The 288,358-nt window shown below is 42.1% G+C and overlaps 1 protein-coding gene across 1 annotated transcript; it reads right to left on the bottom strand.

Moving 5' to 3' along the window:
• Positions 1 to 52,865: 52,865 nt before the first annotated feature.
• Positions 52,866 to 284,552, bottom strand: MSH2 (mutS homolog 2). The gene is made up of 16 exons (XM_029593377.1): positions 284,270 to 284,552; positions 281,789 to 281,943; positions 277,017 to 277,295; positions 274,159 to 274,305; positions 272,634 to 272,783; positions 270,278 to 270,411; positions 216,476 to 216,675; positions 146,287 to 146,396; positions 126,619 to 126,742; positions 114,617 to 114,767; positions 95,854 to 95,951; positions 79,360 to 79,605; positions 75,919 to 76,123; positions 75,090 to 75,337; positions 54,838 to 55,010; positions 52,866 to 53,199 (listed from the first exon to the last, which is right to left on the bottom strand). Exons 1-16 carry the CDS (start codon positions 284,475 to 284,477, stop codon positions 53,029 to 53,031), a joined length of 2,799 nt encoding a protein of 932 aa, XP_029449237.1. The 5' UTR covers positions 284,478 to 284,552; the 3' UTR covers positions 52,866 to 53,028.
• Between the last annotated feature and the right edge of the window lie 3,806 nt (positions 284,553 to 288,358).

Raw genomic sequence — 288,358 nt, 5'->3', positions numbered from 1 at the left:
ACTGGAAAATCTGTCAGATGTGGATGGGAACTTACTAGCTCCAGCATAAGCTAAGAATAGAGAAGTGCTAAGTTCCCTCCAACAGTGTTTCCCAATCTTTTCATGTCCAAGGCAAACCTACATTAACAAAAATGTTGTGTGGCACACCAATCTTCACAGAGCAAGCAGTGTACACATGGAGAGCATTGAAAGCCTCACTAATCTCTCTTCCAAATTTTAAAACAAAAGAAGAGATGGGGTGAAGGCACACATGAACCCATCACAATGGACCATATAAGTGCAGGAGAAGGGAGAAGCCAATGTGGTTCTGGTGGCTAGCTCTGTTAGTTTAACTTGGCTACTGCTGCGCCCATCACTCAGAGTGAGTCACTTCCAGTGCTCACTGCATGCTCTCCCTGTCTCACACAGCCTAGGAATAAGACGGAGGCTGGAAGGACTCAAAGATGGGGAAGATGAAGAAGTACCATGTGCAATGTGTGTGCTGGACAAAGTGGGTACCAGCTATCCATCCATGCCCTGCATGCTGCCCATTTATTGCCACACTCTAGGGCTCATGGAGGAAGAAAAAGCATGAATGTCAGATTACACATCACTGATAGTGGTGATTTTTCTGTGGCACATCTGATCAGGCCTTAAGGCACATTGCTTGGGAAATACTTCCCTTCAACTTGTGGAGAATCAATATTAGGCCTACTAGTAACATGGAAACAATGGTCATTGACATTATAGAGTCTAATGAACACTGTCAGCCTGGTTCAGTATTTATCTGATTTTTATATTCCACTTTTGGCAGAGTACATTCAGGTACTGTAGTTATTTCTCTGTCCCCAGAGTCTGTACCTGAGGCAAAGGAAGGTAAAGTGACTTATCTAAGGTCACAAGGAGCAGCAGCTAGGCTTCTCTTCCACTCCAGATCAGATCAGAACTTATTTAAGACAAGAATCTTGGACTTTAAGAGAGCTGACTTCAAGATGATAAGCATTAGTATTAAAGCAGCCCTGTCAGGAATCAAGGATAGGGTACAGAGGAATTATGGGCAACAAAAAAAGGAAACTGAGAAAGCAGAAGGCATTTGACAAAGTTCCTCATGAGAGGCTTCTGGGAAAAGTAAAAAGTCATGGGATAGAAGGCGATGTCCTTTCATGGATTACAAACTGGTTAAAAGACAGGAAACAGAGAGTAGGATTAAATGGTCAATTTTCTCAGTGGAGGGGGTGGGCAGTGGAGTGCCTCAGGGATCTGTACTGGGACCCTATGAGGAAAGGCTGAAGAGGTTAGGGCTGTTCAGCTTGGAGAAGAGACAGCTGAGAGGGGATATGATAGAGGTCTTTAAGATCATGAGAGGTCTTGAACGAGTAGATGTGACTCGGTTATTTTCACTTTCGAATAATAGAAGGACTAGGGGGCATTCCATGAAGTTAGCAAGTAACACATTTAAGACTAATCGGAGAAAATTCTTTTTCACTCAACGCACAATAAAGCTCTGGAATTTGTTGCCAGAGGAGGTGGTTAGTGCAGTTTGTGTAGCTGGGTTCAAAAAAGGTTTGGATAAGTTCTTGGAGGAGAAGTCCATTAATGGTTATTAATCAATTATACTTAGGGAATAGCCACTGCTATTAATTGCATCAGTAGCATGGGTTCTTCTTAGTGTTTGGGTAATTGCCAGGTTCTTGTGGCCTGGTTTTGGCCTCTGTTAGAAACAGGATGCTGGGCTTGATGGACCCTTGGTCTGACCCAGCATGGCAATTTCTTATGTTCTTATGACCCGTGCTTTTCAATATATTTATAAATGATCTGGAAAGGAATACGATGAGTGAGGTAATCAAATTTGAAGATGATACAAAATTATTCAGAGTAGTTAAATCACAAGCGGACTGTGATAAATTGCAGGAGGATCTTGTGAGACTGGAAAATTGGACATCCAAATTGCAAATGAAATTTAATGTGGATAAGTGCAAGGTGTCGCAGATAGGGAAAAATAACCCATGCTATAGTTACACGATGTTAGGTTCCATATTAGGAGCTACCACCCAGGAAAGAGATGTAGGCGTCATAGTGGATAATACATTGAATTCGTCAGTTCAGTGTGCTGCGGCAGTCAAAAAAGCAAACAGAATGTTAGGAATTATTAGGAAAGGAACGGTGAATAAAATGGAAAATGTCTTATTGCCTTTGTATCACTCCGTGGTGAGACCGCACCTTGAATACTGTGTACAATTCTGGTCACTGCATCTCAAAAAAGATATAGTTGCGATGGAGAAGGTACAGAGAAGGGCGACCAAAATGATAAAGGGGATGGAACAGCTCCCCTATGAGGAAAGGCTGAAGAGGTTAGGGCTGTTCAACTTGGAGAAGAGATGGCTGAGGGGGAATATGAAAAAGATCTTTAAGATCATGAGAGGTCTTGAACAAGTAGATGTGAATCAGTTATTTACACTTTCGAATAATAGAAGGACTAGGGGGAATTCCATGAAGTTAGAAAGTAGCACATTTAAGACTAATCGGAGAAAATTCTTTTTCACTCAATGCACAATAAAGCTCTGGAATTTGTTGCCAGAGGATGTGGTTAGTGCAGTTAGGTTCAAAAAAGGTTTGGATAAGTTCTTGGAGGAGAAGTCCATTAACAGCTATTAATCAAGTTTACTTAGGGAATAGCCATTGCTATTAATTGCATCAGTAGCATGGGATCTTCTTAGTGTTTGGGTAATTGCCAGGTTCTTGTGGCCTGGTTTGGCCTCTGTTGGAAACAGGATGCTGGGCTTGATGGACCCTTGGTCTGAGCCAGTATGATATGTTCTTATGTTATATCTCTTTGTAAAATAAAGCAGCAAAAGAAGGAGAAAAACAAATCTAGTATGGTTCTCTAAAGAAACAGCAGAAATAAGAAAAGCAAAGAGACAAGCATTCAACAAGTATTAAAAAAAAAGTACAAAAGGAGAAAAATGGGCAAAAATAGCAGGAAGTGAATCAATGAAGACAATTAGACAGCCAAGGTTCAGACAGAGAAAATAGTCCAGTCAGTAAACTGATAATTAAAAGGGAGAGACAAAAAAACAAAAGGGGTGAGAGTAAAGCTAAAAGGAACAAGTAGGGTTAATGAGGAAAGGGGCGAACAGGATGCTGAAATCGTAAAGAAATTGTTTCGTTCAGTATACAGAAGTCAGTGGAAAGGGGATGTGCCGAAGGCTGGAAACGGGGCATAAATGATTTTGAAATGATCATCACGAGCCAATGGCCAGAAGGTATTAGCAAAAGGGGAAAGTTAATCAGCAACGAGACCCTTAAACCTTCCTTGCAAAAAAGGTAGCTTGAAGGACTCGTGTTTAGTGCATGACATTTGGTTTTCAGATAGCATTTAGTTTCAACCCCAAATCCATTTGACACTGCTTTAGTAGGGTTACTTGGAAACCTGTGGTACGCAGCTCCGGGGAAGCTCTGGTGACAGGTCACAGTGCGGATCTCTCTCCCCTGCTGCTCTGTGCATTCACTCTAAGACATGACGGATGGCCTTTTGAATCCAGTAAATGGGTAGCGCTGCAGTGGCTAGAAATACAAATGGCAATAGCTCATGCAGCAGAGTTTAAGTGGAGGGCTGTTGATGTATCTAAATGGCTTTATTCAAGGGAAATAAGAACGAATGGTTTAGCTTTACTGTTGTTTAGAAGATGACAAGTACATAAAGAACAGGAAGCCCTGGCGTGAAATCTGAAATAACCTATGGACTGCAGGGAAGTGAAACACTTAGGGCCTTATTCGAAAAGGGCTTTTTCCTATTCTGTGCCTATGGGGAAAAAAAAAATCTTTATCAAATAAGATCCTCCTCTAATGGTAGCATTTAATTGTAAAGTCACTGTAGGAAACAAAACGGAAAAGAATTAAATCATTCTGGAGTCTGGTCACCCCTGCAGGTGTCAGCACCCTTTGGCAAATAGCAGCACATATTTAGGTTTTCTAAATGTTTTAAAAATGGTCTGTTAAGGATATCATAAAAAGATTTGTGCATTTCTTGATTAATGATAAATCAGGGCAGGGACGAGGCAGAGCCATTACAGACCACATATTACTGCTTTCCGCACTGCCCCTGAACTGAGCCAACAGAGGTTTTTCACCCATATACTTAGTGTGGGTTTTGTTTGCCTCCCAGAGGCCTGTACCCTAATGTATATTCACTCTCGCCCAGCCTAGGAGTAAATCTGGTGGGACATCCCTTGTGCAGCACAATTATCATTATGTTCTAAGGGAGAAAATTATTCTAATTAGTTTCTTTTCTTCCCATGAAAGATTTTTCATGGAAGCCAGGCCATGCCACTTTATGTTATTTCATAATCCATTCATATGGAATGCGAAATATTTCAGCACAAAGATTTCAAAGGTGCCATTTTGGTAGCCTTTATCATTGCTTTTAAAGAGACAGTACTGTTTTCTTTACAGAAAAGAGATCTTGGCACCCATCTTCCTAAAAACACTATGGAAGTTTAGTTTTGTTTATTAATTTGTTATACCACCTTTCAAAACTAATAAAAGCAGTTTACAATGCTAAATAACAAAATATACAATTACAAAATATAAATAACTAAAGAAAATAAAAATACAGCATCATACAGTAAAACAATAAGACTAGTAAAAACAATATAAAACATAAAATGATCAATCTAACAAAAGTCTATGTAAAAAGCCAGGATTTAATAGATTTATGAAATCTCAGGCCTGGATTTGTGGCCTATAAATAAATGCTTAAAAACTGGCATTTTAAAGAAAGATCTTTATTTAGATAAAGTATGGAATATTTCAAAAGACTGCAAGATTATCAGCAAGGCAATTCAGAAACAGTCTTGGAGGAGCATTATGTATACATGGTTTAAATTCAATTTACACACCAATTAGCTAGTTTGTTAGCTTAACATTTTCCCGTGTGGTGTGGTTGACATTAACATAACATCCTCTTAATAGGACAGTATTATAATTTTATCTCGTATATGTTAATGAGAATGGGTTTCTTGTAAGTCATGTGATTTCCTGTAAATTGAGCCCAGAAGGCAAGAACAAAATTTTAAGGCTGAGATGGATATACTTTTGATTTCTGGCCTACATGCTAGTATTTCAGCACATTTTGGGAATGTCAGCAACTCTGATAGTTTTACAAATCTGACCAGTGTAATTTCACAGGGCAGTAATAATAGCTTCATGGGAATACCTTTTCAAAGCACCCTTGTCTTTGTTGCAGATGTTAGTGTCATCTACAAAATGGCAAACTTTACCCACTAACTTCTCCAAAATACTGCTAACAAAGATATTAAGACCATAAGAAGTGTTATGCTGGGTCAGATCAAGATCCATCAAGCCCAGCATCATATCTCCAGCACTGGCAAGTCCAGGTCACAGATAGCTGGCAGATTCCCAATAGTTGATCTACTTTTTGTATCTCACTCGCAGGGATAAGCTCTAGCTTTCTCAAGTCTACCTGGCATATAACTGTTTATGGACTTTTCCTTCAGGAACTTGTCCAATCCGTTTTTGAACCTCACTATGTCATTTGCCTTGACTATATCTTCTGGCAACAGATTCCATAGCTTGATTCTGTGCTGAGTGAAAAAATACTTTCTGTGATTTATTTTAAATCTACTGATTGCTAGTCCTAGTATTGTATGAAAGGGTAAATAACTGTATCAGGTCCCCCTGTCTAGTGCTTCATCCTTTACTAGGGGTGCCATGGGTCCAGGTTCAGGTCCAGACGGGGAGGAAGAATTATCTTCCAGGGCCCTGGGTGCAAACACTTGCTGGTTTACTCACGGCTCACACTAGGTAGAAAATCTCACCAAGGTGCAATATTGTCCAGGAAAGGATCAAGAAAATAAATTGAGTAGGCAGAATATAAGACTCAACCCATTTTCTATCCATTTAGCTCTTGCACTAGAATCAGCAGGAAAAAATTCAAAAGGAGTCCAGAAGTAGTGTTCAACATAAATCCTTTACAGCAAATTAAAGAACAGGGTCCAGGCAAAAACTACAAACACTGAGAATCTGCATACAGCAGATAATCAAAATAAAACATAGGGTTTCCTTGTCCGTGATGAACCTTCTCCTCACTTTCCTATCTCTTGCACCTTCATTCTCAGCCAATATACTCTCGCCAGTGGGGCGGGACAACTAGAGTGTGGCTTCCAGCATCAGCCAACCTGTTGGAAAAATATCTCAATACCAACAATATCAAAAATGGGTTCCAGACTTCCCAAAATTTTAAACTGTAATCCAATTATCCAACATCGAGGCTCTTAATTCTCTTTTCAGTGGTCTTTTGTTCCCTCTCCACTTGAGCTTGCCTAGTTGCTTGGGCAAAAAGATATTTGATCCTGTCTTTTGGGATACTGGGGCATGTGCCCTTCCCTCTGGACTGATCAAGCAGTCCAAAAATAACTGGCTTTGAGATCCTGAGGGGATCTCTAGCTTCCATCCTCAAATTCTTCTTCTCCAACCGCTTCTTGCTTGAGATTCTGGGAAATCTCTATCTCCAACCTTCTGCAGTCCTCTCCTTCCTTTTGGCTCTTTCAGCCGTGCCTAACCCTCTGAAGAACTGGGCATGCTCCAAGGGGTTATTTATCCCCAGGAAGTCTGTCTCCCTAAAATGTAGGGTTTTGGCAAGGGGAGGATTCAGGAATGCAAAACCCACTCCCAATGCCTAATGATGGAAAAATACTGGGATTGTATTAGTGATAGGCAAAGCCACGGTCACATAACCATTCCACTCCACTTATGATTTTATAAATCTCATTCATATCCCCTCTCAGTCATCTTTTCTGAGCTTAAGAGCACTAATCTGTTTAAGCTTTCTCCATACATGAATGTCGGTATAAAAAAAAGTTTAAAATAAATAAATAAATAAGTGAGCTTTTCTATCCCCTTTATCATTTTTGTTGCCCTTCTCTGTACCTTTTCTACATCTGTTATGACTTGTTTGAGATGGGGTGACCAGAACTGCACACAGTGCTCATGGTGCAGTTGCTTCACAGATCTATGCAAAGTCATTATGATGTTCTCAGTTTTGTTCTTTATTCCTTTCCAAATAATTTCTAACATTCCATTTGCCTTTTTGATCACTGCCACACATTGAGCCAAAGATTTCAAGGTATTGTCCATAAGGACTCAGGGGTCCTTTTGCAGGTTGGTGACTCATAACATGGAACCCAGCATTGTGGACCTGTAGTTGGGATTATTTTTCCCTATGTGTATTACTTTGCATTCATCCACATTAAATGCCATCTGCCATTTAGATGCCCAGTCTCCTAGTCTCATGAAGTCCTTCTGCAGGTCTTCACAAACTGCTGCTATTTTAACAATTCAAAACAATTTTTGTCAGCCTCAAATCTGGTCACCTCACTCATTGTTCCTTTATGTAGATCATTTATGAATATGCTAAATAGCACAGAACCCAATATAGACTCTTAGGGCATTCCACTCATGATCTTTCTCCATTTGGAAGACTGACCTTTTAGTCCTATTCTCTATTTGCTGTCTTTTATTCACCAATCCACAATAGGGATTTGCATTTGTAGGTGCATTTGTTTCAACAGTGTTCACGTCGCTCATGAATGAAAGGTAGGCATGCAAAACTGATGGTATATGTACATGTAGGTGGCCACCTACATTCACGCATGCCTACCTTCCGTTCGCAAGATACGCGCACACCGTCAAAACAAATGAAACAAATGGACCAAAGAATGCACATCCTTAATCCACATAGGACACTGCTTCCAATTCCATGACTTCCCAATTTCATGAGGAGTCTCTCATAAGGGTTTCGGTCAAATGCCTTCTGAAAATCCTAATATACTATATGAACTGACTAACCTTTGGCCACATTTTTATATATATCTTTTAAAAATCTAATAAATTAGTAAGGTAAGACTTTCCTTTGCAAAAACCATGTTGACTTTTCCCATTTCACCATGTCTATCTATGTGGTCAGTACTTTTCTTTTTAATAATAGCTTCTACTATTTTGCACAGTGCAGATGTCAGAACCAACCCTGGACCAATCCCTGAGGCACTCGGCTTATCACCTTTCTCTCCTCAGAGTGAATTCCATTTATCATTACCTTCTATCATCTATCACTCACCCAATTTTTAACCCAGGCTATTAGCTTGGGACCCATCCTCGGCTGCTCAATTTATTGAGTCTCCTATGCAGGACAAACTCAAAAGCCTAGCTGAAATCCAAATAAACCGCAGGCAGCTCATGTCATTAATCTAATTCTCTAGTCACCCAAGGAAATAAATAAAATTGGTAATTTTACACAATCTACCTGTGGTAAAACCATGCTCCCTCAGATCCTGCACTCTACTGGATAGTAGATAGTCAGTATCATCTGGAACTGGGCAGAGAAAGCATATCGATTATGCTCAAAGCGTGATATCACATTATCTAAGGGCAAAAAAAAAAAACTTACTTAAGCATCAATCCCAACTTAGCCTCATTTAAATAGCCTTTCAACACTTATGCAGCCCAGGTCTATAACATATCATGGGGGAAAAAAACATCAAGACACATATAGAAAATAATTTAGTGGTGTCCAAAAAAATCATCTGCAATGACCTAGCAGTACGATGAACTGCTGGCATTGAAGATCAGCATGTATGAAGGCTTGAAGGTAACCTGTACGGAGGCGTGTGGCTAACCCTCACGGAGTGATGGTTACTTTCACTATCATGGGGGTAACCTGCATGGAGCGACAGTTACTACCATAAGAAGCTTGTTGGGCAGACTGGATGAACCATGTGGTCTTTTCCTGCCGTCATTACTATGTTACTAAGAAAATGTTATAAAACACCTTTCTATGCAATCTTTTTTTTTTTTTTACTACAGCACTGAATGTCAGCTGTCCTACCATTAGGTCACAGCAATGACCCTTCAACTGGCAAATCAGAACTTACTCTACACAGAATATTCCACATTCAACCTCTGCATTGTTTTAAGTAACATAGTACCATAGTAAATGATGTAATAAAAAGACTTAGTTGGCCCATCCAAGCTGCCCAGTTGAAATTCTTCCTCTTCGGATAGATGAGCAATTCAATGTCCTTATGGCTGCATTGTGCTTCCTGGAAGACATGAGGTAACCTGCACAGAGCAGCAGTTTCAACTTAAAGGAGAACACAGTGGGATTGGGGATGGAGTTCCATGTGGAAATTGATCTATTTTAGGTAGATACACAGAAAATTGCTGCTGGGAAGACTAGATAGGCCTCGTTGGTCTTTATCTGCTGTCATTTATTATGTTACTCGATGTAACTGAACACCAACTCTCTCCACACACACGTGTTTTACCTGCCCTCCATATCTGTCTCAAGCTTGTCCAGAATTTTATTTTGGCATTTAAATATCACCCTAATTTGTACTGCTACAATGAAACCCTGCCACAATGAGCTAACAACCTAAATAGGTACCCTAGAAAATGAGAGAGAAAATGACTTGATCACGGTCACAAAAAGTGTCAGTAGGAGAAGCATCTCCACAACAGCACTGAGCACATCAGCACAGGAAAGAAAGAGTTTGTGGCAATGAAAACTGTTCTTTCAGCTTTCCCATAGAAGGGATCCATCTCTATCTCATCTATTCTACAGGGGGTTCTGCCTTAATATGTGCCACTTCTGCCAAGATCACAGAAGCTTGCCCAGCACATCCATTATCTATGTTTGGAAAGTAATAGGAAGCCCTGCTCAGCTCTCAGTGTTTCTGCAGTACAGGGATAATTAATATCATCAGACATGTAGCCAAGCATGGCACATACAAGGAAATTAACAACCCCAGAGGAGCCTACAAATAAAGAGAGAATTAAAAAAATAAATGTAAAATATTTTCTTTTAATGTGCATAATTTATTTAAACTTTGTCTTCTGTGTCTTCTGAAATGTTCAGTGATGTGTAAGCAGGATTATTGGGTATGAGTGTAGGAGTATGGCTGCATGCATTCAGTATGAGTACAGGAGGAGTATATACAGTATATAAGAGAGACTTTGAAGACAAAATATGAACAAAATAGTGGGAAATGTATGGTGAAAGAGAATGTAAGCTTAACTGTGTAGGAAGTAGATGTGGCAGAGTTTATGTGCCCTGAAGTGCAAGTATAAAATCTACTGATGCAGATGAGCACTACATAGAGTACCCAAGCCACCTAGGGAAAAGCAACACGCATAAAGGCCCATGGGAAAAAAGGAAAGAGACAGAGGATTTCTAGGTTGGATTCTAGGACGGGAAAGTGGTCAGCCATCCACCCAAGTCACAGCCTGGTTTGAGGAAGCAGATTTAAAAGACCAGAAACTAGAGAAGAACAAGTCTCGGGGAAGAGAAAACAACATGGAGAGATGCCCACATGAGTCATGCAAGGCTGGAGACAGCTGAGACTCAGAATCCAGATGGGACAACTGAGTTGGAATAGCCTCAGAATAGAACTGTTATCCAACGTGAAGACTGGAATTTAAGGGTGGCCAAGAAACCAAGATAGTTTCTCTTTTGTTTTGTGTGACAGCCTATGAAGGGTGGTCTGTAAGTCAAAGAGGTCTACTCTTACCAAGACGTACAAGACAGATTGAAGGAGAGGTTTCTTTTTCTGTTGTTCATTTAGAGGTCCTTGAATGCTAGCATGGAAGAAACCAAACCTAAGGACTTATAGGGCTCCTCCAGCCTAATCAGGAGGTCAATGTGATAAAATGTATAATAAAGACTGAACCTGTTGAGCAAGGTTAGGGATGAAGCAAAAGATTTACAGGCAACTGTGGCAGATCACTTCTCACCTCTCTAGAACATCATCTGCTCTAGGCAAGAGGCTGCACAGCCATAATAGGGTCTCAGTAGCGACACCTATATTATTTACTATTTCTGTGTTTCCTCTTTCATTTGTTTTTCTTTGTTAGGTTTTAGTTGCTTTATGTTCATTGATGTCAAACTGGGGAAACCTCATAAAGTGCCAAGAAAAGGCTATTAAGATGCCTATAGGGCTACTTAAACTCCAACTCCACCACTGTGGATGTCAGAATAAATTTGTAATCATTGGTGACCCCAGATGAAAAGATGCTTTACTTGTTATCTCATAAAGCTATCTTATAGGTCCAGTATGAGTCCACTACTGTGGGTGTGAGTGCTGGTATACAATAATCTTGTTATACCAGATTATGCTCACTGTTATGACGCCAAGGCAATATATGGAAGTCTTCATGCAGTAAGTGTAACGATCCCGACACTGCAATGTTTCGAATAGAAGTTCTTCGTCAGGGAATCACTTATAAGCATGGAATCTGCTTGTGAATCTCGGCTGTAATAACATACTCTGTAAGTTGTAGTCAATGCGCTCCTTCAGTGCGATACTTTTTGCTCACTGTGGGGCGGATTTTAAAAGCCCTGCTCGCGTAAATCCGCCCGGATTTACGCGAGCAGGGCCTTGTGCGCCGGTGCGCCTATGTTCCATAGGCCTACCGGCGCGCGCAGAGCCCCGGGACTCGCGTACATCCCGGGGTTTTTCGAGGGGGGCGTGTCGGGGGCGTGTCGGGGGCGTGTTGGATTGGCGCGCCGTTTTGGGGGCGAGATGCGGCGTTTTGGGGGCGGGCCCGGGGGCGTGGTTTTGGCCCGGGGCGGTCCGGGGGCGTGGCCGCGCCCTCCGGAACCGCCCCCAGGTCGCATCTCGGCGCGCTAGCGGCCCGCTGGCGCGCGGGGATTTACTTCTCCCTCCGGGAGGCGTAAATCCCCCGACAAAGGTAGGGGGGGTCTAGATAGGGCCGGGGGGGTGGGTTAGATAGAGGAAGGGAGGGGAAGGTGAGGGGAGGGCGAAAGCGAGTTCCCTCCGAGGCCGCTCCGATTTCGGAGCGGCCTCGGAGGGAACGGCGGCAGGCTGCGCGGCTCGGCGCACGCCGGCTACACGACATCGGCAGCCTTGCGCACGCCGATCCTGGATTTTAGCTGATACGCGCGGCTACGCGCGTATCTACTAAAATCAAGCGTACTTTTATTGGCGCCTGGTGCGCCTACAAAAGTACGCAAAGGCACACTTTCTTAAAATCTACCCCTATGTATAGAGCGCTAGCTCTGTGGATTGTGGTCAATGTGCTTCTTCTGTAAATACTCTTTACTCGATGCGCGATTTCGATCTGCTCATGAGCAGATTGGAGTTTAAGTAGCTCTATAGGCATCTTAATAGCCTCATGTTGGCACTTTATGAGGTTTCCCCAGTTTGACTTCATACAATCCTTTAATACTTGAGCTAGACTTTTCTATAGTTTTTGTTATTGCATAAGTGTCTAGCACTCTTTGGATCCTTTTTTATGTTCATTGATGACATTCAGGTCATTGCATATCTTGACCCAAATTCTTCAGAAGATCTTACTAAATTTAATAGTTGCCTGGATAAGGTTGCATTATGGCTAATGGATCATAGAAGAAAAGTAAATGCATGAAATACTGAGGCATTACTGGTATCTAGAAGGAATACCTCACTTGTGATCCCCCTGGCAATGGATGGTGTTGAAATCCCAGTAAAAATGCAATAACTATTTTGGGTGTAAAGCTTAATAGTGGCCTATGTTTTATCATATTCAACACTTATAATTTCTTCTTTTTATTATTTGTGTTATATCAGAAGGTTGTGACTTTTCTTAAAGAAGCACAACATTCAATCTATCACTTATGTCCTTAATTTTAAATAGATTGGATTATTTAGTGGGGCTGCCCATGGTCTCTATTAGAAGACTTCAGTTTGTTTAAAATACAGCAACTAGAATTCTAGCTGGTTTAAACAAATGTGATCATGTAATACCTTGTTTGATGGATTTGCACTGGATCCCTGTTTCTTATAGAATTAACTTCAAGCTGTTTTGTTTGGTCTTTAAGGCCTTATTTTGGGGCTGTCCTCTTTACCTTGTTGATATTTTAACTCCTTACTGTCCTTCTAGAGCCCTTCAATCATTACAGGAGGATTTATTGATAGTCCCAGTGTTACCGTGCTTTGACACGTTTTTCCCTTGAAACTATTATTACTGCATTATGAAATTATACTTTTCAAACTTGTAAAACTATCAAAATTGGTGACATACCAGAAAGTGCTGAAATGCTAGAATGTAGGCCAAAAGTCAAAAAGTATGTCAAGCTCAGCCTTAAGTTTCATCTCTGTCTTTATAAGAAATTACATGACCTACAAGGATCCCAGCCTCATTAACATATATGAGAAAATTATAATACTACCCTATTAAGAGGATGTTGTGTTAATGTCAACCAATTAGGAAAATGCTATGCAAAGAAACTAGCTCATTGGTGTATAAATTGAATTTGTTCTATTATGTAAACAATGCTCTCCAAGACTGCTTCTGAATTGCCTCTCACACTCTCCGAGAATAGTCCATACTTTATCTAAATAAAGATCTTTCTTTAAACTGCCAATATTTAAGCATTTATTTATAGACCACAACAAACCTCTGAAGGAGTAGACAGAATGAAAAGTAATTTAGGAAAGCTTGAGGAGTGTTCTACTAATTGGCAGTTAAGATTCAATGTCAAAAAGTGTAGAGTCATGCACAGAGTGCAGAAATCAATGGGAGTAGTATGCAGTAGGAGGTGAAAAGCTAATGCGCACCAACCAGGAGAGGGACCTTGCTGTGATAGTGTCAGATGACCTCAAGGTAGTAAAATTATGTGATAAGGTGGTGGCCAGATCCAGGAAGATGCTTAGATGTAGAGGGAGAAGCATAACCAGTAGGAAAAGAGGTAATGTCTCTTTACAGATCATTGATGAGGACTCATCTGGAGTACTGTGTTCTTTAAGTTCTGGAGGCTGTAACTCAGAAAGAATATGGAGAGGCTAGAGACAGTCCAGAGAAAGATAACTAAAATGGGACAGGATTTGTAACACAAGCCCTGTGAGATAAGACTGAAGGAACTTAATATGTATACCCTAGAAAAGAGGTGAGACAGGGGAGACATGATACAATACTTAAATATCTGAAAGCTATTAATGCTGAAGCTCCAAGAGGATAGATTCAGAAATAATATCAAGAGGTATTTTTTCACAGAGAGGGTGGTGGATGCAAGGAGAGTGACAGACTTCATAAAAGCATGTGATAAACACAAAGGATCCCTAGTGGCAAGAGAATGGTAATCGAGCAGCAATTGCAGCCCAATGCAGCAGTGTGCTTCCTGGAGGACATGGGGCAATCTACATAGAGTGGCAGTTGCATCCCTAAAGCTGCCACAACGCAATTCCATGTGGGAATTTGATCTACTTAGGGTAAATGTGAACAAAATTGCTGTAGGACAGACTAGATGGGTCTTTTTTGTTTTTATCTGCCATCATTTACTTTTACTATATGTCTTTTATTAAATGCTCATTTTCAGCCTATTTGCCTCTAGTTGGGTTTTCAAGGAGGTGCTTTTCAAAGTCAGTATAGCAAATGCAAACCACCTACCACCTATGGGAGGAGCCACATAAATCAGCTGTGTGATTTAGAAACGGTATGTGTAGCATGCCCACACAGATAAAGGTTCTCCCGTGGGTGGGGAGGAGAGACAGGAGAAGAAAATAAACCACGTAGTAATATTAATAGGCAGTTTATAAATTTTAAATAAATAAATAAAACAATATTAAATAAACAATGTATTACTACTGCAAGTAATGCAAATATAATGAGATCACACACTTCTACCTAACACATTTGGATTCTTATACTCTATAAGCAACAGAAGCACATGGCATTATTGAAATAAGAATGTATTTGCATAAGAAAATAACGAAAAGTAGCTTTTTGTAAAAAATCAGAGAAAAGCACTAACTCCAACCTATATCTTAGTTCAGTTCCAGAAATATTAAAATGTTGGGATTCAAAATTCCCTTCTAAATTCTGGCCAGAATATTAGCATAGGTTCTCAGTTTAAATCTCATGTGATGGCTGAATCCTTTAGATGAACTTCTTAGCAGTCCAAATCAATGATGCTTGGGAAAACTTATTTCCAGCTCTCCACATAGAGCCAAGAGACTTTTCTTAAATAAACAATAAAAAATTTCCTTCTGTCTGGTATAAACTCACAGCAAATCTTTGGAATCTTCCTTCTCATTTAGACTAATATTAATCAAGTTCACTGTTCATTTAGCTTAAAATAAAACAAAGTCAGGGGATATCTGCAAATCATCTTCCTTTCCCTCACTGCAAAATAACAAAACAGCTGTCTCAGTATCTGAAATATGTACTTTTCTTAGATAATAACTTCAAGAAAACTTCTAGCCACCTGAAATCAGCCAGCTGCAGGTAAACCTCATGACTGTATTTCTCTCACTGCTCTCTAAATCATAAACAACCTACCTTTCATACCAAAAAAAAAAGCTCATTAGTATTCAATCCCTTGCCACTCATTGACTGCAGGAATGTATTGCCCACCCAAGCTCTGATGCAAGGATATCCCATTGGGCCATTCAAAAATAATTTAGCATTTCATATAGAAATACTTATATTAAATTCTAATAACTCTTTACATTCATGCCCACTTGGTGTCAATATAATCTAGGAAACAATATTACCCCCTTGAATATCAAAGGGAAATGTATTTGCCCCTCACAATGATATGAGAATGTTTTCTTCAAAGGAAACATTTTTCATTAGCATTCCTCTCTAACTAGCAAAGCGACCAAGCGCTATATTCTTTGAAATTTAATTCATCCCAGATAGGCAGGGAAAGCTACTGGCTTATACAAATAAGACATTCACCCCGAATAACCATTCACCTCAGCTTTCTTGCCAACCTCTAAATGGGCGATTTGATCCTTCTGACTAGCCAGCATTGCCAGGGACTGAATAAGATATTTTTCACAGCTCAGGGAAATACTTCCCTATTTCCCCTCTCGCACAAACAGAAAGGAAAGTGGTAAATGGGGGAAGCCGCAGAAGACCATATTCAGAGGGGAGTAATAATGAAGCATATCAGCTTCATCATTATTACAGCTTCATCATTATTACAGGTTGCTTTCTGATCTGTGCTAGCATCACAAATTCAGTACTGTGGGCTCCTCTAACTGGTCAGTGCTGGAACTGCTCCCACTGCCTGCCGGACCCTTTGCTGACAACTGCCTATCTTTGCCACCATCGTTCTGAGGCCAATGCTAGGGGTGTGCATTCGTTTTGAACTTAAATGTAAAACGCAACTTTTTTTTTTTTTTAACTTAAAAAAGTGATGAGGCGAAAATGATCGGATTTCCAACTTATTCAACATAGCTATGTTGAATACGTTGGAAATCGCGATTGTTGATCCTAAATAAAAATTTAAACCCCTCACCCTCCTTAATCCCCCCCCCAAGACTTACCAAAACTCCCTGGTGGTACAGCAGGGAGTCAGGACGCCATTTCTGAACTCCTTTGCGAGGAGCACGTGACGTCTGCGTCACGTCGGAGTGACGCGGCGTCACGTGATTCCCTGCGCGTTCGCTCCGGGACCCTCGTTGCACCCAAAAGGACATTTTGGCCAGCTTGGGGGGGCCTCCTGACCTCCCCAAGCTGGCCAAAAGAGATGACAGTGGCAGAAAGAAACAAAAGTAGATAAGGTGAGAGACAAAGAAGGAGATGATGGAGGAGTAGGAGAGGATGAGAGAGAAATATGCAATGGAGGCTTAGGGTTAGGAGTGGTTGAAATGTAGAAGAAACAGAAGGTGAAATAGAAAAGTGGGAAAGAGAGTGATGGGGATAAAAGGGTACAGCAGACCAAGAGGCTTTTATCTGAGGAATTAGAGACCCCACTATAAAGAAGCAACCCCAAATTCTTAATCTGAGTACTGACTGGAAGAACTTTCTATTACAAAATGTTCTAATTTCTGAATTTTCCTTGCATTACCTTGGTTAATCCAGAGAACTTCAGATTTAGTTGCATTTAACCATAGCATATTTATTGAGAACCAGTGGTTCACAGCCCCAAGGCAATCTCTTAGGGACGTGCATTCATTTAAAAACAAAATTGTAATTCAAACCGGAAATGGTCATTTTTGTTTTGTTTCATTAAATACAAAACAAAACAAAAATGGCCAGGAAAACCCTGAAAATATTTTTATTCATTTCATAAAATAGTGTGAACTATTTGCAAATAGCATGTACTATTTTCCAAACCAATAAAAATTGAATGAAAAAAGTGTGGGCCAAAATGACCCAAAAATGAAAGCAACAAGGCAAAATGAAAATTTTGGCCATGCACATCCCTACAAGCTCTTGTTCCACTTAGATCCACCCTCTGCTCCAAGAGGAAGTTAGAGCAGGAGATTATTTACATAAATTAAATAGTAAATATCAACAGATTGAATTAGGTTACTGAGGGGGAACAAATATAAATTAAACATAAAAGGTGAGTGAGTGTGAGAGAGAGAGAGAGACTTTATAAAGCTTTCATATACGTCAACTATTTATATCACTATAAGAGGGCCAGCTAGTAACTCGAGGTGAGGTTTTGGTGGTGGTCAAGGGTTATGGGGCCAGTTTTACATTCACAGTGAGAAGTACGAACCGTACAGTACACATCAGTGAAGATCTGATATGATTTGGAGTGATTAAATGACATAAGGAAAATGAACTGTCTACCAGGGCACTATCAAGCTAGGGCAAGAGAACAAAGTAGAAATTTCATCTTTGTGTGCCTTTCCTCACTCCAAATCACATCAAATCTTCACTGATGTGTACTGTGCTGTTCTTACCTCTGACTGTGCATGTAAAACTGCCCCAAAACCCTAAACCACCACCAAAACCTCATCTCGAGTTATTAGCTGGCCCTCCTATAGTGGTATAAATAGTTGACTACTATGTGTGCCACTCTAGACGTTCTCTCTCTCTCTCTCCCTCTCCCCAAAATTGAATTCATAGGGGTAGATTTTATAATTTTGCGCGAGCGCATACTTTTGTTCGCGCACCAGGCGCGAACAAAGGTACGCTGGATTTTATAAGATACGCGCGTAGCCGCGCGTATCTTATAAAATCCGAGGTCGGCGCGCACAAGGGGGTGCACATTTGTGCAACCTGCGAGCGCGGAGCCCAGCGCGCGCTGCCTGTTCCCTCCGAGGCCGCTCCGAAATCGGAGCGGCCTCGGAGGGAACTTTCCTTCCACCTCCCCTCACCTCCCCCTCCCTTCCCCTACCTAACCCCCCCCCCCCCCAGCCCTATCTAAACCCCCCCTACCTTGTTGGCAGATTTACACCTGCGGAAAGCAGGCGTAAATCTGCGCGCGCCATCACCCGTCCCAGGGGCTGGTCCGGAGGCCTCGACCATGCCCCCGGGCCCTCCCCCAAAACGCCGCATCACTCGTGGCACGCCCCCGACACACTCCCGACACGCCCCTCCATGCAAGCCCCGGGACTTACGCGCGTCCCGGGGCTTGCGCGCGCCGCCGAGGCTATGCAAAATAGGCTCGGCACATGCAGGGGGGGTTTGGGGTAGGTTTTCGGGGGGGTACGCGCATACCCCTTTGAAAATCTACCCCATAATATTTATCACAAATTCCATTTTGGACATATCACACGATTAACGCCAGGAAAAAAGGTGCCGTTATTTCCAGCATTAAAAATGTGTGTTACGCTATCAAATGCAGCGTTACTGCCCCTCATTTTCATAAACCTCGCCCAAACTCCTTCCCTTTGACTAAATTTAAAAAATTTGCATTTGCGGTGCGCGATGCGATAAACAACACAAAGTAGAGAAAAGTGCTTTAGGGACAAGCCTCTGAGAGGTCTCTTTTTTTTTTTTAAATGATCTCCACTCTCAAAAACAGTTCTTTGTAAAAGACATTTTTATGTCAGATTTTCTTCTTTGTTTCAGTGGACAGTCAAATTCATCTCTGCATAAATATTTGTACTGTCATCGATATTTTATTGTCTTCATATTGTATTGTCAATTGCTCGGCTGGAACTACCACTGCTTCCAGTTCAGCTCAGCTATATCTGAGAGAACTAAATTAATAATTTTAAGTCCTACTTCTTCTGAGTCACATTCACTTCTCTTCATTGTTCTGACACAAATAATGAAAAGGGACAGCAACATTCAACAGCAATTTGCATCTAGAAATATATTTCCGTTTTATTGGCATGAATTTTTTAATTTTTTTTACATTCTTTATATGGCACCCTGACCAGCATTGTAATCTTATAACCAATTCTGAATGCTTACATTTTCTGCATCACTTTTTATCTTTTACAAGTTAAATTGTTTTTTTTAATTTCAGTTTCTATAGCTGCACTTTACGTCATGAAGAACAATTTTCTTGGTTGGAATTCCCCAGGGATGGAATCCTTTACTTGGGGCAACAAATCAAACAGAGGTCTGATTTACTACACTTTTATCCCTACAGACATAGAATGGGGGAGGGGAGACCTTTATTAAACAGGACCCCAAAAGAGCAGAAACATTCCAATGCTCGGGCTGTCATGGAATTTTGGGATGATGTCATAACAACCATGTGCAGTACAAGAGGGATGTAATAACTGTTCTGCAGCCATGCCTCCGAATTTTCCAACTTTTGAGCACTTAGATTATAAACATAACCCTACTCTAAGTCTGCATTCCACAGGAATAATGTATGTTTTTAACAGGAAGCATTTGTAGCTTGGGATAAAAATGATTAAAGTGATAGTGAGAAATTTTTGTTTTATCTGCCCCAGCAATAAAAAAAAATAAAAAAAATCGAGGGTTCAAAATTTGGCAGCCATCTATTTTTATAGCTGCTACTATGAAATTATCCAAATGGCAAAATGTGGGCAGTCAAGTAAGGCCATGATATGACCATGGAAAGTGGGGAAATTTAAGGATGGTCTTTACTTTGAGAGACTGCAACAGCAGCTAGCAGCAAACTGCTGTGGGATGCTAGAAATCTCTAGCAGACAGCATAGCATGCCCCAGTCAAAGAAAGTGTTGAAACAATACCTTCAGCTTCCTTGATTCGTCTGGCAGACGACATGGCAAGGTAAAATTTTACAGTGCCTCAGAAATTAATTTGCTTTAGTGTTTGGCATCAAAAGCCAAAAATTAATCCCACTCAGTGGTGTATCGATGGGGGGAAGGGAGGCAGGGAAGGCCACGCCCTTAGGCATCAGCATGTGGGAGGACACTTACCTCCCAAATTTCACCACCAATAATCAATGCTCTTGCTGCTCAGGGATTGTGCACATACCTGGGAAATCTGACCCCCTTTCCCTCCTGTTCCCTGCAGGCTGCCTGGGAGGGGAGGAAACAGCAGGAGGGGATAGGCTAGATTAGGGAGCAAAACAGTTCTTCCTTTCTTTGCTCTGCTCTGTCCACAACAAACTCACTCCTCCCCCTGCAGAGAACAGCAGGGGTGGGGAGCAACAGGGAGCCAGATTAGGGAGCAGAGTGGTTCTTCTCTTGTCTAGTCAGTCTGTTCCAGCCTCCGGCACACCACCTCTGCTCCTATGCCCTGCATGCTACCTGTGAGGGGAGGACTGAAGAAGAAAGCAGATAGCTATTGTCTGTTGAACGACGTTCTTGCACTAGCCCTATGTGCCCTTGCCTAGCAAGGGGGAGAGTGCTGGGATTAGAGAGAGGGGGGAGGGGGAAAGGGAACATACTGGTGTTAAGCATGGGGGGATAGAGGGAAGAGTGTTGAAGTCATTCATATAGAGTGGAAGAGAGAGAAAGAGAATGTGTGTGTGTGTCATTTACAGAGAGGGAATCTGCTTCTGTATCTGTGGGTGTGAACCTGTAGGTGCCTAATTGACACTGCTCCTCTTTCTTCATGCAGCTCAATGCCATCTGTGTGAGTTGATGCTTCTCTGTTATTGTGCCATCTTCCCTGAGTCCTTATCAGGGGCGGTTCTCTTAAGAGGCAGGGTGAGGCAGTGGCCTCAGGCGGCAGAATTTTGGAGCGGCAAAAAAGTGCCCTTCCAAAATACCTCTACCGCAGCTGTAGGAGCAGGAGATGACTTCGGAAGAAATGCGACTCGTCATCTCCTGCTGCCATGAGACTGCCCCGTGGCAGCAGGAGATGACATCAGGAAAAAGGCAAATCCTGCTCCCCGGGGTTGCCACTGAGGGGATCAGGTCTATGTATGTCGGAGGAGGGTGAGAGCCTGTGTGTGTGGGTGTGTACATGTAACTGCTTGGGTGTGGGTGGGTGAATGAATGAATGAATGGGTGTCTGTCTGTGTGAGAATGGGTGCCTGCCTGGGTGTGTGTGTGTGTGTGTGTGTATATGTGAAAATGAATTGGTGGGTGTGTGTGTGTGAGAGAGAGAGACAGAGAATGAATTGGTACCTGCCTGGGGTCTGTGTGTGTGTGTGTGTGAGTGTGTGTGTGTATGTGTGTGTGAGAATGAATGTGTTCATGAGCATGAATGGGAGCTTGCCTGGATGTGTGTGTGCATGTGAGGGAGCCAGTGAGAGTGAGAGAGTGTGTGTGTGTTTGAGAGAATCTAGGGGAGTAAGAGCTTGTACGTGGGGGGTGGGGGGAGAGAGAGGGCCTTAGAGCCTGAGAGCGTGTCAGTGTCTGAGATGGAGGTTGTAAGTGTATATAAGAGTATGTATGTGTGTATATGTGACAGTGTATGTGTGAGAGGGGGGCAGGGGACGAAAGGAGGGTGGGGGACACCATCTCATCCCTCACCTCAGCCAGCAGATTGCCTTGAGCCGCCCCTGGTCCCTATCATGCTACAGCATTGTTTCAAGTTCAGATCAAGAAACTAGGATCACATAGAACTACTGACTAGGCTCGATACCTTCCAGTAACTCTGATTGAGATTGTATTTGTGACTGACAGGCCTTAACTTATCCTTAGTACATATTTCTGTCTGTCTCTCTCCCTCTCTCTCTCTCTCTCTCTCTCACACACACACACACAGAGTTAAATTACCTCTGTGCCAGGTAAAATTAGCAATAGGTTTATTATGATCTTACAGGAATAATTAGAAAATGGAAGTTGCTACAAATAACACTAAATGGTTGATTGCAATAATCAGACAAAGAGAGCAATCACAATAATTAATACATTTGTATATGAAGCAAAGCATGCACTCCTTACAAAATACAATTAGGAATCGGTTGACTGACACTTCCAGAAGTCTGTTGCTTGCAGAGTTCTGATCTCTTTTATACAGTTCTGTGATGTATCCAAAATTGCTGCTACCCAGGAAGGGAGAAGAATCCCCATCCCTCAACCTAATCACAACGTTTAGGTTTCACAAGGTCAGTAACCTTACTGATATTTCTGTAAATAGTAGCAAAGAGATCTTACGACTGCAGGATGAGGGTCAGTGACCTGTTTTCAAGTACTGTATAGGCTATTAGTCCGAGTGTGGCCAATGCTCATACCACACCATTATCAGCATGCCGCTGTTTTCCCCTTCCAGCAGCTGGCCAAAAACAGAACCGAGTCCTCTGAATGGCTTTTATCGTCAATGTGGTAAGAGCAAGGATTTAATTGAGGTCATCTTGACCATTCAAATTGAGGGTAATCCAATTTATATTTCAAAGAGTGCATATAGCTTAGGAGTACTTATTGACTCTAAACTGGATTGCATGCCTCAAATTACAGTGGTGGTACGCACTGGTTTTTATAAATTGTGCTTATTAAGGGGTCTGAAGCCGCTTTTACTCCTGCTTTTACTACAGCATTGCAGGCACTATTACTGACTGCACTAGATTACTGTAATGCAGTGTACATTGGCCTCCCTGATTCTTCAATTAAACCACTGCAACTGCTTCAGAGTTCAGCAGTTAGACTAATTTCCAGTACAGGCAGAAACGATCATATATCACCTTCTTCTTGTCAGTCTTGTCAGTCTTCAAGTACAAAGTTGCCATGTTGACCCACAAACTTCTAACATTGCCATGGGCAACTTTAATACTTCAAGTGCACAAGCCAATAAGAACTCTGAGGTCCTCATAGAGGGCATTAGTAGATATTCTTCCCATTAAACAGACAAGGCTTCATGGCACTAGAGATCGTGCCTTCTCTATTGCAGCACTCAGCCTTTGGAACACTCTCTCTTCCTCTGGAGATCAGGGTGATTAGGTGCCCAAAGCTGTTTAAAGCTGCACAAAACAATACTTTTTTAAACAAGCTTTTTATTCATTTTAATTTACATCACTTTTTTTTTTTTTTTTAATTTAAACAATTTTTATTATAATATGGTATAACAGTACAAATGGGATTAGAGATATACAGTTTCTTTCATATCCCAATCCCGGAACCTAGCAATAAACAGTAATTACATGACAATTTTTTAATCCCCCCCCCCCCTCCCCCTCCCAGGTGCTTAAGGAACTGTCAGATAATGCTGATATCTTGATATGTTACACTAGTAGGACCGTTCTCGTCCAGCAGTTTTTCAGCAGTTAAGAATCAGGCTCCTGGCTCGATGTGGCAGCGCCTGCAAATATCCATTCCAAATCTGCAGAAATCGATGACGTCGCTGGGGGTCTATCTGAGAGGCTATGTTGTCCATTTGCATGAGGCGATGGAAATGTATCCTCCATGACCAGAAAGACGGAGTCGTTGTCCCCTTCCAATGGAGCAGAACCATCTTTTTCCCTACAGCGAAGGCTTTCCGCAGAAACCAACGAGACTCTGTTCGTTGAACCAAGGGATGGGGAATACAATCAAATAATATCATATATGGCGACATAGGCAAGTTCACATCCATCAAATCACTCAGATATTTTACAATCTTCCCCCAATATGAACGGATCCCCCTACAGTCCCAAAAAACATGAGATAATGTCCCTTTAGACCCCGAGCAACGGGGACAAAAGGCTGTCTGCACTAAGTGCGCATGAAATGCAATTTGCGGGATTATATAAGCTCGATACAACAGTTTAAACTGCATTTCCCTATAGTACATGTTACTGGTAACTCTGGTCAAAGCTTTCATAGAGGCCGAAAATATCCCCAGCGGGACCTGAAACACTCCGTCCTTATTCCATCTCTGCACCGCCTGGCTATATACCTCCGTGGGTCGGCCCTTCGTGAGACCACGATAATAACCTGATAGGGATGAAGCTTGCGTCTTGTCCAACTGAAAAAACCTTGCAAGGGTTTGAAAGTGGGCCGGAGCTTTGTACTGATCCGGGATGGAATTAATATAATGCCTGATTTGCATATAACTAAAGAGAGTAGTAACTGGGAGTCCATATAGCAACTGGAGTTCAGCAAAGGTAAGAGGGGCCCCGCCATCACTTAGCACATGACCCAGCATATGAATGCCCGCCAGTTTCCAGTCACGAAACACTCTACATTGGGTCCCAGGGATAAAATGTGGATTGCCCATGATAGGCATTAAAAATGCTGTATACTCAGGAATCCCCAGTTTTTTAGTCATATAACACCAGGCTTGTCGGAGAGGGGCAATAAGAGGATCCTTTTTAATTGCATCCGTCACATCCTTATTGGGGCACATAAGTACAAATTGGATATCCAGTGGATGTACCAGCGTCCGATCACATCTTTTAGATTGATGTTTTATTTCCCATGTTTTAATTTTCAATCCCTGAAGCTTTTGGGGTAGATTTTAATAGGCGCATGTGCTACCCGGACAACGGACACGCTGATTTTATAACATGCACACACCGGAACGCGCACGCTATAAAATCAGTGGGCCGCGCGCAAGGGGGGGTAGATGTTTGCTAGTTCTGCATGACGACGCATCGCGGCCTTCCCCAGTTCCTTCCCAGTCTGCTCCAATTAAGTAGCGGACTGGGAGGGAACTTCCCTACCCCCCCTACCCTAACCTCCCTTCCCCTTCCCAAACCCTAATTCCTACTTTTTCCTTTTTTTTTTTTGGTTTTCCAACTTACTTCAGGGCCTGACCTGAAGTAAGTTGCGGGACAGTGATCAATGCCGCTGTCACGGCCCGCCCAGAGCACGCCCCCTCCCCCAGCCCACTCCATACAGGAAGGCCGCTGCTTATACGCGCACCGGCCTTTTTGAAAATAGGCTCGGCGCGCGCAACGCCCGGCCACGCGCGTAAAGGCTGGATTTTACACGCGCAGCCTATTTAAAATCTGCCTGATTGTGTTTTACCATGCAGATTTTATACTATTTATAAGTAATATACTACTATGGTCAATTTTATTAGTAATGTTTATCTGTTTTTATGCATTTATACTGGAGTCGCTTTGGGCTAATGCATTAGTGGCCTATAAATGTGGCTGCTGCCCAGTAGTCACACTGGGTGACTGCAGGACCCTCATACTTCAGTACATCCCTCTGCAAGAGACGGGTAGGCAGTGTGATGTAATGAGGCCAAAGTGACATGTGGGGGCCCTGGAAAAATTCAGATAAATATGTTTCACTTTTCTTCCCCAAAGGCCAGAAGTGGAAAACTCCAAAAGTTCCTTTTTTGTGTTCGTATTATTGTGATTTTCTGTGGTTTTATGTATTGCTATGAGGAGGACAGGGGGAGTGCGAAGTCAGGCGCAAAGCGAAGCATTGGAGACCCACAGTATGCCACTGATCTCACTGGACTCACTTACCAACATTGGCCAAGGCCTCAAACCTTTCTCCATTTACCCTGTCTCATTTACATAAGTCAAACTGACCGAGATCATGTTCAGCCAACAAGATGCATGTCTCTCAGTGTGCATAATTAATAAATAGCAGCCCATTGATTAAAAGTGAATGGAGCTAATATAAAACAGTGACTGTAAGGTAACATATTATTGTCACACACCAGAAACCCCTCAGTTACCACCACAATTAAACGTTCTTACAAAGGGCAGTAAACCAAATCTTAAATGTTACAGAGCACTATTCCTAAGCAATAATTCATATCAACAGGGTGAGAAGTCTTCACAAAACCAAACATGTAATCATCAGTGCCATTCATAACGGAGTCCCAACAGCAAGTCTTTTAAGAATTTTTCAGTTGCAAGTCAAACACGTACGGGCCGATGCAATATCGGTGCACATTAAAGAGACGCTCATGATTGAGTGCCTGCTCCCCTATCAGGCACCGATATTGTATCAGCCCATAAGTGTTTGACTTGCAACTGAAAAATTCTTAAAAGACATGCTGTTGGGACTCCTTTATGAATGGAGGAAGAATCGATAATAGCCTCATCAACATTCATTTGCATGTGATTAGCGCTATTACCTATGCACATGATAGGACGCAAGTGGGATATGGACTCGCATCCAAAATAAGCGTCCAATCATGGGTTAACCGTGTGCTGCAGCCAGCACACAGTATAGCATCGGCCCGTTTACTGGCACATCCAAGATGACTCTTAGCCTTCTAAATAGATAATCAACTTAACTTTACATAAAAGGTTATTGCAGGGGAGTTATGTTATCTGTATAATGTTGATATGATTTATTATATATGCAGCAATGGATAAGATGCCACCATTGCCGGGACTGTATGTTTAATTGATGAAAAAGAAATAAAAAGATTTAACGTTAAGGAGTTATTGCTTTGATAAGGTCGTGCCAGTCTTTGTCACAATGAAAACAATAGGGATGTGAATCGTGTGCCCGATCGTCTTAACAATCGGGTTCGGCTAGAGGGAGAAATAAATCTGATCTGTGGTGATGTGAATCGGAATCGGTTCTGATTCACATCGTTACTTTTTTTTTAGTGAGGCCCGACCCTTTAAAATTGTCCCCTTACCTTCCCCCACCCTCCCGAACCCCCCCCCCCCAAAACTTTTTACGAGTACCTGGTGGTCCAGTGGGGGCGCGGGGACCGATCTCCCGCTCTCGGGCCATCGCAGCCATTTTGGCTGCCACTCAAAAATGGCGCCGATGGCCCGATAAAAAAAAACCCCACCCGACCCTTTAAAAGTTACCCCTTAGCTTTCCCCACCCTCCCGAGCCCCCCAAAACATTTTAAAATTACCTGGTGGTCTAGTGGTGGTCCCGGGAGCGATCTCCCGTTCTCGGGCCGTCGGCTGCCACTCATAAAGATGGCGCTGAAGGCCCTTTGCCCTTACCATATGACAGGGTATCCGTGCCATTGGCCGGCCCCTGTCACAGGTAGGAGCACTGGATGGCCGGCGCAGTCTTTAAAGATGGCAGCAGCCATCTATACGATGGCGGCGGCCATCTTTAAAGACAGCAGTGACCATCTTTAATGATGGCGGCGGCCATCTTTAAAGGTGGCGCCGGCCATCTTTACGATGGCGGTGCTCATCTTTAAAGATGGTGGCGGCCAGCCAGTGCTCCTACCATGTGACAGGGGCTGGCCAATGGCACGGATACCCTGTCATATGGTAGGGTAAAGGGCCATCGGCGCCATCTTTATGAGTGGCAGCCGACGGCCCGAGAACGGGAGATCACTCCCGGGACCACCACTAGACTACCAGGTAATTTTAAAATGTTTTGGGGGGCTCGGGAGGGTGGGGGAAGCTAAGGGGTCATTTTTAAAGGGTCGGGTAGGGTTTTTTTTTTATCGGGCCATCGGCGCCATTTTTGAGTGGCAAATTTTCAAAGGCCCGCATGTGCAAATACCAGCAGTTACGTGTGTGGCCGGGCCCTGCGCATGCATTTTCTAAAGGGCCCGGCCACATGCGTAACCACCAATACGAGCACAAGTGCTGGGTCCTGGTACAATGGACGGGTCGCTCATTGGTGAAATATCCTGCCGACAGCTGCTGAGCTGCCACTACCGCTGCCTCCGCAGCAGCAGCTGTCTCTCTTCTCTCTTGCTGCCAAGGCTACTGCCCCTGGGACCCTGGCACCCGTCTAGTTTGCCCAGTGCTTCCGCCAGCCCTGACTGCAGCAAAGATAAGTTGCTATCCCCGAAACCTGGAAATATTCACCTCATAGGCACTGCTTTCAAAGTTTCTCCTGGAACTCACTCTATTTGGTTGAAGGAGAGAAAGTGTCTCCAAGCAGAAAGGAAAAGCAAACCACACTTCCCCTGGAGAGCCACAGCCATTTGCTGTCGATCCCTTACTCCTCTGGTAGACAATTCCCTTTAGTGCCTCATGAAGCCATCTATATCAGTTATAGACAGAGACACCATCCTTTACAGCATGAATGAAAAGGATCAATGAAAGAATATCCTACACCTCTGAAATCTTCCATTGCTGGAATTTTACTCATTTTAACCTTCAGTGAAGGCTTAAACAGTCTTACATAAATATATCCACAACTCCACCTCTTGCAGTCATAACAACAGTTAATCTGCAAAAAAACACAAAGAGTCAAGCCAGTCACACTCAGGTGCCTTCAAAATAAATATATCCTACTCTTGCTCAGGAAGGAATAAAGCCACATAATACTAATTCCAATACTAAACATGCACAGTGTCATATCTTTATACATAGGGTGATCTGTGTACATACTGGCTGAAGAAGCAAATAAGAAAAGAAAGAAGAGAATTCTGTGAATACTCGGGGAACAAGGCTCAGCTGGGTGGACAGGAAACCAAGACAAAAGAAAAAAATCGGTCTCTGACCTGATATACACCAAAATCCCATAAAGTTTCCTAAGAAGGGTTTCAGAAAAGGTGAACATCTTTTATGAGTGAGCCTGTAACATGCTTGTCCACAGGTCACTGTCCAATTATTATGAAGAATAACATAGTAGCACGGCAATGACTGCAGAAAAAGACCAAATGATCCATTTAGTCTGCCCAGCAAGCTTCTTATGGTAGTAACTGCCGCTCCCTGCAGGTTACCCCTCAAGCCTTCTGTTAGGGGTAGTAAGTGCCCCTCCCTGCAGGTTACCCCTCAAGCCTTCTGTTAAGGGTAGTAATATTAACAATCAAACTCAAGTAACTGTCATACCTTTAACAAAATTACTGCTAGCATCATTTTTATAGGGGGGGGGGGAGCAGCCTTCCTGATAATTCAGACAATGCTTCTTGAACGTGTTTGCAGCTATATTATAGTTCAGTTTACTCATAGGCAGTCATTATTTATGCAAATTTCAGGAACTGAAAAGCTTGAGAATGGCTTACTTTTTTTTTTTTTTTTTATTTGAAAACATCCATAAGAGTTAATTTTTAAAGGTTTATCAGTACATTATCAAAGGGGATATGGGTGGAAAATTAGCATGTGTGTGCATATTTTTAGTTTTGCACACACATTTACCTGGGCAAAAAAAGGGATGGTCTAGGGGCGGGGCCACGAGGTACACGTGGAAGTTGCTATTTTAAGAGAGATTTATGCGACTACATTAAGCAGCTCATCTGCAGAATTTTACAGCTGCTGATTTACTAACGCAATTGATATCAGATTTGTCTGTTGTCTGCTGTTTTTTTTGAGTGGGAGGTCTGGGTGAACTGAGGAAGTTCAGGGAGAAGTACTAGAAGGGTTTTGGTGAACTGGAGATGGACTGGATGAACTGGTTACTTGAAATACGCATGCATATTTTAACATAGACCCACTTCCAGATATAAATCAGGATTTTACACATACATGTTATTTTTTTTCACATATAAAATATACACGTGTATGTTTATAAAATAGGTAAAGTATGTGCTTTCAGTGCATCCAAATATTTGCCTATACTGAAACATGCGCGTATACTTTATAAAATGTGCAGCAACCCACTGTAGTTTATAAAATTGTAGGATAAATCTCTGCATGTCCACTTATGAACGCAAATTCAATAACTTGAAGATGTAGATGAATTTTGGATTGGTTATATTGAAATCCTACTTCCAATATAATTAAGGCTTCTCATTTTCAGTGAAAAACAAAACCTCAAACATCCAAAAATTGGGTTTTTCAGTTCTGAAACCAGCTGAAAATAAGTCTACCTTGCAGAGCTCAGATGACATAATCTGGCCACTGCAAGTCAAGAAGAGGCACAAGAGTAATGACTAGAATGGGGTGGGTGGGAAGCCCAAGACCAGCTGGCCGAAGAAGCAGCACTGTAAGACGAGCAGGATAAGCCTCGCTGGCCAAAGAACTGGTGCCACTAGAGCAGCAGAATAGTTTAGAATAAAAAGTGAGGTGGGGAGAAGTGAAATGAGGAGGGACCCTGCTCAGCTACATACACCGGCTACCCCCCCCCCCCCCCATTACTACTCCCCCAAGGTGTAAAAGAGTGGCCCTACTATCCCTCCTTAACCTATGCAGGACTAAGCTAGATTCCTTTTCCATCTTAAAACCTATAAAGGGAGAGCGCTCTGTAGGTGGAACCCTGAAACAGAACCCAGCTGGGATTAAGAGGGCCCCACATCTCCAGGAGAAGGCAGCTCCTGACCCCTCTCTGTTAGAAAGAGAAAGCTGTAGGTACACTGCTGGAGGTAAGCAGTCTACATTGTTTACATCCTGATTATTGTACTAAAGCTGAAAGTTGTAAGAAGAAAGGCTGGAGTCAGTGTGGTTCCTGCCTCCAGCCTATGAAAGTTAGCTATCCCACATATGGTATTATTTTGGGGATATCTGCTCTATGCAAGTGCACAGAGAGATACCCAAGTCTCCAAGGGAGGAAAATAATAGAGAAGAAAAAAGAAAAGAGTTGTGTGCTGCATGCCAAAGAAGCAGTGCTGTTAGCTGGGCACAAAGCACTGAAGAGTTAAAAGACTGTGGCTCAGTGAGGAGCACAAAAGCCAAAAAAAATAATGTTTTTCTTTAATGCAGATAATTACATCTTGGGGCCTGAATAAACATTTTAGCTGTAAAAGTTTGATTGCAAATAAGGAGAGAAGCTCTACTTGCTTAGTGAGGGAAATTAAGTGAGTTATTTGCTGGACAAGCAGGGATTTTTTCATTTTACCTTTTCCTTAGAGAAAGAAAAGAGAACAGTTTGTTGCAGTATGTGTTTGAACAGAGCATGGTCCTGAAGAAAGTGAAGCTGTGAGAGTTGGTGTGTTTGAACAGGATGTGGCCATCCAGCAGCAAGCCAGCTGCTCTGCACTCAGCTCAAGGAAGTCAGCCTTGTCTGTGGAAAAGCATGACTGAGCAAAATATAGAAGTGTGGATTTAAAACCTCCAGGAAGAACAGAGGCAGCTGCAAGAATGTGCCATAAAAGACCAGACTGCTTGGGCATGTGCCTGGAAGCAAGAAGTATGTTCCTAATTACCAGATGGCCAAAAGTAAGACTAGGGAAGAGCTCAGTGCACCTGGAAGTGGAAAATGCACAGCAGCTATATGAATCACGTGACTAGTACTTTACTCTCCAGAGAGACAAAAGATAAGAACAGCAAGCATGCTGGAGCCAGAGAGAGCCTGTAGATGGTTTTACAGGAAAATCTGGCATGGAATCAGTGAACTTCAAATGGGCAGATTTACACGTGACTCTCAAACACAATACAACATGAATGAGAGTCCATATTTATTCAACCAACAACAAATGCAACACATCAATATTATATAAATACCCAACCCTACATAGATATCCCACATTCATACTAAACCACCCCTTATTATATAAAATGACACTTTTGAACAAATATCTGTACTATCTAGTGCATATAGATTAAACAATCAAATACAAAACAAAGGCATGAAATTCTTGGGCAGGCTTAAAAATATGATATACAAAACTGCAGGTTTATGGATACAATTGCAACCCATAGTATTAGCCTGGCAAGATACATTTATAGTGTCGTAGTGCAACAGAAGGAAAAACAATGATGGTAAATCATATACCTTTTGTAAATACAAAAATGTTGCTACACTAAATTACAAATTCTACATCAGTGATCAAGAGCTTTTCTGACGTTAAAAATTAACATATAAATCTGTTATATAATATCCTAAATTATAAGCAATCTATCACAAATGATTACATGTTCCTCCTTCTATGGAGACACTCCAGCATTCTTTACCAATGAATACTCCGATCAATTGCTTTGGCCTGATCACTCCAAACTCCAACTTTATATTACCCTTTCCCAATTGTTCAGTCACTGCCATGTAGCCTTTTCTTTTCCCAAAAGCCTGCACATCAACATCATTTCCCAATGGACCTTCCAATCAATTGCTTTGCCCTTATTACTCCGGACTCTGGCTTAGCCTTTCCTTTCCCAGTTGTTCAGCCACTGCTGTTATGTCTTTCTTTTCCCTTTTCCAATTGTTCAGCCACATTTTCCTATCCCTACAATGGACCCTTGTTTTGCTGTGCTACGGCTTCATCAGGGGAAACATCAACTGTATGAAAAATGAAAGGCATGACATGAATATACTCATCATTTTTTAAACAAAACTAAATAAAAAATAAAATTGACAATAAACTGACCTGGCGTCCTACCATACAGGTCACTTAAATAAACAACTCACAGCAACTACCACTAGTAGATTGCGACTCCATCTACAACAAACAAAAACACGGTTATACTTGCTACATAAACGTCTTCCTAATGCCCTATACCATTAATTGCCATAAAAAACTACTAAATAAACGCGCAAAGATAACTCACAAATTGTCAGATAACCAACAACCATTATTATGTGTTGCAATTGTATCCATAAACCTGCAGACTTGTATATCATATTTTTGAGCCTGCCCAAGAATTTCATGCCTTTGTTTTGTATTTGATTGTTTAATCTATATGCACTAGATAGTACAGATATTTGTTCAAAAGTGTCATTTTATATAATAAGGGGTGGTTTGGTATGAATGTGGGATATGTATGTAGGGTTGGGATTTAATATTGATTTGTTGTATTTGTTGTTGGTTGAATAAATTTAGACTCTCATTCATGTTGTTTTGTGTTTTATGGAATCAGTGAACACATTACTGGAACAGGTGGCAAAAGGAAAGCCTGAGCCCAACATAGTGCAAGAAAGGAGAAGGAAAGCCAGGGGAATGAACTTGCAGTGACTGAGACTAGTATGCAAAAGAGTTCATGGTGACGCTTTACAACTTGGCCGAAAGAGGCAGTATAGCATGGCCTGTTGTAAGCAACACAAGAGAGGCCAGATGGAGGTGCTGCAGGGAGACTAGACAGAGGCACTGCAGTGCATAGTACCAAGATGCAGCCACTGTAGAATTGACAGAGAGCAGCACTGCAGATGAAGACAGAGCAGAAGAGTTAGAAGACACCGTGGGAAAAGTAGGAAAAGAGCTTAATCCACCACAGGAACACCCAAATGGAGTCCAGGGAGTCCAAACAGGGGAAAAGTGGAACCCGGAGCATCAAAAGGAATCCTTTGAAGGACTAGGAGGTGGGCACTAGGCAAAGGGCACACTGGGTGGTTGTGGTATTTGGGATAACCTTAATGAGAGGGAGAGAGCAAGCCCTTATAAACCCTACCAAAGGTTTGGCTTGCGGAAGGCCAGTAGAAATATAGAGGGGAGTGGAATCAATTCCCTGGATGGGATCCAGGGTGAGTACAGAAGCTCACCTCAATAGGTTCAAGCTGAGGGGGAGGGTATATAAAGCAGTGGCCCTACTATCCCTCCTTAACTTGTGCCTAGTCCACCTTAAAACCCATAGAGGGAGAGATCTCTTTGGCAGAAACCTGCAGGGCAGGATAAGAGGCAGAGCCAGCTGGGATCAGAAGGCCGCGTGTCTCAAGGTGAAGGCATGTCTTTTAGAAGGAAAACGTTATAGGTACACTGCTGGCGGTAAGCAGTCTACATTGGTTATATCCTGATTATTGCAATAATGCTGAAAGTTGTAAGAAGAAAGGCTGGAGTCAGAGTGGTTCCTGCCACCAGCCTATGAAAGTTACTCTGCTATCCTACATAGGCAGACACCCCACCTCACTGATATTGTTCCCCTGCCATCCCCATATACCTACCCATCAACCTAATGCCACCCTACCAACACACAGACACATACTCCCACCCCTCCCCTCCTGCTGCTCTGGCCTCTCTTCTCCATGCTCACCATTTTTTGTGTTATTTGTAGAAGGCTTTTGCATAATTTTTTATTTTTTTTTAATAAAATTTAATCAACCTAAAAGTCACCCTAGAGGTATTGTTTGTGACACAAGAATGCTGATAAACACCTATTTTCAATACCTTCCAAAGACACCTGATTACCTGAAAAATTAGCATCTAAATTTACAGTTTCTAATACCTAGAATCGTAATCCCAAAGTATAATCTTCTTTTCAAATAAGGTGTAGGAATTTTGTTACAGTTCATAAATATCAGCATTCTTTATCATTTATGTGCCCAATTCCGTCTGTGAATCTGTAGCTTCTGCACTGCACAGTCCCCGAGACCACAACTTTGTAGCCTGATTCACAAAACAGCCACATGGGCCCATACAAGGGTTATTTTCGTAGTTGTCTCTCAAAGTCTACGGCTACCACCACCTCATCTATTTTTTTTCCCTCTAATCAGGTTTCCTACTGTAGCCTTGCTCCACAGGCCCGGCTTTCCTTCCTGTGATTTATTACCCCTATATTTCTCGACAGGATGGGACCATCTGGCTCACCACTGCATGGTTTTCTTTTTCTATAATCTCCTAAATCTCTAGCCAAAACATGAATCATTCTCTTGATTAGACTTCAGCTTGGAGCTTGATATTATATAGGACTGTGTTAATAGGATAACTGGCAATAACTTATCTGGAGACGCTCTCTTGAAAGTCAAAACCAAAAATATAAAGAAAGCAAAATGCTGCCAGCCAGAGAGCAATCCAGTAGTATCGCGCTCCTTCCTTCGAAATGCCTGACTGTGCTGAATGAACTTTGGACATTATGGTTGGCAGTAGTGGCGGAGAGGAGAATTTGGAAGTGGGGCATGGTAGTGCCTACATTTGGGATAGTAGCATCCAAAACAACTCAGGTATTTCTAGAATCAGGAGTAGCACTTGCAGGGAGCCAAAGTATAGCCTGGTGTCCTGTTTATATAGGCTACCTACCGTAATATTCTCTAATTGCTTCCAGGGAACAGAACAGTCCTTGGAATAATTAGAAAAAGTGAGAATGAGTAGGGAAACAGTACCATCTTTCTAAATTTCCTACTAGTGTTAAGTTCACAAAGTGACATCTAGCTTTTTTTTTTTTTTCGCCAAAAACATGGGAATTTCTTTCAGATGCAACATTTTACATGAAAAAAAGAACAAATTACAAATAGATATTGCATATATAATAAAGGACACGGTACCAAGCCTTCTGAAAACACTGTGATGTGTGAGAGCAAAATCACATTTCTACTCAAAGCTGACAGTAAGTAGCTTCCAGCTATCTTGATAAGAATAGTGCGATTTATTTCCAAAAATTTGCAGTCTTTGCATTCCGGGTGCACGTCATGCACCATTACAGATGATATTCTAGAAAAGAAAAGAAGCCTGGTAATAATTAGAAGACAATATACAGAAGACAATTTTTAAACTCATTTGCTTAGATAAATAGCAATTTAAGCTTGTAAATTGGCTGTCTGAAGATTGCCCTCTCCAAGGAGGATTGCAGGAAACCTTTGGCCTGGAGGATTTTTTTAAACCAGCCACAGGATACCCATTGGCTCCCTCCTGCACTTTCTGTGCAGTTCATGCTTCAACAGCTCCAGAATGTATGTCAAGCCAAATCTTCAGGCCGATGCAGTACAGTGTGCCATACGGCCGGCGCCATTTTGCAATACGGCAATACGGCCATACGGCCGGCGCCATTTTGCATTACGGCCCGAATGCCAGAAGGTCGCTCCCGGACCCCCGCTGGACTTTTGGCAAGTCTTGTGGGGGTCAGGAGGCCCCCCGAGCTGGCCAAAAGTCCCTGGGGGTCCAGCGGGGGTCTGGGAGCGATCTCCTGCGGTTGTGATGTCGGGGGACAGGAACCAAAATGGCGCCGGTGCTACCTTTGCCCTGTCATATGACAGGGCAAAGGTAGCGCTGGCGCCATTTCTATTAACGCAGCCGTGGCCCGAGAGTGCAAGATCACACGGGATCCCCCCACTGGACCCCAGGTAACTTAAAACATTTTGGGGGGTTCGGGAGGGTGGGGGATTTATTTTAAAGGGTCGGGGTGGGTTTTAGGGTTGTTTAGTGTGCCGGTTTTCCCACCCTCCCCTTCCCCCGATTTACGATTTTTGACGATAAATCGGGGGAATTCCTATTGTATCGCGCCTCTAACGATTTTTGACGATTTAAAATATATCGGACGATATTTTAAATCGTCAAAAAACGATTCACATCCCTATAAACAATTCTAAACCTATGAGTGTAAGCAACATATTACTAAGCACTGTAATTTTGTCATCCAGCAATAATATGACAAAATATAAAAATATTTTAAGTCCTTCAAAGTGTTACTTCTTGCAATTGAGCAAAGAAATTAAAAAAAACAAACAAAAAACCCTAGTGCTGGTTGGTTAGTCTGCTTTTTTCACATTGCACTTTAGAAGCTGTTACTTTAAAGGATCCCTCAATCAGATACATGTATCAAATTCTTGACCTGTTATTTGCTTCGTACCGGTTAAATGTGATCATTCTCCCTTGGCTACCAGTAATTTGTGAAAGGTTACTGGAGGCACACTTGGACTATTGCCATATATAAACCTGCAGGTTTATATAATTGAGGTTCCCCGAGGTAAAATATATATTTCAGTGCTAGAACAATTCATTCTTTTGTCACTTGCTCTAAGAATAATAGACTTTGCAAGGTTTCCTTGTAGACTTGCACAAACCATCCACTAATAAACACTTACCAGAAACAAACTGCTCCACCATCATTACATTTTGTTTTCCATTTAACCATGACTTGTTCATAACTGCATGCAGGACCAACCCTACTACTGGAGGAGGGGGGGGTGTGTGTGTGGGTGGGTGAAAGGGCAGCAGTTGCAGACTATGAACCGCCATGCCTTTTCTCTGTCTCTTCCCATCACCCTCATCCTCTTGCCCCAGCAGTGCTTCTTAACTGCATCTGCCAGCTTCAGTCTGAACCACACAGGGCCCGTGATGTCACAGGACCAGCTGGCACGGCCCATTCAGACTTCAGACTGAAGCTGGCAGATGAGGAGGCAAGCACATAAGAAGCACTGCTCTTCTCTTGCTACAGGGAGGGAGAGGGGATAGGATCATGCTGGGTAAGTTGGGGGTTAGCAGAGATGTGGAAGGCCCAGAGCAGTCACCCCGATTTGCCCTATCTTAGGGACAGCCCTGACTGCATTCAAATTTAATTTTGGAATTGCAAGTATCAATATAGTCAGTAATAGTGTATGTAACTACTAAGGGGATCCTATTCATAATCATCCTCTGATGTAGTGCATATTATTCAACGCAGAAAAATGTGAAGTCTGCGTCATAGTGGATAACGCATTGACATCGTCGGTTCAGTGTGCTGTGGCAGTCAAAAAAGCAAACAGAATGTTGGGGATTATTAGAAAGGGAATGGTGAATAAAACAAAAAATGTCATAATGCCTCTAGATCGCTCCATGGTGAGACCGCACCTTGAATTCTGTGTACAATTCTGGTCACTGCATCTCAAAAAAGATATAATTGCAATGGAGAAGGTACAGAGAAGGGCGACAAAAATGATAAGGGGAATGGAGCAGCTCCCCTATGAGGAAAGACTAAAGAGGTTAGGACTTTTCAGCTTGGAGACAAGACGGCTGAGGGGAATATAATAGAGGTGTTTAAAATCACGAGAGGTCTAGAACAGGTAGATGTGAATCGGTTATTTACTCTTTCAGATAATAGAAAGACTAGGGGGCACTCCATGAAGTTAGCATGTGGCACATTTAAAACTAATCGGAGAAAGTTCTTTTTCACTCAACGCACAATTGTTTATTTATTTATTTATTTATTTAAGGGTTTTTATATACCGCAGTACGTAATGAAATACATCACCGTGGTTTACATTTAACAATAACTTAGCAACAGGCTTTACATTGACATTATTAATAGGTATTAAATAAACTAAATTCCATATAACAGTTTTGACGGAAAACAGGCTGAACAGACTGTGGAACATCCAATAAAGTATAACATACAATTAAAATATTGATGTAACTATTAAACCTTAACAAACCAACACAAAAACTAAATAGTATCTAAAACAATACCAGTTCTGAGAGTGGATACAAATTCTATATTGCACTGAAGACATTTCTGTTATTTAAAGCTACTTAAAATCATGATGGGTTAGGGTGGGCAGGTAAGGTGAAGAAGGAGATTGAGGAGGGAATGAGGTTAGGGTGGGAAACGGAGCAAAGGGAGAGAGGGTAGAAAATAGGATGGCATTTCAGTTAAATGGAAATCATTGTGTGAATGCTAGTTCAAATAACCACGTTTTGAGTCCTTGTTTGAATTTCTTATGGCAGGGCTCCAGACGTAGGTCAGTGGGCATCTTGTTCCATAAGTTGATTCCCGCTATGGAGATAGAACGGTCTCTTGTGGTCACGTGTTTGATGTTTTTTGTAGGGGGGGCTGCCAATTTGGCTTGATGGATATGTCTTATGGGTCTCTTGGAGGTATGGAACACAAACTGCTCCGAGAACCATTGCATCTCTTGGTTATAGATCGACTTATGTATGAGGGAGAGAACTTTAAAGGTAATTCTAGAAGCAACTGGGAGCCAATGCAAGAACATGAGAGCAGGTGTTATGTGATCATGGAGATGGGTATTGGTGATTAATCGAGCTGCTGCATTCTGTAACATCTGTAAAGGTTGAATTGCGCTTTTAGGGAGACCCAAGAGTATTGCGTTACAGTAGTCAATTTTTGGTAGTATGGTAGCTTGCAATACCGTTCGGAAATCTTGTGGATGTAGAAGAGGTTTAATTCTTTTTAGTGTGTGAAGTTTGAAGAATCCATTTTTTATTGTAGCTGAGATGAATTTCTTTAAAGTGAAATGGTTGTCAATAATGACGCCAAGACTGCGGACTTGCTGTAGTAGGGGGAGAACTGAAGTAGAGTGGTGGGATGTGTTGGAGGGGATGTTATTGGGTGGTATGATGATGATGAGTTCAGTTTTGGTAGTATTTATAGCTAAGAAGTTTTCTGTGAGAAGCTTTTTTATTTCTGCCAGGGCTGATTCCCAGATTTTCAGAGCATTAGTGAGTGAATCATTAATAGGGATAAGAATCTGTACGTCATCGGCATATATGAAGTGTTGGAGTTTTAGTTTTGCTAGGAGTCGACAGAGAGGTGCTAAGTAAATGTTAAACAGTGTTGATGATAGCGAGGAGCCTTGTGGTACACCTTGTAGCAGATTTCTTGGTTTAGATATTTGGGATCCCAACTTGACACTGTATGTCCTGTCTGTCAGAAAAGATTGGATCCAGTTTAGTGCAGTGCCAGTGATGCCGATTTGAGAGAGGAGGGCTAGAAGGATATTATGGTTGACCGTGTCAAATGCCGAAGAAATATCGAGTAGGGCAAGAATGTATGAATGACCAGAATCTAGTGTTTTTAGAATAGAGTCTGAGAGGGATACTAGCAGCGTTTCAGTACTATGGAACTTACGAAAACCGTATTGTGACGGAAATAATAATCGGTTATCATCTAGATAGTCCGTGAGTTGTTTGTTTATCACTTTTTCCATGATTTTTTTTTTTTTTTTTTTAAGCTCTGGAATTTGTTGCCAGAGGGTGTGGTTAGTGCAGTTAGTATAGCTGTGTTTAAAAAGGGATTTTATAAGTACTTGGAGGAGAAGTCCATTACCTGCTATTAATCAAGTTGACTTAGAGAATAGCCACTGCTATTACTAGCAACGGTAACATGGAATAGACTTAGTTTTTGGGGTACTTGCCAGGTTCTTGTGGCCTGGCTTGGCCACTGTTGGAAACAGGATGCTGGGCTTGATGGACCCTTGGTCTGACCCAGTATGGCATGTTCTTATGTTCTTACCTTAGTGAGACAGGCCAGACATTAAAGGCAGATTATAAAAGGCCTGCGTGCGCAAAGCTGGGTATAATGTGCATGGCCGGGCCATGTGTACACCGCACACATTTTCAAAAGGGCCCGGCCCCACGCATAAGTCCTGATATGTGCACAAATGCTGAGCCCTGAAAAAGGGGTGGGCCTTAGGGGAGTGGCTGGGCAGGGAAGGACGGGATAGAGGCCGGCCAGGCCAGCACATGCAAACTACTTCTGCTCCGGGGGGGAGGGGGGCAGTAAGTAATAAAACAAAAAAATCATAAGTTGAAACGAAGGATTTGGGGAATGTGGAGGAGAGGGGAAGAGGGAGGGAGTTTAGGTGGGGGGGGGGGGGTAGGGAAGTTCCCTCCCAATCCGCTCCTTACTTTCCGGGGACTGGGAGGGCACTGGGGGAGGCACAATTGCGTTACTGTGCGCAATTTACTAAAATTCATCCCCCCCCCCCCCGCACGTGGATTATAAAATCCGGCATGCATGTGCAACGGCGCACATGTTATAAAACTGGCACGTCCATGTGCGCACGCCTTTTAAAATCTACCCCCTAAATGTAAAAGCCGATTCACACAGTCACAAGATCAAACACTACAGAGAACAAGGCAACATCTGTAAGGGGGGGCATTCTTTGGAACCAGACTGCTACATCAATTACCTTATGATGAGGATAATAAATGAAAAAATTAAAACAATCCAGAAATGTAATACTTTTGAAGTTAAAATGATCAGACAAGAAAGGACACAAAGATATAGGTTTCTAAACTCATTATGAGCCATAAAAATTATACTGCCTTCACACTATTGAAATGCCTTGTATGATTCACTTATGTTTTTTTTATGTTGCCTTCTTTTGCTTTTTCTATTCTGAACTGAAAGCATATTAACTTCCAAAAACTAGTCAAAGAGTATAGCAAGTTAATCCAATAAAAATGTATCACCTTATGTTTTTTTGTTTACTTTAATTTTTGTATATTCAAGTGTATTTACTTGGAAGTTATGGTTTAACCAAAATAAACACTTCATACTGGCACTTTAAGAAAGATCTTTCATTTTAAAAGTACTGGAATATTCCAGGAGAGACAATTCAGACGCAGTCTCAGAGAGCCTTGTTTACATAATAGGTTATATCCAATGTATACAACAACGAGCTAGTTTGTTAGTTTTCAGAACATCTTTCTAATTGGATACAATTAACACATCCTTATAATAGGATTATATTATTTTATCTCATATATATTAATGACTTGGGATGAATTCTTGTAAGATGTGATTTCTTCACTAGTAAATTAGATCCACAAAGCAGGAACAAACCTCAAGACTAAACTGAACATACTTTTTGACTTTTGACTTACACTTTAGCATTTTTTTTTTTTTTGTCAGCAACCTTTAATAATTCTACAAGTCTAATCAGCGTAATTTTCACAGTGCAGTGATAACAGCTTCAAAGAACTTTAACACAGCCATACTGCTTTATCCAGTAATATTGTATCAAATATAAATCCCTTATAAAACATGTTAAACTATCCAGGAGAGTTCACAAATGAAGAACTAAAATGTTATCTTAGCCAGACTGATAGGCAGGGCCGACACAAGAATATTTGGTGCCCTAGACTTCAATCATGCATCCTTCACCTCCAGCAGTGCTCCCTCCCCCTTCTTTGGCAGTACTGGCTTTTACCCTCTGGGCCTTGTGCTGGTGGGATTTTTGCCACCCCCAAAATTTGAGTACTCTAGGCGACTGCCTAGTTTTCCTAATGGAAGCACCAGCCCCGCTAATGGATCAAACAGCAGCCCCGTACGCTGTTATGCAGGAGACCCAGGTTTGACTTTCAAGATTGGCTTCTGCTCCTCAGACCAGATGGTTATAGGACCAGCTGCCAAGGGGAAGGAGGAGTTTGTTATTGCAAAATGGTGACATGAGACTTGAGTATGCACACAAATCAGGTTCTGGAGGGAGCTATATCTGTGGCCCTTAAGGACTGTAATATGATGACTGGATTAGTTGGGGGGGAGGCATTCCTAAGGACTCTGTACACCATAGAATAGTAGAAATTGTATCCAATGTGACATCATTAACATTTTTGGATTAAATTTTCCCAAGTTTGCAAGGAAATAAGATACATTAAATCCACTCTTACGACCATGGGTAAGAAAAGTTTGTGAGCAGTGGCTCCCCTTTCATTCAGTTGGTTGAAGCCCCACAGGATGGGTTACTTATATATATATATATATATATATATGCCCATGTATATGGGAGCTTATTCATTTCAGCAACTTGAAGAGAAACGTAATCTTGGATGGCAGTGTGGCTACCTGAATACCCTTCATATGTATGTGTGTGTGTGTGTATATATATATATATATATATATATATATATATATATATATATATATATATACACATACACACACACACACACACACACTTGTTTCTCTTCAAGTTGCTGAAATGAATAAGCTCCCACATACATGGGCACAGAGATGCAGACACCCTGTCCTTAGAAACAGAGACCCTACACATAGGCACTTAACCCAAACTGAAGCCCCACATACAGAAAACACCCAGAGAGGCAGAAAAACACTGACAGACATACCACGTCTGGGCAGACAAACACAGGTAGGCGCACACAACCAGACACAGAGAGAGAAAAGAGGCAGACAGATCATATCACACACAGAGACACAGACCACACACCTAGACCAAAGCACACAAGTCATAGAAACACACCACACCACACCATACCTAGGCCACACACCAAAATGGTTAGGGGCTGGACATTTTTTCAAAAAGATGCCCGTCAAAACATGTTTTGGTTTTTTTTTAAACAAAACCTCCATCCTATTCTGTCCAATTTTTTTTTTCTTTTTTACTGTTTTCACTAATTTTTCCTATTTGTCTTAGTTTGCTTATCTTTTATATTTTCCTCATGTTTTGATTTGGTTATGTAACTTTTTAAAACATTTTGTCTTTATGCTCCCTTCCCCAGCTCCTCCACTTCCTCATTCTATCTGGCCTCTTTACCCATTCCCTTGCCTAATCTCACCAATTTTTTCCTCCAGCAGACAAGTTATATGATCTCTCTTCCTGAGGAAAGAGCTGGCAATAGCAGGAATTGTGGAGATTTCTCTCTAATTTTCTAAAGGCCCTAGTAATTTTTTCCAGTTTTAAAATAGACAAAAAATGAATCTGTTGCAGTACAAATCTACCAAGTTTAACTGGCATGTAATATTTATATAAGAAAAATATCACATGGAAGAAGGTCACACTTCGAACAGGCTCTCATGTGGTGCGCTCAAAATCCAGTAATTTCAGATGTATGTATATGGTCTAGAATACATGCTACAGGAATGCATGTTAGATCATGATCAGTTATCAGGTCAGCATGACCTATATCCTAATTTCAATTACCTACAATTGGCACATTTTTATTACAATAAGAAAGGATCACACATTCTATCAATCACAATTATCTTTTATCTTTGTTCTAGAGCCAAAAAACCTAAAAGGTAGATTTTAAGACCCACGAGCGGGCGTCCATGTGCGCTCATTTACTGGTGGGTGCCGATTTTATAACATGTCCACGTCGGCGCCATTATAAAATCCAAAAAAAGGAGCGGACTGGGAGGAACTTCCTAAACCCCCTACCTAACCTGCCTCCCTTTTCCCCCTGCTAAACCCCAACCCCTAAAACCCTGCTAACTACCCTAGATTTGTTTTTGGTTTGGTATTTACCTGCACTCCAGAGCAGCAGCAACCGATGCGGTCCGGTTGGCTCCTAGCGTGCGTTTCAGCGGGACAGCGCGTAATGGCACTGTCCCAGCCCGCCCTTTTCCCAAAAACCCTTTCTTTGGCGTGTACCGGGAGATACGCGCGTGGCTGTTTGAAAATCTGCACGGCGCATGCACGTCCCAGTCACACACGTATCTCCCGGATTTCACGCATGCAGGGCTTTTAAAATTAGCCCTGAATAGTATAATCCTTGGCAAATTTGTTACAAAACTTTTCTTATTAAAATCTAAAACAGTGCTCATAGTAAGCACAGCAAACATAGCATAGATCAGTAAAGAATATTATAAGCTGGAATGAACTATATTGAACAGGGATACAGTAAAACGTTTGACTTTTGTCGGTGCTTCCTCATACTCTGAGCAATTCAGATCAAAATCTAGATAAATCGTCACATATGTATAAACGTCTGGAAACCTTTTCTCGTCACATTTTCGGGAAATAAATGTTAAACATTTGACTTAACAGCAATTCTTGTTTTAAAAGTTAATTAGACAATCTATAGTAATTACAATACATACAGTGATTTTAGTTATCCATTCAATCTAATCTTGTTATGATTTTCCTTTCGTCTGTTTTCTAAGAAAAACCTTCTCAAACCAGTCTCATTTTGTTTCAAAAATATTTTAAATTCTAAAGAAAAATGTGGTTTAACAAATGATTTTAGCTTTTTGCTGCCTTGTTAGTCTGCTTCTTCACTGCATGACAATCCAGATATATTTTCCATATCCCTCAGATTGGCATATATCGCAGCATTTCACTTCAAAAGCACTGGTCTCTCAGCACAGGGATACAGATTTGCTTGCTCCAAGGTTGCAAATACAAAGACCCAGAGTCTATGACCTCATTTAAATAGGCCTCATCTATAATTGCAGTAGATGGAATAATTGTGTTTGGCATGTATCCAGTGGTCAAGTCTGTAGTTGTAAAGCTAGACGTAAAGATGTAGATTGCAGAATCGTTTCAGAAATCAATTCTGAAGCGGATTTATAGCAGAGATTGATTGTACAGTGACAGACAAAGCACAAAATCAGAAAAATAAAAAATATAAAAATCAAAATAATTGCAACAATTAAACGTTTAACAAAAATTAATATCTTTTAAGGCTGTTTGGGAATAATTTCCACTTTGAAACCAGACCAAAAGACAATTTGGGAATTCTATTTTTTTTTGGGATATCAAAAAAATGTTAAATGTGTCAGTATTTTAACTAGATAATTGGAACAGGAATGCATGAAACAATAAACCATTTGTAATTCTGAATCTTTACATTTAAAATAGTCCAGGAAATGTTTTTGAGGGAAAATTGGTGTTAATGCATCTGGGATCATTAGGATGTCAATCTGAATTAAGTCAAGTGCTTTCAATACTTTCTTTTACAACTGATTAATTAAGGGGCAGATTTTAAAGGGGTTACGCGCGCCGAGCCTATTTTGCACAGGTCCGGCAACGCGAGTATGTCCTGGGGCTTGAAAAAAGGGGAGGGGCGGTCCGGGGGCAGGGCGGGGGCCTCCTGCACAGCAGCAAAGCCGGCTGGTGCAGGCGTAACTTACAAAATAAAGGTGGGGTGGGATTTAGGTAGGGCTGGGGGGCAGGTTAGATAGGGGAAGGGAGGGGAAGGTGGGGGGTGGCGAAGGAAAGTTCCCTCCGAGGCCGCTCCGATTTTGGAGCGGCCTCGGAGGGAACAGGAAGAGCCATCGGGGCTCCCCTAGGACTCGGCGCACACAAGGTGCAATAGTGTGCACCCCCTTGCGTGCGCCGACCCGATTTTATAACATGCACGCGGCTGCGCGCAAGTTATAAAATCGGGTGTACATTTGTACGCACCGGGTAGCACGCACAAATGTACCCCGCATAATCCAGCCCTAAATCTCCACCTTAGTGTTACACATAACCATGCTACCATTCGCTCCATCTGCTACTTCAACTTACAGTAACCCTCTGTTCAAACAAAGAAAACTCTTCCCAAAAGGAGAGCTCATTCTTTTCTTCATAACAATGTCCTTCAAAAATATGTCAAACAGTTCATATAAAAGTCCAATGGTGGGCAAGTTCATCTGTGTTCTCACAGGCAAGCATTTGGATCCAGGAGCCAAATTTAACAGTGTCTATCCCAGCAGTGAGGTTCTTGGATTTTAGCTTGGACATGGAGTCAGATTAGAACGGCATCAGGACTCTGTCGGTAATGATATGAAGCTTTGGCAATGCCAAAAGAATCAGTTGAGATGTCTAAAACATAATTTAATGGAATAAGCATATTGAAGAGCATACATATGACACAAGATACAAAATAATTTCTTGTTACTCTACTTTTTACAGAGAGATACGCTTACCTCAGTTATTGTAGTCTAGCCTACAATAAGATGCTTGACTTCATCAGGATTTCTCCCGCCTTGAGGCCTAAGGATGGCAGGTCTTCCTGGGCTGTGGAACTCTGCAGTGGCTATTTCGCTGCCCACTTCTGCTCCCCCACCTGGCCCACCACAACAGAAGCAGATCCCCTCCCTAACCCACTGAAAGACGCAGTAATGATTTCACTACGTTCTGGCAGCTCCCTCCCTCTTGAGCTTGCAGTTCCTCCAACAGCACCAACACTCGACAGCATAGCCAATTTTTTTTCCTATAATTGGGCAGCCAGTCTCCACCCCCCCCCCCCCTCCCCGTTTGCTCATCCCTGTCTGAGACAACTATGAACAAAAATTGGACATGCAACACATTCTCAATTACTGCTCCTGCCTTTTGGAACACCATCCCTCAGGAACTGCGTCGTACGAGATGCACCAAGATTTTCTAGGTTATGTTGAAGACTTACCTTTTCAGGTTTGATTTTGATTGAATTTTTAAGGACTAGGAACTTTTCCTTCTGATTCTGGATGATGTTTCGTTTGTCCATTTTTTGTTGTTTTACATTGAATTATGCACGTGATATTGTAAAACTGTGTAGGGCCTCGGTAAAGGTGGTATATAAATTGAAAAATAAAAAAACATTTTCAAACCCCCGCAGGGCTGTGCTGAGTATCTTAGATGTCTAACTTTAGATGGCCCGCTAAATAGGTGGTGCACTTTAGACATCCCAGATGTACTTTTCAAAATGTTAAGATATGATTTTTACCAACACATTTACCTATTTGAAAAATGTTGGCATTATTTGATTCAACAGGTTTGTAAAGGTTTATTTGAATCAGTTAAGCATCTTATTTCTCAGATAACCTCTGACACAAATGCTGTACTTTAGTTCTTAATGATCACTTTTTAGCATTTTTTGTTTCACATCATTTACACCACACATTGGGCATGTAGATACAAGATATGGCAACATCTTTTACTCTCTCCCCCCCCAACCAAAAAAAATCCCTGTAATTAAGTTAAAGGAGAGCACAGTTCTCTCGCACATACGTTGCCTAGGCTCTCTTACAGATGTGCTTTTCTATGTTATCATCTCATCCTGCTATCTGTTTTGATCATTCCTTTATAATGCTTCCATTTCAGAATGAGCTCCAGCTTTGCATAATGGCAGTGCTGGTAATGGACTCAAGTCTGCTGAGCTCATAGCAACCGAAAAGGCTGCAGGGCTCGCCACTCGAATGCCATGCAATTAAATAATTATGACCCCGTGCTCGTTTCCCAGACCTAATGCAACATATTGCGCAACACGGAGATTTTTGTCCAAGATCACAGCTCTTGGTTTTCAATTATTTTCTTCTTCTGCATACAGCCCTGTTAATCCATTTCCATTGTTTTAACATTTTCCATGTCAATTACTGAAAGAAAGCAATTAGTGTCACTAATGTTCTATCTCCAAGTCCCTGACATTTAAGTGCCCCCTCCTACGCTAAGGAGTGTGACAACCTGCAACGAAACATGAGAAGTTGGGGCTCTGGGAACCAAACGGTCACTCCCTTGTCTTATGTCACTGCTCTTGAAATGTTACATCTGTCAAACGATATCCAAAAGAGAAAATAAAAAGTCTTATGCTTTGCGGTTGGCTTAGTTCTTTATTATATGGATTATGAAACTTAACTCATTAGCTTCCTCTTGCCTTCAGCAAATAACTGTTCCCCCATATCCAATAAGCATCCTTTACATAAACCTTCAAGCCAATCCTCCCCAACAAAGCACGAGTAAATCTTGCCCCTGTATGTGCATATTGTACATTGTCAGTCATAAAACACATTAGAACAATGATTACAGCTCAGAACCTGCAGGGTACAATGCTCAAGCGCTGTAGATGGCTTACAACACACTGGGGATGTCAGTCAATCACACTCCTATACTGGACAACATCCAGCCATCCCCTTTTCCCTTGATGTTGCAGGTAGGCATGCAGGGATCATGAACTGAAACAAGCTGGAGGAAAATTGTTTATAGGTTTCTATTTTAGAACCACTAAGCAACGTTTTTATCAATGTGATATTTGTAGATATTTTGTACTTTGATTTCATATTCCATTTTTTTTTTAAGTTTCTCCATCCGCATTTTCTGGATTTGTTTTCCAAGATACAATTTTCTAGGTTATTTTCAATAAAATTGTATGACTATCTATTTGATTATCCTCCCAGGTCTATTGGACTCCCTTTTCTATGCCTCTGCACACATCTAACGCACACTTACCTCAGTTGTCAGTAGTCTGGATTATACTACTATTGTTGCTCTGTTTCCACACCCTGCCTGCCTATTAATGCCTTCTCTTTGTTCTGTATCTCCCCACCTCTGTACTACATTTCATGCATTTGATGAAGTGGACTGTCCTTGAAAGCTTGTGCCTTAATAAATTGGTTAGTCCATAAGGTGCCACCCACCTCTTATTTTTGCTATACCAGACTTACAAACGGCTGTCTCTCTGAAGATCTGAACAGCTAAAATGTATTTCTCTTTCTATAACATGACCAAAATCTGCCCCTTCCTTTTTGAACTATCAAAATCCTTATCCACGCTCTCATCACCTCCAGGAAAGACTACTGCAACCTGATTCTTGCAGGTCTTCCAATGAACCATACATCACTACAATCTATTCAAAATTCAGCTGCACAACTTATCTTCCTCCAGTGTGGTTACACAATGTTAGGTTCCATATTAGGAGCTGTGGCAGTCAAAAAAGCAAACAGAATGTTAGGAATTATTGGGAAGGGAATGGTGAATAAAACAGAGGATGTCATGCCTCTGTATCGCTCCATGGTGAGACTGCACCTTGAATACTGTGTGCAATTCTGGTTGCCACACCTCAAGAAAGATATAGTTACGATGGAGAAGGTACAGAGAAGGGCAACCAAAACGATAAAGTGGATGGAATAGCTCCCCTATGAGGAAAGACTAAAGAGGTTAGGGCGGTTCAGCTTAGAGAAGAGACAGCTAAGGGGGTATATGATAGAGGTCTTTAAAATCATGAGAGGTCTAGAACAGGTAAATGTGAATCAGTTATTTACTCTTTCAGATAATAGAACTAGGGGGCACTCCATGAAGTTAACATGTAGCACATTTAAAACTAATCAGAGAAAATTCTTTTTCACTCAACACACAAGTAAACTCTGGAATTTGTTGCCAGGGGATGTGGTTAGTGTAGCTGGGTTTAAAAAAAGGTTTGAATAAGTTCTTGGAGAAGGCCATTACCTGCTATTAATCAAGTTGCCTTAGAAAGTAGCCACTGCTATTACTGGCATCAGTAGCATGGGATATATTTAGTTTTTGGGTACTTGCCAGGTACTTGTAGCCTGGATTGGCCACTGTTGGAAACAGGATGCTGGGACTTGGACCCTTAGTCTGACCCAGAATGGCAATTTCTTAAGTTCTTAACCACATAACCCCTCTTCTGAAGTTGCCAACTTGGCTCCCCATTCACTTCTGCATACAATTAACAATTCTGCTCACCTACCAGTGCATTCACTCCACAGCTCTTCATTAACGCTTCTCTCTTATTTATTCCTACAGTTCCACCCTGCAAACTCTGTTCATCAAGCAAGCTTTTCTTACTTGTATACCTCTCCTCCATTGCCAATTTCTGACAATACACTTTCACCTTTCCTGCACTGTATGCCTGTAATAGCCTTCCTGAGGTGAGGTGAGGTTCATGCTTTTTTTTTTTTCTTTTAAATATCTACATCGTGCCTACACATCTACCTTTTTGAGGCTGCTTTTAAATTTTAAACCTTCATCATAGCCTTGTTGATTTTATCTATGTTTATACTAAATACATTTCCAGGAAGACTATTTACCTTGTCTGTCTCTTACCTACAGGACGTTGTAGTAATCTGTGCATTAAGAAACACCATGCACTGGATTTCAGTGCACATTTTTCATGCTCTTATCCAATTTTATTTTAACTCCCGATGCAGTAATCTACTGCTATGTTAATACCGCAGAAGCTTAAAAAAGCATGTTGACTGCAAAATGTGCATTCATCAGAGGGCGAACGCACATTTGAACTCGGGAAGGGAGGCACCCCCTTGAAACATGAATTGCTGATCGCCACTTAGCAAGTAAGCCCATACCTATCTGACTAATTGGCACCTGCTAACCATGGCCAGATAACTCTATACTTATATGGTTAAGTGGCGGTGGATTAACTGCGGGCATGTAGTTGGCCAATTATGGACTTATCTAGCTAAGTGGTGATCAGCGATTCGTGTTTCAAGGGATGCTCCCCTTCCCGAGTTAAAAATATGGACTTATCCAGCGATTTGCCTATGGTTAGCCACCACTACTTAGCCGGATAAGTGTGTACATATCTGGCTAACTGGCAATGGTTAGCTGCTACTATTTAGCCTGATAAATATCCAGCTATCTGGGCAGCCTCAAAAACCTTTTGTTTTAGCCTGTCTCACTGTTTTCGTACTGGCACAACAATGCTTGAAACTTTACTCCACCCTCTGACCAGTAGTATAGTTTCCAGCGTTAAAAAGCTTGGCCTAGGGCCAGTGCATTTTTCAGCATCAGGGAATACTGTTTAATGCCCTCAATTGCATGGGATTTCCATGCAAGGCAGCTAAGCAGTAATCTTATTTTGGAATGCACATTTTTTGCAGACAAAATTCCTTGCTGCATTGGCAGCAAGTCTCGCATGTAGAAAATGCGCATTTCAGAGCAGGTAAAGTTGTGCGTTTAGCTGAACACACCTTTCTGCATCAACCTATATATTGAGAGCCCCATATAGCAGGGACAATGTCTTAAGTGCATCTGTACAGAGCTGTGTATATCTAGAAATAATATGGAAATAAGTAATAGTACTAAACATCTTTTTTTGGTAAACAAATACAAGAAAAAATACATACACATACATATGTATATATTTATATATATGCACTTTTTTGTTGTTGCATTATCTTACAAAATATAAGTTTGTAGACAATTTTATTTTAAAAAAATCAGTCTACAAAATTTTGTGAACACACAAAAAAGCATAACTATGTATATATATATATACATACATATATATACATACATATACATACACTATTTTTTTCTTAAAATAGTCTAGAAAATTGCCTGTTTGGAAAACAAAAACTCAATGTTAAAAATTATGCAAGTTTTTAATCAAAATAAGCTAACTCCATATCTAGATCTTTATACAGCTACTAGTCCTTTGTTGTGATCCTTTGGGTGTATATCATTTAATACAAGAATCAATGCAGCTGCTTCCCAAATATGTAAGAAGCAGTTTTGTTTTATTTACATATTTTTCATATTACTCTTCTGTAAACTTGCTGACAATTCTCTCTCAGTTGTAGCCACGCAAGTCCATTTTGTTTCTAGATATTGAAACTTCAATTCCTTCTGTGTTTATACTTAATCATAGAAACAATAATTTTTATTCTAAAACTTTGAGGAAGCAATATTCAGCCTGTCTGCATTAGGGTGGTCTGTGGGTACTTTCTACCATGAATTTTAAGAGAAAGTACATGCACATTATCACTTTGAAAATTGCCAGTGTCGCTTTTTTTTGTGCAGGTAGATTTTCTAATGAAATAATGTGTGCAGACTTAAAAATATAATCTGTATTTATTATTTTCCCATACTTCCTAAAATAAGCCCAGGAGATGCCTCCCTTAGATACAGTTAGAAATATGCTGTCTGTACTTACAGGTTCATTTTAAAAGCCTGGTGCATGTATCAATTAGGAGATGCGCAAAGAAGTTGGCCTTGTGCCCGCAGGCCTTCTTTTAAAAAACACTCAGCTATGGGTGTAAATCCTGCTGTGCGCACATCTCAAAAAAGTTTCCAAAAAGGGATGGGGCATGGGCATTTTGGGGCCTGGCGAAGAGCTGTTTACGTTAAATACCTACGGGCCCCGGCGCTCACCGAGGTCCCCTGCCACATAACTTTACTTCTACTGTGGATGACATGTAAGTTTTATAAAACAGAAGGATCGAGTCATTTCTTAGGGGTTTACAAAGTCTGTGGTAACTGTAGGCTATCAAACCAGGGGGGCTGGAGGACCGAGCTGTTAACCAGGCGAACTGGTAAACCGGGAATGACGTGGACACGTGAACCTTTTAAAACCCCTCGACTTATGTGGTAGAAGCAGGATCTGCGCACACATGCACACACCATTTAAATTACTCGCACATGTGCACAAGGCCAGGCTATTTTATAACATGCATGCAAGTTATAAATGGCTACGATCCTGGGTTCCTGTGTGCCCATTTGAAAATTACTGTCCCTGGGAGGGCAATGTGCATAAATTGCTATTTACTTGAAAAAATGGCTTTGAGAATTGTTCTCAGTATGGCTCAGGTGGAGATTTGTCTTAACTCTTATATACGGGTAACTTGCATATCAAAATGCTGGAGGATAGGACATTAACCTAGTGCTGGTCTTTGTTTGAAGTGAGGTAGCATGTCACATACCAGGAGATGAACGAGGGAACCCACTGTTTTTTGTTCTGCTGATTCTTGACTGTGTGCTATCACTTTGATATTTAAACATTAAGCAAAACAAGGTCATATTTATATTTTCCTTTCCTGTTCAGGATCACACATTGTTTTTAAATGTAGCTACAAAATACAGAATTTTTTGCTTCTCACAAAGGAATAAACACACACTGAAACACTCTAAAAGGTCTTTGCCCAAGCATCTTGGGTTCAGGAGTACTGGAAGTATCCTTAAAGAAATGTAAATTTATAGATTTCCACGTGTACAATTTTCTATTCTCAAAGAATTGCTCAACTTGGCAGAATCAGTATATACTGCAACTTTCCCCAGACATTTTACAATTTTAGAAATGGTCTTTTCTGGAATATGAACAAGTAAAAGCATTAAAATGTATTTCAAATAAATGGCTTTGGCATCAGTAAAGACCATTACTATATCAATTTTCTGCACAGTAAGAATGAGCAGAATAGAAACCACACTTTAGGAGCGTGCTTTCACTGGATAACTGCATTTTCTTTTACAGGTAATAAATCACATTTCCCAAGTAGATACTAGATGACTTTATTGGATACCATATATTTAATATAACCTACAAATATGAAATCTTAAGAACCATACAGTACATAAAAGAAAAGAGAAAATGGTCATTTTTCCACTGTAAAAAACAAAAACCAAAGTTTGGATTTTTACAAAACAATGTACAGGGTTTCACATGGTAGCCTTTGTTCGTGCAATGATTTCATTCACAAAACTATTATTTTTGGCTAGCACTTCAGCCTTCAAGTGTTTTAGCTTGGTTTTAATATCTTCCTCGGACATCTCAGTTACTGGTAGTGCTTTAACCTTAGAAATAAAGTCCTGGATTATTTTTTCACCTTCCTGAAAGAAAAAGGGAGCATGCATTTCAGTTGGATTCCATAATGCCTTTAAAACCCTTCCAACATCCTCCATCAAAGTAATATTCTAACACTTTCACAAAACCACAGGAATACTTTTTAAAAAATATGCAAGAAATCCATCGCTTTCATGTGTCATCTCCTATCTGACAAGTAATATGGGTAAATATACCAATTGAGTGACTTGGCAAAGCAGCTGAACAAACTGATAACTTAAGGCCAGACTAATTAATAATTCTCTCTCTCAACCGTGTCAGGTGTATATTTCTGTATATTCTCCATTAAACCTCCTCCCACCCCAATTATTCCGTTACTTAAATGCTAAACAAAGCTCTCAGGCACCACACTGTTTGAAGAGGAAGATCTTTATTGGATGAATATGGCCACAGCATAGGTGAACATTACATAATTAATTCAAACATTAAACATATTCTCCTAAACCCATAGGCTGACCACACCCATACCTGACTTGTAGCTAGTATCATGCTAATACAATATTCTGCTGTTGGGGATGCTGTGCCGTCAAAGGCTCTCCCCTCTGATGCTCGTGAACGTCATTCTTTGCTTACCGGGTCAAAGATCTCTGCAGAGTGATGATGTCCTGCTCCATAGCAAGAGCAGGACAATTTTTTTTTTTTTTTTTTTTTTAACAGCACTGCTGGCCAAGCTCCCACCCCCAAAACCTCTTTGAAGGAAAAAACTCAAGGAGATTCTTGGTGCAGCCCTCCACCTTAAAAGACATGGCCTCTTCACCCCTCACTCAATCCTAACCCTCTGACTCACCCAGTACCTAACTGGTCCCCCTCTTAGCAGCTCTGGGATTGTAGTACACTGTGATCCTGGACATTTCCAGTATTGCTCTGGCAGCAGCACTGGAAGCATAAGATATCAAAAGCTGGCCAGTTAGGTTGAAATTTAACCAGATATTTTAATCAGGGATATTCAGCATAATGTTTATCTCGCTGAATATCCAGGGCAACTTTAGCCAGGTGACTTGTCCACCGGCAGTTTTTCTGATCATCCTCCTCATTCCTACGGACATAAAATGGGAAAATGGCCTTAGTAATCTGACCCAAAGATTTTGTTAAATATTACTTGTTTATTTTTTTGTCATTATGTTTGAAATACGAATTTCATCACTAGACCAGTCATCCTTTTGCCACCTTTCCATAACTAATTCACAACATTCAGACTCCAAAGATAATAGATTTAAGGATTTTAAATATTAACTCTAATGAAAGAGCACAGAGTCACATAATCCAAAATATTTTAGCTGCTCTCTGATGGCCCTGGCCTGCGCATGCCCCCAATACCACAGAACAATTCTGCAGGCCGAATAAACTCCTTCAACATCCTTGCTGGAATTTTTGGTTCTTTTGTCTATTTGGAATGAGTACCACATCAACACCTGGTAGGCACTTTGATGCTTTCTAGGATGTAGAATACGGTTCACGTTGTTTTTTTGTCTACAGAATTATCACAAGCAAGGTGATTAAACAATATCCTTTATGCGCATGTAATAGTACGTCATCAACTGGAAACAGGCCACTCAAGACAAATGATACATATTCGAGAATGCAAAATCTTATATGTAAAATAGCCCATCTCCATGCTAACAAACCTCTTTTTCCAGGTAGCGTTTCTTGGCAGTTGATCCTTCGTCAAATTCTTCCATTTTTCCAATATTTTGAAATTCCTCCAATTCCATTGCTTTCAACTTAGCATTCTGAATAACATGTTTAGGGAAATTAGCAAGCTCTGCTACATGTATCCCAAAACTCTGATCACAAACACCTGAAGGAAAATATTGATCATTAATTGCAAGAGGAAGAAGATAGCTTCATCTTTATTTATACAGACTTACTGCTTAAAAAGGATAAAACAAAGAATAGACTTTATTCTATTAGAAGCAGCACTTTAGATTTAATTTACCCAATTAGAGACTGAAAAGGAGATTGTGGTGAATAGCTACATGGGAGAGCTGGAAAAAAAATAATTTGTACTGAGAATACTCAGAATATGGCTTCCATGCAAACTAAGGGCAAAAAACCCCAAAAATGTCTGCCCACACTTCAAGCTCTATATCTCTTGAATTGTATACTAAAATACTTTTTCCCCTCAGCTCCACAGGAATCAATGGGGAAAACCCCAACTCTCATTCTTACCAAATCCTGCTGAGTACCTTCACATGGCAACCTTGTTGTATAACAAACCAAATCTCAACAAGGCAATCACTACCTCTGAAGTATGAAAGGAAGGAAGAAAAAAAAATTCATACTGGCTGCCCGTTGCCCAGGGTAAAAAAATTATCCATCCCTTAGCTTCATCACTAGGGCTAATGATGGTGGCAATGACAGTGCATATCCTTCAGGGGAAGACAATGCCGTTGATGCATTTACAGGCCAGGTTGAATCTGTTCATAGACCCACTGCAGCAGGAGACTGTGCATTTTATTATTTATTTATTTTTATTTATAGATCACAGAAGTTAATGTAGAGATTAAGAGAACTTAAGATCTTTAATTGGAAAAATCAAAGCAAAGAAGTATATAAGCAATATCATCTTAAAACCACTGAGGGCTCATGTAGAAAGTGAAACAGAAGGGGAAAAAGGATGGTATACATCCCAGAGTTCTGAAGGAACTAAAAAATGAAATTTCAGATCTATTAGTTAAAATTTGTAACCTATCATTACAATTATCCATTGTACCTGAAGACTGGAGGGTGGCCAATGTAACCCCAATATTTAAAAAGGGCTCCAGGGGCAATCCAGGAAACTATAGACCAATTAGTCTGACTTCAGTGCCGGGAAAAATAGTGGAAAGTGTTTTAAAGATCAAAATCACAGAACATATAGAAAGACATCATTTAGTGGAACAAAGTCAGCATGGCTTTACTCAAGGCAAGTCTTGCCTCACAAATCTGCTTCACTTTTTTGAAGGGGGTTAATAATCATTTAGCTATAGGTGAACCGGTTGATGTAGTGTATTTGGCTTTTCAGAAGGCATTTGACAAAGTTTCTCATGAGAGGCTTCTAAGAACAGTAAAAAGTCATGGGATAGGTGGCAATGTCCTTTTGTAGATTACAAACTTATTAAAAGATAGGAAACGGAGAGAAGGATTAAATGGACAATTTTCTCAGTGGAAAAATGTAAACAGTGGAGTGCCTCAAGGATCTGTACTAGGACCCATGCTTTTCAATATATTTATAAATGATCTGGAAAGGAATACGAGTGAGGTAATAAAATTTGTAGATGATACAAAATTATTCAGAGTAGTTAAATCACAAGCGGATTGTGATAAATTGCAGGAGGACCTTGTGAGACTGGAAAATTGGGCATCTAAATGGCAGATGAAATTTAATGTGCATAAGTGCAAGTTGATGCATATAGGGAAAAATAACCCATGCTATAGTTACATGATGTTAGGTTCCATATTAGGAGCTACCACCCAGGAAAGAGATCTAGGCGTCATAATGGATAATACTTTGAAATCGTCAGCTCAGTGTGTTGCAGCAGTCAGAATGTTAGGAATTATTAGGAAGGGAATGGTGAATAAAATGGAGGATGTCATAATGCCTCTGTATCGCTCCATGGTGAGACCACACTTTGAATACTGTGTGCAATACTGGTTGCCTCATCTCAAGAAAGATATTGTTGTGATGGAGAGGGTACAGAGAAGGGTGACCAAAATGATAAAGGGGATGGAACTGCTCCCCTATGAGGAAAGACTAAAGAGGTTAGGGATGTTCAGCTTGGAGAAGAGACGGCTGGGGGGGGGGGGGGGGGTGTTATGATAGAGGTCTTTAAAATCATGAGAGGTCAAGAAAGAGTAAATGGAATCGGTTGTTTACTCTTTCAGATAATAGAAAGACTAGGGGGCATTCCATGAAGTTAGCATGTGGCACATTTAAAAGTAATCAGAGAAAATTCTTTTTCACTCAACGCACAATTAAACTCTGGAATTTGTTACCAGGGGATGTGGTTAGTGTAGCCGGGTTTAAAAAAGGTTTGGATAAGTTCTTGCAGGAGAAATCCATTACCTATTAATCAAATTGACTTACAAAACAGCCACTGCTGGGGGGGGGGGGGCAAGATGACTGACCACTGAGAAGCATGCCGCAAAGCTCCTTAGTGATATTGCCTTTTTTCTCTTTTTTCTGTGCTGCTATGCCTCACACCAAGCAAAAAGCAAAATTACGGGAGAACATCACTTTCCCCTTTACCTGTTTAGGAGCAGCAGCCAAACATTGAGGTGTTTTTCGACGCAATGCCAGTTCGACCTCCCGGAGCGATGGCCACTGTGGAGGGGGCCGTCTGGCAGAGTCCCCTTCCACTGGCCCACAAAATCTCTTTGAGCCCGGGAGCCCCGGAGATACCATCTCCCCCTAGGATGGAAGCGTCCGCTTCTCGTGGATTCCTGGGTGATCTCCAGGGGACACTGTCTGGAGTCAAACCACGGTAGGAGACCGCAGGGAGAGCGGAGACTTCGAGCACCGTGAAAGCAGTGGAACAGGCAGTGGAGAAGCCCTCAATGAGAGAGGGCCCTGCCGGCTCCATTTTCGAATCTGCAGGAGTGGAACAGACTCTGACCTCAAAGCAAGTTGAGACAGACCCTTGGACGGCTGGAGAGGGAACAAATGTGTAGGTTGGCATTTCAAAAATATCTAAACCAGGCAATATTTCTTTAGAATCCCTCTGGAATGATTTGGTTAGCTTAGATTCTTCTATTTCCTCATTAGCCTCTTTAGTTAGGGAAACAAATAGCTCAGTGAAACAGAACTCTGTTGAATTGATGTTACAAGGAAATAAGATTGGGAAAATGGAAAAAGTTCAAGATCAGCTGGTTCAATCTGAGATAATAAACTCAAAGAAGAAAGAGAATATTGAGAACAGTTTACATTCTTTAAATTTGAGAATAAACTTTCCCATTATAAAACAATTATTCCATTGGAATTTGTTTAGGAATTACTTATCTCAGATTTTGAAGATTTTTGAAACCACTATGCCGGTTATAATTAAGGCTTATATGGAATCTAAACCACAGCTAGAAGGATCTCAAGAAAATTTAAGCTCTGGAGCATCGTTGGATTGAACAGATTTCTTACAATCATCACAGGATCTTGAAATTTCATACAGAGGGACACTTTGTCAAATATGCATTTCGTATGGACAGAGATAACGTTTTGCGTCTTTTTCTTCTTAACTGATCTCTCTTGTTTTATAAAGAAAGGATTTGGATATATCCTGATTTAACAAGGGTAACTCAAATTAGAAGGAAACATTTTCTAGCATTGCGTGCTGAGATACAAGCTAAGGAAGGACCTTTCCAGCTTCGATACCAATGTAAATGCTTGGTCAGATATAGAAACAGTAATTATATATTTTTTTAACTTTCTCAACGACGCATGTTGTTAGACTCTCCAGAGGGTTAACCGGTAAATGAATGGAAACTGGTGGTTCTCATTGTTTCTTATTATTGTATTTCTTGAACTCTGCTCATTATTGTAAACCCCCCCCCCCCCTTTTTTTTTTTCTTTTTAATATTTGAGGTTGCATGAACATTTCCGGAATGTAACTATATAGGTTTTTCTTCTGTTAGTTTTTAATTGTACAACCTATTGCATAACAAAGTGTTCCTTGTGATAATTATTGAAATGCATAAAAAGAAAAAAAAAAAAAGAATAGCCACTGCTATTATTAGCATCAGTAGCATGGGATATACTTAGCTTTTGGGTACTTGTCAGATACTTGTAGCCTGGATTGGCCACTGTTGGAAACAGGATGCTGGGCTTGATGGACCCTTGGTCTGACCCAGTATGGCATATCTTATGTTCTTAAGGAGATCTTAAGGAAAAGAACATGAGAAGGGGCCGGAAAAGCCAAGGAACCCAACAAGACAAGTGCTGAAACAGCCAGAGCAAGGAGAGGAGGTGGTGGCTGAGCACCTGGTCTACGTGGAGATAAATACATATGCAGGGGTCCAGGAGAAGGCAAGACCACTAAGTTAAACCTAACACACAAAGTATAAAAGTATAATTAAAGGGGATGGGGCCATGAAATTAAACTCCAAGGGGAAGACTCAGGAACAATGTCAGGAAATATTTCTTCATGAAAAGGATGATGAATGCATTGAATGCCCTCTTGGACGAGGTGATGAAGATAAGAACTGTAATGGAATTCAAAAGGGCATGGGAAAAACACAGAGTATCCCTAGTGGCTAGAAAATGGAAATTAATAAATGGAATAGCTTATGTTATGGGCCGTCCTAAAAAAAGATGATGGTGCATCCATTTTTACTGGAGTGGTTAACAGGCTTCTGACTCAAAACGGAAGAAGACAGATATCTGGTCGAAGACATCCAAAAGGTGGGAAAGAAGGGAGAAGTGCTGATTGTTGGAGATTTTAATCTGCTGGACATAGACTGGAGAATCCCTTCTGCAGAATCTACCAGTAGTAGAGAGATAGTGGATGCCCTGCAAGGGGCTCTGTTGAAATAGTAATGGAACCCATAAGGGAAGGATTTTTTTTTTCTCAACCTAGTACTCACTAATGGGGATAATGTTGCTAATATCCATGTGGGTGCCCACCAGAGCACCAGTGATCAAACGATACAGAGAGGTCACACGAAGACCCCAGTTTTGAATTTAAAAAATATGAACTTTGTTGAAATGGAAACATACCTGGAGATAGAGCTAGAAGACTGAGAAAAATTGAGAGAGGTGGAACAATAGTGGGACAAACTAAAAGGAACAATTACAAAGGCAACAAATCTATATGTTAGAAAAGTAAACAAAACTAAGAGAAATAAGAAACTGATCTGGTTCTCAAAAGGTGGTGGCTGAAAAAATAAAGGCAAAAAGAACTGCATTCAAGAAATATAAAGAATCCCAAAATGAGGAACACAGGGAAGAATATCTGGTGAAACAGACACACAGAAATCAAGAAAGCAAAAAGTCAGGTGGAAGAAAGGTTTGCCAAAGAGGTAAATCGAGGTGACAAAATATTTTTCAGATATATCAGAGAAAGGTCCCAAGTGGTATAGTGAAAATGAAAGTGACAAAGTTAGCTGAAAGAGTAAACAAATTCTTCAGTTCAGTGTTCACTAAAGACCACCCTGGAAAATGGCCTGTCACTAGTTGACAAGACTGTGGATGGGGTGGATTACATGAAACTCAGTTTACAGAAGAAAATATATGGGAAGGGCTAGGAAAACTGAAAGTGGACAAGGCCATGGGGCCGGATCAGGCACATCCCAGGATACTGAGCAAGCTCAGAGATGTGCTCACAGGTCCACTGAAAGATCTGTTCAATAGATCCCTGGAAATGAATGGTGCCACGAGACTGGAGGAGAGCAGTGGTGGTCACGCTTAACAAGAGGGGGAACAGAGAGGAAGTTGGAAACTATACGCTGGTTAGCCTCATCTTGGCAGTGTGAAAATTAATGGGGAGACTGTTGAAGGAAAGGATAGTGAACTATCTACATCCAGTGGGTTGCTTGACCCGAGGCAGCAAGAATTCACTAGGGAAAAGTCCTGTCAGACAAATCTGTCTGATTGTTTTGATTGGGTGACTACAGAATTGGAACAGGGAAGAGTGCTTGATGTGAATTACTTGGATTTTAGTAAATCTTTTGATACAGTCCCGGATAGGAGACTCATGAATAAAATGAGAAGCTTGGGAGTGGGTCTTAAGGTAGTAGCGTGGATTGCAAACTGGTTGACTGACAGGAGACAGTGTGTAATGGTAAATGGAACCTACTCTGAAGAAAGAATGGTATTAAGTGGAGTGCCACAGGGATCGGTTTTGGGACTGGTTCTGTTCAATATCTTTGAAAGCAACATTGCAGAAGGGATAGAAGGTAAAGTTTGTCTATTTGCGGATTAAACCAAGATCTGCAACAGAGAAGACAGCCTGAAGGAGTACAGAAAATGAAAAGTGATTTAAGAAAGCTTGAAGACTGGTTGAGGATTTGGCAGCTGGGATTCAATGCCAAGAAGTGCAGAGCCATGCATCTGGGGTGTGGTAATCCAAAAGAGCTGTATTTGATGGGCGGTGAAAGACTAATGCGCACGGACTGGGAGAGGGACCTTGGTGTGATAGTGTCTGGTGATCTGAAGGCCCAGAGCTGCGCGGCTTCCTGGCAGAGCAGATAAGGGCCTGTACGTCACTGTTTGTTCGAGTACCACATTGCCACTATGTTGTCTGTCTGTATCAACAAAGTTTTGTGTGAGAGGCAGTGTTTGAAGGCATAAAGGACATAACCATGGCTCGAAGCTCCAGGAAGTTGATCTGAGACTTTTTATGGAGTGGAGTAGACACATTTTGGGTTTGGAGGGTGTGGATTCGAGCTCTCCAACCCAAGTTGGATGCCACCATGGCCAAGATCATCTGAGGATTTGGTACTGGATTGGTGATATGGAACAGGGACGAAAGCGGTTGAACGGCTTAGAGCCACTGAAATTTGAGTTTTTCTCATGGCTAGTCTGGCCATAGGAGTGACGAGGATAGTGGAAACCCTGTGGCCCAGCAATGAAAGAATTGATGGGCTGAGGCTATGTTGCATGCATGCAGAGATGTGGACAATTTGATAGGATGTCTGCACAGTTGTTGGGCAGGAAGGCCGTTGCATCTGTTGTGCCCAGAACTGCTCCATATGGGATTTATGGTAGTTGATCAGAAATCCCAGCCAAATGTAGTAGATTTATAGTGAGTCTTAGAGAATTTAGAGCTCCTTGCTTGGATTAACTCCTTATTAGGCAGTCATCCAGGTAAGGAAAGGCGTGAATGCTGTTCTTTGTAGATGAGCGGCAGTCACTGCTAGGCATTTGGTGAAATACACAAGTTGTTTAAACTAGTTTGAACGGCAGAACTTGGTATTGAAAATGTTGACGACTCACTATGAAGCGTACAGAAAGTCCAGTGAATAGAGGCAACCCACTTGTTGTAGTAAGGGAAGCATGGTGCTGAGAGACACCATTCTGAACTTTTCTTTCTGAAGAAATTTGTTGAGATTTCTGAGGTCCAGGATGGGCGGAGGTAGCCTGCTTTCTGTTGAAAGTAGGAAATAGCGGGATTAAAATCCTCTGCCTTGTTGCGTCCGGGGAACGGTATCCTGAGCCCTGGTCCTCAGTGGGATGTCCGCTCTGTTACCTGGCAAGCTTGAAAAATCCAGGAGCCTGCCCGACCGGCGGAACTGGTGTGATTTGGATATCAGTTGGTCTCACGCGGGAGAGTGAGCTGTAAAAGGTCCTTCTAGTATCCCTCTCTGCTGTGCAAAAAACGTAGAGAGCTGTCGCAAGGTCTTGCGGTGGTCTTGCAATTGAGGAACTGTCTGCTGGACCTTGTGCATGAAGAGAATACCTGCGGTGCATGGCAGATCAGCTAGTTTATCTTGGACTTCGGGCCGTAAATCAGAGGCCGGAAGCCAGGTTACTATCTAATATGGAGTCCTGTTGCTGGCAACAGGAGGATGTTTCGAAGCAATCCCATGTTGCTGGAATCTCATGTTGATGGCAGAGAAGTTCCCTTGGTGTTGTGTCAAACATAGCTGGTAAATAGCAATATGTGACACCAATACGGTTCTTGGAAGATGTTATGACCTAGAACCTCCCGAAAACTTCTGGTCTGATTTTTGTTTTGGTTTTTTACTTATTTCTTTATTAAATTTTCCAATAATAATACAAAGTAAACTTTAGCATCTTTGTACAGAAATACAAGTGATCTTACCCAAGTAAGATAATACAAAAAGAAATTGCCATGACAGTAACTTATGATCTCTCTATTATGGTTCCACAAACCTTAATTACCAAGTGGTTTCAAAATTTAGAAAAAAGAAAAAGGAGGAGTATAATTTCACAATATTATTGTAATAAAGGAAAATTATTGGTTAAGCTACTCCATTTTAAATTTAAATTATATATGCCTAACTGGTTCAGATATTAGCTTAATTTAGGGGCCTTTATGACTCTCCAGAAATGTACTCAATTGCTCAGGATTAAAGAAAATAAAAGTATTTCCTTTTTTTAACCATGCATCGACATGGATAGCGCAATGTAAAAGTTGCACCAATTTCCAAAACTTTGTTTCAAATTTAGGAAAGCCTTACGGCGATCCTGTGTTATTTTTGCAAAGTCATGGTAGATCCTTACTTGTCCACCGTAAAAAGACATTCTATAGTTTTGGAAATAATGGCGCATTACCAGGTTTAAGTCTTGGAAAGATGAAAACGTCAAAAGAAGAGTAGCTCTCTCAAGAACATCTTCTGTTGATGTTTCTAAAAAAGCAGACAAGTTATTCAATTATAAAGAATTTAAGGAAGTTTGCATTAAACCCTGTTTTTTCTGAAAAGAAAGAAATGAACATTTTACTAGACACAAAATTTTTTCCTCTGGTATTTTTAAAATTTCAATAAAATATCTCCTCACTATGGTGAAAATTGGTAAACCCAAAACTTTGGGGAAATTTGTTACTCATAAATTTAATCTACGAGAATAATTCTCAAGAGATTCTATTCTCCTGGTAGTATATATACGGTCTTGAATCAGAGGCATTTATTTTCTGCAATTTTTTTAACATCAGACTTAAGAGAATCCATAGTAGAGGAATGTTCTAACAAAATTTTTTGATGGTCACTAGCAACTAGGTCCACCTTTGACGATACCTCCTCTAGTTGCTGAGATTGCTCTCTGGAGAGTTTCATTAACCCTGCAGTCAGATCTCAAAGAGATTCTAATGTCACATTAGCTAGTCTTTCTATTGGCTGAGGAGAAGCCACAATATCTGCAGATCTAAGATGTACAGTTTCTAGATTGTTGGATATAAAACTTCTGCAGCAAAAATCTCTCTCTCCTGAGATGACTCTCCACCTCCTTCTACAGGGGGATTTGCATATATATTAGCACCCCCTAAGGCAGTCGCCTCATCCCCAGGGATGGTGAACATTAGTGTTTTAGGCATTGGTGGCATAAGTGATATATCCCCAGATGATAAAGATACTCCTCCCTTACATTTATCATCAATGAGGCTTACCCGCGCAGAGTCAGGAGTAGAAATAGCAAAGTCTGTGATGACTCTTTGATCTGGAGGCAGGGAGGATTCCGAAGGAAAAATTCTCACCCTGCCCTTTCTTTTATGAGGCATTTTTATCAGATACTTTAAAACTTAATCAGGGAGTCCCGAAGAGGATCAAAAGACTTGTTATTTTAACCAATATATATACTGCTACCCCTTGGAGGGACCAATACCTGATAAGAGAGATTTGTAAGTAGAAATATTAATCCAATATTCAAATTTTAGGGCAAAGCCGCGTGTCGCTTTGGCGCGCGCGGCTTTGGGACGCGTGCTGGTGGCATCTGCGCGTCGGTTTTTGTAGCTCCTCCTCGGCACAAACTGGAAGTGATGTCACTGGCAATCCAATTTGGGAACCAGGGTCTCTGAATAGATGGTAAGAATTCAGGTAGCAGGGCGATACCTCTCCAGACCAGATCCTCTCTGCTCCAACAGTAGTTCCCCTGGTCTGTTTTAGTGACCAGGTCCTGATGGGATCGGTGTTGAAACGGGATTAGAGTGCCCATCGCCTTTCGAGGTGGAAGCTCAGAAGGACAAGTCGGCGTCGATGACTTAGGCTGCCGCTGGGAGGTGCCACAATGGTGCAATCATTGATGGCTCCGGTCTTAGTAGATTCCAAAAGGCTTCGAGGACAGCCTGAGGGACAAAGACGTCCAGCTCCTCCCTGGAAGCTGGTATGGGTAGCGCAGCTACAGGGGGAGACAGGCTAGGCGTTACTGGCACTTCCACATGAATCTGTGGTGGCTCAGTACCTGGCACCGGTGTCGGTGGGGAACGCCTCAGTGCCTCAGGTGCAGAGGAGCATGGAGACTCTTGTACCCTGGCCCGCTTCGCAACTGGCTCAATGGACATTGATGCCGGTGTGGTATCAGTGCTAGCACAGAACCGTCGGTGGTGGCGACGATGTTTCCCCTTGGTGCTCAGCCCGGTCATTCTCCAGCACCGAGAAAGATGCCACCAATGTCATGGATGGCATTGGTGACGGACTGTCACCATGCCTCTAGTGCTCCTGGCATTGTTTGTCGCCCAAAGATTACAAGGGGATCTGGTTTAGAATCTGAAGTATGGAGCATTTTCTTTAGTCGAGGGCATCGACGGAATGAATGGGGGGCATCAACGGCGGCCTTGGTGGCAACGGGAACCGTGGACATCCCAATCCCTCTAGCCCCAATGTATCCGGTGAAAGATCGCAGCAAGGACACTCGCGAGCATCGTGGGGCAGACCGAGGGTGATAAACATAGGGAGAAAAGAGGGCTGCAATTCGCTTGGTAACCCGGGTGAACTGATAGTGAAGTGACAGGAACCGACCGAAAAACAGGGCATAGTACTCACCAAGTGTTGATGAAATGTATGCAAAGGGAGACCCGTGTAGGGAAATTATTTGTGAAGTAAAACTTCAAGTGTTTCCGTGAGGAAAAGTTGTGAGAAAAATCTCACAGAGCTCCTAAACGCGAGGCAAACTGCATCGCGGAACAAAAGAGACTGAAGGGAGACCCCTGTGGACACAGGGATCATGGCCTGCTGGACATGCTCAGTGCGGCAGTCAAAGTTTCTAGAAATTTTGACAAAAGTGTTCCATAATAGGGCTCCTCCTGATAACGTCACCCATATGTGAGGACTACCATCCTGCTTGTCCTGGGAGAAATAAAACTACTATGATTATGTATAACAGTAGACAAAACCCAAGCCAAGCTAGTGGCCAAAATTTTGGCATAAAGCTTGCAAGCTACAGTTATATGAGAAATGGGATGAAAATTATGCACAAACATGCGATCCTTATCTGGCTTCCCTAATACTATAAATCTAACCTCTATAAAAGAACCATCCATTTTACCCTTGTTCAAAATGCCCTGGTACAGTAATTTGAGCTTAGGAACTAGGATTTGTAAACTGCTGGAGAATTCTCCTTATCCTTATAAACATTGATTTCCTCTTTATTCTTAGTGTAGATTCTCTCTGTTTTTACTGTTTGAGATACTGAGTCAGGGTGCGCCTACACTTATTGTCCTCAGCATAATATATAGCCTTTTGGGAAAAAATCAATACCACAGCACACTGACTCAATATTAAATTATACTTATACTTCAATCTTTGCAAGTTTAATAACCCATATTCTCTACTTTTAATATATCGATCCTCTAGAGACTTAATGTCCTTATCCAAATCTTTCAGTTCTTTATTCTTTTCTTTAGTCTTCCCTGCAGAATGAATAATTACATCTTTCAAGTTGGCTTTAAAGGCATCCCATCATATATCCCAAGAGGTATCATTAGCGGTATTATGAAAAAAAATCCTCACAAGCCCATATGATTACATTCTTAAAATCCTCCTCCTGAAGGAGTCCAGAATTAAACACTATATCTGGCCAATACATTTTAAGGATGATACTTGCAAGATCCGAAACTACATTACCAATGTCCATATCTAACAGAGAAGTTACCAGGGTTCTAAATACCAAAAATAATCTGTTCCTGAATACGATTGATGAGGTGAAGAATAAAAACTCTCTCTCTACTAGGTGTTGTAATTATAAAGGGTCAGAAAATACCCCTTCACTTAAACAAAGAATGGACCATCCAAGATCTAGTTTGCCATACTTTAAAATTTGATTTCTGTGTAGAATTGGATCTAATGGTAAATTGAAATTCCATTGACAAAATAGCATCAAAGAACACATCTTTTTTGTTACTGGTGTTTCTTGTTTAGAAATACTAATATTATGTTTCCATTGTCAAGACCTTCATATCACCCTGCAGCAACTTAAACACTTTGAGATATTTTCTTTGCTGCTGTTTGCGGTCCTATATAATCATTGGTTCAAAAGTGAATTGTGCTTTCTTTTTGAAAGTTTATTTTCATGCTAATAAAATGAAATTTCTCATCTCGTATATCAATAAAAAGGGATATAACGTCCCTTAAGACCTTGCATCTCCAGCACTCTTCTCCAAATTACCCTTTAGTAACTCACTTAAGCAGTTCATTCATGACAGCTTGTAAGATGGCCTGCTCTTTCATTGCCACCATCTTAGTACGAGATGGAAGATCCTACTTAACTTGAACTATAAAGAAGTTTATCTTGTTTGCGACTTGTTTTATTTTAATACAAATGTAACTTTGTGATCTGCGCTGGACAAATTGTGTATTTGGAAGTTGCAGAATACAAGCATTTTAAATAAAGCAGAGTTGCTTACCTGTAACACGTGTTCTCCTAGGACAGCAGGATGTTAGTCCTCACACATGGGTGACCTTGGATGGAGCCCGGCACAGAAAACTTATTAAATTTTCTAGAAATTTTAACTGGCACACTGAGCATGCCCAGCATGCTACTATCCATACGTCCACGCAAGATCCCTTTTCAGTCTCGTAGCATAGAATTACAAAAAAATAAAATAAACATAGGAGAAACCCAACTCTGTGGGATAGCAGGCAGGTTTCATGAAGACTAACATCTTGCTGTCCTAGGAGAAAGGTAAGCAACTCTACTTTCTCCTAGGACAACCAGGATGGTAGTCCTCACACATGGGTGAATCCCTAGCTAAAGGCTACTCATGAACAAAGATGAGACCAACAGACACTTAACCAGATGCCAATGGGCACAACACTGGTGCTGTTGGTAAGAGAGGGAGATAGCCTGAACCTAAACAATGGGCCCTAGGCAGGAAGAGTTGGGTTTTACAGCTGAAAGATTCCAGAGGACAGACTGACCGAATCTGTCAAATTGGCCATCCCTGTCCAGACAGTAGTGAGAGGCAAAAGTGTGGAGGGAGCTCCATTTCGCAGCTTTGCAGATCTCATCCAAGGGGACTGCTCTCAAGTTGGCCACTGAAGTCGCCATGGCTCTGACAGAATGAGCCTTGACATGGCCCCCAAGCTGCAGTCTCGCCTCAACATAGAAGGAAATGTAATCTGCCAGCCAGTTGGACAGGGTCTGCTTGGCAACCGCCACTCCTATCCTATTCCTGTCATAAGAGACAAACAGTTGTGTGGTCTGCCTATGTCCTGTCATTCGCTCCAAGTAGAAGGCTAAGGCTCGTTTGCAATCCAAACTATCAGGCCGACTCAGTAAAGTCCGCGGGAGAGCAGGTGAATGCCTACTCGCCTGTGCGGGCGATGCAGTATTTAAATGAGGCCCGGCGATAGAAACAGGCAAAAGGAGGCGCTAGCGTGTCCCTAGTGCCTCCTTTTCAACAGGAGCGGCGGCTGTCCAGCGGGTTTGACAGCCGACGCTCAATTTTGCCGGCGTTGGTTCTCGAGCCCGCTGACAGCCACGGGCTCGTAAACCGGACAACGGCAAAATTGAGCGTCCGGTTTTCGACCCGACAACCGCCGGCCGACTTCCAATTTTTTTTTTATTTTTTTTACTCTTTGGGACCTCCGACTTAATATCGCCATGATTTTAAGTCGGAGAGTGCACAGAAAAGCAGTTTTTACTGCTTTTCTGTGCACTTTCCTGGTGCCAGAAGAAATTAGCGCCTACCTTTGGGTAGGCGCTAATTTCTGAAAGTAAAATGTGCGGCTTGGCTGCACATTTTACTTTCTGAATCATGCGCGAATACCTAATAGGGTCATCAATATACATTTGCATGTTGAGGGCGCTATTAGGTTCGGCGGGTTGGACGCGCGTTTTCCGCCCCTTACTGAATATGGGGTAAGGGAAAACGCGCGTCCAATAGCAGGTACTGTATCGGCCTGTATGTGAATGAGGCTTGGGAAAAAAGGTGGACAGGTTAAGATGAAAATCAGTCACCATCTTCAGCAAGAACTTAGGGTGTGTGCGCAGAACCACCCTATCATGGAAGAACTTTGTGTAAGATGGATTCGTCTCAAGGGCATGAAGCTCGCTGACTCTGGGCGCTGAAGTGACTGTGACAAAAAGATGAACTTCCAGGTCAGGTACTTCAAATCATAGGTGCGCATCAGCTCGAAAGGGGCTTTCATGAGCTGAGCCAACACCACATTGAGGTCCCAGGACACAGCAGGGGAAGTTTCAACTGCAGTAGACCCCGCATAAATTGACCCACTCTAAGCTGCACAGAGATAGGTGAACCATCAACAGCCTGGCAGGTAGGCACCAATAGCACTGAGGTGCACCCAAATGGAGTTTGGTCTTTAAGCCAACTTCCAAAGGTGCAAGAGGAAGTCAAGCAGTTTCGGTGTAGAGCAGGAGAATGGGTCCAAGCCATGGTGCTCACACCACACAGAAAACCTCCTCTACTTCTGGCCATAAGACTTCTTAGTGAAAGGCTTCCTGGAAGTTACCAGTACAAATCATTTGACAGGTCAAAGGGCTGCAGAATTAACCTTTCAATATCCATGCCTTCAGGATCAAGGGCCCTGAGGTTGGGATAGTGCAGCATGCCTGATCCTGTGTGATGAGGTCTGGGGAAGTCCCCAGACTAATCGATTCACGGAGGGAAAGATCCCGCAGGACTGGAAACCAGATCTGCCTTGGCCAATGGGGAGCTATGAGGATCATGGTCCCCTCGTCCTGTTGGAGCTTCAGGAGAGTCTTCTTTACTAAAGGAAGTGGAGGATACACATACAGAAGGCCTTTGCCCCAATGGCAGGCAAAGGCATTTGCGTATGGCTAGCCAGCCATCCTGTACAGGGAGCAGAACTAGTCCACCTTCCTGATGTAGAGGGATGCAAAGAGATCCATGTCCAGGGTGCCCCAGAGGCAGAATAGTCTGTCACCTCCTGATTCAAGGACCACTCGTGGGGTCGGAAGGCCCGATTTAGCAGGGCAGCCATCACATTCTCCGTCCTGGCCAGGTACTTGGCTCAGAGCACCATACCCTGGGACAGAGCCCATGACCAAATCTGAACTGCTTCTTGGCACAGAAGGAACGACCTCATACCTTCCTGCTTGTTGAGGTTCCAAAATCGCCACCTGGTTGTCAGTTTGGATCAAGACTGCTTTGTTGATCAGCCGATCTCTGAATGCCAATAGCGCATATCAGATCGCGCTGAGCTCCAGGAAGTTTGACACTGTGCTTCCTGAGCAGATCACAGACCCTAAATACAGAGTTCCTCCACATGGGCATCCCATCCCAGGGTGGATGCATCCATGGTAAGCACAATATGGGTAGGAGGGAGACTGAAAAGAAATCCACACTCCCAATTGGCCAGTCTCTCTCACCACAAGAAGGAATCTCGGAGAGGCGGAGTTAGGTGGATGCAAACATGGACATCTTGGGTAACCTGCCACCACTGGGACCACAAGTTCCATTGAGCTCTGCACATATGTAATAAAGGGAAGGGGTAACATGGATGGTTGCAGCCATGTATCCCAGGCGCTGCAGCATGCAGTGAGCAGAGACCTGCTGGCTCCATTGGACCACTCCCACAAGGGTCATCAGCCCGAGTGCCCAATCTCAGGGGAGAAAAGCTCTGGCTTCAGCAATGGTCAATCTGGCACCGATGAAGCTCAACTGAGGCAATGGAACAAGGTGAAACTTTGGGTAGTTTATAACAAATCCCAGGGCCTCCAACAACCGAACTGTCAAGTGCAGGAATCACAGTGTTCCCTCTGGAGCGGTGCTTTTGACCAACCAGTCATCCAGGTAGGGAAACACCTACACCCCCAATCTCTGAAGGTGAGCACACACTACTGCCAGGCACTTGGTGAAGACATGCAGGACAGAGGCATGGCCAAAGTTCAACACTCTGTACTGGAAATGTCGCTTGCCCACAACAAACTGGACATACTTCCCTGTGACCACGGAAGATCTCGATATGGGTCTAAGCATCTTTTAGATTGAGGGAGTAAAGCCAGTCCCTACTTTGCAGGAGTGAGATAAGGGTGCCCAGAAAGACCATCTTGAATTTTTCTCTTTTTTAAAAACTTGTTCAAGGCTCTCAAATCCAAAATAGGGCAGAGTCCCCCTGCTCTCTTTGGAATCAGGAAATACCTGGAGTAGAACCCTCGCCCCTGCTGCTGCAACGGAACTGGCTCGACTGCTCTGGCCATTACGAGGTGGAGAACTCAGTCAAAATTATTTCTTGATGTGAAGATGGATCCCAAAGGGGGACAGGGAAGAGTCCGATAGGACACCCATGAAGTTCAACAGATACCCTCAAAGAACGATGGACAGAACCCACTGGTCCAAGGTGACACCAGGCCCATAAAGAACCGCAGCCAGCCTCCGACTGGAGGGCCTGGCATCAAGGGCACGGATGGTTGGCTGATGCTCCCTCGCAGCCAGTCAAAACCCCAAAGTGGGGCTCAGCTGGGGCACTGGCTGAGGTCTGGGGGTCTGCTGTTTTCTAGGGCATCCCCTACATCTCACACCCTGGGAATGGGCATAAGAGGTAGGAGGGTAGTATTCCCTCTGGCAATAAAAGGACCTCCTTGGGCCCTGCTGAGAAGACTTCCTGGTGGGTCAGATGTACTGGTTGAGAGATGCTGCAGGGTCTCATGGGGATCCTTCAACTGAGCCACAGAATCCCTCACCTTATCTCCAAAGAGGTTTTCGCCAGTACACGGCAGGTCCGTGAGCTTCTCCTGCACCTCCAGTTAGAGATCAGAAGCTCGGAGCCAGGCCATCCTCCGGACACCAGTGCCCACGGCCGCCACCCTCACTGCCATTTCAAAATCATCATAGGTGGAGCATACCTCATGTTTTCCACATTCAAGGCCCTGTTGGATGACTGCCAAAAAACCATCCTGCTGCTGAGGCAGGCACTCAAAGATCCTGGACCTGCTTCCAGAGATTACAGGAATATTGCGTCATGTGCAGCTAGTAAGAGGCAATATGGGCAATCAGCATGGAGCCTTGAAACACCTTCCTACCCAACACATCCAGTGTCTTTTGTTCCCATCCCAGAGAAGTGGAGGCTGGGTGCGAGAACGCTTGGCCTTTTTAAAGGTGGACTCCACCACAACTGACTGATGTGGGAGTTGACACTTCTCAAACCTCAAAGAGTGTGCTGTACCAAATAAACTATGTCAGCCTTTCTGTTCACCGGAGGCACCGAGATAGGTTGTTCCCAAATCCGAAGTTGGAGCTCCTTAAAGATTTCATGAATAGAAACAGCCACCACCTCCTTCAGGGCATCCACAAGCTGGAGAACCTCCAGCATTTTGTGTCTGGCATCCTCTTCCATTAGAAATCAAAACGGAATGGATTCCCGCACAGGTTAGGTCCTTAGGTGGGAACCAGCACCGCTCCTCTGGAGGAGACAGGTCAGAGTCCTCAGAGGAAGACTCTGAGGTATCACCCCCCCTCGGGTCGTAAGGGGTGTCATCATCGCTGAAATGGTCCTAAGACACCGGTGGAGGGCCCCTTCCCAGTCCCTGCGGCTTGGGCCCTAAGGATATCAAAGGTATCAAAGGCCCCGGAACCAAACCAGGCAATGCTAGCTGCAGAACCAGGGGCCTCAAAGGTGCCGTGGGCCTTGAAGACCCTTCCTCCTCAGAGGAACCCACAATGGGGATGGCCCCGGAAGGAAGAGGAGACAACGGTGGCTGCCAGAGCCCCGAGGGAGATCGTTTCCCGGCTCCGGCATTGGTAGGGAATGCCTGGGACTCCCGGATTCAATGGATAGTGGTGTCTCCTCTCGGGGGGGGGGGGTTGCTTTTGGGGCTTCAGAGCAGGCGCTAGTGCCAACCCGAGTCCGGTACCGTGTGAAGACAAACAGGTGGCGATGTTTCCTGGACTTCCCATGGTGCTCGGCCTGGTCTCCCCCCAGTGCCAAGGAGGAAGAAGACGATCCAGAAGTCCTCAAGCAGAAAGAAACCAATGACGGTCAATCCCTGGCACCTCGCTCCATTAAGGTCCCCGATGGAGGGATGGACAGCAAAGGCTCGGTGTCCATCGGTTCTCCTCGGCCTTTCGGAGTTGATGCCCTGATGCTGGAGTCAAGGGTTTGGCCTTCACCATTTTATGCAGGCGGGTACGCCAGCCCTTGGGGGTCATCTGGTCGCAAAAGTGACACCCCCAAATGTCATGTGATGCCCCCAGGCAGAGGATGCACACATTGTATGGATCCGTGAGGGATATAGTCCAAGGGCATTAGGGCACTAACGAAAACCTGACAATGCCATAACAAAAGACCCAGTGCCCGGTCGATGACTAGCGGGCACCAAAGTAACACACCACCATGAATCGACGGCTCAGAAGGAAGAAAGCTTACCACATCACCCAACTAAATAAGCCAGGTGAATGGAGAGGGATCCAGCACAGGAAAGTTGAAGAATTGACTGGGAAAAAAGCTTTCCAATAACAAAAAAGAGCACAAACTTCATAACCACGAGACGATAGCTCCACAGAAAAGAAGAGAGACTGAAGAGGGATCCTGCATGGACGCGTGAGCATGCTGAGTGTGCCAGTCAAAGTTTCTAGAAACTTTGATATAAGTTTTCCATGCCTGGCGCCATCTGATGTCACCCATGTGCGAGGACTACCATCCTACTTGTCCTAGGAGAAATAAATAAATCTCCTTTAATATTTTTGTTTGTAGTCATTTTCATATGCAAAAGGCAAACAATATATACCAAAAATGATGGCTCCAAAACGGGAGGAATCAAATGTTTAGTATAATCTCAGAAGCTGATTTCTCAAATAGACATCCTGGTCAGTGCTCTCTAGCACCCTCCTGCATTTACCCTGTTTGACACAAACTGAAAACCCAAAATAGCTAACCAGTCATTTGTTTATGTGAATTAATCATCATACATCCTAGTGTTATACTTTTGTCTGTCACACTGTTTACTATATCTATTATATTCTATTTTTAATGTTCTGCTTCCATATGTCCTCTCTGCTTGTTTCTTGATTGAAGATGTGTTAACCAATGTTTAATGTTTGCCATGTTGACATTGTTACAATTTTTTTTTCTTTTATTACCACCAGTTTAACTGTTGCACACTGCATGGGTGAATCTTATCCAAAAGACAGTTAATATGTAACTAAAAAGGAGCTTTTATGTTCTCTGGTTTGACTCTTGAGCCTGGCTTCCCCTCACTAGGTTAGCCAAGGCTGGAGTATTTTGCAGAGGGAGTCCCAGGCGTTCCACAACAGCAACCAATCAGTAACAGGGAAATCTAGAGAGTTTTGTTGTTAAAAATGTAGTGTTTTATTTGCAAAATTACTTTAATGGGTATGCACAATCGGTTTTTTTTTCTACGAGCTAGACATGGTTGGTCTAACTTTCAAAGCAGGAGAACAACGGGCAGATTTAATTTGTCTAAGGCTCTTGCTCTAAATCTTCAATGCTTGAAGTCAAACCTATAATGACCTACCCGGATAATAGATATTGTTCACTCAACCATGATGAGCTTAGAGTTATTTCAAAAGAAATCAATTCAGACACAGCAGCACATCAGGCTTTTTCCTGAAGCTCTAGCGATGATGGCAAACAATAACATCAAAAGAGGCATACATCTTGCATTTTGCAGTGCTTCAATCTGGACTTATTTTAACAAATGGGCTACCAAGATGACTCACAACACAATACTGAAAAATGAACCCTTATGTCTAAAGTATCTGAAAATATAAGAACAGGCAATAAAAGCACAATACCAATATCCATCAACTACATTGCTATTTAACATTCCGACTGTTCTACTTCCTGAATCAGATCTACTCCCCCCTTTGACATTGTAATATAGATATCTGCTTATTAAAAAAAACTCTAAAGATAAAATAGCTCTATACACTGCTCCCCTTAGTTAACTTACAAAATACACATCAGGCACAGAAGCATTAGTTACAAATAAGAAAGTCAAATATTTCCAGTAAGCAAAGTATGTAAGATCTCTTGCGTTTGAAACCAACTTGCTTTTGCTCTTAACAGCACTTACCTTGCTTTACACGGTAAAGCATAGTTAGGGTCTCATCAGTGGTTAGAGCAGTAACGTGCAAGTTATTAACTATTGCCACATGGTCAGCCAATGCAGTCAGCTCATGAAAATGGGTGGCAAACAGACAGAAGGAACCAATTTTGGTGGCAATATATTCAGATATAGCCCAGGCCAAGCCAAATCCATCGTATGTTGAGGTCCCTCTTCCCAGCTCATCAATAATAATTAGGGAATTCTCTGTTGCTGACCTGAAACAAACAATACATTTTTATTTAATCAGAAGTCAAGAATTCAATATAGCCAAGTGACAGAAGAAAATACAAATTACCAGCAAGCATTGTCACTGTAGGCAAAAATATACTAAGAGTAAAATTCCCTAACCCTAATGAAACAGTACACCCCAGTATATTCAGTTTTGCAATGATACAGTCAGAATGCAATATATTGGCTCTTAGATATTTAAAGGAATCGGTATAACTAATTAGCTATCAGCACTGTTCATATGGTACATTCTGTATTTGCAAAACTGAGCCCTCCCACAGGCCTAGAGGCTTCTGATTTAGTACATGACTAAGTTACCAAATTAAGTACAACTGAGAGTGATAAATCAATTAAAGATTCAAAAACAGAGACACACTCATTCTTAGTGTCTCCCATGTTGGAACAAAGCTCACTTCAAAGTTCTGCAGGGACTGATACCAAATCAATGTGCCATTTAATAGATTATGCTACAGTCAGAAGAAATGTGGAAAGGAAATACTTCAGCCTCTAGAATCTATCCAGTAGTTTAAGAATTTCCATTAAACCCCATCCTGCACGCATCTCTTACCTCAGGATGGAAGCGGTTTCTAACATTTCAGCCATGAAAGTGGAGACTCCCTTGAGCTGACTGTCTCCTGCTCCAACTCGAGCCAGGATGCAGTCCACAATGCTCACCTCCGCCGAGTCACAAGGGACAAAGCATCCAATCTGGGCCATTAGAACGATCACGCCAGTCTGGCGGATGTACGTCGATTTACCTCCCATGTTAGGACCTGAGAAATCAGTCACAAAAAGAGTCTGCAGAGTTTCTTCCCGCCACTCCTCCTTTTCATTTTCAGACCCACATTTTTCTGGGTTAGTTTAACCAAGTCTCCAAAAATGCAGAACATGACTCAAACATCAAAACATCCATTCCATGCCTTGTAATCGTCTTCACACCCTTATACATTTTTCACACTCTGTCAAAAATATACAAATCAAAATACATTAAGGTTTAATTGATCTACACAATGCACTTTACATGTTCATTTTGAAAGAACAATTATGGAAATATTCCAAAAGTAATTAAGAATAACCCCCCCCCCCAAAAGTCTTGAATGCACAAGTTTTCACACCCCTTGACTCAATAGTTGTTGGAAGCCCTTTTTGCAGCAATAACGGTCATGAGTTCTGTAGTCTAAGTGCTTACCAATTTTGCATAGCAGGATGGTGTAGTTTTTGCCCATTCTTCTTGGCAGAAGAGTTCAAGCTCTTTCCAGTTAGCTGAGGATTGTCTGTGGAGTGCCGTTTTCAAGCCTTGTTAGACATTTGCACTGGATTCAAGCCTGGACTTTGACTGGGCCACTCGAGGACTTTCACTTTCTTCTTGCTGAGCCAAGCCATTGTTGCTTTTGCTTGGTGCTTAGGATCACTGCCCTGCTGAAATGTGAATCTTCTCCCCAGTCTCAGGACTATGGAAGAGGTTTTCCTCCGGGATCTGCCTGTGCTTTCCACCATCCATATTTTCCTCTCTCTTAAGAACATGCCATACTGGGTCAGACCAAGGGTCCATCAAGCCCAGCATCCTGTTTCCAACAGTGGCCAATCCAGGCCATAAGAACCTGGCAAGTACCCAAAAACTAAGTCTATTCCATGTTGCTGTTGCTAGTAATAGCAGTGGCTATTTTCTAAGTCAACTTAATTAATAGCAGGTAATGGACTTCCTCTCCAAGAACTTATCCAATCCTTTTTTAAACACAGCTACACTAACTGCACTAACCACATCCTCTGGCAACAAATTCCAGAGTTTAATTGTGCATTGAGTGAAAAAGAACTTTCTCTGATTAGTTTTAAACGTGCCACATGCTAAGTTCATGGAGTGCCCCCTAGTCTTCACAAGCTTACCACTGCTGCAAAATAACCTTATAACATAATGCTGCCACCAGCCTACTTTACTGTAGAGATGGTGCTAGCAGAGTGATGTGCTGGGTTTGTTTTATGCCACACATATCGCTTAGCATCAAGACCAAAAAAGTTCCACTTTGGTCTCATCAGATCACAAAGCCTTCTCTCACACGCATGCAGTGCCTGTACGTGTTCCTTTGCAAATGATATGCAGCACATCGTATGACTTTTCTTCAACAGTGGGTGCCTTCTTGCCACGCTTCCAGAGAAGCCATGTTTGTGAAGCAGTCTTGAAATTGTTGCAGAATCAACATTTTCCCCAACCCCAGCCAGAGACCTCTGAAGCTCTTTTAAAGTAATCTTAGGCCTCACAGTGATCTTCCACAGCAGTTTCTTTAATCCAAGGCTACTAAGTTTGGCTGGACTGCCTGATCGCAGCAATGTCTTGATGGTGCCAAACTGTTTCCACTTTACAATGATAGACAGGACAGTGTCCTGAGGATATCCACACACTGTCATTTTCTTATAGTCTTCCCCCAAATCTCTACCTTTACATAACATTATCCGGCATTCTTTTGGCAGCTACGTGTTTGCCATGCGTTGACTTTTGCTTCAAATTCACTTCAAACACATCAGAAACAGCTTGATTCTTCATTCAGGAGTATTCGAACCAGCTCAACTACTATGACTGGACACAGCTGGGCTCTATTTAATTTATTATGGGTCTTGAGGACATTTTTTGAACCAGAGCTAATTTGGGTTTGCTATGATAAAGGGTGTTAAGACTTATACACAATCAAGACTTTTTTTTTTTTTTTTTATTATTCTTAATTACTTTTGGAATATTTCTATAATTGTTTCCAGATAAAAGTGTAGTATATGTTGTGTGGATCAGTAAAACAAACTCCTACTTTAAAGCATTCTGATTTGAATTTTTTTTTTTTTTTACATCGAATGTGAAAAATGTACAAAGGTGTGAAGACTAACTGTACAAGTGTCATCATTTCTTTCCTAGTATGATACAGGCCAAATGTTTATGTGACTGCAAAGATGATATATCCAAGCACAACTATATCAGTAGCTGAGTGCAAAAAGCCCTCATTTTTAAGGGGGGGGGGGTGTTTGTTTTGTTTTTTTTTAATCATTTCTGACATTTTGGAGAAGCAGCATAGGAAAAGAAAAAAGTACCAGACAAACAGAAAAATAATAAACTGGCACTGGTACTAAGCATACATGCCGGAGTTTATGTAATTTCAGAGTTTTCACACCGAATATGCAACAGGGAATTTTCTCCAAACAGAGCAGGAAAAAAATAAGGTTCAAAATCTGCACCGGACACATCTTACAGTAGGAGAGAGTCTGAAAACTGCACATTCTTTCCCCAAGGACAGCCACATACAAACTACATTAAAAATGCACATTACTGCTTAGCAGATTTACCATGTTCAGTGGCCAACTTTAAAACTTTTCACTCTGTGTTTGGAATATACTAAAAAGGCAATCTCAAAAAAAATCTTAAAAGGCCCCTGCCTTCCTTTTTTTTTTTTTCCTGCTTTGTAATCAGAATTGATTCTGAAAGCTTGGAGACATGAGATGTGCCCACATTCGTTGAGATCTCTCCCAACCCGCCTGCTGATGGTATGGTTTGAAGACAGTCTCTCTCTCCTGGCTGTGTGCAGGATGCAAAATCACTGCTATTCCTCTGTTTCCTTGGGAGTGACAAAAATATGCAAACCCACCAACATGTGCAGCAAGCTGATGAAAATGAAAAAAAAAAAACAAAAAACCCAAAAGGTGCAAACAATATCCTCAAATGCTGTATCACAAACATTTATGTACTGGAAACATTCTTTTCTAATGCCAAATGTTTTTAAAACATAACTAAACACCTCTACAAATTTAAACAGCAGCCCAATAAAAATGTTTCCTGGCTGCTCATTTCCTTTTAAATGTAATTGTTAGCTCAATTTTGGCTTTAGAACAGATATATTTCATTCTAGGTAAAATATACTTAGGGTACTGAATACATTTAGCATCCACAAGAATTGCACATAAACATGCCTTTCTTTTCTTGCATGCGGTTAAGAGAAATGAAAGCAGAATATACTAGATAACTAGACAATACCCGTAATGATATGGAACATCTGCTTATCCTTCTCAAAGGAGATATCATTGGGGATGAATGCTATCTCATCCTGAACCTCAATGCAAGGGTGCCTGGAAGCTTTCAGGATGATTCTTCCTTGTCCTTTTTCCAGGACAACTGGACGTACGTAGGGCATAGGTGCAGCATTTGATACATGAGCAAAGCTGACAACAGCATCCAATTGCGCAATGACATCGTTCAGAGTCTGGATTGGTTCCACGTAGCCTATTGAAAACAAAGAAAAAAACAACATAACAGCTTTGTTTCTTTTTCTCCCCATGAATACCTCTCATTAATTAGCTACAAGTCTATAAGAACCGTGTTCTAACCTTATAAACAGTAGCTCATTAACAGGTGAATTTTCAAAACATTATGTGTGTAAAAATGAGCATATACGCACGTAAGTGGCCTCTATTCATGTATTCCATTTTTTTTTTTTTAATAAAAGTCCAAAATATGTGGATTTTCACTTTCCCGCGCATACATAAGCGTGTTAAAAAAAGGGTCAGTCTGGGGCATTCCCGGGCGGGACCAACAGATACACACATATGTTGCTATTTTAAAGGACACTTACACGCATACATTTTTCACCTGCTGAAAAACCAGGAGAGTCTTGATGACCTGGAGATGGACTGGGCAAACAGGAAAACTAATTGGCCTATTTTAGTGTTAGGCGATTCATAAATCTCAATAAATGTAAATGGTTATTTCATTGCTAAGCGCATGTTATAAATTACACCAACTTACATGGTTAAGTCCTATTTTATTTTCATATATAAAATGTACGCAGTATATTTTTAAAATAGGTAAGTAAAATACGTGCATTCAATGCATTGATATACGTGGTTTCAATGCATTGCATGTTTTCGTGCATAAGCCAAAATACAGATACCTTATAATGTGTGTATGTGATATGTGCAGGTTATAAAATATTATAGTAAAATTATGCACAACCACATACACGAGCATAAGCAGCCGCATGCCGTTGTTTGAAAGTTATCCTCCCTGCCAATCCAGTAAAATTGTGATAAGAGTGAAAAGTAAAACTATCTTATTACTGTGCCTAGGTTAATGGAGACTGCTGATGCAACGGTCTTCACTCGAAGGGGGAGCAACAGTACACAGCACAGCACAAGAAAACAGCTCAAGGCAACCGCAAAATTTGGGGTTCTCTAGCCCAGTCTTTGGAGTTCAACTGAATACGTATCAAGAAAGTGCAAGTTAATATGAACTTACATATACATTTTTCTTTACATTTAAAATGCTGTGATATGAGAGACCCCCTCATCCCGGGAGTATGATTTCTCCAGAAGGTCTCAGAAAAATCCAACTAATAAACAGAATCATAAGTAGAAACCATCAGAGGGAGTTACATTCCCCAGAAGGCATGGGGAAGGATTACACCAACAGGGCTCTGGAGGTGGAGCTCCTAAGAACAGGATGAGTGGGGGCTTCAAACTCACTCTGAACTCAGGTGAGGTATTTAAAAACCTGCAGGGAGAGAATGAGTGGGAGAGGATCTGTTACTTCCCAAAAGCCACAGCATGAGTGGATACAGAAAGGCCCAAATCCTGGACAGAGCAATACAAGAGACCTCAGGTGGGGCATTTTGAAAGTCTTCAGGGGTATCAAAGACACAAATAATGAGCAGAAAATCTAAGTATAATCCTGAGGGAAAGACAATAAATAGCAGCTATAGAAACAAAATACAGTATGATTATACTGCCAACTGACCAGAAATGTAATCTGGTCAGGAAAAATATGGGCCAGGACCCAAACCTGAGAATTTCTCTTATTGTCCTTTCTGTACCCTGGAAATTGCTGTAACATGCTTTGGACTTGTATGCTAGAAAAGCGTGAAGTAAATGATGATTTTTTTTTTTTTTTTAATTGGAGATCGCATCTTCAGAAGAATATAAACAGGATGGAGTCAGTCCAGAGGGTGGCTACAAAAATAGTCAACGGTCTTGCTTCTAAGGCATATGGGGACAGACAAAGATCTAAACGTGTATGACCTAGAGAAAAGGTGATTGGAGGTGTTTAAATACTACCAAGACATCAATGTACAAGAAAGGCGGCTCTGGAACGAGGGGTCATAGGAGAAGGATGAAATGGGGTAGACTTAGGAGTAATCTAAGGAAATATTTGTTTGCAGAGAGGGAGTGGATGCATGGAACAGCCTCCCAGTGGAGGTGCTGAAGACCAGGACGGGATCTGAATTCAAGAAAACATGGGATCAATACAGGGGATCTCAGAGAGAGTGGCAGGGATTGTAGTGCTCAGTAGTTGGTCTGGATGTGCAGACTGGTTAGACCCCATGGTCTTTTTCTGCCGTTGCGTTTCTATGTTACTGTTATGGCTATTCTATAAATTGTTTCCATTTTTATTTTAAATCATTTTATGTATTATTTTGGCAACACATGTAAAGCTGTCATGCCAATAAAATTTACCTGAATCTAATAATTTGTTTTTCTGCTTTACAAGCCACAGTGGCCTTTGGAAACTTGCAACAGGAAAGGGCTAAGAAAAAGCCCAGAATGATATTGTTTTTGCTTTGCAAGCCAGAGTAGCTGCAGGAAATTGTATCTGGTAGGGGGTTCTGAAGGAAAATCCCAAAACAGTCTTTTTTTTTTTTTAACCCTCTGAGCAAACAACATTTAGTGGAACAAAAATCCCACAACTGCCTTTTTTTCTTCATGTGGTTGCCCTTTTAGAGGGACTACCAGCCAAGACAGCCACAGTAAAATTGGGAAAAGTCTCTAGGGATGCTTTTGCATGATTTTTTCTTCTAGCTGTCAAGGCCCAAGGCCTTCTCTCATGTTGTTATAATTGAGCCAAGCTCTCAAAGGATCGTTCTGACTCCTGCAGAGGGAACCAATAGAGGAAGCAGAGTGTGTGCTGCCAGTGAAACAGCGTCCATATTAGTCATCTAAAAAAACTGGTCAGTTTGCAGCCTTGAGAACTGACATTGGGCGACCACAGTACAGGGTAGGGGACATACAAAAGAGAAATGTACAAATAATTTTTACAGCCACTTACCTCAGTAGTGCTTTGTTGCCTGAAATAAGTACATTTTACAGTCTGGTCACAGTGAGGCAACTTTAAGGCATCTGAAATGTGCTGCCTAGGAGATGCATGCTCCATTCTTAGTGTTTAGCCAGTTGCAGCAAAAAAATGCAGGTTTTCACAATTTCAGCAACTTCCATATCAAACCCAGCTGATTCACAGAAATGTGTCTCTGAACTGATGCTACATGAGGACAGTGGCAACTATATTTGCTAGTTAAGAGCTGTGTGGCATTAACTGGATGTTACAAACCACAGGTACACAAGTCTGGGACTACAGCAGGGATGTCTAACCTCTTCTGGCAAAAGATCAATGTAATTTTATTTTTGTCAGGGGCCATATGCACTTTTGGTTTGTGCTCACACTCAAGTTAGCAAGGGGCCAGTGAGAAAAAAAGTCAAAGTTTTCTGGTACATATGATGATTAATTTTTCTTCGGTGTCAAGAACCAATAAGCCAAAGAGGAAGGCAGGAGCAGCAAAACAAGAGGGAGACCTGCTTCTTGTCCTTCCTCACAGCTGCTGCAGATATGGAGCTAATGCCACCTACTGTTGACTTTGTGTGATGGTTGCACCGGAGCGGCTGAGTGGTTTGGTTCTTGGCTCTAAGATGCACCTTGAAGGGTCACATGTGAGCTATGAGCTGGACAACCTTAACTATAACTAAACAACTACATTTGGGATTAAAGAAAAAAGTTCAACAATTTGTGTATTATGCTGAACATAAAGAAACATAGAAAATGATGGCAGTTAAAAACCAAACTGCACTTCTTCCACATTGAGTAGATGAACATATATAGTTGTGTGCAACAATTTAGGCACCCCTGCTCAAACTGTATGTTTCAATGAATGTCTAAGTGGACGGAAGCTAATACAACCACTACACGTACAAAGTTAAGATGCAAGCACATGAGATGGCCTGCCGGTTCATTCAAAGAGGATATCCTGTATGACCATAAAATGTGCCTTTAAAAGGGCTCTTTATTCAAATTGTGATTTGTACCTAGGCTCTGATAACTGTTTGCTCTGTATTTTACTGTTTTTGATGGGAGCCTAGGCAGTCTGACAGATAATTTTAAACAGGCATGTTCCAGGCACAGTCTATTTTGCAGGAATTATCCATTTTTTCATATTGTCGAGCTCACATTTTTGTTTGACAATTTGGTTTATTCAGAATATTAAGTCCTTTGGACAGACTAAGCCTGTTTATGGGCATCATCTCTGTGTACGATGTTTTCTTTGTGTGCAGTCTTTCAGGTGATGAATTTCATACTAACAATGAAAATACCATTCAACAAGTTTCTAGCACACGTGCTTCGGCCCTTGTAATCTGCTTCATGTAGGCAGAATTATATGTCCTCTCTGTGTTCGCGTTATAAAACATTGTACTTGCTTTCATAGAATGAAAATGGATGCACCTATTGTAATGCTTTGCGTGATCCATCCTCATACTTTCTCTGAATTAATTTTTGCAGCTATTGATATGGTACCCGTCAGCACACGAAGCGGTGATTGTAATAGGCTATTCACACAACGAGAACAATGATGGATTTACAGATTACACGTTTTCTCCTCATGATCTCAATGAATTGGATTTAAGCTGACTTTTTATAAAACATTTTGTTATTCATTAGTTAAATTTGATTTTCAACTCTAGATTATGAGATACAAAGATTTTTTCCTCACGTTTTCCAAACTTTGTTTAGTGAGTAGTCAATTAATTCAACAGTCCTTAAAGAGTTCATCTATTGAGTGATCCTTAAAGAATTTTGTTTTAAAATGTTTTATCTATCTATATCTACATATAGGGTACACCTATGACAGTGAAATGCTGGTTACCATATATTATAAGTTGTTTAACGGGCAGCCCTTTTAAAAAATTCATTAAAGGTCTATTCCTATTGTTTACTCTTATAGACCAATCTTAAAGCAGTATTTTTCCTGCCCTTGGGGATTTAAAATGGCATCTTGTTCTGCTTGATTCCCAGTGCCCATTTATAATGGTGAAGTTGTGCTCTGCCCCATATTAAGTGCCATGGAAGATTTATGTTGATAAGATTTGTCAGAAATCTTCCAAAGCAGGTGATAGTTTATTGCCGAAATGCTGGCATTGGGATGTCAATCAATTTTATCATATAGACGCTTGCTATTAGTATTGACCAGTCATAATAGGCTTCATCGTGAAAACAAAATTGCTAGATGATTTGCCTTATTTTTAATCATCGGTCAGTGTCCAAAACAATATAAAAAAAAATTGTTTGAGATATTTTCATTTACAATTCATATCACTTATCTTGTGAAACATCGCTGATGATATTGAGCTCTGAAGCCATGAATTCTCAACACGCCTGACATGGGTCCATGTTTCGAAGGCTACCGTTCTTTTTCAAGGGCTAAAGATCAGCGTTGTATTTGTAGTCTTTAAGAATCTAGGATTTCAAACATGGCGTTTCCGCGTTCAGTTTGAAATCCTAGATTCTTAAAGACTACAAATACAACGCTGATCTTTAGCCCTTGAAAAAGAACGGTAGCGTTCGAAACATGGACCCATGTCGGGCGTGTTGAGAATTCATGGCTTCAGAGCTCAATATCATCAGCGATGTTTCACAAGGTAAGTGATATGAATTGCAAATGAAAATCTCAAAAAAAATTTTATATTGTTTTGGACACTGACCGATGATTAAAAATAAGGCAAATCATCTAGCAATTTAGATTTCATGATGAAGCCTATTATGACTGGTCAATACTAATAGCAAGCGTCTATATGTTAAAATTGATGTACTCCTGGCATTCTGACGTGTTTTATTAGAATTTGCCACAGTGCTTAAACTTAATATTGGGGATCACGTGATTGATTGTTGATTGGGATGTCAAATACATCTACTAGCTCCTTGTGGCTTTCTGGATAGTGACATTTACCAGTGAATTTTGGGATGTCTGTCTGGCACACATAATGAGAAGTTTTTCTCACAATATCATACCTTTTGCACTGTTATGAGACTTTTTTTGATTCAGTTTTGAGTTTTTTGTATTTTTTGGTAAGAATAAAGTAATATAATTTGATTGGTAGATGATTATGCACCTGTGCATTATATACGGTAAGTTTTTACAGCAACAATTTGGCACAACTTGTATGATACTTATTTAAAGGTATTTTCACTGATATTTGAAGTTTAATCCCACTACATATGATATTAGTTTCTGAGTATGGGTGAACAGGCACTATGTTGTTATTTACAAAGCTAAAACATGACATCTTTCTGCAATTTTTAATGCAAAATTATTTGATTTTAATAGATTGAAAATAACGGTGAATATGGATTGTGCAAAAGTTGTACACCCTTCCAGTTGATTCATTACTACTATTTTTTTTAAGTTGGTGATGTCCCAAAAGGTTGATGAGCTTGTTAGGCCTTCAATTAGTCAGGTGAAGACAATGCCACAGTAGAACAAATACTCTGACCCTTCTAACTTCTCAACTTGTGACTGGTATTCTATTTACTTTCAACAACCATGGGATTCTTTAAGCAATAGTTGTCTGACCATTTAAAAATGAAGATAATTCACTCTAGCAAAGGAAAGGAAGGCTATTAAAAAAAAAAAAATTATAAATGCTTTCAGCTAGCAATTTCAAATGTCAGAAATACTGTTAAGAAATTGAAGCTATATGGAACTGTTGAAGTCAAGGCAAGATCTGGAAGACTTAGAAAAATATCTACTAGAACTGCCCAAAAGTGGTCAGATCTACAAAACAGAATCCACAGATCAATGCAAACAACCTGCAGAAACATTTAGCTTTCAATGAAGTAGTTATCCCCAGGCCTATAGTACAGTTTATTTATGAACATTTGATATTCTGCCTTTTCTCAAAGTTAGTCTCAAGGTGGATTGCAATAAATTTAAATAAACACCTTACAAAGACCATGGGAGAAGTGTCAGAAGGAACCTATTCTATGACATTATAAAATTTTAAAAAAGGCATCGCCTAAAGCAGCATTTCCCAACCGGTGTGCCTTCAGACCTGATCAAGTGAGCTAAGGAAAAGTCACCACTGCCTGATGCTCCGATCCAGACCAGAACTTGGGCTCTGTTCTCAGCACCTTACAGCAACAAGTTACCACTGAGAACCTGTTTAATCATGCATGCATCTTCTTCCTAGCTACAGCATGCAAGGCATTGAGAGCTGGGTCCCACTTTGTGCATGCATACAACATCTCTTCATTGTCCCCCTTCCTCAGCTTCCTCCTTTGAGTCCTTCCAGTCTCTGTCTTATCCCCAGAATGAGTGAGAGAGAGAGAGCATACACTGAGCACTGGGTGTGACTCCTTCCAATTGTGGGGAACGGCAACAGTAGAGGAGCTCTAGCAGCCACATGTAGCAGCCAAGCTAACTCACCAAGCCAGCTGCCCACATCACACCAGCTTTTCCCTTCTCCTGCAGTTGTACATAGAAGCAACTGGTCACTTTTGATGAGTTATTGTGCGTCTCTGCCTCCTTTCTCCCTTTGTTTTAAAATTTGGAAGCAAGATTGGGGTGGTACTTTCAGTGCTTCCTTAGCTTGTTTTTTGACCATGCGAGAGCTCTCTATATCCGCAATGCCTGCCCCATGAAGGTTGGTGTGCCACACAGTATTTTTGTTAATGTAGGTCTGCCTTGGGCTTGAAAAGGTTAGGAAACATCAGTCCAAAGCAGACAAAATAAAACCTTGATAAGTGCTTTAAGACTGATGAACTGAACTGTTCAGCCACAGTCATGCAAGATACATTTGGAGAAAGGAGGATGAAGCATTTGAAGAAAAGAACACCTTGCCAACCGTTAGCATGGGGGTGGATTTTTTTTTTTTATGCTTTGGGGTTGTGTGGCAGCCAGTGGCACAGGAAATATTGTGTGGGTGGAAGGAAGAATGGATTCAATTAAATAACATATCCAGAAGCTAATGTCCCACTGTCAGTGAAGAAACTGAAGCTGAAAAGAAGTAGGATATTTTAGCAAGACAATGACCTGAAACACACCTCAAAATCAGCCATACAGTACACTTTGAGGACAGAAAGATGAAGGGTATGGAATGGCTAGGGTGCCAGATTTTGAAGGTATCACATATGCAGGCTTACATTAGGGCAATGTACTGGCACAGCTGCAAAAGGGCATAGCCATGGCTCTCTACCTATGGGTGCCAAAATCTTAAATCTGGCCTTCACAGTCCTCAGACATGAATACTGAAAATCTGTCAGGAGATCTCAAACCGGCAATGCATGCAAGGAGGCCTACGAATATTTCTGAGCTAGAAGAGATCTGTAAGGAAGAGTGGGGGGAAAAGAATTGCAAAAGCAAGAATAGAAAGTTTCTTAGCTGGCTAAAGGAAACTTTTGGAAGCTGTTTTTCTCTGCCAAAGGAAACATTACAAAGTAATGACTGAAAGGATGTCCAAACGTTTGCACGTCTTATTCACTATTTTATTTTCAGTCTGAGAACATTAGAAAATAAACAGTAATTTTGCATTTAAAATGCCAGAAAGATGTTTAACTATGTCAGAAGCACTAAATGAATAAAAAATCAAACAAAAAATGTAGATCACTTAAAGAAAATTTTGTAAGAGAAGTTCTCATATAAAGCTCAAATCACAATGAATCATGCAATAATGAACATTATAAACATGGCTCCTCTATATTTTAAGTTTATTTTTCAATATAGTTTGCAGAGCATCATCTCTCTCATATTTAAATTCTTAGCATATATTGACTGACTGACCTGCTGTAACAGTTAACCCTAAATAATAAAACTTTCTCTGATCAACAGCAAAATTGACTTAAATGTGACATTTTCCCCTCTCTCAATAACTTCTGGGCTTCAATCCACAGAACAATAAATGAGACATAATGATGGAAAAGCACTGAGACATATGAAGATATATCAAAGAATTACTTATGAAAACCAGGAATCTCTGCCATGAAGCCAAAGACCTTTCTTGCTGAATTGTATGCTTTGATTTGCAGAATGACAATCAAAAATATATTTTTTTAAATGTGTAAAGTACTTATTGTAAGGTTAAAAAATATTCATCAAAACTCAAAGTTCACGACATTGCTGTATTTTGGTATATTAACAATGCCTGCATCAGGGGAAACAGATTTGACAAATGTTATGCTGATAACTTAAAACATTCTGGTATTCTCTATCATTCTAGGTGCATACTTGTCATTCCCAGTACGTCACATGACGGTACAGTTCGGGTTTCAGGAGACAAATCTTCCAGCATCTATAAATGCATCAAAGTGCCTATATCCTCTGTCATTCCAAGGTCACTGAAAACTCAGACATTTTAAATTTTAAAAAAGAGTAATAAAATAAAAGTCCATTCATAAGAAACCAGTCCAATTATAATTGAAGAAATGTATCCCACTTAATCTCACTATTTAACCCACTATTTAATGTGAAGGTCCAATGTTGTTCAAGTACACTTGAAAGGTCTTTGACTTCACCATAGATATTGCTGTTGACATGACAACCTGTGTAAATGATTCTCCAGGTAGTCACACAATTTCAGAATTTCTGACCTAGTACTGTATTTATTTATTTGTTTGTTTATTTATTTATTTAAAGGCTTTTATATACTGATGTTCATGTAATGGTACACATCACGTCGGTTTACATAGAACAAAAGTTAGAAAATACATCAAACAAGATGCATATAACAAGGTGAACGTAATCAGAAATTTTAGATATTATCGCTAACCCAAAAAACTTAGATATACATCAGACGTATTAAAAATATATGAGATACAAATAACAGGGCGAAGTTAGTAAGAATTATCGATGAACTAAGAACTTGGTATTGCATCAAATGTATTAAACACAGTTGTATGAACAATGTGAGCACAAAGGCACATACCGAAGAACATTTGAACAAAAAGAGGGCATTTGCCTCAGCGAATTTTCTACCTCAGGACCAAAGTTTGGGAGAAGACTAAATTGTATTGTATTTTATTTATTGTATTGTATTGTATTTATTTATTGTATTGTATTTTATTTATTTATTTAAAGACTTTTATATACCGCTATTAGTGGGGGACGTCATACCGGTTTACATTTGAAACATTTAAGCTTGGAAAATACATATTAACAGGGAGATGAAACTGGGAGGGGGATAACAAGAATGCAGTATGGAAAATATAGATTAAAAAAACAAAAACAACAAGAAAACCTTAACATAAGGCATGTATAATCAAGTGAGGCTTATGGGTTGGCAGAGGGGGAGAATCTGTTCTGGATATGCTCCTTTAAATCTATTCTGGATAAAAGAAGGATCAGTTCACGTACGCAATGAGATGCTGATGGTCAGTTTGTCAGAGAAATGGCATCAAGCATCTTCCAAGAATACTTATAATTGCTCAATAAAAAATTATGCTTTCTACAAAATCTAAGTGTTCTTGTATCCCTGGGTAAGCATCATAAAGCGTGTTTTGGCGCTTAACAATATTCCCAATTTTCATATGTGATTTGTGTTGGTCATTATATGAATTGAAGCATACAAGTTATTGTGGGGAGAGTGTGATTGTGCTTTAAAGGGTGCCTGTGGAGAATACACCTGAGCACAGAGAATATGCTATGGTGCTGCGCAGAGTAACAGTGGCACTATGAAAGAATTTTCTAGAACTGACCAGAGCTACAGTTCACTGTGGAATATTAACCTGTAGGTAGAAAGGAATCCAGAATTGTGCTAAAGGTCAGTGTTTTTCCATCATTTTACCAGAAGATAGTAATTTGCATATTACCAATAAAACACTTGCAGCTCACTAGAATGTAAATGAGAGATGGAGCCTATTTAACATTGTTTCAACAACAATCTTTGAGACTGCTCCTGCTTTGCCTTGTAGATAAATTACACTCTCCTCTTGCAAGAACTTACTTGTGAATAAAGATTTTTGATTTTTCTCTCATTACTTTGTCGATTTTAAGTGTTTTTTAGCCCATAACAGAAGAGATTGCAACATTTTTGCTGTTGATCAAGGGAAGTTTATAAAAGTTTTATTACTTAGGGTTAACCCTGTTTGTTATTTTATTATTCTTAATTTCTTTTTATATTCTGCTTCCGCGCACTTCAAATCAGATTACATTCACATACTGTAGGTATTTCCCTATCCCCAAAGGGTTCACAATCTATCAGGGTCATTCTTTATTCTGCGATGTGCCGATATCGCATGCAATAAGGTTCTACCACAGGCGATACCGGCATTGCAGCTGTATTATTATAATTAGGGGAAGGGGAGGAGTGTGGGCAGGGTTATCTCCCGGCAGTGCTGCAGGTGATAATGTTTTCCACATTAGCGCCGGCAGCAACACAGGAGATAAACTACACCTTTTCCTGTGGCACTATGGGGCGACAGTGTGTGGCCGTGGTGAGCGAAACTGCACTGCTGCGATGCAGCTGGCTGCCCACTATTGGCCCCCTGTCCTTTTTTCTTTTTGTGCTTCATCATTCTGCTATAAATATGATTATGAATCTAGAGGTAAGTTTGTACCTGAGGCAATGAAGTGTAAAGTGACTTGCCCAAAGTCACAAGAAGTGGTAGTGGGATTTGATCCCTGGCTTCTCTCATTCATAGCCTGCTGCTCTAACCACTAGGCTACTCCTTATATTAGATCAGTCAATATATGCTAAGAATTTAAATATGATACAGATGACCAACACAGATTTTATCTGCAAACAGTACTGAAAAATGGACTAAAATATAGAGCAACCATGCTTATAATGCTGCTTATTATTGCAAGATTCAAGATAAGGCCATAGTAGAAAAATTAAATGAATTCTTAACTTCAGTCTTTACAGAGGTATAAAAGCAATGTTAGTTCCAGTAATACAGAGTAATCATATCTGGAACCTCCACCGTATAAACAAAGAATGTATTAATTACTCCAACTATAGTCAGAGTTTATTTAAATCAGAACAAGGACTCATTCAGTTTGACCGAGAGAGGTTTTATTGAGAATTTTATCAATTATTGATATAGTGATTGTTTAGATTATTTAGAAAGTTACAATGCATTTAGAAAGTATTCAGACTTCACTTTTTCCACATTTTATTACATTATAGCCTTATTTTAAAATGAATATGCATTTTTTTTCTCTTCTCAATCTACACACAATACCCGATAATGGCAAAGTGAAATCAGGTTTGCAAAAAAATTGTCCAAATTAATTTAAAACAAAAAACTGAAATATCACATTTACATAAGTATTCAGATCCTTTACTATGATACTCAAAGTTGTGCTCAGGTGCATCCTGTTTTCATTGATCATCCTTGAGATGTTTCTCCAACTTGGAGTGCACCTGAGGTAAATTCAAGTGACTGGACATGATTTGGAAAGGCACACCACTGATCCACAGTTGACAGTGCATGTGAGTAAAATCAAAACCATTAAGTTGAAGGAATTGTCTGTAACCTCAGGAAAAGGATTGTGTCGAGGCACTGATCGAGAAGGTTACAAAAAAAAAAAACAAACAAAAAAACTGCTGCAATATCGAAGGTGCAGAAGAACACAGTGGTCTCCATCATTCTTAAATGTAAAGTGGTCAAATGGAAGAAGTCTGGAACCACCATGACTCTTCCTAGAGAAGGACGCTCACCTAAACTGAGCAATCGGGGGAGAAGGGCCTTGATCGGGGAGGTGACCAAGAACCCGAAGGTCACTCTGACAATCTCCAGAGGTCCACCATAGAGATGGGAGAATTTTCCAGAAGGACAACCATCTCTGCAGCACTCCACCAATCAGGCCTTTATTAGTAGAGTGGATAAACGGAAGCCACTCCTCAGTAAAAGGCGCATGACATCCTGCTTGGAGTTTGCAAAAAAGCATTTAAAGGACTCTCAGAGCATGAGAAACAAGATTGCCTGGTTTCACAAAACTAAAATTGAACTCTTTGGCCTGAATAACAAAGAATCATTTCTGGAGAAAACAAGGCACCGTTTATCTCCTAGCAAAAATCATCCCTACTGTGAAGTGTGGTGGTGGCAGCATCATGCTGTGGGGATGATTTTCAGCTGCAGAACCTAGGAGCCTAGTCAGGATCAAGGATAAGATGAACAGAGCAAAGTACAGAGAGATCCTTGATGAAAACCTGCTCTAGATCACTCTGAACTCAGACTGGGGTGACGACTCACCTTCCAACAGGACAATGGCCCTAAGCACACAGCCAAGACAATGCAGGAGTGGCTTCAGCACAAGTTTGTGAATATCCATGAGTGGCTCAGCCAAAGCCTGGACTTGAATCCGATCGAACATCTCTGGAAAGGCTAAAAATAGCTGTGCATTGACGCTCCCCATCCAACTGACAGAGGTTAAAAGGATCTGCAGAGAAGAATGGGAGAAAATCCCCAAATCCAGGTGTGCCAAGATTGTAGTATCATGGCCAAGAAGATTTGAGGCTGTAATCACTGCAAAAGGTGCTTCAAAGTACTGAGTAAAGGGTACGAATACTTATGTAAATATATTTCCTTATTTTTTTTTTTTTTAAATTAATTTGCACAAATTTCCTCAAACCTGATTTTACTTTTTCATTATGGGGTATTGTGTGTAGATTGAGTAGGGAAAAAATGCACTAATTCCTGAAGCCAGATAAATCATTTGAAAATCCACCCCATAGAATTGTTGTTAAAATGGTGTTAATGTAAGATACAAAGGCAACTGAATAAGCAGCCTGTACAAGATTGGGTTAAACGGCCTTTGTTTCAGAATGTTAGATGTGATTGCCCATCTTTTGTAAATGTGGGGAAATACGCTAATGTGAAATTGTAGAAAGCCAAATAGTCCCTTATTCAGAGACCTATGTGCCTTATTTGAATTAAATTACATTGCTCCATATCATTAGACTGTGGGGTAGATTTTCAAAGGGATACGCGCGTATCCCCCAAAAACCTACCCCAAACCCCCCCTGCGCGCGCCAAGCCTATTTTGCATAGGCTCGGCGGCGCGCACAAGTCCCGGGACGCGCGCAAGTCCCGGGGCTTGCATGGAGGGGCGTTTTGGGGGCGTGGCGGTCGTGACGCGGCGTTTTGGGGGCGTGGCGCGGGTGACACGATGTTTCGGGGGCGGCGCCGCGGGCATGGTTTCGGCCCAGGGGCGTGGACGCGCCCTCCGGAACAGCCCCCGGGTCGGGTGATGGCGCGCCAGCAGCCTGCTGGCGCGCGCAGATTTACATCTGCCTCCGGCAGGCGTAAATTCGGCGATAAAGGTAGGGGGGTGGGTTAGGTAGGGAAAGGGAGGGGAGGGCGAAAGAAAGTTCCCTCCGAGGCCATTCCGATTTCGGAGCGGCCTCGGAGGGAACGGAGGCAGGCTGCGCGGCTCGGCGCGCGCAGGCTGCCCAAAATTGGCAGCCTTGCGTGCGCCGATCCCGGATTTTAATGGATACGCGCGTATCTATTGAAATCCCGCGTACTCTTGTTCGCGCCTGGTGTGCGAACAAAAGTACGCGTTCGCGCTAAATTATAAAATCTACCCCTGTGTGTTTATCATGGGTATCATGGTTCTGTCTTATTCTTTTATTTCCTTGACATCAATGCAATGTAAAAATTTGAATTAAAAAAATTTTTTAGCTGACCAGCATCTTCATTTGCACTCTTTCAATAAGGTATCGTCTTCTCCAGAAATTACTGTAAGATATTTGAAAAGATGGCAGCTGGTACCATATACTGTAAATGCAGACAGCAGGGTGACATGAACAGCTATAGTCGCTTGATTTAAAAGCTTTACGGAATAAATAAGATATATACTTTGCTTCTGTTTAAGTGTTAATGGTTTCTCTCTGCTTTCTTAAAGATACTTTATTCATATATTGACCATTTTACATAAGCATTTGAGACTTGGAGCACTGTTGCATCATTCCATGTATTGATAGCCTCCTGTGTGGGGTTTTTTTTTTTTTTGTTGGTTGGTTTTGGAAGGGATAAAAATTCTTCTCTGGATGTGTTTGTAATTTGGATGTATGATTCAGAGACAGATTGTGTCAAATAAATCTAATTGATTCCATCGATTGGGTGAATAGAGAATTAGGTAAAAGTTGTGCGCTGGATGGGATTTAATTCGTTTCAGCAAAACCTCCCCCCACTCTCTCTCCTCCCTTCCCTCTCAGCTCACTCTCTCCTCCCCCCTCCCCCCAGCTTACTCTCTCCTCTCTCAATCCCCTCCCCTTTCAGCTCATCCACAACCGGCAGACAGGGGGTGGCCATCCATCCCTCGCGCGTGCGTCACCACTGCCACTCCTCCCTCTCGTCGCCGCGGCTACTGCTTCTCCCACTCCTGGCCGCCGCTGCTCCTGCTCCTAAGGAGCAGGCGCCATTTTTTTTCCGGGCACGCTCCTCGTGTGTGTGTGCGCGTGTGCGTGTGTACATGCCATACTGGGTCAGACCAAGGGTCCATCAAGCCCAGCATCAGTGGTATATATATTTTAAACCCAGCTATGCTAGTTGCCCTGACCACATCCTAGGCAACAAATTCCACAGATTGATTGAGCATTGAGTGAAAAAATACTTTTGCCAGTTGATTTTAAATCTGCTCCCTGTTAGCTTAAAAGAGTGTCCCCCGAGTCATAGTACTATTTGAAAGGATAACTGGTTCCTGCTTATCTGTTCTACTCCATTCATGATTCTGTAGACTTCAATCGTATTCCCCTCAATAGTCTGTTCTCCAAGCTGAAGAACCCTAACCTGTTTAGCTTTTCTTCATAAGGGAGTTATTTCAATCCCCTTAACCATTTTCGTTGCCCTTCTTTGTATCTGTTCTATCTCTGCTATATACTTTTTGAGATGGGGTGACCAGAACTACACACAGTACTCAAGTGCTGCCGCACCAATCATCTACACAGTGGCATTATGTTTTCTGTTTTATTTTCCATACCTTTCTGAATACTTTCTAGCATGCTATTTGTTTGTTGTTCGCATATTGAATCTTTTTATGCTCACTGTTCCTCCTTTTTAATGGTAAATTTTTCAGTTTGTTAGCTCTGTGTCTGAGACTGGTCAGTGACCCACAGAGGTGAATCATTGGGAGAACCCAGTATTTTCTGTGTGCGGTCTTATAAGTATCTTTTCTAGAAACTATGTGACTCCCTTGGGTTTTGTGTGTTTGATGAAACCACTAGGAATAGCTTGTGAGCAAGATTCATGCCTGCGGCAAGCTGAAACGTAGTTGAAGAGAGAGGTGAAGCCTGTCCAGTGCTTGTTCAGATCCTAAAGTGGCAAAGGATTTAACCTCTATTAGGTATTTGTGGTTAAGTAGAGGTGTTACATGATATAGTTATGTGAACAGTAACTCAGTATAAGATTACACTGATAAACCAAACTGAACAAAAATCTTAATGCACAGTACATTGATCTCAATGGTAAGAAGTAAAGAAAATCAAATTTCTCATTTACCTGAAGAAATGTTAATAATCTCTTTAACAATGGCATTCTGGGCTTCTTCATATTCTTCTCTGTATTTTATGTAGTCTTCATTGAAGGAGCTCAATTTACTATAATCAAAATAAATAATTATTTTAGCCATCTGTTTTCTCAGTCCCTGTTTATCATTATTTTCTATAGAGAATAATGCACACAGTACTGTATGCAGTTTCTTTTTTAGCTATCAGTTCCCATCCCACTCAAGTCAAAACTAGAATAGAATTGATTTTTATGTTAAGCTCAGAAAACGTTATCAGGCAATAATAATACACCACTAACTCAAGCAAGGTTATTGCTTGCCTTGCTTTTTATATTTAATAATTCGTTAACGTCGGCTTGCTTATAAAAAAAATTTCTTAGCTACTTTATGTGCACTAAATATTCTGATTTCATACTGTCTTCCCTTGCCTCTCTTTACTAATCTAGTTGAAAGATTTTGCTAATCTTAGGCTGCTTTGCATGTTGACTACCGAGTGCTTAGAAATATTGTGCATATCTCCCAGTTCAATATTAAGTGTGTTTAGAAATGGGAGGGCTGCTTTCCCTATAGAGTCTAATTTTAGGGAAAACAAAAGTTGTATCATCTTTAGGAATCCTTGCGATCTTCTTGGGAAAATATTTCAGTAGCATTTAAGAAAGTTAGTTTTGGGCAAAGTATCCTGATACATAAAAATCTTCCCACCTTACTCCCTATCTCCCACCCACCTAGTCCTTACCTTGTTTTTATTGGACACATTTACAAGAGTAATTAAAATTGAGTGGTAAACAAAGTATTTAGAAACTCCTTAACACAATACAAGTGTTCTGTAATAAAATATAACTATAAATGGCTGCTGTTCTGCATAATAACCTTGGTACTTCGGTCTTAAAGCAGACCATCTGGAAGCTCAATGCTTGTCCTATTTGCCTTCAGCTGTCTGCAATTAAAAAGGAGTTGACTGAATTTGAAGAGGAATTGTCTAGGTTTAAAAAAACCTCCCAACTATGTGGCATTCAGAATATCTGCCCACACTCCCACAGAGGATTCAGAAACCATGAACAAACGGATTATAATGGGTTCTAGAAGGCTAAGACCTGAGACAAAGATACCCACTCTCTCAAATGATACCCATACAAAACACCTTTGCTGCACTGGAAAATGAGAATGCTCCAAAAATGGAAACACTTAAGTGGTATCTGGAAAGGGAGACACTCAAAACATGCTAAGACCACATAATTCCAAACATCATCAAAACAGAATGTGCCCTCTGTACTGGGAGACAATTTGAGCAGAATCCAACAGAAACTACAAAATACCCTTAACAGAAAGCTCCTTCTGCTGGGAGACTATTATCAGAGGTGCTAACCTGGGGACTCAGTTCACGTGACAAAAACTAGCAAAATGCCTTCCAGGATCATCAGCTGGCAAAAATACAAATCAAGCTGTCACTACCATTAAGGATGAATGTAAGGAATTTAAAACTATTATAATCCATCTAGGGACCAAGGACCTTGCTAGAAACAGCATCCAAGAAAAAGATTTCCACAATCAAGGGAAGCAGTTTAGGTATACTGCTCAGACTATTGCCTTTTCAAAAGTGTTGCCTGTTCATGAAAAGGGAAGGAAAAGGTTAGATCATATAGTCAACTTCAATACATGACTCAAAATCTGATGTAAAGGAGGAGGATTTGGACATATTGGAGGTTGTGGCAGTGTACAGCATAATAAAAGTCTATACATTAAAGTTGGCCTGCATCTGTCTGTAGCAGGAAAAAGGATCTTAAGGGCCTGATTTTAAGATACATTTATATGCATAAAACTGGGCTTTATACATCTAAATGCACTTTACTCGAGTAAGTGGGCTTTTAAAAATTGCTATAATAGTATATTGAATTGTCCATAGGATTTACTCGCATAAGTGAACTTTGCTCAAGTAAAGGTCTTTTGAAAATTGCTACGATAGTATATTACATTTATGCACGTTAACTCCTTTGAAAATTACCTCCCAAGTGAGAAACACATAACAAATGTCATTAGGCTTTTAAACTAAACGACGAGGGAGGCTGAAGGAGGTCAATGGAAGTGAAATGTCACACCCAATGCATACAAATACAGAAAACGGGTGGGGAAAAAAGAACAAATCAGTTCACTTTTAGGCAAAAGCACAGAAAAGGTGTCTGGAAAGAGCAGTAAATCAAGGAAAAAAGCTGGAAAGTTATGTGCATAAATGCTCACAGTGAGCACAAAGTTCCAGATTTGCAGGCCTTGATGGTGAAGGTGGACTTGGATATTGTTGCTATTAAGGAGACATGGTTCAATGAGTCTCTTGAATGGGATACAGCCATCCCAGGTTAAGGAAAGACAGAGGGCAAAAAAGGGAGAGTAGCAGCTCTTTATGTAAAAAACAATATCTTAGGAACTGAAATGCAGGGGGTATGGGGTAGGGAGGAAGCACTGTGGACAGACCAAAAAAAAAAGATGATGGCATTTCCATTTACACTGGTGTAGTCTACAGGCTTCCAAATCATACAGAAGAACTAGATAGAGATTTGGCTGAGGACATCCAAAGGGTGAGAAAGAAGGGAGAAATATCGCTAATTGGAGATTTTAATCTGCCAGATATGGATTAGAGTATCCCTGCTGCAGAATCTATAAGGAGTATGGAGATTGTGGATGTCTTTCAAACGGCTCTGCTTAGACAAATGATGATGGAACCCACAAAGGGAGGAGCGATACTGGACTTGGTGCTCACAACTGGATATAGCAGCTTAAGAGAGAGAAGTCACACAAAGATCAAAGTCATGGATTTTGGAAATACAGACTTTGAAAAAAATGGGAAGGAGCTATAAGGCTGGGAGGGGATGGGAGAAGGTGGGCTAAACTAAAAGGATTTAACACAAAGGCAACAAATCTTAATGTAAGAAAAGTGAATAAAAGTAAGAGGAAAAAGAAACCGATACGGTTCTCTAAAGAGGTGGCAGAGAAAATAAAGGCAAACAGATCAGCGTTCAAAAAGTAGAAAGGAACTCGAAAAGAGGCACACAGGAAAGAATATCTGGTGAAGCAGAAAGAAATCAGAACTGAAAACAGCTCGAGTGGAAGAAAAGATCACCAAAGAGGCAAAGCAAGGTGACAAAGCATTTTTCAGATATATCAGAGAAAGGAGGAAGGCTAGGAGAAGTATGGTAAAACTGAAAAGAAACCAGGGCCATTGTGTGGAAAAAGATGAGGAAAAAGCAGAAATATTAAACAAACATTTCATTTCAGTGTTCACCAAGAGTACAAATGGGAGTGGACAAGATACCACTCCATTTACGGAAGAAAGTGTGTGGGTGGAACTAGTGAAACAAAGTAGACAAAGCCATGGGACTAGATGATATAAATCCCAGGGTATTGAAGGAGCTCAGAGAGGTGCTGGCGGGTCTACTGAAAGATCTGTTCAATACATCTTTAGAAATGGGAGTGGTGCCGCAGGATTGGAGAAGGGCAATTGTGGTCCCACTGCACAAAAATGGTAGCAGAGAGGAGCCTGGAAACTACAGGCTGGTTAGCCTAACCTCGGTGGTGGGAAAACTAACAGACCACTTTTGAAGGAAAGGAAAGTGAACTATCCGCATGATCCAAGGCAACATGATTTTACCAGAGGAAGATCATGCCAGCAAATCTGATTGGCTTTTTTGATTGGGTGACTAGAAAATTAGATTTAAAAAAAAGAGCCCTTGATATGATTTATCTGGATTTCAGCAAAGCTTTTGATACGGTCCTAAATAGGAGGCTTGTAAACAAATTGAAAAGCCTGGGAATGGGTCCCATGAGAGAGGAATGGATCAGATATCTTTATGCCAGAGTTGGCTTTTTCTGAGTAAAACCCTGGCCCTGAATCAGACAGACCCTGGTTCAAAACCCAAGAATATATTTTTTCTCCTGACAGTTTTGAGACTGAAAGACTAAAGGTGTATACACTGAAAAAAAGGAGAGGCTGGAAGATATGATACAGATTTTTAAATACCAAAAAGGTATTAATACACAGGAGTCAAACCTTTTTTGATGGAAAGAAAACTGTAGAACAAGGGGCCATAATATGAAGCTCCAAGGGTTTTGAAACAGAACCAATATCAGCAAGTATTTCTGCACAGAAAGGGTGGTGGATGCATGGAACGCCCTCCCAGAAGAGGTATCAGGACAAGGATGGTAAAGGAATTCACAAGGGCATGGGATAAGCACAGAGAATTAAATAATGGAGCCAAAGAAAAGGGTATTTATTTATTTAAAAACTTTTCTATACCGTCGCTAAGTTATATACCATCGCAACGGTTTACAAATAGGCACATAGACTAAGGTAAGTAAATGTAGGATATCGTACATTCTAACAGGTGCCAATAAAGTTCGGTTACAATTTCATAAATAAAATCATTATTTGAGTAATGTTGGTCAAGTCCAGGTATGTTATTGAGTTACTATCTCTTTGAGATATTACTTCTTAAATGTAGGATTGCGTGAAATCATTCTCATCTGCGTTTCCGTGTACTTTCATTCTCTACCCTCCAGACTCTTTAGTGAAGGCTTTTTTAAAGAGCCATGTTTTTAAATTTTTCTTAAAAGTTTTGAGATTATTCTGTAATTTGAGTTCAGGGGGCATCGCGTTCCATAGTATGGGCCCAGCCAATGATAAAGCCCTTTCTCTCACTTGGGTTAATTTTGCTGACTTTACTGAAGGGATTGTTAGTAGTGCTTTGTTTGCTGAGCGGAGGTTTCTTTGTGGAACGTGTACTCGTAAGGCTGTGTTTAGCCAGTCTGCTTCTTTATCATATATTAGTTTGTGTATGGTGCATAAGGCCTTGTATTTTATCCTGTATTCGATGGGTAACCAATGTAAGTCTGCTAGAGTTTCGGTTATATGGTCCTGTGTTGGCTAGGGTAACCTTCCCAGAGCAACAAGTACCCTAAAAAGTAAAACAAAAAAAGGCTTGCTGGGCAGACTGGATGGACCACTTGGGGGTTTTTCTGCTGACATTTACTCCATTACTGTGAACCTATCAAACTTACTCCTGCTCAGAGGAGCGGGTAAGTTCTAAAACAAAATAAATTACAATAGTTAGGTTAGGTTTAGGAGTCTGGGAGGAGAGGGGAATAGGGAGGAAGGCTAAGTAGGGGGATAGGAAAGTTCCTTCTCAGTTCACTCCTTAATCATGGCAGACTGGGAAAGAACTGGCACAGGCCCCCATCGTGGTGCCGCATGTTATTTTTTAAAATCCCCCCTTGCACGTGCAAGACACCGCCTGCCCACACATGCATGCAGGAATCGTATAACTTGCGTACAGCGATGTGCGCATGTTATAAAATCGCTGCGTCCATGTGCACGCGCCGGGAACCGCGTGCACATGGATGCATGCACGGGCCTTTGAAAATCTACCCCCTTAGTTTATAAGTCAGTTGTTCATCTAAGATGATGAGCAGGAGATTAGATTTGGGGGATAGAGTTATTCCAATAATGAGAGAAGCTAGAAATCTGGTTGTACAAATACAGACTTAAAACTGAAGTCACATGCGTTTTGTCACAAAGTCTTCATTTTATAAATTACAGATGATTCATCCATAGAAATGTTTATTAACTCCCTCTGATTTTTGTAAGTTATTCAAGCATTTGTCCGAACAAAAATGGAGAAATTCTCTTTTTTTTTTTTTTTTTTTAGGTTTGCTTAAGACGCCACTTCGGATCTTGCAGTTAGTTCAGAATGGGAAAGCAAGGGTTTTGATGGGCACAAAATATCATGAGCATATTACACTGGCTTTCTATAGCTGAGCGAGTAAGGTTTAAGGTCTCAACTCTTATTTAAAGCCATAAAAGTACAGTCATCCATTGGCTACATTGATTAAACTGTACACACAGACTCATATTCTTTGCTCTGAGCATCAATGCCTTTTAGCATTGCCAAATGTGAAAGATTGTCACAGTCAGCAGTCATGCATTCTCTGTTGCCGGACCTATTCTGTGGAATTCTATGCCAGAACAGCTCAGAAATACGAAAGTTATCAAAGTGCTCAAAAAAGAACTGAAAACATGGCTCTTCAAAAAGCTTTTGAGGCTCTAAACTAGTAAATAGCTATAGCAACTTTTGTTGCTTAATGTTAATTGATCAAACCTGATCTGAGCAGTCTTTTTTTTTTATTTTATTATGTTTTATGTCCTAATTTTATATATGTTCTTACTTTTACAAACTGCCTTGATCCTGGGAAGGTGCAGTCAATAAATAATTTTAAATAAATAAAGTTAGAAGTAGAGCCTTTTCGCAAATGGATCCAGTGTTATGGAACACATTAGATGTTGAGCTTAGATTGGAAGAGGATTTTAAATTATTTAGGGAAAAATTTAAATGTGAGATATTTAAGCAATTTTCTACTGATTTGATTTTCTAGTTTTATTGTACTATCAAAAAATTATATAAATAGTATGGATTTTATATATTTCCATTGTATTTATTTTATCTGTATCTGATATGTGTTTTATGATCGAGAATTATTTTTAATATATGCACAGATTTTTTTTTTTATGGAAGTTGCGGAAAATAAATGCAGTAAATTAAATAAATATATACAACAGTTTTCCCTCCCTGAATCTAGTATTTATCATTAACAAATGTATGTGAGTATGCAAGAACATAAAACCTGTCAAAATTAAGTCAGACCAAGGTCCACCAAGCCCAGCATCTGGACTTGGACTGTAGTTGGCGGGTGCTTAGAGGAAGTGTATCAGGACAAAGCATGTGTAGAGTGGCCCATTCCCTGTAATACTCTTCCATAATAAGGTAGATGACAACTAAAAATGACCAATCGGCCCATCCAATCCATCCATACAGCAAAGATACATCCCACTTGCTAGCCATAAAACATGACTGCTCGTAAGGTACCAGGACAGTCTTTATCCTCGTCCTCATTTGTACTCTACCAGCTTGTGCAGCTGAGCACAAAATATCCCCCAATTACTTCATACCCAGCAGCTTTCCTTTTCTAGGTCTGAGCATAAAGCTTTGTAATAATCTAAACAGCTTCCGATACTAGCATGGCTCTTGCCTAAACCTCCTAGGTCTCTTGTGTAAGCTTGCAGACAAACCTACTACATGAGCAAGGGAAAACAATGTTGGGGTAGAGCTCCTTTGGAAAAAAAAGGGTGTCCCTAAATGCTTGACTGAGGCAATATTTCTAGGAGTGATTGTTTTCAACAGTCTTATACAGGAAAAGGACCCTGGAAGCTGTCAAAAGGGAATGTATAAACGGACTGTGAACCAACGTGATTAGACACGTCCCACAGGGCCCTCGTCTATCAGTGTTTTAAACTATTTGTAGTTTGGTGCACATCAGAAAAAGGCATTACAGTAATGAAGATACAAGTAAAACTGAATAATGGATACAATTAGGAAAGAAATGAAATATGTAAGAGCAGAATGTTTGATCTAAATCCCCAGAAGCTTTAGAACAGGAAAAAAAAAACATTTTAGCTTAAGGCAGTATACAACAAAAGGAAGCCTGCATTCTGGGAGACAGCATAGACAGTAGGCTATTTTATTTATTTAAATAGTTTATATACTGCATAACCTATAAATACAAAAAAAGCAGTTTACAAAATTAATATGATACTAGGGGCTGTACCCCTGCTCGCTTTGCTCACCAACTAACATGCCGATAGAGAAAAACACGAGGGAGAGCCAGCGCGCGCACAGGCCACTCTCCTGGGCGCACGATTCAGGAAGGTGGCCTATACAAATTAGGGCCCGCAGTAAAAAGAGGCGCTAGGGACACTAGCGCATCCCTAGAGCCTCTTTTTTGACAGGAGCGGCGGCTGTCAGCGTCTGTTCTATGTAACGCCATAGCCGCAACTGTTCTGTTATATGGAAACTGATATGATTTGATATTTTGTTCAAGAATGTCGGTATAGAAAAATTCTAAATAAATAAATAATAAAATAAAAGTGGTGTAAGGTCACTGGATTAAGAGGTGATGGATGACTGACTGGGAGGTATATGGCAGTGGAAATGGTACAATGAGGTGAGTGAGTGTGGGGAGCTGAGTATAACCAGAGTTTGTGGAGGCATATGTCGATAGTGTGTGGTGTTGGGGTGAGTGGATGTGCAGGGAGGGTAAGCGTCTGTTCTCAAACCCGCTGACAGCCACCGGTTTGGAAAACAGTTGCCGGCATAAATGAGCGTTCGTCTTCCGACCCACGGGCCGATTTTAAATTTTTTTTATTTATTAATGTTATTTTGAGGCCTCCGACTTAATATCGCTATGATATTAAGTCGGAGGGTGTACAGAAAAGCAGTTTTTTTCTGCACCAGGAGAAATTAAAGTCAGCCTTTGGCAGGCGTCAATTTCTGAAAGTTAAATGTGTGGCTCGGCTGCACATTTTGCTTTCTGGATCGCGCGGAAATAACTAACAGGGCCATCAACATGCATTTGCATGTTGCGGGCGCTATTAGTTTCGGGGGGGGGGGGGGGGGGGTTGGACACGCGTTTTTGACGCGCTAGCTTTACCCCTTATACGACTCTCCCGCATGTTTTTCTGTATCGGCCTGTTAGTTGGTGAGCAAAGCGAGCAGGGGCACAGCCGTATAAGGGGTAAAGCTAGCGCGTCGAAAACCCGTGCCCAAACGCGGGCAAACAGTACGCTCCACTGGAGCCACTGTACTGTATCAGCCTGTAAGTCAGTAGGGGAATGTGCAGAAGGAGTGTAGGGGTGGTATGCATGTGGTGTGTGTGGCAGTGGTGGTGTGAGCGCAGAGGGGTTGATAGGGACGGTGTGTGAAAGATAATTTGTGTGGATGAAGGGATGGCGAAGGCGTGTGTGAGAGGGGTAATGGCAGCAGCATGTGAGATGTGTTTGTGGGCAAGGTGGTGGATGTGTGGGCAAGGTGTGTGGTGTGGGGTGGCAGCAGTGGTTGTGTGCGTGAGGTGTGTGCGATATGGCAATAGTCATTTTTATTTTTGCTACCACACGAATTTCAGTGGTGTGTGCATGTAGACGTGGCTGTGGTTAGGGGTATATGCAGGGAGGCTGCAAGACTGAGGGAATGCTTTCATGATGTGAGGGAGTGAGTTGCTGGGAGAGATTAGGCTTTGGGGAGTTTGAGTGTTGTGACTGGATTTGCGGGTGATTGTTTAGAGATGGAGGTGTACGGTGCATTTTGGGTGGTGACGCTGTCAATGGTGTGAGAGGGTGATTGTGTACAGTGAGTAAGTGGTGCAGAGAGGTTGTGTGGGGTGATTTGAGGGTGGTGGTCTCAGTAGTGTGAGGGGAGGGAGTGGGTAGCGTGTGGTGGTGGTATCAGTGGGGTGAGTGTTCAGAATCACTTAGCAGTGCAGCGTGCCGTGAGGGGCTGTGGAAAGGTGGGAACATGTGGAAAGGTGCCAGAGGAAAAATTTCTGTGGTATGTGGTGATAAGAAGGGCTGGATGATGTAGAGTGGGGACAGAGCTGTGTATGTGGGTCATCTGTGACTGGAGTGTGGTGGGGCATGGAAGAGTGTGGGGTAGACACTTCTTGCACTCTCTACTTTGGCATCCTCTGTTTACTTCCTCACCCTCTCTGCCTCCCTCCTGCACACTCTACATTTGTCCGTCCTCCCTCTACTTCCTTGATCATGTGAGCAGGTGTTTGCTGGTGGCTCGTTTCACAGGATTTGTTTGCCTGCACCTTCTCTGCTTGCTGTCCCCGCCCATACCATCACTGACTGGGAATACTGTAAAGCCCTGATAGGAGTCTGAATGGATCTTGTTATTCGAACAAGCCTTCCCATAACTACTCACTTCAGCCTTGGTTCTTATCCGCATCATGAGTACTCTTTCCAACTTGAGGCCTTCATAGTCCTCCCCTATTTAATGTCCCTGCTTTTCGCCCAAGTTATACAGACCCAATTCTCTATACTTGCTTCACCCATTTTATGTTTATCCAGGTTACTTCTACCCTGTTCATTGTAAAACAAGACTTTGTCTCTGTTATTTTTTGCTGGTTGTAATGTAAACCGAAGTGATAATTAATCTTGTTAATTGAACCTCGGTATATAAAAAGTTATAAATAAATAAATAAATCTTGTCTGCCACTGGAACTTGGCTGTTTCTACCAGTTCCATCGCTGACTCAATGCCTGTCCAAAACCACTGAAGCATGCAATTAATACCCGTCCAGCAGTCTCTGTGGTCTCTCCCATGCAGCGTTTTTTTCTCCTGCTGGGATCCACCCTCCCACACTATTTACATGCATTGCAGCATGCACACGTGCAGTTGTGCTGAAATGATTACCTAGAACCCCTAATATTATTATAAAATAAACAGAAAAGAATCAAAAGACAATAGTCAAGTGGCACGGGACTTTTAAAACAAATTTGGAGACATTTCTTCACATAGAGGATATTTGGAACAAGTCACATCATAGTCAGCGAGACAGTGAAAGGGAGATAAGAGTTCTAACAACTAATGGTATTCCATGACTTCAGTACTGAATAGTAAAGGATAAACATTATGGACTGTAGGTCTCCTATTATTAAAACTGTCTTTTGTCAGCAAAAGCTTATCCTTCTAACAGGCAGACCACTTTTTACATTTTTTTCCCATGAAACAAACAAAACTGGCTTTGATATATACTCTGTTTCTATTTGTTCAACAAAAAAGGACTATGATTAAAGTAGCAAAGAGCTATTTGTAAGGACTCATAATTGCATCTTCTTTGAACTACAGTCACAGATTACAGCACTGAAAGAACAGTGTTTGAACAAGGAAGGGTTTCATCTTTATGTTATGAACATAACCTACACCTGATCCTTTTCAAAGCTCGCTCAGATCTTATATACGTGCAATCCTGATAACCCATCTTCTACAATTTGCACATACCTCTTTTACAAAAAAAACAAACAAAACAAAGTGTACCAAATTAAATATTCAGTTGGCAGATAAAAGAAAATATGGAAAGATGCAGAGCAACATGAAGAATTTTGAAACATTGTTGAAAACACAATAGGCCAGTCTGACACAAAATTATCTGTCAAGCAACATTGAAACTTGGAATTGAGGCATCCAAGATAGTGGAACCCGGCAAATGCTCAATAGTTGAGCTTCCATAGACTAGGGCCATATCATCTCCTTTATCCCTTTCACATCTACGGTAACTATGGGGAAAATAAAAGGCAAAGTTAAGAATTATCCGTCTGAGCCTTCTCTGTCAGTTTTTGGGCCAATTCATGAATCATTGGTTTGGCTCCCACACTATCCTTGAGTGAAGCAGGTAAAGTCCCTTACCTGCAGCTCTCCACCCATATGCCAACATCTCACTGAATACTAGGTATCGAGAGCCCCCCTTGGCACCAAGTGACAAAGATGATAGAGATTTGTGGAGCAGACCCCTGCCTTATCTTTACTGGTACTTGCTCCACCTAGGGAAGAGACATCAGGCCCAGCTTTATCTGAGTCAGGAATGGAGCTGGAGATGGGGATGCTGAAGTCAAGCACTGCATTTCCAGGGCTGAGCAGCCTGAATGTGAGTGCACGAGAAGCTGTTGTAATGCCTGCCATCTGCAGAGTAGTCAAAGGAATAAGTCCAAGAGAACTCAGTGATGGGCTGATGGTTTTGAAGCAGCCTTTCCTTCGGAAGCCACAAAGATGAAGAGAAGCGTGTTTTGAACCACTCCACAACTCAACCCCATGGAGGAGATATGGAGGCCCATAACTAGCCTAGAAATGTTTATCTCAGGTTGACTATGTGATTTATGTACATTTAATAAAGAGACTGAGTCTAAGATTTTGATGAAAGATGCAACTCTGAGGGGACATGCTATAAGCAGCTGGAGATTCTGGAAGGTCGGAGGCAGTGTCCTGTTATGGATCAGAAACTGGGTAAAATACAGGAAACAGAGGACAGGACTAAATGGTCGGTTTTCCAAATGGAGAAAGGATGCGAGTGAGTGCCTCATGGATATGTGCTATTTAGCATATTCATAAATGATGTGGAGAAAGGAACGAGTGAGGTGACCAATTTGCAGATGACACAAAATTGTTTTGAGTCGTTAAAACAGAAGCAGATTGTGAACTGCAGAAATACCTCGTGAGAGTAGGAGAATGGGAATCTAAATGGCAGATGTAATTTAATGTGGACACGTGCAAAGTAATGTACATTCTGCATTCAACTGGTATCCTCACATTACTCAATTTCCTCAGGATTCCCACAAGGTTCTTCACTTTCCCCATTCTGTTTAACATCTTTTACCATTGTGCTATATTTTAGACAGTCTCAATATCCAATTCAAAATATATGCAGATGATATCCAGTTTTTCGTTCCGTACTCAAAATCATGGTCCAACCCTCTATCTTTGGTTTCCTTATACATCAACACCATAAAATCCTGGCTCTCACAATCGTCTGAAACTTAATACCTCAAAAACATAAATTGTACATTTATCTTCCATCCCAATGTCTGACTGCAGACCTCCTGCTCATCTTGATCTTAATGGTACTCTTTTACCAATCACGTCCAAAGCCCGCAACCTTGGAGTCACTATTGACTCCAGTCTTTCCATGTCACACCACATATCCCTAACAGTAAAAAAACCCAAAAATCCCTTTCTTTAAGCTACACATGCTGAAACGTCTCAAACCTACACTTTCATCAAGACTTCAGAACAATCTTTAGCAATTTAGACCACTGTAATGCCCTGTTCTTTGGGCTCCATCAAAATGCTATCTGACCACCACAACTAATTCAAAACTCAGCAGCTCACATCCTTACCAGCAAGTTGCGTAGAAACCATATTTCTCCTGTACTTTACCTCTCTACACTGGTTATCCTTCAAATTCAGGATCCAATTCAAAATTCTTTCCATTATTCATAATTTAATAAATGACGACACCTCAACTTGGCTCAGCTCCCAATTACGCATCTATAGACCTTCCAAAACTTACGCTCATCCCAAAATAACTTTCTACAAGTTCCTATTATTGCCTGTCTAGATATAACGAGACGCCGTGCGTTTTCAGCAGCTGGCCCGCAACTTTGGAATTCCATCCCGGACTATATTAGACACCTAGATAGCAGGACCAAATTTAAAGAGAGCTTAAAAACCTCTCTCTTTAAGTGCGCTTTTAACATACATGAGGCCAATTAATCTTGCCTCTACTATATTGTTTTTTGAATTGTGTCAAGCTCCACTGTCCTCATTCTTTCCCTCTTTCTAGAGCTTTTAATTTGTTCATTTTATTTAAGAATATATTGTATTTTTTAAGTTTCTCAGTCTTTTACCTTGTATTAAATTTAATTTTGTGATTTTATGTATGTTATATTGTAAACCATTTTGATTACATATAGCATAAAAACAGTATATAAAATATTTTAAATAAATAAATACATAGGGAAAAGTAATCCCAACTACAGGTACACCATGCTGGGTTCCATGTTAGGAGTGTCTACCCAGGAAAAGAACCTTGACATCATTGTGGACAATACCTTGAATATTTGGCTCAGTATGCGGAGGCAGTCAAAAAGAAATGGCATGGTAGGAATTATTTGGAAAGGAACAGAAAACAAAACTGAGAATATCATAATGCCTTTGTATAGATCCATGGGGTGACCACACCTTGAGTTCTGTGTGCAGTTCCATCTCAAAAAAGATGTAGCGAACATAGAAAGGTTACAAAGAAGGGTGACAAAAACGATAAAGGAGATGGAAAAGCTCTCTTATGGAGAAAGGCTAAATAGCTTAGAGTGCTTTAGTCTGGGAAAGATGACAGAGGGAATACGATTGAGATTTATAAAATTATGATTGTGGTGGAACAGGTAAATTTACCCCTTCCAATAACATTAGCAGTTGGCAGATTTAAAAGAAATCATAGGAAGTATTCTTTCACTCAGTGCATTATAAACCTATGTAATCTATTGCCAGAGGATGTGGTCAAAGCAACTAACATAGTAGGGTTCAAGAGGACTGGACAAGTTCCTGAAGGAAAAGTCCATACGGCCAGCACATATCCCTGGAAGTGAAATACAAGAAACAACTAATGGGGATCTCCTGGGTACTTGCGACCTGGACTGGCCACTGTTAGAGACAGGATGCTGGGCTCAACGGACCTTGATCTGACTCAGCATGACACTTCTTCTGTTCTTAATTCTTCAATCAACGATAATTTTGACCTTCATAATAAAATTGAAGGACTAGAGAATTCCATGAAGAGGAACAATTTATCATTAATAAAATTCCCTAAGTTCCCTAATGTGATAGCATTGGCCATGTTTAAGCAATAACTTTAAGAGGCGAGACCATCAAACTGGAAAGTTTATCTCCCAATAATTAAAATGTAGCATTGAAGATCAGAAAGAAACTGCGGATGGTTAGTTGTCTTTTTTTTCCTATTCCGCTTTTCGGCACTTCAAAGCAGATTACATTCAGGTACCATGGGTATCCTTAAACAGCCTAGAGCTTACTCATTTCCTGGAGTTTTCTAAGTAAGAAGAATCCAAGGCTACCCTGATGGCTTCCTACATTTTAGAACCTAAAATTTTTTTTCCATTATAAAGATGTTTCTTTTTTCAGCCAAAAAGTTCAGGTCTATCTGGTTATATGCTTAAGTAATTATAAACCTAACCAGTTCCCAAAGTCTATTCATCTACTTATATTATGAACAGTAAGATAGAGCATTGTCCTACTGATCCCTTTTTTAAATGCTGTACAAATGTTTTGTGCTTGTACTTATCCTATATCAAATATAGATTTTATTTATCAGTTACTGTTTTTTTGGTGGGAAGATTGTCCTGTGTGCACATAAATAAAAATACACATCCAGTGTCCCTGGTGACACTTCTATCAAAGCAGCCGGTATTGCACTGACAATTTTAGAAGTAATAGCAGCCTGTTGGCTTGCAGAGTAGGCTGAGAACTAAGGAAGCCGGGGTTCAAATCCCACTTCTGTTCTTTGTGACCTTGGGCAAGTCACTTCACCCTCCATTGTCTCAGGTACAGACTTATAAGCTGTCTGGGGTCAGGGAAATACCTACTGCACCTGGATGTTACTCGTCTTGAGCTAAAATAACCCTTTTAATAAGAAAGGCCTCTTATTTTTACTCATAACTGCTGCCACAGATAATACAGGATAAACATGAACCATAGGGGAATAGGGCATTGAAAATATTTTCCTTATATGACTGTGGCATTGACATTTCCTTGTTATCTACAAAATGAAGTATTTCAAAAGAACAAGTTAACTGTAGAATTTTTTTGTAGTAACAATGAACTGATCAACTGAAGTAAAAACTAGAAAACCTACTCATTCCAGTTCCCAGGCCCGAAGCTCCTATTCCTCCAAAAGCTCCTACCATAGCACTACTCATTCCTCCAAACGAATCTCCAAAACCACGGGCCATCCCCATATCACTGCGACAGAAGTCTCAATCCATGCTTCCTCCAGGTCCACCACGGAACATATCTGCCATTCTGTTCATTCCGCCAAATCCCATATTCATGCCTTCCATTGCACCAAATCCTACTCCTCCCATTCTATTCATTCCTCCAAAACTTGGACCATCCATCCCCATATCTCCTGAACCCATGTTTCCCATTCCACTGCCCATGCTCAAATGTGTTTCATTAATGGGTTGTACACCTAGTCCAAGTCCCATTCCAAAACCTCCAAGTCCATGAGGCAGCTGTGTCTTACTTTCCATTAAACGGAAATCATCCTGAGGGATTGATTTGTCATCTATCAAATAAAAACTGTCCATTGAACATAGAGATAGCCTGAACTGCTTCAAAAGCTTGCTCAAAGGTGATAGTTCCCATGCCTCGACTCTTGCCATCCTTGTCTTCTTTTATGTCTGCTCTTTTCACAGTTCCCACCATGGAGAATACCTCCTTGAGTTTCTTCCAGCCAACTTTGAAATAAAGATTAGCAACAAAAATAGTGGATCCAAGTCTTCCAGCTTGCAAAGCGTTAATAATCTCTGGAGGTATATTTGGATTATTATGAATAGAAGGTGGTAAGCTCCAGATGGAAATTAAAACAGAATAGAACAAATTTAGGCTTATCTAAACTTTTTTCTGCTGTGACAAAGTGGTATGTCAAACACCCAGTAGCAAAACTAACTTGTACAGAAATCCTAAATACTAGCCATTATATTTTGAAATTGGGTAGATCTTTGAAATGTAATTTAACAACCATATAATTTTAGCATCATTCACCCAGAAAATGGTACAAAACAGAAGAATGATTACATAGCCATAGAATTCTCCTTTGAGATAGGAATGACACTGCCATATCAAGTGCAGTTGCTACACGCGTTGCTTCTGCCAACATTAAAATTTCATTGTGCTGGCTTAACAAAAGCCATGAATGATTGATACAAGCCATTCGGTTGGGCATGCAGCTACAAATTTATTCACCAGTGTAAACAAGAACAGATACAGAGGATTAATCTGCTTCTGCAAGTCAAATATCCATGCACTCTATACAAACAGTGGATCCATTTGCAGTTTGGAGTTTAATATTAAGATGGGAGAATTACATAGTTTAAAATGATAACCTGGTTTTTAATAAATAATTTGGGACAATTATGAAGTTTAGTTCAAGGAGGTCTCCTTTTACCAATAAATACATTTCATGAAGGCCTTACTTACTGAATGCCATTAAAATTTCAAATAGAGTTTCGTTCACTCCTGCTTTTATAGATAATCCATAATTACTATGCATTCCAGGAAGAACATTTTTGCAGTAGATACTAAGAAAGAACAAGGGCAACGCATAACTTAATTTGATTTCTTTTAGGAAGACTGAAAAACTTATTCCCCGTAATTGATTTTTTTTATACAGTAAGGTGTCATTTATATTACAATCCATTTCTTGGGTCACTCAAGGCCTCCCTCGCTTAGCTTAAAATATATATATATTTTTTTTATACAACCACAAATTAGTTTTAGTTTTGATGAAATTATGGTGCACAGAATGTTAAGTACACACCATATGGCTTTAAGTAACAGCATAACTCGCTTTCAGTTTTGACTTCAGTAAGCTTTATTTTACCTCTGTCCCATGGCCTCATTTGCTTCACCTTTCAATTCATAGGGAAAGAGGCTAACGGACATTTCTTAAGGTGCAGAAACCAATCAGACCCAAGGTATCAATGCACTCAGAGAATAGAACACTCACCCATTTCCGCCAAACACTTTCTGCTGGTCCCATATATGCAGAGTATACAGCCTGTGCAATGACAATTCCTAAAGAATTGGCTTTGTTTTTTTAAATACATTTTTGTAATCCTTCAAAACTAGTGCTACAACGTGCTTGCAAGCTAATCACAGAACGGTTTTGACACTGAGCTGCTTTATTAGGCCATGAGTGAGGTCGGAGAGCAACTAGCAAGTAACAAGAGATGTCATTATATAAGTAAATGAAAGAGAAATAATTTGCTTTCTATCAAGCTGCTCTAGCAAAACGTTTATGTGTTGGTGCCATAACAGTCTTAGCTGACTACAAATACTTTGCTGAACCACAAACTCAGCAATTCATGTTTTTGTTCCTTATTAACTTATACTACACTTTCTATAAGGCAATTATTCCATTCTTATGCTTGAAAGCTACAGATGGACTTCCACAGCTTGTTTACTCACAATCAAAACCCACCACATGCACTGCTGCTACACATCAGATCTTAAAATGATTTGGTTGAGGTTGAAGCCACTTGCTCTCTCCAGTTCTTCTTGCCACTTCTGTATCATTGGAAAGCAACAGGAAGGCATGCTGGGGAATCCTCATTTATGGCGACAGTGACACTTGAAACAGGATCTCCAACCCAACAAGCAGATTTTCAGGCCGATGCAGTACCGTGCACTGGCCACAGCGCACGGCCACAGCGCACGGCCACAGCGCACGGCCACAGCGCACTGCTCAACATGCGCGTCCATAACCCCCAATGCAAAACGGAGGGTGGCACATCAAAAATGCACGCCCACTCACACGCTCATCACATCTACATTTATGTTGATGAGAGCTATTAGCTATTTCCCCCGACACAAAAAACAAAAAAATTTGCACCTGATTCGTACATTTTTACTCTCCAAAATTAACGCCTGCCTTGAGCAGGCGTTAATTTTGGAGGAGCCCAAAAAGTGTACAGAAAAACAGAAAGCACTGCTTTTCTGTACTTCCTCCAACTTAATAGTATGATAATATTAAGTCGGAGGAACAGAAAAGGGTCATTAAAAAAAATGGTCTGACCATCTCCAAGGTCTGGCCCAATGGGCCAAGCGGTCAGGGTCAGACCCAGGGGTCCAGTATCTGAATTTGGGAAATCGAGGTCCTTACCGTAAAACTGCCCTTGACCGACTACAAATCTTCTCCCTCTTGGCCAGGAAGCCTGGCGAAGACCCTCCTCCAGCAGGGCTGTTCTCGACTGGTCCTTTTCACTGACATTTGTCAGTGAAAAGGACCAATCCCCTTTCAGGACAGCCTTCTGAAAGGTGATGGGTCCTTTCACTGACATGTGACACTGAACGGACCAATTGGCAATAAGTGAAGGGGTGAATAAATTAAGTGCCCGATGTGAAGGACGCGCCTCGGACACAATTTTCCCTAGTGCATCCTTTTTAGCACGGCAGGTCATTTAAATTTGACATCGGGTGCCCAGGAAAGGTGGTTGAGCGCCTGCTTTCTACGCGCCAATACTGCATCGGCCTGAATGGTTATCAGACCAGTCACAGCCACACCATTTAAAGCGAATGAGGTGCACCAATACCTGTTGGTAAATCTCACTCCATTCTTCTGAATATCTATAGTATTGAATTTCTTGTTGCCTCGCAGGGCTTTCTCCTCCTTGCAGGTGACACGGAAGTAATGTCCTAACTGAGAGGTGGACTCCAGTTTTATAGTCTTACCAGCCTCCAAGCCTATTTTGTGAAAGAACAAGAACATACATTATTGCACCACCACAATACACTTAAAATTCTGTGGGTTCCATTTATAGATGCAAAACAGGCACAAGCTTCTTGCGAATGGGCATAAAACAATTAGGGGTGTGCACACAACATTTTTTTCATTTCATTTTTTATTTTTTTTCCATTTTGGTTTGTTATGTTTTGTCTCTTTAAAACAAAACAAAACGAATGAAAAAAACTGAAACAGACCAAAAAGAAAAAAAAAAAAAATCTGCAGTCTGCCCTGTCCCCTTGCCTTCCAACCACTTAACTCACCCCCATGGGTTGAAGGGCAGAAGCAATCCCGACTTCTATAGGGAGGTACAGATTCCTCCACACAACAAAATGGTGCCAGCCTCAAGGCCTACTGGCACCATTTTGGAACAAAAAACTAAGCAGGGCAGAAATGACTGGGGATTACTCCTGCCCCTTAAACCTGCAGGTGGGTACGCAGTTGGGGGTGGGTGGGGGGGGGGGGGGAGTCCAGGGTAAGGTGTATTTTGAGAAGGCTTTAGTGGTGGCCGTTTGAAAGCAAAATGAAAACAAATGAAATTTTGTTTAATTTTTAAAAAAAAGAGAAACAGGAAATTCCACAGAAAATTTCCCATTTCAAACAAAAGGCCATCCCCTAACAATGTTACCTGTTCTTTGCCATCATTCTCAATACGTTTTCAGCAGCATTCTTTACCATCTCGTTATAAATTGGCCTAGCAAGAGGATGCTGACTGGCTTATTAGAAACATCCACATTACACAAGTGATAACCACCCAGCAGTTGCAATGTAATAGAGAACACGTCTTAAAAACCCAGAGGTAAAGGCAGAATGATTAAGGATCGGGAATCTTACCCCTGAACTCATATGGAGTTCAGGGGTAAGGGATAGTACTATGTTCAGGAATTATAATGCTAAGCACAAGGGAGTTTTGATTAGAAACTCAAGGAGTAGATTCTATTTGCTGGGAATGCAGCTAGAAAAGGTTTTTTGGCCACATTTTTTGGCCAATGCTCTCAACTTATGCTGGAAGATAAAATGCACTTGCTGTATCTTCATATGTTCTATCATATTATAGTTTGTACTCTTAAATTACAACCTAAGTTACTAAAAAGGAAAAATGTGTTAATATTCATTCAGCAAGAAATCAGAAAAAACGTATTCCATTATAGCTCTAAAATGCTTACGCATGCCCTTGTTGAAGCCTATGGGACATGTTATGTTATACTTGTATACTGCCTTCTTTAGACGTAGTCCAACCTAAAGCAGTTTACAAAGCATAGGAATAAAATAAGTAGCAATGCATCGTTAAAAAAAACCAAAACAATCAAAACACTATGAAAAAATATAAATTAATACAATTCATGAATATTTAGAACAAATCATACAGCAATACATAATTTCAAAACAAAATAAATAAAAATAAAAGTAACCATAAACCCCAATTGATTCACTCTCCCTACGTCACCACATAATGGACCAGATTGGACAACATTTAAAAACACAAGAAAAATGTGCCAGGTGAATAACATGGCGTCTGTACACCCAGAGGGGACAAGGGAGTTGAAAGAGTCCCAGGTCGTTCGCCAGCATGCCACCAGTTCTCCTAATGGTCCCCACTGTGCTGTTCCAGACAGCTCCCCCCCACCTCTCAACTGTACCGCTCCATGGTGAGACCACACCTTGAATACTGTGTACAATTCTGGTTGCTGCATCTCAAAAAAGATATAGTTGCGATGGAGAAGGTACAGAGAAGGGCAACCAAAATGATAAAGGGGATGGAACAGCTCCCCTATGAGGAAAGGCTGAAGAGGTTAGGGCTGTTCAGCTTGGAAAAGAGATGGCTGAGGGGGGATATGTTAGATGTCTTTAAGATCATGAGAGGTCTTGAATGAGTAGATGTGAATCGGTTATTTACACTTTTGGATAATAGAAGGACTAGGGGGCATTCCATGAAGTTAACAAGTAGCACATTTAAGACTAATCTGAGAAAATTCTTTTTCACTCAACGCACAATTAAGCTCTGGAATTTGTTCCAGAGGATGTGGTTAGTGCAGTTAGTGTAGCTGGGTTCAAAAAAGGTTTGGATAAGTTCTTGGAGAAGTCCATTAACTGCTATTAATCAAGTTTACTTAGGGAAAAGCCACTGCTATTAATTGCATCAGTAGCATGGGATCTTCTTAGTGTTTGGGTAATTGCCAGGTTCTTGTGGCCTGGTTTGGCCTCTGTTGGAAACAGGATGCTGGGCTTGATGGTCTGACCCAGTATGGCAAATTCTTATGTTCTTAACTTGAAATGCTGATGGGAAAAGAGAGAAGGGACAGAAGAGAGGCTATCATCCCGCTGGGCAGTTCAGATACTCAGGAGAAAAATAAGCCGGGCAGTGTGGGATTTATAAGCAGGAGCAGTCTGGCTGTTGCCCTGCCTCCTCCTCGCTTTCCCATGGTGCTAACATTGGCAAATAAGTAAGTGCTCTGACCCTCTCACATCTCACTGCAAGATACTGCATTGCAACAACAAAAGTTTTTTTTATTAGCTGAATCAAGCTTTTTAGCTGCAGCATTCAAAAAACATTTTTGGCAAGAGCTCAGGATTGAGACAAAAACCAGCAACTCAAATTTAGTAGTGCAATTCTGGATTCCTTGCTTGACTAAGGCAGGGAGATCGAGAGACAAGGCAACCATGCAGTATGCCATCTTGGACAGTAACAAACACAGGAAATGACGACAAAGACGCAATTGGTACATTAAATGTGCTCAGCAAGTTGTTTATGTCCGTAACTGCTACTCCATGCAGCTTAATCCCACGCCTTCTGTTAAGGGTAGTAACTGACACTCAGTGCAAGTTACTCACATGCAGAAATGTTTTACCAAAAGTTACCAAAGGTTACACCATCTCGTCATTTCCATTCTCTAGCCACTATGGTTACTTTGTGTTTATCCCATGCCCTTTTCAATTCCATTGTCATACTTGGTCTTCACTCCTCTTCCAAGGGCATTCCATGCATCTACCACTCTTTCTGCAAAGAAATATTTCCTAAGTCTACCCTCTTGGAGTTTCGTAACATGACCCCTAGTTCTACAGCTTCCTTTTCATCAGAAAAGAATTCATGTGCATCATTAATACCTTTCAGGTATTTAAAAGTCTACATCCCCTGCATCTCTGCTCTTCCAGGTATACATATTTAGGTTCTTCAGTCTCATCTCATATGGCATTCAGTGCAGATCCCATACCATTCTGGTTGCCTCTTTCTGGACCTCTTCCATCCTGTTCTTTTGAGATATGGTCTCCAGAAATGAAAACAGTATTCCAAATGAGGCCTCACCAATGACCTATACAAGGGCATTATCACCTCCTTTTTCCTGCTGATTATACCTCTCTATGCAACCCATTATCCCTCTTGCCTTAGTCACTGCCCATCACATTGTTTTTCTATCTTCAGATCATCTGACACCATCAATCCGAGGACTCTCTCTTGACCTGTGCACATCAGTCTTTCACTCCCCATCACGTACACCCCTCCTTTGGATGGATTACTGCATCCCAATTGCATGACATTGGACTTCTTGGCATTGAATCCTAGCTACCAAAACTAAGACCACTCTTTAAGCCTTCTTAGATAGCTTCTCATTTTCTACTCCTTCAGATGTGTCCATTCTGTTGCAGATCTTAATGTGTGCAAAAATAAACTTTTCCTTCTAACCCCTCTGTCATTTCACTCAAAGTGTTCATCCCTGATCTAATTCTCTAGTCACTCAATCAAAAAAAAAATCGTTTTCATCAGACACGAACCTCCCCTGGTAAAATCACGTTGGCTTGGATCTTGCAATCCACTGGATTGTGGATAGTTCACTATCCTTTTCTTCAGTAGAGTCTCTCAATTTTTCCACCACCAAGGTAAGGCTAACCAGCCTGTAGTTTTCAGCCTTTTCTCTGCTATCACTTTTACGAAACAGGACCACAACTGCACTTCTCCAATCTTGTAGCACCACTCCCATCTCCAAGGATCTATTGAACAGGTCTTTCAATGAACTCACCAGCACATCAGAGCTGTTTTTGTATCCTGGGATGCATCTCATTAGGCTTTAACCTGTGTGATGGAAATATTCAAGGACTGTGGGACATAGGCATTAATGGCCACAGCAAACAGAGTTGGTGTTCTAAAAAGTTTTTTTTATCAATCCATTACATTAATTCTTTCTTGAATGCCCACATCAATTGTATTGAGTGCCTGTAGCAATATGTAAGCACAGCCATGTCTCCTGGGCACCCAATGATTTTGAGCATTAGGGACACACAATTTCTCCCAAGCATGTCCCTTTTCATGCACCATCTCATTTAAATATTGCATCAGGCTTATAGGAGGGCAATGATTCTTGATGCATGCTAACCTTTACTCCTGAGCAAGTTTCAATTTAATGCAACCCCTAAAGCAAGCCATCAGTATGGCAGAGCTACAGCCAGAATAATTTAGGACCCATTCATTCAGGATTGACACTGCATCCAGTGTCCCAAATCAGGTTTATCTAAGGCCACCATAAAGTACATCAGTAGATGGCAACCTGCAGCTTAGTTGTCCTCTGTCCAACAAGTGAATGGTAAATCCATGACAAATCCTCAATTAACAATTGCTCCTTCTTTTGTCTCTTGCAGATTATAACCAGTGGCAATGGATGTCCTAGATCATGAGTCCTTCATTTGTTTTTAAGGCAGAGCTCCGGGCAAGAAATGGCAAAGTAGGACCCCAATTTGGTCCTACAGACTCAAGATGTATAATTTTGAGGGCAGGCCATGAGAGGAATACTCTGGGATCAGCTTACTCCGTTTTTATGTCAGCTGCTAGTCAGGTCAGTGCCTCCTGAAATTTTAGTCATTCCCTTGGGGAGACAATCCTGGCCGCCTGCAGATACCAAAACCATATCACATTTATGTCACTAAGGCCTGACACCCATGTCCTATGTTCAGCAACTTCATCACCTGTCATGATAGACTACATGCATGGTTATCCAGTGAATGCATAGAGCTTTTTCATTCTGATGGGGTTCAATGGTCTGACAAGGGGCAAAGCTTTCTCCTAAATGCTTTAAGAAAGGCCTTTCAACAGGTAATATTTAGATGAGTGAGCATATAGTGGCCACAGCTTATAAGTTGGGGTTAGTCAAAGGCAAGTCAGTTACAGGCTGCCCAAGGTGAGAGTACCTGAACCTGAGGTGGGTCTTTAATTTGGGGAAGGGCCAGAAATACCAGCACTGTGACTTTACAGGCATGGCCAGAGTCTGTCACCTGGCTTGGCATTGCCTCTGTGTAGCAACTAACCAGTAGCTCCTGGCAGGACACTTAGGGCTGGCAGCCTTGCCTGCATGGTACTGCCTTGTAGTACTGCCTCTTAGAAGGACTGTGACCTTGTTTGCTCACAGCAGATCAAGCATTCCAGAAATAAATCCCTGATGGTCTCAAGGTGCCTTCTCTTCCATCTTCCCCCCTGCCTTTCCATCATCATAGGTATGATTAATTAGGAGGGCTTGGGTAGTTAGGTGAAGTATGCTACTTAGGTTAATAAGGCTGCAGACACAATCTATTCCATTCAAGATCAGTGCCTGAATCCTTATTGTGTAACTTGGTGTTTATACTTGGACCGGGAATGCTTTGCCCATGATCGGCTTGTCACTGCTGCCCTGGTTACTGAATTGTGTGTGTGGAAGAGTGACTAAAAATAAATATCAAAAAAATGACAGGAAGTTGACAGACTCAATATTCAATGGTCAGAAAAAGCATCAAAACCCTGTAAGTCAAGAAAATAAAAGATTTATGGGAACTGTTAAAAAAAAAAATATCGAACAAACAGGTTAATCATAACAAAAGTGTCCTATTCTTTCGAATCCAGTTTTGTTTTGTTTTTTTTATTTCTTTAACTACCTCTAATCTTTCAGCTCTTTGGCCAGCTCCTGTTCATGCCATATCAAGATCATCTCCAACAAAGTGATTTATTTTGTTGAGACTGATTTTGATTATTGCCTTATTCTTTCTATTGGAAACCACTTTCCATGAGGGAAGATTACCTAAAAATGACTGAAGTTACAAAAGCAATTCTGAAAGCAATCTAGTCAGCTAAGTAATGAGTTTGCTGGCTAGATCAAAGAATTTGAAAATGTTCTTGGCTGAGCAGATATATAGAGTCCCCTAGTTTTTATTGATGTATTTTTTAATCACAGAGGTAGGCAACTCCAGTCCTGGAGTGCCATAATCAGGTCTGGTTTTCAGGACATACACAATTAACATGCATGAGATACTGTATATTTGCATACAATGAAGGCAGTATAAGGAATTCTCTCATATGCATATTCACTGTGGATGTCCTGAATGCCAGACCTGTTTGTGGCATTCCAGGACCGGAGTGGCCTACCCCTATATTTTCTTTTAGTCTTAATCTTTCTTTTAACTTGAAATTCTTATTTTTATGTTCATTTCATTACCTAGACTCCTATTTCTTCTATTTTCTTATTGCTTTTTTATAGCATTTTGTTTCTTTTAATGTATTTGTTTACTTTTCTCCTGTCTCATTACAGTCAGTTACACAAAAACTATATTTTATCATCTTGAATGATAAAAACTTGTTTCCTACTGATGGGGAATGTATTTATTTAGCTCTCACCACAAGTCTTCCCAGATCAGATATACACATTTCCTTAATCACAAAGTAAGCTGCATTTTATTTTTTTTTAAGTCTTTGCAATCAGACAGAGAAAATGCTTTTCAACAAAGCATTTAAGATAAACAAATCCAGGCTGTTATGATTGAATACATGTCTATGCATTAATAATGAAAAGTTTTCTGTTTGCGCACCTTCTTTAATCTCAGTATAATGACGTCCAGCCAGAGTTTGCATTATTAGACAGGCAAACCTCTCACTTTTAGCCAGTAAAATCACCCTCTCTTCCAGTTACCTTCCACTTGTTTTTCTTGGAATGTACTGGTGCGGCAAAATAAAGGAGAACTCATCTTATGCAAATCAATATTTATTGTCTTTCTTACCAAGGTTTCCACTTCTGCTTTCAATCATGGCTGTGATTTGTTTCTGTGCTCTACAACCCACTCGTACCTGCCCTTTGTTCCTGCATACAATGACTACTGTATATATAAAATCTGAGCCCGTATTGTTAAAAACCTTTCCATCACACACCACCCTGCCTTCATCAGCTCTTATGTTCCTAGTGGACTCTGAAGGCTAACAGTGCTGACCCTAGACAGGTCTCTAGTTCACAAATTAACTCTTACAAGTGCCAAGGGTTCAGTCACTACACATCTGAAGTCTACTAGGATGAGCAAGATTAGTACTACATCAGTTTCAAAATAGGTTAAATGGGAAATTGAATCTTGCCAATTCAAGAATTGTCAAGGCTGAAATTTTTCGCTAAGGAAAGTCATTTATTGTCTTTCTAGTGCCAAGATATCCCCAAGTCTGAGAGTGAAAGACATATCCTGTACTTGTCATGTAGGTTGCTTCAAATGAGAAATACTTGTTAAAAGAAAACCAACAAAAGTAGGTGAGTAGAGATAATGGCTATAAATATCCATGAAAAGTGTGCTAATCTCATTACTATATTATTTCTGTTCAACTGTTTTGTTGGTTTTCTTTTCACTAATTGTACTTTTCATGCGAGATGGTACTCCCAAATTTAATATGAGAAATATTTGCTAATTAAAAGAAAACCAGATGCACACTTTGAAAACTAGTTTATTAGCTTCAGTTCAACATTCTGCCATCAATAAGCTTAAGCGTGCCCTAAAAGCATATTATGAACCCTTCAGCTATATGAGAGGTGCTTATCTGGTCTTACATGGACATATCACTGGAAATATGCTGCTTCCAAGTTTTAACCCACTGCCAGTAATCTGTTATTGTATAAATATAATACACTACATTAATTTCTAAGGAATCCTGCAGCTCGCATACAGTAGTTTATGTATGCTTAAAGATAAGAGAACTCAATTTAGCTGAACTGGATGCCCTGCTGATGTTCGCAATGCTGCCATTACACTGTTTACTTGATTGCAATCACATTTATTTAAAATTTATATACCGCATATCAGAATTTCTCTGCAGTTACCAGATAAATATTCATAAAATCAATAAAAATACATAAAATAATAAAACACTGACAACTTAGTACAATAAAATTGGTAAGACCCAGAATGCAAAAATATTAAACAATAACATACACTAGGGCCTTATAATCAGCAGACATGGTCTTTGAAGTCAATACATATCATGGCTTGAGCAATGTAAGTGTCCCAATGCTTTGGTAAAGTGCCACTGGTGTAAGGTAAACTACTTGCAACTCTTCAGTTATAATTCAGGGAAGGCTTTTTGAAAAACAAACAAAAAAAAAACCCCCCAAAAAATTTTATACCATCTTCTGGAACCATAGGACAAAACTGTCTTCCTTTAGTGAGCAAGGCAAGGAGTTCCACAGTTCAGGGTGTGGGACATGGAATAGTTGCTCGCGGGATTCGTCGAGTCTTAGTAATCTGAATGATGAAACATCCCGTAGATTTTGTGCTGCAGATCTTAAAGGCCTTGCAATTCAATATAATTTTAAGGACACATTAAAGCTGGCAGGAACAAGGAAATTCAGGCCCTTGAACACCAACATGTGAATTTTAAACTTAATCTGCCAGCTGATTGGTAGCCAGTGGAATTTTGTCACAGTTGGTCTGATGTGTTATCTAACTGGAGTTCCGGTCACAATTCTGGCTGCGGAATTCTGAACACATTGCAGGGCTTTAATGGTAGATTGCGGAAGGCCAAGGTACAAGGAGTTACAGTAATCTAAAGAGGGTAATACTAGTGGATGCATTACAGTTTTAAGGTTACTTTCATCTATATATGGTCAAAGTCAACATAACATGTGGGGCTTGTAGTAGGCCCCTTTAACAACCTAACTAATATGGAATTTTAGAGACAGAATGGAAGCCATAATGATCCCAAGATTCTGTGCCTATGTGACTAATGGAATTGGTGCCCCCTTCCATAAGATACCTGGGACATCATGTACTGGATATCGAGAAAGGTAAAGAATCTCAGTTTTGCTCATATTGAGCAAGAGCTTATTATCAGAAAGCCGTTCTTTTAAGGAGTTCGGCATTTGGGCACTTTGTTCAGAGAGTCATTAAGAGTCTCTCTAATAGGGACAAAAACTGGATGTCGTTGGCAAAGATTTGATAGCCCACATCTAGGCTAGTAAGATGGCTCTTAATCGATGCCATACGAGACTTTCCAACAGTTTTAGAAGGCAGCAGATTATTATTTCAAGTAAGATTGGGCAAAAACGAATACTTGCTTTCAGTACTATACACACGGGAATCAAAGTCTGAGTAGGAAAACATCAAAATGTATTGCTAATTGCCGAGGTGAGGGGGGGTCAAGCTCAGAAATGTTTGTATCAAATCCCAGCTAAACGTGATTTATGTAAAATGAGACCAAGAAGTATTCATATCTGTGACTTCTGCTGCACTGCCTGTGACAAGGACACGATATGAGTGAGAGAATGAAAGAGTGCATTTGCAAGTAGGACCATACAGACCCGTATAACAGAACAAAGTACATAAAAACGAATCACTATCAGATTCATCCTTATTACACCGGAATAGTATTTTTTCATCAAACAGTGATGCCTGTAAATTAGTACTACTATTTGGTCATAGAGATTCGGGCTTTAAACACAGAGGATGTCAGAACAAGGACTTGGCATGTACAGTAGTCCCACATTCTAAGCTAGGAGTCAACATGGCTATGCTAAGACGACGATTTCTTATAGCAGTATTTGACTGCTTTCTAACTGTCCCAAGTGCTCATTCTCCTGAAAAGATACAGAAAGAAATCTGTTCCCTCTGTCCTTCTACTCACTTGGGTCATTATGCTGAGCAGCCCAGTCATGCCTAAGGTAAGAGTCCCATTTTATCTCTGCCACGTAGGGGGTGTGCAGAAATCTTACTTTTCGGTTGTGCCACAAAATAAGTTTAAGGCTTCCAAAAAAATGAGCTGGGGTAACATTTTTTTTTTTTTAATACAGCCATAGAATTTAGTTGAATAAAGTTGACTGCAGTAATTAAAGCAAACATAATGCCTAATGCTATAAAACTTGATCATATTATTCAGTTCTAATATCTAAACTACACAAAGTCCAGAATTTTGACTTCAGAGGAATAGTACATAAACAGAGCAAAAAGGCACTGTGGAAAATATAAAGCTGAATGGAAAACAGCAAACACATCCATCCAAACCCAGTGACAGGCTCAGGCCCTAGGAAGAAGGGATTACATTTGTCATTGCAGCGGTGACCCTGAACCCTAACTCCCAATTCCTCAGCAGCACTGAATAAAATCAGTTGCCAAGAGTGGGTGAGAAAAATTAAATAGAAAACCAATGGATCACAAAAAAAGAATCCAATTAGTGAGTCAGTTTGGTAATAAATGTGTTAAAGGCAGAGTAAAATCACTCAGATTAGCCACTTTAAGACTGAGTCTAGTTACCAAGATTGACATCCACATTAACCCTACAGTATTTCTTTTCTGATCATTTTAATTTATGCAGTATAAAAATCACTCTGCATCCTGAAGTCACTGGGTGGGTTTCTCTTTTACATCAGTGAAAATAGTGCTTGGGTGGATAATCTGTTAGGGTATATCCCACAAAAGGTAAAAATGTCATGGTTTAGCAGAAAAAAAACATTTCAAAGGGACACAGCATAAAAGACCAAAGAAAGCTCTGTGCGGTGGCTGTTACAGCAGCTGCTATGAACATGCCCACTGCATAGTGCATCCAAGTCTCCAGTCTCACAGCCTTCCTAGGCTATAGGAGACAGAAGTTGGAGGAGGGCCGGGGACCCTCTCCCCAGGCCTGAGGAAGAGGGAAAGATGGCATAGACTGAAGATTCACTCTACGAGTGGGGAAAGTTCATGCAAGGCTGGGCCCAAGAGATCACCTCTCTGGGCCCTGCCAAGGTCAAAGGGTCGTCGTCCCCCCCCCCCGCTTCCTGGACCCCAGGAATAGAATGCAAGAAAATCAGTATGAGCACAGGGCTCCCCATTCCTGGGCTCTGGTAAGAAACAAAACTCTTTCCAAGCCAGGGGATTCCTACCCCAGATGGAGAGAGAGAGCTGGGGATCCCCCTCCTGGGGCCATGAGAAGATGGACAGAGGATGAGTGCAGAACCCCTCCCCTGAGCGGAGTCCATGCCAGTGGGAGGATCCTCTCTCCGGGTCCTAGGACGTCAGCATGTCATCATGGGCCTGGGCTTCTAAGAGAAGGCTGAGAAGTCTTCTTCCCAGGAGCAGAGTCAGTGTGGTGCAAAACAAACAGAAATCAAATCACTTGCATGATTTATCATGGGTTTCCATTTGTTACTACAAATTAACCTTTGCAAAACACAGCAGAAAAACAATTCTGATGCAAAAAAATGCAAGTCTCTAAAAAGCTAATTTACAAATCAGTCTACGCTATTAGTTTTTATATTTTCTAGTACAGTATCAAGCATATGGCTTACTTACAAACTTAACTACAGGATCAACAATGACTTAGACAAGCCAGTACACAGGAAGTAACAAATTACATCTACAAGATTTAGACCCAGTAAATGTTCCTTAAACCTAGACTGCTATAAGTGCCAAATATCTCTGTCACATCAAGCTACATGTAAGCTGCTCAGAAGTCTGCAGTGGGCATTGCTTTACATCACCCTTGTTAAAATATTTCTTGGCCATGCAACACAAAGTTATCCTACTGGCTTGTTGAATGATACATTGCAGCCACTCATCTATCACAGTTCCTACCTAATTCTCTGGCTGCACTACTCAGGGAAGACTGCATGCTCTTCTCAAGTTCATCCATCTTCTCTCGAAGCTCCATCAGGTTCGGATCAAAGGATGCTTTCACCAGAAATTCATGGTTGTCAACCTAGGGAGGAAGAGAAAAAAAGCAGGCAGTAAGTTTCATTGATAGATACTTTAACATGTTATCAAAATACAATTTGCATACTGATATGTAAATTTGTATAAGTTTTAGGTGGCAGAAATGGAGGAGTCTACCACAGGATTGAAGGGCTCCTCACTTATAGGTCACAGGTTCAAATCAGGCTCAGGCCATTTCAAAGCAGTTTGGTGATCTATGTGAAATGAGTTGCTGGTCTCAGTTACGTTCCCAATGGACAGTTGGGCACATCATTAAACCATCATCATAATTTGGCACTAACTGGCAGTCTTAGCAGACAGACCAAATTTAGCATTACCCCCTCTCACTTACAGAGGCTGTCTCCCCAGAAAAGAGTCACAGCACACTGGCAGGGCAATGAGAGGGAAATCTGGACTGTCACTACCCATGCTGCACCTATTCTAGAGATATCTACAGAAATGACGGCAAAAAAAGGACCAAATGGTCCAACCAATCAGCCCAGCAAGCTTAAGTTAGTAACTGCCACTCTGTGCAAGTTACTCCCATGTTTCACTTAAGGGTAGTAACTGCCGTTCCATGCAGTTATCCCCATGCCTTATGAAAACCATAAAAATTGCAGCTAGCAACATTTTTTTTACTGGGTGATGAGCTTTCTTGACAGTGCTGCTTGACGTGCTTTGCTTATGGACTTGGCTGTAGAAGCAGTTCTGTGCTTTTTCCCTTATGTCTGCCTATCAGTACCCCAGACCATAGAAGCTGGGGCTCTCTTGGTTGTTGTCTGAATTCAATTCCCCTTTTCCCCCTGCCATTGAATTGGGGAGCAATGTAGCAGTTGCATTAAAAGCATCAACCTTAACCAATAAGTTAAGGTTAGGAATCTCCATGCCTTCTGCTAAGGGTAGTAACTGCCACACCAGCAAGTTACACCATGAACGCTTTCTTCATTTTCTTTAGTACTTGGTCATAGAAACAGTCTTGTGTTTTGTCCCTTGTCTGCAAATAAATATCCCAAACCGTGAAAGTTGGGCCCCTCAGTTGTCATCTGAATCAAATTCCTCTTCCCCTCCCCTACTATCTGAGAGAGAGCAGTGTTGCAGTTGTATTAAAAGCAACAAAGCATGTTGGTTAAGGGTTGCAATTTCTATGCCTTCTACTAAGGATAGGAACCACCACACCAGTAAGTTACCCCCCTGCCCAGTTTTCTCATTTCCATCCTCTAGCCTTTAGAGATCCACAGTGTTTATCCTATGCATCTTTGAATTCTTTGACTGTTTTCGCTTTCAACACCTCCTCTGCAAAGTTATAAGAACATAAGAGAATGCCATCCTTGGTCAGACCAAGGGTTCCATCAAGCCCAGCATCCTGTTTCCAACAGTGGCCAATCCAAGTCACAAGTACCTGGCAAGTACCCAAACATTAAATAGATCTCAAGCTACTATTGCTTATTAATTAACAAGCCGTTAAGCCCGTTAAAACGGGCTACATTACATTTTGTTTTCAGTCCATTTTCTAACACAGCACCCTTCTACACTTTTTCTCCCTCTCTCCCCCTTCCCCTCGTTCACTCCTCCCCCCTTTCCTCCACTCAGTCTTACTCACCCTCTGTCTCCCACTGCCTTCTTCCCCTCACTCTCACCTCCCTCCCCTTCCCTCAGTCACTCCCACCTCTCTCCCCTTCCCTCAGTCACTCCCCACCCTCTCTCAATCCCATCCCCTCCCCCTCAGCCCTCCTCCACTCCCTTTTTCTCTGCTCCACAACTTCTTACCCTTCCACTTACTCACATCCCTGTCTCTCACCTCTCCCTCATTCTCCCTCTCCCCCTTCCACTTACTCACATCCCTGTCTCTCACCTCTCCCTCATTCTCCCTCTCCCCTCACTCTTCCCCACCCCCTACCTCCCTCCCACACACTCACCCACTCCTCCCTCCCTCTCACTCAGTCCCTCCCTCCCTCCCTCAGTCCCTCCCTCCCTGTCCCTCCCCTCACTCAGTCCCTCCCTCCCTCCCACTCAGTCCCTCCCTCCCACTCTCTCTCTCCATCCCTCCCACTCAGTCCGTCCCTCCCTCTCTCTCTCTCCTCCCTCCCTCGCTACTGGCCGCTGCCGCCCGCCACTGCCCGCCCGCCGCCGCCACCGCCCGCCGCCATGTTTTTTTTTTCCTGACGCTGCCTAAGACCGACGTGCTCGCCCGCACATGCGCAGTAGAGCTGCTCTCTACTGCGCATTTGCGGCACGTCGGTCAAGCATCGTTTATCTAGTTAGATAATAGTTTATGGATTTTTCCTCCAAGAACTTATCCAAACCTTTTTTAAACCCAGTTACAAAAACTGCCGTAACCACATCCTCTGGCAATGAATTCTAGGCATGTACCACCCTCTCCATGAAGAAATATTTCCTGACGTTAGTTCTGAGTTGTCCCTACTGGAGTTTAATTTCGTGACCCACACTTCTATTGTTTTTTTTTCCAATGTAAAAGGTTCAAAGTTTGTGCATCATTAAAACCTTTTAGGTATCTGAAGGTCTGTATATCTCCTCTGCATCTCCTCTCTTCCAAGGTATACATATTCAGATCCTTAAGCCTGTCCTCATAGGTCTTCCAATACAGACCCCACACCATTTTGATTGTCCTTCTCTGAACCACTTCCATCCTGTTTCTATCCTTTTTGAGATATGGGTTCCAAAACTGAACGCAGTACTCCAAGTGAGGCCTCACCAAGAAACTGTACAAGGGCATCACCACCTTTTTCTTATTTGTTATTCCTCTTTCTATGCTGCCCAACATTCTTCTGGTTTTAACTACCCCATTGTCACATGGATTCACCATTTTCAGATCACCAGACACTATTACCCTACGAACCCTCTCTTGGTCCATGCACATCAGTCTTTCACCCCTATCACATACAGCTATTTTGGATTACCACACCCCAGATGCATGACTCTGCACTTCTTGGCACTGAATACCAGCTGCCAAATCTTTGACCACTCTTCAGGCTTTCTTAAATCACTTTTCATTTTCTCTACTCATTCAGGTGTGTTCACACTGTTGCAGATTTTAGTATCATCTGCAAATAGACAAACTTTACCTTCTAACCCTTCCGCAATGTCTTTCAAAGATATTGAACAGAAGAGATACCAACACTGATCCCTGTGGCACTCCAGTTAACACGGCTCTCTCTTCAGAATATGTTCCATTTACCATTAGATGCTGTCTCCTTTCAGTCAACCAGTTGCAATCCACCTTAGCGCTTATTTTATTCAAAAGCCTCATGCGCAAGACCATATCAAAATCTTTGCTGAAATCCAAGTATATCATATTGAGCATTCTTCCTCGATCCAATTCTCTAGTCACCCAATCCAAAAAATCAGATTTGTCTGACAGGCCCTTCCCCTGGTGAAATCCATACTGCGTTGGGTCCAGAAACCCACCGGATTGCAGATAGTTCACTATCCTTTCCCTCAGCAAATTCTCCATTATTTTTCTATCACCAAGGTGGTGCTAACCGGCTTGTAGTTTCCAGCCTTCTCTCTGCTACCACTCTTGTGAAGGAGATTACCACCACTCTTCTCCAATCTCACACCACTCCCCTTTCCAGGGATCTATGAACAGGTCCATCAGTGGAGCCGGCAGCACATCTCTGAGCTCTCTCAGTATCCTGGGATGTATCTCATCTGGCCCCCCATGGCCTTGACCACTTTCAGTTTGCCTAGCTCCTCCCAATCATTCTCTTCTGTAAACAGTTTCGTCTACTCCATCCCCATCTATGGTCTTGTCAACCAGTAACTGTCTATCTCCAGGGTCTTCTTCAGTGAACAAATACTGAAGTATCTGCCATTTCTTTAGTTCAGTGTTCACTACAGAACTCCCTCAATCTACGGTTGATAAGACCATAGATGGGGATGGAGTAGACTAAACTTCTATAAATGGAAGATTTCAGTTTCCAGTTCTGCCAATGCAACACTTTTTACAAACTGACTGAGATAGCCTGGCAGCCCAGAACAGACCATAGAAAGTGAACTTCAGCACAGCGTATATAAACCTGGGCTGTAGTATGAAAAATGCTTGAGTAAAGCTGGATGCAGTAAGATACTATAAAGGATCTGGGTGTCAATGCTGATAACCGACTACAAACATGCATTAAAATGTCAAACTGTGCAGATACAGCTCCAGGTGTACTTGATTGCATAAACTGATGTGTTAATGAAGGTAATGTGATGTTCTTCCATAAGTGGGGGTGGGGGGAGGTAACTGATCAAGTAGAAAGTACTAAATTCATGAATGGAATGGACCACTAGTAATGCCTCTCTTACTAAAGAGTTTGCAGAGATATGGTTATGGCTTACAAATATTAAGGTCAGCAGCATGTTCATCAATTTGACAGCATGGGTACGAGAAAAACAATTTTGAAACTACAAGAAAGAAAGTAGGAGTACTAACTATAGTCCTCAAAATAACCTGCCTATCTTGGCTCTATTGCTTTCTTGTTGGGTCATATTCCTAGGTCTCTTTTTTGTCCATCTTAAATGTTTTTACATCTTTTGGGAATGAAAGACGTGTACTTTTGATTACAGTTACACCACCAATTCTGAAAAATGCCCTTCCCTAAGCTGTTTTGTTTGGTTTTCAGACAACAAAAATAAAAGTATCCTAATTTACTCAGATTTCTGATTAAGGAAGATGGTCTCATGAGTAAACAAGAGAAACTTTACAATTTCCCCTCCCCAAACATTAATAGTAACTCAGTACTGAATTGTAAATTAGAATGAAATAGGGGCATCTTTAAAGTCTAAAAATATTTTTAGTCTTATTGCTTTTAGGAAAAGCTAGTTTACAATTTAGGGATACAAGAAATAGAATCTTCTACATAATTGCTGCAAACTTGTAAGAAAAATCTGGGTAATTCCAAAAACATGCTTGAATTAGTAGACCCGTTTGGTTGTAATTGACAAGCAGAAGAAAGCAGATATCAAAGAACACAGCTCTGAAAATTAAGCTATCTAACCAAATGTGAGGGCCAGGGGAGAGGAAAGCTTCTTACCTATAGCATGTGTTCTCTATAGAGAGCAGGATGAATGAGTCACACAAGTGGGCAATGTCATCTGATGGTGCTGAAACAGAAAAGCTCTCTAAGAGCTCAGAAAGACCTTAGCAAGTCTTTCTGAGTAAGCGCAGATCTTACAGCACAGCTGCGCAACTAAGCGAGTCTCTAAGCTTCAGCTCTAAAGTGGAGGTGGGAGGGATTGTAGGATTGATTTATGCTGCTGTCTATGGAGGTAAGCAACTTAGCTTTCTCTGAGGACAAGCAGGATAAACTCAGCCATACCAGTGGTGTCTCCTAAGCTAGAGGCTGCATATAATTAGTTTGTTGTTTTTTTGCATGTTAGCCGTAGATCATTATAATCCATTCATGTTGCTTGAGGATGGAAGATAGAGTTAAAGGAACCTATTAAATACATTTCAAAGGTCTGCCTGTCTAAAACTGCTGTCTCAATGGGAAGCATTCTCTAGGCAATAATGAGTAGTGAAGTTATGGACAGAAGACCATATAGCAAACTTGCAGATCTCTTCTATGAAGTAGAGAGCAGATGCATTAAAATGTTTCTGTGGCCCTAACCTGATGGGCTTTTACTTTAGTTTGAAGATGTAATCCTGCTCTATTTAACCAGTAAGTTTTATAATCAGAGATTCAAGAAGAAAGATTTCTCTTTAAACTTAAATCCCTCCATATGATTGGAGGGATTTAAATTACAAAGAGAATTCTTAAGAGAAGCATGGGAGTAAACTGCACAGAGTGGCAGTTACTACCTTAAGAAGCTTGCTGGGCAGCCTGGATAGACTATTTGGTCCTTTTCTGCATCACTTCTAAGTTTATCTATATTTATAGATAAATAAAAATAAAGGAGGATTTTCTATGGGCCTGCGCTTTTTGCAGATAGAAAAGTAGAGCTCTTCTTTAGTCCAAAGAAAGAAGACAATGCTTACCTTTATGGGCACGTGGCCTTGTAAAGAATAAAGACAATACAATGGAGTGATTCAAACAAAACTGAGAAACTACTTGGGGGGAAAAAATTAAGATGAATTTTTTTTAAAACTACTGTTATGAAAGAACCAAATATAAGGACAGAATGAGCCTAGTGCTTGTAATTCACTTATTCTTTGAGCAAAATAAGCTATCAAAAATTAAAATTTCCAAGAAAGGTATTTCAGTTCTGTGGTTGCCAATGGTTCAAAGAGTGGTTTCATGAGCTGAGCAGGAGTATATTCAGGTATCAAGGTACAGGAGCATCCTATACTAAAGGTGGGAAACAAACGCCTTCAAAATTCTCTTGGTATGCTGCTATTGCATGAAGGTCAACTCTGACCAAGTTCATTTTTAAACCAGAGGAAAAAGCTTGGTAGATGAAGAGGTCCAGTCTGAATTTTGAGCACTAGTTAGTAAATCTTTTCCACTTAAAAGTTGTAAGACATTCTGGTCGAGTATTTCCTTCAAGTCAGGAGAATTTCCTTTACTCTAGTAAGCAACTGCATGGATTTAATGAATTAACTTTCAACATCCAAGTTATCAAAGCCAGAGACTGAAGGTTGGGGGATGTAGAGATTTCTACTACATTGTGCGATGAACATGGGCAGTATCTGCAACCTTATTGATGGCTGAATAGCTAGGACTGGAGCCAGCGAAACCACAGTTGATGAGGTCAAAAGGGGGATATCAGCATCATTTGACCTTCATCCCTTCTCGGTTTTTAAAAGGTTCTTGAAAAGAGAGGAACTGAGGGAAATGGATGAGAAACTCTAACAGGCCGATACAGTAAAGTTCGCGCTCGCCCGGCGCACGCACAGGCCAGTGTTCTGTGCATGTGATACAGTAAAACACAATATTTAAATTAGGGCCCGCGGTAAAAAGAGGCGCTGGGGATACTAGCGCATCCCGGTGGCTATCAACGGGTTTGACGGCAGACGCTCAATTTTGCCGGCATCTGTTCTCGAGCCCACTGACAGCCACAGGTTCAGAAACCGGACGCCGGCAAAATTGAGCGTCCCGGTTTTCAACCCGCGAGCCGATTTTAAATTTATTTATTTATTTATTTTAACTTTTAACTTTTAACTTTTGGGACCTCCGACTTAATATCACCATGATATTAAGTCAGAGGGTGCACAGAAAAGCAGTTTTTACTGCTTTTCTGTGCACTTCCCCAGCGTCGGCAGAAATTAACGCCTACCTTTTGAAAAATAGAAATTTCCAGACTATCTTAAGAATTAAGATGAGAGTATAAGCATCTTTTAGGTTTAGAGAGCAAAACCAGTTTTTTATGCAAAATATGTTTATGGATAACTTGAAATAACATCAATTGAAAATGCAAATATATATATGGTTTCAATTTTCACCCCCTACCCCCACCAACAAAGAAAGAGAAAGAACAGGCCTGGTGTCGTACTCTGGTACACCAGGCCCCAAATAAATTACAATGGAACATCACCCCCACCCCCCCAGCCCTCTGTCTGTCCCCCAAACCCCCCCCCCCCCCCCCCCACCGCAGAAATATAGAGATATCTGATGGGCAGACAGCAAAAGAAAGAAAAAGAAAAGGAAGAACCTTTTCTTTTCAGCCAATGCCAAGAGGAAATGGAATTACTATCTAAGTAATATTTTTTTAGATTTGCTAAAAATAAAGAATAGTAATAGAAAGAAGAAAAGGAAAAACTGTCACATTATTCTTAAAAGTGGAAAGAAAGAGACTAAGATTTGCTTGGCAGGTAGCTCTGCAGGAAAGTCTGCACCTGCTCAGGAGAGACCTTCCGAGTCATTCTGAGCTCTGAGAGAAATTTTCTGTCTTCGGATGGCATCACCCACCTGTGTAGCTGAGCCTGCTAGTCTAGAGAGAAAAAAAAAAAGTAAGCAGCAGCATTACAACAGCATTTGGTGAAAATAAAATCTGGTTGCATTAGCCACCGTAGATCCTCCACAGAAAAATCTTTTTCAGGTTTTCATTTTTTTTGGCCAAGGTTTTTTTCCTTTTGGGTTTCCAGCTCAATCGGAACCAGCTTCTACAGTGATATAGCACCACTAGCCTTCACTCACAGCTACGTGAGGGGGAGGGTTTCTCCTGTTTTTATATTGCTTTCCCAGCAAAGCTCAGCCACAGTCCTCAGTCAGGACAAAACACGGCTCCCTTCATGACTCAGCTAATGTGGCTCCTTTTTCTGGCTACTAGGTGTCACGGTTGAATAATGGTCAAAATGTGGGGTGAGGAAGGGCACTAAGGGCTATGAACGCTGCCTCTGCTGAATCCCCAACCCCAGCCGGCCTGAGAATCAGAATATCTGAGCCAGGAATCAAACCCAGGTCCTTCATATAGTGTACTGTATTTGCCACTGGGCCAGCCCTAAAAGCTGAGAACACAAACAGTTCACAAATCAGACTACATGCTGTATACTAAATGGAATAAAAAATGAATAGTGATTGCTGAAACCATTTATCGAACCATTTTAAATGTTACATCCATAAATAATCTGGATATCTGACCTTAATGCCAACAACCTCCATGACAAGATGTCATAAAGAAAACAAATGATAAAACAGAAACAACTTAGGAATTCCCCCCCCCCCCCCCCAAAACCATGTCTTCCTTCAAGGGGAAGCCCCCTGACTTCCCCTCCCCCCCCAGCACACACAACCCTCCCCCAAAATATCCATCCTATGAAGAGGAGAACGACGACAATCAGTGATGCTAAAATGCCTGTCAAGTTAAAACTGATCCTCAACTTTAAAGCAACATATCACTCCAGTTACAGCAAATGAGATGTGAACTTGGTTTGTCAGGAAAATGGCAAGGGAATAAACACTTTTTTGGCAGAGTCAATGACAAACACAAAAACAATGCATACACTACATACTGCAAATCAAGTCTTTGCAATGAACCAAAGCTGACTAGTAAGATTACTTAATTGAAACATTTATTACTTTGCAGGAGCCAAATTAGCATTTTGGTCTGCTGCCGTTTACAGGCATGGCTCATTCAGTCTGCCCAGCAGCAATGTGTCTCCTTTGGGTGGATGCGTTTACAAATTCACATACGGAACATGCAACTCTTCTACCCCTCCATGTTCCTCATCCAGCCTTTCAAAATACCACCACTGCCTTACAGGGTTTTAACTGTCATTCCATGCAGGTTATCCCATGTTACTTTTCAGTCTCCATCACCTCCTCTGGAAGGTTATTCCAAGCATCCACCACCCTCTCCATTAAAAAAAAAGCATTTTCTGACATTGTTCTTGAGTCCACCTCCTTGGAGCTTTATGCTGTGACCTCCTAGTTCTAGAAATTCCTTTCCACTGAAAAAGATTTGCTTCCTGTATATTATTAATACTTTCCAGATATTTAAATGTTTGTATCATACCTCCCCCTTCTCTCCTCTAGGGTTCACATATTTAGATCCTCAGGTCTCATATTATATGACTCCTGATACAGACCCCACACTATTTTGGCTGCTTTTCTCTGGACCCCTTCTAGCCACTCTATGTCCTTCGTGAAATACGGCCTCCAAAACTGAATACAGCACTCCTGGTGCAGCCTCGCCAATGACCTATTAAAAAGCATCATCACCACCTTCTTTCTGTTGTTTGTGCCTATCCCCTGTGCATTACAGAAACGGTTTCCAAATTTATGCTGCAGGACCCCTGGCTAATCAGGTTTTTAGGATATCCACAATGAATATGCATGAGTGAAATCTGCATGCGATGAAGGCAGGAAATCATGCATATTCATTGTGGATATCCTGAAAACCTAACTTGCTGGGGGGTCCCCCCAGCCCAGTTTGGGTAGCCCTGCACTACAGCATCCCTCGGGCTCTGGTCACCGCCTTATCGCAGTGTTTCACTACCTTGAGATCATCCAACACCATCACTCCAAAGTTTCTCTCCAGGTTGGTACAAAAAGCTCACACCACCATCGTATACAAAATATGCAAAGATATATATATTGAAAAAAAAAACCCAAAACATTTATCTATACATTTCTTTGTTTTGCGACTGAGATACTTAGGGCCTTATTTTCCAATATCGCATTGGTAACGCATTAGGGGGCGTTACCAATGCAAATGAGGCTTCTTTCGTGCAGTGGGGAAAAATCGCGTGCGGCGATGTTTTCGCCATTCACGAAAACATTAGCGCCGCACGCGATGTTTTCCCAGTGCACGATGATTCTTTCAGTCTTTTATCGCGGTGCACGATAGTCCCAGACAGCCTGTTTCAGGAGAGCGAGAGAGAGCGAGAGAGAGAGAGAGAGAGACTTACTATAGTGCCTATGCCCTATATAGGTATTTTAACCCCTATGGGAGGGCCACCTACTAACTCGGGGTGGGGATTAGGTATGAGCGTCGGGGGTTGGGGGCCACTTTCGCATTCCACATGAGACCTACGGACAGAACAGTGGTCTCTAGTGCAGATTTGCTGGCTGTCGGAGTGAGGACGCTCACTCCAAGAAGTGGTTTGGGCAACGTTCTCTCTACCTAGCTTGATGGACACTCTACCTGGGCAACAACATGCTAGGTGGAGAGAATGTTGGCCAAATCTCCGCTTGGAGTGAGCGTCCTCACTCCGACGGCCAGCAAATCTGCACTAGAGACCACTGTTCAGTCCGTACGTCTCATGTGGAATGCGAAAGTGGCCCCCAACCCCCGACACTCATACCTAATCCCCACCCCGAGTTAGTAGGTGGCCCTCCCATAGGGGTTAAAATACCTATGTAGGGCATAGGCACTATAGTAAGTCTAAGTCAGTCAGTCAGTCAGTCAGTCAGTCTCTCTCTCTCTCTCTCTCTCTCTCTCTCTCTGGAGCCTGAAACAGGCTGTCTGGGACTATCGTGGATGGCGGAAATCCTTTTCAGGCCCGTAACGCAGTGCATAACGCAAGGTTGGAGTTGTAGTTATTAGCCGCGATAGCAGCCGCGCTAACACTGCGGCTGTTTCGCCGCACACGATACACAGGTTCCCGCTTTACATATGCTCCGCCCCAACTCCGCCCCCTGAATACCAAATGACTGATTTGCGAATTTATCGCACGCGGTAAAGTGCTTGGAAAATGAGGCCCTTAGTTTGCCTTCTGTCCCCATCTGCATACGTTCTTAACACTTTTCAATAGCATTTTCTAAAGTTAAAAACATACCGTACAAAGTCAGACTGATACTTTCTTATGTCTATTTTGATACGGCACCAGCATTCAAACAAAGGAAAGACACTGGCAAAAAAAAAAATAACCCTAAGTAAAATGAAGAAATTGCAGTCAGTGAAAGAGAATAATCAAATACAGAAAGGAAAACAATCCAATTAGTAGGCTTATTGTGGCTATTAAAATTTGAACAGAGCATAACTTGGTTGTTATGACAACCAGTAATTATATCCTGCCCTGTTGCTCTATTAAAGACTAAAATGATACATTTTTCTGAAAATGAAAACCAAACAGCAAATACCAAAATGCATGAAGTCAGTTTCCTGTTAAATTCTGATAACAGGTTTAAATGCAATTCTTCCTCATTTCAGATGACTATTTTTTTTTCTCCTGAAATGTTCACTGGATTATTGGAATGGATTACACTGAGCCAACTCTGGTCCCTGAGAGCCACAAACAGGCCTGGTTTTCAGGATATCCACAATGAATATGATTTGCATGCTTGTATGCAAATCTATCCCATGCTCATTCACTGTGGATATCCTGAAAACATAGGTGGTCTGTGGCTCTCGAGGACCGGAGTTGACCACACCTGCTCTAAGCAATATTCCAAAAACCTGGTCCTCTAATTACTGCATCATACAGTAACACACTGTCACTTTCCATTGGATGAACTATTTCATTGGATAACCGGTGCAGACAAACTTAGGTTACTCACAGTTTTATTGAATTAAATATATTTCTAGTGGACCAAGGTTTTATTTTCCCTAATACAGAATAATGGTAGAAAAGCATCCTAATATTTCTTTTACCTTTAATGTGGTAAACGCTGTTTAAAAAAAAAATTGGTGCACTGGACACACAGTCAATGCAGAATCCTGCTATTCAACATAACTATTTCAAAATGTTGCCGAATATAGCGGAGCCACCTGAAGGTAGAGCAAGTCCACTCCTCATGCTTTGGTTTTTGGGATATTCATAGCAATCAGCAGTAAGACAGTTACACAGATTTGGTCTCAGAAGCAGGTTAATTTGCATATTTTGGTTACCATAAAAAGCCAAACTATTTGGAAGCCACAAGGCCTGGACTTTCAGAGCCACTGAATAAGCTGGAGAGAAGAGTTTCATTCTGCTTCCTCCAGAAGAGATGCGATCATTCACAGTGTCAACCAAGAAAGCACTTATATAGCCCTTAAGATACTACAGTTATTCCACACTTGAAAAACTCTGCTTGTTGTCACGTGAATAAATATTATTGCCTGATCTAAAATGTGTTACATTCAATTTGAAATACAGCATTTAGCCCAAAATGCCATTCAATTTCTTGAAGAAATTCTCTTCCAACTAACACCTTTAAATGATCTCAAACATTACCACCACCCTGAAATGCAAACACACTTAACTTAGTATTCTGACCACATAAAATATGCTTGGCTACTGCAGAAGACTCCTTGTGATTAACTACACTAACGTGGGATTTATTGTACCAATATGTTATTGTATTTTCAATGCTTTGTCATAAACCTACATAGAATTTTTTTGAAGTCTCAAGTGGTACAATAAATTACATGGTGGTTATTGCAGCTGAATATATGAATGCAATATTATGCGTTGCCCAATTCCTCAGCACATTTGCCTTGTACAGCATAGTAGCACGCCACAGAGCTTTTTCAGCTAAAAGATCCCTTAAGTGCTTTAGACAACTAAGACTAATTACTTCAATACTTGCTCAAATGAACTGCAAACACTACTGCTACTGAAAAAAATATATACATTTTTATGCTTGGGCTATCAAAAGCATGAGAAATAACAAGAGAAGCTAAAGTTAATGCCGACATGTTAAAACAAGATACTTATAAGTAAGATTCAGACTGATGGAAATACACTGAAAACAGACCAAAAGCAGCACAGTAAATCATAGGGAGTCAATATGACGCTGCCAAGTACTTTTGACTGGTAAGGGCAAGATGAATATCACATAGCTATTTGGACTATTAGGAGGTAAATCAACTTCCTGTACCTGGAAGAATGATAAAAGCAGATTTATTTTCTAAAAGCTTTTGAAAATGTGTATTTTGAATGATTATGTTTCTCACATTAAGATTCTCTTGGCGATATAATACTATGAAGAATGGTTGCATTATTTTGGACTACGCAAAGATCTTTTGATGGATATTGGGCATGCCCTCATAGAAAGTGGAGGTGAAACAGCCACTAGAGTAAAACCTCCCATCTGCCTCAGTGCAAATGATGACATTTTGAAATAAAATTGATGGTTGTTAAGCAGCAAGGTTCTGCCTTTGGTTGTGTGCATCCAGTGAGCTGTTGTTTAATAGACAAATCTAAACCATCAGAACCTGTGTAAGAGTAACTGGTCAGAAACCATTTCATTATGCTAATGCTTTGATCAAGTCGGGCAAACAAAGCAAGACACAAAGGTACTACAAAAAAACAAACTGATGGGATACTCCCAGTGTAAAACAAGGAAGCAGAGAAAACAGACCAAACAGGAGGACTAATCAAAGGATTAGGCATAAGAACATAAGACTTGCCATACTGGGTCAGACCAAAGGTCCAGCAATCCCAGTATCCCGTTTCCAACAGTGGCTAATCCAGGTCACAAGTACCTGGGCAGGTTCCCAAGAGGTAGACAGATTCCAAGCTGCTTATCCTATTTATTTATTTAACATATTTTTATACCGTTTTACCAATGAGACATTGACCAAAGCGGTTTACAACAATGTGATTATAACAAATCAACGTAAAATAACTTCTAAAATATAAAAATATAAATTTTAAAAAGAATAAAGAAATAAAGTAAAAATAAATTAAGTTTGAATAAAAATACAAATTTAAAATCATGATCAATAACTTAAAAATAAGTGAGTCAAAGGTTACAAGAATTGGCCATTACTTTTAAAAACTCAAAAGTGGGAAAATAGTTAAAGTAACAAAGAAACTTTCTCTCCTCAAACATGTTTCCACAGATTAATTTTCAATAACTTTAACTGAATTAACTAGTTGATTCTGAATTCCCAAACGCTTCAGAAAACAGATGGGTTTTTAACGCTTTCTTAAATTCCTTCCTGCAAGAGATTTGTCGTAGGGGACCTGGAAAAGCATTCCACAGGATAGGGCCAGCAGTGAATATCTGCAACTCCACCTTAATAATAGTTAATGGACTTTTCCTCCAGGAACTTGTCCAAACATTTTTTAAACTCAGCTACACTAATAGCTTTCACCACATCTTCTGGCAACAAATTCCAGAGCTTAATTATGCATTGAGTAAAAAAATATTTTTTATTAGTTGTAAATGTATTACCCAGTAACTTCCTTGTATGCCCCTGGTCTTTGTACTTCCAAAAGAGTAAATAACTGCAAAGTGAATCTCTGAGGGCAATCATATCAGGCAGGAGAAACATCTACAGATAAATCAATCCCACATCTGTCCCACATTTTTTTTTATAGGGCTCAAAGATGTGCTGACACACACATTCACAAAAAAAATGTATATCCAAGTCAAAATAATGCCAAAATCTACCAAATGTAAAATATACAAAAAATATTTTGTGACACAGACAGAATACAGAAACAAGCTACTGGATGAATGAGTCACTCATCCAACAGCCAAGGACGTCCTCCCTGGTGAAGATAAGAGTCCAATATGGAACAATCCTAAGTGTTACATATATTTTCCTCACAAAGCAATACATTTTTATTTATTTATTTATTTATTATTTTTATATACCGACATTCATCTCAATTGAGATATCACACCGGTTTACAATAAATTTGGCACATGTTTCGAAAAGCAAACACACAGAGGTGTTGGACATCTTTTGACTTCTATAAAATAGAAAGCATGATTAGCCCAAACTCACCATGTGACATTTTCCAGCTTGAATGAACACAGTTTTGCGTGCAACTGGGCATGTTCACATTGCAGATTACAATGCGACCCAACATTTATTTATTTATTTTATTTGTTTAGCATTTTTCTATACCGACCTTCATGGTTAAATACCATATCAAATCGGTTTACATCGAACAAGGGTAGATAACAGAAGGAACAACTTTTTATATTCAAGAAACAAAATACAAAAGCAATAAAAGACGAAAAGTTACATTTAACAAGGACTGTAAACTTGGAAGCTTAGGCAGCTGGAAGAAAAAGCCCGAAGAGGGTATTAAATTAGATTAAATACAAGAGAGACATAACATAATCCGGTCTAGTGTAAGTCCAATTATTAAAAGATGGACTAGAGCGAATGCGGTATTTAGAGAGATAGAGAGGTTTCATTGCTCTTGAGCGGGATCATCTAATGTGTGTCCGAGGGATCCGGGAAGGCTTGGCGGAACAGCCATGTTTTGAGTTTTTTCTTGAATGTTAGTAGGCACGGTTCCAGCCTGAGTTCTGCGGGGAGGTTGTTCCAGATGGCTGGGCCTGCTGTCGAAAAGGCTCGGTCCCTGGTTGAGGTGAGGCGCGTGACTTTAGTTGAAGGGGCTTGAAGCGCACCTTTGTAGATTTCTCTCATTGGTCTGTTGGAGGTATGGAGTTTGAAAGGGATTTCAAGATCAAGATGGAGGTGATTATGGATGGATGTGTGTATTAAAGATAGTGATTTGTGTAGGACTCTGTAGATGACTGGTAACCAGTGAAGGTTTCGGAGGATGGGGGTGATATGAACTCTCCGGTTGGTGCTGGTCAAAATTCTGGCTGCGGAGTTCTGTATCATCTGTAATGGCTTGGTGGTTGAGTTAGGTAGGCCAGTGAGTAGAGCGCTGCAGTAGTCTATTTTGGCAAATATCAGGGCTTGAAGGACTGTCCTAAAGTCATGGAAATATAGGAGAGGTTTGAGTCTTTTTAATATCTGTAGTCTGTGGAAGCAGTCTTTGATTGTGGTATTGATCATATTCTTTAGATTGAGGCGGTTGTCGAGTATTACCCCAAGATCTCTAACCTGAGTGTGGGTGAGGGGGTAGTTGTGGTGGGTCTGAGGTAGGAGGTTGTCTTGGTTGGAGGAAATGAGGAGGAGTTCGGTCTTAGCGGCGTTGAGAACCAAATTTAGACTGTTGAGGAGACTAGTGATAGATTGAAGGCAGTTGTTCCAGAGCGAGAGGGATTTATTAATAGATTCTGTTATTGGAATCAGAATCTGGACATCGTCTGCGTAAATGTAGTGAATAAGGTTGAGACTTGTTAACATTTGGCAAAGGGGGAGGAGGTAGATATTGAAAAGGGTGGGGGACAGAGAGGATCCTTGGGGTACGCCCAGAGAGGAATTAGTCGATGGAGATTCTTTATTGTTGATCTTGACCTTAAAGCTTCTATTACTAAGGAAACACTTGAACCAGTTGTGGACTGACCCTGAAATGCCTATGTCTGATAGGCGATTCAGGAGGATGGTGTGGTTGACTGTGTCAAAAGCCACCGAGATGTCCAGGAGGATTAGAAGAAAGGCGTGTCCTTTGTCCAGTCCCATGATGATATGGTCTGTTAGAGAGATGAGCAAGGTTTCTGTATTGCGTGATTTGCGGAAACCATATTGGGAAGGGTAAAGTATGTTGTAATCTTCTAAATATTCTGAGAGCTGGATATTAACCACTTTCTCTATAAGTTTGGCTAGGAAAGGTAGATTCGAGATGGGGCGGAAATTAGCAAGATTGCTGGGGTCTAAATTATGTTTCTTAAGGAGGGGTTTAAGAGAGGCGTTTTTTAGACTGTCTGGGTACAATCCTTGGGTTAAGCAGCAGTTTATGATGTTGGCCAGGGGTCCGGAGATTGTGTTAGGGATGAGGAGCAGTAGCTTGGAAGGTATGTTGTCTGTTGGGTGGCTGGATGGTTTCTGTCTCTTTAGGATGGATTCGATCTCTTTAGAGGAGGTTAATTCGAAGTTGTCGAATTTGGCTCCCTTAAACTTGTGGGTGTTAGCGAAAGAGTCGAGGGGGATGGTCTTGGTTGGAAGGAGTGCGAGCGTGTTTGAGATCTTCAGCTGAAAGAACAAGGCTAGCTCGTTTGCCTTGGATTGGGCCTGTTCGTCAGGTATCTACGGTGGTAGTGACTTTGTGATTTGGGAAACATATGAAAAAAGAGCTTTTGCGTCATATTGGAGATCATGGATTTTATTGGCGTAGTAATCTCTTTTTGATTTTTGAATTGATGTCCTGTAGAGATGTAAGGTTCCTCTGTATGATGAAAGAGTAGATGGGGAGGGGGCTTTGCGCCATTTGTTTTCTTTGTGACGTAGTTCTTGTTTTATCTGTTTGAGTTCGCTGGAGAACCAGGGTTGATTTCCTTTTTTTGTAGGGTTAATTAGTTTCGAGATTGATGGGCAAAGCTTGTTTGCTACCACTTCCGTAACCTTGTGCCAGGAGTGCACGGCTGTGTTGGAGTTGGATAGGTCTAGGTTTGTGAGTTCCTTGGAGAGCTGCTCACTGAGAGTGTCGGAAGCACATGGTTTCCTGAAATGAATGGAGGTGAGGTGCTGGGGGGTGGGTGGCTGTTTTTTTGTAGAGAGAGTGGTTGTTATCAGAAAGTGGTCTGACCAGGGAATAGGGGTACAAGCAGGTTCCATGGTGTTGGAGAAATTAGAGTTGATGAAGATAAGGTCCAGGGTGTGTCCTGCTTTGTGTGTGGGTTTGTTGACAATCTGGGTGAATCCCATTGCATTGAGGGCTGTGAGGAGGGCATCACAATTGGATGAGTGGGGGGCGGCATCAAAGTGTATGTTAAAGTCTCCCAAGATTATTGTATTATTACATGTGATAAAATTCCCAATGTGCGCTCCATTCGGTGCTGTGTGTGGAGCGCAGATAAAACATTTGGGATCATTCCAGTAACCCTGATGCAGGCAGAAGCCAAAACATGGCACATGTCAGATGAGGACCTCCATGGCTGTTAAGAGTGGCGATCTTTTCAGCCAGTGGCTTTTTTTTTTTTTTTATCCTGATTGTATCTGGATGCTGGGAAGTATTTTTGTAAATATGTTTCATAGTTTGTTTGTTTTTTTCACTTTGGAGCTCACACTTTTTTGTGGATGTGGAGAGTTTAAACACTACAAAACATTTTTAAAAACCCTTTATGCTATTGGGGTTGCTTTACGTCTTTATACACGATTACCATGTCCGTTACCTCTGCTGACAGACTATGCCAGGTATCCACCATCCTCTCGGTGAAGAAGCATTTCCTCATGCTTCCTCTGAGCCTCCCTTTCCTACAGCTTCATCTCATGAGTTAAATGCCTTACAATTTCTTTTTTTTTCAAGGAAAGCATTTTCTTTGTTTATTGAAGTCAGCTAAATATTCCCCCAAGGTCAATGCTGGGTGAGCAGGTGATTAGGGAACTGGGAATGGGGCGGCATTCAAAGCAATTACATGAGGTTCAACGCTACAAGGCAAATCATCCCTTCTCACATTCTTCCCTTTCATTTTTATCTTTGTACTTTATAATTTTAGTATTTGCATACATTATTTATATTCTGGCTTGCCTAGCATTTTGCTTATAATCTGCTTAATACATTGTGCTTTTATGTCATTTTGTAATAATTTTTGTAATTGATTTTTGCTTTAGCGGCATAGGATTTTGTCACAATGTGTTTAGTGTTGCTTTGATATGGCCCTCTGAGATAACTATAAATTTAAAATATGCATGACTTTAGTCATCTTGCCTTCAAAGCCTTGCTCCACACATCAGAACACAATATTAAGAAATCTAAGAATCTACCGTACAGTTTTGTTTTTTCTTCATTTGTCTCTCTATCAGTTTTCCCCAAGAGATTGCTGCGAGTTATTCACGTATTCATATTGGCAAAAGGCAAGAAGCCCCTTTGGAGGAGGAATCTTTCAGGACCCTCTCCTGGTCAGCATCTCCCAGGTACAACATCCTTTGTAACGCATCCAATCCTTGCCAACATCAACAGACAGCAGACCCAAATTTGCATAGTCTGAACAGCACTGCTGCCATGCTTGCTATAAAGTTCTAGTGCAGACCGCATTCATCCGATCGTGGAGTCCTCATTCACTCAATCTTTGATGGCAATGTTCACAGCACTACATATCTAATTAAATATAGGCGCTGTGTTTGCATGTGTGAGCACTGACCAGCATGAAGGGCTGTGACTTGTGGGGTGGAAGGAAATAGCTGCATCGCTTTGCTTTGGGTATATCTTTTGGGGTTATATAAAACCAAGAGATGTGTGGATTCTTGAGTAATATTTGCTTAAAGACTTGCTCTATGAGATGTTCTAGTTGAGCTCTATTGCAGTTATTTGTACTGTGTGACAATGTCTCTTAAATAAAGACAAAGTTCAAAAAAGGCCAGAGTACTAGGAGACTGCAATGAAATATTCCTTAAGAAATCCAGTTGTGAGCTCATAAAATCACATACCTGATCCATGTCCAAAGTAGTTTCGATCATTTCTTGAAACTTGGAGAAATCAACAATGAGATCGTTAAGAGGTGTTACAAAAACTGCCAGCAGCAACATCTGGTGAGTTCCTATCGAAGAAAGAAAATATTAAGTTGGACAGCAAGTATAACACATGAGCAGTAAAAGTTCCAGTTCAGATGTGACATGAAAAATTTTACTTAAGGGATAAGTAGGAGTCTACTAGTGCTCTCCTAGTATGGACACACAATGGAGAAATTACTTACCTGATCATTTTGTTTTCCTTAGTGTAGACAGATGGACTCAGGACCAGTGGATTTATGCTCCCCTGCCAGTAGATGGAGACGGAGTAAGCCTACATCATAGTATATATAGCCTTGTAGCCCTGCAGTGACCCTGGCCTGCCAGTATTCTCTTCAGAAGCAACTGGGGACAGACTAGCAAAAAACGTGATTAAAAACAGATAACCAGAACTGTACTCAACCAAAAATAAATACTGAACTCACTTAAGATTCTAGGTGCCCCAAGCTAGGGACTGGGTGAACACTTACTAGTAATCCCTTGGGACCCAGAGCCCCACAGGAGGACTATTGACACATTCAACAGCTGAGGGCGGGAAGCTGAGACCATCTGTCTACACTAAGGAAAATTAAATTATCAGGTAAGTAATTTCTTATTTCCTACTGTGATGGATTCAGGACCAGTGGGATGTACCAAAGCTACTCCCCAACAGGGTGGGAGGCTGCCCGCAGTCCAGTCAACATCGCATGTAAAAAGGCTGCATCCTCCCAGGCCTGCACATCCAGACGATAAAACCTGGAAAAAGTATGTAAGGAGGACCACGTCGCAGCTTGGCAGATATCAACAGGAGACAACAGACTAACCTCCACCCATGACACTGCCTGAGCCCTAGTGGAATGAGCCCTAACCTGAGTAGGCAATGGCTTTTCAGCATCCACATAAGTGGCCGTGACTACTTCCTTAATCCAATGAGCTATGGTAGCTCATGAAGCCGGAGCACCCTGCTTACTCACGCCATGGAGATCAAACAGGCAATCTGTCTTTCGAAAAGGTTCAGAGACCTCCAGATACCGCACAACAAGTCACTTGACATCCAAGGAGCTCAAGAGGCGATACTCCTCCACATCCCTGACCTTATCCAGGGATGGCAAGGAGATAGACTGATTCAAGTGAAAGTCTGAGACTACCTTGGGCATGAAGGTTGGAACAGTATGCAGCTGTAACGCCCCCAGAGTCACCCGAAGGAACGGCTCCCAGCAAAACAAGGCCTGCAGTTCAGAAATCCCTCAAGCAGAACATGTAGCCACCAGGAACACAGTCTTCAAGGTCAACAACCATAATGAAAGGCTTTGCAATGGTCGGAATATAGGGCCCGCCAAAAAGTCCAGAACCAAATTAAGACTCCTCAATGGAACCGGTAACCTCAAGGGAGGCCTAAGATGCATCACTCCCTTCATAAAATGGGCCACATCAAGATGAGACGACAAGGAAACACCATGCACCAGGCCTCTGAAACAGGCAAGAGCACCTTCAAGGAATTAAGGGCCAAGCCTTTATTCAATCCATCCTGCAGAAAATCCAGAATGAGAGGGATCTTAACTGAATGAGGAAGAACACCCAGCTCCTCACACCAGGCCTCAAAAACACTCCAAGCCTTCACATAAGCCAAAGAAGTAGAGAACTTAAGAGCGCAGAGTAAAGTGGCAATCACCACAGAGAATAACCACATTTTAACAGGCGAGTCCTCTCAAGGGCCAAACCGTAAGACAGAACAGTCAGATCCTCATGAAGAACCAATCCCTGCTGTAGTAGATCTACATGTGGCAAAAGATGGAGGGCCTCCATCAGGAGTCATCAAAATCTGCATACCATGGCCACCTGGGCCAGTCCAGCGCCACCAGCAGTACTAGCCCCCTGTTGCCTTCAATCTTGCCAATTATCCTGCCCAGCAAGGGCCATGGAGGAAAGGCATAAAGCAATCTGTCTTCGGCCAGACCTGTACAACAGCATCTATTCCCAGGGACCACGGATCTCTCCTGCAACTGTAGAATTGAGGAAATTTCGCATTTCGAGAAGTCGCCAGCAGTTCTAGGAACGGAAGGCCCCAGCGATCCACAATCAGTTGAAATGCTTCGGCTGACAACACAGTCTCCTGCGTCCAGATTCTCCCTGCTGAGAGTCTGCCCTTACGTTGTCTTTTCCTACAACGTAAGAGGCCAAGATCATTTGCAGATGGCTTTCCACCCATTCCATCAGCTGGTCTATTTCCTGTGACACTTGCTGGCTCTTTGTTCCTCCCTGGTGATTGATTATAGGCCACTGTCTTCGCGTTGTCCGACATCATGCAAACTGCTTGATTCCGCAGCCTGTGGCTGAACTGCAAGAATGCAAGCATACCGCCCAGGCCTCCAGGCGATTGATGTTCCAGCGGGACTCCTCGGTATTTCAACGGCCCTGGCCGTTAACTACAGACAGTGAGCCCCCCAACCGTGGAGACTCGCATTTGTCATGAGTACCAACTAGGCTAGAGATGCCAAGGGAACTCCCTTTCTCAGAAGATCCTCCTACAACCGCCACTGGAGGGGTGAGCAGATTTCCATCGGCAAGTGGAGCCAAACCGCATAATCCTGAGACTGTGGGTTCCAACGAGATAGACAGTGCTGAAGAGGACACATATGCGCCCTTGCCCATGACACTACTTCCAGGGTAGTCGCCATCAAGCCGAGTACCTGTAGGTAGGACAACACCATTGGGCATATGGAGTTCATCAACTGACGCACTTAAGACATCAATTTCTGGATCTGAACTTCCAGTAGGAAATTCTGTCTTGTCCCATGTCAAACCGGACCCCTAGATACTTCAACGACTAGGATGGCTAAAGATTGCTCTTGGTCAGGTTCACCACCCAACCGAGCACCTGCAATAAGAAGATCACCTTGTGTGTCACCAGGCAGCTCTCTTCCTGAGACTTGGCTTGAATTAGGTAGTCGTCCATACACTGGTGCACCAGAATTCCCTCTTTTTGCAAGGCCGCCACTACTACTCCATAATCTTGGAAAATGTCCTGGGAGCAGTGGCTAAACCAAAAGGCAGCTCCCGAAACTGCTAATGGCACCCCAACACTGCAAAGTGTAGAAAGCGTTAGCATTACAATCGGATGGGAATATGAAGGCAAACCTCTGACAGATCCAAGGAGGTCAGAAATTCCCCCGACTGTGCTGCTATTATCACAGAGCGTAAGATTTCCATTTGAAAATGAATCACCTTCAAGAGACAGTTGACCCTCTAGAGAACCAAGATGGGAATAAAGGAGCCCATCTTCTTGGGCACAACAAAATAAATTGAATATCACCCTATACTTTGAGACATGTGTACCGGAACCACAGCCCTCAGTCTGAGGAGTCCTGAGAAATACTGCAAAATTCCAGTGCACTCCCTTCATGTATCATCTTCAGGACCCACAGGTCAGACATGATCTTGATCCACCTCCAATAAAAGAGAGAGAGAGACATCCCCCTATTTCCTGTTCCAGAAGGTGGGTCAGAAAACCTTCATTGGAAAGCTCAGGAAGGTCCACTACCCGAGCCCGCTCCTCTCTTGGGCTGTCAGGGATGAAAGGACAGAGACCTTCCAAAGGCAGAGTCTGCTGAAAGGTCTTCCCTCTGTAGGGACGAAAACACCTGGAACCCTGGAAATAGCCCCTCATACCAAAGGGGCGCTGTAACTGTTTCTTATCCTCCGGCAACCAAGGAACCAGAGACTCGCCCCACTTACTAGCTAGTTTCTCCAACTCGCTCCCAAACAAGAGCGAGCCCTTAAAGGGCATCTTGGTAAGACTGGCTTTGGAAACTGTGTCAGCTGACCAAATTCACAACCAGAGTTGATGCCTGGCCGCTATCACTGAAGCCACTCCTCTGGCCAAGGTCCAGACCAAATTACAGTCTGCATTTCTAAAAAGGCGGCAGCAAGTTCCAAAACTGTCCTGGAAGTCCCTCCCGACTCATCAACTTCCTAAGAGAGAAGCAGACAAATCTCGCCACTAGGGCGCAAGAGGAGGCAATCTGTAAATTAATCGCCAGCACCTCAAAGGTTTGCTTAAAAAGTCTCAATCCTTCTATTATGTACATCCTTCAAGGCCACTCCTCCCTCTTCGGGGATAGTCATCCACTTAGAAACAGCACATACCAGAGCATCCACTTTGGGAAAAAGTTCTCTCACAGCTGGATCCAGGGGGTACAGGCCTTCCAATGTCTGACTCCCTTTAAAATTTGCCTCTGGGGCATCCCATTCCAGATGAATCAATTCCTAAATGGCATCCATCACAGGGAAAAAATAAGAGGCATTACGTAAGGAAACCAAAATGGGATTCTTCCTTGGCTCTGACATAGCATGCGAACCAGGGACACCCAGCTATTTCAAGGTCTGGGAAATCAGGGCCGGCAATTCATCTCTATGAAAGAACCGCAACATGGTTCGATACGGTTTTAGCCCTGGAGGAATTTCCCCATCTTCCACGGAATCAAGATCAACCTCATCATCGGTGCCATCCAGATTCCTGTCGGGAACACCCGCAGGGAGCACAGGCGAACCCCAGCGGGTAAGCATAGGACTGGACGAGGGAGGAGCCACCAGCTGAGGGGGGGGGGGTGGAAAGGAGGACTGCACCTGAAGAAAGGCTTGTAAGCCTTAAAAATATTCCACCCAAGAAAAAGCAGCCAGGTCCAGACCAAGCCCAGAATGAACTGGAGCTGGTCCCATAGAACTGCTCTTGCCAGCAGAGGAGCCAGTCAAGGGAGAACCAAAATCTGGCATCCCCCCATTCAAGGCCATGACCACCCCATCATCAGAATGTCAAGAGCCAGGCTTAGCAAAATCTGAGGAAGACAACTCTCCCTGAGCATCTGAGCAACGCTGACACAGGTTAAAAGCCAGGCCAGGCTAAGAAGGCCTAATATGACAGGCAACACAAAAAGGAAGAAGCTTAGGCTTCTTGCTTACCGGCACACCATCGCAGTGGTAAATGTGTTTTGGAACGGCTTGCGATAAAAAGAGAAATGCAGCTAAAAAATAAGCGCGACAAGGCGCGCGCACAATCTGTGCTCCCAAGTTAAGTGCATAAAAAAGTTTGTGAACATAAAAAGTGTGCCCAAAACAGAGCGTACAACGCGTGCGCAGAGCTGCCACACTGCGCACACCAATGGTCTATAGAGGGCAGTAGAACATGCACAAGAGATTGCGAGAAATGGCCGCTGTAGCCTACCACACTCATGTAAGAACAAAGCCCATGGGGCTTAAATCATTGGGGGCCGCTCAACCCACCCAGCTGCCCAGTTTTCCAATCCCAACGGGAGCAGGAACGACCATCAGTATGGCGCGCTGAGAACGGAGAAAGTCCTGAAACCCCTCTGTCTCTGATTCAGGTTAAAATTTTCTCCTCTCATTTTTTTTTAAACCTTACCTGAGCTCAGCGCTTACCAACTGAGTACAAAGACGGTCTTCCAGCTGCAGGGGGAGAGGACATCTGCCATCAATGCCATGCTCAGCTTCTTGTACCGCTGCCTTTCAACTGAACTAACAGCTAAGTCCATGCCGGGAAACCCAGCTACCGGACCAAGGCACACCTCTGAAGGACCACGGATATCACCTCAGGAATTCTCAACTGGGAGAGGGACCTTTAGGTATCAGCACAGGTGAACGGGGCTTTCTTTTCTTGAATTTAGAATTTCAAAATTTTCCTTCCAAAAAGCTCAAAGCAATCCCCATAAGAAGATGCACATCCACCATCTGCTGGAAACGGAGAATACTAGCAGGCTGAGGTCACTGCAGGGCTATATATATTGTGATATCAGCTTGCTCCATCTCCATCAGCTAGCAGGGGAGCATAAACCCACTGAGTCCATCTGTCTACATGCTAGGAAAGAGACGTTAATGCCATTAGTACGGTATTTGCCCAAGTCAGAGGAAAAAAGCCTTTAAGAGAGAAGGTGATTTTCTGTATTCAAGATGAACATGCCATTGATCTAACCCAAAGGGAGTTCTCAGGCCCAGAACTTAAGGAAACTGAAAATGTTTGCAATTTTATGGCACATGAAGCCATGCTGGAGAGTCAGTCCTACTTTTTGCAAGATGAATACATGGAATTGCTCCCTTTGTCTAGTTTTCTACTTGCCATCTTAATTCACAAACTCCCTAATGTGGAGGATTTTCAAAATGAAACATTTTTCTGCAGAACCAAAATTCCAATCTGATAATAACCAGCCTCAAAGATTTGCCTAATAAAGAAGCTGCAAGAATCTTTTCAAGACTATCCCTTTTCTTTGTTTCACTGCCTTTGCAAAAAGTCATGTAGTAAGAGAAGATCTCTCAATTGTTTATCATTTCATCCATGTACAGTATATGTTGCACTGGCTATGCAACATGACTGGCTATGATTTGCTACTAAATTTTATTATACAAAAAAAACAAACTCTTAAGCTTTTTTTTTTTTTTTAATTAAATTGATTGTCCTAAATTATATTTTTAGTGTAGCAATCCTAGTCTGGAATTGTTCCATGTGCATTTTTAAAAGGCATGCAACATCTAGTCAATTTAGTCCGTTGATTGATGTTCTAAGCCATTAAGTATGAAATGTATTACACCTTTGGGGTTCAAAATAATAGAGTGGTGATAGCATAATTAACTACCGTAAACACATTCAATTTGCCAGGCTTCAGTTTTATTCACAAGTGAATTACTCATGACAGGGCTCAACAAAACCCAGCTGCCAGATCGCCGTGGCAATCAGAATTTTATCGTGGCACCTATGGCCAGAGTAGGCCAACTGGAGGAGACAGCAGCAGCAGCCCATGTAGGCCAAAGAAGACACGGTAGTGTTAGTGACCCAGGCAAATTAAAGGGAGGAGGTGCTAGCGTCAGCAGCAGCCTGTACAGGCCAAAAAGGAGGAAGCTGTGTCAGTGGCCCAGGCAGACCAATAGAGGGCAGGAGGCGGTGAAGACAGCAGCACCACACATGGGGTGTGGAGTTTGCGGTATCAGTGACCTGCGCAGGTCAAAGGGCTGGCAGCAGCAGCAGCAGTCAGCATAGGCTAAAGGGTGTTGCTTTCATCATCAAGCCAGAGGACAGCTGCTACCTATTGGTGCTCATGCACAGGAAAAGAGACTGCTGAGGAGGAACAGACTGGTTAAGAGAGAGATAGAGAGAAAGAGAGGCTGCTGCTGCGGGGGAGGGGGGGCTTAACAGAGAAGGAGACTGCTGGGGACAAAGGAGACTGCTGGGGACAAAGAGAAAGAGCAAGAATGAGCAATTAGCATCACATGCGTCAACGTGAATTTCTATTTGTCCAAGTCCCATATTCTCTATAAAAAAAAAAAGCTTAATCTTTCCCTGTTATATATACTTTCATTCCAAGGCATGATGGTTAACAACTCCTGTGACCATCTTGTGACCAGAATGGAATAAGCGTAGAGATAACTGTGGACAGGAAGAGCAGGGGAGGGCAAGAAAACTACAGGAATGAAAGGGAAAGAAGAGAGATGGGAGAGATGAAATCATTGGGTGGAACAAATAAATATTTTTAACTGGTATCTGAGCTTGATACCTTGCTAATGATAAACTGTTCAGTTCTTTATTGAAAAACAATGGTCTCAGTAGTTATTTTGTCTTTGGGTTTTTGTTATTTTATTGTATGTTTTATTTTATTTATTATGTATCTTTATTGTAAACCACGTTGAATCCTGAACTAGGTGGTATAAAAATTATTCTAGATAAATACATAAATAGAGAGACTGGAGAAGAATGTGAAAGCAAAATGGAGAGATGGGGGATAGGGATAAGGGACTGAGGGAGGAACAGGTAGAGAGAGACTACAGAAAAGTCTAAGTTAGTGACTACGAACTCCGGTCCTCGAGTGGCATAAACAGGTCAAGTTTGCGTTCACTGGTCCAAGTCCATCCCTTTGTATAACTACATGTAGTAAGAGCAAGGCATCCGTATTAAATGACAGGCAAACAAATCATTTCATTCAGCCCTTTCTCCGTTAGGAGGTGGCCTAGAGCACCCCAAAGAGGCCTTTCACTCTTAAGATGTGCGTTCAGTAAAGCAGGGCTGTTGGTGATACAGGGATATATATCTATCTTGATAAAGGTCGACTACAGAGATGCTGTTTAAAGAATTCTAGTTGCAGTATGTTGAGAGATTTAATATCACTAAGTGGCCTATTTATTGAAGACATTACAAACACACTTTAGTACCCCCCCTCTTCCTTGTTTCCAGCTCCTTGACTCTCCATCAATGGCTCCCCCTAGGCAGGAGCGTTCCCCAGTAGCTCATGCCCCACCAGCACTGAAATTCAAACTGTCACTGGCTGACTCTCAGCTCCCTTTTCCCCTCATGTTCTGGACAAAAGAAAGCTACTGACCAGAATTGTGAACTTCAGCACCGGCAGGGCAGAAGTGACTAGGGGGATAGTTTCTGCCTAGAGAGACCCCAAGACTTCTTCAGAGGGTAAGGGGATTTATTTATTTTTAAAAAATTAAGAGTCCACACCACCCACAACTCCGATCAGGTAATCAATGCACCCGTTCACATAAGTACAAAGCCACAGAAAATGGGCGCTCGAGACTGTACCCCTTGCAGCTCTGTGGGGGGGGGGGGGGGGAAATCAGGAATCAGGACTGAAAGTCCCTTACACCTTTGCGAGGGGGGGGTAAGGGGTTGGAAGGATGGCTTCAAGATGGGGTAACCTGCACAGAAACTTACTGAGCAGACTGGGGGGACCCTTTGGTCTTTTTCTGCCAACATTACATTAGGAAGCATGCTAGCCTGCTTATGCTTTCGGAGGTTAACTACAGCTGTTAAGGGTTAGTTAACTTTCCAAGGCTTATCCCAGATCAGGAGGTTTACTGCAATCCATGTTAAGGTTTTTTGTTTTGGGTTTTTTTTCAAATTAGGAAGCTGCATTGCATGTGACTTTTCTCATTAATATTTTCCTTGCATTGCCACGACATTTTAGGAATTCCCTGAAACATTCATGTGAGCGTTACCAATAACACGCATTTAACATGTTTTGGCACATTGCATGCTAAATTCAGTGTTAAGTCCACTTAGTAAATAAGCCTCTCAGTGAAGCAGTTACTGTGTATAAGTACGGATCAACACAGACATTCTGCTAATTGAATTTCTCAGAGTCCACCATGATTAGACCATACCCTGGGCTTTTCCTTCCATTCAGATCTCCAGCAATGCCCACCCTTCTCCTACGTGTGTCTGCAGTTAGCACGTCTGCTGCAGCGGCTATTCTTCTGAAACTTAAATTCTCTTTACTTAGAGACACCTAACGTCACTTTTTCATCTTTTCTCCCAGTTGTGGGCCTCTGCACATTGCTGCTGCTGCCTTGCCTCCATTTGGGCTTGCTGTCATGATACCACTTGGCCTATAGACCAGCACAGCCCTGCGGTGCTCCGCCCCTCACCCAGGTTTTCATGTCAACAGGCAGCCCCGTGTGGAAGGAAGGTGGCCGGGTAAGGCACAGGGCCTGTCGGCGCACAAGTGTTCACAGGTTACATGCAGAGTTTTCCAGCTGGCGTTGCTGCTCTAAAAGACAAGCAGTAGAGGTAAGGGGTTACACCAGGAGAGGGGAGGATCTGGGCAGGAGTTTGGTCTCTCTCTCTCTCCGTAACCTTCAATGACTTCTGAGGCGGGGGGTGGGGGGGGGGGGAACAACCAACCCTCCCCCAATTATTGAGGGGACCCCAGGGGATTTACTTTTTATTTCATGTAATCAATTTATATCTCACACTATCAAAAACTAATTGGAAGATTACAATTAAAAACAATCCATAAAATCACAAAAACAAATTTAAAACAGAAATGTTAAATAAAACAGCCATGTAAAATCAACAAATAAAATAATACATGCACCAACAATCTTGTTACAAGGTCAAAATCACAACCTTTAAATTGCCCAGCAAAATAAAACAAATACCTAAAACCTTGTTCAGACTACATTAAAACCTTAAGAATGAGACATTTTAAAAAGACCACACCTATGCTTGCTCTCCCAAATAAGCGAAAATTACCAGGCATACTTTAAATGATAAAAAGATATAACTAACCTACTCAAGAGCCCCCAGTAACTGGAATTACAAATCTCAACACATATCATTGAAGGCTAAATAAAACAAATGTGTCTTCAAGGACTTATGAAATGTTTTATTTAGTTTTAAAACTTTTAGGAAATGTGCTCCAAAGATTTGGACCAACTACACAAGAGGTGCCCTCTAAAACTCATCCAATTTTATCTGTTTAAATTCCAATTTGAAGACCTCAGGGGACGCACTGGTTGTTAAATTTTTAAAACAGAACTAAGACAACTGGCCGCAAGCCCATGCAAAGCTTTAAAAGCAAAGGTTACAATTTTAAATTTTACTCTCTATATCACTGGTAACCAGTGCAACCTGAATAAGATAGGGGTAATGTGATAAGAACATAAGAACATGCTATACTGGGTCAGACCAAGGGTCCATCAAGCCCAGCATCCTGTTTCCAACAGTGGCCAATCCAGGCCATAAGAACCTGGCAAGTACCCAAAAACTAAGTCTATTCCATGTTACCGTTCCTAGTAATAGCAGTGGCTATTTTCTAAGTCAACTTAATTAATAGCAGGTAATGGACTTCTCCTCTAAGAACTTATCCAATTCTTTTTTTAAGCACAGCTATACTAACTGCACTAACCACATCTTTTGGCAACAAATTCCAGAGTTTAATTGTGCGTTGAGTGAAAAAGAACGTTCTCCGATTAGTTTTAAATGTGCCACATGCTAACTTCATGGAGTGCCCCCTAGTCTTTCTATTATCTGAAAGAATAAATAACCGATTCACATCTACCTGTTCTAGACCTCTCATGATTTTAAACACACCTCTATCATATCCCCCCCCTCAGCCATCTCTTCTCCAAGCTGAAAAGTCCTATCCTCTTTAGTCTTTCCTCATAGGGGAGCTGTTCTATTCCCCTTATCATTTTGGTCGCCCTTCTCCATCACAATTATATCTTTTTTGAGATGCAGCAACCAGAACTGTACACAGTATTCAAGGTGCAGTCTCACCATAGAGCGATACAGAGGCATTATGACATTTTCCACTTTATTTACCATTCCCTTTCTAATAATTCTCAACATTCTGTTTGCTTTTTTGACTGCCACAGCACACTGAACCGACAATTTCAATGTGTTATCCACTATGAAGCCTAGATCTTTCTTGGTTGGTAGCACCTAATATGGAACCTAACATTGTGTAACTATAGCATGGGTTATTTTTCCCTATATGCATCACCTTGCACTTATCCACATTAAATTTTATCTGCCATTTTGATGCCCAATTTTCCAGTCTCACATGGTCTTCCTGCAATTTATTACAATCTGCTTGTGACTTAACTACTCTGAACAATTTTGTATCATCTGATGCACATGAGCCCTAAAACAAACCATGAAGTGGTATTCTGTCCTAGTTGAAGGGCACACAATGTAATTTGAGTTGAATCCTATATAAAGAGTTACAATAATCAAAAAATGTTACTAATAGAATAATTAAAGATTTGCAATCAATATAGTCAAAAAAGGTTTCAGATATTGCAACATATGAAGTCTGTAAAAGGCAGATATCAGAACTGCAGATGTAGCGACAGTGAGGGATCAATTTGGACACCCAGTCTGGATTGCTTTACAACCGGAATCTGGATTCCATCAAACAGGCATGAATACTCAATATCTGCTGGGAATCATTTGAGAAAAATAATTTCAGTCTTCTTCAGACATCCAGCCACTTATTGCTTTTAGACAATGCGAAATAGAGGACTAAGTTGCCTCCGTTGTCATTTGAATCGGAATGAAAAACTGATCATCACTGGTGTATAGGTGGTATTCCACTCCTAAATTAGCTAAAAAGATATAGTTGCACTGGAGAAGGTACAGAGAAAGGCGACAAAAATGATAAAGGGGTTGGAATGGATCCCCTGTGAGGAAAGGCTAAAGAAGTTAAGGCTGTTCAGCTTGGAGAAGAGATGGTTGGGGGGGGGGGGATATGATAGAGGTCTATAAAATCATGAGAGGTCTAGAATGGGTTAATGTCAATCTGTTATTTACTCTTTCAGATAATAGAAGGACTAGGGGGCACTCCATGAAGTTATCAAGTTGCACATTTAAAACTAATCAAAGAAAATTATTTTTCACTCAATGCACAATTAAGCTCTGGAATTTGTTGCCAGAGGATATGGTTAGGGAAGTTAATGTAGCTGGGTTTAAAAAAGTTTGGATAAGTTCTTGGAGAAATCTATTAAATGCTATTAGTCAAGCTGACTTAATGTATAGCCACTGCTATTACTGGCATTAGTAGCATGGGATCTCCTTAATGTTTTTGGGTACTTGCCAAGTACTTGTAACTGGATTGGCCATTGTTGGGAACATGATGCTGGGCTTGATGGACCCTTGGTCTGACCCAGTATGGCAACTTCTTATGTTCTTATGTTGACAAATCGGAAACATATAAATATTAAAAAGGATGGCTTTCAAAGGCAGCCTTTGAGGAACATCAGTAGGTAATGACATCACAGATGAAGAAACGTTTGTGATCCACACACTTGCAAATGATTAGTAAGAAAAGATTTAAACTACAAACTCATGAAATCTCAACAATAGAATATCATGATTTAATGTGTCTAACCCAGAAGAACGATCCACAATACTGCAGCTAAGGTGGTGTCTGGTAGTAAATAAGGGCACTTACCACACATATATTAAGTCCCTCCATTGCTTAACTAGTGCAATATCAAGTTCAGTTCAAAATACTTACACTCACCTTTAAAATGAGTTTGGGACAAGGTCCAAAATATCTCCGAGAACCTCCTCGAAGGTCGTTGAATTCTATCACTGAGATGTAGTTCCTTCAAGCAAAGAGGCCAGACTAAGAAAAGAAATAGGGTTTTTTCTTGTGCTGCACCTTGCTTGTGGAATACAGTGCCTAAGGACCTGTGTTCTATTCAAAATTATGGCCTTTTTAAATAGGGCCAGAATACCTGGCTTTTCATCCAAGCTTTTCCAGAAGGATAAAGTAGGTGGATAAAGAGTATGTGGCTAGATCTGCCTTCTGCCAGAAAAATCTTAATTTGTTTTTATTCCTCCTCTCAATTATTTCTCAGTCATCACAAAAAAATGCCAGTTATTTATTAACGGGTCCCTCTTGTGAATAACCAGCCCTTGAAGAAGGAGTCAGCCTCCGAAACATCTGGATGTCGGCTGAAGCAAGACCGACCACAAGTTCAAGATAAGTGATTTTCACAGCGGTATTTATGCCATCAAAGTATTAATCCCAAAGTGGACAGTGAACACCTTTAAGAGTTCTCATCCAACACTGGGGTACCTAATGATTTTTAAAGCCTTTGCATAGGCTTACAGTCACGATAGCTGTATCAAGTATAGCATCGTATGAAGGTACACTCAGACTTCACATCATCCTCGACATCGATATAACAGGTCCTTATGAATCATCATAGTTATTTATTAACGGCATAAAAAAAAAAAGAAATTTGCATTTAGCTCATGTTTGTGGAGCTGCACATCTCTCTCACTAAGTTTGAGCCCCAAAATGGCTATTATAAGCTATCTGTATAGTTATAGTGCTTCCCATGGTGAACCCATCAATAGCACTCTCAGGAAGTGACCCTTTTATAGGTGTTACAGACATACAACTCAACAGTGAGTTCAGGGATCAAAAGCCATGCTACTATCCATAACGTGTTGGCTGCAAACCCATTTGATTACACACCTTCTAATAACGAGAACCATACTGCTACTCAGCGCACTGGCATTGCGTCAGCACCTTAAATGTGCCAAATATCCTTCCTTCAGGCTCTACTTGGAGTCTCTTGATGATGTCAGAGAGCCACTTCCAGTTTAGCTCTCTTTACAGCTCTGCTGCTTGTTTCCGCTGCCTCCAATCTCACCGATTGACAGTCTACTAACTCTGCAGCACCCCAGTGCTTTTTAGCTATGCTTTTTTCATCAACTGTGCTGCTCGAGTCTCCAATCTGCTGTCTCCCGAGTCACTAACCATGCTGTTAAATCAACACATTGGCTCTGCTGTTCCAAACCAGTTCTAAAGTTTGCAGCCTTGCTGTACACTTTTGTTTCAGTACTGCTACCAGACACTTCAAATCCACGCTTTTAGGTTGCACTGATAATACAGTATACTGGCTCGGCTACTACTATTTATAATTTCTAAAGCGCTATCAGACGCATGCAGTGCTACATAGATATACATAAGAGAGAATCCCAGCTCCATGAAGCTTACGATTTTCAAGACAGATAATTTCTTGTACAGAAGTGGCTAGGATTTAATATCAACTTCAAAAAATTGAGTTTCTAGTCTGGATTTGAATATGGACAGAGAGGGAGCGTGAAGAGAAGTCAAAGTCTATTCCATGCAAGCAGCCGAGAAAGCTGGAAAGTACAGAGTTGAGAGTTGGCGGAGAAGAAAGGCACAGAAAAGAGTGACCTGCCTGATGAACAGAGTTCACAAGGAAGAGTGTAGGAGAGACAAAAGAAGATACCTAATGAGGTGCTGAAGAGTGAATGCATTTGCAGATGAGTAAGAGAAGCCTGAACTGTATGTGGAAGCAGATGGGAGCCAATGTGGCAAATTGAGAAGAAGGGTTACATTGTCATGATGATGGTGAAGATAGCTGTCCTCCTCCTGAATTTTGAATTGACTGAAGTGAAGAAAGTGAGGCCTGTAGAAGACAAGTTGCAGCAGTCTAAGTAAGAGGTGATAAGTGTGTGTAATGATTGGCGTAGAAGTGAGCCCTTTATGCTACGGTGTAATTGACGCAGCCCAGGGCCGGTGCAAGGGTATTGGGTGCCCTAGACGACTCTTGCGCTATCCCCCCCTCCCAACCCAGTTGTGCCCCCCTACCTGTTTTGGCGCCGACTGTGTGCTTCTCAGGGCAGCCCTGAGAAGCACACAGTCGGCGCCAAAAGTAGGCTCTGCTTGCGGCACCACATGGCTGCCCTTCGGCACCCCCTACGGCTCAGCGCCCTAGGCAACCGCCGAAGTTCGCCTAAATGGACGCGCCGGCCCTGATGCAGCCCAGTAGGCAAACCTACGAAGCCTACGCCGGCAGTTGGCAAATATGCCCTGTAGCAGGAAAGACTGGAGCTTCACCCATACTAGCCGCCTCCCCCGCAGGTTGAGCCCTTGGGTTCTGGCGGCCAGCAGGACTTAGGCGCGTCCCTAGGACAGTGGAGAGAGCAAGAGTCCAAAGATATGGATACACGCCAAGGGTCGAGGCAGGCAGCAGGCAAACATGCTCAGGTCCAGGTAAGAAGTCAGATCCGGGAGGCGGGCAAACGTGGTCAGGACCAAGCAGAAGTCAGACCAAGGATAGACGGAGATACACAGGAGACGCTGGACGAGACAGTCTGGGCAAGGCAAGACTGGACAAGACAAGGCTGAAGAAAGCTGGATGAGGCAAGAAACGTAGGTCAATCAGGACTGCGGGAGCAACACGCACTGCTTCAAAGCAGGAGACCCATTGCTGAGGCAAGGAACTGCAGCGCAGGAGAGCTTATAAAGGCCCAGGATTGTGATGTCATCCAAGGGTGCCTTGCAGTATTCTTGCCATGGGCCCCTTAAGTATAGGTGTGTGCTGGGAGGAGCAGAAACACTGAGGCACTCAGACGCTGCACCAGCATCTGAACCATGCGGAGCGGCCTTGGTGGTTTGAAGTGGCTTCCCTGCCGTGGACGGCCTCAAGAAGCATCGGGAGTGATGCGGCTCCCGCAAGCTGTGCATCGTAATAAAGTGGATAAGCATTTTGGTAACATGCTCAAAAAGGAAAAGATGGATTTTAGCAATTTTATACAGGAACAAACACTGCATTTTAGCAGTGTTTTGGACATATGCAGAGGCATCAAAGATGACCCCAATGTTATGGGCCAAAAGGAACCAGGAGGATGAGCGCACCAACTACAGAGTCAGGAAAAGAAGGAAGAGGGGGAGCAGGTTTGAGGTGAAGGGGGTAGGGAAGGCATTACGTTTCATCTTGGCCATGTTAAGGTGGTGATGGGACATCCAGGTGGCAATTGCAGACAAGCAGGCTGAGATTTGGGACTGGATTTTTCTGATGTAGAGAGAGATCTAGAAGTCATGAGCATAAATATTATACTGAAAGCTATAGAAGGAGATCAGAGCACGAAAGGAAGAAGTGCAGAAAGAAGAGATGAAGGAAAGAGCCTTGAGGCATAGCAAAGCAATGGAGGGAGAATACAGTAAAAGTACAATGAGAGAGGTATGAAGTAAACCAGGATACAGCAGAATTCCAAAATCAGAGTGCAGTATGTCGAGGAGAAGACTAATCAACACACAGATAAAGCAGCGGATAGGTCAAGGAGAACAGTGTTTCCCCGACCTGCTCACACCCAAGGCACCCTTTATCTTAACAAAAATGTTGTGAGGTACCCCAGCCTCCATGGAACAAGCAGTGTAGACATTGAGAGGACTCATGGGCAAAAGAAGAGCTATAAAAGCACTGAAAACTCATCTCTTTCAGTTTTAAAACAAAGGGAGAGAGAGGCAAAGGCATACCATGAACCCATCACAGTGGGCCAAGCTCAATCTCTGCAGTGTGGGCAGCCAGCTCAGTTATCTTGGCTGCTGCATGTGGCTGCCTGAGCTTCTTCACTGCTGCGGCTCCCAAAGTGAGTCACATCCAGGTTTCTCGGTGCCTCCTCTGTTGTCTGTCTCACTCGTTCTGGGGATAAAACAGGCTGGAAGGAGAGAATGGCAGAGAAGATAAGGAGATGCTGTGTGCATTGCATGTGCGGCATAAAGCCCAGTTATCCATGCTATCCAATACCACACTCCGGGGCTCATGGCTGTAGCTAGGAAAAAAGCAGCATGCATGATTACGCATGTTCTCGAGAAGGAGTTCCTAACATGTTGAAGAGCCACTGGTGGTGTGTCTATCTTATTGCTGCAAGATGCTGGCCTGGATCTGAGAATCAGGACGTGGTGATTGATCCATGCCACACGTGATCAGGTCTGAAGGCACACTGGGGTGGAAACACTTGAGTGGAGGCCCTTGGCTAAGCGTTTCACTTTTGGGCATTTGCTTCCCTGAATTTTGCAGCTGAATTCTGTTCTTAATTATGAGAAGCAGGCAAAAGTCCAATACAGTGGCCCTTCATCACTGCCACAGTACTTCTGTCAGATCTGAAACCATATCAAATGATGCAGTAATCTTGTGACTGCCATGTGTTCTGCCAGTTTGCCACTATTTCTCCCTGACTGCCAACCTGAGCAGCATCTTACTACTGCCACAAAGGAGGCAGAACCATGCCACCCAAAACTTCTCTCCTGGCCTCTCACTGGCTTGAAATCAGGACAACAGTGGTGGACCAGGTAGGAAGGGAATACTGCTTCTCCGGTTTGGCTACCCACTCTGATCTCCACTCCTTAGTACTGCACAAAAATGCAGATTAACGAAGCTGGCAGCCACTGCTACTTGCACCAGTACAAAAGCAGCCCCTAAATGACCTGAACACTCGCTGCACAAACTGTGGCTCATCCTGCCCTAGTTCAAGGGGCATCAAAATCAAGACTTCATTCAATCTTAACAATCCTTATTGCATAAACCTGTTGAATTAACCTCTGTAAGATGAATGACTTGCCTAGGAATAATGATCATTGTACCGCACCCATAGGGGTCACTCGGTTCGTCTACAGAAGTGGTTTTCAACCTTTTATCTGTCAGGACACACCTGATAGATGGTTCTCACATGCGTGACACGCTGAACACGAGAATCACAAGGCTAAATGTAAATGTACACTTTGCATCCACAGGAACCTTCCCCCACCCCCTCAGCAATGGGTATAAAGCAGAACTAGAACATTCCCCGTCCAACTCACCGTACAAAAAAGGATATTCCGGTGTTATCTCAATAACAGCAACACAAACTCCCTCTATTACCAGGCGCAACAGCCCTACTTATAAAAAGACAGCAGATCACCACCAATGCATGCCCTATTGAGAAAACCCAACAAATAAGGTGAGGTATTTTACTAGCACATACTGAGCAGAGTATTCTCCATCACAATCGTGCTCTCTTTATCTCACACACAAGATCTCAAACGCACACATTCTCTCTCTCTCTCTCACACACACACACACATGCTCCCTCTCTCTCACTTATACATGGGCTGGCTGGCTCTCACTCCCACTCCCTCCCCTCCTCTCCCAGAGCACAAATGGTAGCTGCAGCAGCCTCCTCCAACCCCCACAACCCAAGAAAGAAGAATCCCAGTGACCAAAGGGGCTAAAGCGGGGTCTCCCTTGCTGATCGCCGGCTGCTTCTGATTTTGCTCCAGGCCTGCGCTGCCGCTACTTTTCAATGCAGCATGGCCTTTTCTTTCCCGCGCGCCCTGCTACACATCACTTCCTCTTCCAGGCCATGGGGGCGAGAAGAAGAAAAGGCCACGGTGAAGTGGCCGGCTTCAACGAACGCTGCTGCTGCCATTCTCGTCTGGCCCGGTTTGAATGTTCTGACAGCCCGGGCAGCAACGGCGGCAGTGAAAGAATGTCCTCCTCTCGCTCAGTGGAGGAAGGGGAGAGAAGAGCAATGCGAGAGCGGGCAGCGCGCAACACACCTCGGAATCGCTGGTCTACAGTATTCCAAAAGTGTTCCATGTTCCCTCTCGTACCTAGGACTGTGCTGAGGCTCACACCGTACCCAGCTCTCGCGTCCCGACTGTGCTGACACATCCTGTGCGTCAGCGATGGCGAACTCCAGTCCTCGAGTGCCACAAACGGGTCAGGTTTTCAGGACGCCTAAAATGAATCTGCATGAGAAAGATAGGCATACAATGGAGGTAACTGCATGCAGGTCTCTCATATGCATATTCATTGTGGATATCCTGAAAACCTGGCCTGTTTGTGGCACTTGAGGATGGGAGTTTGCCATCGCTGTCCTATGTTAATGCCGTTATGCTTGCTAGAATAAGATGTCACTACTTCATTTGAGTTTCTTAACAAGAAAAGATGGCTGCACAGTTACATACCTTGCCTCAGTCTGCTCCAACAAGTCTATTCATTGACAAATGCTGCAGATTATCAGCAAAGAGCCCAAGCTTTGTTTGCTTATCGGGCAATAGTCTTTCTAATCAAATGTTTAAGGGATTTTATTGAGAGGTAGTTTTCTCTCTTTATTTAAACTAAAAAAGCAAATATTAAGCTTCTGCTGACAGGTAAGCAATCATTTTGCTCTCACTAACAGGCAAGTATTTAAGCATCTGGTTTCACTGGACAGGCAAATACCTGAGTTGTTGTAAGCATGCAAATATTCACATTTTATAGAGAGAATAAAACAAACTGTGCAGCCAAGAAAGATAGATGAGACGTTAAGTCAGTTTAGTAAACAATCAAGCTCGGAAGGCAAGCCAGTTTAGCGACCAATTAAGCTTTGCTGCTCAGCAACCTTGGGTACAATTAGACATGAATAAAGCCAACAAACCATAAAACCTTGCGATACGGACATCTCTCAAACTACTAGGCTATGCAGTTAAGACAGCTAAACCATCAAGCATCCCAGTTAAGCAACTACCTTCGCAGTGAAGCATCATTAGGGTAGGTAACTAACAATTAAGCTTTACGCTTAAAACCCGCTACCAAACAATTAGGTTTTCAGATAGGACAGTTACCCAACATCACAGTTAGTTACAGTTAAATCGGCTATTAAATGACAATTTTGTAGTCGTCAGCCAGCCATAGTGCATGTCAGTTAAGTGTAGTCGCCAATTAAACTTTACAGTTGAGTCTTATTAAACATTTCAGATATGCCATGTAGAAAGCAATTAGGTCAATCAGCTAACAATTAGATTTTGCAGTTAGGTCAGCTATTAAAAAGAAATTTTGTATTTATATTCCACTTTTCAGCATTCAGGTACTGTAAAGTATTTCCCTGTCCCCCAGAGGGTTCACAGTCTAAGGGCGGCGGAGTTACTAATGCTTTTCTCCCATTCTGTGTCCATGGGAAAAATGCTTAGTAAATGAAGCCTTAAGCTTGTATTTGGGGCAATGGAGGGTGAAGTGACTTCCCCAAGGTCACAAAGAGCAGAAGTGGGATTTGAGTCGTGGCTTCCCTAAACATCAAGGTTTTGTAGTCAAGACTGCCAACCATTAAGGATTCCAGTTAATGCAGCTATAAACCATGCTTTGCAGTTAGACCAGCTAGTAACCAATTAATCTGCGGCCTAAATGGCTCAGCAACCAATTAAAAACCCTGTAGCCAAGGCAGTTAAACACCCAATTAGATTTTGCAGTTAAATCAGGTAAGGAAGCCATTAGGTTCTGCACATAACACTGCTGGCGGGGTAAAATCTCTCTCTATAACCCACTCACAGTTGGGTCTGTTGGAGATCAGGGCATCGTGCCTGTGCAGGGTCAGATGATTTATCCATGCATGTGATGATGTCTGGCAACCGTGCAAGCTGGACAAAGGCCCAGGCATTGGCCTCCTGCCTATACGGCCCAAAAACAACAGACGTGGAAATTGGCGATGCGGTTCAGTGGCTGCACAGGCTGGAAGGAAGTCCAGGCATTGGTTTCTCATCCCATGCAGCAGGAAGTCAGAGGGGGGAAGGAGTAGACAAGCTGACAGTGGCCTGCACGGGCTGGCAGAAAGATGGCTGCATCCGTTTGCACGGGCCAGAGGAAGTATGCAATAATAGGAGAGAGAAAAATGGGAATGTGTGGAAGAGAGTGCTGGCCAAGGGGGAAGAGGGGAGAAAGGGCCGAGACCTGGCTTGGGAAAGGAGAGTATGTTGGAGTCAGGCTAAGCGAAAGGGAGGCGGAGGCAAATATTCTCAGCTGGAAATTCAATGGGCAGCAGCTAGCAACAATTAAAATAGGCAGCTGAAACAGACAGGAAATTAAGCACATTTAAAATAAACCTATCAAACAAACAATCTTTACAGTGAAGACATTACTGTATTGTGCGAATGCAGAATAAAGATAAAAAAAAAAAACAATTAAGCTTTGCAGTCAACTTATCTTCACCAATACACAAGCTTTGCAATTATCAAATTTTGTTTTTCAGTTCAATTAAGTTCTCAGCTAAACCAGCAGCAAGGATTAAGCTCTATAGCTTACCCTCAAACAATTAAACTATAGCATTAAACCAATAAATAAAGATAACTGTGCAGATATTTTCTTTTCATATTAAAATCTTGTATGGTAATCCCACAAATGCTACCTCAATATTTCTACATTAACCAGTGGATGGATCCACCACTAAATAACCCCTACTACCCTGCAGGGCACAACGAATAGAATACTCAAGTTTAAAGACAGAGAGGAGATCAATCTCTAAGCACCCTAGCCTAACTCACAGCCAGACAGAGCAGAAAGGCAGACATCTCCACACCCATATACACACACAGAGAAGATGATATACCGTATTTTCCGCTCCATAAGACGCACCTGACCATAAGACGCACCTAGGATTCAGAGGGGGAAAATTTAAAAAAAAAAAATTGTGCTAAACCGGCTCTGCGTCTGGGCGTCTTATGGAGCAAATTAGGGGAGTGCATAGTTTTTTTTTTTCTCCCCATTTTGTTTTTGGGTCTGGGGAGGGCCATTTCGGTCCACTCCCCAGATCAGAAAATTTTTCTTTCTGTGGGAACCCCCAAAACCCCCCCCCCCCAATCCCAACCCTTTAAATTAACAACCTCCACCCCCCTGACCCCCCCAAGACCTGCCGAATTAATTTCCTGCAACCCCCCACCCGCCTGACCCCCCCAAGACCTGCCAAACGTCCCTGGTGGTCCAGCGGGGGTCCAGGAACGATCTCCTGGGCGTGAGCCGTCGGCTGCCAGTAAACAAAATGGCGCCGACGGCCCTATGCCCTCACTATGTCAGTGAGACCGACCGCTGCTATTGGTCGGTCTCAGTGACATAGTGAGGGCATAGGGCCGTCGGCGCCATTTTGTTTACTGGCAGCCGACGGCCCTATGCCCTCACTATGTCACTGAGACCGACCAATAGCAGCGATCGGTCTCAGTGACATAGTGAGGGCATAGGGCCGTCGGCTGCCAGTAAATAAAATGGCGCCGACGGCCCTATGCCCTCACTATGTCACTGAGACCGACCAATAGCAGCGGTCGGTCTCAGTGACATAGTGAGGGCATAGGGCCGTCGGCGCCATTTTGTTTACTGGCAGCCGACGGCCCACACCCAGGAGATCATTCCCGGACCCCCGCTGGACCACCAGGGACGTTTGGCAGGTCTTGGGGGGGGGGTCAGGAGGGTGGGGGGTTGCAGGAAATTAATTTGTCAGGTCTTGGGGGGGGGGGGTTGTAGGAAATTAAGTCGGCAGGTCTTGGGGGAGTCGGGGGGGTGTTTGTTAGATTTTTGTTTGGTTTTTTTTTTATATTCGCTCCATAAGACGCACATACATTTTCCCCCCACCTTTGGGGGAAAAAAAGTGCGCCTTATGGAGCGAAAAATACGGTAAATAAGCCACGCTGAGTTAACCATGGGTTTTTACTTGTGTTTTTACGCAGGTTTTTCGGTACTAATATTGCCCTGGTGCATAAAAAAGGGCTTTAGGAATGCCTTATGTTATTCCTCTTCTCCATCTCCCAAACACACTGATCCCGTCAGGCTTACGCCTCGACAAGACAGAGCCTGCGGTGGGGACTGATTCTTCTCAAGGCTACTAAGCTCAGCTGAGGCTCAGGACAGCACATGTTTTTTCTGCTTATCTGCACTAGTTTTAAGAGCGCTTGCTAAATGTGCATCCTAGACATACATTTTTTTTTTTTTGCATGGGGAGTGAATACCTAATAGCCTCATTCACATGCATTTGCACGTGATGAGCGCTATTAGTTTCACTCCGCATTGGACGCACGTTGTAGAGGCGCTAATCCCCTTATTGCTTAAGGGGACTAGTTAGTGACTATTCAACCCGCATCCAACTGCGGGTTATACAGTGCGCTCGGCTGAGCGCACTGTATTGCATCGGCCCCTTAGACATCCCCTCCTTCATAGCTGGTCCTAAGCCCATTGATGATCTGCAAGTGGCAGCAGCAATAATAACGAAGATCAGCGCAGGGCCTGATCAATATTCCCTCTAAGGATTGGGTTGCTGTGTGCTTTGCTGTCTCTTAGTTTTCTAATTGGTTGGTCCCAGGATTTTTTTTTTACACTTGCCCTTTCTTGGTCTTTTCCCAATTCATTTTACAGGCTTTTTCTTTTCTTTCAGGCTCATTCTCACACACTGTCTCACTCACACATAGGTTCTCACTCTCACATGCTCCAATCTTACAAACACGCTCTCTCTCACACACATAGAGAGATTCTTACATGCTGTCTTCTCTGAACATATAGGCTCTCACCCCCACACACACCTAATCTCTCAACTCACTCTCATAAAAACACACTCTACAGGGCCTCAGCCTCCTTCTCGTCTTTGGGCCTCCTCTTCGCAGGTCGCCATGGGATGGGCTCCACGGCCGCCCTGATCTTCTCAGGCCACTGCAAGATGGGACCAGCAGCAGCCCTGTCACAGATGCTGCTCCTCTTCTGCATGCAGGCCGATGCTCCTCCTCCTTTCTGCCCGTGTGGATCCGGCAACATTTTTCTTCGGGGCCGTGCTTAACACAGCAGCTTTTTTTTTTTTTTTTTTTTTTTTTTTTTTTTTTTTAAGTCATTGACCTTCGGCAAGTCAGCACCTCCCTAAAAGCTTGTTCATGCCCCCCCTGAGGGCATGTCTCCCACTTTATGCACCCCTGCTCTACAAGGACACAAAGCTGATTATAACCCCTGGGCAAGATGAATCCTTTCACTGGCACCCAGGAGCCATAGAATTTAAAAAAAAAAAAAAAGGATGGACCTTTTCTGCACAAAACTCTTTACTCCCTCTCTCTCTCTCTCCACACATAGCATTCACCTTCTGAGTTCCAGGATTCTACATGGAAGACGAACAATAGTTTGTATACCCGTTTCTTGCAATACAAACCCTTCTCCATCTCCTCTACACAGCACTCCATCCGTGGTACTTCTCCAAAAACATTAAAGAGCTTCGGTTCGCCCCATTGCCAAAAAAAACCACTGTTGATCCCACCGCTCTCTCAAACTATCGTCCCATCTCACCCCTTTTATGTTTATCAAAGATTACAGAGAATTCTGTACTGCAGCAATTGTCATTCTTCCTTCTCTCTCATACCATCCTCGATCAATACCCAATTTGCTTTTGTAGATTTCATAACACTGAAATGCTACTTCTCTCGACTTTTGACACTATTCACCGTAGTTTTGATTAAGGTACACAGTATGCACTCCAAGTCCTTGATCTCTCCTCTGCTTTTGATCCTGTTGATCACTCTATTCTAGTCTCCCACTTGACTTCCTTGGGCCTTTCTGGTAATGTTCTCTCCTGGTTCTCTTCTTCTCTGACTGATCGCATGCAACAATTAACAGCTGGGTCTGTTTCTTCCTCTTGGCACACATCTTCGTTTGGTGTATCCCTAAGGCTCAGCTCTTTCAGTGGCACCGTTAGCCATCTACTTGACCCCTTTTTGCTGGCTGCTTGTGAACCTTGGGGTACACTACAAATTGTATGCGGATGATATGCAATTCTTTTTACCTCTACAATCTTTACGAGCACTTATGGAGCAATTTCTCTTCAATACACAAATTGCTACATCAAAAACTCTCCCTCAATATTGGCAAAACTGAACTTACGATACTATCCCTGTTATCCTTCTTTAAACCTTCTAGATAAACTCTCCTTTACTGGTCACTTCATATCCATCACAAACAAGGTGCATAATCCGGGAATTCTTGTTGATCCCTCTCTATCTATGCACACTCCCATTAAGACTGTTAATCTACTTTTCATAAACTTCATCTACTCCATCACTTGAAACTTATTTTGGATATCCCAGATTTTCGCACAGTGTTTCAAGCATTACTTTTTTCAAGTATGGACTACTGTAGTTCACTTTATGTTGGACTCCCTTTCTATGTCATATGTTCTCTACAGATATTGCAGCATTACACAGCTTTGCTCCTCATTGATACTCCCTATTCTGGACCACATCACTCCAGTATTATTTTCTCTGCAATGGCTTCTTATCACATATCAGATACAGTACAAACTTGCAACGATCATAGATAACTTGTTCAATAATATATCTTTGCCTTGAATTACTGCTACACTGAAGATTTACGCATCTACTCAGACTTTACAATCCTCAAATCAGAGCCTCCTTGATGTTCCAGCCTTTACAAATGCGGACCTGGATGGGATTCGTGAATGTACCTTTTCAATCGCTGGCCCACCCCTATGGAACTATCTACTGGCTAAACTAAGATCAAAAAGGGTGCAATAAGGCCTTTAAGACTCACTTTTCCAACAAAAATCTGATTTAAAACTGCATGTCTCTTGATGCTTATCTGTTTTAAGTATGTTTTTTACTTTTTTTTTTTTAAATGAGTGTTTTTTTGTACCCTGCCCTGAACCATAGAAGGGCAGCTAAAACATTTTTTTAAATAAATAAGCACTGTCTGCATCCAATAAACACACTGAGAGGCAGGGTGGTTTCTAACTTCTTTTACTGATAGTTGCTTAGAAGACTGAATAATATTTATCGCTTCAATTTGGATGTCAATTAAAATCAATAAATAAGAAAGTAGGAAAGATAATGAACTTGGGATCTCACTTCGTTAGCAAAGTCTCTCAATTTATCTGGAAGCACTCTAATACTTCAATTCCTTCTCTTCCCAGTTACTCTAATTTTCCAGATTTCTCAGTTTATCTAGACTGACGTTAGTCCAATCCTTCACTCCCAATTTTATTTCCCAGCTCTTCCCACGGTAGGTAGTTAGAATATAGGCCCAATATGTTAGCAGCACTTCGTCCCAGCTTTAATCCTTTTACAAAACTTTTCTTAAATCCTTGGATTCCTTAGGCAGCATCTGAAGGGCACTTAACTCTCCCCTGTACCTGAGTTAGCAGCAACAAAGTTCTTGTTACCTTTACTTTGTATCCTCTAGTGACCTTCCCCCTCTTATGCCATGGCAGGGAACTTCTCCTGCAGATGAATTCCTTCACACCTCCAACTTCTTTCAGGGTGAAAGGTGCCACTCTCTCAAAGGCTTGGTTACTGAGTCCCAGGTACCAAGGGCCGTCAGTTCCCACTGGGACAAAAATAGTCTCTGAACCCAAAAGGGGGAAAATTAAAAAACAAGAGACTAGAAAGGTGGAATAGCCTCAAACAGAGGAGATAGTGCCACAAGACAGCTAAACTCCTCTGCATCAGGTCACCGTCAGGTCTAACCTCTGAAGGAGAGATAGCACACTATAGGTCTTCCTTACTCCAAAATCCAGGTGACAGCGTATCCGTTTTGTTTCAAGGGTGTTTTTAGTAATTTTTTTTAATGTTTGACTTACTTTTTTTTTTTCAAATACCTCTATTAACATTTTTACATTTTCCATAATATGCAGAGCATTATTGAGCAGTTTATGAATGTTTGCTTGTGAGCTGCTTAGATTATAGTGGCTAATGTGGCATATAAACATAAAAAAATAAAGCAAACTAGTATCCCCTTTATAAAGAGGGCAAGAATAAGTCTCCCTGCAGATCATTGTGGCATTTCCCTTTGAAAACATACTGTGCCCATCCCCCATGTACTCTGCGCACCTGCATGGAGTAGGTACCAAACCCAGAGAGATCGGAAAAGAAATTATCTGTGCATACCCTCACCCCTCCAATCCAACAACTATCAAAATGCACGTAGCTGCACAAGGAAAAGCCTTTGATTTTTATCCCCATAGTGCTTAAGACAATTTCAGTGGTGGTGTAAAATGACTGGAAGCAATCACCTCCCACACCAGTCCTTCATATGGATTTGAAAGTAGATTGGGGGGGGGGAGGGGGGGGAAGGAACGCAGTCTGGGCTGCAACAGGAGAAGGAGGGTGTGAGCAAGTTATTTGCTCAAAAAAAAAAAAAAAAAAAGACAAAACCTACAATTAATACTTAAAAATACATAAGAAGAAAATGCTTTATTCCTAGGAGAATGAAGGCACACAGATTCCCTTCTGTATGCTCCACTGAACAAATAACCTGCATCTTCAATAAACAGCCAATCAGTTATTCCATTAAACTTATTTGTTCAGGCTTGAAAAGATTGACTGGACTGCATGGCAAAGCTCTGTGGCTGAAAGGCAATTAACAGCAATCTGACAAAACTGCAGGCACAAATGGTAAGCTAGAAAATGAATTTTTTTTTTTAAAAAAAAAAGGTATTATTTCCAAGGCCTTTGAATGTATTAAAAACAAAACAAAACAAAAAAAAACTCAACAGAAGCACAAAAACCATGTAAGACCTTATTTCCAAGGGGTTTTACTACAGGCAAACAAAGGAAATGTCAATTTTGAATACGGAGCTCATAAAAATGAAGAATCCATAAATCTATGAAATGTCTCAGAAAAGAAACGCACAGAGGAAACAAAAAAAAAAAAAAATCCAACGATTTTGTCTATTGCCTACGAGCACGGCTAGGCATGGTACTTAACCTAAAAGAAGCGGCCGCCTAGCTGTTATATTAAGGGGCTGGGATCCAAGGTTCCTTTCTCCTTTTTCCCAAGGTGTGAGCACATGTGCCCTACTGCTGGGCACACAACTTCCTAATTGTTATTGGGTTTTCCAACAACCAATACACAATATAAACAGTCAGCCTCTCACATACACACCAAGCCTCTGTCCTGGGCCTCCCCCTTTCACACTGTAGAAAGCCCTCCAGCCAGCCAAACTTTAAAAACTTGGCACCTCCCAAACCCATCTTACCCCTATTCTCGGGTCCAAAATTCCTAAATGGGGCAGGAGTAATACCCTAGGTGCCCTTGCCAGCATGTAAAAGTGGCGCCAGTCGGCTCTGTAGCTGCTGCCACTTTGTTGTGCAGAAGTGACTCTATACAAGAAAAAAAAAAAAAAAAAGAGGGCCAGCCAGCACCCTTTGTACATATCAGGAGCACATGGGGATTTGTTCCTGCCCCATTTAGGCATTTTGAACATAAAGGTATAAATGCCATGCTGGGTCAGACCAAGGGTCCATCAAGCCCAGCAGTGGCAAATCCCTTAAAAAGTGCACCTGCTGACAACGTCAGCTGGGTTTGTGGGGAGCTGAGTGGATCACCAAGATTTCTGCAAGGGTATTGGATGCCCCAGGTGAATTTTTCAGCCTTCTCCCCACCACCAGCATACTGCCCTTCCTACCCCTCCCCCCCACACACACAATTATGCATTTATAACAATCTTACACCAGGCCCTAAAATATCAAAACACCCTCCTATTAGGAAAACAGAACAAGTTAGGCTACCATAGATCCTTACACAGAAACCACATGCTAGCACAATACGTCACCTCAGTCACACATTCAGGACAAAGACAGTCCCTCATCAAATACAGAATAAAGTGACCATAAAGTATAAATAGAAATGAGCCAGACTCTGTATGCAGTGCAGCAGCAGACACACAGAAAAATCACCATTCCTCATTAAAAAAAAAACAAAACAAGCAAAATCAAGAAATATAAAACATCATAATAGTAAAACCATACTAATAGAAATACTTCAAAACAGCAGATATATCAAACACCCAATAGTTAAGAGTAATAAAGAAAAAAAGTCCCCTTTTCTCTATACCTGGGAACTTTAGATTTCCAGTCACCCTGGACTAGTGGGAGTGGAGTGGGGGCACACAAACTTTCATCCCTTTCACTCACAAACATTCTCTTACGCGAAGGCCTCTCCGATTCCTTCATTTTCTTCAGCTACTGGTGAAATGGGCTCTGCTGGTGGCCCCACTGGAGCCTCTCTCTCTTGTACCGGGCCAGCCATTGAGAAGTGTGATAAAGAGCAGGAGCCCGTTACACTGCTCCTCCTGCTGGTGCACCGGTCCCGCAGCGTATCTGAAACTCACAGGTCTGATATTTCCTCTATGCTGAGCTTGTGTATTGTGAGATCAGCAGAGAGGAAGTACCAACCCCACGAATTCTGAATATACTGACAAGGCCGAGACACCAGCAGGAGCAGCAGCAGAATGGGCTCTCACTTCACCATGCATGGCAGCAAGAAGACCTCCAAGTGTTCTCAAATGCTCTCTCTCACATTCCTTTCTTTCTTCAGTCGCCAGTGGGATGAGCTCCACCGGTAGCCCCATTACAGCCTCTCTCTCTCTTTTCAGGCTTGGCCTGCCATTGAGGATGTTAAGGAGCAGAAGCTGGCTCAGAAAGCAGCAGGAGCTTATTCTGCTCAGTGTGGGAAATTCACGGGCTGATCTTGTGCATCACAAGATTAGTAGAGAGGAAGTATCAGCTTGAGGTTAGAGTATACTGCATAACCAACAAATCAGGAGGAGCTGCCTCTTCTCCTCTCTCTTTCCCAGGTCGGGTCATGCACAGGCTGAAGTGCAGTGTGCACAACCACAAAAAGGAACCTGCATGGCCGCACACACATGTACCTTAGACTTAGAGGGAACATTGCTGGGACCCCAGATTCACATCCTATTTCTCACACACACATTCCTTGTGACTTTGGGAATGTCACTATCTCCCACCGACTCAGGTACCCACTTAATGTTTTTCAAAGCAGGAGTTCATTGTACTTGTATGTAATTTTATTGTACAGCACCTAGTTTAGGGCATGACAAATTCTAAAAAAGATTCTCCTTGTGGGTCTCCCAATGTAGAAATAGAAATCAGGACCTATGAAAGTAACACACACAAGAAAGAACAGCTATAATCTATCATTATAAGAACATGCCATACTGGGTCACACAAAAATCCATCAAGCCCAGTACCCTGTTTCCAACAGTGGCCAATCCAATTCACAAGTACCTGGCAGGAACCCAAATAAGAGAGACTTGGGATAAGCAGCATGGAATCTACCTGGTTAATAACAGTTTATGGACTTTTCCCTCCAGCAACTTGTCAAAACTTTTTTTAAACCCAGCTATGCTAACTGCCTTAACCATATCCTCTGGCAATGAATTTCAGGGCTGAATTGTGCATTGGGTGGAAAATAATTTCCTCCAATTTGTTTTAATTCTGCTACTTACTTCATGGAGTGTTCCCTAGTCTTTGTATTTTTGAAAGATTAAATAACCAATTTACATTTACCCGTTCTATTCCACTTATGATTTGCTAAACCACTATCATAGCTCCTCAGCTGTCTCTTCTCCAAGCTGAACAGACTCGTTAGCCTTTCCTCATAGGGGATTCCTTCCTTCCCTTTTATTATTTTGGTTGCCCTTCTCTATACCTTTTTTACTTTTGCTATACTTTTTTTTTTTTTTTTTTTAAGATGTAGCGACCAGATTTGCACACGGTACTCAAGGTGTGGTCGACTATGGAGCAGTACAGAAGCATTATTATACAGGAAAATATGATATTCCGTGGTAAAGCCCAGGATAAACCATTAAACTGAACTACTGTAGTCCAAAGCATTACAGGTCACAGATCTGGATGGAGTTTTATTTAATAGATTTGATTGTTCTGTATCAGCTTATAAAGATATATGTTAGAAAACAGTCGTATCCAAAACATTTAGTGTCCTATACCCTGCAACTGCAACATTAAGACATTTCTATGGCTTCAGCATGCATCATGAGTATCAGGGCAGCAGCAGAAGAGACTCCACTGTAGAATACAGATGTGCAGGCAAGTTGGTGTTTAAACTAAATTATACAAATTTGGACTGTTCTGCATTTCAGTTTACAAATACAAATTTAATTCAAATCCAAACATTACATAGAAACATAGAAATGACGGCAGAAGAAGACCGAACGGCCCCATCCAGTCTGCCCAGCAAGCTACGCACTTTTTTTTTTTTTTTCCCCTTTTTCTCTCACCCACCTGTTACTATTGGCTTCCAGTACCCTCCAGCCCTAATTCCCCTCCACCCCACCACCAATGTAGAGAGCAGCGCCGGATCTGCATCCAAGTGAACATCCAGCTCAATTAGGGGTAGCAACCGCTGCAACAAGCGGCCACACCCCTGCCCCATACTCTTACCCACCCCTGTTTTTTTTTTTGGAGATGGCAGCCCTCCATCCTTCCGCTCCGTGAAGGTGGAACACCAACCACTGGCATCCCGCTCCGTGAATGCCTCTGTGGCTACTGCCGCTCCGTGCAGTGTTTTGCTGCCTCCTCTTTATTCACGTCCTCTAGACTTGATGGACCCACAGTGTTTATCCCACACCCCTTTGAAGTCCTTCACAGTTTTAGACTTCACCACTTCCTCCAGAAGGGCATTCCAGGCATCCACCACCCTTTCCGTGAAGAAATACTTCCTGACATTGGTTCTTAGTCTTCCTCCCTGGAGCCTCAGCTCGTGACCTCTGGTTCTGCTGATTTTTTTCTGATGGAAAAGGTCTGAAGTAGTCTTTGGATCATTAAAGTTTTTCAAATATCTGAAAGTCTGAATCATATCACCACTGCTCTTCCTTTCCTCCAGGGTGTACATATTTAGATTCTTCAATCTCTCCTCATAAGTCATCCAATGAAGACCCTCCACCTTCATCGGATGACTTATATATTCTATATATTCCACAGACTTTTTATTCACTCAGTCAAAAAAATGCCTCTCTTCAGGAAATTAGCAGGAACAGAGTTTTTTGTTGTTTGGGTTTTTTTTTTGTTTGTTTGTTTGTTTTTTTAATACGCATGATCCTGCTTTTCTAACCCACACTTAATACATTTCTACAATTTCATAGCTGAATTTATCACAGAACTGGAATCTCAAACCAATTTGTAGTAAATTCTAAAATGAAATTTGTTTGAACAATTTTTTTTTTTTTTAATTTGCCCATTTTTACAGTAGAGAATATGCTTCCAGTCCACATCCTCTGGGCGAGAAAGCCAGGCACTGCCCAATAGTGGTACCTACCAATCAGCTAAAAGAACACCCTTGTACTGGGCTCAAGAGCAGTGGGGTCTGGGTCCCTGTACTGGAGTCTTAGCTGATCAGAGAAAGAAAAGGAAAAACAAACTAGCCAGATCCAAGTGAAGTGCTATAATATCTTTGTCTCTCTCCATCCTGATCATCAACCCAGTAGAAAGGAAGAGTAGAGCTTGGATGTTCAAAGTAGGATTAATAGGAGTTGACACTTTTTTTTTTAATTGACCAATCCAAATTGTATTCTACTGAAGTCTTTATCTAAGCAGCCTAGCTCTGAAAATTGGTTTTAAAAGCAGCAGCCTGACATATGGGGATACTAACATTAGCAGACAATGGAAGTTTTGTTATTAAGAAATGTTCTTTTACAGTACAAATCGCGACACTGCATAACCTCTCTCTGCTGAGACTGTTAATTAGTACCAATTTTGATGGCATTTGTGAATACAGTCTTACTTCATTTCACCTAATGGCCATCATGGTAGGGCACAAGCGTCACCAGAGTTTCAACTATAATGGCATAGTGTGTTAAAATATGGGGCTCCAATACATATGCCTTCTGTGCGATTAAAAAAAAAAAAATTCAAGTAAAAAAAAAGAGCATTTTTAAATGTAGGAATAGAAATCTAGTTTAAGAAAACAGGCTGGCAAGCTTAGGCACAGTTGGTGGTGGTTCACGCTCCTCAAATGTACAGTAAAGACACATCCACATCCTTGCCATTGCTTTCCGTAGCCTGGTACGGACATGAACATCAACTACAACAGGAAATGCGCAAAGTCAGATGTACAGTACACGCCCGCTGCTCAAATCAAAGTCCACGGCAATTTAGTGGCTACGTTTCTAGAGCAAGGACAGTCCAACCTTTACTAGCCTGGGGAAGGAAGGGGGGCAAGCAAGCTACTACTTCTTCATAAACTCTGAGCGCCACAACGCTCTTTTAGACCGAGATCTATGGCAGTGCATGCATCACATACTGTACACGAAAAGGGGCTACCATTTAAAAATCTAAGTCTTCCAGAATACTTGCTGTATTTAGGGTCATTTAATTCCATTGTCTTGCAGTAGCTTTCTTTCAGTTTTTTTTTCCATTCAATAATTAGCTTTCAGTTAATCAAGATATTTTTCTTTATTTAAATTCATTTTTTTCCCCTGCCATCTACATATTTCCTTCTTTTTAAGTATCTTATTTTTCTGTTTCTGCCTCCAGTTCTAGCATCTCCTACTCACCTCCAAGTGCAGTCACTCTATAGCGCTCTTCTTACCTCTACCTACTCCACTCTTCTCAGCTTCCATTTATCGGAAAGCTGTTCGTAACCGTGCCAACCTCCTCCATTGCCAGCTCTAGACCCCCCAGTTTCCACGTTAATGTAATAAACTCAACTGGAACCAGGGTTAGGATCAGGTACCACGAGCCCCTCTCACAGCTACCTGGAAATATTGCCCCTATTTTATATCTTCACCACCCCCACCCCCAAATTACTTCACCTGGTCACTGCAGCAATGATCCTTGGCCAAGGGCCTGCAATAAAGGACACTGAATCCATTTATTAGGTGTCACCCTTAACCAACGACCATGACTCCTCCCCCCCCCCCCCCCCCCCAAAGTGGCTATGAATGCTGCCTCTGTAGTATTCACAGTCGAAGTTGATCTGAGGAGAGGAAGACAGCTGAGGGATTATACTGAGGACTTTCTGCATGGCAGTACACAGAACTGCCACTGAGCCATTGGGCCTGCCTAGCCTAGACTGCTACTTTCTGACCTGGAGTTTTGCAGCATCACTGCCGCCACATAAGAGAAGAAAATCCAAGACTACTACCGCTAGGCACGAGAGCAACAGGAGATTGCAGAGATGGAGAACTCAGAGGTGTCAATAGGGAGCAACAAGGAAGTACAGGGTTGTGAAATGGAAAGATGCAAGGTGAACAATGAAGGGAGGGTGCGAGATAGTTGAAGAAAGAGAGAAATGAGATTAATGAGATAGGTGAAGAAGAGATGGATGAAAAAAAGGAGACAAGCATAGAAAATGAAAAGGAGATGCCGGCAAGATGGAAGCAGAGAAGAGAGTAAGGTGGGAAAACCCTCACAACCAAGGTAGGAAAAAAAAACCTGAGGAATGGTATTTGCTATAAATTTTGAATTTTTGCAATCCCAGGCATATGCAAGATATTTCAAACTTTTGAAAAGTACAGAAGGCACGACAGATTGAGAACCACTGTCATAGATCTCAGCTGATCTTTAGCTTCCCCTCAGATCTTTGCAACTAGGGATTCTCTATGCTTATCCCAGGTGCTCTTGAATTTTATTATTGATCGTCTTTATCACTTCCAGTGGGAGGCCATGTCACGTACCCACCACCTATTCAGCAAATATTTTCTAGCTTTGCTTCTGAGTCAATCCCCAGAGTCTCATACCATGTCCTCTTATTTTATAGTAGTAGTTCTTCTAAAAAGGATTTGTTTCCTGTGCCCGATTTATACTTTTGAGGTATTTGAATGTCTCTGTCATCTCTCTTCTCTCCTCTAGGGTATACATATGTAAATACTTACAACTTCTATTATGGCATTTGTAGTAGCCTTTTTCTGGAGTATCTCCAGCTTGTCCATATCCTTTTGCAGGGATGACCTCCAGAATTAGACAATTTTCTAGGTGAGATTTCACCAATAGCCTATGTGGAAGCATCACCTTATTTCTGCTGGTTATGGTTCTCCTATATATCATAGGATCGTTCTGGCTCTGGCCACCACCTTGTCATGCTTTTTTGCTACTTTAAGGTCACCCTGAGATCTTGTTCTCCTGATTAATGCACATCAGTATTAACCTCACTTCTTCTCCAAAACTATTGTGTACTACTCCATTGGATTTTTTTTTTGCACTTTAAGACTGAACCTTAACTGAAAAGCATGCAACCACTCCTCAGACTTTCAGTCTGTATACTCCCCTCAGTGGTGTCCTCTCTGTTGCCAATCTTACTATCTGCAAAAAGGCAAACTTTGTCTTTTAATCCCTCCACAATATAGTTCACAAAGATACTGAACAGAACCAAGCTCGGTCTCCTTTCTGCCTTCTGGACCACGGTGGCCACTCCTCCTCCCTCTCTTGCAGCAGGAGTGAAAGCTCCTGCTTAGGAACGATGAAATTGTAGGCCACATTATACTGGTGTGCCATCAATTGGCCATCACTATAAAAATCTATTTCATTGGTGAGAAATAGAAAAGCCAGGGCATTAGGTAATTCTTGTTCCATTAGTCTGAAAGATCTAATGGGATAAAGTGAAATTTTGCACTGTGATATGTAAAAAGGGCTTTTTTCAGTTACTACCAAATTTCATAATTTCTTACTACCATATTATTCTAGTAGATTTTGTGAAAGAATAATTATTAACACTCTGGATAATGTAAGAACCTAGATGTTATGGACTTGCTGTTAACATCTATAGCAAGACTAGACAAAAAACAAGTCACCAGCTTTCAATCATTACCAGAGAGATAGGTATTAAAACTGTTGGCTAGATCCATTAGTGATTAGGCTTGCTAGTGCTCAGCCCCTTAAGGCCTCGTCCCATTCCTACATTTCTTACAAAGTGGGAACAGATTTTAATGTAGTTGGTACAGTATGTTTTTACTAGTCAATGTTTCTAATTGGTTTCAGGACAGAAACATCGACAGCATTGCTCTTCCCCAGAGATAGTGCAAAGCAGACTGAAACTTTACAGTAAACATCTATCCAATACATTTAGTGTCTGCTCGTACTAATTTGTTTTGTTCTCTAGTTTTACATTCTTGCAAATGTATATCACAATTAAAATGTTCATCCTTTAGGCCCTCATTCTGCATGTGGATTCCTGCTCTCTGCCCAAGAGAGACCTCTTCCCTAAGCTACAAAGGTGCCCAGTTCATCCCTATGACAACTAAAGAAAGCCTCCTAGGAGCAGAGGGAAAGGCTGTGACTCATCTTTTCTATTCAAAAAAACGTATATTTTAGTACTGTAAGTAATTCTTCTGAGTGTTTCTTTAACTGAGCTTTCATCTCCAATTAGGAATTGTAAAGACATTTGTTCCTACAGTATAATTATTCACATAATGAAAAAGCTATTAAAAAGCTTATATTCATACTGGAGAAAAAGGTTGCTTTAAGGTTTCGGATTTTTTTTTTTTTTTTGCATGGAAGCTTCTTCCTGTTTTTTAGGCTTCCAGCTCAACACCATCTGTGGGTATTTATTTAAAAAGTTTCTTAGCCACACATTCCACAGATCACAGCGGAGTACAAATATCATACAAAATCATATAAAACCAAAACATAAAATACAAAATAGCAACATTGATAAAACAAAATATACATTAATAAAATAATTGCCCTAGTTTAACTTCATTAATAGCCATCATATCCATAAAAGTTGTGCAGTGTCAGAAACGTTGTATATTTATGCTATACATACTATTTTTCAAGTGCCACCTTAAAACTATTTTTGTGTTCATACTTAGTTTTTGAATGCTGTCCCACAGTGCCATCAGCCTTCATTCACAGCTACCCCAAGGTTTTGCATCCATTTTTATGTTCTCTCTCCTCTTCCATCTAAGTCAGCCACTGCGGCGACAGTCCTCTGGCTGACAGACTAGATCAATTCCTTCTGGAACCTGGTACAGGTGTACCCCTGAGTCAGTCAGTATGTGCTGTTCCTGAATGATAACTGGAAGATCCTTTACTCCTAGGGTGTGGCTCTGCCTGAAGAACATGGCCGCACTTATAATAATGTAAACCTGTTTTCTGGTTGCATCCTTGGTACCAACTGGGACATTCTTTGGTACCCAATTAGCATTACTCCTTCTGGTACAGCAGTGTTTAAAGCCGCAAGAAGGAAAATAAATCAAGGAACTTAAACCTTAGGTTTATAAATTTCCCTAAGATAATGGGCGAGCAACCGAGAACAACTTTGAGGAAATACATGGTGGATATTTTGAAGATAGCTCCTGAAAATATTCCCGCTTTGAACAAAGTGTATTTCATGCCTCATGCAAGGCCTAGAGGAGAAGCAACTGCTCCAGAGCTTGATCTTGCAAACTTAACAACTTTTCTAGAGACTTCAACTCCTGAAATAATAGCGAGGTCTACTCTCTTGGTTTCTTCAATCTATTCGCAAGATCTCAGTCTAATAATGAGGAATTATTTCTCAAATATGAGAGCTGAATTCATGGGTAAATCTGTGCAGGTCTTCCCTGATTTGGCGCAAGCTACTCAGGAAAGAAGGAGGGGATTCCTGTCAATGCGACAGGATGCCCGTCTGTTGGGGGCAAGTTTTATGCTCAGGTACCCATGTCGATGGGTCACCCCACTGTTTATTGTAAACCGGCATGATGTGATATTCTCACAAATGCTGGTATAGAAAAAAAACTAAAAATAAATAAATAAAGTTAGATAATGTTATCTATGTTTTCTTTGTACCTGAACAAATGAAAGAATTACTAGAAAATAGGAAAAGATTACTCCCCAATCCTTCAGTCCAGGATGCTTTAAATGTGGAGAAGAGACGACTGAGGGGGGATATGATAGAGGTGTTTAAAATCATGAGAGGTCTAGAACAGGTAGATGTGAATCGGTTATTTACTCTTTCGGATAGTAGAAAGACTAGGGGGCACTCCATGAAGTTAGCATGGGGCACATTTAAAACTAATCGGAGAAAGTTCTTTTTTACTCAACGCACAATTAAATTCTGGAATTTGTTACCAGGGGATGTGGTCAGTGCAGTTAGTATAGCTGTGTTTAAAAAAGGATTGGATAAGTTCTTGGAGGAGGATTTCCAGAATCTTATGCCTGGTATCCTCCTCCATCATTAACTGAAAAGAAATGGCCTCCGCCATCGCCCATACAAAACTTGTGAAGATCAGGTCCCCTGGAGGAGACCTCCTTCGCTCATCTGGAGGAGACTATTTTGAAGGGAGACCCTCTGAATCCTTGGAGAAGGATTCCGGTGTCTGCTTCAGGGGTCATATGGGGCTTCATCTTCACTGTAGTCGACAGAGGATGGGATCCTGGGTGTTTGGTCTTCATCCAGAGACACGGACATCAGTAGCACCGGTGCCAGCACCAGCAAAGCTGGACGGGTGGCTGCAGACCTTGGTGTCTCTGCTGGCCTCGACAGAGCTTCCTCCTTGGAGGAACCAGTAACGAGCACCAAATTGGTCAGGGGAAGCATCGGTGCCCTGCCGGGCATCGATGGCCTCTTGGGAACAGGCACCAACTGAGTCAATAACACACTGATAAGCATATTGCCATTACAGCAATGTATTCACCAGAGTGAGTGCTGGCACCGGCACCATCTGTGCCTCTAGTTCAATGCCCTGTAATGTCCGTGCACCGCCACCTAGATCCTGCGCTCCAGCTCCTCCTCGAAAGTTGCCCGTGCCAAATCCAACTGGGAGTCAGGAGGGTGGCCAAATCTTCCTTGGATTTCCGAGATCGATCGGCGACTGGCACCAGGACCAGTGGAGACCATTGCGGACTCCCAGCATCAATGGAGGATGGCACTCCTCGCCGCAGGGTCACTTTGGGGGCATCACGGCATACGCCAGCGCCTTCCCAAGCCCGGCTCCATGCATCAAGAGTGACTGGTGTTAATGCTTCCTTGGCATTCGATGACGACAAACCAGACAGCCTCAACTTGGAAGAAACCGACAAGGGCCGATCCTTGCCGCCCCTATCCACCAATGGCATTGATGGAATCGACGGCCCCACCGATGCCTTGGTGTCCATTGGGGCGGTTCCCAGGTCCATCAGTACAAATGCCACCAATGCTGATGTCTATACCTTAGACTTCCTCAACCTGAAGAGCTTCTCCATCTTGTTAAGCTGAACAAGACATCCCTTGGGGGTCATCTAGGTGCACATGCAGCAACCCCGGATGTCGTGTGATGCCCCCAGGCAGAGGACAAACACCTCATAAAGGTCCGAGATGGACATGGTGCTCGGACACTGGGGGCACCGATAGAAACCAGACGAGGCCATGACGGTGGGCAGTCGACGCCAGTGGGCATTGAGGTACAACCGCCAAGGACCTGAGATGAGCCACTGAAGTCCCCACAACTTTCACTTGAGTCTTGACAGAGTTTGCAATTTGTAAGCCAGCTATCATAAAATAGTGCTGCACTCTGAGGTAGTAATGGACATTCAATGCCACAGATGTAAGCCTTTAAGCTGCTGGCCATGGGCTTCTTGGCCTTTAACATTTCCATACTCAAAAATAAAGCTGTAACCACTAACCATCCTTTTCTTCATAGAACTAAAAAGCTCTGTTGAGGGGTTGCCAAGGCAACGTAGAAAAAATGAATACAACAAGGCAGATACAGGCACAAGGCTCCAAGCCAAAAACATTAAAGACTGGGACACATGACTTTGTGATAGCTTGGATGAAGAAAGACTGAAGGGCTCATGAAGTAGAATGCATGTAGGAATTCTCAAACATGCTCAGTAGAGTCTTTACTGAACTAGAGTTAGACCCTTGTCAGCACCATCGCATAATGGCTAATTCATGCCTTCTTGTCAACAGAAAAACAAACCATGACCGACAACCTAGAGAATATGAGGAACCAGTGCATATACTGTTAACTAATTCCCCCCCCCCCCAGTCCCTGACTTGTTTATGAAAAAAGAAAATAGACCCATCTAGAAAATGAAAGCTCTCAATAGAGTCAGATTTCACAGTAAAGATTTTCAGTTTTAGCAGAATTTAATTTCAAGAAATGTTCTCTGGCCCAGCACTGAACAGCCTCAAGACAAGATGCTAAATTCTGTAGGTATCTACACAGTTTTCCCCCAAGGGGAGTAGATAAAAGTGAAAATCAGCAGCATAAGTAAAATATTTAATCTTGATGCTTTGAATAAGTTTCCCCAAAAGTTTGACATAGAAGTTAAATAGAATAAGGAACATGATGGAGCCCTGCGAAACACTGCAGGATATTAGCCTCTCTTTTGCTTCCTCATCTTTCCATTGTCTCATTCTTTCCCTTTCTTTGCTCTCTTCTTCTCATCCTCCTCTGGCTTTGTTCTCTCCCCTTCCTTTTCTATTTTTCCTCCTTTCGTGAATTACAAACTGGTTAAAAGATAGGAAACAGAGTAGGAGTAAATGGTCAGTTTTCTCAGTAGAAAAGGGTAAACAGTGGAGTGCCTCAGGGATCTGTACTTGGACCGGTGCTTTTCAATATATATATAAATGATATGGAAAGGAATACGAGTGAGGTTATCAAATTTGTGGACGATACAAAATTATTCAGAGTAGTTAAATCACAAGCGGATTGTGATATATTACAGGAAGACCTTGCAAGACTGAAAAATTGGGTACAAATGGCAGATGAAATTTAATGTAGACAAGTGCAAGATGTTGCATATAGGGAAAAATAACCCTTGCTGTAGTTACACGATGTTAGGTTCCATATTAGAAGCTACCACCCAGGAAAAAGACCTAGGCATCATAGTGGATAATACTTTAAAATCATCGGCTCAGTGTGCTGCAGCAGTCAAAAAAAGCAAACAGAATGTTAGGAATTATTAGGAAGGGAATGGCTAATAAAACGGAAAATGTCATAATGCCTCTATATCGCTCCATGGTGAGACCGCACCTTGAATACTGTGTATAATTCTGGTCGCCGCATCTCAAAAAAGATATACCGGTAGTTGCGATGGAGAAGGTACAGAGAAGGGCAACCAAAATGATAAAGGGGATGAACAGTTCCCCTATGAGGAAAGGCTGAAGAGGTTAGGGCTGTTCAGCTTGGAGAAGAGACGGCTGAGGTTGGATATGATAGAGGTCTTTAAGATCATGAGAGGTTTTGAACGAGTAGATGTGAATCGGTTATTTACACTTTCGGGTAATAGAAGGACTAGGGGGCATTCCATGAAGTTTGCAAGTAGCACATTTAAGACTAATCAGAGAAAATTCTTTTTCACTCAATGCACAATAAAGCCTTGTTGCCAGAGGATGTGGTTAGTGCAGTTAGTGTAGCTGGGTTCAAAAAAGGTTTGGATGGGTTCTTGGAGAAGAAGTCTATTAACGGCTATTAATCAAGTTTACTTAGAGAATAGCCACTTCTATTAATTGCATCAGTAGCATGGGATCTTCTTAATGTTTGGGTAATTGACAGGTTCTTGTGGCCTGGTTTGGCCTCTGTTGAAAACAGGATGCTGGGTTTGATGGACCCTTGATCTGACCCAGCATGGCAATTTCTTATGTTCTTATGTTCAGTTACTTTGTGATCTTTCCCTTCTCCCCACACTCACAACCATTTCCCTCTGGGGCTCCTCCTCCCTTCATTCTGCACCTCTCTCCTTTTCCGTGGCTTCCCCGACACTCTCTTATTTATTTTTTATTTATGAGTTTTGTATGCCGTCATTCGGATAGGGGTACCATCATAACGGTTTACATCAAAACATAAATCGCTAATACAATGTTTGTTCCTAACAATTTATCATCACTAAAATAATACAATTAATTAAAAATATATCAAAAACATTCACTACACATCAAAAATGTTAATGTTAATTTATTTAAAATCATTTATTAATCGCTTTCCAGATCAAATCTTCCAAAGTCATTTACCACAAAATTTAAAACAATCAAATAATCACAAGTAAATAATAAAATAAAAACTTCATTATCTAAGCTATATTCCCTTACAAAGGGAAGCTTACAAAGGATCCTTACATGTCCCTCCAATCAAAGCAGTGCACCAATCTTACATCAGAGACCAGGCATTCTCAACAATAGGTCCCTCCATCTGGAACACCATGCCACCGGATCTCAGACAGGAAACCTGTCACATAACTTTTAAAAAGAAACAAGACTTGGCTTTTCTGTCGAGCCTTTCCCTGTTCCTAAGCCAATAGCTTGACTTAGAATTGTCCCCAACTCTACTGTGATTAAACAAACACTAAGTACTCATACGTTATAATGTGATGGGCTCCTTGCCTCCCTCCCACACCTTCTTCTGTAAAATTTTAATAAAAAGGTGGCACCTAAGGCAATTACCCTTTTATTTTTTTTTTTATCAAGAATAAATTTACATCTTGGGATACCTATTGAGGAGACTGAGTGTGTGGCCATGTTCAGATCTGCAGGAGCCCTGCCCCTATCTGCCTGCCCTCTCTCTGCTGTCAGAGTGCCTGTAACTTCACCTAGGGCACCGAGGAAGAGCTCAAAAGCGTCAGGTCAGTATCAGAAAGAGGGACACCTGTCGAGGAGAGGAGGTGGTGGCCATGTTGAAATCTGCAGATTCCTGCCTGTCCTTCCCTTGCTGTCGGAGTGACTGTGACATTCTAAGGTGCCGAAGAAGAGCTCAAAAGTGGTGGGGCTACAGTGCACCAAAGCCGCACCGAACCCACAGGAAACATTTTTCCTGGAAGATCTGGTCTCACTGCTATGGATTAAAAATGGAAGGGTAAGAATCCTGCTTTTTTAATTACAACTATTGGTCCAACTGATCTTCATGTGGTGCAGCCTTTGGAATCAGCTATTATGGGCAGGGATAGCGAGGGCTCTAAATCTTCTGGAGTATCCGTGAGCTCTGTAATCTATCTCCATGTAGCCCTAGCTCCAGCGGAAGATCTAAGTTCAACAGATGTGGTAGGTGAGAAGTTGGCAGTCTTTTCTACCCCAAAGGAGGATCTTTGGGGTAGAAAAGAAGGATTGGAGCTTACAACCCCAGGTAATATTGGGACAGCTGAGATCTTGCCCAAGGAGAGCCTAGTGGATGAGAGCTCACCAGGACTATGTTCTATGCCTTCCCCTATTCCACATCACCACATAATGCTGAAAACATCAGAGTATAATAATATCTTATTATTAGATATCTGGAGGATAATGAAAAGGATAGAAAAAATACTTATGCAATCAACAGAGCAGATGAGCAGACTTTCAGAGGAGACTAAACAGGAAGGATTCCATTGAAAAGGACCTAAGTGAAGTGAAAATTCAGATTGCAGATGAACAAGCTTTAAGATCATCTTCTATTAAGGATTGCTTATTCATATTCATTTGGAGAACAGTGAGAATTTTCAGTCTGGGAAAAATTTACAATTTATAGACTTTCCTATGACTCGACTTATCATATGAGATGTTTAAAAAATATTTCAGTGATATTTTGGGGTTTCCAAATGATAAAATGCCACTGATTTCTCATATATATTATGTATCAAGAAAGAAAAAAAGTCAGTTAATCTAGAAGAAGGGGAGTTGGGATTGTCTTTTGTTAAATGAGAACAATCTCTCTTCTTTCCTTGAGTCTTCTTTGGACAGACACGTAGTTGGTATCTTTTTACTTAGAGAGAACATAAGAACATAAGACTTGCCACACTGGATCAGACCAAAGATCCATCAGGCCCAGTATCCTGTTTCCAACAGTGGCCAATTCAGGTCACAAGCACCTGGCAGGATCCCAAGGGGTAAATAGATTCCAAGTTGCTTATCCCAAGAATAAGCAGTGGATTTCTGAAACCCTCTCTTAATAATAGTTTATGGACTTTTCCTCCAGAAACTTGTCCAAACCTTTTTTAAACACAGCTACACTAATAACTTTCACCACAACCTCTGGCAAAGAATTCCAGAGCTTAAATATGCATTGAGTAAAAAAATATATTTTTTCTTATTAGTTTTAAATGTATTACCTAGCAATTTCATTGTGTCCTGCCTTGGTCTCTGTACTTTTCAAAAGAGTAAACAATTAACATAGTAACATAGTACTGTCAGCAGAAAAGACCAAACAGTCCATTCAGTCAACCCAGCAAGCTTCCCCTGGCAGCATCTACCACTCTGTGCAGTTTACCTCCATGCATTATGTTAAGGGTAGTAATATTTACATGCAAAACCAAGCAACAGTCAAACCCATAACAAAATTACTGCAACATTTTTACATGGTGAGCAGCCTTCCCGATAATTCAGACACTGCAGATTAAACGTTCTTTGCTTTTGGACTTGGCCGTAGAAGCTTTATCCCCGATGTCAGCATATCAGTACCCCAGACCATAAAAGTCGGGGTCCAGCATTAGCTGTCTTCAAAATCCAATACCCTTTTTCCCCAACCCACCATCAAAGCGGAGAGCCATGTTACAGTTGTGTCAAAATCATGAAGGCAAATTGTTTAAGGGTAGTAATCCCCCATGCTGTCTGGTTAAGGGAACTAACTGCCACTACATGCAGGTCACCCCCATGCACTTTTCTTCATTATCATCCTCAAGCCTTTAGGAATCCCGTGTTTACCTCATGCCCTGTTCAATTTTTTGCTGTTTTCGTCTTCACCACCTCTTCCAGAAGGGAATTCCAGGCATCCACTACCCTCTCCGTGAAAAAAGAAATATATTCGATCAGAGTTTTCCCCCCTGGATTTTAATTTCGTGACCCTAGTTCTAATGTTTCCTTTCCAACTGAAAAGATTCAAAGTTTATGCATCATTCAATCCTTTCAGGTATCTGAAGGGTATCCCCCTGCACTTCCTCTCTTCTAGGGTCTACATATTCAGATCCTTCAGCCTCTCCTCATAAGTTTTCTGAGTACATTTTTTTTTTCTGTTAGACCTCTATCATAACTTCCCTCAGCCAAATCTTCTCCAAGCTGAAGAGTTCTAACCTCTTTAGTGTTTCTTCATAGGGGAATTGTTTCATCCCATTTATCATTTTGGTTGCCCTTTTCTAGTTCTGCTATAACTTTTTTGAGATGTGGTGACCAGAACAGCACATAATGCTCGAGGTCGTACCATGGAGCGATACAGAGGCATTAAGAAGATATTTTTCAGAAATTTTTTCTAAGAAGGACAACTATTTTTCTGGGTAAAAAAATGTGGGTTTTCACAATGTTCCTTATATTATGCAGTCTCAAAGGAAACAATTCCTATTATTGAAACAGAGGGTACTTGCCACATCCTTTTTAAAATGCCCTTGTAAATGCTTGGTAACTTACCAAAATAATAATTTTGTTTTCTCAGATCCCAAACATCTGGAAACCTTTTTGAACAATAAGTATCTGGTTAGATTTAAAATAGTTGTGGGATATGGGAGTATTGTTTATTGGGCAGAAAAAAAATGTTACCTCCTACTCTCCTATATGTTTTTTCTTTCCCTTATTTTTCTTGTCGTAATGTACCCCAGATTTTTGTGGGCTGGAATATAAAAATGCTTTTGATTTGATTTAATTTTATAATTTCCTTATTGTTTGCCAGGTTTTCATATATTTCATGTTGTCTAGTCATAAGATATTAATTTGAATAAAGATTAAATTATAAATAAAATAAAGAATAACTTACATTTTTTGTTGCATAGCTAGGGCTACATCAGGAAATAAAGCAATCTTTTGACCCAGGAAAAGATTTTTCATGTGGTAAAAAATTGTTATAGTCCATTTTTACCTGGTTCTAATGCAAAAATAAACTACTAAAGTTGCTCTAGCAGTAATTTTTAAATGTGATTCCTGTAAAAACTTTGTAAGAGACAAACTATCAGAGGATAGATCTAATTTCTGGGATACACTCAACTGGCTACACTCTAACGAGCTGGGAGATAGTATACTTTAGATACAGGAGGAATAGAATCAGAGGAAACTCAACACATCTAATGGCAATATTAAGGAGGGCTTAAATTAAAGAACCAAATTAACAGGCCGATACAGTACGGTGCGCTCCAGCGGAGCGCACTGTTAACCCGCGTTTGGGCACGCGTTTTCAACGCGCTATTTCCCCTTACTGAATAAGGGGTAAAGCTAGCGCGTCAAAAACGCATGCCCAACCCCCCCAGAAACTAATAGCGCCCGCAACATGCAAATGCATATTGATGGCCCTATTGGTTATTCCCGTGTGATTCACTAAGTAAAATGTGCAGCAAAGCTGCACATTTTACTTTCAGAAATTAGCGCCTACCCAAAGGTAGGCGTTAATGTCTGCCGGCACCGGGAAAGTGTACAGAAAAGCAGTAAAAACTGCTTGTCTGTACACCCTCCGACTTAATATCATGGTGATATTAAGTCGGAGGTACCAAAAGTAAAAAATAATTAAATTAAAAAAAAAAATTTTTGGCCCGCGGCTTGAAAACCGGATGCTCAATTTTGCCAGCGTCCGGTTTCCGAACCCGTGGCTGTCAGCGGGTTTGAGAACCAATGCTGGAAAAATTGAGCGTCAGCTGTCAAACTCGCTGACAGCCGCCGCTCCTGTCAAAAAAGAGGCACCAGGGACACGCTAGTGTCCCTAGCGCCTCTTTTTACCACGGGCCCTCATTTAAATACTGAATCCCACGCACAGGCCACTCTCCTGTGCGCGCGTCAGGAGAGTGGGCGCTCGCCCGCTCTCCTGTGACTTTTACTGAATCGGCCTGATAGTATCTCTGAATAATTTTCCATTTTCTCCAACTTACGATACAGAACTTCATTATCCCTACACAAAATCACATCCTTATGTGAAACTCTACATTGTTCTTCACGTGCCACTATTCTATCCCCCTGATCTTTAACCAAGTAATTCTGCCAAACAAGACAAAGCTTTCTCAATCTTAGCAGTCAAAGAAGTTTCAAGTCCCATTATATGGCTGTCCACAAAGTCTCCAAAGTTATTACCGATGGTTTCATAGGCATAGGTTGAATGTCCAAACTTTGGGCCCCTGGAGGGATAACTCAAGGATGCCTTCCTACACTCAGAAAACTTCCCATCACAAGGAGAGAGGTTTGGAGTGGATCCCAATGCCACCCTCCCATCCTCAGTTCCTGTGGAATTCTTTACCACTTTACAAAGAACACGAGTATTGGCGCTAAAGGAGACCAAAGTCTCATTGTGAGCAAAAGCAAGTGTATCAAGCTTATTAGCCCCCAAAACTGTGCCTTGATTAGAGGAAAAAAAAAAGTTTTCAAAGCGAACTGGAGGGAGAATAGCAGGACTAGATGGGAGAGTCGATAGCGCTCCTTTCCTCTTTTTATTATGCAAATACCGACTGAGGAAGTAACGCAAGTTACGGGTAGAGGGGCACACAGGACACATATTATAGAGGGTAGGGCCAGACACACTCATTTGACATCAGCCATGGTGACTCAAGGCCTCTCCTCACCAGTGAGCGAAGCACTGGAGCTGTAACCGAAATCGAAGTAAGACAAGGTGGAACAGCCTCTCCCCCCAGTCTCCGCTCCTTGCTGTCAGGATGCTGACACACCCAAATGTCATCAGTCACAATGACCCAAGGCCTCTCCTCACCAGCTAGAGAGGCAATGGAGCTGGAACTGGGTAAGGCAAGGAGGAACAGCCTCTCTCCTCACAGTCGTCCCCCCCCCCTCCCCCCAGAATTTTAACAGGAGCTAGAATGTATGAGCACATCACCTTTTTTCTTGCTTCCCCGTACTGGCTCCCTGTTCAAGCCCATATTAAATTGAAGACCCTAGTTTTAATCCATTAGGCCCTGAGCAACAAGGCTCCTTAGTTACTTAGTACTCCACTAAAGATTTACAAGCCATCCCACACACACTGCGCTCCTTTAGAACAAATCTTTTAGATATACCTCCACTTAAATTGGCACATTTAGCTGAAATGTGGAACAGGGCCTTTTCCATTGCTGGCCCTTCCTTGTAGAATAAGCTCCCTGAGAAATTACAAGATGAGGTATTTTTGACCATTTTTAAAAAACAATTGAAAACAATCTTGTACTCCCAAACCTTTGAACTTTAGGGCTGAAACCTGAAGCTATTGTACCACTATTTCAGGGTTATAGGCACCAGTGGTATAATAGCTGCACCAACTAATTGCTGCTAGGCATTTCACTGTTTTTCATCTTCTGCAGCGGCTCCTAAATATTATGATGTTATTTTGTTTGTGGGGGGGGGGGGGGGGGTTTAACTATTCTAGGATTGTTTTATGACTGTTGTAAATCGTATACTGTTTGGTACTTTGGATATTGCAGATAGAAACATCAGTATGGATGTAAGAGTTTATCTAAACAAAAATATTAACAGCTAATGCTGTATTAAATCAACAACAGGGCTGACTTCATGGCTTGAGCAGTGGTGAATACGAGTTTGGATTCTCTATCCATTGGGACCAGTCAAGCCTGAATGGGGGCCTAGACGTGGTGTGCTCAGGTCTGAGAAGGGAGGGAAGATGGGAGCCGATGTGGTGGCCCCTGCCAAGAAGCAGTGATAAGGGTGTCAAAGGATTCACTCCTCCAGCCACTGGGCCGGCGAGGGGTTAGACAGCCTCTTGAGCAATGCTGTCAGGGAAAGGGGATTTGAAGCTAGAAGGGAAAAAAATACTAAAATTTAATTTTTACACTGAAAATCAGGCATGAATTAATCTGGAATATCACACAGTCAAAAAAAGGGACACAAGGAATAAAAAAAAAAAAAGGCGAGAAGAAAATCCATTCCATTGGAAGTTGGCTTTGCTCTCTATCAGTTTTTAATACAAGGACAATCAAGTGCATGGAAGCATACAGCATTATCCTCACTGTGCTTCACTCAAAGACTGCTTCATGACAGTTTGCCAACATTCAATTTAGCACTAATATAGAACATGGTTTAATGGCAGTTCCCATATAATGCAGTTAGATGAGCTCACTTTCTTAAATCAGGCAGCAAGTGCACAAGATCAGAATAAAAATCACACATTCAATTTACTTAGAGACAATTTTTCCACATATCATTCACAGTGGCAACCCACGACAAGGTATGCAGCATCTAAGATTGAGCAATTCATTTTTATTCATTTCATTACTCTGTTTATGAAGCCAAAGCTTCGTCTAAAATTAAAAAATATATATATTGATGAATTCTGGAAAATAAACAAACCCTCCCTCCCCGTCTCTTTACATTCATGTGGGACCATTTCTAAGGTAGAGCAAATCAAGGTGACTGCACTTGTCCTAGGGTTGTCAAATGGCTCCAGATTTTCACAGGACAGTTTGATCCAGACCTGGTTTACCTCACTTATTCTGATTTCCCTATTGCATTCCCTAACAAAAGCAAGACTGTAAGTACCTGCATGCAGAGGAGTAAAACCAGGACCGGATCAACCTGTCCTGAAAATCTGGAGCCAGTTGGCAACCCTAACTGGACCCCATGCTTCAACATTCTTTAGACAATCCCCTCCCCACTTGCAGGAAAAGACTAGAGCTTCTTCCCTGCTGGAAAGTTCAATAAAACAAATCGGAAGGCGGTCCCACGTAGCCAATGCAAAAAACAACAAAGGGACTACCTTACACCGTGGAAGATTTTATTACAGGTGCCCGACTCGAACTGAGTTTCGCCAACAAGGCTGCATCAGGGGCTAAAAGGTTAAAAAACAATAAATATTTTTTTAAAATATATCACAAAGAACTTCTGGTAAACATTATTATATGGAGTCCCAAAATATCTATCATAAAAAACATTTTCTTACAACATCCATATCTAAACCAAAGGCATAGAGAAATACATTTCATAATATGAACAATCATAAAGATGTAAAGACATCTATTTATGACATATATATTTAAACATTTTTATATTGTATACCAAAATCTTAGAGATATACTTATCGATTTCTCATACCTATGCAAACCATATTACAAAATAGCAAATTATATATAAATGTAAAGAAAGGAGATAATTACCTTTATACTGTAAACATACTCTCACCGCAGTAAGAGTCAATATATCAATCTGTGTATTGATTGTTGCAATAAAACTAAACAAAAACACAATTTAATATTGTTTATACAAAATAATCACATATTGTAAATTCTTCAAATGTATAACAAACAGGATTTATGTTTACTTAAAACTAGTGAAGTCATGTCTTTATAAAAAATAAATAATAAAATATATTTAGAATTTAAAGCTGTATATATTCAATACAATTCTAAATATATTTTATTATTTATTTTTTATAAAGACATGACTTCACTAGTTTTAAGTAAACATAAATCCTGTTTGTTGTTGAAAGTGAACTTCTATCATTATTTAAATTTATAAGTATATGAAGTTAACTTAACCATATATAGAGTATACCTTAGTAAAAGACATTTATGTGTTTTAATTACCCTAGGTTATATTGGTAACTATATGGTGAATCTTGGATTAAGAATGACTTTTATACATTTGAAGAATTTACAATATGTGATTATTATTTTGTATAAACAATATTAAATTGTGTTTTTGTTTAGTGTTATTGCAACAATCAATACACAGATTGATATATTGACTCTTACTGCAGTAAGAGTATGTTTACAGTATAAAGGTAATTATCTCCTTTCTTTACATTTATATATAATTTGCTATTTTGTAATATGGTTTGCATAGGTATGAGAAATCGATAAGTATATCTCTAAGATTTTGGTATACAATATAAAAATGTTTAAATATATATGTCATAAATAGATGTCTTTACATCTTTATGATTGTTCATATTATGAAATGTATTTCTCTATGCCTTTGGTTTAGATATGGATGTTGTAAGAAAATGTTTTTTATGATAGATATTTTGGGACTCCATATAATAATGTTTACCAGAAGTTCTTTGTGATATATTTTAAAAAAATATTTATTGTTTTTTAACCTTTTAGCCCCTGATGCAGCCTTGTTGGCGAAACTCAGTTCGAGTCGGGCACCTCTAATAAAATCTTCCACTGTGTAAGGTAGTCCCTTTGTTGTTTTCTGCTGGAAAGTTCTTCAGGACTAGAGAGCACTGCACGATCAGACCTCAGTGAAACCGGCAAAGCAGGAGGCCGCTCAGTAAGAAGCGCTGCTCTCCTCCTGCTAACAGGGTGGTTGGGGGAAGGGGAGGAGGAGAGAAAAGCAAGAATGTGTGGGGGGAGAGGCCCTACACACCTTCCCCCCAGGGCAGCCCTGTACGTGCCACATCATTTTATTTTATTTTTATAGATAGTCTATATGGTGCCACCAGCTGCTAACAGACTTATTGAGGCATAAACTTTGGAGGACAACGGCCACTTCATTAGATAGATCCAGATGATGCATTTGATGAAGTGGACTTGTCCTTGAAAGCATATTCCTCAATAAATCTGTTAGTCCATAAAGTGCACCAGCCTCTGTGCTGTATTTATTACAGAGTAACATGGCTTCTGGCAACAGATTCCATGTCTTATTTGTGTGCTGAGGGGAAAAATACTTCTTACGATTGGTTTTAAATCTTACGATTATTAGTTTTATGTAGTGTCCCCTAGTCCCAGTGCTATTTGAATGAGTAAACATCTGTGGCACCCCTACAGATTGGCCACTAGATGTCACTATGTCCCTATTCAGAATTCTGATATCAATGAGCTTTCCATCTCCCATCAGCCCCTCCCACCTGGAGGGTTGTGGTTGGATGCCTCAACTTTGTTTAGCCCAGTCATTTTAGATTGCCATGTGATGAGATTCAGAAAGCCTCCACACAGTGAGGATGTTTAGATTTTACTCTCTCGTGAGGTCTCCTAGCCTCACCCTGAATTTTCAGTTTGACGTGATACCTCATCGTGCACTCCCTGCCAGAGCGCCCTTCTCTTACTAATTTACAGAGAGAGATTTACACATCTGATTCCCTTTTGGGGGAAAAAGGACTCATCCAGAGGACTGAAGTACTGTGAACCCACTCTAAACCCTAGGTCAGGCAAGCACCAATGCCAGATCCTGCTGAGAGACAGTCATGGACGAAGATGTATCCAGCTTTACCTTTAGAAGTATGTTTTGGACATTGGCTGTATGGGGAGGTTTTTTCTGATCCACTCCTCCCCATGGGGAAGCAGTGCTGGCAAGGTCTGATCCCCTTCTGGCTTTTCCCAAGAGAAGTCCCCAAGGATGAAAGAGCAAGATCGGGAGATCCCAATCGGATCTCCAACTCTTGGGACCAAGACGGGCTGGGTGTCCAGGAGAGATATGGAGTCAGGTAGCACTGTTTTGCTGTGAAGAGTGGGACCCCCTCCAAAAGGAATCTCGGTTAACACAATTAAAATCACCATGGAAGCTCTACCCAGATGCCTTAATAAAAGGACACCTACCTACAGAGAAATACACATGTACCTACAAGTCAGATGTAACTTCAACATTCTGGACAAATAGACTTTAATTTGATTACCACCAATCAGTAAATTTTATTTTAACATCCAGAACCTGGTTCTGTTTGATTTGTCCCCGCATCTCATTCCATGGGATGTATCTACTATCTAAACATGCTGAAAACAAGACACCATGGTCCGGGCCATAAGTGAGAGCTTCCCTCCCATAAAAAGACTCCACCTTGGGATAGAGAGGCAAGCACGGAAATTAACTGCTAGCCAGAGCAGCCCTGAAGAAAACAAATATCTTTATGTCCTTGGGACTTAACACCCCCCCCCCCCCAGTAAGGGTTACATAACCATTCTCTATTTACCCATTCTACCCCACTCATGATTTTAAAATCTCAACCTCTTTTCCAATTTAGAGACCCCTAATCTATTTATCCTCTCTCCATAAGGGAGCTTTTCCATCCCCTTTATCATTTTTGTCACTCTTCTCTGTACCTTTTCTATGTCAACTATTTTTTTTGAGATGGGGCCACCAGAACTGCACACAGAACTCAAGGAAATTGGAAGACCATGAAGGACTCTGTTAAATGCCTTCTGAAAATTCAAACACACTATTATCAACCAGCTCACCTATGTCCGCATGTCTATTAACACCTTCAAAAAAAATCTAGTAAATTGGTAAGGCAAGACTTCCCTTTGCAAAATCCATGTTGATGCTTCCCTATTAAACATGTCTATCTATGTGGTCAGTAATTTTGTTTTAAGAATACTGCACAGTCTATTTTGAGGACTAAAGATTTTGTTCATTTGGCTGCTATGTTTTATTGCCCTGTGGTGGTCTACGACTCATTCGTATTTTACTGCCGATTCCCCAGCAGAATAAATAAATAAATTGATTGCAAGTTGGAGCCACCAAACCTATGTGTGGACTAACGTTATCTGATCTCAAGGTCTGAGTCTGAGATTCTGGGTCTGACGAGAAAAGTTGAAGAGTATGGCCAGATTTTACTTAGGGAGGCAGTCAGGTGTTACAGAAGGGAAATCAGTTTTTCACTCTTCTCCTGCCCCCTACGAGACCCTCATTCCCTCTGAGCCCAGTACATTGCATCAGCTACGCCACCATTTTTTGAACCCATAGACAAGGTGCCAGGTGTCTTAGTTTATGTGCCCCTGCTGGAGGTTCCACATAGAAACCCACAAGTCATTTTCAATTATCCATAGTAAACGTACCAGCCCTGGTCTGAAGCCATGGATTGGCTTAGAGGTAGGAAGAAACACTTGCATATCACTAAGGCCTTTGAAAAATCTGAATATGCAAAATGGTGATTGAAGATTACAACTTACATGCACTTTAAGGATCTCGGTGGGGGGGAGCATGCAGCAACCATCACTGTGTCTGGGCCTGAACTTGGTATTTCTGAACATACTGTATACTTACACAAACATCCTTAGCAACAAAAAAAAAAACGTTCCCGCCATTGCCTGTGGTTTACTACCACAGGGTGGGAAACTTGAAACTTTTACTCAAACTACATCCACTGGAATTCATTGCCAGGAGATGTGGTTTCAGCAGTTAGTGTTACTGGGTTCAAAAAAGGTTTGGATAAGTTCCTAGAGGATAAATCCATAAACTGCTATTAAGTAATAAGCAATAGTAGCTTGTGATCTATCTAATGTTTGGGATCTTGCCAGGTACTTGTGACTTGGATTGGCCACTGTTGGAAACAGGATACTGGGCTTGATTGGACCTTCGGTCTGACCCAGTATGGCATTTCTTATGTTCTTATGAGAAATAAGGCTGATGAAAGGTTATGCAACAGTAGGAAAAACTGTTAGGAGGATACAGATTTGAGAGACAAAACCAGTCTTGAAACTTGGCCATGAAAACAACAGTGTGGTTGTGCTTTCAAGGTGGACAGAAAACACTAAGACTTTACTACAGATTGCTACTCAGTTCAGGAAACCTGCACGTGGTCAGACACACTAAGCACTGTCCACACTAATGATGTCTCTTCTTTATTTCTCATGGTGGGAAAAAAAAAAAATAGAAAACTCCTCCGCATGGAGGCTTTAAGATTAACAGACTATTTTCTTGTTTGCGATCAAGAGTATCAAATAGAAGTTACTACTTTAAAGCATAACCTCATTCCATATGGAAAAATGAATCACATTTTAATGCATCATCTCCAGTAACTACCATTTTACCTTCACCTCTCCCCTCCCCCTCCCCCAGACAGTTTTTTCTGCTCTGCTCAGCAATAAAACCATTATACTTTAATTTTTAATAAAATGGTTTAGCGCAGCACTTGGACACCTCCTGAATTGAGTAACCTTGAGGACTAAAATACACTACCTTGACTTTGCTTTGCCAGCTCTTATGCTGTTATAGGTGACCATGAGATTAACCTAAATATGCCTTTAAAAAGCTTTTTCACAATTATACTCCACTTTCTCGCTACATATTCTACACCTCTGTTGTACTACTGTTTAAAACATTAGTATTAGATCTTTAACACTTTGTTGTGAATTTTCATCAAAGATCTAATATAGTGTCTAGCTGTTAAAAGCAGGTCAGGAAGATCTGTTTTGTAAGTTTGCCCGCTGGTTCACTAATCAACTATGGGCAAATGCAAGGCTGAGGCCCAGGTACTTCCTCCAAAACTCGGTCGTGCCCCAGGGCTGTTCCAGACTTCCTGGCTCATTCAGTGCAGCCATCCAGGCATGTTAACAGAATCTCGCACTAAAGAGAGTCTGTTATTATTATTATTATTATTTATTTGCTTTTATATACCGATATTCATTGGGATATATCACATCGGTTTACATGTTAACGTGGAGAAATAGTAAGACGAACGTGTCTTATTATTTTTACATGGTAACGGAGGCAAATCAACAGTTGTCTCTGTTGTCTCTCTTATCCCCAAATCACACAACAGCCCAGAGATGCCAGCAGAAGCACCGTGCGCTCATTACAGATAGATGCTGTGGCAACCTCCAAAGAGTTTAGTGGAAAAAATATGTGGTCTAGCGGGCACAGAGATTACTTCTATGGCTTTTTGTTTCACTGTAACAAAGGCTTCTCGCCGGGCTCATCTACCAATGCTTTTCAAAGATGGAGGGAAGTTGGGTTAACTAGATTGGAGCAGGTGTGGGATGGCAAAGGAGCTCTCTCCTTTACGAATTTGGGGCAAACATTTTTACTTCCGTCTGGTGATATATTCCCTTATTTGCAGTGCGTGCATTTTATGCATCACAAAGAAATAAATGGAGATCTTGTTAAGGGCAAAACAATTTTTGAGGGGCTATGCGATCAGGCAGAAAAACTAGCCAGAGTTATATCCAAGAAATATGCTATTTTGAATGGGGAACTATTTCAGAAACTGTCTCATAGTGGCATGAGAAAAAGACTTGGATATGCAGTTGGAAAAGATAAGTTGGGATACTTTTGGTGGGAGTTCTCCTTGGTAGTCGCATATTGGGATACAGTTTGGGAAATAAAGCAGATTATGGGAATAAAAATTCCTAGAGACCCTAAGATTATTCTACTGATTTTGAGGCAGATCCCCAACTACAATCTCTGGTAGGGTAAATTATCATTGCAGCTAGGTGTAAATTGGCTAGCTGGTGGAGAAAGATTCTACTTCCTCCGGAAGCAAAGCTCTGCTTCCAAGTCAGAAAAAACACATTTTATGGAAAGACTTACTGCAATCAGATGAGACACACTGGGGAAGTTTGAACAGATGTGGGCTTCATGGGTGGCATGGAAGTCTAATCAGTACTGCTTATGGTTTTCTTTGTGATGATTTTTGTATGCTGAAGTGTCTTACTATTGCTTTATTTTGCGGATTCTTCTGCAGCAAACTCTGTGGGTAGGGGGAAGGATTGGGCATTGAGAATTTGCGTTATCATATGAATGTATTTCATAAGATGGCTTATTTGTTGTTGTATCATGAGAACTGTTGAAATGGCGTTATATATATATATATATGTCCAGACACCAAAGACTCCTCTGTCTTAAGAGAGAGACCTTGGGGTGATAGTGTCTAACGACCTGAAGTCGACGAAGCAGTGTGACATGAAGCCAGAAGAATGCTGGGCTGCATAGAGAGAGGAATATCGAGCAAGAAAAGGGAAGTGATAATCCTCTGTATAGGTTCTTGGTGAGGCCTCACCTGGAGTACTGTGTTCAGTTCTAGAGACTGAATCTCAAAGGAGACAGACAGGATGGAGGCAGTCCAGAGAAGGGCGACCAAAATGGTGGGTGGTCTCCATCAAATGACTTATGAGGAGAGGTTGAGGAACCTGAATATGTATACCCTGGAGGAGAGGAGGAGCAGGGGTGATATGATACAGACCTTCAGATACTTGAAAGGTTTTAATGATCCGTGGTCATCAACAAACCTTTTCCATTGGAAACAATTTAGTAGACCTAGGGGTCACGATTTGAAACTCCAGGGAGGAAGACTTAGAACCAATGTCAGGAAATATTTCTTCACTGAGAAGGTGGTGGATGCCTGGAATGCCCTTCCGGAGGAAGTGGTAAAGACTAAAACTGTGAAGGATTTCAAAGGGGCATTGGATAAACACTGTGGATCCCTAAAAGGCTAGAGGATGGGAATAAATAAAGCTAAGCCAGCATGGAGCAGCAGTTACTACCCTTAAGAGAAACATGGGGGTAACCTGCACGGAGCGGCAGTTACTTCCATGGGAAGCTTGTTGGGCAGACTAAATGGACCATTTTGGTCTTTTTCTGCCGTCATTACTATGTTAATAAATTTCAAATTAAAAAAAAGAAAAAATAAAGTGTCCTAGTGATTAGAATACTGGGCACAGAACTAGGAAGCCAGGGTGCAAATCCTGCTTCTCCAACGGACACTTCCTGTGACCTTGAGCAAGTCATTTTGTCTCCTATTACCCTCAGGTACCCACTTAGATTGTAAGCTCTTTGGGGAAAGAGACTTATCACACCTGAATCCTTATAGGCATTGAAAAGCGCTCTGTACATCCAGTAGCGCAACAGAGGTAACAAGTATCAGGATTCAGCACCTAGTGGGGGATCAAGTGGTCGCCTTCCCCCATAGTTATGTTGTTGATTAATGCTAGAAGGCAGCCCCAAGACTTCGTGTTCAGTGGAGTGAAGGAAATAGAACTGCAGCTTGTAGGTCAAAGTGACGAGACACCCCATCTAGTTGGAGCCACAAGTAGAAATGTGTTAATCCAGGCAGTCAACGTTTTCAGGTAGATAAGAACACAGAAACTGTTAATAAAAACATAATAGTTCACCTTAGAGTCTATCCGACAGCCATTGTATCTATGGAGAAGTCTATTTCTTTAAGAATTGATAAGGTATATGGAAGTACAACTGAGTTGCAAGATCACGAACACAAAGAGCACACTCTGAAGGTGCAGGGTGACAAGGCAGTGGAATTACCTGCTGGCATCCTGCTGTAAACTGTCTTGATTAAAAGACAAAATCTCAGTACATCAGAAACAGTAGGCCTTGGAGAATCAGGGAAGGTGCCTAAATTTGAGATTCTTGAACTTTCCAAAGGGTCCCACTGGTATCCCCTGAAAGAATAGTCAGAATATATTCCTGAGATTTTAAAGGTCCTAGTGTAATCTTTCCCCCATTAACCAGAGGGAAGGATTCCACTATGATCCATCTGCCCACATGGAAAGAGTAGTAACGGGAGGTAGAAGAGGCAGCAGAGAGGGGACCACCTGTCTGTGGACAGTCAATCTCACCAAAATATTGAAATGATCAAATGAGATGCAGGAAACCTGAGCTACTCTCTTGGTCACCCTCACTCTGATAAAAAAATTGGACCTTAAAGCAATTTTTCAATATAAAGAAGTATTTTTTTATAAGCCAAAGAATATAGACCTTTCTGGACTTATGTAAGATAACACAAGACATAAATCATTTCTTTCCTTACAAAAAGAAGCTCACTTCCTTTTACATTGCCCCTGTAAATGTATGTTAAAATTGTAAGGTAACATTTACATTTTATATAAGCCAGAAGAGTTACAGGATTTTCTAATTGGGAAGGTAGAAGGTAGACTGGGGTAAGGGGAGAACACTTACTAGTCTTGTATTGTGTACCATTCATGTGTATGTATGAAGTTATAAACTCTTCAACTGTTTTTTCTTTTTTTAAACTTTATTAGGGATTCAGAACTCCAACAATACCCCAAAATCAAGTCACCATCTTACATGAGCATAGAAACATAGGAAACAGTGGCAAATAAAAACCAAAATGGCTCATCCTGTCTGCCCAATAAGATGTTCAGAGCTGTAACAGATGCTCCATGTAGGTTAACCTCATACAAAAAAGGTACCACTGGTTACCTCAGTGTTTCATTTCCATCCTCTTGCTACTGGAAGTCTTCTGTGTTTTTCCCCATGACCTTTTGAAATCCACCACTGTTTTTGTCTTCACTACCTATTCAAGGAGGATATTTGAGGCATCTACCAATCTTTCCATAAAAATGTATTTCCCAATGTTGTTCTCGAGTGTACCACCTTGACAACAGGATGTCAGTGCTAACAAAAACCTGCACGCCACCCCGTGGAGTTGGGTTTCCACTACATGGGTTTCTTCTCTGTTATTTTATTCTCTTGAATTCTATATTATAAGACTGAAGGTGACCCCGCATGGAGTAATGCATGCCGGAGCATGCTCGATGAGTCACAGTCAAAGTCTAGTCTCTTTGAAATAGCTTTTCCGTACTGGGCTTCTTTTGAAGATGTCACCAATGTGTGAGGACTGACATCCTGCTGTCCTCTGAGAACACATGTTACAGGTAAGCAACTTTGCTATATGATATAGACTTTTAAATACCTGAAAGGTATTAAAAAATGGACAAGAAACAAACCTTTCAGGTATTTAAAAGTCTATATCATATAGCAGAGTTGCTTACCTGTAACATGTGTTCTCAGAGGACAGCAGGATGTCAGTCCTCACACATTGGTGACATCTTCAAAAGAAGCCCAGTACGGAAAAGCTATTTCAAAGAGACTAGACTTTGACTGTGACTCATCGAGCATGCTCCGGCATGCATTACTCCATGCGGGGTCACCTTCAGTCTTATAATATAGAATTCAAGAGAATAAAATAACAGAGAAGAAACCCATGTAGTGAAAACCTAACTCCACGGGGTGGCGTGCAGGTTTTTGTTAGCACTGACATCCTGTTGTCCTCTGAGAACACCTGTCACAGACAAGCAACTCTGCTTTCTCCAAGGACAAGCAGGATGGCAGTCCTCATACATGGGTGAATCCCTAGCTACAGGCTGCTCCCCAACATAAAAGGGGACCAACAAAACAACAGCTAATGGGAACAACAATTAGTTTTGTTGGTAATGAGGGAGAGGCAGCCTGAACACAAACAACGGGCCCTAGGCAGGAACAGAGTTGGATTCTACACCTCAAACAAGTTCCAAAGGACAGACTGGCCAAATCTGCTGTCATTTCGGACATCCCTATCCAAACAATGTGATATAAATGTGTGGAGAGAATTCCACATCGTAGCTCTACAGATCTCCTCCATGGGAACTGTTCATAAGTGGGCCACCGACACTGCTATGACTATGACAGAGTAAGCCTTGATATGGCCCCCAAGATGCAATCCCGCCTGGGTATAACAGAAGGAGATGCAGTCTGCTAGCCAATTAGAAAGAATCTGTTTGGCAACTGCGATACTCAATTTATTCCCATCAAAAGAAACAAAAAAAGTTGGTTGGATTATTTCTAGGATTCTGTCTGATCCAGATAGAAAGCTAAGGCTCTTTTGCAATCCAAATTGTGCAGGGCTTGTTCGCCTTGGTGTAAATGGAGTCTGGGAAAGGAATTTGGCAGGACAATGGACTAATTAAAATGGAAGTTTGACACCACCTTAGGCAGGAACCTAGGGTGTGACTTCACCAACCTATTACAAAAAACTTTAGTGTAAGATGGATAAGTCACTAAGGCCTGGAGCTCACTAACCCTGCGTGTTGAAGTGACCACCACCAAAAATATGGCCTTCTAGGTCAGATACTTCAGGTCAGAAGAGCACAGCAGCTCAAAAGGAGCTTTCATCAGCTAAGCTAACACCACAATGAGGTACCAAGACACAGCAGGAGGCCTTAGGGGAGGCTTAAACTAAAGCAGGCGCCACATGAAACATACAACTAGGCTGTTCAGAGATGGGTGTACCATCTACACCACAGTGGTATGCACTAATTGCACTTAGATGAACTCATCAAGCCAGCCTCCGATAAGTGTAGAAGGTAATTAAGCAGTTTTTGTGAGGCATAGGAAAACTGATCTAGGGCCTTCTCCTCACACCACACGGTAAACCTCCTCCACTTCAGGCCACAGGACTTTCTAGTGGAAGTCTTTCTGGAAGCCACCAGAACCCGAGACATCTTCCGAGAGTTCGAGCGGTTGAAATATTAGCCTCTCAACATCCAGACTGTAAGCGACAGGGCCTGGAAGTTGGGGTGTCGCAACCTGCCTTGATCCTGTGTGATGAGATCTGGGGAAAACCCCAGTCTCATCGGTTTCCTGAGGAATGGAAACCAGATCCGTCTTGGCCAATGAGGGGCTTTGGGGATCATAGTCCCTTTGTCCTTGCGAAGCTTCAAGAGAATCCTCGCTACCAGTGGATCTGGAGGATACGCATATAGAAGACCCTCTCCCCAGGGCCAGGCAAGGGCATCTGAGGCTGGTTTGCTGCATGTCCTGTATAGGAAGAACTGAGGAACCTTCCTGTTCCAAGGCACTGTGAAAAGATCCATATCCGGGCTTCCCCAGAGGTAGAAGATCCGATTTGCTACCCTTGGTCTAGAGATCATTCATGGGATCTGAAAGTGTGACTCAGTCTGTCCGCTATCATGTTCTCCATTCTGGCCAGGTATATAGCCTGTACCTCCCTGCTTGTTGACATATCACATTGCTACTTGATTGTCTGTTTGGATTAGGACAATTTTGTTGGACAATCTCTGAAAGCCCATACCACGTACCTGATTGCCCGGAGCTCCAGAAAACTGATTTGATAAAGACATTCCTAGGCAGACCATAGACCCTAAATATTGAGTCCATTTACATGAGCTCCCCAATCCCGGGTGGACTCATCTGTGGTGAAGACAATTTGGGTAGGAGGACTTTGAAAGGGGATCTCCCAATCCAGATTTAAATTACTCACCATCAGGACAAAGAGTCCCAGAGAGACACGGTGACTCAGATGTGATCCTGGAGGTTCTGTGTGGCCTGATGCAACTGTGACCTCAGGGTCTACTGGGCCTTTCGCATATGTAAATGTGCCAAGGGAGTGACATGAACTATCATGACCATATGGCCCAACAGCCTCAACGTGTGCCAAGCCTATACCTGCTGGTTCTGTTGAATCCCTGTCGCGATAGTCATCAGATTGATGGCTGTTGAGGCAGGAAGGCCTTGCCTGAGCTGTGTCTAGCAGGGCTCCAATAAAGTCCAATTGAGGTGACGGGCTGAGATGGGACTTGGGGTAGTTGATGACAAACCCTAGTGTCTCCAACACCCAAATGGTCGTGCACATGGACTTGTTGGCCCCTGCCTGTGATGTGTTCTTGACCAGTCAATCATCCAGATACGGAAAACCGTGAACTCCCAGTTTGTAAATGTGCGCTGCCACCACGGCCAAGCAATACGTAAACACGTGTGGGGCTGACATGAGCCCAAACAGCAGCACTCGATACTGTAAGTGCTGTCTTTCCACCAAGAATTGTAGATACCTCTGGTGACTTGGAAAGATCTCGATATGTGTGTACGTGTCTTTCACATCTAGGAAGCACAGCCAGTCCCCTTTTTGCAAGAAAGGGATCAAGGTGTCCAGGGAAACCATCTTGAACTTTTCCTTTTTGATGAATTTGTTCAAGGCCTTCAGGCCTGCCATCTTTGCCCTGGTGGAATGGGTTTGACCACTGTGGCCTTAAGAGGGCAGAGAGCTCTGCTATTAGTACCTCCTGACGTGTCTCCGGACCCCAAAATGGGCTTGGGGGCAATTTGGTGGGGCATCCAATAAGTTCAATCACTGTCCTTGGAGAATGATGGAAAGAACCCACTGGGGTCTGAAGTCACACTGGGCCACCGGTTCACAAAGAACTGTAGCCTTCCTCTGACCAGCAGATCCATCGCCCCAGGTAAGGGCAACTGGGCTATGCTCCTTGCAAGCCAGTCAAAACTCCATCCCAGGAGTTGACTGAGGTGCCGGCTGGGGCTTCAGGGCCCTTTGTTGCCTGGGATGGGCACGAGCCCTGGTGTTGCTGATGGGAGCGAGAGAATGGAGAATAGTACCTCCTCAGGTGGAAGGAGGACTTCCTTGCCCTGATCTCCTAGATGAGGATGGCAGGTCCGAAGTGCTGGGGGAGAGCTGCTGAAAGGTTGCATGGTAGTCCCGGATTTGGGCACCATGTCCTTCACCCTATCTCTGAAGAGATTCTTTTCCGTGCACGGCACATCAGCAAGTTGTTCCTACACTTCTTTTCTGATATCAGAGGTCCACAGCCATGCGAGCCTGCGGTTGCCAATGCCCACTACAGAGATCCACGATGCAGTCTCAAAATCATAGATTGAGCGGACCTCATGTTTTCCATATTCCAGGCCCTAATGCACTAGTGACAGAAGATGTCTCACTGCTGCTGAGGTAATTGCTCACAACATCCTGCACCATTTTCCAAATGTACCGCATATACTGGCTCATGTAGAGCTGGTAGGCAGCTATGTCAATAATAAGCATAGCGCCCTGTAACACCTTACTCCCAAGAGCATCCATCACTCTGTGATCTTTCCCCAAGGATGCCGAGGAATGGGACTGAGAGCACTTAGCCTTCTTGAGAGCGGATTCAATGACCACCGATTGGTGGGGTAGCTGGTGACTAGCTGATGCTTGTCGAATCAGAGAGCCTTTTGGATGAGATATACCACGTCCACCTTCCTGTTCATGGGAAACAATGTCGGAAGGTGTTCCCACATCCTCAAGATTAACTCCACAAGGATCTCATTTCCCGAAACTGCCATGATCTCCTTAGGATGCTCCATGAAATGGAGGATATCAAGCATTTTGTGCCTAGTATCCTCTTCAGTCATTAACCGAAAGGGGATGGCCTCCGCCATAAAACAAACAAATCCTGCAAAGGAGAGGTCCTCCGGCAGGGACTTCCTCCGCTCCTCTGAAGGAGAAGGATCTGAGAGAAGACTATCAGAAGCATCGTCAGAGACCAAGGATGAGTCAACCCCCAGGGGTCACAGATGCCCTCATTCCCACTACCGTCGACAGAGGACGAAGCCCTAGGCGCTCAGCCTCCACCCAGTGATGTAAGCACTGGTGGAACTAGATGGGTGGCTCAGGCCCCAGTGTCTTCTCCAGTATCAGGGTAGTTTACACCTCCGAGGAACCGGGAATGATGACTGGATTGGCAGGTGGTGGCAGCATTGCCCCGGAGGGCATCAATATCACCCCAGAAACTGATGCCGGATGGGTCGGTAACACGACGATAAGCATGTGCAGGGATTCCAGCAGCAGCTCAGTACTGCAATGCAAAGGCTGTGTATTGTCTTCTAGATGGCCAGCTACACACTCCTCTCCAATTCCTCCTCTAACATCACCAATGCCAAAACAGCTAGGACGCTGGAGGTGTAACCAGATCCTCTTCGGAACCGAGAGGATGATCAGTGGGTGGCATCGGGACCGATGGAGTCTGTGGCATACTCCCGGCATTGATAGGGGGACTGGCTCTCCTTGCTACAGGGTTGCTTCAGAGGCATCACAGCATGAGCTAATGCATCCCTGTGCCTGGCCCCTTGCATTGTCGAGGACCAATGCCGATGCTTCTTCAGCTTCCCTCAGTGCTCGGCACGGTTCTGCCCTGGTGCCGAGGCAGACAAATCTGATGCCCTCAACCTGAAGGAATCTGAAGATGGTTGGTCTCTGACTTTCCTTTCAGCAGATGACCTTGACGGAACAGGCAGCCCTGCCAATTTCAAAGGTTCTGAGGTCCCTCGATGCCAATGCATTGGTCTTCTCCAATCCGAAGAGGCGTTCCATCTTGTCGAGCCAGATTTTACATCCCTTCAGGGCCATCCTGGCATACTTACTGCAACCCTGGATGTCATGCGATGAACCCAAAGCAGAGGACACATCTATCATGGGGGTCCATGATAGACATGATCCTCGCACACCTAGGGCACCGCTTAAAACTTGAAGTAGACATGTCATTGCCAAATAATAGGGATGCGAGATCGAAATTGATGGTAGCACCAATCGTAATTTCAGTATTCAGGTTGTCTGTCCAGTTTCTACTAGATGACGCCACTATTGACTCACTTGTACTTTTTGTTTTCCCAAATGGCATCATTAGTAGTATTTTTTTTCCTTTAGAAAACAGTTTAAAAATCTTGTTCCCTCGCAGCTAGAATTACAATACATTTTGTGGCCAGGCCATGTCTTGCTTGCAGGTATGCAAAAATTAAGTTTTAAGGATGTCAAATAGATCATTTAAATCACTAAAAGAAAACATTTCACAAATTTTTTACATCATTTTTTACTGCTTTGACTGCCTTCTGCTTCCTGGTATTAAAAAATAGGATTATGCAACCAGGGTGAGTAGGTTCTATTTTTGCCTCATATAGGCCCAGGCCATCTTTAGCAACTTAATCAACATATGTTTCTTCATTTTCACAGCTAATGAGTCCCCTGAGGTATGAAAAATATTAATAAGCAAGTATGGATTTAATAATTTAGTCTTCAAACAAACAGGCATATTTGCCTATACCATTAATCCAATTCATCGGGATGTGAAACTGACAGGCTATATTAAAGAGCTTTACATCTAGTAGATTGATATCACCTAAGATTTTTTTCCCTGAACAATTCTGTCATTTATTCACATTAAGCTGATATATTTTTTAAACTAATGCAGGAATACTAATTCCCAAATATTTGATTTCGTTCACAGCCCACTGAAAGAGAAATCACCTACCCAATTTTCTTTTGTGGACTGTTTTAATGACAGGGTTCAGATTTCTAGAAATTAATAACCAGCCCTACAAAAAAGCTAAATTTATTAGAGATCCACAGAATTGCTGAAATAGATTTGGTTGCTTCTGTGATAAAGAGTAGGATATCATTAACAAAGATTATATTTTAAAGTTTACTTTAGGGTAGACAACTCTGGTCCTCAAGTGCCACAAATAGGTCTTGTTTTCAAGATATCAAAATGAATATGGATGAGATGTATTTACATGAACTGCCTCCATTGTATGTAAATCTCTCTCATGATTATTCATTATGGATATCCAGAAAACCAGACCTGTTTGCAGCACTTGAGGAATGGAGTTACCTACGTCGGCTCTACTCCTACCTGTATTCTTTTAACATCTACTGCAGTCAATTTCACAGCCAGGAATTCACAAGTATTTCCTGATGTTGAATTTGAGTTGTTCCACTTGGAGTTTTTATTTCATGACCCCTAGTTCTGTTTACTTTTGGGATGATGCTGGGCCTGTGTAGAGACGCCGCTGGTAACCTGGTGCCGTGCACAGAGCAGACGTGGGGGGGAGGGGGGAAATCACTGTTACACTTACACATAGGGGCCCGGTATGAGGAGGCCTCCTGTTGTTGCTGTGCATCAGCACGAGACATTGGCTCGCATCAGAACGCCAGGTCATCAGCACGCCGTTGCCTCAGTGATGGCATCATCAGCCCAAAGTCATCTCTTTGCACCGCCATTGTGGCAATGACGTTGCCGAGCTGGAGTTGCAACACTACATGGTCACGTGCCAAGGGTAGGTGGTGTTAGGGGCTGCCCTAGACAAGTCAGGTGGGCGGTCCCGGCTGATGTGGGAAGCATCTTAATGCCCCACTGAGGAGGTCAAGGCGATGGGGGGTGGATACTGCAGCGCAAGGAGTGGCATTAGGTAGGTTGCAATTTTCCCATCCCTTTGCTCCTGCTCCCCGTGCTGTAAGGACGTGCTGCATTCGCTGGTCCAGTAAATTTCCCCCATCGGTGGTGATAGGCTTAAACAGGCTGAGTGAATTTGGCCAAATGTTTAAAAAAAAAAAAGAGAAGAGCAATTTGGCTAATCAGAAAAAAAAAAAGTTGTCAGATGTGCACAGTTGGGCAAATCATTGACCTGCCTTTCTTGCTTACTTGCAAGAGCTAGCTATGCTTGCATCCTTCGATCAGAAATCTGTCGCTCACTTCCGTCATAAGCTGCGAGGAGGGGCTGCCAATGTCAACTCTGCACCCCCCCCCCCCCGGGGAACTGGGAGATGCACAGCCCATGGCTCCCCTTGAGCAGGTGGGAAAACAGGATGGGCGCAGAGGCCAAAAGGGAGGCAGCTAGGGGCACTGCCTAGGTCCCTGGAATCAGCCAAACATGGACGTTGCAGCAGGGGGAGCAGGACCTGGGGACCAGCAGTGGGCAAGGTGCAGCCAGGGTCGATAGCAACCTTCACCCTCAGCAGTCGACCCTTCAGCCGGCCAGTTGGGCACAGGGGGATTTTCATCGACCCACATCGGCTGGCCCTCCCTGCCTGGGGGAGCTCAGACTGGGAGCTATCCCTCTCCTCCTTACACTTTGCCTCTTGGTCAGGCCCCCACATGGAGACCTGTTGAGGCTGTGTCCTTGGAATGGCAAAAGCCAGGACTGGCCCCAGAACGTCTTGTTTTTATTTGGCAAATCCTATGCAAGGCTGGCATTTTGGGGGTGCAACCCACTTGCTCGCATCCACAATCTCAGGGTTTTTAGTCATCTGCTCCAATTTAGCAAGGGGCACCTGCACATCCATCCACACAAGCTGAGGCCAGCCGCCTTTTGCTAGCCCCACCTGCAACACAGAGCGCAGTCCCTGTACCAGGCAGGGAAGTCTCACTGGAAGCTGAGCAGGCGCAGATGTCAAGAGCACCGGTGATGGTGGCAATCACGTCACCAGTTGAGGCAGTTCATGACACCTCAGCGGACCCAGCAGTGGCCGCACAGTTACTGGATGGTGAGTGTACTGCCGATTCAAATATTGTTGAAGCCTTCAACTACCCGGGCCCTTTGGCAGGGCATCCGAGCCGGGAAAAAAGGGGTCTGCTGTTTAAGAGGGGCAGTGCACGGTACCACTGGTATGCTGTACCTAGATGCGAGGGACTATCTGCCATCAGGGTCACTTGACCCCAGTTTGACAGTAGACTGGCTATCCTCTATGTGGGTTGTTGCCTTGAGTGTGACAGGCTGACCGGAGCACCCACTAGGAGCGAGCGCCTCTCACGAAGACAGGGTTTGCTTAGCAGCAGTGAGCCCCGGGGTCCAGAAGTGATGCACTGCCTGCCCAGTGATAGTATGCATGCTGGCTAGTAAGACATTGTTATGGCTCAAGTACATAGGTCATTACTGTAACCAGTATGTGTGTGTGAATAAAGCTGCAGTCAATTTATTCCTAAACACTTGCTTCTCAGTATGTGTGGTATTTACTGTGTACACAGCTTTAGCTGAACTCAAAAGCAATCTCTGGGGCCCTCCGCTTAACACTGTTCTCTCATCTGAGTAAGTTCCATTTACCATTACATGCTGTCTACTGTCAGTCAACCAGTTTGTAATCTACTCCAACACCTTGGCAACCCACTCCCAAGCTTCTCATTTTTATTCATAGGCTTCCTTTGCAGACCGTTATCAAAAACTTTGCTGAAATCCAAGTAGATCACATTGAGTGTTCTTCTTTGATCAAATTCTCTATTCACCTAAGCAAAAAAAACAACCATCAGATTTGTCTGATGGGACCTTCCACTGTGGAATCTATGCTGATTGTACATAATTCACTATCTTTTCTTTCAGCAGAGTCACCTGTAGTTTCCAGCTAAATCACTGCTACCACCTTTGTGATGAGGAACACAACCGCTGTTCTCCAATCTCACGGCATCACTTCCATTTCCAGGGATCTATTGACCAAGATTTTCATCTGACCCGCCAGCACATCTCTGAGCTCCCTCTGTATCCTGGGATGTACCTCATCCAGCCCCATGGCCTTGTCCACTTTGTTTGCCTAGCTCTTCCCATACATTCTCTTCTGTAAATGGGGAGGAGTTAGACTAAACTCATCTATAGTCTTGCCAACCAGCAATGGTCCTTTTCCAATGTCTTCTTTAGTGAACTCCGAACTGAAGTATTTGTTTAATATTTCTGCCATTTCTCTCTACACATTGCTCCTTATCGTCTTTCAATTTCACTATTATACTTTGGGCCTTCTTTCTTTCTCCATTATATCTGAAAAATGTTTCGTCACCTTGCTTTACACCTCTTTGGCAATTCTTTCTTCTACTTTCCTGATTTATTTTTTCAGCTCCCTCAGTTTCACCAGTATTCTTCCTTGTGTTCCTCTTTTTGGGATCCTTTATACTTCTTGAAAGCTGTTTTTTGTCTTTATTTTTCAGCCATCTCCTTTGAGAACCAAATTGGTTTCTTTTTCTTCTTACTTTTACTTACTTTTCCATCATATAGATTTGTTGCCTTTGTGATAGCTCGTTTTAATTTGGCCCACTGTTCCACTTCACCCATTTCCTCCCAGTCTTCTAGTTCCTCCTCCAGGTATGTCCCCATTTTGAAAAAATCTTGTATTTTTGAAATTCAAAAAACTCGTGTCTTCTTGTAACTTCTCTATATAATCTTTGTGATATCAAACCATACCATCTGATGATCACTGGTGCTCAGGTGGGCACCAACCCGGATATTAGAGACATTATCCCCATTAGTGAGCACTAGGTCGAGTACTTCACAAGTTGTTTCTAGTTTCGAGTCTTTGCCTATTAGCTATAAACTCTGTGTATGACTTAACACAGCAGAGCATTTACCTAAGATGTTAAAAACACGATTCTAGGTTAGTTGATTCTTCACACTCAGCCCCTGCACTTTAACCTGTTCCTTAAAGGCTTTCTGGGAGCTGGCTGCCTTCCTACTGGTGCAGTTTACCCGCAGGCACCTAGCCCTATTCAGGGCCTCGTCCTTCCTGACATATCTTAGGCCCCTCACCACTTTTTTTTGTTTTGTTTACTACAGTTGAAGCCTCCCTATGTTAAGTAAATAAATAATAATTGGCTTCTCAGTTCAACCTGCGTGAACTAAATGTCCCAGAAGGCTTTTTTGCCCAATGTGACCTTATTTCCTGTCAGCTCAGAACACTTATTGACTACATCTCCCAAAAGGGTCCTTTTAACTATGACCTCACCTCCTGCCTGGTCTTCAGTGTCCTCTCTCAGGTTCCTATAGTGGCAAACTGCTCTAAACTCAGTGACAGGCTCTACAACTTCTTATGGGTAGTTAAGAAGAAGGAAATGGGTTTTAGCTTAAAATATAGTGTGCTGTTTTACACAACAGAGGTGTTGTCATCTTGTGACTGATAATTCCTTTTTTATAAATTTGAATTAAAAAAAAAAAGACTAGCTGTCACAGTATTTAGTAAGTTTAATTAAAGCATTCAAAACACTGTTCAAACGCTGTAGCTGACTTAAAATCTTGAAAGAGGAAAGAAACAAGCTTGGGAATCTAACAGCCAAATTGCCACTAGAATGTAATATGCGTTACTATTCACCCTGGGGGAAAGGCAGTATGTTGCAGTCCTATTCATTATAGGTCTACCATGTCCAAGCACTTTCCAACAACAGTACTGAGCCACACTTGATCGGATGTCAATGCTACAAATTGTAAAAAAAATTACAGAACCTCATTGTGGCTTCAGAGATATATAGATTGTCAAAGAGCTAGAAGAACAAAACAGATAGCTAGGAAGAAGAGAACAGAAAAAGAACACGATCTGACAGTGCACTGCTCCAACTTCAGTCTCCTCCAGCATTGTCTTTAACAGTCTTTTAACGTAGAGGGCCCTACCTTACAACAAAAGTACAAGGCATCAACAAATTCATTTAAGAGACAGTTAGGTATAACTACTTTAGTGACTGTTGTATAAGATTTACTTCAGCGCACAATCTCCAATCATTATCCGTAAGGCTTGAACTAACTAGCAACCACTATAAAAACTGCTCTCTACTTATAACTGCCTTTAAAAAAAAAATAAAAAAAAAAATCAAAGAAATTTTGACATAATTTCTTATTCTTGTTTTTGATATAACAAGATCCACCATATAAGGGATAAGAAAAAAAAAGTATCCATTACCTTCATATTTTTCCAATGTTTGTACAACAATAGGTAGTTGGTTGATGGCCTGATATATTCTGTAGCAGTCTTGCAAATTTGCAGTTTGTCTCTGAAGTTTCTTTGCCAGACGATTGAAATCTGGGAAACGACGAAGGAGATCTTCTTGAAGACACTGCCTCAGCTCTGCATCTACCACAAAGGCCTCTACCAAGTTTAACCTACAGAAGAACAGTGAAAACAGTGAGACCTCGCTGGTTCACGTTGTGATGAAGTGAGTTTTACAGCAGAAAGGGTTTTCCTTAATGCAATACAAAATAAAATGTAATACCTATCACAGGGTTTAAAAGAGGACTGGATAATTTACTGGAGGAAAAATCCATAACACATTATTAAGCCAGGTAGACTAAAGCAAGCTAATGCTAGCCCTGGGAGCAAGTAAGAGGAATTACATGTAATTTATGGGCTCTGCCATGTGGATTGGTCACTCTCAGACACACAAGATGCTGCGCTCAATGGACCTTGTCTGACCAAGCATGACAATTCTTATGTTCTTTTTATGGGCAAGATCTCAACATGTATCTTAGTGGATTTTCATTAGTTAGGTTTTTTTTCTTCTTTTAATTCTCTTCTGATTTCCTTCAGAGAAGCAAAAGCAAGGTTTTATCTCCCAATCTATCAACTAAAACTCATTTTAGTTCAGAAAAATGTGAATCAAACTTTGGTTTTGTCTTAAGCTGTGAATGCTCAGACATTGTTTTATATTTTGCCTATTTCGTTATTTTCTCCCCTGCTCTGCCCATTCCCTCTCCAAATGGTATCCCAAGCAACTCTTCTGTTCAAGGGTTAGAGACGGACAGTGAAATGCTAAGAGAAATTAGGGAAGCTAACCACCTGGTAGTGCAGTAATAATGGGAGATTTCAATTACCTAATGGCAAAAAGTGTGGAAATCACAATATTATAAATAGTAGCCTAAGAAGGTGTCAGCAAGCCTGACGTTATATGTCCTTATTATAGACACTAACCGGTCTACTCAGTCATCTACCTTCATCATTTTTTAATTCTTTAATGCTTCAAAAATATTTTTTATAGAGCTTTTTTAAACTTTTAATTAAAATAGTCCTACATCCATGGATCTCAAGATGACTCAGAGATGAGAGCATGGCTAACCATTCAAACGGGACAGACGTCTCAACCATCTTGTCAACAGGAAGATTGGAGGAGCTGAAACCGAGGCTCATGTCTCTTTAATCTTCCTGTTGACAAGATGGTTGAGACGTCTGGTGGGACACAAAACTGTGGCTGAAACCCAAGGAAGGGTTACTGAAAAACATGCTGAAGTTGAGGGTAACACACAAATGCAACTTGTACTTCATCCTCCAGTGCCAGAAGAGCCATAGAAATGGCAGGGAAAATGTTATGGGTAATAACTGGAGGAACAAAATCAGCAGCATTTATCTGTATGCATGTCTGTCTCACACACACACACACACACACTATATGTATGTATATAACCCATAGTTGCAGAGATCAGTTCTCTTTTAGAGTAGTTGTCTAAATGTGGACTTGTTTCTAAACCAATCGTATATTCATGACACTACTCATCTTCTTCAGCACCTTAGATCAATTCCGGAATATGATGAGTCATGGTTTCTAGTAACGGCTGATATTTCAGCATTATACACAACATCCCTCAAATTGCAGCAATTACTATTGTCAGTCAAGCCCTGCAATCTCATCAGAAGTTTCTCAAGAACTTAGCCTCTATTGCTCTTACAAATTTTTTTTTTTTCAATTTCAATCAATGCAGTTGCTCCAAATTAAAAGCATGACCTTGGGTGTCACCGTGGCCTCCCCAGTGGCCTGTCTTTATTTATCTTCATTTGAATGTCAATGTGTCTACACTTCTTTTTGGAGATATATTAGAATTTGATTGAGAGTCATAGACAATATTTTCTTTAATTGGACATCCTCCCAGGAACATTTGTCTGAGTATTCGGAATGGTTAAATGCTCAAGATACCAATATACAGTTCACTTTTTACAGCAATCAGCAGAAAGTGTCATTTTTAGATTTTGTGGTTTATAATTGTGATGGCACCTTGAGCACAGCAATTTTCCACAAACCAGCTGACAAAAACATATTATTGTCGTTCTAAAGTCATCATCTTACTCCACCCATACCCCAGAAGTCCAAGGTATAATTTAAAATACTGGAACATTTTGTCACTAAATGATTCTTATAAAGAAAAACCTATTTTTGCCAATATGAGGTCCTGACCTTTTGGTCAGGACCTCCCAGATTTCAAAAGAGACCAACAGTAGACCTTTGGGACCGTTTCCTTGTGGAAACTGCATGGCGTGTACAAATACTGTACAACTCAAGCAGATTGATCATCCTATTTTGCCAATTAAACATTAGCTCAAGGGGCACTTTCTTTTAATTCTGCTCAAGTCATAGATGTGATTAGGTGCCCTTGTCTGAAAATGTATATAGGCAATGCCAAAAGGTCAATCAAGACACGTAGTATACAGCATTGCAGCTGTATTTGAACAAGGGAACTTGACGCATCGTTTGTTCAACATTGGCTGCGGGTGATCACATGATAAATCAGTTTGGATTTTTTGCAATCCAAATTAATCTCAAGAGAGGGGGCAATATTTCCTTCCAACTGCAGCGGAGAGAACAATATACATTTTCAAGTGGGACATGGTACAGCCCAAGGGATAAAACAAGGCAATTGAATGGAAGGCTTTTTATTAAATATTCAGGTGACAGGGAATGGTCCCCCTGACTCTAGGCAATAAAGTTGTTCCATTCATAGGGGGTAGTATGTATCGTGCATTTCCTGCAGGGGAAATGGATACACCTACCAGACAGAATTCCTGATAGGAATGTGAATACAGCTATGTCGTTTGCTTATAGAGGTTTCAGGAGTTAAAGATGTTTGAGTTTTAGTTGTAAAGTGGTTAAGCAGATTACACAGAAATAAAGAGGCTTTAATAAACACATTTTTGCTTTTGACTTTTGTAGTGGCAACATGCAGTATAAAGCGTGAAAGATCCAGAAGCGAAGTAAGATGTTAACAATATTGTAAAAGAAGAGAGATTTCATTTTAGGCTGTTCACTGCCCCGCAGGTTTGCATCCATAATAAAATTGTTTTAAAATTTGGTAGTTTGAAATATTTATTTTATTTTAGATATTTCTATATTGTCTTAACAATATGTAATTCACCAAAACTGTTTACAAAGGTAATTAACAAAAAATAATAAAACAAAATGAAATAAAATTGCATAGATTTCACAGTTTAAATCTCTGCATGAACATATAATTAGAAATATTTCTGTGAGTTTTTTTGCAGTAAAAATATTTGATGTAATTGTTATGGAGCCACACAAAAAAAAAAAAAAATAGAAGATTAAAGAGCAGCTTCTCTTGAGTTGTCGTCAGTTTAGGTTTCAACTTCAGTGCCTGAATGGAAAACCATGTTCCCTGATGAAGCTCTAATTTAGGGTGAAAGAGAGGCCTTTGCGAGATATTTGAGGATCTGAGTTAAAACACTTGTGATAAGTAAGCTGGAAGGACCACTGCAAAAGAGTTCTCTTAATGAACTGTGAGCCCTGATAACAGCATTTAAAGGGCCGGTTATCTATGATACAAACACTGTGTGATATAAACCTGTTACCCCCGCATAAAAGTGTTTTGGTAGCACTTTACATAAGTGAAATAGAAAGATAAGGCTTTATTTTATAGATATGTTATTAGGTTCTGAATGAGATGTGAATGCATTTAGAGTTATATTTGGTTTAAGTACAATTCATTTGGATAATACAGCTTTTTTGTGGGTATTATTGAATGTAAAAATTATAATAAAAATCTTTCTGCATGACGAAGGTGAGGGATTGTTGGTGGAAGAGCCTAGGTATACGTTGTTATTGTATGGAAGAGCCACCGGAGCCTCCTGTCTGTCATGACACAGACATGTCCAGTTAATTTAAAAAGCTACTGGAACGTTGTGCCATTGTGAAAGATTCATGTGTTTTCCTGTCCCCTCTTTCCCTTTGTTTTATAATGTGGACGAGATACTGGTGGGGTTTTCACTGCCTCCCCGGCCTAAGCACTTCTTTTGGCCATACGAGTCCTCTCAGTATTTTAACTGCCTGGTACTGCTGTGCCTCACAGTATTTTTTTTTTATTATTAATCTAGGTGTGCCTTGGCCTTCAAAAGATCAGGAAATGCTGTGATACATGAAGGCTTTTTTTGCTCCTCTGAACAAGCTCCACATTGTATTATTGGTTATAGTCCGGCGCAAACAAGTTCATCAACATATTGATGCGATAGCTCTGAAGTGAAGAATGCAGGAGAGCGGTGTGAATGCAAAGTCTGGGGAGAAGAAAAAAAACAAACCAAACAGTCATTCCTTATTCTTCTCAGACAATATTGCACTGCTTTCATCTTTATCACCATTCTCAAATTATATCTTTTCACCAAACGTAATTACCTAATTTTTCTCTTGCTCCAATTAACCCTCATCAATGTTTAAAGCGCTCACTAACATACATTTTCATTACTGCTGCAAGTCGGCTAACCCAGCACAGGAACGAATCAAATTAAAATGATGAAACAAGGGGGGATAAAGAAATAAAAAGGCATCAGGCCCTGTTAAATATCATTAAATTTCATTTACCAGCACGGAGGCTCTTGTGGTTCTAAAAAAAAGAAAAATCACAAGACGGGGGGGGGGGGGGGGCTCCATTTCCTTATCCACCCCCCACCCCTGCCTCTTTCACTGAGAGGGCGGTGACCACTCAGTCATACAGCGGAGATGGCAGGAGCCAAAACTGCCAGAACTCAAGCACACAATGGGACCTGAGAGGCAGGAAGGAGGGAGGGAGGGAGAAGACCACAGATCAAAGAAGAACTGTGGCAGCACTAGCGGGCAGCCACACAACTGGGGAGACTGCGTGCCTTATCGGCTGGCATCTTCTGTACCACATGAAAAATGAGCATTTGCAGGTTGCACACCCTCACTTCACTCTAGTACGAGGTTCAACCTCAATCTCCATGAAGATTTACAAGCTAGCTAAGTGTTTAGTTCATTCCAAGCAATTCAACTGGTTGAAACTCTGAAGATCAGTTTGCTATCTTGAAGAGTATTTATAAAAAATAAATAAAATAATAATAATAATATTAATAAAGCTGCTTATGTTGCACCGCTACAGGGATCCTTAAACTGGCCACTAGAATTGTTCACCATAGTCACCTGATTAACTTGCCCTGTCCAAAGGCTCATTGAGACAGATTTCTTAAATTGTGATAAATTTGCTGACTATTGTGAAAATAAGGTGAAGGATTTCCAGGATGCCTCAGGGCCATGCGCTCTCGATCCAGTTGCATTACCTAGAAAAGAAAGCGCAGTGTGGGTTGAGGGACAAGTTTAATTATTCAGCTTCCAATGAAACTGAGCAGATGCTACCCCTTTTAAAAAATTCATATTGTTCATTTGACTCCTGTCCCTCATGGGTTCTCTGGCAATTAAAGCAAGAATTCATAGAGTATTTGACCTCCTTGAAAAATCTTTCATTTTCTGAATATATTATCCTTAAGCAATTGAAAAATGGGAAAATGCATTTTCAGATCAGCCTCCTACCAGCCAATCCTCAGCTTCAGGATTTTTTGGATGAACTATAATACTGAAACAGTATTAGTCTCCGTCTATGATTCTTAATTATCTGGACAGGGGATATTCATGTATTATGATTTTTTGGGGATATATTAGACACTTTTGATATGGTTAAGCATGTGTTTTTATTGAATAGGCTTTCTGCCATCAGGATCAGTTGGTCAGCTGAATTGGTTGCAGAATTTATTTAACCCTTCGTAAGCAACTTGTTATCATTGATGACCATTCTTCCTCCTGTCGGTTGGTAACTGCTGGCCAAAGTCCCAAAAAGGTCAGCCCTTTCTTCCATATTATTTAGTGTCTGCATGCCACCTTTGTGTTATGTTTTCACCAAGTGGGAACTTGATTTTAAATTTTGATGATGATGATATTCAGATTCTTTGTCCAACAGCAAAGAATGATGCATACTCAGCAGGGCTTAATTTGTAGCCAGAAATGAAGTGCAGCTGTGGAGGGGGGTGAGATGGGCAGGGCCAGGGCTGACCTGTGCAAAGGGGCAGAACCAGGACCAGGTGCAATATCTCACACACACATACTCAAATCAACTGAACCAAATCACAGTGAACCTGGAAGATGTGGTAGACCTGACTGACAAACTAAAGAGTAGTAAATCACCTGGACCAGATGGTATACACCCCAGGGCTCTGAAAGAACTAAAAAAAATGAAATTTCAGACCTATTAGTAAAAATTTGTAAACTATCATTAAAATCATCCGATGTATCTGAAGACTGCAAGATGGCCAATATAACCCGATATTTAAAAAGGGATCCATGGGTGATTTGGGAAACTATAGACCAGTGAGCCTGATTTCAGTGCTGAGAAAAAGCATGGAAACTATTATAAAGAATAAATCACAAAACATTTAGATAGACATGGTTTGATGGGACACAGCCAGCAAGGATTTACCCAAGGGAAGTCTTGACTCACAAATCTCCTACATTTTTTTGAAGGGGTGAATAAACATGTGGACAAAGGTGAACTGGTAGATGTGGTGTATTTGGATTTTCAGAAGGCGTTCGACAAAGGTCCACATGAGAGGCTTCTAAGAAAGCTAAAAAGTCATGGGATAGGAGATGGTGTCCTTTTGTGGATTGCAAGTTGGTTAAAAGACAGGAAACAGAGAGTAGTATTAAATGTTCAGTTTTCACAGTGGAAAAAGGTAAAAGTGGAGTGCCTCAGGGATCTGTACTTGGACCGGTGCTTTTTAATCTACCATAAAAATGGGCTCTGACTGACGGCCCTCAAATGCACAGTAGAGAGCAGCTCTACCGCGCATGCGCGGGCGAGCACGTCGGTCAGAGAGTGCCTCTTAAATATGGCGCGGGGAGGAACAGTAGCAGTGGCAGCGAGGAGCAGTAGTGGCGGCGCACGCGAAGGAGGGACCCCCCCTGGGTTCTGGATGAGCTGAGAGGGAAGGGGATTGAGAGAGAGGGGGGAGGAGAGAGTAAGGAGGAGAGAGTGAGGGGAGAGTGAGGAGGAGAGAGTGAGGAGGAGAGAGTGAGGAGGAGGAGAGAGTGAGGAGGGGAGGGGAGGGGAGAGTGAGGAGGAGAGAGTGAGGGGAGGGGGAGGGAGAATAGAGGTAGAAGGGAGAATGAGGGGGAAGGAAATGGACTGAAAAAATTTGTTTAATGTAGCCCGTTCTTACAGGCTTAACGACTAGTATATTTATAAATGATCTAGAAAGGGGTATAATGAGTGAGGTGATCAAATATGCGGATGACACAAAATTATGCAGAATAGTTAAATCTCAAGCGGATTGTGATTAATTGCAGGAAGATTTTGCAAGACTGGAAGACTGGGCTTCCAAATGGCAGAAGAAATTTAACGTGGACAAGTGCAAAGTGATGCATATAGGGAAAAATAACCCTTGCTGTAGTTACACAATGTTAAGTTCTATCTTAGGAGTTAGGACCAGTGTGCTGTGGCAATCAAAAAAGCAAAAAGAATGTTAGGAATTATTAAGTAGGGAATGGAAAATAAAATGGAGGATGTCATAATGCCTCTGTATCGCTCCATGGTGAGACCACACCTTGAATACTGTGTGCAGTTCTGGTCACCGCATCTCAAAAAAGATATAGTTGCACTGGAGAAAGTGCAGAGAAGGGCGACCAAAACAATAAGGGACATGGAACGGCTGCCCTATGAGGAAAGGCTAAAGAAGTTAGGGCTGTTCAGCTTGGAGAAGAGATGACTGAGGAGGGATATGATAGAAGTCTAAAAAATCATGAAAGGACTTGAACAAGTTAATGTAAATTGGTTATTTACTCTGTCAGGTAATAGAAGGACCAGGGGGCACTCCATGAAGTTAGCAAGCAGCTCATTTAAAACAAATCGAAGATAATTCTTTTTTACTCAGCGCATAGTTAAGCTCTGGAATTCATTGCCAGAGGATGTGGTTATGGCAGTTAGTGTAACTAGGTTTAAAAAGGTTTGGATAAGTTCCTAGAGGATAAATCCATAAACTGCTCTGACTGTAATTAATAAGCAACAGTAGCTTGTGATCTACCTAATGTTTGGGTAATGGCCAGGTACTTGTAGCCTGGATTGGCCACTGTTGGAAACAGGATGCTGGGCTTGATGGACCCTTGGTCTGACCCAGTATGGCATTGTCTTATGTTTTTATATAAAGCTATGTGGCTGCCCTTGTTTCAGGAAAAGTAATCTAACACACTCTATCCTTCTCTGCTTCCTCCAAGATCCGGGGGAGGGGGGGGGGGCATAAATGATCCATGCAACTACTGGATCTGTTCTGTTTGCTCAGGGGAGCCAGAACTGACGTTCACTGCCGGCACTCCTCTGCTTTCTAAAGTCCCAGAAAAAAGGTGGCAGAACGTCGTTCTGGGTTGTTTTCCAGAGATTAAGCCTTCGATAATGGATACAAAAAGGGGTTGAATTAGTATAAGTTTGAAAGTTGTGAGCAATATTGCATTCATCAAGGCCAGGGTGAAGCCTTGACAATCGTCACTACTTCTCACAACTTTTAAACTTGTGCTAATTTTAACCATTTATTTTTTGAGTCTGTTCTTTACTCTGCAGCGTCTGCTTGGTATCACCCCTTCCCCTGTGGTTCCCTGCAATAACGGATGAGAATTGGGAGGGGGGGGGCTGGATTAAGAAGCAGAGTGGCTGTTCTCTTCTCTGTGTGCTTCAGCCCCTCCTCTTCTCTTCTTTGCAGGCTGCCTGGAGAGGAAGAGCTGGAGCAGAACACCCCTGGCTGCTCTTCCTCTTAAGCCTGAAAAGAAGTGCTGGATCTGCGTTCCACCCCGTTCCCCCACAAATTAAGCCTTGATCCTTGCATCCACACTTCTCCTGTATTCGTTCATTTGTGCCTGTGTACCCACATAAGTGAATTTGCAAAGGAAAAACTACAAGCATAGCTTTCTTTAAAAAAGCTGCCTACCAGGTCCTCGGATACAAAACTACCCACAAAGCTTTAGAGCAACAAGAGTGTGTTCGCTGTCAGAGATTGTTTCATTTCCTCTACTAGATTATGGAGAAAAAAAAATCTTAATCTTTCTTAACAGTTTCAGAAATCCACTTTATAAGGGCAATGAATCACAGCCAAGCAGTATTCTAATTAGGAAAATTGTCACTTCTCAAGTGGTTGATGCCTCACAGCTCCTGGGGCTGGTGCTTCCAAGAGCCACTTCAGCCGTGGCTGGCCGTGCCTTGCAGCTTCAACAACCTGTGATGCGCCAAGAGCAAGAGAGATGCCTTATTTTCCACCGGGGAAAGAAATCCGTAAACGTGTGCAGACAATTGCATGATCTTAAGCTCTCATCTCAAAGTAAACCCGTTGGGTTCCTCTGAAGACAACCAACGTGAACTGCTCATCTGTAGGCTGCATGGTGCTATGGTCTAGCAAAGCACCTTCCAAAGACAACTGGCATAAAAGGTCCAACCAGAGGCTGTGCTGAGATTTGACGTGCGGCCAACTTCCCCGGCATTCTTCTCCCCTTGTCTGGCTGAGGACAGGAGAGGGGGGGGGGGGGGGGGGTGAGCTGCTGTGGCTAAAGAAGTTCGTTTTTTCTCCCACTGCTGCAGTAATAGCGAGAGCGAAGGCAGCAGAATGGAGTCAGAGTGAACGCCTGCTCCCAGTCCCCATGGCTGCTCTACCCTGACCCTCAGGCTTTCCATTTAGAAGTAGTATGAGGGTGGGTGGGGGTGGGAGGGGTAAGGAAGAGCAGCAGCAGCTGCAGGTAACAGGGGGTATATATACTGTGTTCCCTCCCTGTGGGGGAGGGGAGCCCTAGGAGAAGATGCAGGATGTGGCAAGGGAGGAGGGGGGGGAGGACATGAACGCAGAAGGCAATATCTAGGTCACAGCCATCAAGAGGGGAGAGAGGGTGTTTAAAAAAAAAAATAGACTATAAAAATCTAATAGCAGGAAAAGGGAATACAGCCTATGGGCTCTGCACAACTTAAAGGATAATTTTTGGAATACTCTTATCATCCCCAAAAAAAGACCAAAACCATCAAATAACAGCAAAGGACCCAGAGCACACACTGGATACAGATGAGGAAAACCAGTACATTGGTCGATTTCCAAGACATTTTGTGAAGACAGAAAATACATCTGGGGGAACAACTACACATCGCCTATGCTCTGGGTCAGTTTAAAATGCAAACAAAATATTTCTATTTAGCAAACATATTGGTGAAAAAAAAAATGCATGCTTGCTGAATGGCCAATAAAGATCATTTTATAAATGTTTTCAGTTGTAAAGCTGCAAGAATATAATACAAAGAAAAGAAACGTGTCCTTCTTGGACATTTATGGATATAACTCAGTTCTATATCAACTGCGCAAAACCTCAAACTAAAGTCATCATAAACTTCTCCAGTCTTGCACAGAGACAGCACAAAACTAATTCCAGCTCTTGTCCTGATGCACTGCAGATACAAGCCGACAGTAGGGCCAGCCACAAACAATTTAATCTACATTTCTATTACGGTAGAAACACAACATTTGTGCACATAAAAAGATGCTCTTCCCATAGCCAGTAAGGTCAATCTTTATATGATTGGTACACCTTGCTAGTCAGAAAATGTTTTCATACACATTATTTCTTTAACCATTTCATTTTTATATTGCATTTTGTTTCTGGGTGCACTGGAATTTTTAAAAAGATATTTTTCACACCAGTTATTCACTCATTCTCTAGCATTTTATGGTATTTCATTACACAATGCATTTAGACATGATCCACGGAAAACTGATTTTCCTAACAGATTTGTTCCTTTATCAACCTTCTTCTAATCCACTCAGTGCTACGGCAGCCTTGTCTGAAGTTCAGTGCAGTCATACTGCCAGGGAAAGTGAAGAAGGGGCAAACTGTCCAACATGCTTCCGCTGCTACTTCTGGGCTCTCCAGCTGGCCCTGCAGTCCAGTTCCACTGCCTCTTTTCCCCTTCCCTTCTGTGGGGCTGTTCTTTGTTTTACCACAATTCATCCAAAATTTCTTGGTTCACAGAAAAAAAACTCTTCTCTTACCTATTCTACTGTGCTAATTCAACCATTTTTCTGTGTTGCAGTTTTATGTCCGATGTATGCTGTGTTCTTTTCTTTCTAAACAATAAAGAAGTTACCTGTATTCTGGGGTTCTATGTTCCAGTAACATTAGGCAGATTAAGTGCAGTGATGTGACCTTTCAAGCTGTTTTCTGCTGAGCTGGCAGCCAAGACAGGCAGACTGCTGGCCTGCCTTACACTGACACCATCTGACTGAACAGTACATTGACCTCCAGAAAAAGCAAAAGTGCCTGCCAACTGTACTGTTAGCTTAGAAAACCTTCAAAAAACTGACCACCCTAGCAAATGTAAAATCACAGCTCAAACTTTACTAAAATCCTAAACTGCTGAGATCCCAATCTTAGAAATAATTAAAAATAAAAAAGTAAAAATAAAAAGACAGCTAACATTTTGAAAAATAGCCTTAAAGAAGCTTGTCGGCTCACCTCTGCGCATTGTCGGTGAGGTTGGGGTACAGCGCTGTACACAGCCACAGGATGGAGCTTCTCCTGGGTGTAGCACAGCAGGCTGCCCTCTCGCCCCTCAGGGGTCACTGCTGGCGCACACAGCAAACTGACACATTGTGCAGGGGAAGAACAAGGATTCACCTTGGGGCATCCCAATCTTCAAGCTAATGTTCTCCTCTCAAGGGGAAAATATTTAGCATGATCCACCTCATCCTGGACTATCCTGAGTCTGCTAGGTTAAAGCACCTCTAAATGTTTCCTGAGGACCTGGAAGGAGAGTGGATAGAGGACGTAGCCCTTGAATCCCACAGTGCGAAGCTTGCTGGGCAGACTGGATGGGCCGTTTGGTCTTCTTCTGCCGTCATTTCTATGTTTCTATGTACTTCATGTTGGATTCTAGGCTATCATGTAGTCCTCATACCATGTTATTAACCAGCTCAGGCCTGAGGACACAGACCCATGGAAATACAGGCATGATTGTAACAAGTCTCAGAACCTGCAAATGCATTCAGTTTTGCAACACCAGCATAATCACCTGACCACACTTTGCAGCCCTCTTTTAAAAAGCCTAAAATGCTCATTCATGGGATAAATACATTTTTTGCTCCTGATGTCAATAGCGCACAGCTCTCTGCAACAAAGTCTACATATCATAGCAACAGCAAGAACCAAAACTCAGCTGAGTGAGAAATTCTATTTGTCACAGAGCTCAACCTTAACATGTCATCTGAAAGATCACAAAAGGGTTGGCATCTCCATTCAGCCCATCTCTTAGCAAGTTGAAGTCAATAACCCCGTGCGCCAAGCCAAAAAACAAAAAATCCTCAATACAGGTTATTTCAGTGCTGCTTTAAACTTCTCCTGGCAATGGCTAAAGAGCAAGATTAGCTTTCTGTATCTGACACGTGAGACAAGCCCAGTAAACCAAAGCATTTGGGGAAGAAAAAAAAGTAGAGGACACGTCAATTGTTGACCAAGATACGGGACCTGGAGGAAAAGGCCTGGGGTGAAAATCTCTTCAGCCACAGATGCAGCTGCAATCAAAGTAATAATGGAAGGTCTGACGGCTAAAGTATCTTAAAAGTTGGACTCTCATCTGGAAATGGTGGTTGATAAAATCACCCGGCTGGTTTCCTCAGCTCAGACAAATTCGTCAGCCTTGGACGAGCTGGAGTCAGAGGATTCGTTTTCTGCTGCTACACAAAAGCTAGAGAAACAGAGGCAAAACAAGAAAACGTCTTGCTGAAAACCAGGATGATCCAGAGAAACAATCTGCTTATTACAAGCCTTCCCAAGAAAGCAGAAGGTAGAGAAGCAGCTGATTTCCTTGCAAAATGGTTTCCCTCCTTACTTAAAACAGACAGAGCAGGAGGCCCAGAGCTTTTATTTTATATCTACTTAACTTTGCTGATAAATGGAGGATTTTGGAGGTGACGAGAAGGGCAGGAAACACCAGGGAAACGGAATTTACTTTTTTCAAAACTTTTCAGCGGGTTTACAACCCAAGAGGCAGAGTTTTTCAGGAAATGAAAAGAGCCAAGGCAGCAAGGCCTTCACTACGTGATGTTATAGTCAATGCAACTATGGATTCTGCACAAAGGCAAGGTGGATGTACTACTTTGAGGGGCGTTTCCCATTAAGTGAGCCTGGTCATGTGCTTGGATGGGAAATTTGGTTCAAAAGTGTTTTTTGCCTCTAGTTTGTATGGGAGGATGAGTTTGGTTACTGGGCTTGGGTTATTAAACAAAACATCCAGCAAGTAAATGAACAGTACAGTCGCCAACTCTTTAACGATAGATCAGGAAAATGGTTATACTCACATGCTCCTGTTGATTGTAACTTTGACTTATTCCTACCTATTGTTATCTTCGTTCACTTGAATTGTTACTCCAGTTATACCCCTTGTTAAATGTAAACCGATCCGATATGGTTATTTACTATGAAGGTCGGTATATAAAACTGTTAAATAATAAATAATAAATAATGCTCCTCTTTTTAAAACTATGTGGATATCTAATTGTGTATATGATGATCACCATTCGTATGGCATGGATTATGCATATTATAAAGATTCAGTGGGTTAATGTCCAATGTTACAAGAGTCTCTCAATGTGCGTGCATTATCTGCACCAATTAAAAGTAAGAGGCTTTTCCAACTCTTGAAGAGGCAAGAATCCCAAATTGTAATGTTGCAGAAGACACATCTAACTGGCATGGAGCACTGAAAGCTAAAAGTTCTAATGCATAAAGCGCTACCACTGAATTTACCAAACCTTGCTCAAACTCAGGTGGCAGAGGTGTCCTCTTGAATTGTGTAGTATTTTCCATTTCCTTCACTTTGGTTAATACATATGGCTCATATGGGGGGGCAGCAAGACTTTGACAAGAAGGTATTTGGCACATTGGTCAGCTTTAGTAAGAATATGATGCTCCCTGATGGGGACTGAAATGTGAGTTTGCAGCCAGAGACAGCTCGGCATCCTCAGTCATTCTACTTTCTACCCCTGCCAGCCTGAAGATGATGACGGGGTTATTTCACCTGATGTCTACAGGCAGCTGTACCCTTCTAGCATGGACTAGAGTTCTCTCCAAGACACAATACATACAGCAGGACTGATTGCTTTGGGGGCCTTCTGTATTCTTATCACAGGACTTGCAATATCCTGCCCAGTTTACTGACTGATCATAACCCAATTTTGACTTAAGGTCAGATTAAGCATTTCTGTACTAGGTAATAAGTTGTGGGAACTTAATACTTCTCTATTTAGAATCTCTAAATTTGAACAATTAATTTTGCATGCAGAGGGATTTTGATTGGCATAATCCTGCCTCTTAATATAATCCAAAATTGCAGTGGGAAAATATTTTCCCTAATCTAGCCCTTCCCCTCCTGTTCTTTTCCCCTTCCTCTTGTTCTGCAGAGAACAGGAGAGGAAAGCAGCCTTAGTGGATAAGAGTTCTGATTTTGTCTGTATATTTCTATTTACTATTTATGGAAGAGAAGCCTGCCTAGTGGTTAGAGCAATGGGCTGCAAACCAGGGAAGCCAGGGTTCAAATCCCACTGCTGCTCCTTGTGACATTGGGAAAGTCACTTCACCCTCCATGGTCAAAATGTCAAATTCATTCTATTCAGTTGTTATTAAATTCAGCTGCTCGGTTGGTTTCTAACCTAAAACGTTTCGAGAGAATTTCACCAGTGCTTTGTCATCTTAATTGGTTACCTGTTTGCGACCGGATTTCCTTTAAAATTGGTTTAATTGTCTTTAAACTATGTAACTCCAACTCGTCACATTGGTTTAATGCTTTATTGAGAATACATAAACCAGTGAGATGCCTGAGATCTTCACAATTAAATAATCTTGAAGTCCCTTCTGTTCGTCAAGCCCGTCTGTTTTGTACCCGAGAGACCTCTTTTTCAATTGCGGCACCCTCTCAATGGAATTCAATCCCCATAGAATTGAGATCTATGGATGATGTTAAGAAATTTAAATCATCCTATAAAGAATTTCTCCTTGCCCGTGCGTTCAGGTTGTAATGTATTGTTTTGATTCTCATTTTGCTTCTGTGTTCATGATTATTGTATTGAAGTGAAAATGCTTATTTTATATTCAGATGTGATATCATTGCATTTTTTATTATTTTATATAATTTATAATGCTTGTCTGTTTTGGTTGTCAAATTTTTTTTGTTTTTTATGTATGTTCATTTTGTATATCGCTTAGGCCTTTTGTGTTAAGCAATTAATAAATTTTTTAAATGAAAATGAAATGGTCTCAGGTACAAAAACTTAGATTGTAAGCCCTCTGAATGTAATCTGCTTTGAAGTACCTAAAAGGTGGAATATAAATCACACAAATAAATAAAATAAAGTAAACTTTGAAGGTGGTTTTGAGAGGTAGGATTACACCTATGGGGCTCATGTGAAAAAGGCCAGAGCAGAGAAACAGGTGGTTTTATAGAAAGAGATGCTAACGCTTGAATGCAAGCATAAACAGGATTCTTCTAAGATTACCTATTTTGCAAGTTCCCAAGCATCTTAAGTCACTTCAGGTGGCTCAGGTTGAAACAGCTTTTAAATTCACTATGAAAATATTTTATGGGCATGGAAATAAGCCACTGCAATTATAGGAATTAAAGATTCATTAGGGAGTATGGTGAAAGATTATAAAAGATAAATCAGATCTTTACAGAACATTTTGAATCTCTCTGTGCCACTGCTCACGATATAAAGGGTGGCATTCTGGATGCCTTTTGGGAGGGCACAGAGTTGGCAGTGCGTTCCAGAGGGCAGTCAGAGAGACTTAAAGCTCCCATTTCATTGCAGGAGACAGAGACAACTATAAAAGCACTGCCTAATGGAAAAATGTCCTGGGCCCAATGGGAACCTGGTTGACCTTTATAAAATGCATTTTATATATTTTGGACTCTCTTAATACTCCCCAAGCTCCTACAGGCTTTTTGTCAGATGCCATTATTACTTTGATACATAAAGAGTATAGATGCTTATGAATGCTATTTTATAGACTTATCGCCTTGATTAATGCAGATCAAGATTTTAGCACAAGTGTTTCAGCTACGTTTGGAGCAGATCCTTCCGGATTTATGGTACTAGGATTAAACAAGGTTTGTTACAGGGCAAGGATCTACTACAACATTAGACACCTGCTTAATCTTGTACAGGTAAGAGTGTGGCCCGGGAGCAGATAAAGCTTTTGACGGGATTAGATGGGAATTCCTGTTTTCTGTGTTACAGAAATTTGGATTGCCCAAGATCTTTTAGGCATGGATTCAAAATTTTACACGCCTACAATTCTGAGCAATGGGGTGTTCTCACCCCATTTTAACATCAGATTTAGTACCCGGCAAGGACGCCCATGACCTCTACTTTTATTTGATTTGGCTACCGAGCCCCCATGGTAAGAGAATGTCTCAGTCCCTGCTTTTCAGTTCCACGGGGGCCGATGTGATAAGGTGGGCTGAAGCTGCCGTGGGTTTGTACGTGCATTTGTTCACTTTTTCCCCCACGCAAAGCCCTATAAGGGGATGTAATAAGGGTTTTGTACATGGGGGGGGGGGGGGGGAGAAACGCATACGAACAAGCTTACGGACCCGTGGTTTTTCTGGGCGAGTGCATGCTAATGGCATGCAGAGGTGGCGATTATTCCCAGGCAATGCAGGGAGCCACACAAGAAAATAAAAATGCTAGTGCGGGTTTTTTTACTGCCACGGTCAGGACACAAGTTAAGTGACAGCGCCGACTCGGGTGCCATTTTTTTCCATTGCATAGATGTGGTGTGGTTGTGTGTCCACGCAGCTCTGGTATGATTTATGATGGCTATTTCTGATTGTGTCCAGCTGCTCCTGATGCTGTGCTATATCCTGCAGCTTCACCAAAGGATGACAGCTGCAGAAGGTTTGGCAGGTGATAGAGATCGTGGCAGGAGAGAGAGGATCGGGAGGGAGCACATAAGGAGGGATCATGAATAACAAGCTGTTCCAAGAAGGGTACGGAGGGAGCGGATATTTCGCCTCAGGACCATGCTGCTGGGGATGCCAGAGTCGGATGTGGTGAGAACTTACAGATTGAGTTCCAGGGCTATCATGGACCTGTATGAAGAGCTCAGAGAGGACATCGATCCCCTCACAGAACATGGACATGCCATCCCAGGCCTGGTGAAGCTGCTCGGAGCCCTTCATTTTCTGGAACACAGTGGCTGTGGTGGCTGGCATGGAGCAAGCCACATTCTCCCGTCACTTCACCCAGGTACTGAGGGCCATGCTGAAGAGGGTCAAGCAGTACATCAGATACCCACAGCAGCTTCGGGAGTGGCAGCAAATGAAGAGAGCGTTTTTCGACACAGCTGGTATGCCAAATGTGATGGGTGCTATCGATTGCACCCATATGGCTCTCGCCCCTCCTCATGGATGAGAGATGGCATTACCACTCCCTCAATGTGCACTGCTGAAATGAAGATTCTCAGCGTGGTGACAAAATTCCCTGGTAGCAGCCATGATTCCTTCATCCTGGCGCAGTCAGCACTGGCTCAGCAGGTTCACAGAAGAGAAATATGGTGAAGGTTGGTTGCTTGGTAAGTTGTAAAAAACAAACAAAAAAAAAAATCAATTAAAAAGAAGTCATTTGTTTTATTTGCTATGTGAGGATGGGGGTGTGCAGTTAAAACAAGCAAGTGTGCAGAGGAGGGAATAAAAGTCTAGTTAGTATGTGCTTTCTGTGACGTGTGCCCTATTAAATTGGTTATTAAACTGCAAGATCACGTGTTACTCTTCGCTTTGCATTGATGCATACCCATAACTAATCAAGCTTGATATTTCACTTGGTTGCAGCTCCATCACTGCTCTCTACATTAATGGTGGGGGTGGAAGGGAAATAGAACCAAAGAGCTAAGAGAAACAGATAAGTATGAGAAAAAAATGTGAAGCTTGCTGGGCAGACTGGATGGGCCGTTTGGTCTTCTTCTGCCGTCATTTCTATGTTTCTGTGTTTCTAAAGATGATAATATTATACTAGAATAGTAGTTACCAGAGCAAACATGTATTGTAAAGAATGTACTAATATGCATGCAGTCAGACTTAGTTAAGTCATCATTGTACACGCTGTATGCTACATGGACGCTTTCATGCCTAATAATATGCCACACATGTCAGTGTATAGTGCTGAGCATATAAGGCAGAATAGTAAGGGTTTATAGGATCACGAGTGGCCAGGGTGCCCGATAAAATGTTTCAGTGGTTAACTTGCAGGGGTGGGTAAAGATGGCAGGAAACATTCAGGAAGAGCAATCATATTTTATTTTTGAAAAGATATGATTGGGGTTCTTTTGGGTTCTGTGACGCTAGCTATGGATGCAGACTGCTGACGCCACTGGCAGTGCCTTGAAATGCTGCTGAAAGAAAATATCAGGAGGCACACGTCAAACCCGGGAGGGGTCATAAAGCGCCAATTTGGTTAACTTAAAAGTGGATTCCGGAGCTTGGCCTCTCCAATACTCACCAGAAAGAGCAGCAGATATTGAGCAGCTTGCTGTATGCGCCACAATACGGTCCCTCAGCTTGGCATCGAGCAGGAACTGAACCCGGACCTTGAAACAGAACCAGAGATGTGCGCTCCAGCCCCAGAAAGCAACAACACAGCGAGGGGGAATGAAATAAGGTGACAGACTATTTTGGATGAGCAGCACCATTTCCTTTTGGACTGTGCCGGAAAGTTCTGGAATTGTGATTTAAGGTTCTGATATCTGTTCTTGTACATTCTATTTAATGTATTGATAATAAATGTTTATTGCTTTAAGAATTATATCTTTTTTTTGTAATAAATGATTTTTATTATATGAAACAACAGATGTGTAAATTCAACAACAACATACACATTGTGTAAATGTGCATAACATTTTGAAACACATCATTTCCAAACGTGACAGAAATGTAAATACTGGAGAATATCTTTTTTTTTCTAATGTTCTGAACTGCGTTGGATCCTGTCCTTGATCTGGGTGGTGTTTGGGGTTTGCCAGCCTAGAGTCCAGGGTCCTCTGCCTTACCGAGCTGGGCAGGACACACACATTACACACCTCTGCCAAGCTCAGCAACCATCTTGCAGTTAATTTCTCTCCACACTGGGGTGGTAATCTCTGGGTTCACTGATGCCAGTACTCTGATACTAGTGACTTGGAACTGGAGATGTCCACTCTGTTTTGGGAAGGGGGGGGGGGAGGATGGGAAAGGGTGAGGAAAATAAGAATAAGGTGGTAGGAGAGGTGTGGGTGGAGGCAATAGTTGGAAGTGGAGTTTGTAGTGGTGGAGGGGAGGGGAAGGTGTTACAAGAAACCCATGCTTGGAAGGGGGAGGAGAGTATTTATTTTATTTATTTTTAGATTTTTATATACCGGTGTTCCTGTATTAAAATACAGATCACATCGGTTTACATTGAAACATAAAAATTACGCCAAGAGGCGTAGTGGGGCTGATGAACTTTTGGGGGGGGGGGGGGGAGGAAGGATGGGAAAGGCTGGTGGGAGAGAGGTGGGTGGAGCATCCAGATTTGCACCAAGCCCAACTGAGAGCCTACCTCAGCACCCAAGGGTCCAGACCCACGCCCATCTCGGCACTGCTGGTACGCACGGAGATCTGTGCGCAGCTAGGCGCTTATGAATGCGCGCGCATTTGCTCACACTAACTTCCACGAGGGCAGAACCACAATGCCTCCACCAGTGCGCCAGCCAAATTTTGCCACCAGGAATGTCGCATTTTTGGCGTCCTTGATGGCGGTTAATGAAGAAAACCTATATCAGCGTGTTGGTGAGAGGCACAATATGAGAAGAATGGCTACAGCCTGGGAACAACAGGGGCTTAGGGTGGGTACTTAGTGCCTGGGGTGGGTTCTCTAACGACTGGGTGTTGGAATGTTAAAGTGACAATATTCGCATAAGCGCCTTATGCAGTCTAAAATCAAAAAACCTAGCCTTATGCCTAACACCTGTTTCTCCAGCCTACAGTAGGCTCCGTATCATTTACGTTATGTTATTAACCCCATATATCTGTATCCAAGTTCTATCTACCTGTTCATTGTAAGACATCAACTTGTCATTGCTATTGTTTAAAATGTAAACCGAATTGATCAGTAATTCTGTTACTGGAAAGTCGGTATATAAAAGTGCTAAATAAATAAATAAATAATTAGAAGGAGAAGAGATGACCAAGTATACAAAGATTCAGAAGGATGGAGGCATCAGCGAGGAGACAAGACTTTAATAGGAGAGCAACATTCGCACCAGACAGAGGCACAATAACTCAGTGTCCATATCCGCATACAGCAGCGACAAGCGAAGACAGGCCAGACAAAGGCAGAGGGAGGGATGTATGCGAAAAGACAAAGCCCGCAGGCGTGAGGTCCGCCAGCACCAAAAGGGTGTGCAGAAGCTGTTTGCCCATCTCCGCATACAGCATGGATGAAAGATTAGGTTGACATTCTTTATGGAACTGCCTTTCATTTTGAACTTTGCACTCATCTATTTCTGGCTATCCTAATCCCCCCCCACTTTTGCCTCTGCCTCCACCTCTGCGAGAGGGGTTATTTTGGTTGGCTGAACTTTCACTTGGTGAGTTTTGCTGACCTTGAAAGTAGCATTCAACTTCCTGATTGCAACACTAGGTCCTGGGTTGAGCCTCTAGCCTGCCTTCACATCCTTCTAACTTCTTTGCACCGCAGCTCAATCTCAAACTGGATAGCGCTCCATCCTGTTGTCATACTTCCCTGAATCTGCTCCTGCGAGGCAATGAGTTCTGCTGCCAGGTTCTCTACAAAGGCATCCATAGAGGTGTGTGGAGTTTCAAATGTTGCCAGTAGAGTCCTCTTCGGTGGCAAGGGGGCTGCCACCCCCCTGAGTTGGGTGATGTCTCCACCCAAGTTAGATTCAGCTCAACCTTATCATTGTTGTCTTGCAATTCCCCAAGGGGTTCACTAAACAGCATAATAGATGCAGCCTGCAACACCCACCCCAATCTGGTGCAATGGTAGAAGTATGTGCCTCTGCTCCTGACTCCTCTATAGCAGGCTCCTCCACTATTACACTATGCCCACAGCCTACACCTGCAGCATCACTGTCAGTCCCTCCTGTGTGGACTCCTGCATGAAGTCACTTTGCAGCGTGGCCCTTACCAGATCCTCCACTTCTGTAAGCTGAACCTCGCATGGTGGCCGCCCTCTGTCTGGCGCTTGGACCTTTCTATCTGGGCCACAGTGGCTTTTACTGCCAATCTGGTATCACGCCATAGATGTCTTAATTGTTCGACTGACCTGTTTGCTGCTGACATCTTTGGCTATACTGTCCCAAATTCTTCTCTTTGCCCTGGTGGACGTCTTCTGTCCAAATAGTGCATGACAGTTGCCACACACCTTCCTGGCAAGCAGGTCTTTTTTTTTCCTTCTGAAAAGTGTGCCTCCCTCTGCTGCCTTTTCTCCTTCACATTGCTGGGACCAACCTACCTCCCTGTCCACTACTCCCCTCTCCCATCTCCCACTCCCCCTCCCACCTTCTTTTCCCTCCACTCCTACCCCCAGCTGCACCTTCAAGCACTTGAACATCTCTCTCCTCCTGCCCCATCTGCCCTCCCTGACTACACTCACCTGAGACAGCCTTCACACTCTTCCTAGCCATCCTTTCCCCACTCGTCCGCCTGTCATGCACATCCTCACCCTCAGATACCCCCCTCTGGTCACACTCCCTTCTCAAAAACCTCCACTCCGCTCTTTCTTGCCTAGAGGACAAAAACACAGGCAGTAAGACAATAACAAAACAATGCTCTGCCAAACTCCAATCACAGACAATAGACAATGAGAAAGGGAAACAATGAATAAACAATTGGCACAAAAAAAACACAGCAATCGCAAAAATAACTCCTAACCTGCCGCTAGCCTCTGGATGTCTCCTACTTCCACCAAGTCCAACTACACCCACGCCAGACTAACGTAAGGATGGGCTTTATAGCAGGAAAGGGGAGTGTCCTGTGATTGACATATATGTACAGCAATGGAACGTGCTACAATTTCCCGCTCTCCCCTACACAGCCAATGCTACATTTCCCTTACTTACCTATGCAGCCAACAGAGCACACACTGCTTTTCCTGCTCTTAAAAGACTCGCCATTATCGCTGCCATGCGGTGCGAATTATCACCCATGAATATATTTGCCATATTTTCTGCAGCACACAGTTATTCGAAATACTATAAATATACTATAAATATATTCCAGGTCATACTTTCACTGAAAAAAGGGAGACCTGTTCGTTCACTCACTCGCTTTTATGAGCGGCTTTTCGGCACGGATGCGGCTGCTTATTACATGGGGCCTTGTACGCACACTTCTTCATGTATCAACAAATTTGTGCACACAAATCAATTGCATAATTTATTTATTTTTTTACATCCCATGGAGGCACCAGCTTTAGCCGCACGCGGTGATCATAACACACTCAAAACTAGCGCCTGTTTTGCCACAGGTCTTATTACATCAGCCTGAAATTTCTTTGTACATTAATGATGCATAAAATTTCTTTGTACATTAATGATATTTAAATAGCTAATCCAAGAGTATGCAGCACTGGAAATATTAATACAGTGAAGTATTTGGATATAAATAAATCTTTCCAAATTGAAGGTTTCCCTTTAGGTCCTCATTCAGAATTACCGGTGGCTTTGGCAGATTTTACGGTAGTACAAAGGAAAATTAAATATCTAGGTGTACAGACAGTCTATAGCCATTTAGACTAATGCAAAGTCAATTATGTTCCTATAGAGGAGAAAATCAAGTAGGATCTTGTAGATTGATCCTATCAAGCCCTCAAAAGTGACAGGCCTGACTGTCACAGGTCTGAACAGTGCTAGCACTAGTTTAATTTGGCAGAATAACTCTTCCAAAATCAAATTTTAACCTTGGGCGGCAAGATTGGCCGGTAGAAGAGAATGGTTGAGATTTGACTCATCAGCATATCAGGCTGCAGAAGTACAGGGATTTGAACCCTGGCTTACCTGGTTTGCAGCCTGCTGCTCTAATCGCTAGGTTATCTCCTCATTCAAGTTGCCTTTTTAAAATTGCTTGAAAGGTAAGAAATTGTGCCACTTATAGGAACAATGCCAGTCAGCTTCCAGCTTCACTTTAGGAAGGGTAGATCAAGCTGATCTCATCTGCCCATCTCAGAGAACAGGCAAGGATGGAAAATAAACAATTCAAAGAGAGAGGCTGAGCCCCGTGCAGACAATGTCCAGGGACCCTCGACTTGTACAGAAAAGAGGAGATAGCCCATAGAACAAACGTTTATTCTTTTTACTCATCACCCCATTTCCTGATTGGCTGCCGGACATGTTTCCAGAGTCTGTTCCACGGCACTGCAAACCAATTGTCTGTGGAGTCCAAGGGAACAATATTCTAAAGGCCAACCCTGCTCTCCCCGAATGCATTTAAATCCACAAAAGATAATACGCCTGGAAGAGTGAGAGGGGATGTAACTTTAAAGAAAACTTATGACTTCTTGAGGAGTTAGGAGAGCAGTTTGTGGAAAGTAATATCCCATTATGAGGCCTGACAAATTTTAGTGCTTCACATGTCAATAGCATCTTTTCTACTCTAGAACAGTGATCCTCAAGTGCAGCTGCCAGAATGGAGAAAAGAGGAAGCCCGAGTCATCGACCCATGCAAGAGATATCAGCAGCCTATGAGGGGTCAGAAAAACTAACAACCAAGTGTCAGTCTGTCCCCTCAACCCAGTTGGGCTTTCAGGATTTCCATAATGAATACATACAAGTTCTATTTGCAGGCACTGCTTCCACTGTACACAAACAGATCTCATGCACATTCATTGTGGAAAACCTGACTGAGCTGCAGCCCTCTAGCACTGGACTTTGGGAACTCCTGGGCTAGAGAAAGGAGGCGCCAGCCAGCATGGTCAATCCACATGAGTTCACGTGGCCTTTAGAGAAGGGCAAATCTAGCAACTGACCGGAGGTGCCCAACTTTTTGCAACACATTTTCTTGGGGTGAAGATTTTTGCAAGGAAATGGCTCTATTTGCATTTTAAACAGGTGACTATATCCGATTCTCCCAAAGACTGTTAGAAAGCCATGATAAAACTGTGATGAATTAACACTTAACTGAGTATATACACCTTGTCTCTTGTTTAGTATACTCTCTAATAACTGTGTGTGAGTGGTCTTTATAAAAGCCTCCAAAAATGTCCCATAAAATATTATTAGGTAAGCATTTTTCTTTTTTTTTTTTTTAATACTTTCACTTCTATTTAAAATTTATGTTAATGTTCTGGTAAGAAAAAGCTTTATTGCTATGTCTCACACCCAAATTCCTGCTACCCGCAAATATCCAGTGTTTTATGTAGTTGTCGTGCATGCAGAGTGATTTGAGAAGGTATTTGATACGCTCTGATAAATATTTACCCCGTGGTGTTTGCTGAGTGCTCATAATTGCTCCCATATGTCCACAGTTACTATGTGATATTGTGGCTACTGCAGTTTCATTATGAGTTGTGAAAATTAAGCCCTTAAGGAGCACCAATTGACTCTTGTCCAGTGTGTCCCAATAGCCTTAAAGCCACCACCAGTATATTGGGAAGAGAGGAAGGTGATAAAAGGCAGACCAGGGCCTTTGGGGGTCAGGGAATTAAGGCATGAGATAGGAGAGGTGGAGAGATGGGAAAGCAAGCATAAGGAGAGGGTGTCATGATGAGAGGGCAGGCATGAAGGAGGGAAGGGATGAGGTGGGAGAGGGTTAAAGTTACCTGCTTTTTTTTTCTATGCTAGTTAGGCTGCAGCAAGGGTATTTAAAGGCAACCACGGGGCTTTGCCTTCAAAACTACTGCCCTAGAACATGCACAGACAGGCCATCTAACGTACTCATACAGAAAGAACTTAAAAACATGGGCAACTATGCAGACCTCCTGTAAAAACTGATGCTAGAAATGGATTCTGCAGTTCCACAGACATCCAGCAGATGGAACCAATACCTTTCAGGTAAATAAGGAAATCTTAAAACCATTACTTTTCACATGCAGAGAGGGGACCAATGGCCACTCACAGCACCACAGGGCATTTAAGCCTAGTGTCAGGCCGTGCAAAGTAGCCTAACTCTCCTGTTTTGATATTAAATTTTCCTTTCCCATCTCTTAGGGACGTGCCATACTTAAAACCAGTATAACGGCTGCACAGGGTTAGCCGCTGTAATCTCAGTGATGCCCTCTTCCCCTACTTCTAGTTAAAATGCGCATTCAGTCTGGGCCAAACATACATTTTACAGTCTACAGCGCTTTTTTTTTTTTAATTCCCATTGCATTTGCTTACTGCATCGGGAGTATAAAAAAAAAATTGTTTAACCTGAGTGTTAAAACTGTCTGCTGAAATCCAGCGCACAATGTTTAAATGCTCAGATTTCTACATCAGCCTGTCAGTGCTTCACAGCAAAGGAGATGCAAGTTCGCTATTGCTTGGAAGAGTATTGTCTCTCCGTGGAATTAAGCATATATATATGGCATTTATACTTAATGGGGAAGCTGACTGCTTTGCACAAAGAAAGAATACTTCAGTTTGAAATAACGGGAAAACCCTTTAAGTTATGGTGCGATTCAGAAAGGCCTATTCCCTAATCTGGTCATACTAGGCATCAGTTGTAACAGGACACAATATTCGGTAAATGCTATAGCAAGTACAAGTCCTTAAATATGAGCACATTTTCTACGGTAATACTGGGGCTGATACAATATTTGTGCGCAGAAAACGGGCACTTGGTGTTCAGCTCCCGGTTTCCTAACACGCGCCCATCCACATCTCCTGGGCGCGCGATGCGATATTTAAATTAGGGCTTGCACTAAAACGGAGGCACCAGGGAAAATTGTGCATCCCCAGCGCCTCCTCGGCATCAGACACATAGGAGAGGTGGCTGTCAGTGCGGGTTGGGAAAACGGAAGCTCGATCTACGAGCATCCATTTGATCCCGTTAATGGCATATACACGCAAAAGATACACAGCCTGGACCGTGTATCTTGTGTCTCTATATTGGGTGTTCAGAATTTATTCAAAAACTTTTTATTTTTTTACACCTAAAACTGCTTTTTTGGTTCCTCCTACTTAATACCGTAACGATAGTATTAGGAGGAATCACAGAAACAGGATTTTTCTTTTCAATGCGCCCTTGAGCGTGGCATACCTTTACGCCAGCACAGGACTGCTTCTACAGCCAAGTCCAAAAGCAAAGCTCGTCAAGCAGCATTGTCTGAATTTTCAAGAAGGCGTGGCAGATACTGTCATGAGAAGCTTGCTGGGTAGAATGGATGGACCATTTGGTCTTTTTCTGCCATCATTACCATGTTACTATTTATTTGAGGCCGATCTCCTGGAGGCCTTGGTTTTCTCCTGTCCTTTCAGGTTAGTCCACTGGCCAGGGCATCTGACTCGAGTCATCCCCACTCTGTTTTGAAAAAAAAAAATTTTCTTTGGTTGTAAATTCTATTAAATGGAGGCATAGCCTAGTCACTAGAGCAGCAGGCTGCAAAACCAGGGAACAAAAGAACATAAAATATGCCTTACTGGGTCAGACCGAGAGTCCATCAAGCCCAGTATCCTGTTTCCAACAGTGGCCAATCCAAGTCATAAGTACCTGGCAAGTACCGAAATATTAGATAAATCACAAGCTACTATTGCTTATTAATTAATAGTCATTCTAAAACCCAGTTACACTGCCATAACCACATCCTCTGGCAATGAATACCAGAGCTTAACTATGAGCTGAGTGAAAAATTTGCCACATTGCAATGGGCGCCACTGGCCATGTGTGAAATTTTTTGCATCGCAGGAATTAGCTAATAGCTTCATCTACATGGAATTTACATGTGATGAGCACTAGTAGCTATGTGTTGATTTGGACACGCGTTTTGGACGCGCTAGTCCCCATATTGCATTGGTCGTTATGGACACCCGTCCAAAATGAGCGTCCAATCGAGTGTTAAACCGTGTGCTAGACGCTGCGCACGGTGTTGCATCGGCCCCTTTGTGTGGGTAGAGAGAGGTGTCAAGTGCCGATCTACCCTTAATCTCTAGCAAGCCTACCCAAGCTTGGCTTTTTGCCGTAACTACTTGCTGCCTGGTCCCTTGCTGGGATCTCCTCTGAAGTTGGCCCCACTCACCCAATAACTTTGGGGGAACCCTGACTCAAACGTCCCGTGCCAACGCTAAGCTTCTAGAATTGACCCCAGTGTCTGCCTAGCTGTTGCTTATTGCTGACTCCCCGTTGCTTCGTTTGCTGGACTCTGGACAGTAAAATAAACGTTAACCTTTTATTGTTGAATCAACACCCCCCACCCCCACCCCCGTCCTCAGTTAAAAATCCTCACTTCACGACATAATAGAACATATTCGTGAATGCCCCACCAAAAGTTCCCACTTGGTAGTTTTATGTAATTTTAATATTCATGCTGACGAACCTTCTAAGTCAGTTGAAGTTACTAGGGCAAACGAGGCCTGTGTCTTTATGACACAGGCCTCGTTTTATGACACAGGCCTTTCCTAACTCCAACCCCATCTAATCCCCCTTCATGCAACAAGCTCCGCTAGTATTAGCGTTAATAGCCACCTCTCACAATGTTATTTATACATATATTTTACTATCTAATCTTCATTTCCCTTCCCATTCCAAGTTATTGTTTTCCTTGTTATATGTAACTGCTTTTCTGCACTTTTGTTAAATGGTAAAGTTTCACCCCTGTTTCTTGTGAACCAGCATGATGGGACCACCGTCTTGAATGTTGGTATATAAAAAAACTTAAATAAATAAATAAAAATAAATGATCAAGAGATGGCAAAGTTAAATACTCCCAGGCCACCTCGCAGATCCCAGGGACTCCACTGCTGCCGCAGCTACTGAATTTTAATTTATGATTTGGGGGGGGGGGGGGGGGGTTTGAGCTGCCTTAAGTCATCGCTAAGAAAGTAAAAATGAAACCTCACTTTTCAAATCCTGAGTGGCAACAGCTGCAGGGTCAAAAGAGGTACCCTACCTGGGTTTATTTATTTGATTTAAAAAATGAACTGAGCAGAAGCTCTTTAGAGCTCACTTAGCAAGATCAGAGAATTTCATTGCTTCAATCCGTGCATCTTCACTACTACAACACAAACAGTGTATCTGAAAAAATATCCTTTTGTTTTAAATTCAGGCGGCCTACTGGTCAGTCTACAATAGGGACATATCAAAGACACTGCAGGACTTCAAATTATCCATTACAGTGCTATGCATATAAAAACATTTTTTACAAGCAATATGTGAAGATCTAAGGCTCCACAAGCTTGAAGGCAACCCAAAGCCATGGGACAGGTAGGCTGTCAAAAATGAAATGAACATTTGTAAAAGAAATGACAGGCGAGAACAAGGAAGAATGTGCCTTTAAAGAGGAAGGTCTTAGGGGATGTAATTTATGATAGAGTTAGTACTCTGTCCAATGAGAGCAAACCAGGGATAAGAAGCAAGTTAGTCTGCCAGGGAAGCAAAGGGTGCTGCAAAAAAAAAAAAAAAAAAAAAGGGGGGGGGGGAGAATGTCACTATAGCCAGGAGACTGCTGGGTAATGTAGTTCCAAGTGGGCAGGAACTGCAGAGACAGGTAGGGACAATTAGGATGTGGCTGACACAGCAAGAAAAGTCCCTTGGAAAGTCTAGAAAGTGACAGCCAACAAACAACAGGCCCAGGAACTGCCAGATGGAGCCTGCAAGGGGCATGAATGTGCCAGAGAGGCAGAACAGCCAGAGAAGTAAGGGCCAGTCAAAGGGGAAAACCATGGTGAACCTAGAACGACGACTCCAGGTGCACAGTGTCCTGTGGTTTGGCTTAGAATTTGAAAAGCTGCAGCTTTAAATGGAGTTTGAGGTTATTACATGAGTTTTATGCCAGCCTAGATATAAACATTTGCCGTAGATGTGTGGAATGCCATTGGCACAAGTAAAGAAGTGTGTTAAAGGTGGCTAAAATGGACCTAGAAAAGGAATAAGAGATACTACTTCCCCAAATTTGTCTGGTCACTTCATTGTTTTGGGCTATCTGGCAGTGGTCCAAGAAAGAACACGAACAGCATCCTGTCACACAATACCACTTTTGAGAGCATATTCTGTCAGATTATAACAATCCCAGGGAGTGGTGGTAACGTTAACAGAATTGCATTACACTGGGTGGGACTATCATGCCTGAATGACGGATGGAGTTAATTTTAGTCAAGCTTTTACTTCCCATAAGCACAGACTGGGAAAAAAAAATCCCTTGACAAATGTAAACTTGAGTGCTAAACTTTATGCCATAATGCATACATATATATGTGCGTACAAATACACAGTGTTACCTCTTCTGTAACTGAAAGAAAATCGGACAAAATTTTTATTTTTTTTTTATATTCCACCTTTTGAGACACTTCAAAGGGGATTACAGTCAGATACTGTAGGTATTTCCCGATCCCAAGGGGGCTTGCAATTAGGAAGCCTAACTTTCAAACCTATCCATGGTACAGCATTTAGTCATTTAAGTGGACATGCAGAGGTTTTTCTAGTATTTTATAAACTGTGCATAGCTCTGCACCACAACTACTTCCAATGCAAGGAAAAGCATACTTTCTCTGCTTATTTTATAATCATGTGCACGTATATGCTTCATGCATAAAATAAATTAGCATGTACACATAACCCAGATTTATACACAGAGGCAGGTATTTGATAAAAAAGGATGCATGTATACCATTTTGAAAATACTTGAAATACTTGAAATCAGTAGTTTGCAGGTATCTCCCCCAGTTCACTCAGACCTCCTCCAGTTCAGAGACCCCTCTAATACTTCATCCTGAATCCCCACCAGTTTACCCAGACCTCCCAGCCAAAAACTGCAGCCAACAGACAAGAACAATTTCTCTTCTGCCAGTCAATAAGGTGTAAAAATGTATGAACAGTTCAGTAATGTAGACACAAAACAGGAACTCCTGCGTGTACTTCAGAACCCAGCCTGGCAGGCCCCAGACCATCCCTTTTTTCCCCACTAGTAAATATATGCCCCGAAATGGAAAATACGTGCATACTCTCGACATTTGTAAACTAGCATATCCTTCAGAACATGTTACGTATGTACATATATGCCATTTTTACGCAAGAAACCCCTTTGACAATTTACTCCTAAGTTTCTACTGAGACAATGGAGGAAGACATAACTTGCCCAAGACCACAAGCAGCGTCCTTGGGATTTGAACCCTGGCTTCATTCATATAAGTCATGCATATAGGGAAAAATAACTCTTGCTGTAGTTAACACAATGCGATCTGAAGTGGGGATGACTCGAGTCAGATGCCCTGGCCAGTGGACTAACCTGAAAGTACAGGAGAAAACCAAGGCCCCTTGGAGATCGGCCTCAAATAAATAGTAACATGGTAATGATGGCAGAAAACGACCAAATGATCCATCCAGTCTACCCAGCAAGCTTCTCATGATAGTATCTGCCATGCCTTCTTGAAGATTCAGACAATGCTGCTTGATGAGCTTTGCTTTTGGACTTGGCTGTAGAAGCAGTCCTGCGCTTTATCCCTTTTTCGACCACTCTTCAACTTTTCATTCTCTCTACTCCTTCAGGCATGTCCACTCTTGTAGATCTTAGAATCATCCACAAATAGACAAACTTTACCTATGATCCCTTCCATAATGTTGCTCGCAAAGATATTGAACAGAACCAGCCCCACAACACATCCCTGTGGCATGCCACTTAACACAGAGTAGGTTCCATTTACCATTAAGCGCTGTCTCCTATCAGTCAACCAGTTTGTATTCCATGCTACCACCTTGGTGCTCACTCAAGCTTCTCATTTTATTCATAAGCCTTCTATGCAGGACTGTATGAAAAGCTTTGCTGAAATCCAAGTAAATCACATTGAGCTCTCTTCCTTGATCCAATTCTTTAATCACCCAATCAAAAAAATCTATCAGATTTGTCTGACAAGACATTCCCCTGGTGAATTGCCTCGGGGAATTTGATGGGTTGAGCAACCCACCAAATTGTAGATAGTTCACTATTTTTTCCTTCAGTAGAGTCTCTATTAATTTTTCTACAACCAAGGTGAAGCTAAGCGGCCTGTAGTTTCTGGCCTCCCTCTGCTCCCACTCTTGAGAGGTGGGACTATCACCAATCTTCTCCAATCCCGTGGCACTACTCCCATTTCCAGGGATCTATTGAGCAGGTCCTTAAGCTGATCCACCAGCACATCTCTGAGCTCCCTCAGTATTCTGGGATGTTCGCCATCCAGCCCCATGTCCTTGTCCACTTTCAGTTTGTGTAGCTCTTCCCATACATTCTCTTCTGTGAAGAGTTTTGCCTACTCCAACCCATCTTGTCGACTAGTAACGGTCCTTCTCCAGGGTCTTCTTTAGTGAACACGAAATGAAGTATTTTGTTTAATATTTCTGCCATTTCTACATCTTTCCACACATTGCTTCTTCTCACCTTTCAGTTTCACTATACCACTTAGGGCATCCCTTCTTTCTGTGATACATTTAAAAAAAAAGTTTTGTCATCTCGCTTTAACTCTTTAGGAATCCTGTCTTCCGCTTGACCTTTTGCTTTCATGATTTCTTTCTTCATCGCCTTCAGTTTTAACAGATATTCTTTCCTGTGTTCCTTTTTATGGGATCCTTTATATTTCTTGAATGCTGTTCTTTTGGCCTTTACTTTTACTTTTTCCTCTTACTCTTGTTCACTTTTCTAACATATAGATTTGTTGCCTTTGTAATAGCTCCTTTTAGTTTGGCCCACCTTTGTTCCACCTCACTCATTTTCTCCCGGTCTTCCAGTTCTTCCTCCAGGTACATCCCCATTTTGACAAAGTCTGAATTTGTAAAATTCAAAGCTCGGGTCTGTGTGCAACTTCTCTGTATCCTATTCTCCATAATGAACCATACCATCTGATGATCACTGGTGCTCAGGTGAGCCCCTACTCAAATATTAGAGGCATTATCCCCATTAGGATTGAGTATCACACCCTCCCTCATGGGATCCATTACCATTTTTTTGAGCAGAGCCCCTTGAAGGTCATCCACTATCTCTTGCTTCTTGTATATTCCATAGAAGAGATGCTCCAATCCATATCCGGCAGATTGGTTCATGCTGAGGAGCCAGACTGGTTGGAAGACCAATGAAAAGAGGATTGATGGGAACAAGAAAGCATTCCCAACAAATGGCAAGCTGCCCAGGTTCATGCCAAAGAACTTCAGACTTGAATTCCAATACTGGACTTGACCCATTTGCTCGTGACCCTTATCTGCTCCACAACTGGACTGGTTCTACTCACCTCTGAAATTAATTGAACTTTGGTTTGGAAATGGAACTATTGCTTCCTTAAGCAGAGAAAAAAAAAAAAAAAAAGATGACCTATTGTATCCATTATTCAGTTATAGCTCAAAGTAAATACCTAGACCTGTACCTGACCTACTTGTTTGTCTGCTCTTCAGGAAGCCACGAGCCTACCTCACAAACGTCGTGACAAAAAGTTGCCTATAAAATCTTGTCTTCATCTCTCCAGATGTATTTGGGTAGTGCTCAATGCAAGGATTAGTAAGATTTTTTTCCTTTTACTATAAATATTCCATACTATTTTTTTTGTAATTTCTTGTGGAAAAAAAATTAAATTTGTGATTCTGATGAATTAAAACTGTTCTCTCAAATCTTTGCTTATTGAAGTCTATTTACTGTGTACATATGTATATCAAACAGATAAGTGTATTTTTGATACCATGTGAGCTTGAAGATTAGGCACACCAAAATACACAGAGAAATCCTAACCCTATGATAAGGTTACACAGGCAACACCCTATATATAGAGTAACAATCCTCTATTACTTAGATTGCGGTTGAGTATCAGTTTCTAGGCTCTGTGACTTTTCATAACTTTACAGTTTACAAAAGTGATTATTTAAGGAGCCGAGTAAGATAATAGAAAAGATTTTGTAAATTAATTTTCCGCAGTCAGTCCCTAGGAGCAGTTCAGAGACTGCTCTCTCTCTAAATTCTTCCTTCAGATGCAAAGTAGCCCATGAGCGACAAGTCGCAGCAGCAGCATGCAAAGCACCGGCAGATTCTTTCCCAAGTGGACATCACACATCATATTTGGGTATTGTACAGTGACGTCGGCAGCTGAAAGAATCATCTTGTGTGTTTCCAAATAGATTTTGCCATTGTACAACTTTATTTATTAAAAAAAAAAAAAAAAATTTCTGAACACTAAACTGGTCAGCAATAACCTGAAAGCCACAGAGAAGCCACATACAGACAGGCCGAAGAAGGGCCCAGCCAAAGAACCTCTTCAAAACTCATTTAATTGTATAAGTCACAAACTGAATTGACTACTGTAACTCTCTGTTCAACGGCACCTCTCCATACAGCCTCAAACATCTTACTCTTGCAGAATACTGCTGCCAAAATTTTGGGTAGGGGCTGAAGCAACTGAGCACAAGGCCTATCTTATTATCAGCTTTCACAATAAACCTTGCATGACTATTAACGTTTGCTCATCATTTCAGATCCATTAGAGAGGGGCCCTGGAACACAGCAATACAGGGGTGACAAAATCCCAGACAAAAGCACCAAGATCAACCAGCGGGGAAGAGTAGTAGGGTTTTGATACGTTCTCACGTATAACTGGAGTGAGGCGGTAAGTCGCCTAGCATAAACAGCAATATGGCTTTACTATACTCCCCAGTTAATGGCAAAAAGAGAAAAATAAGGAATGATCTTCTGGAGGTGATCAAGCTTGTATGGCTGACATCTGACAGATCTTCTTAGCTTGGAGAACAGTGATAAAAACAAGGAAGAGCAAAGACCATAGTAAACCAAGTAGGTGCAACCAGGTAGACTGACGAGGCCAAATGACATTCACTTTTGACATCAACTGAATTACCATCACACATCATTGTGATGCCTTTAAGGGTGTTTTCCTATTCATTAAGTTAGACACCCCGGAAAGAGGAGGAAGAGAAACAGGTCATAAAATTGACCGGTAGACCCAGGGCCTGCCTCTAGTTAAATCAAGTGGATCTGGGGTGGGGGGTTCCCTGAAAATGAGAGTTGTGAGAAGCTATGCCCCAGCATTCCTTCACCCTTACTGCAACAAGGGCCATTCTTGTACCTCCAATAGATATGAAAGCTGCCAAGCAGCTATGGCTACTCTACGGTTAGCATGAGTTCATTTGTCCTGACATTCACCCTTTGTCTTACATAGTATACTTTTCACTCTGACATCGGGAACACTGCAACATCTGCAATCTATTTTTCCTTCAGACGCCGTGCACCAACTAAACACAAAAAAAAGGACTCCCAGCTGCAGTAGCACTAGTGAGAGAACCAAGGTCATGTAAGATTGCCCAAGAAGCACCTTTGAAAAGATTTATGAATGTGTAGCCCGCCTATCTAAAATGTTAGGCGGTTTACAATAGTACATACACAATAATCATTTAAAAATTATAAATGAACAACAATTAAGCACACAAACATTACAAACCAAAAACTAGAACAGTAAATAACTGCCTTAATTGCTCACTGATGACATTAGCAGTTAATTTACTCATGGAACATGCAGGTTGAAAACATGAAAAATAAAACAGATAGCCAATTTAAAGCACTAGCACAGAAGTCAGATTACAACTAGACAAGAAGGGGGGGGGGGGGAGGTAGCATTTTAAAGCGAAGAAATGCTATCCCATCATCTTTAAAAAAAAAAAACAACTTAAAAAATGTGTTTTGTTTGCTGTAACTAACCTTTTCCTTATCAGGTCCTGGGTATCTTTTCAAATATGACAATTACATTAATACCAATTTTTAATTACCAATGTCACCTACAATGGGTGCTGTGTTTATCCTCTTGATTAGTATTCTTTCATTTTAGAGATTTTTTCACAGTATGTGTACCGTGAAACATTTCATGCGCCTGACCATGTGCGTCTGTCATTTTTCATCTTACACGCACACATTTCCTGTCGATAGAAATGAACACGCGCAAGTTGAAAAAAAAAAAATGAATGGCGAACTGTAGAAGGAGCTGGGGATGGAGAAACAGGGTTGGCGAGACTCCCCAGGCCTCCATCAGCCAAAGAACAGACCAACAGCAGAGATCGCTAGAGCCTGCCAGCCAAAGAGGAGAAGAGGCTGGAGGCCGGAGCAGTGAAGATCTGACAGCGTGGGACTTGTAGTCTTGGGGCCTGATCAATAGTGGTGGGGTCTAGAAAGCAATGGCTTTTTGTCCCCGATCAGGGTCTGGCAGAAAGCGGCAGGGTCAGTGGAAGGTACGGGCCTGTGGTGTGGGTTCTTACCAGGAGGGGATGGGGGGAAGCAATCTGGGTATTCTTGCCACTGCCCTCCACCTCCCCCCCAAAAAAACACACACACAAATTAGGGAACAGGAGGCAACTGCTATCTGTCCCTGACAAGTTAACCCCAGAGGAATGTTTGTCTGCCGCATCATGTGAAGGGTCACCAGAGGGAGAGTGCAGCTCAGCCCTCACACTGGGCAAGGCACCATCAAGGAGCCCCACTGGAGGTTTCAGCAGCAGGATCAGAGACTTATTGGGAGAAGGGCAGGGGAATGTAAAAAAAATACCTCTGGAAAAAGTGTGTTCTCCATTTTGTTCATTCTTGTTATATTTTCAGAAAACGTCAACCAAGCTCGGTCTTAAATATTTCCACTCCACCTTCTGTTGTTGCTCCTCCTACGGCCAGCAGAGGAGGGCACCACAGGTAAAGTGTTTGTATCCACAGCCTCCGCCAACCTGCAGACAGACCCCTCTCCTCACAGACAGACACAGGGTCCAGTGAAACAAAACGGCAGCTCTGAAGGGAAAACAAAGTTTTACCCCGTTTAGTATTTCTATTCTTTTAAATCTACAATAATCAAAAGTCCAATTTCCTGTGGCAGCTCAAAGGTAAATTCTGCAGCAAGCGTGAAACTTTTACAATAAAGTTTCTCATATCTGGGAGCTATGTGGAATATTCCATATTAAATAATGTTAAACTTGTACATTACTTTACAAAAATAAAGTTGTTTTCTGATATTTCTTGTGTATCAGGTTAATTTCCTTAGTTTCTTTTGGAAGGGTGGGGAGAAGGGATCTTGGTGATCGATGCTGGTTAGGAGGAAGAGGGGGGAGGGATCGAGGCACAGGAGGAGGAGATGAGAAGGGGGGATGAGGGGCACAGAGGAAGAAGAGGAGAATGGGTAACCTTGAATCGAGATAAATAGGAGCAAGAGAGGGAGGGAGGATCTGCTTGTACACATCTCCTCCAGAGGCTGATCCCTCCTCTCTCTCTATCTATTCCCCCTCTGATCTACTCACTCACTTTCTTCCTGCACCCCTCCCCCCAGTCCTCTCATACACTGCCTCCCTTTTCTAAGTCTAGCTTGGCAGTGGGAATAGGACAGTGGTGGCAAAGCACCTCAGGCCATGCCCTCCCTTCCTCTACCTCTCAGGCTGGAGCGTCAGGCTTCAAACCTCCAGGTACTGTGCTGTCTCCCACAATTCAAAGCTCAATAATCTCGCTCCTAGCTGTAGAGGATGAGAACGCAGCCCTCCTCAGTGCCAAGCTGGGATCATCCGCCGGTCTCCAGTGGAGATTCCCTGCTGACCAGTCAAACCTATGCTAGCAGTCGGATTTTACAGCCCTTATCATAGCTGGACACCAGGGGCCCCAAAAATAACCAATACCCAAAGCAATGCAGGATCAAACAGCAGCCTCACTCCACAGAAATAAACCGGTTCCCAAACCCCATCCTAAGGCAGGCCAGCATGTCTGGCTTTCAGGACATCCACAATTAATGTTCAGATAACACATTTAAATCGTCAGTTCAGTGTGCTGCAGCAGTCAAAAAAGCAAACAGAATGTTGGGAATTATTAGAAAGGGAAAGGTGAATAGAACGGAAAATGTCATAATGCCTCTATCGCTCCATGGTGAGACCGCACCTTGAATACTGTGTACAATTCTGGTCGCTGCATCTCAAAAAAGATATAATTGCGATGGAGAAGGTACAGAGAAGGGCAACCAAAATGATAAGGGGAATGGAACAGCTCCCCTATGAGGAAAGACTAAAGAGGTTAGGACTTTTCAGCTTGGAGAAGAGACGACTGAGGGGGGATATGATAGAGATGTTTAAAATCGTGAGAGGTCTAGAATGGGTAGATGTGAATCGGTTATTTACTCTTTCGGATAGTAGAAGGACTAGGGGACACTCCATGAAGTTAGCATGTAGCACATTTAAAACTAATCGGAGAAAGTTCTTTCACTCAACGCACAATTAAACTCTGGAATTTGTTGCCAGAGGATGTGGTTAGTGCAGTTAGTATAGCTGTGTTTAAAAAAGGATTGGATAAGTTCTTGGAGGAGAAGTCCATTACCTGCTATTAATTAAGTTGACCTAGAAAATATCCACCACTATTACTAACAACGGTAACATGGAATAGACTTAGTTTTTTGGGTACTTGTCAGGTTCTTATGGCCTGGATTGGCCTCTGTTGGAAACAGGATGCTGGGCTTGATGGACCCTTGATCTGACCCAGTATGGCATATTTTTATATACTGGCACGTATTTGGCCTATGAACAGGCTAATACGAATATTCTGGATGCCTGGAAAACCAAATCAGTTTCCAGAATTGGATATGGGAACCACTGACCTAAAAAGTCCTTTTGATGAGGCACAACAATGGCAACGCAGTAATGAGTGCGAGATGAGACGCTTATCCGGAACTATTCAGCCTCGTTTGCAGAACACCATTTACTGAACTTCTCTGAATTCTCCCCATTTTTCTATTGTAAACATGGACAAAAATAAATAAATAAATAAATACCCCTCTGATTTCAGTGGGCTAAAGGCCCCATTAATCCCTGATTATGATAGCCAGATAACTTTAAACCTTATTGGCAATATTTTTTTTTTTTTTTTTAATACCGTCGGTTAGTTATAAAGTTAACCAGCTAGAGATGGCCGTATTCAATGGAATAGAGCCAGTTAAGCAGCGAACTGAGGCTTTGGAGAAAGAGACAATTGCAGGCCTACTGGCCCCTAACACGCCCCCCTCCTCCCTCCCACCTGAGGGCCAGATGCCTGGCCCTACTGGGCCGAGCAGACAGCTTCCCCCGCCCACTCCCAAACCACTTCCATGTAATCCTTTGAAAACCATAAGAGCCACGGCTAGTCCTGGTCTCCCCGCCCCACCCTTCCTCCCCCCTCCCCAACCTTTATCCTCCCACTCTGCCCATCCTCTAACCTTCAGCCCACATCACGGTAGCGGCCACCATGACCCAGAAGCACCAAGCCCGCATGACGCAGGGTGAAACTGAAAGGACATTAAGGTACCAGAAGGGTAGAAGAGTCCCTGGAGCTTACAATTTATTTAAGCTCCGGACGGGGGGGGGGGAGATCAGAACCGTCCCTGCCGTATTTTTCAAAAAATCTGAAGGAGGGAGCTCGAGGGGGAGGCGTTGGCTGCAGGCTTGGCCCAGTAGGGCTGAGCATTTGGATCTCCGGTGAGAGGGGAGAGAGACATTAAGGCCAGTAAGCACAGGCTATATTCTTCTGAATATAGCCAGTTAAGAGTAAAGTTTTCCAGGAATATATTTCCAGTTAACTTTAGACCTGTGCTCAGGCACATCTAGAATTAGGCAAATAAATTATCTAGCTAACTCCAAATAAAATATCAGAATTAGCCCCAAAATTAACTCAGTCACACCCCAGAACACCCCCCTCCCCCCCACAGACACATGCCCCTCTCTTATTCGGCTAAATCTTAGCCAGATAAAAACTTAACCGACTTACTTTTAGCTGGATAAGAAATAAAAATCTTCAGAACTAGCCATTTAAATGGATAACTCGCGAGCTACCCGTCTAAACGGCTTTGAATACTGAACTCTCTATGTTTAAGAATCAACCTATACGGTTGTCCGGGACCTATACTGCGTCATCCGGTGGGGTCTGCAGCTCATGACTCAGGGCCAAACCTTCCAAAATCCCCTCAAGGGTAGGGCCCAGGATATGAAGACACCAGACTCGTACGCCGCTGAACAGAAGTCTCATGCCCTGAGCGACACTACAAAAAAAAAAAAATAGTAAAAAGTCAGATCAACACCGGCTCTCCAGATAAACAGGTCTCTGTCACCCATTCCAGTCCCACTGTCAGAGTCCTTCAACTAAAGACATCCTGGCACAACAGGTAACAAATGCACGGGTTTTCATGGGCCAGTAAGACTACAAACAGAAGTCATGTTTCTCTTCTGGCATGCTGCTAAGCCACTAGCAAGGCAGTTCTTCAAGAAATGATGATTTCTATGTCAGAAACGGGAGGGTTTTGTTTTTTTGCTTTGCTTTTTTTTTTTTTTTTTTTTTTTAAGCAATCACAGCTTCCTTGTATTTTTGTTTATGAAATTAGGAGACTTCGGGAACCGGCCAAACTTTATCTGTAATTAGGTTTAAATGATGTCATGATATCGAAGATGGAGGCGGCCGGATGTGAAGTTCCAGCTTCTTGCAAGAGCTGGTGCTCCGGGAAGCAGGAGATGGGATCAGGTGTTGGGGGGGGGGGGGGGGGGGGGGGGGGAGCGAGGAAGTCCACCGCTGAAGTGCATTAGGGACGGCCTCGGCCGTAGGATGTTGTACTGCGCACACACGTAGTCTTTTGGTTCAAAGCCTGGAATTTCAAGGAACACAAACAAGGGCGGATCTGCTCCCTGGAGCTTGTTCACCTCGGTGACAGCAGAGGCGACGGGTGAAATTAGCATGGAATCAGTAACATAATTGCTGAGCTAAGCTTTGTGAAAAGCCTGCGTAAGGGCAAGGAACACCGCTGAACAGGATGTGTGGAGGAAAGGATATACAAATAAAGCCAAAGGATCTAGCAGGTAGCCCTCAGCAGCAAATAGGCGAACAAAAAAAGGAAAGTAGATTAGAAAAAAAAAAACACACGAGGCGGGATTGGCAAGCCAATTCCACAGCCAGTTCCGACTTGAGCAAGCTTTTGTTAAGAGTGTGCAAAACCCCTCCCGTAAAAGCAGACAGGTCGAAGCACCTGCAAGTTTCAGCCCAAAGGATTTCCGGCTAAGCCAACAAATCCTACACACCAGAAGCAACCGAAAGTATTTCTTGAGTCATCCATTTTCTGTTTTTAGTGCATGCAGCATACTATTAGGTTGCTAATGTACTGGGAGTTTAAAAGTTTTTATTAAAAAAAAAAAAAAAACACTAAGCCGAAAATGTGCACATAAAAGGTATGGTTTGCACACACAAAACCTGTTTTATGTGCATCGTGTACTGAAAACAGGATATATGCACATCAAAGTTGCACTCCTACCTTATGTTTTGGGCGTAGCTTTGATGTGCACAAACCAATATTTTACACCATAAATGCGGTGGTCATGGCACCACGAACTTCAGGTTCAGCCCTGGAACTTTGCACCATCTCTGAGGAGCAGTTTAATTTCCAGCGTAAAGGCAACACAAGTTAAGCCTGCCTATCTCCCTGCACTGGGGAGCAATAGCTAATGCCTTGATTAACACAGGATTTGCATGGAGCAGCGCTAATTTGTGTGCTAAAGTCCCTGCTGCATCTCGAGTATTATGGAACGTGCAAACTTGGGGCAATGCAGGCTCCACCGAGCGCGCCTTATTATATTGGTGCCTGTGTGTGATTATACTAACACACACACACACATAGTATAAGATGGTATTTATTTCTTTAATCTGTTGCAATGTATTCGTTTATTTTTTTTACAACTAAAAGGTGCAATGACAACAGTCTAAAAATAAAAGGATTCCTTCCTATACATTCCCATCTAGCCATAACACCATGTTTTGAAAACTCTATATAATCAAACAGTAAAATAAAAATAACATTTTTTTAAACAAACGAGATCACTAGGAAATCAAATGCTTCTGCCCCCTTTTTTTTTTACATTTTAAATGCAGTGAAAGCCTCCAATGCAAATTTAAAAGCCTGCTGCCATATGAGTGGGCAAGGCAACCAGCATAGCAGGATTTAAAAGAGGTTTGGAGAAATTCCTGGAGGAAAGGTTCACCAACTGTTATTAGCTAGCGATTATCCCCTGAGCTCTGCTGGACTACTTGTGACCCAAACTGGCCACTCTCTGAGAGAGGATGCTGGGCTCCATGGGCCATGGTCTGACTCAGCACATGCCTGGGAGTTGCGATACTGCACAGGCGACAAACATGGAAATCATACAAGGATGTATGTGAGCTTTTGATACCATGTGGATCCCGTCTTCAGATGGCTTGTGTGTGTAGCTTCCCAACTGAAAGGGAATTTCAGTGTGCAAAACACAGGCCACAGAGAAAGCCTCACAGCTGCTGGCGATCCCCCACACCCATATAACCAGCTAATAGAAGAGAGGATCCCCCCCTGGGTTATATTCTCTACACTTTAGAACAGGACGTTCGCAGTGCACCAAGGTTCTACAACACAGAGCCACGGCTCACAGTTACAGGTTTGGTTTCCCCTACATAATAAAAGTTTATCATCAGCAATACAAAGCTGTGGGCGGTTGACATCAAAACTAATTTTATTTAATTACCGTAAGTTTCCTGTCAACACATAAGATGCACACTGTCATCCTAACTACCCAGAGAGGAAAAAAGTTAGCAGCTGAGAAAGCACTAGCACACCTTAAACCGACAAACCTATACAGAAACCGCCCCACCCTGATCTCTCCCAAGAGAATTGTGCAAGCAGAAACTTGCTCAAACAGGTTCTGTCTCTCACACTCATAAACTCGCTTTGTGCTTTATGCAAATTCTGCTCAACAGTGTGCCCAGGACTATACCTGGAAGAGATGTAGCCAGGGGTAACCGAAAGAGCTCCGTCACCTTCCCATGGGAGGTCAAAATTCATCACAATCTATGCAGGCTTTGTTCCAGTTGTGCTCTCTCAGACTTGAGCACAACTGACTCTTTCACAGGGGCTTGGAGCATGTATACAGTTTTGAATGGCTTCTACAAACAAGAACAGCAAAAAGTTTAAAATAAGAGGAGGAAATCAGCGTGTTCATAAGACACCCTGTATTTTACGGCATAGGTTAGACTGCCTGAACCAGTCTGCTCTCACTGAAACCTTAACAAGAACAGCTCACATCAGAGTGACCAGTGAGCTCAAAAATAACCGGAGACTATGCTCCCTCACTATCCCTCCCAAGCAGCAGGAAACTCTTGGAAAGCCCTGAAACCAAGAGACACTGACTCACAACACACAGGCACAAAATCCCTTCTTCCCCTTTCATTATCACACCATAAGTCATCTATTAACCAATATTAGGCCATCCACTAGATTTATTACCTACCGCAAAAAGCTATTCAGCTTAGCCAGCCACACCTTTCTACGGCACACATACACAGGCCGCAGTAATATGCAAGAGAGAGAGACACAGACAAGCAATGGAAGGTGACTGAGTGTCTCTCTTTTGCATTGCTCGTCTCTTTACCAGCAGGCTGCCAGTGCTGCAGAGAATCTCTCCAAAATCAGGATTACCAACTGAGGTGAGACAGGAGAGCGGAAAGATTCTCCATGGCTAACGCGATCTACGCAAAATTATGCCCCTTTTAAACAGGGGCTGAAGGCATGAATGGATGAGCTGAAAGACTGTTGGTAAAGATCTGAAATCTGTCCTGGTGCGAGTGGTAGGACAACCAAGGTTACTATGGGGATATTTGGCCAAGAAAGGCATGTTGAGATATGTTGTACTATGACAACCTGGAAGGTATGTCCAAAAGTCCATAATACTCAAAGGGACAGGTACTCAATTTCAATAGGATGTTAATGACTTGTTTTTGTACTTCTGCCCCAAGTACCAAGCACCAGCCCGGAACAGAATTTATGGGGAAACAGGCTGAGCTTTATTAAGCCAATTAACAGAGTAACTGCATATACCCAAGTCAAAAAAAACAAACTTAGAAGTCATCCATCCTCCCCATTCTATGCCGAAGCAGTACCACCAGCAGGGGGCAGACTGTAGGAAAATATCAATCCTGGGTTGGGGGGGGGTGGGGGAGGGGGAAACATACTTTGCAGTCACTGATTAAAACAGAATCAGCTTTTTATTTTATTTTATTTTTTTAAACAACCCCCAGCCCTACCCCATCTTAAGGATGCTGAGCTCCCAGCATGGCCCACTTTCTAGGTAACTCCAAATTATTTCATTTTTACTGCTACCAAATGCTTCTAAAGTGCTGTACAAAAAAAAAAAAAAAAAACAGTCCCCACTCAGCAGAGCTTACAATCTAATCAAAACATACAGACTTTGGAAATGACATTTATTAATAAAATGGCGTAAAATTAATGATGCTGTAAGTGAGAATCAGGGGTTAAGATTTAAAAGGAAGGTGGGTTTTCAGACAGGATGTAAACAAGGCAAGAGAGGGAGCAAGGCAAGTCTGTTTATAAGCATGGAGTCCAGAACTAGGGATGGGGGATAAATAGGAGTGACCTGTCTGATGAGAAGTGAACAAGGAAGGTGCAGAGAGGAGAGATAGTGAGCAGCTGCAGAGCGAGGAGCTGGATAAATAGGAGTGACCTGTCTGATGAGAAGTGCACAAGGAAGGTGCAGAGAGGAGAGGTAGTGAGCAGCTGCAGAGCGAGGAGCTGGAACTGTATGCAGGAACGGATAGGAAGCTAATGTAATGGCTTGAGAAGAGGGGGGGGGTTACATGGATGTAGCAATTTTGGTGAAAGATGAGTCTCGCAGCTGAAATCTGGATGGAGTATAGTGGAAAAAGATGGCTCACTAGAAGATCTGTGAGGAGCAAGTCACAATAATCTAAGCAGGAGATGATGAGAGCGGATACGGATTCTGGTAGTGTCTCAGAACGGAAGGGACAGGTTTTGGTTTATGTTATACTGAAAACGGCACATTTTGGCAGTGTTTTGGATGCGTGCAGAGAAGGAAAGAGGAGTTGTAGCTGAATCCAAGGTTATGGGCTGAGGGGACTGGGAGATGACTTATCCACAGAAACTGAGAAAGGAGGAAGGGGTGGGAGGAAGATGAGGAGCTCCGCCCTGGCCATGTTGAGTGGAAGGCGGCCAAGATCTGGAACTGGATTCCTGGAGGAGAGGGGTAAATCTGGGAACCTTCGGCATAAAGATGGTATTGACAGTCATGAGAGGAAATCAGAGCACCAAGGGAATTAGAATTACAGAAAGAGAAGAGGGCCCCGGACAATATCCTGATGCACACTAATTGATAGTGGAACGGCAGCAGAGGAAATGCCAAAAGTGCAATGAGAGATAACAACCAAGACAGGAAAGAGTATTGAGGTGTAAGTGGTGCTTAACACTGTCAAAAGCAACAGACAAGTGAAGGATGATAAGGACGTAAAGGCCTTTGTTTTTAGCCATAAACAGATCATTGGAGACTTTGGCAAGAGCTGTTTCTGTGGAATATAGAGTGAAAACCAAACTGTAATGGATCAAGAATGGCTAGATTAAAAAAAAAAAGTCAAGACAGCAGCAGGGAACAGGCATGTTCAAGTAGTTTGGAAGCAAAAGGAAGGAAGATGGGACTATAGCTGGCGGGGCAGGTAGGGTCCTGTGAGGGTTTTTTATTTGAGGAGCGTTGTGATCATAGAATGTTTGAAGACAGCAGGAACAGCAGCAGTGGAAAGTGATCGCTAGACTGAGGATGTTACAGATGGAGGGGATGACTGCAGTGGAAAGAACTGAGAAGATCTCTCCTAGGCAATGCACACGCAGGACACACATTGTGCCCAGCTGGGAAGCCGAGAGTCAGCACAGCTCCCCACAGCTGCAGCTCGAGAAAGGACTTAGCCTAGTCAGGCCGCAGGAAGCTGTGTTGCTCACAGTCTTCATGATCTGGCTTCACCTTCCTTGACCATCCAAGCAATCAATCACTCACAAGGAAGCTGCTAAATGTTCTTTACCTATTGCATTACTGGGTTTTTTTTCTGCTTCCTAACACAAACTCTTGGGGGGGGGGGGGGGGGTTATGTCTGATTGTGCCTTTTTGTTGATGTGCAGATGTGTTTTCCTACTTTGCCCCATCCCAGGGGGAATCATATGCTCCTTGAGAGGGATCGTAGCTGCTGTCCAGGGCCAAAGTGATGTGCTGCTAAGGTAGAGTATGTTGCAGAGCACAGACAGATGGAAAAATTAGTCCAACACTTTTAGTGTCATGGATGCGAGCCCTTTGGCTGTGGCATGGTTGATGAACCCACTAGGCCCACACCAACAGCAGGTTGACACGCTCTTAAGAGAGCTGGGTCTAGGGCTTCACCTATTCCAGCCCCGTTCCCCACAAGTTGAGCCCTTGGGTTCCTGGGGCTAGCAGGACATAGGCGAGGGTCCTGTAAGAAGCAGTCAGACAAGGTCGAGTAGCAGGCCAAGATCAGGGTGGGCAGTGAACAAACGGTGTCAAGGTCCAAGGCTGAGATTGAGGCAGGTGGAAGTCAGGTGCTGTCAAGGTCCAAGCAGAGGCTGGGGCAGGCACAGATCAGGCAATGTCGAGGTCCAACCTGGGGTCAGGGCAGGTGGAAATCTAAGGGCGTAGTCGGGGTCCAAAACCAGAAATCAGGGAGAGACGGACAAAAAGACAAGGATGGGGGACCAAAACACGGCAAAAAATAAAGCAAGGCAGGACAAGAGACAGCAAGATAGCAACACTCACTACAGGAGCAGGAGGACCTGTTGCTGAGGTGTCTGCTTGATACATGGCTGGGATTTAAATACCCAGCCACATGATGTCATCCCTGAGCGCTGCAATAGGGTTTCTCACCACAGGGCCTTTAAGTGGCAGCGTATGTACCTAGGAAGGCCCACAATAGGAGCGGCATAGCAGGATCCTGGCCGCGTTGGTGGCCATAGCGTTTGGGGTGAATGTGGCCGATTGCGGGGCTGTCCCACGGCCGGCCAAATGTTACAGTTAGCACCTTGTTTGCAAAGCAGTACGAAAGTAACAAATTTAAAAATGGCTTCAATTTACGGAGCATGCGCAACCTGAAAAATGAACTCTACAACCGCTTTTACACGAGATTTGAATGAAAGTACAACATGAAAAATGACTCATGTTTCGAACTTCACTTAGAATAGGATTTGGGATACCATTAAAAGCTTAAATTCCTAAGAAAAGAGGATACTGCAGTTCTACAGATTCTGATAATCTCATTGTTTTTTCTAAATTTAGGGCCAGTTTGTTGTCAGTCAGCCAAATCTGAATGTATTTAAGATAGAAGGTGATTAATCCTATGGAGGTTTTAATATCTGAAGTTACTGGGGGGAAAGGGGACCAATGTCATCACCATACTGGAAGCAGAGACCAGCAAGAAGGTTACAAACTAGACTTAAATAAATAATGAATAAGATAGCAGATAGTGAAGACTGTGTGGCACTCCCGTATCAAGCAGAAGCTGGTTTAAAGCCTTAAATCTGAACTGTTGCGAATGGTTAGAAAGATACAATTGAAACCAGGCAAAAACCAGTCCTGACTGTCCGATCTCAACTAGCCACCTCAGCAAGATACAGTGATCGAAGACATCTAAGGCTGCCGAGAGGACCGGCATAAGTTCTGTGCCATTATCAAAACCATAGCGAAAGGTACTGAGGCTTGAAGCAATCAGAGCCTCTGTAACCTGTTTAGGACAAAACCCAAACTGGAATGTATCCACAACGTTACAGGTTTCCAAAAGTCATGAAATTGCTTAAACATTGATGCTTCGATCACCTTAGCAAGAAAAAGACATCGAAATGGAGCGAAAATTGCCAGGATTTGACTGATCTAGATGTGACTTCTTTAACAAAGGGGAAATTGAGGCCCTCTTAAGCAATGACGACAACTGGCCTTCAGTTAACGACATTATTAACTACCTTCTCCCGAGGGTCACTAATACAGTCACTCATGGCTTTTAACATTACTGTGCCATGGGGTTATTAAGGAACAGTTTGCAGAGTTCATACTTTTGATTGTTTCTCAAAAGAGAGTTTCTAGTACAAATTCAAATTCTTCCCAACTGGCAATCTGAGTCTGTTCGGGTAAGAGGAAAAATGGAACTTGATTTCTGTCTAGTGTCAAAATCTACAATTTTCTTTTGGAAAAAAATTAGCAAATTGCTTGGGCCATAATTGGAAGTCAATGCTAACTAAGCCAGATGACAAAGTTATTTGTGCTACTAGTTAGAAGAGAAACCACACAAAATAATTTGCATGGTTTATTACCAGTTTCTTTGATGGATTTATAAATATTAGCTTTTTGTCTCAGTGATACTAGCTTGATAAACATTCAAAGCGTGGCTACATGTGGTCAAGGATTCAGTAGTATTTGATTTACACCAAAATAAAAGATAACTCAATAACACACCTGGACTAAATCATCACTACTCAATCAATGATCTTATTAATGAATTTGTACCATACTCAATTGGCACTTGTTAGATTGTACGATAACCTACCTATACATACCTTATTTTGTGCCTATTTGTAAACCGTTGTGATGGTACATAACTTAGCGACAGTATAGAAAAGTTTTTAAATAAATAAAATAAACACCACCATCGCCATTCCAGGCGACGTAATTGAACCTTAGCAATCCTCAGCTCTGACAAGAACCAAGCCACTCTATTAGCTCTCTTCGATTTCACCGTCGTTAATGGAACAACTGCATCTACTGCGAGTTGTAAAATGTCATGCAAAGCGCAACAGCTTCATCAATGCTGCTCGGAAAAGAAGAAATCTGGGTAGCCAAACGGATCGCAATTGATCATGATCAATATGCCCCTGTTTTAAACAAGGGGAATGAAGACCCTCGATATTAGAGTATTTAAAACTGAAGTCGTCTTCCATAATCCAAGGTTCTTCACGCACATTGATTTTAGGAGATAACAGAGGGGGCAAACTTCAAGCTCAAAATAATTAAATATAGATTGACGTCGCGACAATAAGTAGGACATAAACAAGTTGATCCTATCCAAGTGCGGACGGTGCTGTCAAAAAAAATCTGCTGGGGACTCATCAACATGAAGATTAAAATCGCCAAGGACACAGATATTACTCAAGTTAATCTCCATCAGGGACATCAATAGATAAATTCCGAAAAAACTTGTAGGAAACCAATTAAACCTCTGATTCACCTATCGACAATTCATCCGGTAGTATGAAGAGACTGCCCTTGGCTAATATATTAATACGCCCCCACTCCATCTTACAAGTGGAGGTTTAGAAAACACCAAATAATTAAGTGGACATAACTGTGAGAGTAAGAACATAAGAACAAAAGAAAATGCCATACTGGGTCAGACCAAGGGTCCATCAAGCCCAGCATCCTGTTTCCAACAGTGGCCAATCCAGGCCATAAGAACCTGGCAAGTACCCAAAAACTAAGTAGATCAGAGTCTAAGAGCCAGGGCTCAGTCATAAAGAGAATATCAGGTTGTTTTCCACCGAGCAGATCAAAGTATACAGCAGTTCTGCTCCTCACATATCTAGCACTGATTAACAAAGACCACAAGACTAGTAGACATTCTTCACAGGAACAGATATCAAGCCAGAAGCCGGTTTCACAGTTCTGAAAAAGATCTCTTCTGACAAACTTCTCCATAACATCCTTGCCCCAAGATGACAGAAAGTGGCAAAGTAGCATTAATCATTAGATGAGGCAACTTGCGTGCTACAGACGACCGATACACAAGCAACCACACGAAAGAACAGAAAATTAAGTTACTAAATTTACTTTAACCAGGAGCAAGCATATGGCATTCATTGTGCACAAAGGAGCAACTCCTTTATCGCGGCCCTTCATATGCGCACAACAGAAGCGTCCAGCGTCTCCGGCATCCCCGCACAAAGCAGATGTCAGGGGGCAGGGCTGTGCAGTCTTCCAGGACCGGGAAGGAGAGAGCTGTTCACAGACCCCAGCAGCAGATGAAACGAGAGACTGATAGTAAAAGAAGACAGAGTTAGTAACTGGTAAATGTAAAAAAAATAAATAAAAAAATAAAAAAAAACCAAAACCTGAGTTTGTATGCCCTGAAGACCAGTGGAAATGATCATTCTAGCTGGTTTCAATTTGGTGGTGTATAAACGTGAATACATAAAATCGTGCTTAGACATGTCATAAACCAGCTTGCTAGCTGTTTTCTTCTGCATTTCTGAAATGCAGCCCAGCGGCAGGTATACCTGGCTGCACAGCACGAGCAGGCATTCTACCCAGGGCGTTACCGTCTCTCTGTAAATGTGCACCCTGGGACTCCTGCTGCTGGATTTGCTTCATGGCCACATGCTCCCTGCTTAGCTGGTTTGAGGCGCGCCCCTCCTTTGTGTACAGTTACTTCAGGAAGTCAGCAATAAAGACAGAGCAGAGAATCTGTCAAGGACACCTTGCTAATTAACAGCTTCAATTACCAAGAACTGCCTTGTCACAATGCACCACTGTGTTCACGAACATCTCTAGTCAAAGTCCCTGGTTATATCTGCCATTACAAGTGACTATTTTCTGCTCTTTTAAAATTGGATACAAGTAGTTTGTGTAAGAGCACAGGCTATACAAGCTTTCCGCCTGTAGGATACAGAACTGCAGAAAATGCGCTCTACAACAGAATCAGTATCAACATTTCTGCTCTCATTACAGCCACACCAAGCCAATCACCGCTATGCCTGCCTGCTGTAAGAGCGGGGAGCTGGGAATCTCTGGGTAGCATGCATCTTGCAGAAAAACAAAGCTTCTCTGCTAGAATCAGATTACTGCTATCCTAACCACCAGTGGATGAGAAAACACACACATACACACACACTTCTTCAAACCTCTCTATAATACTGCGTACAGCCCACAGCAGCTGGCGCCACTCTACTGTGCATTTTTTTTTATTCTTTCAGTTGCTGCCTTGCAGCTTCCCTGCAGTCTTCTGCAGCAGCGACACTATCAGAAGTCTCATGAATTTCATCTCCCATACACTTGGTCCATCCTCGTTCTGCTGGCACAAAGGATATGAATGCACATACTATAATTTCTAACTCTTGCCAATAGAACTGTTCCTGAAGCAGCTCACAGTCTGGGATTTAATGTACTGAATGCCCATTACTACTAATTTATAAAGCGTATGCAGCAATGCTAGCCGTATGGAACCTTCTTGTCCCTGTCTTCTCTGGCTGCATAGCTCCCACCTAGGAGGGTGCTAGAGTATATAATAAAAACGGTTGGTTGTCGTTTGCTGAATATGCTATAATGGCACTACAGAGACACATGAAACCTCTGCGCAATAGAACCAGGTACTTGGGGGCTTTGGGTGTTGAATGCAGTAATAGGAGATGGTTGGGCACCTTGAGCATTTGAATAGCTGTGTGTGTGCTAGAGGCCCCTACAACCAGGGGTTACTATGCAAAGATATTTACTTCAGCTATTCCTTGCAGATCTGAAACAGACGCGCGCACACTCTGAGCCTAATTTCTCCCTTGGAAATTTCCAGCTTTCCAGTTCAGTCCTAGGCTGGCCAACTGCTTAGCCCCTAAAAGGGAGATGCAGCACAAGCCTAAGGAATGCCTTCTGTCCAGGAGTCCTTCCCGTCTTGCATCTGGAGAGCGAGTGACTTCCTGCGTGCTCCATTTCTGAAAGAGCGAGGACCCTCCAGCTAGAACCTCCATCCTTTCTGGGATTTTATTTACATGCTGCCGGTCCACTCATGGACGCAGGGGCTCGCAAACAGCCACACCAGTGGTTTAACCTATTTATTTTGACATTTTATATACTGTCATTCCAAATAAAGATCACAACAGTTTGCAATAATGACATTCTTAGGTCTATATCTGCAAAAAATGACGGATTACATAGGAAGTATTTATTAGCAGGCATTAACCTACTCACTAAGAAAAGAGAGTAATGTCTTCGCTGCTCACACGGTTTTAACATTAGAAGTAACTTTGTTGTCAGACTGTACCTATGGATGAGAGTCGTAAATAACCGGACTTGATTTTGGAAACACACTACTTGGAGTGATCTGAAACGATGGCATCGGCTCTCAGCCTGCTTAAGCAAGGAAAGAAGAAATGGGACTTGCAGGAATATACTAAATCAAGATTAGTTCCCTGTCCACAGGGGGGACTGGTCTACCCACTACCCTATCTTTTCGACCATGACTTGTTATGAACCTGCCACCCCAAAACGGGCGTTGCATACATACAAGGCAATACCTGCTGGGTGCGGCTCACAATCCAGTCAAGACAGACAATAAATATGCGTTTGAGGAGAACCGGGAAGAAGATATGATGAGTCAGAAGTGGGTTAATCGGTGTAGGTGAAAGGAAGACAAGGAGCACTTTATTTAATTAGGTAAAGCTGCAAGATATCAAGCCTCTGCCACATTTACCATAGGCAGAATAAAAAAAAAAAGAACAGGAACTGGTGGGGATGGGAGTGCAGCCCACGCCTACTTTTTAACAGGAAGACAAATAACTGCCAGAAAGTAAAGCCTTCTATAAAAGTTACTGCCTTCGCCTTGCCTGTGAAAGGTTTGGTCTCACAGCAAGGCCCCCGTGCATAACTCAAATATGGGAAACAACCTGAAAAGGAAAAGATTAACCAGCGATTCTCATCCCAGTCCTCGGGACAGACCCAATCAGTAGGGTTGCCATGGAGCAGGACCGGACAGCTTGGGGGCCGGGAGGGGGCCGGCTGGGTAGCCCCTTTCAAATCGAGCGCCGATTTTTTCCTAGGCAGATTCTGCACGCCTGTCTTTGGGGCTCGGTTCGACTCTCCTCTCCCTCTGCCACTCCCAGGAGGTCAGCGCAAAGTAGCAACAAGTGTGGCACAGCTGTTGGCGAGGCGGAGGAGGAGAGCCAAACCGAGCCCCGAAAACAGGCAGGGGATGTAAGTGCTGCCCAGGCTGCCACCAACGATTGCCCCTGGCCTTGCCTGACCGGGTTTTACAGTGTCCGGTTACCCTGGTAACCGGACACTGCACAACAGGCTGCAAAACCGGGCTGTCCGGTCAAAAACCAGGCAGTTGGGCTTTCAGCATACGCATAACATGCACGAGAAAGGGGCCACCCATAACAGACGTCACACGCATTCTGGCATGAAATCAACACCCCACCCTCGTCATACTTCATCAGAACCTCCAAACCCCCATCCTCACAAAGATGGTAACCCTCTCCCCACCTCGGAGCGCAACATCATTTATGGATGGCCCCAAAGATCTGCAAACAATTGAGGCAGTGCATGCAGATCTCTCATATGAATATTATGGATATCTTGAAAACCCAACTGGTTGGGGGTTGAGAACTACTTCTTTAGAGAATATTATAGCAAAACAACTCATAGAAAGCAAGCCAGCTGTCACACACAGCATGCAAGCAAGGCCCTTGGAGATTTTCAGCTCCAGCTGCCCGTAACTAAAATCTACCTGCTTTCGGCATTAACAACAACTTTCTCAATCTAGTTCAGTGTGACAGAACACATTTCCTGCATTACTAGTCGAACTTAACCTCAGCTCCTTTTCCTGCTAGCTAGTACCTTCCCAGAAATTCTCTTCTAGATCTTTAGGTTCACCACTTACCACACAAGGGGGGTGTTAGAGACGCAGCGGCTGCTTTCTGCTTTGGTTTACAGTGAGTACCACCAGCATTTCCAATCTATTCCCTGCTGCAGATGTTCTGTTTGGCTGGCAGCCCTTACACTTTACAGAGATGAGGGTCATCGCACCCAAGCACCCCCCCCCCCCCCTCAATTCTTCTCTCAGACTGTACTGGCACCATCATTTGCATAAGCACGCGCAAAAGCAATACATAAAGCGGTACAAAGGAAAGAACAAACTACAGAACATATACTAGGTCTCCTAGGAGGGGTAGGAAGCACCCAAACAAGGCACCAGCTCAAGTTACCAACTCCAGTACTGCCACCACGTCTGTCTCTCTCGCCTTCTGAAGTGTCAGCAGCAGTGTAATTCTAACTCAAGTCCATTTAAGTCCGCTGTGGTCCCACACAACACTCTCTGTTAAGAGACATGCCACTAACATCAGCCTTTCATCGCAATGAAGTGTTTTTCCTGCAATTAAGCAAAATGCTGACCCTGTCCCTAATTACCTGCAAAATAAAAAAAAAAAAAAATACTTCTCGCCTTCATTTTTAACTCTTTCTGAATGCTCCACCAACTTCTACAGTGTGCAATCAGGGAGTGTTGTCAACCTGCACCCAATAACAAAGCAGGAAGGAAGAAAGTAAAAAAGGAGAGAGAGAAAAAAAAATAAAAAAAAACATTCACATAACCAGAAGGTGCTTCACATCTTCTCTGAAAGCCACTGACACAAACTCAATTCCCTACTACTGACTAATAATGAAAACCTAGGAGGACTACAGGAGATGACCCGAGATACAGTTCAGCCAGGCGGCACAGTCAGATACCAGATCAGGTGACGCATGCAAGAAAACCATAAAACGTTTTCCAGTTTAGTTTCTATGGATGCTGGACCCTACATCACAATCACCGTTTTATCAGTAATGAAACATCAAACCGTGCCAGCTTGTAGCGTGCGCCAGCTAAATGTGCTTCGGCCAGAGCTCGGGCTAGAAGGAAAAGATCTCTCTTGGTATTTACCTTTCTTCGATTCTGTTCTTGTCCATTAGTGGCTGCTTGATCCACTGATTAATCAGCCTTTGCCCCTGGGGGGTTTTGCACTTGTTTAACAGTCCAGCCAAAGACTGGGTACCACTTGTATCTGCTGCCGAGCCCTGTTTCACAGAAAGGAAAGAAGGGTGTTAGATAAGCCCATAAAAAAAAAAAAAAAAAAAAAAAAAAAAAAAAGAGGGACAGTACATGAAGCACATATCAAACAGGGAAAGTAGACCACAGGCCTCAGCGCACAATTTTGATCATTAAAAGAGCACTGAAAGCATCCATCAGGAATCATAAGCAAATAAAAAGTACTGTTCCACCGTTAAGATACCTTAAAATAACTTCTGAAAAATACCAGTTTACACTGTTCGCTCCTGAAATTACAGGCCATCACTAAAATAAACCCTTTCCTATCAACATTCACCTAACGCCAAGGAACAGCTCAAGAGGGATATCTTCATATCTGAAACCCTAATATCTCAGGTTAATACCCTATGGGGATAGGGAACCCACCATCTAGCAACAAAGAAAAAACAAAAAAAACACTACAGCAATCAGGCCGAGAACAACAAAAAAAAGAAAAGATTAAATATTTCTGCTTAATTCCTTTATTAAGAATTTAATCATCAAAAGAGATCATTTCTCACACACTATGTAGTCAATCATCACTCTTTCCAAATGAACTTCTTCTCTGCTGTCTGCTGCCTTGTGCTCAGACTCACTCAGCTATCACGGCCAAAAAGCAGCAAAGCTCGGACCCTGCGCTTCAAAAAGGATCCACCAGGAATCCAAATGCTCAAAACCACAGGCTTTGGATGTTCTACCACCACTGTTATTCTCCAGCCATAACAGATGTCCAATCCAAATACTGTTTACAAACCACCAACAGAGACAGAGTGGACCAATTAAAGTGCAGTTTACAAATCGGCATGAGGCTGAATCATAAAAGATTGAGCTGTACTTCTCACAGGGTAATTTTATAAACTGGCACAGATTTAGGCCCAACACTTTTTAATAAATAGTCAAATTAAGAATTTTAAAGAACACCTAAGGCACTGGGCAAGGAATCTACCTTATAAATGGGCTCTGACCGACGGCCCACAAATGCGCAGTAGAGAGCAGCTCTACTGCGCATGCGCGGACGGGAGAGTACGTCAGTCAGAGCGGAACTAAGATGGCGCTGGGAGGAGCAGCAGCGGATCGGCGGAGACGATATCGGGCGGAGCAGCAGCGGTATGCGAGTGTCAGGCGGGCCGAGCTACACTAGATGGGAGGAGCGGCGACAGCGATATCGGGAGGCAATGTGGTGGCGGTGGCATGGAGCAGCTGAGGTGTGCGCTGGGGAGGGATCCCCGGAGACCTCCAGTCTCCATGAGCAGGCCACGCTGAAGAGCATAAGAGGGAGAGGGAAGGGGGTGGGGATTGAGAGTGAAGGAGGGGATTGAGAGTGGGTGGGAAATGACTGAGGGAGTGGGAGGGAGAGTGAGAATGAGGGGGGGAGGTGAGAATGAGGGAAGGGGAGGGAGGAAGAGAGAATGATGGGGGAGGTGAGAATGAGGGAAGGGGTGACCGAGGGGAATGAGCGAGGGGAAGGGGGAGTGAGGGAAAAGAAGTGTAGACGGGTGCAGTGTCCAAAAACAGACTGAAATTTTTTTTTTAAATGTAGCCCGTTTTAACGGCTTGTATAACTAGAAAGGGAGGAAGCCACAACTATCAAGCACGTGGCAATTGTCCAGACATGTAAACAGGAGTTATCTTAATCTTTCTTTTTAGTGATGTTGGGTACTAAAGGATCACAACAATCCCTGCATTAAGCTGCACATGAGCACTATGACATGGATTTCTAGCACCATGCCAATGTCAAGGCACGTGGACTAGCAGCCTAGTGCACAATAAATATGCATTAAAGATTTGCAGGCACTGCCTCCATGGTGTGCAAATTCTCTCATGCAGATCCCGAAAACCAAGCTAGTTTGTGCCTCTTGAGGACTGAAGTTGGCCACCCCTGGCCTAGTGGATAGAGCAGTAGACTGAGAACCAGGGAAGCCAGAGTTCAAATCCTGCTTCTCTCACCAACTCTCCTTGTGACGTAGGGCAAGTCACGTTGCCCTCCATTGCCTCAGGCACAAATCACCTGCCTCTGTTTCTTCCCCTTTCATCTTAGAATAGAAACTTTTTCACTAAGCAAAAAAAAAAAAAAGTCAAAAGCAATCAATCCTGGAACTAACCAGCTAGGGAAATATCCCATGAGAAAAATTGTAACAGAAGTCACATCTATGCCAGGTGTCACACAAATCTCATAGCAGGCATTAAATCATGACTGGGAAACCTTGCTTACCTGAAAGAGGTTCAGTGCGCTCACAGCTGCATTATCCAGCCTCATGTACTGGCTCAGATCAAAGGTGGCAAGTGCAAATTGTCCAAAGTTAGACTCGTCCGACAACAGCTCCAAGTACTTGATAACAGCAGACAGTGAAGACATGGCAACCTAAGATCACAAGGGTCTCAGTTATGGTCTCTCAGTGAAAAGGCGTCAACTGCACACACAGACTGATGCGTCCGTCTGCTGCAAAGTGCAAATGAATTCAACGGTCCAGAGTCTTCTGTCATGGACCGACATCGGGCAATAGGATGTCGCTGCCTGGAAGAATCACCCCCACATCTTAACGTACTTTTACTGTGCAGCACATTAATATGTAAAAGAAGGAGCGGGGGGTAATCAATTAAAAAAAAAACCACAGAGTCGTATAGCTCAAGCCACCGCAACACAAGGGATTGGGGTTCGTATCTCCCATCTATCGGGGCCAGTTGGACCCGATCATGCCACAGGGCCAGGGAGTGAGAGAAGGCGGCTGCCGCTACTCTGACAATCAGCAGTGCCGAGGATGCATCCCTCCGGCCCTCAGGTTACAGGAGAGACTGAATGGAGGAGCGGCCTAGGGGTTAGAGCAGCAGGCTACGGACCAGCATAATCAGTATGAGTCCCTTCAGTCACTCAGGTAAGTTGTCTTTGGCCAGGAGAGGAGGGGTGGTGGGGGAAGGGTTGAGGGACGGCAGAAACCACTGAAAAAAAATGGGGAAAGAGAATAAAAAAAAAAAATGGCAGCTATCAGCAAGTGAAGTTTTCATGTTTCCACAATGAGCATGAAGGCTTAATTTCTGCACGATGACCGTACTACGAATAGGGGGGGGGATCATACAGCTCCATATCATAAGAGACGCACTGAGTTTTGTCCCACTGCATTACGTGGAGATATAGTTCTGCTCTTCCCTGGGAAGTTTCCCCATGCACGCAATGGGGGAAAACCAGGGCGGGCTCAGTCTGTCTCTCGACATGAAGCTATAGGGTTCCCCTTTCTAGGAAGACCTGCTTCAAGAAAACCATCCTGGCCAGCAAAGGTCTTTCAAAAGTTACATTTGAATAGTAAAATTAGCTACTGGAACTTCCTGCACTTCATTCCTGATCCCAAAAAAAAAAAAAAAATAGAAGTTGACAAGTTAAGTAGATCCACTCCCAGCTTCAGCATCCTCAACCTTTTTAGCTTCCTGCTTTACCTTCCCTTCCTGGAATTAAAGCCACAGGGGAGAGGGATTCTTTAAAAGGAAGTTTTATTCAGACGTGTGGCAGAGCAGAGATGGACAGCACACGAGACAGATTTAGGAGCAGCCTCTGCACTCCTCCCCTACCTCGATTCTCCATCGCACCCCTGCTTGAACGAGTTCAAACACACAAAGGAAACCATTTGTGGAACTGAAGAGAGAAACTCACACCAGTCTGCAAAGCAGAAATATAGAATCCAGGTCCTGCAGGGTAATTCAGACCCCAAAGCAAGTCCCTGAAACATCAGAAGAGAGAGACCCACCTGCTTCTCCATTTCAGGGAGCGCAGCACTCGTCACCTGCTCTCCTTTCCTCGCCTTCAGCAGGCGGTTGAGGTCCTGGATGCTGTCCTTAGTGGTGAATTCTGCTTTCTTTCTGTCGGTTATCAGAATGCCACCCCTCTGAACAATCTGCGGATATCAACACGCCACAATCAATTTGCATTATTTTGTTTACAAGAATCTTCATACCACCCGTATCAGCGAAGCCACGCTAGGCAGTTCACAAAATCGCAAGAAAGCAAAAGTTACAGTGTCACAAACACATCATTCACACAAGTAAATAGAATACAAAGAAAATAAAGTGTACATAAGACAAGAAATTCATGAAAAGGCTATTTGAAAGTAGCAAGCTTTCAGCCCAAAATTAAGTTCTGTAAAAAGTGCACCATGTCAATGAAAACAAACTCATTGCCAGGTGTACATCGCACCCAGAGATAAACTCTACTCTAACTTTACAAGCTGAAAGGTAACACAGAATTCAAAAGCAGCTTGCCTTTATATTATGTACTCATGGGTCACCGACTCCTAGAGCATCCCTCTCTAAGTGCAAACTGTACCTGAAGAGGCAATCCATCAAAATGGCATCCACATTACTTCCGGTAGGAAAAAAGAAAAAAAAAAGGACAATTTTCTTTGAAGTTTCAAGGCTTTAGCACATGGATGCCTCACAGGTTCCACAGGGGCTCGATAATCACTGAAAGGACACAGTCCTTTAAAAAAGCTGGATGAAAATTGGAAGAATGGAGAGAGGCAGGGGGGCTGGTCAGCTAACAATGGGGTGAGGAATAGTGCAGTTCTTACGCTGGTACTGGCAAGACAGAGGGACACGGACAGCATATTCCAGCCTAAGACAATAAAAGGTCAAAAATATTTGCATAATATTGAAAGCCATGCTATGGTAGGGAGTAAGACCGGCAGGCCAGGTGACAGAATAAGAGGAAGGAACAGATACGAAATGAAGTAGAAAAACATCCTGGGATGTCATGCATGCAAATGCTCATTGTTTCTCACCACATCTCTGATCCAGAAGCCATCATGTTATAAGGACAATGATATGGCTGCAGCCACTGAATCTCAGTTCAGTCATAAATCAGCACAAGGAAGTGACCATACTGAGATGTACCATTTCCAGAAATGAAAGCACACACACAAAAAAAAAAGGAAAGGAGGAGTTTTGTACGTTAGAGACGAAATAAAAGCCATGGACATGCAAAGCGAACAAGAAACAGTGAGCTGCTGTGGGTTATGCTGAACTCAAGGGACCTAATATCCACGTATAACCCATAGGATGCCATCACCGAGCAAGAGGTAGATATTGTAGGATAGATAACATGCAAAAGAGGTGCTGAAATGGGGGGGGGGGGGGGGGGCCCTGAATCTACCAGATGTAGATGGCAGAATGCCAGAAGTTGAGGAGTACTAGAACGCAGGTGAGAAATATTCCTCAAGCAACCAGCTGAGGAGCACCTAAGTGATGAGGCGGCACTCTGCCTGGCAACAGCCGAGTAGATAATTTATCAGCATCAAGCAGAAATCTCAGAGTCCAGACATTACAGGCATCAAGGGCTGAATTAAACAAGGCTCACACAGCTCCTAAGGAAGGGGCTGTGCAGTTGTAAAAATAAATACAACCAGAGTGAGGATGTTAAAATTCTAAGGGAAGACAGAAAGGCACATATATAATCTGAAATGATTTTGTTATTGATCTCTGCAAAAAGAATGAAAATAAAAAAAAAAAACCCACCATTCATCTTCAGAGACCAGGTACAGAATCATCTTAATTACACATTTGAACACAAGAATTGCCATACTGGGTCAGATCAAGGGTCCATCAAGCCCAGTATCTTGTTTCCAACAGTGGCCAATCCAGGTCACAAGTGCCTGGTAGGATCCCAAACAGTAGATAGATCCCATGCTTCCAATGCGCAGGGATAAGTAGTAGCTTTTCCCAAGTCTATATCTGGTTATTAACAGTTTATAGACTTCTCTTCCAAGAACTTGTCCAAACCTTTTTTAAACCCAGCTACGCTGTTTGAATGGAAAAGATTTCTCTGATTTGTTCTATTCCACTCATGATCTTAAAGACCTTTATCATACCTATCCCCCCCCTCAGGCGTCTCTTCTCCAAGCTGATCACTGACTTCTTTAGCCTTTCCTCATAGGAGAGCTGTTTCATCCCATTTATTATTTTGGTCATCTTTCTCTATACGTTTACAAAATCCTCTATCTTAAGACAAATCCCTATCCAGTTTAAAAAAAACAAAACAAAACACCCATTTGACTTCTGTTAGAAGGGTGGTCAAATTCACCACTTCTGCCTTTACTTCCTAGAGCTGGCATTTCTCATCCTGCTAACACTGTATGAGGACAGCAACCTGTCTCTGCAGAAATGGGAAAAATGAATGACTGAAACTATCCCAGATCAACTACTGCTAAATATTGTAAATGGAGTCAGACAGCCCTAGAACAATGTTATTTAGAGATCCAAAAGCTCGAAGTGGCTCTTCATGACCCTCTGTTTCAATATAATCACAGAATACCTCAGCAAATACTTAATTTTGAAACTGAAACCCTTTACCACCCCTCTACCGTACCTTTCAATATTCCAAAGAACCCCATTCCTAGTGCCCCACAACACAAATTCAATAGCAACCCAATTAGAATCTAATAAAATCCAAACATTATTCAGCTGACAAAGGCTTCACACCACAGCTGTAGATGAATGCTGCACATGCCTAGAAAATCTGGCCTTGTTTATTTCAGTGCCCTTGTTATCATCTGTAGAGCCTTCCTTACGTGCGGACACAGCGGCGGAATCTACATGTCCCTGCTGCACTCACCTGTCTCAGTTTTCCCATGTCCCCTGCAGTCTCGCCGCCGGGCAGCACGCACTCCTTGGGACCAATCTGAACCAGCAGAGCTTCCAGGTTGGAAAACTGATCGTTATCTGGAAACTCACACACCCCCAGTTTCCTCAGGGTTGAGTCAACATAGCCAACGCCAACTGATCGCTGCCCATCAGCAGTGGCCAGCTTAATGCCCACGACCCCGACAGCAGTTGCCATGCTGTTACTGCCAAAGAGGATCTCGTCAAACTGGGTAAGGTTACCTGGGGAAGCCTACGAGAAAGCAGAGGCGATCAGAGCACAGCTACTGTAAAAGCTGTGCACACGCACACACTTCCACAGAATTCCATCAAAAGCTGGTTTCAGCTTATGGATTTTTTTCCCCCACATTATATTTACTGAACATTTAATATTACAATTCAAGCAAAACCTGAAAGGAAATTTAAGCAGGAAAAAAAGAAAAATCATTAAAAATATTACAATATAAATCACTTCCAACTCAAATAAGGGGAACAATACAATTCAAGGATATAAAATAACCTATCCCAATAGAGACGATTTAGGGTTTTTCCTGAAGTTTCTAAGCCTATTGAGAAAAAGCAAAAGCAATTTTTATCATTAAGATCTAAAGTAGTTCAAACTTGGGCACTATTTATACTAAAGATTCCTTGTAAATGTTTTGCAGAGTCTAGGAGCATCTCTGATATCTTCTTTGAACCTAGCCAACTAATTTCTTTCTTTAAGCAGATATTCCAGATCTGGAGGCGGAAATGAAGAATTTTCATCTTCGAAAAATACTCATCACGAAATCTAAAGAAAAGATTAAGTATCCCAGCCTCTATCAGGCTCAGGTACTAAAGAGACCATTAAAGCTGCAGGCTGTGCTAAGAATGCATCCGATGTCTCTATTCAAATATTTACATTTTAACTCTTAGGAATATGGAGCTAGTTTTTTCTGGATTTCTTCAACTTTCTTACTTTTAGCTGGAGGCAAATAACATGCCTTCAATACAGGAAACATTGTTTGGGGAGAAACTTTGAGGATTTCACTGAAGTAATTTTTTAACATATCTAAGGCAGAAATATTAGGGGCCTTTAGGAAAATTAATAAACCACAGATTACAGCGTCTGCATAAATTTTCTATTTTAGCCCTCAAATAAATATCATCCTTAACAATCGCTTGAGCTTATGTTCTTAAAATATCTAGATTTGAATTTACCATCTACAAATATCATTTGTTTGTGTTTTCATTTCTTTTTCCCATCATTTAACATGTTTAACCTGCATGCTCCGGCATCTTTACATGGAGAAATGTTCGCTTACCTTATGTTCCATTTTGTAACTAACTTCATGAAACTTATTGCCAGACTGCAATTTTGTATTCTTACTATACCTCGTTCTTTTGCAATACTGAACTATTCAGGGACTCTGTCCTACTTGAAAACAACAAACCTTTGCTGAGCACTTTGAAGGAGAAGATAAGGCCAAAGGAAAGTAGCAAAGTTTCATAAATAAGACAGAAAAATTAAAAAAAAAAATAAATGAGAGAGCTGGAGATATTCTGAGTATTGTTAGGAATACATTCTTTAATCAGTAATATGAATCCAGCAAACCACACATTAGACTGTATACCAGCTCAGACGCTGAAATCAATTAAAGAATTATTACCCCGATTGTGGAAATAATTAACTTTTCTCTATCTGAAGGCCATTTCCCTGAAATTGAGATCTGCAGTGATTAAGCCCATCTTAAAAAAAAAAAGACAATCTTGACCCCAACATTCTTAATAAATTATCGTCCTCTCTCTAATCTTTCATTCCTAGCAAAATTCCTTGAGAAAATTGTACGAAAACAACTGACAGAACACCTTGACAAAAACAATATAAAATACCCTTCTCAGTTCAGTTTCAGAAAACACTTCAGCACTGAAACCCTTCTTCTTTCATTAACTGACACTATCCTTAGAGGTTTTGACAACGGCCAAAACTATCTTGTTAGATCTTTCCGCTGCCTTCGATACAGTAAATCATTCCATTCTTATTGACCACCTAACAGAAATTGGACTTGCAAATAACACACTTCAATGGTTCTCCTCCTCTCTCTCTAATCGTAACTTTCAAGTGAAAATCAACACCACCCTCTCAGAAAAAATTCATCTTAAAACCGGTGTTCCACAAGGCTCTTCACTTTCCGCTACATTATTTAACATCTATATGCTTCCCCTTTGTCATCTACTTGCTGGTCTCGGTCTCACACACTACATATATGCCGATGATATTCAGATACTCATTCCAATACACAACTCTCTCGACACAACCTATAAAAAAACACCATGTATTTATCTATCATCAAGCAATTTTTAACTCACATGAGACTCATATTAAACATTTCCAAAAGCGAAATTATGCTAGATAGAAAAATGACCCTTAATCCCCTACCACCACTGAAATCTGAGAATTTACAATCCGAAATTCATGCAGTATCACATGCACGTGATTTGGGAATCATAGACAGCAAATTAAATCTTAATACGCATATTGCTGCCAAAATTAAAGAGGGATATCAAATTATTAACCTTGAGCCATCAAAAGCCTTTCCTAAACTCCTCTGAATTCAGAACAGTAATGCAACTTCTCATTTTTGCTAATATAGTGGTGCGCAATGTTAACCGGCATTTGAACGCAAGTTTGACGCGCTAGCTTTACCCCTTACTCAGTAAGGGGTAATAGCGCGTCAAAAATGCACGTCCAATTCCCCCCCCCCCCCCGAGACTAATAGCGCCGCACATTTTACTTTAAGAAATTAGCGCCTACCCAAAAGGTAGGTGTTAATTTCTGCCGGCACCGGGGAAGTGCACAGAAAAGCAGTAAAAACTGCTTTTCTGTGCACCCTCCAACTTAATATCATGGCGATATTAAGTCAGAGGTCCCAAAAGTTGAAAAAAAGTTAAATAAAATTTTTAAAAAAAAATTTTTTAAATGGGCCCACAGCTCGAAAACCAGACGCTCAATTTTGCCGGCGTCCAGTTTCCGAACCCGTGGCTGTCAGTGGGTTTGAGAACAGACACCGGCAAAATTGAGCATCGGTTGTCAAACTCTGACAGCCGCCACTCCTGTCAAAAAAAAGAGGTGCTAGGGATGCGCTAGTGTCCCTAGCGCCTCTTTTTACCACGGGCCCTAATTTAAATAAATTAACTTACTGAATCGCGCGCACAGGAGAGTGGCCTGTGCGCTCTCCCGCGATTTTTACTGTATCAGCCCGACAGTCATTTCTCAGTATAACAAATGTCCAGACCAGGGTCTGGCTGCACTAGCAAAAGTAAATTTACTGAGAACTGATGCAGGATCAGTCCAATGCCTTTTTTTGTGGTTTGCTTTGGTTCTGCTTATTCTTTTTTTTTCTTTTCTAGTTCCCCTTATTTCTGATGGATCCCTCTCATTGTCTTTTGAGGGCTTGGTAGAGGGTATTATGGTGCTGGGTTTATATGGAATGCATCTTGTGGTTCATCTTTACATACATCCCTATTTTCTAGCAGGCAATGTTTGCTTGTAATCATCACCCGCTCTCCCGCGATTTTTACTGTATTGGCCCGTTTGTTATTATAATGCTCTTAAGAATTATCATCTTTTTATTATTCATTTATTTGATTTTACTAGTTATTTTACTAATTGTTTACATATGTTTTTATTATTATTTTATCTTGGATTGTATTTATGTTCTTATTTATCGTATTCTCTATATTTGTTTTAATTGTTGTAAACCGTTATGATGGCTTCACCGAATGACGGTATATAAAATTCAGCAAATAAATAAATAAATAAATCAACCACAAAATGTTCTAATATCTCTCTACTTCTTTTAATGAACCACTCTTTTGAAGTGAACTGATCACTATACCTTAAAAATCACAAGAATCATAATCTTTCTAAGTTACTGATTAGGAGCACAACCTTATCAATAATATTGATAATGGAGAGAAATCATAAAAGGTACTACATCATCTTTAATTCTTAGTGCTTTAATCTTGGTTTTAATCATTTATCTCCTCCTATCAGCGAGGGAGAAAAGCTTACAACAGAGTAAGTGGTATGGCTATAGTAATGGGGCCAGCCCTTGTGAAGGAGCTACAGGAAGAGCACAGGAATGAAAGCACTTGAAAGGGGCCGGAAGAGGACAGGAGGGATGGCACTCCAGAAGAGGTCACACGTGGAAGGAAGCAGGAAAGACACATGAGAAGGGAACATGAAGGGTGCAGCATTGCAGAATGGTGACAAGACTCAGGGTGCAGATGCTCTCAAGGGAGCTAAAATTAGTGGCCCCTACCCAAGGACTCAGAAAAGTGCTCTGGAGGAAAGAGTACAGGAGGGAGAACACTCATGAAGGGGCCATGGAAGGAGTTTTATACATTACAAATGATTCTGGAATACATACATTAACCAGTTTTCCATATGCATTTAACTTAATGTAAAAAATTAAAACATAACATATGGGGATCTGAAATTTTTGAAGACTGAAAAGGTCCACAGTCCCCAGAAGGTTTGGAAGCCCTGCTCTAGAGGTATGGAGAGAGAAATTTGGTAAGTATAACACACATAATTTATGAGTTCATACTGAAATCACCACACATTTCCTAAGTAATGAAAGAGGCTCAATTTCTTGTGCACAATGCACCCAAAGATTAACGTTATCCCAATGCAAATACATACACTTACCACAAGTTATACTTAAAGTAACTAATGCAGTATTAAAGTTAAGAAAACTGCACCTTATAAGCCAGATGCCAGTCATTCTCTTTGGATGATCTGCTACCAGCTTTACTCTTGTAGACTTCAACTCTGTACTGACGAACCAGAAGGAGATCCTTCACAAAAGATTCAAAGTTCATCTTACTGAGTACAACGCTCTCAAGTTTCCTGCTTCCTAAAAGAAAAACAAAAAGATATACAAGCTCCTTAATGTCCATCAACTACCAATAGGGGAGGGCATCACCACCATAATAGAGCATCTTCACATACACATAATGAAAAAATTAAATTCAAGATGTTATATTTCTGAATAGCAGCTAATTTAAATTTAAAAAATAGCTTCAAAATATTTTAAATGGTCAAAGATGGCAAATAAGATGTTTAATCCATGCTATATACAGTCCGCACAATAGAAATTAAAAGACAATAAGCAATCTAATTTTTTTTTTTTAAATTAGACAATTTTTATTGGTCACAAATAACACATAACCAGCACAGAAACAGTACAATGTATAACTAGAGTAATTAAAACTATAATGGTAACCAATATAGTTTTTGAAGATTTATCTCCCCCCCCCCCCCCCCCTTCATACTACCTTGACACAATGCTCCTGAGAGAGAATATAAAGAGTCAATATACTTAAATAAGAGAAGGAAAGCATACTGGGATCATCTATAGTTCCCACATATCTAGAGATCGGAAGCAGCATATGTACCAGCTTCAAGTAAGAAGCCTCAAATTATGGCAGAACTGACGATCACTAATATCGAAATAACTTAAAATAAAGATACATGTCAAATCAAATTAAGTAGGGACTGAACCATATCTAAAACAAGAGCAAAAATCAAAGCAAACATCACCTGAAACACAATTCTGTTCTAAAGCTGCCACAGCAGATCTACGAGATCACAGAACACCTAAACAAGTTTAAGATGAATTCGCAAGCCACTTAATGAATGGATTCCAGACATGATTAAAAGTATTTAGGCGGTCATGTTTCAGCACTGTAAGGTGGGCTAATCGATAATGGGAATGAAGGCGATGAATAACCATAGGTAGTTACGGGCCAACAGTATGCTTCCATAACCTTGCTAACTCGCACCGTGCTGCCATGTACACCTGGAGACAAAATAACTGACAGTGCTTGTGTTACCCAGTTGCTGTTATATTTAGCAGCACCACACGAGGGTCTAAGGTCACTCTGGTCCCTATTAATTGCGAAACCCATTGTGTGACTTGTGTCCAGAATGGAATTATATTTGGGCACAGCCACCAGATGTGATAATAATTACCTTTATGGCCACAATTTCACCAACAGAGATCCAAATATAGGGAGGAGATTATGTAGCCTGACAGGCGTCAAATGCCACCTATGTATACAGTACCTTATAGCAATGCTCCTGCAAATTGGAAGCATTAGAACATTTGGCTGTCCTAATAAATACAATATCCCACTCCTCTTCGCTTAATAGCTCCCCTAGATCCTGATTCCAAGCTCAAGTATAGCATTGGTGCTCGTGGGCAGGGGCATTTAAGAGGCCATAACATTTTTATATTATTCCCTGCAGTTTTATCTGCATAGTCACAATTTTCAAAAAGGGATCTAGTGAGACGTATAGAATTGGCTTTTGGAAGGGATTTTAAAAAATGAGAAATTTGAGCATATGCTAGATAGTCCCTTGAGCCTAATCCAAATCCTTCCATAACAGCTTTATAATTGAGAGGTTTCTCACTTCCCATGAGATGGCCAACACAGGTAATACCCCGGTTTTTCTACTGTGTAAATGTGTGTGAATACATCGCAGCCGGGAAAGCACTGTTATAAAATAAGAAAAATTGCCTACCAAGTGTGTTTTCCACTGAGCCCAAATTCATAAAGTATTATAGAGCGACCCAGGAAGATAAGAAATAGGCCACCATAGCAATCTAAATAATATTTATGATTGCAGGTCAAAAATAATTTACCTTAGCGAGGATGAAATACTTCATGGTACTGAGTAAAGACACCTATCTTAAGAATTCATCTCATGCAACCTGCTTAAGACAGTTTGTAACCATGCCCATCCTGGAAAGTCCTTACACCAGAGAATGCATTAAAATAAAGGAAGACCTAAAGTGTGTAGTGTGTCCACCTAAATATCTGCTTTTGATTATATTAATTTGCTTCCAAATTAGTAAAGTATCTGGAGGAAATGTTTTAGCCACTCCTGAATTTTTACCTTAAAATCCTAACGTACTGCAGTACTTGTAGGCCTAATCAACACTACAGGTATCAAAATGTAAAAAGAGGAAAGTGTAAAAAGACCAGGAGTGGCCAAGTCTCTATTCCAGCCACTAGAACTGGGTCATTTGGCCATTCTATTGAATTCCACAGACAGATCATCCCTGCCTCTGCTCGAAAAGCGCAATATGCAGAATCAGAGCTTGCACAACACAGCTTTGCCGACCTCCAGTCATGAACTAAACGGCCCTTAGCAGAGATATACGCGGAGCCCCTCACCTGAACCCAGGTACTTAATGACGCCATTGGTCTTAAACACCTCCTTTGCTGCGAAGAGTGCATCGCTGCCATGAACTGTATAGTAATCACTCCTGTCAAACACTCGCACAGTTGTATCAGGCTTCTCGGGCATAGAAAAGTAAAACTGCAGAAAGCCGCTCTCTGCTCCGCCATCCAAAGACAACTTCTCCTTAGGCTGCACCGCCATACTGGAATCTCCCGCCACTGAATACAGAAACTTCCGGGTCAAAAAGGAACGTGCATGTTACCAGAGCAACGGCGTGAGGACGTCTTGATGTAACAGAACGTGCCAGCTGAAGCGGTCTAGAATTTGAAGTAGTATGCTCTGACTGCTAATGACTCCCTAGCAGCCATTTTTGATTCGGGAAAAACATGTCTGTATTTTAATAACATTTTGACTAGGATTTTATTTTAAAATATTGTGGTTTCCTCTTTAGTCGGCTTGGATATGTGGCATAAAGGTCAACAAACAAGTTGTAGGAAATATTTTTTTATTGGACTACATAAAACTTATTTGTTGACTCATAATTCTGCATTTTAAAGTATCATGTTGAAATAACTAATGTTAAAACATTATATAGAAAGGTCCTTAAAGGAAAGCAAGTGGGGGATGTCATAATGTTTTATTTGGAATGAGTAAGATCAGGTCCTTTTGCAGTTATTGTAAACCACAGTGGCTAATTTTTATTGGAAAAGGATATCCGTTTTGAAGTTAAATTAAGAAACACTTCATTTTCAATTTCTATTTTATTTTTCCCCCATAATTTATTGGTGTTTCGTTAAAGCAACAACAAAACCAGAAGAAAATAAGGGGAAAACATGACTAAATTTTCTGTATAAAAAAATGAATATGTTGGAATTCAGAAACAAGGACATCAGGGATGGAACTAGATGGTGTAGATGGATTTTTCTTCCTGCAAAAATTTTGATTTAAACCAAATATGAGGGGCCCTAATTAAATAGTAGGTTTAGATGTAAAAAAAAGACTAGAAGTTCAACCTTCTTCTTATTGACTAACAGCTTTCTGCATGGTAATCTTATGAAAGATTGCCAATACTGTGACTGAGAATATAAGGATCAGTTTACAGATTGGATAGAAATGGATAGGTGTACGGTAACTCTCCTCTCAGAAAGATATTTGGGATGGGGACTTGATTTCTCTCCCCTTCCCAGAAACAAGACTTGAAATGCATGATTGATTTCTTCATTTCCTCTCAGCTCTCCATTATTTACAAGCCACAACTCAGGTGTACAATCATCCAGGCATGCTTGTAAGAGGTTAAATACCAGTCAGCATAACTGTGCAGTGAAAAAAAAAAACAAAAAACAACCTGCATCAGACACTATGTAAGCAAGTTTAGGGGTGCAGGGACCTGTCTGCTACAGGACACTTTCAGTTGCCCTCCCACCTTCTTCACGATCCTAAGCTCAGGAAAAAGGCAACGTGTTCTCCTCAGAAATAGACTTTTATTTATCAGATTTGGCAGGATATAGCATTTAGCTATATCCTTCTAGTTTACTCTAAAGAAAGTTCTGTACCATGGGTGAGTTCACACATGCCATAAACCTTAGCCTGCTTAATGTATTAATACTTATGGCCAATGGCGTAGTCAGAAATGAAGTTTTGGGTGGGCCCAAGGTTAACATTGGTGGGCACTAAACACCTGAGCCCTCTCCCCCCAAGCCCATCTCCAATCTCCTCTTCACACTCAAGCCCATCTTTGACCCCCTCCCCATCCTCAGTAGTGAAAGAGGTACCTTTCTGAAGCCAGATGGAGAAGAGGGAGATGTGCTGACTCACCTTATCACCAACAGCCTCCTTCCCTTCCTCCCCCGCCCCCTCTTCCATCCGGCTTCAGAAAGGTACCTCTTTCACTACTGCCAGATCAGATGAGTGCTTCTTTATCATTTTTCAGACCTGAATAATAAGGGCTTCCTCGGTTCTGCTCCCCTCTTGAAGAGACAATCATGGTGTGGGGTCAGGGTGCTGCAAGCAAGGTAGACAGAGTGGCCCGTCAGGCCTGCCTCACTCACCATGCTTCTCTTGCTCCCACGAGGTGTGTGCACGCTGTGAGGTCTGCTCAGCTGCCTACATGCTCCTCCTGTCTGACCAACGTGCGTCCTGCGCATGCACGGTGAGCACAGACTCCTCCTGGGCGGTGCGGCCCAGCCCTGGCCTCAAACAAACTTGCAACTTTTGTGGCCAAACTTACAGCTTTTGCGCACCACCCTCTGTTGCCGCTGTTGCTGATTGCCAAACTTAGTGCCGCAGCTGCCGCCGATTCCGATTGCCTGCCCCAACTCCTGAGACGTATTGGCTGCACCGTAATAGCGTCCTGGAAAAACAATTTGAGTGGGCCTGAATGAAAAGTGGGTAAGCCTTTGCCCACCCGTAGCTAAGCCACTGCTTATGGCTAACTCACTTACCCCTGGTCCCAACTTCAGGCGATCTCCCCTGTTTATCTCTGAAGCAAGCTGCAGCTGGAGAGCTGGAGAATGTGGGGAGGCAAGGAGATTTGACTCTGGGATGGGTTTTAGCAGAGCCACCGGCTGTCTAGGGGCTTTCTTCTGGGTCCCTTCCCGTACTGGCAGAGCTGTCGGGCTGTTCTCGGCTCCCCGTCACCTCCGACTGCTCACCACCATCTCTCATCAGGGCATCTCCTCTCTCCAGTCTCCCGGCCACACCTAGTCTTCTCCCTCCTTGATAGCCAGGGGTGCAGGCTGATTCGGATTCGCTCTTTCTTTCCGGGCCACTCTTCGGGTTTCGCCTTCAGGGTTGCTCTCAGGATTCACTTTTTCTTCCTTATTTGCCCCCTTTCTTATACTTTCCAGCTGATTAAATATGCATAAGCTCATGCATAATCACGTGATGGGTGGTAGGTCTTTGCGGCATTGCAGGTCTTTTCCCCCCTCCCCATTTCTTCAGGGGGAGAACTGCCACATCTGTATGCCCAGCTGTTATGCCAGAGTGTTTTTCTCTGTCTCAGACTGCCTCCCCTCTCTTCCAAGGGGTGGGGGGCGAGGGGTCTTTCTGTCCTCTGGACTTGCTTGTCCAGTCCCTAACTCCTGCTTCTGAGCTTAAGTTGTTGCTTTGTCTCTCTGTCTTCTTTTTTATTTAAACAGGCACTTACAGGCAGATCTTGATAACATATCCTTCAGTGTAAAGTTCTCATCAGGGCAAGGTTTCTTTGAAACCAAAAGACAGTGTCTTTTGGGGGCCTTTCAGTATTTGACTGCATATTTCTTGGTTATTATGATTCATATTTGGTGCTTTCATTGGTAAAACATGGGCTATCTCTCTACAACTAAGTACTGGGAGGTTGAAGCAAATCTGCAGACTTCTCCCAGCTGTCTTAATGGTCAGCTTAGCAAATCATCACAGCTCACTTCAGGGTATGGGCTGTTGCCATCCTGTGCTCTTCAAGCAACCAGTCAGGTACTGGGGAGTTTGCAATATATATATATATGTATACCTTTATCAGCATCCTCGTGGGGCCAACTTTGCAAATCACCACAGCACACTTCAGGCCTGGGCTGCTGCCACCCTGCACTCCTTGAGCACTTAGCCAAGCATGGGGGGGATTTACAACACATCTATATGCTTTTCCCATCTTTCTTGGTGTTTGAGTTTGGAACTGGGATGCTGCCACTCTTTGAGCTGCTGTTTAAGTGGAAGAGAGGATACAGTATGTTTGTCCGGTTTCCTTAATTAGCTTGGTAGAGACTAAAGAATATGTAACCTTCGTGGCTTTCTACTAGCTACTGAGAATATTTTCCTAAACTCTAGTACATGTATTGCAACATTACTAATATCAAACTTAATGTCCCTAATCTCTTATGGTTTTCATCTAAGTAGCTATCTTGTTTTCTGTTCTGTTTATTATTTTTTAATGTCTCCTGGTATCCAGCCACTATCTCCCCTGAGAGCATCTTATTCTCATTATTGTTGTCACACCTTCACCTGTCATCTCAGTATTTTCCTGATTCTCCTCTTCCTCTCAGCTGGGGATATCAATCTAATCCTAATCCTCCAAGGCAACTCTCATCTAGTTATACACATCAAACTGT

The sequence above is a fragment of the Rhinatrema bivittatum genome, chromosome 3 (assembly GCF_901001135.1).
Source record: "Rhinatrema bivittatum chromosome 3, aRhiBiv1.1, whole genome shotgun sequence".
In the NCBI taxonomy this organism is placed as follows: domain Eukaryota; kingdom Metazoa; phylum Chordata; class Amphibia; order Gymnophiona; family Rhinatrematidae; genus Rhinatrema; species Rhinatrema bivittatum.
This window is presented reverse-complemented; position numbering and strand designations above follow the sequence as displayed.

What these genes read in the sequence shown, in the direction of transcription:
- MSH2 (XM_029593377.1), bottom strand. Translation starts at nt 284,477, where the DNA reads ATGGCGGTGCAGCCTAAGGAGAAGTTGTCTTTGGATGGCGGAGCAGAG. An exon ending in GGAGTGAGATTTACCAACAG is followed by an intron (nt 95,952 to 114,616) that starts GTATTGGTGCAC and finishes TTTTGATTATAG; the next exon opens with TAAATTGAGCTCCTTCAATG. An exon ending in AACGCTACCTGGAAAAAGAG is followed by an intron (nt 53,200 to 54,837) that starts GTTTGTTAGCAT and finishes TTTTTCTTTCAG; the next exon opens with GAAGGTGAAAAAATAATCCA.